General features: G+C 61.7%; 17 protein-coding genes, 1 long non-coding RNA gene and 1 other non-coding gene across 49 annotated transcripts; 12 read left to right on the plus strand and 7 right to left on the minus strand.

Annotated features, from left to right (window-relative positions):
* The first annotated feature begins 8,295 nt into the window (after positions 1-8,295).
* On the plus strand, positions 8,296-11,248 carry DRD4 (dopamine receptor D4). Its single transcript, XM_057552476.1, has 4 exons — positions 8,296-8,565; positions 10,120-10,232; positions 10,305-10,909; positions 11,031-11,248. The coding sequence occupies exons 1-4, from the start codon at positions 8,296-8,298 to the stop codon at positions 11,231-11,233; spliced, it is 1,191 nt and encodes a 396-aa protein (XP_057408459.1). The 3' UTR covers positions 11,234-11,248.
* A 3,329-nt stretch (positions 11,249-14,577) lies between these two features.
* On the minus strand, positions 14,578-41,500 carry DEAF1 (DEAF1 transcription factor). Of its 8 annotated transcripts, none has more exons than XR_009009205.1 (14): positions 40,489-41,500; positions 38,187-38,284; positions 36,637-36,766; positions 36,205-36,351; positions 35,551-35,690; positions 34,506-34,571; positions 30,877-31,003; positions 29,983-30,111; positions 29,494-29,622; positions 27,583-27,830; positions 24,255-24,429; positions 20,949-21,038; positions 15,157-18,060; positions 14,864-15,004 (listed from the first exon to the last, which is right to left on the minus strand). XR_009009205.1 is itself a non-coding variant. In XM_057552473.1 (13 exons), exons 1-13 carry the CDS (start codon positions 40,775-40,777, stop codon positions 14,847-14,849), a joined length of 1,926 nt encoding a protein of 641 aa, XP_057408456.1. In that variant the 5' UTR covers positions 40,778-41,500; the 3' UTR covers positions 14,578-14,846. The 8 variants fall into 8 exon arrangements, 3 of the variants coding, with proteins under 3 accessions (XP_057408456.1, XP_057408457.1, XP_057408458.1); XR_009009207.1 differs by having other exon boundaries at positions 15,157-19,914; XR_009009206.1 differs by having other exon boundaries at positions 14,923-15,004; positions 17,779-18,060.
* A 128-nt stretch (positions 41,501-41,628) lies between these two features.
* TMEM80 (transmembrane protein 80) lies at positions 41,629-47,588 on the plus strand. The gene is made up of 5 exons (XM_057553639.1): positions 41,629-41,658; positions 44,102-44,121; positions 44,942-45,035; positions 45,124-45,216; positions 46,549-47,588. The coding sequence occupies exons 1-5, from the start codon at positions 41,640-41,642 to the stop codon at positions 46,752-46,754; spliced, it is 432 nt and encodes a 143-aa protein (XP_057409622.1). The 5' UTR covers positions 41,629-41,639; the 3' UTR covers positions 46,755-47,588.
* LOC130708938 (uncharacterized) lies at positions 41,665-42,978 on the plus strand. The gene is made up of 2 exons (XR_009009323.1): positions 41,665-42,072; positions 42,603-42,978. It is a non-coding gene; the product is annotated as an uncharacterized LOC130708938 (long non-coding RNA).
* Positions 47,589-49,299: 1,711 nt separating the features above from the next.
* EPS8L2 (EPS8 like 2) lies at positions 49,300-66,501 on the plus strand. Its single transcript, XM_057553757.1, has 21 exons — positions 49,300-49,586; positions 52,005-52,127; positions 52,235-52,290; positions 53,091-53,155; positions 59,477-59,638; positions 60,057-60,206; positions 60,296-60,375; positions 60,460-60,602; positions 60,684-60,754; positions 60,923-61,049; positions 61,242-61,330; positions 61,428-61,502; positions 61,714-61,862; positions 61,981-62,113; positions 62,228-62,328; positions 63,662-63,767; positions 64,414-64,527; positions 64,792-64,861; positions 64,987-65,167; positions 65,278-65,410; positions 65,497-66,501. Exons 2-21 carry the CDS (start codon positions 52,084-52,086, stop codon positions 65,578-65,580), a joined length of 2,133 nt encoding a protein of 710 aa, XP_057409740.1. The 5' UTR covers positions 49,300-49,586; positions 52,005-52,083; the 3' UTR covers positions 65,581-66,501.
* A 16,389-nt stretch (positions 66,502-82,890) lies between these two features.
* On the plus strand, positions 82,891-91,741 carry TALDO1 (transaldolase 1). The gene is made up of 8 exons (XM_057553729.1): positions 82,891-83,050; positions 86,622-86,745; positions 88,441-88,548; positions 88,763-88,894; positions 90,626-90,801; positions 90,890-91,087; positions 91,282-91,427; positions 91,538-91,741. Exons 1-8 carry the CDS (start codon positions 82,954-82,956, stop codon positions 91,568-91,570), a joined length of 1,014 nt encoding a protein of 337 aa, XP_057409712.1. The 5' UTR covers positions 82,891-82,953; the 3' UTR covers positions 91,571-91,741.
* A 1,305-nt stretch (positions 91,742-93,046) lies between these two features.
* GATD1 (glutamine amidotransferase class 1 domain containing 1) lies at positions 93,047-99,947 on the minus strand. Of its 2 annotated transcripts, XM_057553766.1 has the most exons (8): positions 99,651-99,947; positions 98,025-98,101; positions 97,465-97,570; positions 96,991-97,098; positions 95,806-95,900; positions 95,010-95,103; positions 94,730-94,841; positions 93,047-94,648 (listed from the first exon to the last, which is right to left on the minus strand). In XM_057553766.1, the coding sequence occupies exons 1-8, from the start codon at positions 99,817-99,819 to the stop codon at positions 94,642-94,644; spliced, it is 768 nt and encodes a 255-aa protein (XP_057409749.1). In that variant the 5' UTR covers positions 99,820-99,947; the 3' UTR covers positions 93,047-94,641. The 2 variants fall into 2 exon arrangements, with proteins under 2 accessions (XP_057409749.1, XP_057409750.1); XM_057553767.1 differs by lacking the exon at positions 93,047-94,648 and having other exon boundaries at positions 94,726-94,841.
* A 6,297-nt stretch (positions 99,948-106,244) lies between these two features.
* Positions 106,245-109,319, minus strand: CEND1 (cell cycle exit and neuronal differentiation 1). Of its 2 annotated transcripts, none has more exons than XM_057553181.1 (2): positions 109,252-109,319; positions 106,245-107,845 (listed from the first exon to the last, which is right to left on the minus strand). In XM_057553181.1, the coding sequence occupies exon 2, from the start codon at positions 107,746-107,748 to the stop codon at positions 107,308-107,310; it is 441 nt and encodes a 146-aa protein (XP_057409164.1). In that variant the 5' UTR covers positions 107,749-107,845; positions 109,252-109,319; the 3' UTR covers positions 106,245-107,307. The 2 variants fall into 2 exon arrangements, with proteins under 2 accessions (XP_057409164.1, XP_057409163.1); XM_057553180.1 differs by having other exon boundaries at positions 109,229-109,314.
* Positions 109,320-109,691: 372 nt separating this feature from the next.
* On the minus strand, positions 109,692-117,703 carry SLC25A22 (solute carrier family 25 member 22). Of its 3 annotated transcripts, none has more exons than XM_057553068.1 (10): positions 117,579-117,703; positions 114,342-114,483; positions 114,100-114,225; positions 113,831-113,886; positions 112,952-113,042; positions 112,088-112,206; positions 111,788-111,962; positions 111,552-111,706; positions 111,384-111,459; positions 109,692-111,305 (listed from the first exon to the last, which is right to left on the minus strand). In XM_057553068.1, exons 2-10 carry the CDS (start codon positions 114,359-114,361, stop codon positions 111,155-111,157), a joined length of 969 nt encoding a protein of 322 aa, XP_057409051.1. In that variant the 5' UTR covers positions 114,362-114,483; positions 117,579-117,703; the 3' UTR covers positions 109,692-111,154. The 3 variants fall into 3 exon arrangements, with proteins under 3 accessions (XP_057409051.1, XP_007171244.2, XP_007171245.2); XM_007171182.2 differs by lacking the exon at positions 117,579-117,703 and adding an exon at positions 115,536-115,649; XM_007171183.2 differs by lacking the exon at positions 117,579-117,703 and adding an exon at positions 115,431-115,523.
* Positions 117,006-117,899, plus strand: PANO1 (proapoptotic nucleolar protein 1). The gene is given in 4 exon segments (XM_057552388.1): positions 117,006-117,120; positions 117,239-117,390; positions 117,392-117,459; positions 117,461-117,899. Coding segments are annotated over 4 exon segments (774 nt in total).
* A 317-nt stretch (positions 117,900-118,216) lies between these two features.
* PIDD1 (p53-induced death domain protein 1) lies at positions 118,217-126,308 on the minus strand. Of its 7 annotated transcripts, XM_057553061.1 has the most exons (16): positions 126,285-126,308; positions 122,851-123,230; positions 122,001-122,414; positions 121,453-121,662; positions 121,312-121,366; positions 120,955-121,156; positions 120,752-120,877; positions 120,481-120,660; positions 120,255-120,402; positions 120,004-120,139; positions 119,772-119,922; positions 119,556-119,679; positions 119,360-119,478; positions 119,168-119,281; positions 118,831-119,030; positions 118,217-118,604 (listed from the first exon to the last, which is right to left on the minus strand). In XM_057553061.1, the coding sequence occupies exons 2-16, from the start codon at positions 123,152-123,154 to the stop codon at positions 118,346-118,348; spliced, it is 2,742 nt and encodes a 913-aa protein (XP_057409044.1). In that variant the 5' UTR covers positions 123,155-123,230; positions 126,285-126,308; the 3' UTR covers positions 118,217-118,345. The 7 variants fall into 7 exon arrangements, with proteins under 7 accessions (XP_057409044.1, XP_057409050.1, XP_057409043.1 ...); XM_057553067.1 differs by lacking the exon at positions 119,772-119,922 and having other exon boundaries at positions 119,923-120,020; XM_057553060.1 differs by having other exon boundaries at positions 119,772-120,139.
* Positions 126,309-126,449: 141 nt separating this feature from the next.
* On the plus strand, positions 126,450-128,562 carry RPLP2 (ribosomal protein lateral stalk subunit P2). The gene is made up of 5 exons (XM_007171177.3): positions 126,450-126,734; positions 126,920-127,043; positions 127,551-127,599; positions 128,249-128,347; positions 128,452-128,562. Exons 2-5 carry the CDS (start codon positions 126,921-126,923, stop codon positions 128,526-128,528), a joined length of 348 nt encoding a protein of 115 aa, XP_007171239.1. The 5' UTR covers positions 126,450-126,734; position 126,920; the 3' UTR covers positions 128,529-128,562.
* LOC114236369 (small nucleolar RNA SNORA52) lies at positions 127,630-127,764 on the plus strand. The gene has a single exon (XR_003622349.1). It is a non-coding gene; the product is annotated as a small nucleolar RNA SNORA52 (small nucleolar RNA).
* Positions 128,563-131,768: 3,206 nt separating the features above from the next.
* PNPLA2 (patatin like phospholipase domain containing 2) lies at positions 131,769-136,835 on the plus strand. The gene is made up of 9 exons (XM_057552299.1): positions 131,769-132,103; positions 133,875-134,107; positions 134,190-134,255; positions 134,612-134,821; positions 135,059-135,119; positions 135,232-135,408; positions 135,522-135,654; positions 135,861-135,983; positions 136,075-136,835. Exons 1-9 carry the CDS (start codon positions 131,917-131,919, stop codon positions 136,343-136,345), a joined length of 1,461 nt encoding a protein of 486 aa, XP_057408282.1. The 5' UTR covers positions 131,769-131,916; the 3' UTR covers positions 136,346-136,835.
* Positions 136,836-138,644: 1,809 nt separating this feature from the next.
* Positions 138,645-143,135, plus strand: CRACR2B (calcium release activated channel regulator 2B). 3 transcript variants are annotated; one of them, XM_057552301.1, is made up of 9 exons: positions 138,645-139,930; positions 140,009-140,120; positions 140,547-140,739; positions 141,188-141,334; positions 141,463-141,553; positions 141,694-141,786; positions 141,996-142,162; positions 142,390-142,461; positions 142,693-143,135. In XM_057552301.1, exons 1-9 carry the CDS (start codon positions 139,766-139,768, stop codon positions 142,871-142,873), a joined length of 1,221 nt encoding a protein of 406 aa, XP_057408284.1. In that variant the 5' UTR covers positions 138,645-139,765; the 3' UTR covers positions 142,874-143,135. The 3 variants fall into 3 exon arrangements, with proteins under 3 accessions (XP_057408284.1, XP_057408283.1, XP_057408285.1); XM_057552300.1 differs by having other exon boundaries at positions 138,645-140,120; XM_057552302.1 differs by having other exon boundaries at positions 138,645-140,120; positions 142,643-142,807.
* Positions 143,136-144,061: 926 nt separating this feature from the next.
* CD151 (CD151 molecule (Raph blood group)) lies at positions 144,062-148,672 on the plus strand. 2 transcript variants are annotated; one of them, XM_057552303.1, is made up of 9 exons: positions 144,062-144,131; positions 145,085-145,149; positions 145,972-146,056; positions 146,147-146,338; positions 146,711-146,785; positions 147,288-147,392; positions 147,495-147,653; positions 147,775-147,861; positions 147,946-148,672. In XM_057552303.1, exons 3-9 carry the CDS (start codon positions 145,973-145,975, stop codon positions 148,003-148,005), a joined length of 762 nt encoding a protein of 253 aa, XP_057408286.1. In that variant the 5' UTR covers positions 144,062-144,131; positions 145,085-145,149; position 145,972; the 3' UTR covers positions 148,006-148,672. The 2 variants fall into 2 exon arrangements, with proteins under 2 accessions (XP_057408286.1, XP_057408287.1); XM_057552304.1 differs by lacking the exon at positions 146,711-146,785.
* Positions 148,673-149,921: 1,249 nt separating this feature from the next.
* On the minus strand, positions 149,922-151,494 carry POLR2L (RNA polymerase II, I and III subunit L). The gene is made up of 2 exons (XM_057553713.1): positions 151,257-151,494; positions 149,922-150,197 (listed from the first exon to the last, which is right to left on the minus strand). The coding sequence occupies exons 1-2, from the start codon at positions 151,349-151,351 to the stop codon at positions 150,089-150,091; spliced, it is 204 nt and encodes a 67-aa protein (XP_057409696.1). The 5' UTR covers positions 151,352-151,494; the 3' UTR covers positions 149,922-150,088.
* TSPAN4 (tetraspanin 4) lies at positions 150,887-171,708 on the plus strand. 8 transcript variants are annotated; one of them, XM_057553711.1, is made up of 9 exons: positions 150,887-151,063; positions 156,418-156,513; positions 159,568-159,647; positions 167,582-167,773; positions 169,043-169,117; positions 169,987-170,088; positions 170,187-170,318; positions 170,391-170,474; positions 171,256-171,708. In XM_057553711.1, exons 3-9 carry the CDS (start codon positions 159,585-159,587, stop codon positions 171,322-171,324), a joined length of 717 nt encoding a protein of 238 aa, XP_057409694.1. In that variant the 5' UTR covers positions 150,887-151,063; positions 156,418-156,513; positions 159,568-159,584; the 3' UTR covers positions 171,325-171,708. The 8 variants fall into 8 exon arrangements, with proteins under 8 accessions (XP_057409694.1, XP_057409693.1, XP_057409695.1 ...); XM_057553710.1 differs by lacking the exon at positions 150,887-151,063 and adding an exon at positions 151,532-151,672; XM_057553712.1 differs by lacking the exon at positions 150,887-151,063 and adding an exon at positions 151,719-152,005.
* A 2,536-nt stretch (positions 171,709-174,244) lies between these two features.
* CHID1 (chitinase domain containing 1) lies at positions 174,245-198,521 on the minus strand. 4 transcript variants are annotated; one of them, XM_007171172.3, is made up of 13 exons: positions 198,390-198,521; positions 195,505-195,658; positions 194,832-194,981; positions 194,440-194,572; positions 193,841-193,885; positions 192,942-193,048; positions 192,467-192,528; positions 189,397-189,489; positions 183,311-183,412; positions 182,630-182,785; positions 174,786-174,866; positions 174,565-174,607; positions 174,245-174,419 (listed from the first exon to the last, which is right to left on the minus strand). In XM_007171172.3, exons 2-13 carry the CDS (start codon positions 195,613-195,615, stop codon positions 174,321-174,323), a joined length of 1,182 nt encoding a protein of 393 aa, XP_007171234.2. In that variant the 5' UTR covers positions 195,616-195,658; positions 198,390-198,521; the 3' UTR covers positions 174,245-174,320. The 4 variants fall into 4 exon arrangements, with proteins under 4 accessions (XP_007171234.2, XP_028019463.2, XP_007171235.2 ...); XM_028163662.2 differs by having other exon boundaries at positions 198,278-198,397; XM_007171173.2 differs by lacking the exon at positions 183,311-183,412.
* Positions 198,522-205,214: the final 6,693 nt, after the last annotated feature.

Genomic DNA, 205,214 nt, shown 5'->3' on the forward strand with positions numbered 1-205,214 from the left:
ACCCCTTAACTTTAACAACATTGACAGATTAATGACATTCATGAGAACACTCAAAATTCTGAGTAGTCGTTTAACCAGTCAGATGTCTTAGCACCTCAAACACTTAAGTGACCAGGCAGATCTTCATAGAAAAGATCTTCCTATTAAAAAAATTTTTTGCATGCAGTAAAATTGACTTCCAAAAATATTAACATACTGTAAAAATTGAATTTCAACACATGTACGGATCTGTGTAACCACCACCATAATCAGGATACAGAGCAAGTCCATCACCCCAAAGAACTCCCTCCTGCTGCCCTTTGTGGTCACATCCACTGCCCTGAGTGACTTCAGTCACACCTGCTCGAGGTCCCCAGCAGTCACTAGCATAGAAGGACAGTCCCGGGTGGAGCCGAGGCAAGGAGAGGCAGGCTGTGTCCTGCATGTGCACGGCACAGAGGATTTTGTAACTAGCTGCCTCCATCACGTCTGAATGTCTGTCGCCAGTTGTCTCTGCTGCTCAGAATCTCTCCAGAGACGGTCCTGGCCTGTGTCCTCCACACCCACGTGTGGCTGCCTCAGCGTTTCCTGCTGAAACGCGACAGGTAACGAGGACCGGACCCTGATGGGAACTGGAGCGGGAATGGACGGGTCTGCTCAAACCTGCCTCGTTTGGACCCTACTTTGAAACACACAACACAAGCTACATGACAAAACACCACGTTCAACCCACAGATTTCAGGGAGAGCCCCAGGGATTTCCAGGATGTCAACCCTGGCTGGGTCCTCGTTACAAACGCACAGAAAACAGTCAACGTATGTGAATAGCTATTTGAAGCCTCTAATCGGACATCACTCTGTGTGTGGGATCCTAATAATGGCCAATTTCAGGATTCAGGGTTCTGAGGAAGAATATGCAGCTTTATTTTTTCACGGTAGGACATAGGAGGGAGCATTTTCGAAGCAGAAGAATTTCTCTCACTGTGACACAGTTTTATTCTCTGAATACTAAAGCACAGAAAATATTCTCTACTCTTTTTGTTTGTTTGTTTTAACCAAGATTTAAATGTCAAGTTTAAGTTAATTGTATCTACTCTTAGTTCTACATTAGGAGTGTCATAGGAGGGTATTGAAAATAATTAATTTCTCTCAAATCTACGACCACTCTGCTCTTGCCCGCCTTCCACAGAACTGCACACTCCAGTGTGACTTAAGTTATGTTTGGCTGGGTGCTTTCACAATGTCAGCCTGGGACCCACGGTAATAGAGTGCAGCCTTTCTGTGGCCTTAATGAACATCCCCTCTTAAGGACCGGAAAAAGAAAAATAACTTTTCTTATTATAGAGAATTAAAAACATACAAAAGTAGACAAATGCCCATGTACCATTACTCAGCTTCAACAATTTATGATAAATCTTATCTATCCCTGTTGATTTTCTCCATTTTTTTCAAATTAATTTTGGAGCAGATTTCAGAACTTGTATCATTTTACCTGTAAGGATTTCAGCATATATCTCAAAAAGTTAAGGACTGTCAATTGAGATCGCCAAGGGAGCCCGTTGATCAAACGAACCTGAGTTAACAAACCCAACCCAGAAAGAGCATGGTCTGAGAATGGCTCAAGGGGTGTCGTTATCAGGCTTTGGGATAAGGGCGCAATTGCTCTAAGAAGGGTCCGTCAAAGCAGGAAACTGGCCAGGATTGAGAAAAGGTTGTAAATAGTTTAGGGCTGGTGAACACAGGGAGACAACATTCTTAATATTAATATGGTGAAACTTACAGTGTTCTCCTATTTCTTGTCTCCTGCTTAATTAAGATAACAACATAATATATGGGAGATAACCCCATATATTACCTCCCAAAGCATCGTTATTTTATGTTCCAGATATAGATCTGGAATTTATGTTGCACATGGTGTTAGGTAGTGACTGAGTTTCGTTTTTTCTATGCGGCTGTCCAGTTGTCCAGCATTAGTTACTGAAAGACCATATGTCTCCACTGCTCTTCAATGTCACTGTAATTGTGAACCAACCATCTATGTGCACTTAGGTCTAAGTCCACGCTCCCTGTTATATGCCATCAGCCTGATTGTCATCCTTCGTACTGTCTTAGCTACAATGCCTCAATTACTTCACTATCTTAATTACAGAACTTTTATAAGTCTTCATAGCTGACAGATCAAATCTGTTCACATTGTTTTTCTTCAAGAGTGTTTTAGCTATTTTTGACCCTCTGCATTTCCATGTAAATTCTAGGAGCTACTTGTCAAGGTTTACAAAAAGATACTGTTAGGAGACTAATGAAAACTTCATCAAATTGTTAGATCAATTTTAGAAGTCTATGAAATTGTGCTTCTGAATCGTGATTCCCCAATGACGAGTGACGTAGGGCATCTTTCACGTGCTTCTTGGTCATTTGTGTACCTTCTTTGGAAACCATTGCAAATCCAAAGTCATGAAGATTTGCCCCTATATTTTCTTCTAAGAGTTTTATAGGTTTATTTTAATTTTTATTATTTTTCTTGTAAGACTCTTTTTTTTCCACCATACCATGCAGCTTGTGGGATCTTATGTTCCCAACCAGGATCGAGCCCAGGCCCCCGGCAGTGAGAGCACAGAGTCCTAACCACTGGACCGCCAGGGAATTCCCAATTTTATAGTTTTAGATCAAATATTTTAGACTTTGATTCATTTTGAGTTAATTTTTGTATATGATGTGAGGTAAGGATTGAACTTCATTGTTTTGCATGTGGATGTCCAGTTGTTCCAATGCCATGTATTGAAGAAACTCTTCTTTCCCCATTAAATAGTCTTGACACCCGTTAAAAATCAGTTGATCACACCAACACGCCACAACTAGAGAGAAGCCTGTGCGCCATAACAAAAGATCCTGCGTGCCGCAACTAAGACCTGACGCAGCCAAAAATAAATAAGTAAATTTTTTTTTTTTTTTAGAAGTGGTCCCTGATCAGATTCAGGGCCAGTTGCTTCTCGGAATGTTTGGTGATGTTCTTTTTAAAGTTTAATTTTTATTTATTTATTTATTTATGGCTGTGTTGGGTCTTCGTTTCTGTGCGAGGGCTTTCTCTAGTTGTGGCAAGTGGGGGCCACTCTTCATCGCGGTGCGCGGGCCTCTCACTATCGCGGCCTCTCTTGTTGCGGAGCACAGGCTCCAGACGCACAGGCTCAGCAGCTGTGGCTCACGGGCCCAGCTGCTCCGTGGCATGTGGGATCTTCCCAGACCAGGGCTCGAACCCGTGTCCCCTGCATTGGCAGGCAGATTCTCAACCACTGCGCCACCAGGGAAGCCCAAATAAATATATTTTTTTTAAACATCTTTATTGAAGTATAATTGCCTTACAATAGTGTGTTAGTTTCTGCTTTATAACAAAGTGAATCAGTTATACATATACAATATGTTCCCATTTCTCTTCCCTCTTGCATCTCCCTCCCTCCCACCCTCTCCCTCCCTCCCACCCCAAATAAATATTTTTAAAAAAGAAAATCAATTGATCACAGATGTATGGGTTTATATCTGAACCCTCAATTCTATTCCATTGATCTTTATGTCTGTCCTTAACACCAGTACCATATTGTTTTGATTCCTGTAGTTTTGTAGCAAGTTTTGGAATCAGCAACTGTGCCAACTTTGTTTTTTCCTTTTCAAGAATGTTTTGGTTATTTGGGTTTCCTTGCAATTCCATATGAATTTTAGGGTTGGATTTTCCATTTCTTAAAAAAAGTCACTGGAGTTTCAATTGGGAGCGTATTGAATCTGGGGATCATTTGGTGAGAAAAGGCATCTTAACAGTATTAAATCTTCCAATCCATGAACATTAGATTGACTTATTTATGCCTTCTTTAATCTCTTCCAGCAATGTTTTCTGGTTTTCAGTGTACAAGTCTTTCACCTTCTTGGTTAAATTTTTTACTAAGTATTTTATTCTTTTTGATGCTATTTCAAATGAATTACTTTCTTAATTTCATTTTTGGATTGTTCATTGCTAATATATAGAAATATAACTGATATTTATATGTCAATCTTATATCCTGAAACTTTGTTGAATTTGTTTGTTAGCTCTAACAGGTTTTTTTTTTTTCTTCAGTATTTTCTATACATAAGATCATGCTATCTGCAAATAGAAATAGTTTTACTTTTTTCTCTCCAATTTTGGGTGCCTTTTATTTCTTTTTCTTGCCCAGTTGCTCTGGCCAGAACTTCCAGGACATGTTGAATAGATGAAACAAAGGTGGGTATCCTTGTCTTTTTCCTGATCTCAAGGGAAAGGTTTCAGTCTCTCATCACTGAGTATGATGTTTTATGTTTTTCATATATGGCCTTGTGTTGAGGAAATTTCTTTCTATTCCTAGTTTATTTAATCTTTTTATCATGAAAGTGTGTTGGATTTCATCAAATGCATTTTTCTGCATCAATTGAGATGATTAAATTTATTCCTCCATTCTATTAATGTGATGTATTACATTGATTGAGTTTTGTCTGTTGAATCACCCTTGCATTCCTGGGATAAATCCCCATTTGGTCATAGTGTATAATCCTTTAAAAAGTGCTGCTGGATTTGGCTTAATCATATTTTGTCGAAGAGTTTTATATGTATATTTATAAGGGATACTTATCTGCAGTTTTCTTTCCCGTAGTATCATTACTGTTGAGTTTTGAGAGTTCTTTATGTATTTTGTATACAAGTCATTTGCTAGAAATGCAATTTGGTGATATTTTCTTCCATCCTATGACTGAAAGTTTTTAATTTTAGTGAAGTCCAGTTTATCTATTTTTTTCATTTGTAGATCCATGCTTTTGGTGTCATGTCTAAAACTCCTTGCCTAATTCCTGGTCACAAAGATTTTCTCCCATCTTTCCTTCCAAATTTTTTATAGTTTTAGGTTTTACATTTAAATCTATGATTATATATATATCACTTTGCTGTAAACCTGAAAATAACACAGTATTGTAAATCAACTACAGTGAAAGAAAGAAAGAAGAAGAAAGAAAGAAAGAAAAAGAAAGAAAAGTCATCCAGATAAGAAAAGAAGAAATAAAATTGTCTCTATTCATGAACAAGATCATTATCTATGTAGAAATCCTGAAGAAAACCAAAGGGGAAAAAAAAATCCTTGAACTAATAGTGAGTTTAGCAACATCAAAAGATACAAGGTCAATATACAAAACTCTGTTTCTGCTCATTGGCAATGAACAACTGGAAACCAAACATTTTTTAAGTACCATTTACAATCGTACCAGAAAACATAAAATACTTAGGTACAAATCTTATAAAATATGTGCAGGATCTGTATGCTGAAAAGTACAAAATACTGATGAAAGGAATCAAAGAATATCTAAATAAATGGAGAGATATACTATATTCATGAATTGGAAGACTCAATATTGTTAAGATGTCAATTTCCCCCAGTCAAATTCCCAGCAGGACTTTTTTGTAGATATAGACAAGCTGATTCTAAAATCCATACATACAAAGGAACTAGAATAGTCAAAACAATTTTGTGAAAGACCAAATTTAGAGGACGCACACTACCTGATATTATGACCTACTATAAAGCCACAATAATCAAGACTGTACTATTGTTGAAAGGAAAGACATTTGGATAATGGAACTGGATAGAGAGTCAAGAAATAGCCCCACACAAATATGATCAAGTGCTTTTGGACAAAAGTTCAAAGGCAATTCTGTGGAGAGAAAACAGTATTTTCAACAAGTGGTACTGGGATAACTGGACATCCATAGGCAAGAAAAATCAATCAATCAATCAATCACCTCAGCTCATACCTTACACATAAAAAAAAATTAACTCAAATACACTGTTAGGAGAATGAAGAGACAAGCTACAGTCTGGGAGGAAATATTTTCAAATTACATATCTGACATTTCCCCCCCATTTTAGTGTGCAATGATATGTCTTTGTGATTTTTTTTGGGGGGGGGGGTGCCTGTGCCGCACGGCATGTGGGATCTTAGTTCCCTGACCAGAGATCAAACCCGTGCCGCCTGCAGTGGAAATGTGGAGTCTCACCCACTGGACCGCCAGGGAACTCCCTTGTTGTGATTTTTATTGTCATGTCCCCGATGGCTAAGGACGTTAAGCACTTTGTCGTGTGCTTATTTGCTTATTGACCATTAGGATACCCTCTTTTGTAATGTGGGTACAAGACTTTTACCTTTGTTAAAATGGGATTGTCTTTCTTTTCTTGTTGATTTGACAGAGCTCTTTATATATTCTGGATCTGCATCCTTTATCAGAGATCTATATTGCAACTATATTATATCCTTTCCCAGTCTGGACTACCTTTTCATTCTTAATGGTGGCAGATGTCTGAGGACCAGGAGAGACCCAAAGCAGATAGGAGGCTAGGCTGGACTCACCAGTTGGCACCCAACCCAAGATCACAGAGCCAACCCTGCCTTGGATTTTTGTCTTGTGAGAAAAGAAACTTCCTGCCCTAGTCACTAGTATTGTGAGTTCTCTTGCTCAAGGCTTCAGAAGGGAAGGAAGCCTGCCTGTCCCTTTACTGATCCACATGAAAGGGATGGAGGTCTTGAATGCAACTCAGACCTGGATGCCCATCTACACCACGTCCTGCACACACCTTTCCTTTATCAGACCTCAAGTGATTTTGCCCCTTATGAGTATATCATGACATCTGTCTCTTCAGAGTCCTTGGTTTCTCTTTAATACACACACTGCCAGTCCATCAAGCTGGCCCCTGTGTCTACTGATGTCTTTGAAATCAGGATCCTTGATTCCTGGCAGCACCTCTGCACTTCGGGTGCATCCTGAGTTTTCTGGCCCTCCCAGGGTGGAGGGAGTCACAGATGCAAACGAGGGGCCAGGATGTGCATTAGATGGTCCCACCGAGTGATGCAGCTACATAGCCCACTTCTTGGCTCCGTTAGTGACCAGGCTGCGGGTCACAGTAAGTCCATAATGAAAATTCTCACTGTACATTTTCCTTGCACGTTCTTTCTGTTCACTTTTATAATCTGAGAGAGACGGTCTGGGCTGACCTCTCTGTCATGCACAGCCATCTCTGCCAACTCTGTGTCCCATGGATACAATGCAGTCTTTCCTGCATGGGTCTGGGACCCGGTACCCAGAGCCCCTCAAGCTCCTACAGTCCTATGTTGGCAGGTGGAGGGTGATGGGCACATGGGGCCCCAGGCTGATCCTTGGCAGGGAGGGAGGGAGAACCACCCCCAGTGCTCCAGGGAGGCCCGGGGTCTAGTGAGTTTGTAGGAGTGGAGGGTGCAGGTTGAGAGGCTTCGCATTTGGGGCTTTTCTCTGTGAAGAAGGAAGCGACTCAGGTAAAACATGTCTGAAGAGCACGCAGAACTCTGGCAACTGCTAAGCCCCCTGTGGGCTTATCATGGCCTTTCCTCCTGTTACGGCCTTTCAGGCTCTGTGGGGTGAGCTCATTTTCCAGGCTCAGAGGGGTGCACAGCTTGCTCAGGGTCACAGGCTCGGAGGTGATGGAGCCGGAATTGAGGCTGACCACTCAGCCGCTGGGGGGAAGGTGAAGCGTCAGGCAGTGGATGTGGGTGGAGGAGAGTGAGTGTGGTCCAGACTGGTGGAGAGGCTGCTCTGGGTGGGGGGAGTGCACGGCCCCTGGTTGGGGTCTGCAATCATTGCGGGGGGACGCAAAGGGGCCCAAGAGGCTGGGTCGGGCGGGGTGTCGAGGGCGCAAGGGTGAGCATGGATCTGGCACCGCCGATCGTCAGGGGGCCGCAGGGGGGAAGCTGGGCTTGGTGGCCTGAAAAGGTTGTCCTCCCCAGACGCTTGAACCGGAGGGAGTGAGAAGTGGCTCCACCTCCGCCTCGAGGGCCTCCAGCAGGATCCCTGGGGAGGCGACGCCCAGCTTGGGTCCATATAGGGACGCGGGGGCTCTCTGGGGCCGGGCGGGATGGCGCTGGCATGGGCGACAGCGAGTCTCGAGGGATGGTCGGGCCGACCTTGCATTCCCGTCGGTTTCTCGGGGCTCAGACCAGCGCGTCGCCCCCCAACCCTTCCAGGCGCAGAGCGATGCTGGGCCCGCCCGTGCCAATCACATCGCTTCATTCGGGTCGCTTTGGGCCGTTGCATTTGTCCACCTGCCCGTCTCTCGGAGCGCAGAAGTCCAAGATGGGCAAAGACTGGATGCAACTTAGAGCGCCCCGGGGTCCATCGAGCCGGGCGGACAGGGCGGGACTAAGACCAGGCTGGGCGGGCCGGAGGGGCGGGGCTCCGGCTCCCGACCTGGGCACTGTCCGCGGTGCTGAGCGCCCGCCGGGGCGCGCGGGGCCGTGCGCCATGGGGAACCGCAGCGCCGCGGACGCGGACGGGCTGCTGGCTGGGCGCGGGCCCGGCACGGGCGGCGGCGCGGGGGGCCCCGGGGCGGCGGCGGCGCTGGCGGGGGGCGTGCTGCTCATCGGCGCGGTGCTCGCAGGGAACTCGCTCGTGTGCGTGAGCGTGGCGGCCGAGCGCGCCCTGCAGACGCCCACCAACTACTTCATCGTGAGCCTGGCGGCCGCCGACCTCCTGCTCGCCCTGCTCGTGCTGCCTCTCTTCGTCTACTCCGAGGTGAGCCCGCGTCGCGACCGCACGCGCACCCTCGCCTGCTCCCTGTTCCCTGTGCCGAGCCACACCGAGGACCCAGCGTGACCCTGCCGCTTGGCCTCTCAGGAGCCTCGAGCTGGGCGCCGCGCCTGGTCCCAGGACGACCGGAGCCGCCAGCACCTCCGAGCCTCACTCCCCTCCCCCATCTCGCTGTCCAGCTGCCCGCTTTGCTGTCTGTCCGCCCTCCCTCTTCTGCCCCTCTCTCCTCTTCTCCCTTTCTGTCTTGGTGTCTGTTACCCAAGAGATGCCTCTGTCCTTCAAGCAGAGACCCCAGAAACAGGCGACTTTGGCAGTCCAGCCCCCCACTCAGCCCCCTCAGCCGGGTTCCACTCCCCCAGGGGAGCCTGCTGGACGGACAGGCAGATTCAGGCTTACCCCCATGCCGGCTCCCCCTGGGGCACAGGGACACACACGCCACTGCACGAGGCTACACCATAGCCAGGCAGGGCCACAGGTGCGCACACACCAGCACGCTCCAGGGCAGGAGACCCTCACTCACGCACCGACTGGGCTCCCAGCAGGAGGGACGCTCAGCTGCCAGGAGCTGCAGGGCAGCGGGCACAGCTGGAGCGAGGGGACACCCGGGCCTGACAGTGGAACCGAGGGAAGGTGCAGGTGTGGGGTCCAGGGCCCCTGCCAGAACCTGGGTCCAGGAGCCTCCGGCCCCAGAGCAGGTCTGGCCCTTGGGTCGGTCCCCCTTGGTGCCAGCCATGTCCACTCTGCAGTTTGGGCAGAGAAAAGCTGCTTAGGGCTGAGTTGGGGACACAGCGTCCTGGGCTATGGGGGAGGGGAGGCTTGGTTTTTCTAAGGTGGACACAGTGAGTCTGGGCAGGGCTGGGGCAGAGGCTAGCAGGACAAGGACAGACATGACCTGCCGCTCCCCCCGAGACGTCACAATGACAGCTCTTAAGCTCCTAATCGCCCCAAATCAGCAGGAGGGGATTTAGAGGGGGATGGCTGTCTGCTCCTTTGCCCTTGGTGGGACCGCCGGGCACGGTGCCGGGGACTTGACTTTGTAACAATGCTGTGGCTGCCATCCTCACCCTCTCTTACGGGTAAGGGGACAGGAGCGAAGTGACCCGTCTAGAGGCCCAGGGAGTGAGTTTCCGCAGACACCAACTCTTAGCTGTCTGCGGGGGCGGGGGCGTGGATAGGGGTGCTGGGCTCACACTCTAGGGCCGCAGGGTCCCCCCCTGCGCAGGGAGGGGCCCCACGGTACCCTGAGCCCCACAGCATTAGAGACCACATTCCTCAGGTGACTATGCCCCCCAGGATCCCCCCCAGGCCTTTCTCAGCTCTAAGAGAAAGGAAGGGGGGGCGCCTCTTGGCGCCCAGCTTGAGGGGCGGGCAGGACTGCCCAGCTGCCTCCGGCTCACTCCCCTCCCCTCCCCTCCCCTCTCGTATTCAGCCCCCTCTGCTCCGGGACCACTGGGGGTCAGAAAGACAGCTTGGGCAGGCGGCTGGGGGAGGGTAGCGTCCTGTGTCTGTTGTTGCTACGGAGCCCCTCCCTGCGCCCAGGTCCAGGGCGGCGTGTGGCTTCTGAGCCCGGGCCTCTGCGACACGCTCATGGCCATGGACGTCATGCTGTGCACGGCCTCCATCTTCAACTTGTGCGCCATCAGCGTGGACAGGTAGGCCGCCCCCGCCGCCCCGTCCCCTGTAGGGCCGCCCCGGCCCCGCCGCCCTCACCACGCTCCCCGCAGGTTCGTGGCGGTGGCCGTGCCGCTGCGCTACAACCGCCAGAGCCGCGGCGGCAGGCAGCTGCTGCTCATCGGTACCACGTGGCTGCTGTCGGCAGCGGTGGCGGCGCCCGTGTTGTGCGGCCTCAACGACGCGCGCAGCCGCGATCCCTCCGTGTGCCGCCTGGAGGACCGCGACTATGTGGTCTACTCGTCCGTGTGCTCCTTCTTCCTGCCCTGCCCGCTCATGCTGCTGCTCTACTGGGCCACGTTCCGGGGCCTTCGGCGCTGGGAGGCAGCCCGCCGCGCCAAGCTGCACGGCCGTCCGCCCCGCCGCCCCAGCGGCCCCGGCCCGCCGCCCCCCGACGGCAGCCCGGCCCCCGATGCCGCCGTGTGCCCGGACGCCATCCCGGCCCCAGACTGCATCCCGGCCCCCGACGCCACCCCGCCCCCCGACGGCATCCCGGCCCCCGATGTCGCCGTGCCCCCCGACGCCACCCCAGCCTCGGATGCCGTCGTGCCCTCGGACGCCATGCCGGCCGAACCCCCGCTGCGGGCCCGCAGGAGGAGACGGGCCAAGATCACGGGCCGGGAGCGCAAAGCTATGAGAGTCCTGCCTGTGGTGGTCGGTGGGTACCGGCCGGGGGACGTGGGCGGAGGGGAAGACTGCAGCGCCCGGGGTGTGAGGCGGCGCCCGGGGCGGGGGGCGTGGCAGGGAGCCGCTCACGGCAGCCCCAACCCTGCCCCCAGGGGCCTTTCTGCTGTGCTGGACGCCCTTCTTTGTCGTGCACATCTCCCGAGCGCTGTGTCCCACGTGCGCCGTGCCCCCGCGGCTGGTGAGCGCGGTCACCTGGCTGGGCTACGTCAACAGCGCCCTCAACCCCGTCATCTACACCATCTTCAACGCCGAGTTCCGGACCGTCTTCCGCAAGGCTCTGCGCCTCTGCTGCTGAGCAGACCGCGGGCACCGCAGCCCCTCGTCAGCACCCCGCCTCGCCCGGGGGTTTGTAGGAGTAATTAAACAGATCCCCAACACCTGCTGGGAAGGCTCTTGGAGGCGGGGGAGGGGGCAAGGAGGAGCCCAGGCCTCCACTGACCCTCATCCGGCCAGTTAACCCCTTCCTTCCTTCGGAGGAAGCCCAGAGAAGAGACCCCCACCAAGCCAGGTCCTGGCTCTGCCCCTGGGGTGGGCGGGGAGGCTGCAGGGAGGTGTTTTCAGCTCCGCCCCGCCCCAGAAGCCTTGGGAACAGGGGCAGCCGTTGCCTGCGAAGACTGCCCCGACTCACACCCTCCCCTAACAGGTTCCCTCCCCCACACACCCGGCCAGCTGCAACCCACCGCGACCCGACAGCTGTTCCCAGGCCAGCAGCCTCCTCCCCTCGTCCTGGTGGCCCCACCCACTGTCCCTGCAAAATGCAGCTGAGCTGCCCTGCCACTGCTTTGGCAGCTGCCTCAAGGTCAGAGCACAGCTCCCTGCCAGCTCCTGACCTGCCGATAGATGCCCAAAGCCTGGAGGAACAGGGGGCCTGGGTGCTGGGTGGGCTCACGGGGGCAGCCTCCCTCCAGGGAGGGCCAGCGCAGGCCCACAAGGCGCTCAGCCATCCTCTGCCCACTTGACTGGGAGCAAGTGGGCAGAGCAGGGATGGGCTGCCCCTCTCCCGCCCACAGCGTGCCCCCCCCGCAACCCGAGACGGCCGCACTTGGACTTCACCTGGACCCTCCCAGTCCCCCACCATGGGCACCTGCTGTTCCCAGTACTGAGGCTGAGCGCTCCTGTCAGGAACTGTGACCAAGCCGGCCACTGCCGGGTGCCAAGTTTGCCTCTGAACATGAGAAACTACGGGCTGTGAGGGCCACGGCATCAGGCCCAACCTCAGCGTGCTAAAATATTCCGTGGAGAGAGGGGCCGCCCTGTTCCCCTCTCTGGGTGAGCACCGTTTCCTGCTCAGTCTCAGCTGCCGCCTCCTCTGAGAAGCCTCCCCTGACCACCCCCCCAGGACCAGCCTGCCCCTATCATCCTGGGAGAGGCTTGCCCTCGACGAACCGAGTATTGATGGACTGGGGGCCAGTATGGGGTGCTGTGTCCCTGCACCACACAGGGACCAACACAAAATGGGAGTGGGGGAGGGGGCCCAGGGCCGGACCCCAGGTCTGTTGGCTGCTTCAGCTTCCAGCACCTTCTTGCCTGTGAAGCATGAGGATGGCTGCAGCGGATACCCTGTGTCTCCTCCCGGGAGGAGCCCCAGGTGGCACAGCCTCACCCGGGCAAGACACTTGCTTCAGAGCTGGGCTGGTGGTCCCTCCTGGGAACCTCAGACTTGAAGGGACCATCAGGCTGACGGCAGGGGCAGGGGCAGGGTCGGAGCAAAGGGCCCCTGAGTGTGGCCGCTGGCCCTGCCACCTGGCTCGCCCCTCAGGTCCACACCCCACGCCTGTGCCCTGCCACCCATCTCTGAGGTGCCCCGACATGCGCCTGCTGGGCCTTCCGTGGTCACTCCAGGTGGTCAGAGCTGGTGTCTGCCACTGCCAAGAGGGTCGCAACTAGCAGCACCCCTGCCTGCCAGCCGTGGGCACCAGCCGCCATGCCCACCCAACCCAGTGGTCTGTGTGGAGCAAGGCCACGTCCCCATCCATGTACCCTTCTCATCTCCTATACTAGGGGTGGGGTGACCGTGCCCCTGACAGGCCAGGCCAGTAAGTGCACCTCTCTCGGAGGTGGGGCTGCAGATGGGCTGGGATCTGCTGGTGTCCTGCGCCGTCCCCGCTGGCCCTGTGGGCAGACTCCTGTGTCCCCCAAGAGGGGGACAAGGCGGGCACGGGGGGACAGGTGGACACAGGGGAGTGACAAGGTGGGCACAGGGACAAGGTGGGCGGGTGAGGGACAAGGTGGGCACAGGGACAAGGTGGGCACTGGGGGAACAGGGGCAGATAGAGCCTGGCTGACCCGGGGGCTCAGCAGGTGCCTCGAGGGTCCCAGGCCCACTGATGCCAAGTGTCACCGCAGCCTCAGCTCAGAGGACCAGCGGCACCCGGACGGCTGCCGCACCGCACACTGTCAGAAGCCTTGGCCTGGCCCCCGTGGCTGCGTCTGGCAGAAGATGCCATCGCAAGTGCTGACACAGAACTGAGGGTGTCAACGCACCCTTGGCGCCTGGATGGCAATTTCCAGAAGCCTCCTGATGTCCAGGGTGATGCAGAGATAGCTTCAAAGGCTTAGAAACGATACACTTTGGAAAACTGCCCCCAACACGTGCGGTCCCCAGCCTTCTACTTTAAGGAGAAGGGGAGAAGCCACCCCCGACCCCAGGAAACCCTCACCCAGGATGGCTTCCCTGCAGGGCCTGGTCCCGAGGCCGCTGAATCTGCTCACAGGGAGGCCGCTGCCTGGAGCTGGACGCCAGGGAGGGACCTGGAAGCCTTTCCCTGTGGGCGCTGCCCACCTAAGTCGCCATTATAGCCTTTTCAGGTTTGGGGGGTTCCTTCTGGGGGTGCAGCCCCTTCTGCTGAGGCCGACGTGGCCCCCACCCCCGGTCCTCACTTCCCACCACCTTCATGCTGTGCAAACCCCAGGGGCCAGGCCTGGACTTCCCCAAGGTGGTGGAGAGGCAGGACGACAAAACAAATAAAACCCAAATAAACCCACTTAGTCCGCAGAGGCCGATGGAACGGAGGCAGAAGGGCTTCTGGGGGCAGGTCCTCCCCCACCTGGAGCCAGGCTGGGCGCGGGGGGATGGGCGTGGGTGGCCACCCCCTCGGCTCACCGGGGAGCCCGTGGCCCAAAAGGCAAGTCTCCGTGTGCTATGAAGAACCTTCTGGAAGCAGGAGCCGGGAGGTGCGGGGCCGGAGGTGTGAACGAGACGGAACAGTGAGGCGAGTGTCGGGGTCAAAGTCCACCTCTCAGTGCACAGAAGACGGGGCAGCGCAGGCTTTCCTGGAACCCAGGCTTGGAGACAGGCTGGGCAGGGCGCCGGGAAGGGCAGGGACGAGGCCCCCAGCCCGCGGGAGCTGGGCTAGCATAGCCGGGCGCAGGCAGGGGCCACCCTGGGCGGGTCCCCAGGGGTCCCGGGTGCGCTCTGTGCAAAGGGAAGGTGGCACGTCCGGACGCCGAGCCGTCCCCGAGACTGGACGGCGGCTCGGCCTTCCCGGCTGGCAGCTCTGGCGCCCCAGCTCCTGGGCAGCAGGTGCCGGCCTCCCGTCCCGCCGGGCTGGGCCCCGTCCGGTCTCGGCTTCCGAACTGCACGACCGGGCCCCCGGGCCTCGGGGCGGTCGGAGCTTGGAGTCACCAGTCCGCGTGGGGCAGGGGCGCCAACTTTACTGACAGACACATTTATGTACACGCGTGTTACAGAACACGACACACCCGTAGGGAAGACCGGACGCTCATGATCCAAGGGATAAAAAAAGCACCGTGAGCAGGCATCGAGGGCCCAGGCCGCGTCCACCGGCCTCCCCGGAGAGGCCCGCGCCCCCCGCCCCGCTTCGGGGCTTGGCGGCAGGAGCGCACGGCCAAGGGCGCCGCTCACGCGACGTCCACTCATAACTTGGCCAGCAAGTTCCTCCTCGTCCTCAGCGCCCCCGTCCTCGAGGGTCCTTCCTGGCCACAGAGGCCCCGCGGGCGCTCACACGGTGACCTTCTCGATCACAGCCTCGGTGACGTGGACGTCGTCCCCCTGCGCGGTGACGGCCGCCGACCGGCCACACACGTGCTGGTGGTCCTTCCAGTCCTGAAAGGAAGGACAGACGTCGTGTTACGGTTCCGAGTGAGAGGCCGTGCCCGCGAGAGGGTCCGCACACGCTGAGCGGCTAGCCCTCCGGGGCAGGGGGCTCCCAGCCTCGCCCACCCTGCTGTTTAGGGAGCCGCTCCAAAGGCAGATACCCGGGATGACCCTTGAGCCACGTCCACGCGCTGATCCTGCTGCTGCCTCCCTGGGACCTAAACAAAGACACTCACACCTGCAGAGGAATACTTGTCTCTGATGTTGCTGCCCACCGTGTTACTTATCATCGCAGAAGTGAAAACACCGAGCGGGAGCCAGCCACGTGTCCACAGAGGGGCTGGGAGGCCGTGGCCCCCAGGGAGGTCGGGCAGGACGTCCACCCGCCCCCCAGCGCCCCCTGTCAGGGCAGGAGCTGCTGTCGCCCATTCACAGGCGGGAAATGGAGCCGAACTTGGCCTGGAGCAGGGCTCGCTCTGGGGGCCCAACGGGGCGTGGTTAGTGGAGACACGGACCCCAAGACGCACGGAGAGGTTAGGGTTTGGTGAGCCACGACAAGACTTGAATGAACATCACACACACTCGGAAGAACAGAGACCAGCGGTGACCCCCGGAGGGCAGGGTTCCAGCTGCCTATCTTCGTGCTGTCCTATGTCTTCCGAATTTTCTACAAGTGTTGCCTTATTTTTATAATAAAAAGGTAAAATTTCAAATCATTACAGGCATACCTCGGAGACATTGCGGGTTCAGTTCCAGAATAAAGCGGATGTAGCAATAAAGCGAGTCACACAAGATTTCAGGTTTTCCAGGGCTTATACAGATCACGTTTACACTACACTGTAGTCTATTAAGTGTGTGACTGTACGAACCTAATTCAAAGACACTCTATTCCTAAAAATGCTAACCATCACCTGACAAGGCAGGATTGCCACACACCTTTAATTTGTAAAAACGCAACATCTGAGAAGTGCAATAAAACGAGGTCTGCCTGTATATCAAAAGAATAAATTTTTTTAAATTTATTTTTTATTGAAGTTTAGTTGATTTACAGTTGTGTTAATTTCTGCTGTACAGCAAAGTGATTCAGTTATATACATATATTTTTTCTTTTTCACATCATTTTCCATCATGGTTTATCACAGGATACTGAATATAGTTCCCCATGCTATACATTAGGAGCTTGTTGTTTATCCATTCTATGTATAATAGTTTGCATCTGCTAATCCCAATCCATCCCTCCCCAACCCCGCTCCCTCTTGGCAACCACAAGTCTGTTCTCTATGTCTGTGAATCTGTTTCTGTTTTGTAAATAATTCCATTTGTGTCATATTTTTAGATTCCACATATAAGTGATACATGGTATTTGTCTTCCTCTTTCTGACTTACTTCACTCAGAATGCTAATTTCTAGGTCCATCCATGTTGCTGCAAATGGCATTATTTCATTCTTTTTTATGGCCGAGTAGTATTCCATTGTATGTATGTACCACATCTTCTTTATCCATTCCTCTGTTGATGGACATTTAGGTTGCTTCCATGTCTTGCCAATTGTAAACAGAGCTGCTATGAACACTGGGGTGCGTGTATCTTTTCGAATTAGTTTTCTCTGGATAAATGCCCAGGAGTGGGATCGTTGGATCAAATGGCAACTCTATTTTTAGTTTAGTAAGGAACCTCCATACTGCTCTCCATAGTGGCTGCACCAATTTAGATTCCCACCAACAGTGTAAGAGGGTTCCCTTTTCTCCACACCCTCTCCAGCACCTGCTATTTTTAGACTCAAAAGGATAAATTTTTAATTTGTAAATTACCTGACTAGATTACCTGACTCTGTAAGTCTATACAGTATGTAAAACTTCATGTGTGCTGGGCTCAAGTCCACACTGTTTCACACCATACATAAAAATTAACTCAAGATGGGTCATAAATCTAAAAATAAGAGCTTAAAGGGAGTTCCCTGGTGGTCCAGCGGTTAGGACCCGGCACTTTCACTGCCATGGCTGAGGTTCAATCCCTGGTTGGTGAACTGAGATCCTGCAAGCTACGCTATGCGGCCGAAGAAAAAAAAAAAAAGAGCTAAAATTGTAAATGTTTTAGAGGAAAATAGGAGATTTTCCTAACCTTGAGTCAGGCAAAAGTTCTGAGATATGACACCAAGAGCGTGATCTCCATTAAAAATGTTTTTTTAATAAACTGGACTTCTTGGGACTTCCCTAGTGGTTAGGACTCCATGCTTCCACTGCAGGGGGCCCGGGTTTGATCCCCGGTTGGGAACTAAGATCCCATAAGCCTTATGGCACGGCCAAATATAAAAAATAATAGATAATAAACATTTTTAAAAAGTAAACTGGACTTCATCAAAATTAAAAAAACTTTTGCCCTTCAAATGACACTATTAAGAAATAAAGAGACAAGTCACAGACTGGGGGAAAATATGTGGAAATCACGTATCTGATAAAGGACTTGTATCCAGAATATACACAGACATCTCCACACTCGATAAGAAGAAAAACGATCCCATTTAAAAACGGGCAAAAGATTTGAAAAGACATTTCCCCCCAAAAGATATACAACGCCCAATAAGCACACACAACGATGCTCGACATCTTTAGACATCAGGGAGATGCAGACTAAACGCACTGATGTCGCTTCACACCCGGCAGCAGGGCTACGACCGGAAAGCAAGAGCAAGCGCTGTGGACGTGGGTGGACCCGCCGCTGGAGGGGGTGCAGTCACCTGGGAAAAGTTGGGAAGTTTCTTACTAAAGTTAAACACAAGTTTACCATATGACTCAGCAAATCCATGTGCGCATGTAGCCAAGACAAACAAAAAGCTGTCTCCACCCTGGAGCTGGCTCATGAGTGTTCACGACAGTCACGTGGCGGGAACCACTCTGATGTCCGCGGGCTGAGGACTGGAGGGCAAGACGAGGTCCAGCCACACCGTGGATGCAACTCAGCCTCCACGTGGACGAACCTTGGAAACATGCTGGTCAGAGGAAGCCAGATGCGGGAGACCGCGTGTTATACGACTCCTGCTACGTGAAATGTCCAGAAGAGGCAAATCTACAGAGAAAGAGATTCGTGGTTGCCAGTGGCTGGGGTGCAGGCCTGAGGGGGCTTTTGGGGGCGATGGAAAGTTCTAAAACCGAATTGTCATGTTTGCACAAATGCAAACTTGCTAAAAACCACTGAATCGTACCCTTAAAATTAATGGATTTTCTGGTATGTAAATTCTACCTCGATGAAGATGTAAAACATACACACACACACCTCACATGGGATTTGGAAAGAACATAAAGTCTGCACGTAAAAGCCAAAACAATTCATGGCCCTTGTCCAGCTTGTAAGAAGGTGAGTAACATTAACTACCTTTCCAGGTCTTTGGGGAGCACACAGAATTCTGGGGAGCACAGTGGGCAGGCACAGAAGCTGCAATGTCGGCACCACCATTTACTACAAGGAGCCTATGGCTTAGGTTTTTTCAGGTCCTACCGAGTGTTCATGATGGATCCCACGTGAAAACTACGGTTTTTGAACTTCACTGTACATTGATTTTTGTAAATATTGGGTTGGCCAAAGAGTTTGTTTTTTTCCATAAGATGGCTCTAGTAGAGCTTAACTGTCTTTAACTTCATTCAAAACAATTTTGTTAGACTGTATTGTGACAGCTGTCATATCAGCATGCATTTAAAAAAAGGTTATCAAAATTGGTGAATTTAAAAAAAAAAAAATTGAATTTTTGTGTAGCCATTTTAATACTGAAGAAAAAAAAAAGCAACATTTTCCGCATATTATGCTTTCTTATTTCAAGAAAGGTAAAAACGCAGCTGAAACCCCCCAAAAAAAGACTTGTGCCGTGTATGGAGAAGGTGCTGTAACTGATCAAACGTGTCAAAAGTGGTTTGCGAAGTTTCGTGCTGGAGATTTCTCGCTGGACAATGCTCCACGGTCAGGTAGACCAGTTGAAGTTGAGAGCGATCAAATCGAAACAATAATTGAGAACAATCAACGTTATACCACGCGGGAGATAGCCGACATACTCAAAATATCCAAATCAAGCCTTGAAAATCATTTGCATCAGCTTGGTTCTGTTCATCGCTTTGATGTCTGGGTTCCACATAAGTTAAGCGAAAAAAACCTTCTTGACTGTATTTCTGCATGCGATTCTCTACTTAAACGTAATGGTAACGTTCCATTTTTAAAACAAGTTGTGACGGGCAATGAAAAGTGGATACTGTACGATAATGTGGAACAGAAGAGATCGTGGGGCAAGCGAAATGAGCCACCACCAACCACACTAAAGGCAGGTCTTCCATCCAAAGAAGGTGATGTTGTGTATCGGGTGGGAGTGGAAGGGAGTTCTCTATTATGAGCTCCTTCCAGAAAACCAAACGATTAATTCCAACAAGCACTGCTCCCAATTAGACCAACTGAAAGCAGCACTCGACAAAAAGCGTCCGGAATGAGTCAACAGGAAACGCATAATCTTCCATCAGCATAATGCAAGACGGCGTGTTTCTTTGATGACCAGGCAAACACTGTTACAGCTTGGCTGGGAAGTTCTGATTCATCCGCCGTATTCACCACACATTGCCCCTTCAGATTTCCATTGATTTCGGTCTTTACAAAATTCTCTTAATGGAAAAAATTCCAATTCCCTGGAAGACTGTAAAAGGCACCTGGAACAGTTCTTTGCTCAAAAAGATAAACATTTTAGGAAGATGGAATTATGAAGTTGGCTGAAAAATGGCAGAAGGTAGTGGAACAAAACGGTGAATACGTTGTTCAATAAAGTTGTTGGGAAAAATGAAAAATGTGTCTTTTCCTTTTACTTCAAAACCGAAGGAACTTTGTGGGCAACCCAATAAAACCAAAGCCTATGCCTTTATCAGGGCAGCGTGTCACAGGAGCACAAACCTAACACAATCAACAGAAGAAATGGAGTCTCTGTCAACAAGGTTATACCTGAAATATAACTGCCCAATCCACCAAGAGAGGTTCCAAGACTGCAGCTTGCATTTAGACAAAATGTTATCTGGCTAAAACGACTCCATCAAGAAATAAACCCACGAATCTTCCTCTGATGGTTCAAAGTCAGGGAAGAGTTACCGATCAGCCGCCCTCTCGGATCACGAGCCGGCAGGAGCCCGTCCCCCCCGCCGGCTCCTCCTGGCTGCCTGGGCTCCTCCCAGCGTCCCCGAGTGCAGCAGGCATGCGGGCCCTCTCCTCAGCACACGAGCCATAGGTGACACCAGGGAAAGCAGACCTGCGGGTCTCCTTCCCAAGTCTCCCGCCCCGGGAACGGGCCAGGGCTCAGGAGCATAGCTGGGAGCCCTTGGACACGCTTTCCGCGCTGTGCTGAGCCCTGCAGCCCCCCGGGAAGCCCTGAGGCGCAGGGGACGAAGGTGCCGTGTCCCACACACCCTGGTCTTGGGCGTCATTCCTGCCCACCTTCCACCCGAGGACATCTGAGGACGGGGCGCTTTGGGAAGCCGCCAGGCACAGGGTCCCCTGCGCGGCAGAGGCTGTGTCCGCAGATGCAGCTCCAAGTCACAGGCACCAGGGATGGGGTTTTTTACTATTTGTCCGCCCGGCAAGTTACCTTTTTTAATCATGGAAAGTTTCTAAGAGGAGAGGATAACCCCACAGGCCCCAGTCAACGGCTCGGCCCCTCACTCTGATTAAGGGTGAGAAGAGTGATAAAAACCTGAACTAGCAACTGCCACTCCAGAACGCTCTCTAATCTCCTCAGAATCAGAGGCCTACATGGACAGTCGCGCTGACTCTCCGGATCTATGACGAGGCGTCCAGGGCTGGGGAGCACCGACCGCGACAAGGTCAAGGCCGTGGGGGAGCAGCGGCCTGCATGGCCGTGGCCACGGCCTGCGTGGCTGCCTCGGGGCTCTGCCGGAGCCCAGGGACAGCGCAGAGGCCATGCGGGGGGCGCCTACCTTGCGCTGGCAGAAGGTAGAGCAGTAGTTGACCTTGTGGCAGCCGGTGCACTCGCTCAGGGCCTCCCGGCCGCAGTTGACACAGAACTGCTGCAAGAGGACACAGGCGTCAGTCGCGGGGACAGGCTGACCCGCGTCCCCGCCCCCCGCTGCCCAGACGCGGGGTGGGCGCCTGCTGAGCGGGAAGCAGGGCTCCAGATCACACCGATGCGCCCACCTTGCTCCAAACACCAGGGGTTTCATTGCCACCAAGTACGTGTAGGAAAGCGGACTGAGGAAGGCCTGGATTCTCAGCTGTCAGGATCGTCTCCTGCGCGGTCAGGCCCTGCAGCCCCCCAGCCGGACCCTCATCCACAGCCCAGGCGCCCCCGGCCCGGCCACGCGGCTCCGTAAGATGGGTCTTCTGTGCGCCTTCCCCACAGGACGTGAAGGAGCTGCTCCTTCTAAGCAGCCCGGGAGGGGGACTCCAGTGGCACCACCAGCGCTGCCCGGCGCACCTGGCTGCACTGACTGCAGGCCGGGCCCCTGCTCCCGGCCAGCGGGTGCGTGTGTGACCTGCACGCCCGTGAGCCACGCCAGACGCCCGTTTAGATCACCGCTGGCCGCCCCCCACCGCCACTCCCGAGAGTACATGCAAAGCAGCGAACCGCTTCTTGGTTCCGGTTCTGGACTGCAGCTCCCTTCTCGGCCCGGCGACAACTGACACGCTCCACCCTGAAGCCCCGCCACCCGCCTCACTCGCTTCAGGAAACACGCGCGTTACGGGGACCCTGAGGGACTACTAAGTTAGCCTGTCCCCTGTCTCTACTTTAAAGAACAAGATACTTACAGAAAACAAACGGAGTCTATAACCACACATAGCAATTCCTCCAGGGAGAGCAAAGGTCTCACAGTTGGTGGGAGCAGAGGTGCGGCTGCCCGTGAGGCTCGGGGGCCCCACGGACCCTCCTGCCTCTCAGCTCGGAAGCCCTCAGGGAAGCGCGAGCCCCGCTCACCTGGACCTGCCACGTCGGTGCTCCGGCGCCAGCACAGCTCTCGGAAGACAGCAGCCACTCAGTAAATACCTCTTAACTGCACCAAAAGCCTGGGTCGTGACTAGACCTCGTGGGGCGGGAGCCGCTCTCGTGTGGCAAGTACTTCCGACCCCAGGCTCCCAACACATCCCCTTGGGAATAACTTCTTAACCCAAGATAACTGGGAGCAGGAGATCCGGGTCAGACACGTCAGTTAATGTACAGATGGAGACGGTCGGGCACAGAAACCCTTGGGGCTGTGTCTGCACACACCGGTTACAACCCACACGGCTCCGTGCCGCCAGCCGAGAGCGCCCAGATCTTGGTTCCTAAGAGCACTCGTTCTCCAATAAAGGAACCAGGCTCCCTGGAGAAACGGCCGATTCCAGGGCTGGGGCGGGGAACCCCCAAGATGGGCCTGGAGTGTCTTCTAGCACCAGAGAGGAGGGAGGTGCTCTGAGGGGCAGGTAAGGGACGCGGGAGCCGACTGAGAGCTCCAGCCGCCAAAGCCAAACCAGATGAGCAAAACAAGTAACACAAGTGCCATGAGCCCATCTTGATACAAACAAAGGTACAAACAAACGTACAAGAGACAGATCCCCCACGGAGAAGAATTCTGGAAATATTCCTAGATCACCCCTGTCCAGGAGGGGGACCCCCACCCAGGGTGACTAAGGGAGGAAAAGGGGAAATCACTTCACAGATGGAAACCTCCGATCTGCCCCAAATGCGCATGCTGGGCCTTGGGCCCTGGGGCCCTGGAGTGAGATGAGTCTGTGAGGGGGGTGGGGGCTTATGAGAAGAGAGAAACCAGAGACCTCCCCCCGCCCCCGACCCCGGCAAGGCCAGGAGGCACGTCTGCAGCCTGGAAGAGGTGTCACCGGACCGACCCGCGGGCACCGGCTCTCTTCCGGCGCTGAGAACAGTGTCTGCGGTGCAGCCAGAGGCGCCGCCCAGACCGCCCACCGCTGCTACTCTTCGGGCCACAATTCCCTCTTGAAAAGGAAGTTGGGAAGATCATCGAAGGCCTGAGAAGGAGCCGGGAGACATGAACTCAGGCCAGAGCACAGGGATGGGGCCCAGAGTGCGCGCGGTCCCCCAGCCAGGGGCCGTGGCAGGCGGCCCAGCGCCCTGCAGCCACGTGGCTGGCTTGTGCCGGACACGGCGCGCTTGACGGGAAGGGCGTCTGGTCTTCCGCCCTGTTTAATCTCTACTGAGCTAACTATATACACACAACACAAATGCCCCATGGTTAAAACTGGCAAAATCTCCTTAATAGTTCAGCAGGGCTAAAACTTGATTTTTCAAGAAATTCCACATAAAACGTCCAAGCAGGCAGCCCTGCTTCCCTCCCTGGGTCGCAAGCACCTGCGCCCTCACAGGGAGCCGGGGAGGGAGGGTCCAGCCTCCTCCTCGGGGTCCCGAGGCCTCGCTCGTCCGGTCTTCCCCACCAAGCCCCAGAGCTCTAAGGAGGACGCTGTGGACAGGATCCTCCAGAAGAGTTCTCCGGGGTGGCCCTCCCCCGACCATCCAGCTGGGGGGCTCCGTCTCACCCTGGCGACGTCAGGGTGTCCAGCAGCCTCTCCACAACAGCCACCGGTGCCCCCCACCTGGCTTCCTGGCTCATCGTCCCCCAGGCCCCGCCGGCCGCTTCTCGCTGCCATCACCTGCTTCAGGGACACGTTTTGCGTCCCCTCACTCACACGTGACTCAAGTCAGGGCCTCTCAGCCCCCCCGAGCCCCCTGAAGCCCCCGGAGGATCCTGGGGAACAGGCTCTCTGAGGAGTCCGGTTCCCAAGAACCCAGCGTCCAGGCGCTGTGGTCATCACGGGCCACAGGGATCAGACACACCGCCCGTTACGAAGGGTGAACACAGCGGGTGCACAAGGTGGCCGCCCCACGTCTGCACGCAACTTAACCAGGTCACCCGAGGAGCCTCGCGACACCAGCACACACGCAAGGACACTGGCGTCCACCCACTGGTGGTACCCGGACAGGACGGATGCCCAGCTTCCCCCCGCCATGTGATCGATCAGCTTACAGGAAAACTACTGGAGGACACGTCACACCTATAGCTCTGGAGAGAGGACAAGCACACCTGTAAGAGCTCCAGCCATTTTCAAAGCTCAGGATGCGGGAACGTGTCGGATGCCTTGGTGGGGGAAGTGGGCTCAAGCCCCTCACTAAAGGCTGAGCGTCCTTCCGCCAAACAGGATTTTAAGGATAAAAGGATTTCACGTTGTATTTGTTCCTTAAAAATTCATAAAATTACAAATGAAATGCAAAGCCCAACCTTTCACGGTGGGGACCTCAGCGATCCGGCTGCGGCAGACGCTCCTGGCTGACCCGACGGACACGCACATCAGCACGTGTCCCACGGTGGGTCGAGGGGGAAGTTCTGCACAGCAGGAATTCAGCTTCTGGACCCTTAAATGTGGGGTGAGCCTGGCCGTGACTGTGGGCTTTTCCTACGTGAAAAACAAAACCCACGCAGCTGACTCAACAGGGTGCCCTGAAAGTAACCACGGGACCGACCAGGTGGAAACGCCTCGCTCCGTCTTTTTCATGCCACCCGTCTTTGGAGAATTTTCATAGAGGGGAAGAGATGTGTCTAATTTACTTGTAATTTTATTCGGTGAAAGAAAGGTCCACAAAAATTAATAAAAAATGTAAAACTGAAAGTTAAACCGTTTCCCCGTTGCACTTCCCTGCTGGGATGAGTTTCAGCTTTCTGTGCTGTCGGCGCCACGCCAGGCCCAAGCCGCCCGCCCGCCCGCCGTCCAGCCGGCCTGACCGGGGGGACACAGTGGTCTCCCCACTCCCACAGTCTCGGCAAGGGGGCGTCCTCGCCAACCCCCCGGGGAAGTGAGGGTCGCCCCCAGCCGTGCTCAGCAGGGACAGGTGGTGGTGAGGCCGTGGGCACGGCACACGCCACACACGGTGGTGGATGCAGGACGGGCAGCCGCCCTGGCAAACAGTCTGGCGGCTCCTCAGAAAGTGAACCCTGAGCCACCGTGGGACCCAGCGGCTCTGCTCCCAGGTACACACCCAAGAGAGGTGACAACACACGTCCACACAAACAGCTGTGCAAAAATGTTCAGGGCATTGTTCACAACAGCCAAAAAGTAGAAACAATCCAAATGTCCACCAATGGTCGAGTGAAGAAACACGTGGTGTGACGACTAATGTTAAGCCATAAAAAGGAAGGACGCTCTGGCCCAGGCGACAGCGCCGATGGGCCTTGACGACACTCTGCTCGGCGAGAGAAGCCGACACAAAAGGCCACATATTGTGTGATTCCGTTTGCAAGAAACATCCAGAACCGCCAAAGCCACAGAGACAGAAAACAGGTTGGTGCAGCTGGGGCCTGGGGGTGGCAGGGAGTGATGGCTAACGGGTCCGGGCCTTCTTTGGGAGGGGAAATGATCTGGGATCAGATGGTGGTGATGGCTGTACAAGTTTGTGAACAAACTACTGGATTGTGCACCTTAAAGGTGTGAATTCCACAGTATGTGAACCATATTTCAACGAAGAAAAAAATGCCCTTTCGTTATGCATATTGGGGATTTTTCTAAAGTATATGATCAGAAACATGTGAACATATGAGTGCATTTTGTGATTAAGACGTTGGTTATAACTGCAAAAACCAGATACGATTAAGTATTTTAAAAACAGGACTAGTAAAATGTTTACAAACATGAAATATGCAGAAATTAAATTTTTAAAAAATTGGTTGCCAAGCAGCAAGAGACCACTTTTGCTCCGCATGTGCAGCCTCCAAAACCAAAAAGAATGAAGGAACAGTTGCCGTTCTGGTGACCAGAGCAGCCTGTAGGGCTGACCCTCCCAGACAGTCACCACGGGGCACAAGACACAATGACCTGAAGGCTTGAAAGCAACTAAAGCAAGCAGGAATGGGGGTGGGTGGGTACTTAACCCCGGGGAGGGGCGGGGAGAAAGGCCCAGGCAAGTGGGGCAGGAATGGGGGGGGTGGATCCAACCCTGGGGTTGGGGAGGTCCTCGCAGGTGGGGCAGGAATGGGGTGGGGTGGGGTGGACCCAATCCCGAGGGGGAGGGGGGAGGGGGAAGGCCCCCCGGCAGGTGGGGCAGCTTTTCCCTCAGGGCCTCCCCTGCCCACCAGGTGTGTGCGGCCACAGATGGCCACAGGCACTTGCCGCCCCCAGGCAGCCAGCACGGGGCTGAGCCAACAGAAATAGCAGCCCAGAAGGCGGCGCTGAGCAGGGACCTTGGTGTCCCCCTCCCCCAAGAAGGGCCTGCATTCCCGCACGTGAGGGGGCAGCAATGCCCACCCCCACCCCCCCACCCCCACCCAGACCAGGACTAGAGATGTGACGGGCGGAGGTAACTGAGACAGACCCCCCCTCACACAACAAAGTTCAGGAGACCAGCCAGGAGCTCAGCTGCTTCTGAAAACCAAGTCCAGCACTTTTCAGGGGAAGAGAGAGAATCCAACAGAATTCAGAGCTTCTGCCATGAATAACCCAAAAGGTCCAAAAAACAATCAAAATGACTGGAATGTGAAGGAAGGAACAGAGCTTCCACAGTCAAGAGGAAAGGAGCGAACAGAAGCAGATCCTGAGCTGACCCGAAGGTCAGGATCGGCCAAGGTATTAAAGAAGCGATGATGAAGATGGTCAGTGAACTGCAGGAAGACGCGACCGTGCTGAGCGGCTGGCTGGGGCGCAGCAGAGTAAAGGAAGCTCCATAAAAGACGCACGCAGACTCTCAATCCACTGCCTCTTGGGATGAAAGCCCCCCTACTTAAGATCCGGCAAGCCGGGTGGCGCGGCCAAAAAAGAAAAAAGAAAAAAAAGGAAAATTGCACCTGAAAAGCTCTTCTTTCCCCTTACCTATAAAAAGTAGTACTAACTGAAATTCTTTTTCTTATATAGATTTGGTGGAAATAAACCAATTCGACTCACCTACAAACCAGAGTGACACTGAAGACGCGTCACTGTATGTTCTCCAGCCTCCAGCCGCCCCCAAGAGGGCTGTGGGCACTGAGCAGCCCCACCCGGCCTCCTCCGGCCCCACATGAGCCCTGGGCAGTGAGGACACACCTCCTCTCGGCTTGGGCACCTGCCCCGCGTCACCTGGAAGACTGCATCCCAAAAGGCGCCACAGGGCTGAGGGACCCTGTGCTGCAGGAAGCGCTCTGGGCGCAAGGCTTCCTGAACCACGGGGACCTCGTCGGCAGCGAAATACCCGTGACGGCGCCTCTGGGGCTGAGAAGCCAGTCCCCGCGGGGCCAAGATGCGGGCACAGAGCTGGGTGCCTGGAGGGGCTGGTGACCGCAAGACACACACCTGCTCCGACCTCTGCCCCAAAGACACAGCAGAGGACGCTCCTCCAGATTTGATAACACACGAGACCCGTTTCCCCGGGAGGAGGACGGCCTGACAGGGTGAGTGACATCTACAACAGGCGGGCACTCAACAACAACGGCTGGTGTGTGTGAGGGACAAAAACGCCCGACAGGTAACGGTGGCCACCTGTCTATCAGAGAAGCTTCACTTGTATGTGGGCCTCCGGGTCCCCCTGCCCAGGAAGGTGGGCGGGCTCTGCAGGTGGCAGCCACAGACCTGCTGCGCAAATGGTACCTCTTTCCGCTCTGCATCCGCCTGGACTCTGGCCTGGGCCGCGGCGGCTTCTCGGTAGGAGCTGGCCTGCTTGGCCTGTTCAAACAACGTCTTCAGCTGCTGCGCGGTGCTGAGCAAGGAATTGACCATCTCCTCCAGGTACAGCCAGCTCCGCGGTTCCGACATCTCCAATCCACTGACCACAGCGGGAGACACGGTTTTGGTGGGGGTGGAGGGCGGCACCGCCAGGGCAGGCAAGGATGTCAACACTAGCGTGTGGAAAGCAAAACACAACAAGAACTTAACCCACCTCCTGGCTTCGAGGTGCCTCCGCACACCCATCGAATGTGGGAAAGTAGGGTGGCGAACAGACCACACCCACGGCCCCCCCTTCGAGCTGCCCGTCCATGGACGACACAACAGCTGCAGGTGAGGGGACCACGGAGCTTGTGCAGAGCCAGTGTGGGGGCGGGGGCTGTTACATCCCACAGAAAGTAAAGCAGACGGAAGAACTAAAACCTCCTGGTTTCGTTTCTGCTCACACAGAAAGCCTCCGGGGATGTCTGTGGTCCCCGGGGGGGCTGATGAGGGATGCAGGAGACAGGGTCCCCTCAGCTGGAGAAGAAAGTCATGGAGGCGGGAGGGAACCTCAGAGGGACGCTGTTCTGGACGGGAAATGGAGACTCGCACACGCGGACGTGCGAGGGCTCCCCACCCCTGTCCCAGGGGGCCTGGGGGCAGAGACACCCAGGCTGTGCTGCTGAATGTCTAACATCCTCCCAGAGAAGAACCCCTGACTGTAGCGTCGGCCAAGTCCTTGGTGTAAAAGCCCCACCAAGGCCCGTTTCCAGCCCCCAGCGAGAGGCCACTGGACACGGGCTGCAGGAGACACACGGTCAGCGCTCAGGAGCCGGACAAGCGACGCCTGCCCCCCTCGGCCATGGCCAGACCTTGCTGTGAACCCTGCCCCCCGCCCCCGCAAGGGCAGGGCCCTGGAGCCGGACATAAGGAAACGGGCAGCGTGACAGGGTGGACAGAGGACGCAGCAGCCGCTCTCGGGGCCCCCGCCAGCCAAATCAGGGACCATCCCAATACAAATCATCCCAGTAACAGGTTGCAACGCCCTGAAGGAAACAGGAAGCCACGCGTCCACGCTGAAACAAGCAAACAAGTAAGCAGACGGGGGACGGGTAGGCCAGGCCTCGCAGCCCTGCTCAGGGCACAGCCGACCACAGGGGGCGGACACTCCCCATCCAGGCCCCGCCCAGACCCCGCAGTCAGCATGGCCGCAGTCCGGCCAGGAGGCTCACCAGGCCTGGGCCAGGGTCTGAGGCAAGGTGTGGGGAAGAGGCAGAACGGAGGCGAGCTTTAAGGGTGGGAGGGCTGTCACAGCAAGAGGAGACAGCGTGAGACAAGCAAAGGAGGAGAAGGGGCGTTTTCTAGAACTCGGGGACAAGTTTCTATCTTGCTGTCTTGTCTCTGGCGGAAACTGTAAAAAACACAAAGGTCCACCAGCTGGGATACCGATTCTCCCCGTAAAGAAGCGTCCTGACATAGAAATGTGTCCAAAACGTGCCGTCAGTGACAAATCGCTCAAAACGCACACGCGGGGCGATGTCCCCGTTAAGCTTCAGGCGGGGCGAGTCACAGACGTGCACACGCCCTCTCACCTGGGGCCGCCCGGACGAGCGTCCCCACGGGACGCACCCCAAGCACGGCGTCCTGGTCAGAGCCTGGCCGCAGCTCAGGCTCTGCCGGTCACAGGTCGCTACGTGAGCAGCCTCACCCCACACAGAAACGGGCGGCAGCTTCCAGTGGAACCTGCTTTACACACACAGGCCCGAAGCCCCACACCCCACTTCACCTAGGAAGCCTCTCGGAAGGGTGAATCTGCGCAGGACGGCCACTCGCGGAGAAGTCTTCCACACTGACCTATTTTGGGATGAGACGTTGGCAACGCGGCCTCCGGGAACGGTGCGATCTGACAGCTGTCCTGATACCCTGGGTAGTGGGGCTCCGGGTGGCCGACCCTGCATGGGGGCTGCACGCCTGCCTCTTGTACTGTCAGGGGAGAGGGACACGGTGGCGTGAGACCCAGCTGTGCTGCACGTCCCGCAGGGCAGCTCCTGAGCGCGGAAGTGGAGGACGTGAGCTGTCAGAGGGAAAGTATCTGGGACGTTCTGGGTGAAACAAAACGCAGCACAAAAGCCAGTTTCCACCGTTCCCTTTCACTTTCCTGAGGCGGCTACCAGAGCATTACGCGTGCACGTGGGGCGTTCCTGCCCCCCGGTGCCCGTCTAGGCTCCGCGAGCAGCCTCAGCCTTTCAGGTCCTGGTCCCGCCGCCCCTGCCCGCGGGGGTCCCCACAGCTCCTGCCCGTGACCCCGCGGGGGCCGCGTCGCCAGGCGCTGCGACAGCTCGCCTGTGGCTCCCGCGAAGACGTCGCCCTGGGCCGGACTCTCCGAGATGACCGCGGTGGCCTCCACGGTGGACGCCCGGTCGAAGGTCAGCGCGCCAGAGGTAGTGATCTGTCCTGAGGGGGTCACGGTGACTGGAAAAGCAGGAGAGCTGTCACTGCGTGCTGCGCCCACCGGGCACAACGCAGGAAAACCCCGGGGCTGGGGCGGGGTGCGCGGGGGCCAAAGCAGCATCCTCTGGCCCACCAGCCACCTCTGCAGGCGCGGTGCCTGGGGGGACCAGAGACGCCCACCCCCACCGGACGCAACTCCTGCTGTGTGTCCTGAGCACCCGGATGTACTGTCTCGTCAGAAAGCAAGAAATAAAATTTAAAATAACGTAAGAAGGACTTTGTAGTTTGAATTAAGAAAACGATTTTCGTCAAAGCTTAAGAGAAAACGCAGCGGTGTCCCCAGCATTCTGGGGGCTCCGTCTCCTCCTGCCGACCAGCACCAAGGACATGGGGCGCCTCACCTGCAGGAGTCGTCGGGCTGCCGAGAGCCCCTGGCGACTGGGTGCCCCCCAGGCCTCTCCCGCCACCGCAGCCCTCCGCCACCAGCCGCCCCACGCGCCTTGCGGTCTCAGAAGCGGGCGCCCCCCCGTCCCCCCCTACACGCGCCCCCGCCGCGCCTGCCCCGGGGCGGGAGGCCGGGGGGGGCCCGGGGGCTGCGCGGACTGAGACCCAGGCCTCCAGTCGCGAGGTGAAGCCCGTGCCGAGGACAGGCCGGGGCCGCAGAGGCCAGGGAGCCCCCGTGAGCGGGAGCCGCGCCTGCTTCTGACCCAGACCCCTCGGCCGCACGCGTGAGCGGGACACGCTAAGGGCGTGGCACGCGACGACAGCTGCTTCACCGTGACTCACAGGTGGTGGCGGCTGCGGCGGGAAGCAGGGTGATGTTCTTGGGGGCGTCCTTCTTGACGGGCGTGGCAGGCAGCTCGCTCTCCTTCTTGCGCCTCTTGTAGGGGACGAAGAGCCTGACGGGCCCGCTCTGTTGGTGGGGGGGTGGGGGGGGCGGGAGGCAAAGTGAGATGCGTGGAAACGCCACCCGGCCACCCAGGACTGTTCTCCGAGGCGACCTGCTTGGAGACGTGCCCAGACTGCGGCCATTAGACGAACCGCGCGAAGCTCCCCTTAGCTCCCTTTAGGCCCCAAACGGCTTAAAGTAACAGACAAGGGACTTTCGGAGAGAACGTGTGGGTAAGAGCGCCTCAAACAGGAGAGGGGTATCAACACCAAATTTTTAGGAATTCCCGGAAGACAGAAAGCAAGTGGGGACCAAGGAAGGAGAAGGGAGAAGGCCCGTGGGGAGCAGGGGGCGCCCCGCAGACCCCGAGGCCCCGACACGCGGGAGGAGAGAACCTGGAAGGAGCAGAAACAGCAGGAAAACGTGAAGGTCCGGGGAGCCTCCCAGCTCACGCCCAAGGCCCCCGCGGGCTCGCGGGCCCTTCCTGCTGCCCGTTCAAAGCTGCTGTGGACCCGCGAGCGAGCTTCCGTCCTACGCGCCAACCCCAGAATCTCCCCTGGGCTCTCCCGGTGGCCCCCCCTTTACTGATTCCCTCCACGCGATGAGACGCTGCCGTCACCTTCTAGGCTGAACTGTGTCCTCAGGACCTCCTGTGAGGCCCTGCCCATCAGGGTGGCCGTATCTGGAGTAAGGAGGCAGCGGGGGTCTTGAGGGCAGGGCCCTGACCCGCGGGAATTAGTGCCCTCGTAGGAGCAACGGTGTAAGCGAGAGCCTACAAGCCAGGAGGAGCCCCGCCAGGAACCAACCAGCACCTTGACCTGGGCCGCCTGCCTCCACAACTGTGAGAAAGTCAACGCCTGCTCCTGAAGTGCCCTGGCCTCCTGCCCAGCCCCGCAGACTGAGACCCGTGCTGACAACCCTTTGACGTGTTTACTTCAGCTCCGAGGACACAGAGGCTGCTTGGAAGCCTCGTCTGCTGCCCCCATGATGGGCAGTGCCTGCCGCCTGCTGCTTTTCTTCTGCGTGGCTCACACATCCCTGGCCCTTTACACGTCTCACGATTTCTGTTGAAACTGGACATTTTAGGTGCTGTACTGAGTGGCTGTGCGGATGACTCCCCCCTCCCTCCAGGGCTTCCTGGCCGCAGTCCTGGACAAAGTCTCTCTCACCCCAGTGTGGCCCTGCTGGCCTCCAGGCGGCAGTGACCAAGCCACCGCACCGGCTGTTGGACTCAGCCAACTGCTGTACCCTTTGCAAACTGCTCCACTGTCAGATCCAGTCACATGAGGCTCCTGGACTGGGTGGCTTTTAGGACAAACCTTTGAGGAGGCTCCTGTGGTCACTGGCCCGGTGCGAGGTTTAGCTGGCTGCCCTCCTGCACTGCCGGCCTGCTCCCCACGGGCTGCCCTGGAGCAGGGCAGAAACGGCACTCAGGCCATCAGCCCTGCTCGCCAAGCTGCTTGGTCTTCTCGGCTGGCCTCGGCTGCGTGGACCTCCACCCTAGGGGCAAGTGGGGCCAGGACGATGGAGCTTCCTTAGGCTGAGCTGGAGGGATGCAGGGAGGGAGCAGGGCCTGACTCGAATGCCAGACTCCCAAGATTTTCCTGGATAAATGTTTCTTTTTTTGTTGTATGCCCCCAGGACGATCTCCAGAGACCTTCAGTGGTTGCTTTTTATCATTTTCACCAGTTAGGGTTACTTATCGACTTACGGGGGGGTGGGGGGAGTGGGTCCCTGGAGCCCTGCACAGCACCACTCCTGAAGCAGAAGCCACAATGTTTCAATTTGATGAAGTCTGACCTATGAGTTTTCATTTCATGGATTGTGCCTTTGGTTCCATGTCTAAGAAATCCCTGGTCTAACCCTAGATCACAAAGATTTTCTTCTACAAATTGTAGTTTAGTTTTGGACACATTTGGCTGTATGATCCATCTTGAATTCGTGTGTATATAAAGTGGGGTGTCTAGGTCAAGGGTCACTTCTACGCCTGTGAGTGTCTGACTGTCCCCACACCTGCAGGTCCGTGTGTGGACGGTGGGTCTGCTCCTAGATCGATGGGTCCCCCCGCCAAACACGGTCTTGACCGCGGAAACAATACAGCAAGTCTGAAAAGTCAAGTGCTTGATTCCTCCCGTTGCAGTCTTCGTTGCTACCCCTTTTCCTCTGCCTTTCGATACAAATCTTAGAATCAACTTGTTGATGTCTACAAGATCCTGCCGGGGCTCTGAAGAGACCCGTGTTAAACCCACAGACCAGTGTGGGGAGAAGGACATCTGCACTGCATCAAGGCCTCCAGCCCGCGGGTCCACATCTTCTCGGAGTTCTCTTGCTGGCAGTTTCTAGCTTCAGTACACAAGTTCCATACATGTGCCGTCAGGTGACACCTGAGGATTTCGGCGTTTGGAGTGACCCTAAACAACCCTACCAGGTACTCCATGCTTCCCGATGGGGCTGATCCCCCACTCTGCTCCTCTTACCCCTGAAAGATCTCCAAGGATGTCACCTACCAGTCTTCCCAAGAAAACTTTAAAAGTATTTTATTCTCACACAAATATCCTACTGGTCATTCTACTAGACTCATGTGTGACCTACACACGAACTAGACAATTTTAGAATATTTGGTTTTCCCACTCAACGACATCTCTCCAATTAAGTTTTCTTCCATAGCTGCTGCTAATTAACCAGGTGAGTAATCAAAATTTAAAAATCTCATCATGCAGCTTCTTAGTTAATTTTAAGACATTTAAAAATAATATTCAACAACAGGAACATTGAAACAAAACTGGTAGTTCACACATAACAAATTAGTATCACACTTTGAAAGCTATACAGCAACATACGTTAAAACTAATGCAAATATCCCTTTTTTTTAAACAGTTAAGAATTTAGGATAAGAAAATACTTCAAAAGACATTAAAAGTTCTCTATATAAATCAGCTCAGTGTAGTACTTTTTACGACGTGACGTTAAAAATGAAAAACATAAAACAGCACATATATAATTGTCACCACAAAAAAAAAAGTGCGGTTAAGACAATGACATTATAGGGACTTCCCTGGTGGCGCAGTGGTTAAAGAATCCGCCTGCCAATGCAGGGGACACGGGTTCGAGCCCTGGTCTGGGAAGGTCCCACATGCCACGGAGCAACTAAGCCCATGCGCCACAACTACTGAGCCTGCGCTCTAGAGCCCATGCTCCGCAACACGAGAAGCCACCGCCATGAGAAGCTTGCACACCACAATGAAGAGTAGCCCCTGCTCGCCGCAACTAGAGAAAGCCTGCGCGCAGCAACAAAGACCCAACGCAGCCAAAAATAAATAAATGAATAGATTTATAAAAAAAAAAGACGGTGACATTATAGGAGCTTTCCATTATTTAAGAAAGTTTCCCTTAACGTTCTTTGAGCAGCCCCGGGGCCCACTTGAGGCCTCACTCATCAGAGTAATGTTCAAAAACCAGAATTTGAGGGAGAAGCTAAGCTGGAAGCAGCCCTGAGAGGAGCTGAGGGGAGCAGGGGCCCACTCACCAGGGTCATGTCATCACAGCAGGCGGCACAGGTGCAGGAGGCGGCATGAGGGTTTAGGATCCCGTCCTGAAGTTTAAAAAGTACCGCGACATGTGAGAAAGTCGGCTCTGAAGTGAGTCAACAGCCCCAGATCTCAACCAGTTTCACCCTGATCCCCCTGTGAAGGTAAAATTCCACCATTTCCAGAACCTTCTCTCTTGTACACGTCTCTGCTGGTGGCAGCATCTACCTCTCCCCTGCCAGGGAGTGTAGGCGTGACTTCTCTACCAACGTCCTAGAGCTAAACCGGAAACAGCAATGAGGAGCCCTCGCCTCTCATGGATGAACTCAAGGAGAGAGAAGTTAGGTGTCTTTTAAAAAGTCACAGGCAGGGCTTCCCTGGTGGTGCAGTGGTTGAGAATCTGCGTGCCAATGCAGGGGACACGGGTTCTAGCCCTGGTCTGGGAAGATCCCACATGCCGCGGAGCAACTAAGCCCGCAAGCCACAACTACTGAGCCTGCGCGTCTGGAGCCTGTGCTCCACAAGAGAGGCCGCGATAGTGAGAGGCCCGCGCACCGCGATGAAGAGTGGCCCCCGCTCGCCGCAACTAGAAAAAGCCCTCGCACAGAAACGGAGACCCAACACAGCCAAAAATAAATGGATAAATAAATTAAAAAAAAAAAAAAAAGTCACGGGCAGAGTTACTCAGTTTTCCTTGGTCTCTCCCGTGTATACGTGTTATTAAACTTCCGTTTGATTATCTCCTGTTAATAAATAAACAAAAGTCACACGCACTCAAACGGAAGCTGTTACGTTGCCTCATCCACTGCTCACAACAAGGTATGGAGCAAACACCCTCAACATCCCATTTGGAACATCAGGAAGCAGATGGAAAGGTGAAGTAACTTGCCCCAGGTCACACCGCAAGTGAGCGGGGGACTCGAATCCCATCTGTCTGACTCCAGCCTGTGAGCCCTGGAAAGCCCTGCGGCCGACGCCCCAGGAGCCGGGCCTGCAGCTTGCGGCTCTGGGCAGGGAGGGTGGGGAAGCGCGGCACCTGGGTACCTGGATGAGGCACTGCAGCGGCCGCCCCGCGTAGCGGATGCTTCTCTTCCAGTCTTTGCTGCTGGCCCTTCCTGCCATGGCTTCAAACTCGGTAGGGCTGTACCAGTTCTCCCCCTGCTTAATGCAGCGCCCCCGGCCTCCTGAAAGGACGAAGCCACCCACTGCAGTTCCCGCTGACACCGGGCCAGGCCCATCTCCCCTCCCGCCCACTCCCCCTCGGCGTCCCGGGCCTGCCGGCTCTCAGCCGCTCCCTCGGTGCCCCACGGCGAGCCCACATCTGCGGGCAGCGCTTCCCACCGCATGCCTGAGCCCCAACCTGCTGCCCACGGTCACCACACACTCTACCACATCCCACATGGAGCTCGTGACCTCTTCCCACTTGCACAGCCTTCTGCCTACGGGCCACCCAGCTGACCCAGGACCTTAGGGAACATGGTCCAGCCCCGCCCCCACACGGGCCACCCCATTCCTCAACCTGCCCGTTTGCTCAACTAGTTTATGCATCATTACAGCCATCCTTGGCCCCAACTTACAGTGGGGGATGCAAAAGGAAGGCGATCCTCGAAACAAAATAAGCAGCAGCCTGGGCCCACCCAACGCGAGCCCACCTGGGCCCACCCTGTGTCCACCTGGGCCCACCCCACGCGAGCTCACCTGAGCCGAGCCTGCTCTTATACAAGGTGCCACTGATGTTCCGACAGCGCACAGGCAGCTCACTGTCGTACACCGATGGGTCCCAGTTGTACTTAGTTCCACCTTTCTCTTGGCCGGGAGCCAGAGGAGTCGGAGGAGACTGAGGGCCTTGAGCAAAGAAAGCATCATGAACATGAGACCCCGAACGCACCCCGAATAACAGAAAGGCACAACAGACCGCTTGATTCTAACAGGTTCTTCCCCCAGCTCAGCTGCATCGCCCCCTGCAACTCTGGGCAACTCTTCCGTTGCCTGAAAAAATCCACTTTTTATACTTAAACTAAATAGTATTTGAAATTTGAAATTCACCACAAGATAAAGTTCACCCCCAGGATAAACTCCACCAGCTCTCGGAGCGTTTTGCCCCCGAGGCCTGGAGCAGGAGGGCAGTACCGGGGGTGAGAGGGGCAGCGGGTGCCTTCAGCCCGGCAGTCTCCACGATGCTCCCGTCCGTGTGCACGACGATCAGCGTGGCCTTCTCGGTGTTCAGACTGTCCCCGATCTGAAGGGCTGTCCTGCCCGACTGGAGGAAAGAACACCAGTAGTCTCAAGTGACAGCGGCTGCCGCACACCTGCATGCTGGGATGTGGTCCTACAGAGAGGTTCCAGCTGACACCGCCACCGGGGGGCCCACCATGCCTCAAGCTTCTCAGATGCAGAGCCAAGGCCAAGAAGAGGTGACACTAGGTCTGCATGGCTCTGAGCGAATGCTCACATGGCTTGTCCAAGTTAAGGGATGAATGTGTTCCTGGAACAGGAAATGCCCTCCCGTCTGCCTGGGCAGCCTCTGAGGTTGCAGGCCTCAGGGGAGGGTTTCCGAGAGGCCAAGTTCATAACCACAGCCAAGGCCCAGTGCAGGACCCCTTCTCATGCCCGAGCCCACCCAGACACGGGGCCTCCCAAGCCACGCTGCTTACGTGCCTCTCCACTGGGGCTGGATGCTGCCGTGACTGCGCCTGCCTCCTCTGGGCCAGCCAGATGCCCCTTTCTTATCCCTGCGGGCGCTGAGCCCACCCCAACTGCCCCCAGGCGCACGCTCATGGCCTCACTCAGACCAGACAGCCCTGGAGTGGACTAGAGACCCCGGCGCACCCCGTCCACACCAAGGCCTGGGACACTCTCATGCTTTCACGCTGAGAGGATAAAACTAAGACAAAGACCTTTTCTTACATCTGAAAATATGGCCTTCAAACCAGGGGAGGTGAGTAGAAGTTTAATCGTGGGGTTGCGGGTCCCACACCTGGCGTGCACATGCACACACCTGGCCTGCTCTCACAGACCTGCAGGGTCAATGCCTCAGTAAGGGCGTCTACACTGCTTGCGTCTGAATCACTGAATTCGTACAGCTCTCAACCAGAAAAACAATGCTTTGTGTACATTCGAGAACCACAAAGTATTTTTCTCATGAAGGCGTGTGGGACATGTAGATACTTGAGACCCCCTCTCCTTGTCAGTTTCCAGAAGGATCACACTAGTTTCTGGGTCTTCTTGTCCTCAGAGCCCGCTGACTCGGGGCCGCCCCTAACTCCCCGACCCTCTGGCTCCAGCCCCTCCTAGAAAACGAGAACGTGACAGAGTCTGCTGTCAGGCAGGACACCCGCTAGAGGCACCAAGTCACTGCCTGGCTATCAGCTTGTGGGCATCCTGATGCCGTAAGAGATAAACCAAGAATCTTAAATCTGCACCCCTGAGTCCTTCACCAACCTGCTGCCCTTACACTCAGCAGCAAGAGTTTTCTGTCCGTCACTATCTCAATAACAACCACTTTGCTTTCAGGTGTACAGCGTCCCAGGTGTGTGATCCAGGCTACAAGGAAACCGTGCGATCTCTCCTCCCCTCCCCTCCCCTCCCCGGGCAGTGGGCAGTGGGCACAGGGCAGGCTCAGGGTCTCTGGGGGATGGGCCACCCCCCTTGGGGCTGGAAGCGCTCCCGTGGTGGCTTACCAGCACGTGGCCCGAGAGCGAGGCGGCGTTCGCCACCGACGTGGTGAAGACGTTGTCCGCCGAGGCGCCCACGTTGGCCACTGTCACGGTGGTCACCTCTGCAACACAGGAGCCTGACTCAGGGCCCAGCCAGAGGCCACTGGGGATAGGGCGGGGGTGGGGGGCGGCCCACGGTGGATCCAGGTCAGGTACCTGCACTACTGTGGGAGGCCTCACGCTGTACACGAAACGCCCGACCAACGTTTCTAGACTAGTCTGAATGACCTGGTCCTTCCAAGGACAAGAGGCCACCTCTCCCTCCCCACAGAGCCTGCCACACACAGTGAAGACCACAGGGCACGCCCGCCCTCACGCACCCACTGAGCCGGCCACAGCTCTGCCCTGGCATCTCGCTCCCTTCTAGTTAAAACCATACCCCAAAGAGGCCACTAAAATCCTAGAGTTCCCTCCCTTCCGGGTGGGGGTCCTCCTGGCCCCTCTCCTGCAGGTCAGCGCAGAAAGGCTCACGTCTATCCCTCCCTCCCCTTCCTTCACCTCCACCTGCCACGGACCTCTTCCTCCTGAAAAGCGGCAGACCTACCTGTGCCCACCCCACGCGCCCCCCAACTCTAAGCCCGGCCCCTCCCAGCAGCGTCTGTACACGGGGGCGCCGCCGCGCCCCACCGACCCCGTGCTCCCCCCACTGCCCATGGCCCACTCCTGACGGGCTGCCCTGGACAGCCCTCCCTTGATGCTCCCCCAGCCACCAGGGGTGGCGCTGCCTTCCGGAATGTCCCAAGCCTAGAGTGCCTGTGACCTGGGGGAGGTGCTCAAACTGACCCAGAGTCCTGCACATTCCATCAGCCCGAGCTCACTAAACTGCTCTAAAAACACCTGCTCCCCATCTGTCTCCTCCACCGTGTCCCAGGGAGCCCGGAGCCGGGGGGTCTGAACACACGCTCAGGTCTAAAGAGCTCGCCAGCAGCCCGGGAGGCAGCCTCGAGCCGGCAACGTGTCCTGCTGAGTTACAGAAACCCGGGAATCACCTGACCTCGGTAATTCACAACCAACAAGTTTTAACACACTGGAAAAACACAAGGATAAAACTCTGCAGGAAAGAAACACCTGATGTCAATACGCGTCTCCAATGTTGCCACGAAGAGCATCACATTACCTTTCTGCACTCAGAAAAACACGTGCAAAAGCAACACAAACCTGAAGAAAAGCCTCACCATCCAAAATCTCAACTTTAAACCAGAGTTTAGCAACGAAAGTAGAACCCTTTAAGGTCCACAAAGCCTTCTTTCCCTGCTTTTTGCGAGGATCCCGGACAGACCACAGGCACTGGGGCAGCAAGGGAACGGGCTGCAGGCCCCACCCAGCTCCTCCAGGGCCGGAAAAACCAGAGCACTGGGTGGGGAGGCCGCTGTCCAGTTCTGAAACCCATGAAACTCCCTAGGGGAGAAGAGCCTTAGGATGCTCCCCAGGGGTTCCAGTGCCCAGATCTGCCGGCCACACGGGAGCCCAAGTGGGAGGGAACAACGCTTAGGAAAGTCTCTCCCTCCTTCGGACGGTGCCCTGGGGAGACACAACCTCTAAAGGGCGCTTTGGGGCGTGGCTCATGAACCTTGAAAATGAGAATGTTCTGTGCGACAAGAACAAAAGCGTGGGCCAGCAGCCCCGGTGGTGCCCGCAGAAGGGAAGATCCGTAAAGGAAATGGGGGCCACGGGGACAGGCCAGAGGGGAGACTGAGGAGCATGGTGGTGGCTTCCAGGGCCACTGTCCCCAAGGGCTGCGGGCCCTCCCAGGCTAAGTGAGATGCCTTGCTCCTCAGGGCTAAGGTCACACCTGAGCAGGCCCTCAGGATTCTGGGTGACCAGATGCACCCAACCCCGGGCTCCTCCAGGACAGGACCCGTGTCTGACCCCTGTGTCACCAGCACCCAGGACAGAGGAGGAGAGGACAGGCAAGGCAAGAGGCAGGTGCTGAGAAGGTTCTGGAAGTAGCGCAGAGCACTGAAAGGAAGGAAAGGAGTTCAGGGAGCAAGTATGCAGCAGGGCAGGGCCAGGATGCTCCCATGCGGCAGGTGTGCAGGGACCACACGGCACACGAGGTAGGTGCGAGGCATGTGCTGGGGGAGGATGGGTGTGCCAGTCAGCCAGGCGTGCGCAGGGCAGCTGCGCGTGGAGGACAAGTGTGAGGAGCAGGTGCGCGCGGAGCAGGTGCCGGCAGGTCGTGCAGGAGTGTGCGGGGCAGGCGTGCAGGGCAGGTGTGGGGCAGGTGCGGACAGGTGCGCGGGAACCGCGGGCGGGCGGCACTTGCCTGCGAAGGCGGCGGCCGCGGCGGCCTCGTCGGGGCCGGGCAGGGCCTCGGCGCCCATGTCCATGTGCCCGGGCTCGGCGGCCATCACCGCCACGGCCGTCACCCGCCGCGTCTCACGCTCCGCCTCCGAGTCTCCGTCCTCCTCCGAGTCCTCGTCCCTGCTGAGCACCGGCTCCTCCGCCTCGCCTCCCGCCGCGGCCGCGGCCGCCGCCGCCACAGCGGCCGCGGCCGCCACCGCCGCCGCCTCGGCCAGGCCCAGCTGCTTGGCGGCCGAGTCCGAGTCCTCCATCCGGACTCCGCCGAGCCCGCCCGAAGGCGCCGGCCGGGGCCGCCCGAAGGCCGGGACGGAGCCCGAAGCGCGCTGCCCGAGGAGGCCGCCCGAGCCGGGCCGAGCCGGGCCGAGCTCGACCGAGGAGGGCTGCCCGAACCGAGCCGAGCTGAGCCGAGCCCGCCCGAAGCCGGCCGCCAAGCCGAGCCGGGGCTGCCCGAACAGGGGCCGAACCAGCACGAAGAGGCCCTGTCGAGTCGAGCCGAGCCGAGGCCTAGAGTCCGGAAACGAGGGGGGCCGAAGTGGTCCGAAGTGCGGAGCCGAGTCGGTCCGAATTGGTCCGAGGCCGCACGAGGGTTTCCGAGAGGCTCTGCGCTAGCCCTCCTCAGGGCCTAGAAGGCCGCGCCGGTCGTGGTCCCCAGACAACAGGGTCCCCCACTGTGAGACCGACTCCGCCGGCCTCCGACGCAGCGCGACCCGGCCTAGAGAACCTTGCGCTGCAGGCTCTGCCTGCACCCGCCGCCCGCGGGAGCCGAGCCCGCCCGAGGAGGAGCCGAGCGGAGCCGAACGCTCCCGAGCAGGGATCCTCACGAGCGAGCCTCGGCTCTCCGCCTCCTCCTGTCCGAAAGTGCCCGAGCGCTGTCGGACGGGCTAATCGGGCCTCGGCCACGGTTCGGAATCAAGTCCCGAAACGCGGCACCGTCGAGCCCCTTCGGGAGCAGAAGCGAAAATGGCCGAAGGGACGCCGTTTGCGTCCGGCGCCGAGAGGCTGCCGGGATCGCGGCGGGCGGGATCGCGGCGGGGCGCGGGGCGGGGCGCGGGGCGGGGCGCGGGGCGGGGCGCGGGGCGGGGCGCGGGGCGGGCCGCGGGGCGGGGCGCAAAGATGGCGGCTTCGTGGCGAGGTGAGGAGCTGGGTGTGGGGTCGCGGAGACCTAGGGGCGTCTCGGAGGTCGCCCGGGAGAGGGGTTCGGTTGGTTCGGTTCCTCCTGGTGCGGGGAAGGCCGAGCTGCGGGCGCAGCTCGCCGGGGTCGTTAACCGGTAGACTTCATGTGTCCACAAGGACCCTGGCCCGGAGAGCCCGTCCCGGGTCCGCGCCGCCGCTTCCCGTGGACGCGCGGGGCGGTGGAGCCACGGCGGTGCGGTCACGGCTCCCCCGAGGGGACGCTCGGCGCCTCCCGACCCAGATGAGAACCCCTGCGGGGCCAGCGGGCCGGCAGCGAGCGGGACGGGCTCGTCCGGAGCCGGCAGGAAGGGGACACCCCGGTTTGGAGTGGGCCCTGCCTGCGGGCCCAGTGGGACCGGCTTCTGGAGCGAAGGTTTGCATTCTCGCCGGGATTGCCGGCTCACGGGTTCGTCCTGTCTCCGTGGCGCCCTGCGCGGGGCGGCGGGGGGTCGGCCGGTCGGCGGCCCATTCGAAGTCCTGGTCGCTGGGTCTGTAAGAGCCCGCGCCGCACAGCTCGTGGAACCAAAGCGAGGTATGCGGGCGGCCCGGGGAGCTCACTCGGCCGGACGGAAAAGGCCAATTTCCACATCTCAGCTGTCAGGTTCCGTAATTACTCGTGCGAGGAGAGGCTGGGACTAGACGGGAGCGGTGAGCTGGGCAGCTAGCTGACAAAGAAGCAGACTGTGGTCTGAGCTTCAGACAGAGCTTTCCCGGCACCGGGGTTCCCAAGCGCCAGACCTTTGTGCAAGGCCACGGGTACTGAGGTTCGCGCGTTTTCATTTGGTGGAAAAGTACGTTTACACCAGAGCGATCTGCTTCACACCCCTCGTATATCACGCAAGGAAAAACATTCTGTCTCTTTGCTTTCACATTTAACTTCTGACCGCCACATTGTTATTACAGTGAATCATTGACAAAAAATATGAAGTTCTAAAAGCCACGGTTGGACTTCCCTGGTGGCGCAGTGGTTAAGAATCCGCCTGCCAATGCGGGGGACACAGGTTCGAGCCCTGGTCCGGGAAGATCCCACGTGCCGTGGAGCAACTAAGCCCATGCGCCACAACTACTGAGCCTACATTCTAGAGCCTGTGAGCCACAACTACGGAGCCTGCATGCCACAACTACTGAAGCCTGCGCTCCTAGAGCCCGTGCTCTGCCACAAGAGAAGCCACCGCAATGAGAAGCCCGGGCACCGCAATGAAGAGTAGCACCCGCTCACCGCAACTAGAGAAAGCCCGCGCACAGCAAGAAAGATCCAACACAGCCTAAATAAATAAATTTATTTTAAAAAAAAAGAAAAGCCACGGTTATCTTTAGTCAGAATGAGCCTCTTTCTGTAGGTCTGAAATCGTTAGAACAGCATATCTGATTGTAGCTACCCTTCATGTCAATTATTTAAATCCTGTGGCGCTGAAGGTTTTTCAACAGCATTTTTTCCCTGAGCCCCATCATCTCAAGCATAACAATGGGCAACTGGCAAATAGATCTGAAGTTCTGGAGCGAACTGTCAAGAGAAGGGTCAGAAGGGAGCAAAGTCCTGATTACCGTGAAATCCACCCAAATAATGACAGGTATCGAGGCAACCTAGTTTAGCTTGGGCCTGGAAAAGAAGGGGTCGGGTTTAGAGAGCACCCTTCCCGTATCGCGATGGAGGTTCATTGATGATCCGTGCTCGGCACCCTCCGAGGCTCCCCGTGCTCAGCACGTGCTGCCTCTCCATCACCCGTGTCCCGTGCTGACCCACGTAAGACCCCCACCCAAGCGAGACTCCCAGAGGACCTCGAATCTGCCGAGGAAGCAAAGGCTCACCCAGGCTGGGAGTTTCTCTCCTGCCCCCTGGGGACTAGGGAGGAAATGGAGTAGGAGAGGGCACCGTCCTGCTCGCTGCTGGCAAATTCTGAGTCGTTATCGGCGCGTCGCCGTACACTGTCATCTGAAGACGTGGGCAGAATGTGTCACTGCTGTGTGGCGGGAGAGGGTTGGAAAGAGACTAGATTGCTGGCTTAGGAGATTCTTATTTGGGGAGGGATATTTGGGGCCATGAATAAAATTCCAGAGGAAAGCAAACATCTATTATCAATGACAGAGACTTGTAACCTGAATCAAAAAACGTTTTCATCTGTGTACGTGTGGCACATACGAGATGAGAAAAGCTGTGTGTCTGGTTTCTCTCCTGGCATCTGGCCTCAGGTGTGGATCTGGGCTTCGCCTGTGGGTACACCCTGACTCCCAGCCTCAGGTTCAGAAAAGCAGATGGTCAGATCCTCCCTGGAGGGAGAGTGGGTGCAGAGGTGCTGGAAAGGAACCTAGCTGCGGGCCATAAATCCGCGGCAACAGGAGAACAGGCCTCTGGAGCGTCCTGGTAGGACTCGGGGCCTCTCTGACTGCACCTTCTCTTCCAGGCAGAGCTTCCTCCACGGTGGTATCCCGCTGCTGCATCCCTGTGGCCCTCCGCCAGCCCAAGACCCAGCCTCCCAGGCACCTGAAGTTGGCTCCTGGCTCCCACTTTTTACTGCTTTAAGCCCCCAGCCCCCAGCCCCAGCTTCCCTATGAGTTTTGAGTAGTCATTCCACCTGAGTGGGAAGGGCGTCCACTAACAGGTGGAGAGAGTTGATATAACCTCCTGCACTGGTGCCTCCTGCTCAGCCCCACGCCGAGGGGTGGCTGCCTGACTCCCTCCGGGCCCGGGGGGGCAGGAACATGAAAACCCCTCACTTGGAAAACATACAGACTTGTTTTAGCATAAACAAATACGAAGTGTTCAGAGCTCAGGAAAGTTGCAAGTGGGTACTTAACTGCCCCCCAAAAGAGAGAAAGACATTTTCTTTGAAGAAAGTGAAAAAGGTCACTTTTTGCTCTCAGTGTTATAACTGGGACCTAGGTCAGGGTGATGCCACCTGAGGAAGCCCGGGGTGCCGAGGCCGTCCTGCCTGCAGTCACCAAGGATGTGCCCGGTCCTCTTGCTCCAGGCTAGGACGTCCCCTGGGGGGAAGCCCCAGCCCCACCCCGGAGCCCACAGGAGCCCTGCCAGGTGTGGTGACACCAGGAGGGGTGTCAAAGGAAGCCAGGCAGGGGGCCGTCGGCCGGGTCTCCGTGGCCACCCGCAGGTGCCTGGGCTGGACCCACGTGTTTGCAGGGCCTCTGGTCAGGTGGCGGAGCAGCCCCTCCCGTCCTCCCTCCCCAGGTGGGTGCCCTCGGGCAGGGCCATTTGCTGGGCCTGAGAGTCCTTAACCGCTGGCCAGCTCTCGTCGCTCCCTCTTCAGATGCTGCTCTATCTCAGTGGGACGTACTATGCCCTTTATTTCCTAGCTACGCTCCTGCTGGCCGTGTATAAAAGTAAGTCTCGTGCGAAAAGGCAGCTCAAAGGTGTGGGTACCCTGTGTCGTGTAACAGGAGCTCAGCTTTGTCGCCCGTTTTTCTCCAGGTCAGGTTTTCACTTATCCTCACAGTTACCTGGTCCTCGACCTGACTCTGCTCTTTCTGATGGGGATTCTGGAAGCAATTCGGTTATACTTCGGTGAGTTGACTGAAAACCACGTAGTACTTGAGATTGTTGCTAGCTTTACGTGCGAACCTTTACATGTTGGTCATCTTGTAACACGGTTCTTAGAGACACTTTTGACTGAAACTGCTTACCCATGGTTTTGCAGGCCTTTCCTTACAGTGTCATTAAGTATTTGTTTATGCAGAAGCTTCGTCCACAAGACGAAGAATATTGGCCACGTCCTTGGTGGGGATGCTCCCTGTTTGGAAGCATATCGTGCACAAGCTGCTGGGTAACAAACAGCCCTGAGGTTAGAAGCCAGCTCAGTCATCAACCCTGGGGCCCTAAAACGCTCACCCGCACCTCCCTCCTCCCCTTCCGTTGGCCTCAGTGGTCAGGAGGAGAAAGATCTGGAAAGTTCTGTCAGGTCCCCACCAGGGCAGCAGGGCCTGGAGGGTGGAAGGCTCCCCAGCCTCCCCAGTCTGGCTCCTGGAGGCCCCCAGCCAGAATCTTGCTCGGCCGACTCCCCTCACGTCCTGAAGCTCAGACAGTATAGGAGCCCCGAGAGAGCTCCCCCGCTCCCTCCACAGCTCACCATCAGGGCCCATGCCTCCCCGTTCCCAGTCACAGGCACTCGGACACGAGCACATCTCTTCTAAACGGGATCACGCTGTGGGTTCCGCTGACACGTCTGAGAAACGCTCCTGCTTCTGGATGGCTGATAGGACAGCCGGCACGTCCCGGGCCCCTGCACATGCACACCCACGACACAGACAAGCCCGTGCCCGTGGGAGGATGGCAAACGGCACTAGAGTCGCTGGGCATCCGCAAGCCCCTCATGCTCCTGGGGCACCCTGGGCACCCGTGGCCGGGACAGCTGGAGATCGACGTCTTCCATGCTGACCCATTTGTTTGTAAAACGTGCAGTTGCTTTGTTTTTTGTAAATATGCGTGAAATTTTCCACAATGACCTTAGCCCAAAGTGAACTATTTTTGGAAATTTTAAGCAAAATCTTCTCAGTCAATGTGGAATTAGGAAAAGGTGTCAGAATGCAGTTGGAATTGTCTTTAGAAAACCAAATTCCGTCTCCCACCCACGCAACTGACCCAAAGACCAAGAGTAGAACATCACAGCCTCAGTTGGCTTTCTTCCTCACTAAGGAAGACATGCCCCTTTTTGCGTTTGCTTTCCAACACTTTGAAGAGTCCCCCGCAGTGGTCACAGTGGGATCTTTCACTCAAGTCCTCAAGCATCACATGGTGGTCAGCGCTGGCACTGGTCTCACGGCCGAGATGCCGGGGCCCTCCCGGGCCCGTGCGTCCCAAAGCCCGGCGCTCACCCAGCACGTCTGTTCTGCTTTCCAGGCACCAAGGGCAACCTGATGGAAGCCAAGGTACCGCTGGCCGCCAGCCTGGTCCTCACGGTGGGCGGTGCCCTGCTGTCCGTCTACTTCCTGCTCTGGCAGACCCTGGTGCTGTGGGCCGACTCGGCCCTCAGCGCCGTGCTCCTGGTGCTCCACGGCCTGGAGGCCGTCCTGCAAGCGGTGGCCATCGCCGCCTTCGACAGCTAGGTGGGCGGTGCCCGGCCCGTGGGACAGCCCTGGGCAGGAGACCCTCCTCAGAGCCAGACTGTGCCCCAGCCGTCCCCTCTCCCGCTGACGGTTGCTGAGCGGGAAGGACATCTTCGTGCTGACCTGCCTCGGTGTTTGTTAGAGGGTCAGATGGTGTGGAGGGTCTATGAGGCGGAGGTGGGGTCGGGAGCCAGGGCAGAACAAGGCGCTGGGCAGGGGCTGGGTGCGGCGGAAGCAGGGCTGGGGCTGTCCCGGCCGGTCTGCGGGGAATCGCGGGGGCATCTCTGGCTGGCAGGGATCTGGCTTCAGCAGCCACCGACATCCGGGGTGCAGAGGGGGACGAGGCCTTCGGAAAGCAGGCAGCCGGGCCAGTGCCCTCGCGGTGTCCGTGGCATCTCCCTCTCAGGCCGGGATCGGCCGTCTCTGCTCTCCCTGCAGCTTCGGGGTGGCACAGGGACCAGGGGTCCTGCTCTGCGGGCCGAGCCCCGGGCAGGCGGTGCACTCTGCCGCGCACAGGAGGCGCCTGCTGAGGGCCAGGCAGCTCGGGGCGGGGGGGTTTCCCCTCAGCCGTGACACCTTTCCCTGGGGGATTCTGGAGAAAGGCGAAGGTGACCTGGAAGCCCCAGCGCAGAGCCGGGAGGAGAGCTGGAGAGTCCCCAGTAGGGGACCCCAGCCCCTCTGCAAGTGCTCCTGGAAGGAGTCTGCGCCGATGTTTTCCAGTGACTTCCCTTGGTCTCAATTTCACATTTTCTACGTCTGGAGTAATGTTGTGTTTGAGCATCTGGATATTCTCTCTTCACGGTATTTTTAAATAAAGAAGCTTCTCTACCTCTCTGAACTGCTCCTGACTGCAGCCACCTGTCTCCTCCAGGGTTCTCCCTTCATCCCTCAGGGCGCAGGCCGCGTGCCCGCTGCGGGCCCCACGCAGCAGCCCCGGAGCTGCGCTCCCCCAGCCTGGGCCTCCACGGGGCTGGCCTCAGCGAGGGGCACTGGTGGTGTCAGCCTCGTGGGTCTTACCCTTAGGGGGCCAGTGGGAGCAGAGAGCTGTCTGCTCAGCCAACTTCTCTAGCTCAGGACCAGTGTGCGCCTGTAGCCCCGAAGGCCAGTGGGGGCGTCCTGCTGTTTACCCTCTGTGCGCTCCGCAGGGCTCCACCCTCTCCCGCCCACATGGGCTCAGGGAGGCCGCGATGGGTGCACCTGCTGTCTTCGGGAACCTCAGCCCCCTCCCCTGCAGACCCAGGCAGCAAGATACCTGTGTCCTCCGCGTTCACAGCCTGCCCGAGAGTCTGGGCTAGGCCCTTGACATCCGCATCGCTTTGGCCACGGGGCATACCACACTCAAGGTGACCACCAAGCAGCCTGGCACTCCAGGCCCCCAACTGCATTCTTGAGGGGGTCAGTGCTCCCGATCTGATGCCGATCACGTTGATTTCAGAAGCAGAGAGCGCCCACCTCGGCTGCTCCCCTCCCTGCGTGCCTCCCACGTTTTGCCCTTTCAGGCTCAGCCTCCTGGAAGGGCTGGCGTGCCGTCACCTCTGCTGACGTTGTCAGCAGAGGGGAGACAGAACCAGGAAGCCAGGCCTCGCCAGGGCTCTGCGGCAGGGCGGGGCCGGAGGACGAAGGCCACTCCCTGCACCCCTGTGCGAGCTCACCTGTAACACCCCAGACAGGCAGGAAGGTCCTAGCGATGTGGGGAGGGACAATGCCGCTGGCCTTCCAGGACACTGTGTCTCCTTAGCTGGGGCTCCTGGCAAACACCAGCTGCGTGCCCTTCTGGGACCACGGACTTGGGACCCTGCGTCCTGGCACACCTCTCCTGCTCCCCCCACCCCAGGACAACAGCGGGAGCCTTGGGGTGCCTGGGGGTGCCCCCCACCACCCGGCCTGCCCTCTTCACCCAGCTTGGTGGGCACGGCCATCCTGGGGGTCAGTTCAGGAGAAGGAAAGACAGAACCGCGGGCAGAGCTTGGGGCCCGGCCTAAGGCGGGGGTCACTGCCCGGAGCACCCTCACACCAACGCTGCCCTGGCACTCAAGGACAGCGTAGGCCACAGGCGTCCCGACACCCCCCCCTCCCCGGCCATGGGATAACCCCACTCCTCAGGGGGTGCCCACACTGGGCTGGGCGACACAAAGAAAGAGACTTTAGGAGCTCCTAGATCGTGGAGGAGGTACCCCCGCCCCGGACCTGGCAAGCTCAGGGAGCAGGACTGCAGAGCCTCTGGCCCATGGTCCTACCTTTGAGACTCACTCAGACTAAAGCCTGGCCCTAGCGCTCCCTCCAGACCAGAGGGGTCCCAGTGGAAGAGGATGGGACTCGGCCCCGGGTCCTGGGGCACCTGAGGCTGGGGGCACCTGGCAGGGGCAGGTCTGACCTCCCCAGGGCTCCACGCCACCCCTCTGGGGTGCAGGCAGCTGGGCTTGCCCCGGGAATATCTCAGAGCAGCGTCGGGGCGCGCTGCCGCCCTGAGCACCCCAGCGAGGGATGGGCTCCCGGCCCCGCCCACCCGTCCACCAGCGCCCCCGCTTTAGGGGTGGGGTTTGCGCAGAGGGACCCGGGTGGCTGTGGGGACCGTCCGCGGGGAGCCGCGGTGGGGGCGGGGTCCTGAGCGGGGGCGGGGTGGGCGGGGCATCCGCGTCCCACCCCCGCCCCTGCCCAGTGCCCGCCCGCAAACGGTGACTCTAACCTGCCGCTCAGGTTCCTCCCAGCGCCCCGCCCCGGCTCCTCCGCGCGTCCCTCTCTCCTCGGGAGCCAGGCTCCGACAGACGGGCGGACGGACGTGCGTACTCAGGGACCAGTGGGCGGCCAGGCGCGGGGCCGCGAGGGGAACAGGTGAGTGCCCCGCCTGGAGCCCGCACCCGCTCTGGCCCTGGAGCCACAGGGGAGCCGAGCGCACGGAGGGCGGGCTGCCCGGGCCTCAGTTTCCCCAGGTGGCAGCGCGACGCGGGACTCTGGCCTGGGTCTGCAGGCCGGGCCGGGGCGCATGGGGCATCGGGCGCGAGGGGCCGCGCCGGGCCCGCGGGCTTTCCCTGGGCTGGTGGCCGCAGCCGGGTTCCTGCGGCCTGGCCTGCCCCGTCCGGTCCTGGGGCGGCGCCGTGCGCTGGCGATGTTTGTAAGCCAGTGGCTTCTGAGTCAGCCGGCCGCCTCCCAGCCCTGGGGCTCGGTGGGGGGAACCCCTCCTCCAGTGAAGCGGTGTTGAGGAGCCTCAGCCCCTGCCCCTCCAAGGATCTGCACCAGTGTTGCCGGGGTGGACTGGGGGCTCCTTTGGCGTGCTAGCCGGCTTCCTGTGTGTCCGAGGCAGGAGGGAACGCAGAGCCAGGGACGCATCAGGCCGGGGTCAGGCTCTCGGTTAAGGTTGGGGTGTGGGAGTTTCAGGGAGGAGGCTGGGGGCCGAGCTGCCGGGGTCTGTGTGCCTCCAACCTGGGCTGGGCTGGGCTGGGCTGGCCTGGGGCAGCCCCCGTGCCTCAGGTGTCCCGGTGGCAGGGGAGGCGGGTAAGCAGGGCTCCCGGTGCTTCTGAAGTGCGCCACCGACCATCTGTGCCCCACCCAGATGTGGTCAGCCCCAGCTGGCGCCGCCTCTCCTCCCGCTTCTGCACCTCCCCCACGGCCTGTGGCGGGGCCTCTCCTGGCCCTGCCCAGTGCAGTCAGGGGTCCAGCGCCGCCCAGCTCTCTGCCTGCCTCTGTCTCCCAAGTGCAGGCTCGGCGCCCTGCTCCCCACCTACAGCTTCCCAGGCTTTTCCCTCCCCCAACCCGCAGGGCCCAGACCTGGGCACAGCCAGAGCCCCAGGGTCTCCCCCATCCCAGGGCCCCACCTGGCTCCCTGGGCCTTAAGCTGACTCCTCCCCAAGGTCGTTCAGCTGCGAGCTGGAATTTGAACTTGGAGCTGGTCCCTCTGCCCTCCCTGCCCTGCTGGGCCTCCTCCCCCTCCCCCTGCCTGACCAGGCACCATACCCGGCCTTCCTTTGCACCCGGAAAATGGCCACAGTGAAACCAAAGTGCAGCCTGGGCCCTGGGGCCCTCAGGGCTAGTGCCATCCCCACCCCAGTCAGCTGAAGAAGCCCCCTTACTCCCCGCTGGAGCCGGCCTGTAAGCGGCCCCTCCCCCAGCTGCTCCCCAACCCAGATGCCTGGACCCACCTCCCTGGCTGGCCCTGAGGCCCCCCACCCCGCCCCCTAGGGGAGGCCGAATGTCTCGACCTAGGTGTCTGTGTGCTCACAGGCCTGGGTTTCGCCCAGGTGTGTGTGTGTGTATCTGGATGCACGTGCCCAGCACCCTCGGCTCAGCCCGCCAGGAATCCCATTAAGCAAACACTCGGGCTCACCCACTGAGGTCATGAGCATTCCGGACATTCTCCACGGACAGATGGACAGAGGAATCTGGCCAAGCCCAGACCCTCGGTGGCATGTGGGAGGGGGTAGCCTGAAGCCCCCGGGTCCCTCACACCTCCTGGGAGCCTTCCCTGTAGGTAGTACCTGCTCAAGCTACCAGGTACTTGTACAAGCTACCAGGTACCAGGTACTACCTGCCCTGGATACCAGCACCCCTGGCTTGCGACCCAACCCTGCAGCCCCCTAAACACTGAAGCCACAGATGGATGGCATCACTGGTGACATCTGATGCGGCACAGTGTGGACCCAGAGGTCCCCACGGAGCACAGAATCCCACAGGACATGTCAGCCTGGCCCAGGGGTACCAGGCTCTGCTCACCCCTCAGATGGTGGGCTCCGTCTGGACTTCACCCTGGGCTCTGGGTCCCCAGGCCCCCTACCCTTCACCCTGGGCTCCAGCCTCATCTTTTGCTGCCTTTCTCCCTTGTCTGGCTCCCACCTGCCTCAGGGCCTTTAAACATGCTGTTCCCTCTGCTTGGAAGGTGCCTCTTCCCCCGACCCCCCATTCAGAGCCCCAGGACATCTTCCTCGCAGCCCCACCCCAGACAGCCTCTGGGGGTGGGACCCCTCTGCTGGCACGTCCTGGGGGTCCCTGTAGAGGACCGAGGGTCCAGGGGGAGGTGGGGCTGCAGTGAACACCAAGTGGGATGTGGAGCAGGGGTGGTCCTGGTGTGTCCAGAAGGCAGGGCTCTGCTCCCTGAGGACTGCCTGCCCAGGCACCCTGGGGAATCTGGCCAGGCCATCGGGGCCCCAGGCCCTGCATCCAGGGAGGGATGGGGAGGAGACCCAGGCCCTGTGCTGGGGTAGCAAGGCCCCGGCCAGGTCACGATAAGGTGTCAGCTTGGCTCCCCTTTGCACTTAGGTGTGGGCCAGGCACTGAGCCCGGGACCCCGGCCACTCTGAGGTCTGCCCTCTCACCGCCAGCCACCGTCGAGGACGCCATGAGCCAATCAGGGTCCATGAGCTGTTGCCCGGGTGCTGCCAAGTGAGCCCCCACCCCCACCCACTAGGCCCCCACCACCCGCTACCCACCCGTAGTCCCCAGGGAGGGGTGCGACATGGGCCCCACCCTCACCAGCCCCTCCCCTGCAGTGGCAGCCTGGGCCAGTCTGACGGTGTGGCCAAGATGAGTGCCAAGGACCTGTTTGGTGAGTGAGGTTTGAGGACAAGAGGTCTCGGGGACCAGCTCGGCTGGGAGGGTTTCGCCTACTCCCTTCCCCAGGGCTGTGCCAGGCCCCCACCCAGGGAGACGCGGGTCAGCCCTGGGCACCCAGAGAAGGCCCCTGGACCCTAATCAACCAGCAGGTGCTCAGGTCCCTCCCCCAAACTCTGGCCACTGAATAGCCCTCCCCACAGTGAGCCAGTAAGGGGAGAGGCCTTACTAATAATTCAGGGAGCATCAATATTGATTCTCTGTGCTCTTCTCCGCCACCCGATCCTCCAGGGGCGGGGGCTCCTGCTGGACTGAGTGCCAGGTGTCTGCTCTGGGAGGGCGGGCCCTGGCCGGCCCCCACCTCCCCCAGCTCTGACCCTCCCCCAGCCATGCAGTGCCGCCTCTGGAATGCAAGGAACCCCAGGGAGGGGCAAGGAGAGGCAGGGAGATGGTAGCTGGCAGCTCTTAGAGTTGGGGGAAGCCCTGGACCAGACCCCTCCCCAGGAAGGCGGGCAGCGGGCCTCCATGAAAGGAGGCCGAGCCTCCTGCGTCTGCTCCAGGACAGACCCCGGACACAGTTGTGCCACCACCACTCTGAGCTGGGGGTCCCTCCTGGGGACCGAGGGAGCTCCGTGTTCTGCCAGGAGGGGCCGTCCCTCCATTCCGTGCCCTTGTGTCCTTCCTGGAGGCCACAAGGGGCCCACAGAGCAGCCCTCCTCGCCTGCACTCTGCCCTCCCTGCGGCCCCGCCTGGGGTCCCGCCCTCAGGGGTGAGTGACTGTGTCTCCTTATTCAGCTCAGAGGAAGAAGTACTCCAACTCCAATGTCATCATGCACGAGACCTCCCAGTACCACGTCCAGGTGAGCCCCTCACCCCACAGGGCACTCCTGTCCTCTGTGCTCCGGGGTCCCCGGGCCTGTGGGGAAACTGAGGCCCGGGGAGAAGTGGTCCCACAGCAGGCGGCCTGTTCTGGGCTCACCCCCGGTGGGGAGCCTCCCTCCGGTCCTGGGGAGCTCCCGGTCTGAGGGGCACAGGAACCCTGGAGCTACATCGGGGAGAGGGACGCCAGGGGCAACACAGGAAGGCAAGGACAGCTCTGGGTGCCCCCGGAAGCCCCAGTGGGAGGGAAGCTGTCATCCTGGCCTCACAACAGGGAGCTAGATGAGGAGGGAGGAGGTGGAGCAGACGCCCTTCTCTGAGCTCCTGCAGGGACGTCCTCGATGGCTAATCCCACTAAGCCTGGACAGTCGAGATGGGTAACTGCACTCTAGACGAGCCGCCAGCTCCGGAGGCCTTTGCTTTTAGGTCACTTTTAATTCACACTTAGAACTCAGGAAATATGTTTTTAAAATGACCTTCCTGCTCCTGGCAGCCGGCCAAGTTCCTGGTTCCTGGTCATCATCCAAACCTGCAGGACAGCAGGGCTGGGAATGGCTGAAGTGGGAGGAGGGAGGGGGACCCAGGATCAGGAAGGTGGGGGGCCTGGACCAGGAAGGTGGGGAGCCTGGACCAGGAAGGTGGGGAGCCCTGGACCAGGAAGGTGGGGAGCCCTGGACCAGGAAGGTGAAGGCCCTGGACCAGGAAAGTGAGGAGCCCTGGACCAGGAAGTGGGGAGCCCTAGACGAGGAAGGTGGGGGGCCTGGACCAGGAAGGTAAGAACGTCCCTCCCCTTAGAGCCCTCCATGCCCACAGAAGCCAGGTGAGTCACTGCTTTCTGAGCCTCAGTTTTCTCATCTATACAGTGGGTGCAATGAGACATGGGAGTCTCTAGGGCTCTTGCATTGGGCTGTGTTGGTGATCAGCCCTCCCTGCCAACCTGGGGCCGTCTTGTGTGGTCAGCTCATGACTGCTGCAGGCTCAGCGTCCAAGGGCAGCTCTGCTACCTCTCTGTGGGAGGGACTTTGCCCTCCTTGGTGAGGAGCCACCTGTGCCAGCGGGGCCTCCCAGCCCTTCTCCTAGACTTTGGTCCAAGCTAGCCTGTGGAAGGACCCAGGCTGGGGCCACGTCTCCTGCCTGCCCAGCAGCCAGCAAGGCTGGGGATGTGGGCAGGTTTGCTGACCCCTCCCAGATGAGGAAGCTGAGGCCAAGAGGGAGGGTGAGAGGTGGTGGCAATGGGAGGGGGGGCACCAAAGCCTTGTGGGTTTATTTATTTATTTATTTATTTGGCTGTGTTGGGTCTTCATTGAGGTACGCGGGCTTCTCATTGAGGTGGCTTCTCTTGTTGCGGAGCACGGGCTCTAGGCGTGTGGGCTTCAATAGTTGTGGCGCACTGGCTCAGTAGTTGTGGCGCATGGGCTTAGTTCCTCCGTGGCATGTGGGATCTTCCCAGACCAGGGCTCGAAATCGTGTCCCCTGCATTGGCAAGTGGATTCTTAACCACTGCACCGCCAGGGATGTCCCAGCATTTGTTTTATACAGTTGAATTTTTGTATAGTGATTGAGTATTCTGAGACCTTGCTGAATTCATTTACTTGTTTCAGGAATTGCTTATAGATTCATTGGATTTTTTTATGTACGCAATCAGTTTGTCTGAAAATACAGTACTTAATTTCTTAATTTTAGCCACTTTGTTTTTCTTGCTTTATTGCCCTGGCTAGAACTACCAGGACAGTGCTCAATAAAAGTAAGGATAGTGAACATCCTTGCCTGTGTCCAATCTTAGAAGAAAGTATTCAGAATTCCCCATTTTATAAGCTGTATGTTTTTGTAGATACCCTTTACTAGAATGGGGAAGTTCCTTTCCATTCTTTATTTGCTGAGAGCTTTTATCATGAAAGTTGTCGAATTTTATCAAATGCTTTCTCAATTGAAATGTATTTACTATTGTTAATGTAATGAATCATGCTGATTTTTTTAAATGTTGAACCAACCTTGCATTTCTAGGATAAACTTTATTTACTAATGGTTTATTATCCTTTGTATGTATTGACAAGACTAATTTACTACTATTTTGTTAAGGATTTTTTTGCATTAATATTTATTAGAACATTGGTCTATAATTTTCTTTTCCTGCAATGCCCTTGGCAGGTTTGGGTATCAGAGTTATGTTGGCCTTATAAAATGAGTGGAGAAATGTTCCTACTCCTCTAGTCTTCAGAAAGAGTTTATGGAAGATTGTTGTGATTTCCCTCTTAAGTATTTGTTAGGATTCACCTGTGAGGCCCTGAATATAGGGTTTCCTTTGTGGGAAGTTTTCTTTTATTATGAATTCACTTTTATGCCTGTATGATCTGTAGTGATGTCCCCTCGTTCCTTCTGGTTATTGATCATTTGTGTTTTCTCTATTTTTTTCTTGATCCGTCTTGCTAAGGGTTTATCAATTTCATCGGTCTTTTCAGAACCAACCTTGGGCTTTGTTGATTTTTCTCTGTTGTTTGTGTATTTTACTAGTTCATTGGTTTCTGCTCTTATTTTCCTTCTTTCCACTTACTCTGGGTTTCATTTGATTGTCATTTTCTAGTTTCTTAAGAGGAATGCCCAGACCATTGATATTAAGTCTTTCTTCTTTTCTGACATTCATTTAAAGCTATAAAGCTCCTCAAAGGACTGCTTTAGCTATCTTCCACAAGTTTTGATGTGCTTGCTTTTATTATTGTTCAGCTCAGAATATTTTCTTTTTTAAAATTTTATTTTATTGGAGTATAGTTGATTTATAATGTTGTGTTAGTTTCAGATGTACAGCAAAGTGATTCAATTATACATATACATGTATTCCTTCTTTTTCAGAGTCTTTTCCATTATAGGTTATTACAAGATATTGAACGTAATTCCCTATGCTACACAGTGGGTCCTTGTTGGTTATCTATTTTATATATAGTAGTGTGTGTATGTTAATCCCAAGCTCCTAATTTATCCCTTCCCCACCTTTCCCCTTTGGTAACCGTTAAGTTTTTTTTCGAAATCTGTGAGTCTGTTTCTGTTTTGTAAGTAAGTTCATTTGTATCATTTTTTAAAATTAGATTCCACATATGAGTGATATCATATGATATTTGTCTTTCTCTGTCTGACTTACTTCACTTAGTATGATCATCTCTAGGTCCACCCATGTTGCTGCAACTCAGAATATTTTCTAAATTTCCTTGTGACTTCTTTGACCCATGGGTTGTTTAGATTTTTCTTCTTTTTAAGCATTTAACCATGTAAGCATTTATAGGTATAAATTTCCCCTTAGTGCTGCTTTTGCTGCATCCCATAAGTTTTGATATGTTGTGTTTCTATTTTCATTTTTCTCTAGGTATTTTCTTATTTCCCTTGTGATTTCCTCTTTCACTCATTTGTTGTTTAAAAGTGTGCTGTTTAATTTCTACAAATATGGACCCATGATTTATTTAGAAGTGTGTTGCTTAATTTCCAATTAATAGGGTTTTGTAGTTATCATTCTGTTATTGATTTCTAATTTAATCCCATTCTGGTCAGAGAATACACTCTGTATGTTTTCAGTCATTTGGAATGCATGGACGGCATGGCTGGGATGGTTTGGCTGTGCAGTATTTTGCTGACAATGCGCCTCATGCAGACAGACCAGCTGCCTGATAGTCACTGCATGTTTCTGCCCACTCTCTTTCTTTTCTTTTTAAAAATATTTATTTATTTATTTATTTACTTATTTATGGCTGCGTTGGATCTTAGTTGCTGCATACGGGCTTCTCTCTTGATGTGGTGTGCAGACTCTAGAGCACGTGGGCTTAGTTGCCTGCGGCATGTGGGATCTTAGTTCCCCCACCAGGGATGGAACCCACGTCCCCTGCATTGGAAGGTGGATTCTCAACCACTGGACCACCAGGGAAGTCCCTTTTTTTTTTTTTTTAATATTTATCTATTTATTTACTTACTTATTTTGGCTGCGCCAGGTCTTCGTTGCGGCATGCGGGATCTTTTAGTTGCAGCATGCAGGCTCATGGTTGCGGCATGCTAACTCTTAGTTGCAGCGTGCATGTGGGATCTAGTGCCCCAAACAGTGATCGAACCTGGGTCCCCTGCATTGGGAGCGCCGAGTCTTATCCACTGAATCACCAGGGAAGTCCCCTGCCCGCTCTCTTTCTTTTTTTTTTTTTAGCATTTTATTCATGTATTTATTTGGCTGCGTCGGGTCTTAGTTGCGGTGCTCGGGCTCTCAGCATGTGGGATCTTAGTTCCCTGACCAGGGATCGAACCTGTGTCCCCTGAATAGGACGGCGGATTCTTAACCACTGGACCACCGGGGAATTCCCCTGCCCAGTGTCTTTCTACCCTGCCCATGGACATGTAGGTTGGCCTCCAAGAGTTGTGCAGAGAGCAGCCTTGTACCCGTGCCACATTCTACACGTGTGCAGGTTGCCTTGGGATTGTAAGAGGGAAGCATGTGGGCTGGTCCAGTGTCATCAACTCCTCCCCAGAGCAGCCAGGCGAGTGCGGAGCAAGGGCTCCTCCTTCTCCACGTCTTTAACCAGCCAGTGTAACCCACAAGGGCTTGTTAGTACCGGACAACAGAATAGGTGAAAACTCATTCCTAAAGTCATAGTCTCCAGCTTCAATTTGCAATTCTTGTATTGAATGAGTCTGCAGATATACGTGTGTGTGTGTATATATATATATATCTATCTATATATATATCTCTATATATCTATATCTATATCTATATCTATATATATACTTTTTGGCCACACCGTGCAGCCTGTGGGATCTTAGTTGTGGGATTTTAGTTCCCCAACCAGGGATTGAACCCAGGCCCTCGGCAATGAAAGCGCAGAGTCCTAACCTCTGGACCACCAGGGAATTCCCCTGCATATAATTTTCTATATTAAAAGGTTACTTATATTTATTTTCCTATAGACTCTCTGTTCATACCTTTTGTCAATTTTTCTGTTGAGCTGTTAATCTTTTACTTGTTTACATATTCTTTCATTCTTTATTCATTTATCGTTGGTATCCTTAATTATTAAACAAAATAGAACTTTTAACAAAGTAAGAACTATCATTGTAATGCATGTTGGCCTTTTCCTGTATCAAGAAAATTAGCCTACATCACCTCCATTATATCTATTATTATATCTGTGTGGTTTTTAAAATATTTTGTATGTGGTATTTTTTTCTCAGGCAGAAACTTTTTTTTTATTAAGTCAGATTTATTGGTCTTGTCTTTTTATTCCCTTTTTTTTTTTTTTCGTGGCCCCACCATGTGGCGTGCGGAATCCTAGTTCCCTAACCAGGGATCGAACCCACGCCCCCTGCAGTTTAAGCTCGGTGTTTTAACCACTGGACCACCAGGGAAGTCCCGGTCTTGTCTTCTGAGCATCTGGATTTTCTTCCTTGCTTAGCAAAGTCCCCCGGTTAAGCAGGCCTTCCTGAGATTATCAGAAATTACCTAGTATTTCCTTCTAGCACTTTCACGCTTCCATGTTCTGTGGTTAAGCCTTAACTGCTTGGAGTTTCTGTGAGTGTTCACCCAGCTGTCCCAGCATTGTTTACTGAATTCAGCAAAGGTCAGCGAGGACACGTGGGGGATCCTGGAAGGAGAAGGGGCCTGAGCCAGGCTTGGAGAGAGAGCAGCGGGGCGGGCCAAGAGTCCCCACGGGCTGCTCATTCATTCCTGTCACAGTCACTGGGCGCCTGCTGGGGGCCCAGCACTGTCACAGGCACCGGGGAGACAGCAGCCAGAAAGCAAACAAAGAAGCATGTCATGTCCAGCATAAAGTCGGACGATGATAAACACAGGGCAGGTCAGGGATGTGCTCACAGTGAGGCTGTGGCCAGGCAGGCGGGGAGGTAGTGCCCGAGCACAGTTCAGAAGGAAGAGCGAGCTGGGGGAGACCGGACTCGGGCAGAGGTGGCACATGCCAAGGCCCTGTCGTGAGCCTGCACCAGGGCTGCTGCGGGGGCAGGGAGCCTGGTCCCGGAGCCCAGTGGCAGATGTGGGTGGGCTGGGGGCTGTGTGTGTAGGGCTGCCAAGGGGTTTGCCAGGGCACGTCCATTGCCCCCCACAGACATCCCCCAAGGAGAGCAGAGGACCCCCCAAGGTGGGGCTTTGTCTCTTCAGACCCCCAGGGCAGGGATGTTCCCCTCAGACTCCAGGATTAGTTGTGACCCCCTCAGACCCCCAAGGTTAGCCCTAGCCCCTCAGAGCCCCAGGGCGCAGCCCCTTGGCCCTGGTTCTTAGCACCAGGAGGGCTCCACCCAGAATGACCCCCTGCCTGCCCACCCAGCACTTGGCCACGTTCATCATGGACAAGAGTGAGGCCATTGTGTCCGTGGAAGATGCCATCCGGAAGCTGGTGCAGCTGAGCTCCAAGGAGAAGATCTGGACACAGGAGATGCTGCTGCAGGTCAACGACCAGTCGCTGCGGCTGCTGGACGTGGAATCCCAGGTATGGTGGCAGCAGGAGGGAGGGCGCTCGCCCATCCTGCAAGGCAGGCACAGGCAGTGACCCAGACACGCTGGGCCTCTGTGGGAGAGGGAGCAGGACGAGGGCCGAGAGTACAGAGGAGCCACGCCACGCAGGGGCATGTCCCCCTCGCCAGGGCTGCTCCACCGGCTGCACCGAGGCGGGGCCCGTCATGTGCACGCTGCCCCGTGGGGTCCGTGTCCATGCCTGTGTCCAGGTCACGTTCCTTTTCCGTGCCATATCCGTGGCGTGAACGCCACAGGCCACGCCCACGGTCAGCCCGTGTCCCCTGCATCCGCTCCTCGGGTCTTCCCCGTGCCCATGGCCGTGAGCCCTCATCCGTGTCTGGGACTCTCGCCATGCACCGTGGCAAGCCCGGTCCCAGCCGCCTGTCCCCCAGGAGGAGCTGGAGAACTTCCCACTGCCGACCGTGCGGCACAGCCAGACGGTGCTGAACCAGCTACGCTACCCGTCGGTGCTGCTGCTCGTGTGCCAGGACTCAGACCAGAGCAAGCCCGACGTCCACTTCTTCCACTGCGACGAGGTGGAGGTGAGGGGCGGGCAGTGGGGGGCGGGATAGGGGCGGGGCGGGGGGCGCAGATCCCCCCGAAGAGCCAGCCTGACGCCCTGTCCCCCCAGGCGGAGCTGGTGCATGAGGACATCGAGAGCGCGCTGGCCGACTGCCGCCTGGGGAAGAAGATGCGGCCACAGACCCTCAAGTAGGGGGTAGGAGGGGCGGGGGGAGGGGCCGGGCCTGGGGCTGGGGCTGCGGCCAGGCTCAGCCACCCTTCGTCCCACTTCAGGGGCCACCAGGAGAAGATCCGGCAGCGGCAGTCCGTCCTGCCCCCGTCCCAGGGCCCGGCCCCCATCCCCTTCCAGCGCTACGGCAGGGACTCGCCTTCCACCAAGAACCGAGTGGGCCTGCCCACGCCGCTCGGAGACCCAGGTGGGCCGAGGGGGATGGGCTGGGGGCGGCAGCAGGGTTGGGTGGGGGGGCTCAGTCAGCAGCAGCTCTGCGCCCGTCCAGGCTTTCGCCGTTGGGAGTCGCAGGACGAGGAGCCGAGGGCCGTGCTGGCTCAGAAGATCGAGAAGGAGACGGTGGGTCTCGGGCCGGCAGGACCTCCCACCCACTCCGGGCGCCTGGGGCCAACCCCCAGCCAGCACCCACCCCCTCCCCCAGGCCAGGGGCCAAGAGGCAGCAGGTGGGGGTGTCCCTGCAGCGGGTGGGGCGCCGGAGGCTGACCCCTGCCCCTGCTCTGACCCCAGCAAATCCTCAACTGCGCCCTGGACGACATCGAGTGGTTCGTGGCTCGGCTGCAGAAGGCCGCTGAGGCTTTCAAGCAGCTGAACCAGCGCAAGAAGGGAAAGAAGAAGGGGAAGAAGGGGCCGGCAGGTGCGGGGACGGGGGTGGGGGGCACCGGGCAGGGGAGGGGCATCGGGGCGGACACAGGAGTGGAGGTGAGGAGCGCAGTGGCCACTGAACGGAGCCAGGTCCGGTCTCAGCGGGTGGGCGACGTCAGACTGAGGCCAGACCCACCAGGGCAGCGACGGGCCGGCCAGGCTTACCCCCCAACCCCCTGTCCAGAGGGCGTCCTCACGCTGCGAGCACGGCCCCCCTCCGAGGCCGAGTTTGTTGACTGTTTCCGGAAGACCAAGCTGGCCATCAACCTGCTCGTGAGTACAGCGGCCCACCCCATCCCTCCGAGCTGATGTTGGGGGGGTGCCTTGTCCCTGGTGCCACCCCACAGGTCGGCCTGCTCCCTGCCCACAGGCCAAGCTGCAGAAGCACATCCAGAACCCTAGCGCAGCCGAGCTGGTGCACTTCCTCTTCGGGCCTCTGGAACTGGTGCCTGGGGCTGGGGGGAGGCAGGGGCTGGGGTGGGGGAGCGGGGGCCTGGGGGGCTTGCCCCTGACTTGGTGGGAAGCCAGTGCCCACCTTGGGCAGTGGGCTGGGGCCGGTGTCTGCACTCTGAGTGGTGGGCGCAGTGGGCAGGCCAGTGGTGTTGCGGGCAGGCGCAGGGTGGGGGGGGGGCCTCTGACGCCCCGCTGTGCCCCAGATCGTCAGCACCTGTGGTGGCCCAGACATTGCTCGCTCCGTCTCCAGCCCCCTGCTCTCCCGAGATACTGTGGGCTTCCTGCGCGGCCACCTGGTCCCCAAGGAGATGGCGCTGTGGGAGTCCCTGGGGGAGACCTGGACACGACCCCGGTAGGGCGGTGGCACGGGGCGCACACCAGGATGGGTCCCTTGGCGGGCGGGCTGGGGGTCCTGGGTGGGGCCAGCTCTGGTCGGTGGACACAGCTCACCCCAGGACCTCCCACCCCAGCTCCGAGTGGCCTCGGGAGCCGCAGGTGCCCCCCTACGTGCCCAAGTTCCAGAGCGGCTGGGAGCCACCCCTGGACGTGCTGCAGGAGGCCCCCTGGGAGGTGGAGGGGCTGGCCTCAGCCCCCGGTGATGAGGTCAGAGCGCCTGCAGCCCCGCCTGCACTCCACCTCCGCCCACTGCCCTCACCGCCCTGCCCTCCTGGTCCAGCCCCAGCTTCACACCAAGCCCCAGTGTCCGCTTCCCCGCAGCCAACTCCAGTGAGCCGCACGTCCTTCAGAAACTCCACAAAGCATGGCCTCACATCTGAGCCCACACCCCAGGGAGACGTCAGCTCCCCACATGCTCACAGGTAAGCTCTGCTCAAAGTGACGGAGTGTGACGCCCACCCCTCGAATCCCGGAGGCTCCGCTGTGGGTACACTGCCACCAGGTGGCAGCAAATGCCTTTTTCAACGACGGTCAAAATAACGCTTTCCACACTAGAGCCGGGTTTCCTTTCAACTTTGTGGTGTACAATTGAGGGGAAAATGTCGAAAGCACCCATAAAGTGCTTAGATGACGTACCTAATATGTCATCTCTCTTTGTTTCTCCACGTTTATGCTTTAGAATCATGGTCAGAAATTTACTAAACCACTGAACTTAAATGGTCTCAACGATCCCAGTTGCCCTGTTGGGGCTGATTTAGGCCCAGCCTCAGAGCCGGAGGAGGAGACTGATGGTCTGGGTGGGAACGGCCTCTCTCCCTCTGGCCGCACACAGTTCCACATACCATGTCTTACGGCCCCAGGGCCTAGGGGAGTCCCCGTCCTTCCTCCCCTCCCCTCCTACTTTCTGTTCTCAGTCCTGGCCCAGGACCTGCCTGGGGAGCTCATTACCCACCAGACCCCAGGATTCAGTCTCAGGAGGGGAGGGGGCTGGAATCCATGTTTCGAATAAGTGTGCCCCTCCCTTTGCCCCACCAGCCTGATGCCCTGGTCCCTGGCCTAGGGCCACCTTCAAGAAACATTTTCATCCTTTTACCTCCAGCCCCTGACCTGTCCACCCTGGCCAATCCTGACACAGCCCCCCACCGGGGCCCCAGGGGCTGCCCCAGCCCCAGAGCCCCCACTTCCCCAGGGCCCCGAGCCCTGCACCTGTATGAGGGGTGCCCTCGTGATCAGGGGCCAGACTGACCAGAAGGGATGGCCCAGCACGGGTGGCAGGCACAGGCCTGCTCCGTGCAAGGGCTGGGACACCCTGGGACCCTGCAGCTCACGGGCGGCCCTGCATCGTCGTGTCTGCAGTGCCGGAGGGACTACGGCTCTGAAAGCATCCGGCCCTCCCCCATGGTCAGCCACTTTCCAGGGACGACCTGTCGTTTCTCGGGTACACGCCTGGCTCTAGATCCCCTGGGGGGCTGGGCCTGGAGACCCCTAGGCCTCCAGGGCTAGGGGCTAGGGCAGGGCAGGCCTTGCTGTGCCCACAGACCCTTGCATCCCATCCGCCTCCGCTGCCCCCCCACGCAGGGGGCCCCAGACGCAACGGGGCTGTCACAGTTTCCATCCCAGCTGACAGCCGCAGCCGCTGTGCCGCAGAACAGGACGCAGCCGTTCACCTGGGAAGCTGCTGCCCCCGGCGCTCCCCCAGGCCCAGGAAGAGACCCCAGCCCAGCCCTGAGCCTCAGCCCCTCCCATTCCACACAGGGGCTACGAACCCGCAGCGGCCATGGCCAAGTACGTCAAGGTCCTCTACGACTTCACAGCCCGCAACGCGAATGAGCTGTCGGTGCTCAAGGACGAGGTCCTGGAGGTGAGTGGGGGCCGGGGAGCGGCTGGCGGTCCAGAGGAGGGGTCCACCTGACCCCAGGGCTCCACTCTGGGTCCGCAGCCTGGCACCCGCCCCAGCACAGCCTGGCTGAGGGGCCTCCCTGTCTTGGGGATCTCGGAGGGAGGCCAAGGGCCCCTGGGCTGGGCTGGGCTCAGGCTGAAGGGTGGGGTGGGCCCTCCCTGTGCCGAGTGGGGGACCCCCCAATCCAGCAGGGGCTTGTCCTTCATGCCCACCCCGGGAGCCCCCTCAAGGCACTTTCTGAGTTTTGTGCCCGTCCTGAATCCAGGCCACCCACTGGGGGACAGAAAGTGGAGCAGCTGGAGGGGGGGTGGTGATCTATATCCGCAACCAGGCTAGAGGCTTAGGGTGCTGCTGGGAGAGACGGGGGTGGGGGGGTGGCCCCTATGCATGGGTGGGAGGCCAGGTGGGCCAGGGGCACCTGGAGGAGGCGTGTAGAATGGGGAGGGGGGAGCAGGCTCAGGGGGGACTCCGGAACTCTCTCTGGCCCATCAGTAAAGAGGGGCTCACACCGGTGGTCCCAGCACCCAGCTCTGGTGCCTATGGCGGGGGGGGGGGGGGGGGCGGGCGCTGTGGGTCAGGGATGATGGCGGAGATGCGGCGCCCACAGGTGCTGGAAGACGACCACCAGTGGTGGAAGCTTCGAAATCGCAGCGGCCAGGCAGGCTACGTGCCCGGCAACATCCTGGCCGAGACCCGGCCGGAGGACGCCCTCCTGGAGCAGGTGAGGCGGAGGTCTGCTCCGTCCTGCTGCAGGGTCAGGCCGGGTGGCTGGGGGTTGGTGGGGGGGGGGGGCGGCGGCAGAGAAAGACCGGCCCGGAGCCTGGACGCCTCGGCTATAGGGGCTGGTGCGGGGGCTCCCTGGCTCTGGGCCGAGTCTGGGAAGGTGGGGGGCTGGGCAGGTCTTGGGAGGTGGGGGAGGAGGGGCGGGGAGGGGTGATAAGCTGACCTAATGGCGCCCCCACCCCCCCTCTTGTTCACCCTGCAGGGGGTGAAATACTGGGGTCCTGCCAGCCCAACCCACAAGCTACCCCCAGGCTTTGCCGGGAACAAAGGCGGTGAGGGATGGGGCCGCCAGACCCTACGGGCGGGGGGCCCAGAGCCAGCGGGGGAGGCGGTGGGGAGGGGAGCCCCGGGTACGCGGGTACGCGCGGGCAGGCCTGAGCCGCCTGGCGCCCCGCAGAGCTGATGCAGCACATGGACGAGGTCAACGACGAGCTCATCAAGAAGATCAGCCACATCAAGGCACAGCCGACGCGAAACTTCCGCGTGGAGCGCAGCCAGCCCGTGCACCTGCCGCTCACCTACGAGTCCGGCCCCAGCGAGGTCCGCGCCTGGCTGGAAGCCAAGGCCTTCAGCGCCCGGTGAGCGAAGGGCGCACAGGGTGGGCAGGGGGCGGGCGCGGCGGCCGCCACGCCCACGGCCGGGGCCCCGCCCTCACGCCCCCGCCCCGCCCCCTGCCCCCCGCCCCCAGGATCGTGGAGAACCTGGGCATCCTGACCGGGCCCCAGCTCTTCTCGCTCAACAAGGACGAGCTGCGGAAGGTGTGCGGGGAGGAGGGCGCCCGCGTGTACAGCCAGCTCACCGTGCAGAAGGCCGTCCTGGAGGTGAGCCGCCCCGCCCTCCGCTCCCCGCGCGCCCCGGGAAGGGGGGCTGGCGGGACACTGACCTGCGGGTCTCCCGGCTCCCCCAGAAGCAGCAAGGTGGGTCGGAGCTGGAGGAGCTCATGAGCAAGTTCCATTCCAAGAACCAGAGGCGGGCGGAGGAAGACAGCTAGGCCCGCGGCAGGGCCCACGGCCCGCGGCAGGGCCCGCCCCCGCGGCTGGAGTATTATTTTTGTACGTGTACGTATTTCGGACCGTGGACTCGGACGGAGAGTCGTGCCGGCTGGGGACCGGCTCGCCCGCCTCGTGGCACGTGGGGCCTGTCCTCCGGCTCAGCGGTGCCCCGGCCCACACTCCCCACCTGCCCCGACGCCCACCGTAGCCAAACTTGCCACCAGGTGGTGCCAGCCCCGCGTCCGCCCGCCCGCTGAGGCCAGAGCTGTGCGGGTCGCAGCCCCAGCCCTGCCCGTCCCCACAGCCCTCCCTGAGGCCCCAGGACCCCCACACACCCTGGGAGGGGGCAGGGACCTTTCCTCTGGCCGCCTCCGTCCACACACAGGGGTTCCTCCCGGCGCAGGTGACTCAGGCCCTGCCCCTGTCCCCACGGCCCCCTGCAGCCACTGCATCCCCATACCTCCAGGTGGCCGGCTGCGGGCCACCAGGGCAGCAGACCTCAGCCACCCAGCTGCCCTTGGCTCTGAGCTGGTTGGGCTGGTGCCCTTTGCCCCCAGAGATTGCCCTCGGCGCCCACCCAGCACACGGCACCCCCAGGGTGGGCTGGGGGACTCCGGGCCCCACTGGGGTGGGGCGCATGCCGTTCTCCCTTCACCACCTGGAGGATCAAGGATGGACTGAACACCACTCACCTGAGTTCTGGCCTTGGGCACCCCTCACCCCCACCCCAGCCCTGCCCGCTCCCCCACCGCAGAGCCAGAAGGGAACCTTCTCTGAGCAAGTCTCAGGCCAGCCTTGCCTGGAGTGCTGTGTGCTGGGGGGTGAGTCTTGGAGCCCTGGACTCTGCGGGTCGCACCCCAGCGAGGAAAGGTGACCGAGGCTCAGAATCCATATCATTAAACCACTTAAGTCTCCCAGCAGCCCTGTGTCTGTCTCCTGGAGGTGGGGTGGTGTCACTGGGGGTCCTGGAGCCCCCCGGGATTGCGCCTTTGGAAGAGCTCCTGAGCACAGACAGGCTGCGGCCAGGCCGGGCTGGGGGGGTTCCCGGTGAGGCTGCTCAGCCCTGACCCAGGTGGGGGGCCCAGCACACCCTCCCCTCCACACCCTTGTGAGAGGGCCCAGAGGACGCTCCTGGGAGCTGCGGCCTGAGAGGGGGGCCCTGCCCACTCTGTGCCTGGGGCTCTCCCAGGCCTGATGTCCGTCCGGAAGGCCCGAGTGGGAGCGGTGGGGAGCAGGGCTGCCAAACCTCCAGGGAGGGAGGGGGCATGAGTCACAGGAGAGAGACGGAAACTAGATTTAGAGAGCTGAGCCCAAGCTGAGGGAGTTGCCCCAGAAGAGGGCGTGGGCCTGCAGGGCTGGGCAGATGGCCAGCTGGGACGGGGTCCGTGCAGGAGCGGAGGGGTCCCTGAGCGCACAGTGGGCAGCTCTCCGCACCACGCAGGCTCCCAGCCACCTGGCCACGAGCGAACTTGGGCCCCACCCTTGGAGGCCTCTGGTGCTCTCTGCTGGCGGCGCTGCCTGTTGTGGTGTGTGACGGCCGGGGTGCCCTAGCACCTGGCCAGGTCAGGGGCGTCTGACCTGCATATCCCCAAAGCAGCTGGTGGACCCACCCTGGATCACGGTGTCCAGAGGGCTCGGTTCAGGGGTCTCTGCCTGATGGGCAACCAGAGGAAGCTTGGACCCAGAGGCAGGTTGTGCCTTTCACGGTGGGAGATGGTGGGCCGACTGTCCCTCTCTGGGCCAGGCCTCGGAAGCCCCGACTCCCAGCTGGGACAGGCCACGCTGGGCCGAGTCTGTCCAGCAGAGCCCAGTCAAGGGCAACCGGGGGTGTCTGGTGCCTTCTGGGCCACACCGAGACTTGACCACCACGGGCCCCTCTCCCTGGGAAAGGAAGGTTCTCCCCCCAACCCCAGGCCACGAGAGGAGGCTCTGTCCTCCCAGGCCTGGGCAGGACCCCACAGACAAGGAGCCCAAGATGAAAAGGGAGAGCTGAGGGCATCAGCCTTCCTCCAGAAACCCACAGACCCTGCTGGTCCAGAACAGCCAGCAGTGGGGAACCCAGACCGGACAGCCTCCCCACACCCTGCCCCGCCCTCTGCTTGGCTGAGCCCCTCCCTCAGAACCCTCTCCCCCGGGGCCCCAGGCCAGACTTCACTACCCAGGAGCTGCTCTGAGATGCCCCGGCCCCGCCTCTCTGCTCAGGCCTCTGGGCTCCCAGGAGGGGCTTCCCCACCCTCCCAAGAACAGGCCGATGTGAGGGGCCCAAGTCACACAGCTGTCTGGGTAGGCATGAGGAGTCACTCTGCTTTCCACCCTGAGGGCATCACTCTCCAGGGCCCCCAGGTCAGGGGGTGACTGAGCACCACCTTCCCTGGTGACCCAGTGATCTCAGTACCAGGGAAGTAGGCGCAGACAAGAACAAGGCACAGGGCTTCCCTGGTATCACAGTGGTTAAGAATCCACCTGCCAATGCAGGGGATGCGGGTTTGAGCCCTGGTCCGGGAAGATCCCACATGCCACGGAGCAGCTAAGCCCGTGCACCACAACTACTGAGCCTGTGCTCTAGAGCCCGCAAGCTGCAACTACTGAAGCCCACGTGCCTTGAACCCATGCTCCGCAACAAGTGAAGGCACCGAGGACCCAATGCAGCCAAAAATTTAAAAAAATAAATAAATTTACAAAAAAGAAATTTCAAAAAAAAAAAAAGAACAAGGCACAGAGGGGCCAGGTCCCCCGCCTGGAGCCCCAGAGTGGGTCAGGGCCTGGGTTCACATGCAGTTTGGCCTGATACGTGTCCCTAACCACTCACGTCACACCGGGGTGCTGCCCGCCCAGCACCCGCTCCGCACCCAGCTGTGCCGCCAGCAAATGTCCCCCCCAACAAGGCCGTCTCTGTCTTGGGGACAAGCTCGTCTTTGTGGCCCTCCTCCCACCAGCGTGGCATGGCTCTGAGTCCCCTCCTCTCCTCCCGTACGCAGGCCCGGCCAGGAGGCAAGAGCGGCTTGCCGTGACATTTTGGGTGGAGCTGCTTCTTTTTCCTTTCTTTTTAACGTTTTCAAAATATTTGATTCACCAAAAGGCTACTGCACAAAATAGCATAGCGTGTGAGACGTCTTCACACCTACATCACGCTGCTGGGAACAGACTAGAGGTGAGGGGTACACCTGTCACCTGTGGAAGGTGGTGCTCGGCAGGATCGGCTTCCAGGTGAGGACGGTACTGAAAGCACGAAAAGGGTCCCTACTAACCACCCGGCCCCACAGTGATTGACATCCTGAAGTATCAGGCTAACGCGAGAGGCAGAATTAGAGCTGAGGAGCTCTCGACCTGTTCAATAGTTAAACCGCACGGTGCGGCATTCCAGGTGGGGTCCACAGGTCCCTGGGGGGCCCTGAACGCTAAACAAGCTGCATAACAAGACAGCAGTACATTACAGGTTGAATTGTATCCCCCCAAATTCATGTAGGATAGGGTGATTAGGGTGGGTCCTGACCCAACATGACTAGTATCCTTATAAATAAGGGACATTTGGACATAGACACACACACACAGAAGTCTAACCCTAAACTGAAGATGGAAGCAGAGATCAGCCTGCTGCTTCTACAAGATGAGGAGCATCTAAGATTGCAGCAAGCCACCAAGGCAGGGGGAGGGGCCTGGACCAGATGCTCCCTCACAGCCTTAGACGAGCTAAGCCTGCAGACACCTGACCTTGGACTTCCAGCCTCCAGGACTGGGAGACAGTGAATTCCTGGTGTTTAAGCCGTGCAGGTTATGATACTTTGTTACCACAGACTCGGAAACTAACGCAAGGTGAGCTGCCTTTTTCACTGGGCTCCCGTGGCACGGACGGTACAAAAGCCCCAGTGTGTAAAGCTGTTGGCTCCTCAGCAAGGATCCCGGCGTCGCCACGGGCAGGGCCCCCCGTCTTCGCCACACACTCTCCCAGGGAAAGAAGCGCTTTCAGCAAACGTTCCTAATTTAACTGACTTCAGTCTGGGCCCTGGCGCGTGAGGAGTCGGGTGGCGCAAGTGTCCCGCTGCGCTGGGCTCGGGCGAGAGGTGAGAACCACTGACCGACGGGCTGTGGTTGTTCACACCGGGGTTCTTGGCAGACGTTTTCTCCAAAACGAGAAAAACAGCGGACAGTCTTTGTTGCCACGGTAAACTCGAGCTCTCTAGTGGGAATGAGAATTTTGGAACCTGCCAGCATCAGCGAGACAGCTTCCCGACCTGAAGGCCTTTCTCCGAGCTTGTGATGTAGGTGTGAGTTCCACGTGGACACAGAATGGGAGACTCTGAACCAGCGTTTTCCAAACGACCGATGCGCGATGTTACAGCATCACGGCGGCCAGAGACCCGTCCACGGGGCGAGATGGACAGAGGGTCCCCGGGGCCCCAGTGAGCCGTGCACGGGGTGGGCTCCCGGTCCAGACTGCAGCCGCCCCGAGAGACGCCACGTGCCGGGGTTTGGTGTCGGAGCAGAGGAGAAAGTCCGCGAGGATCCCAAAAGGCTGTTCACGTGCTCCCGCCTTTCCAGCTGCAAGTCTGGGCAAGGCCGGATTTTCTCCGGATGCTTCGACCAAGACGACATTTCCCAACTGACCAAAGGCAGACGTCGTGACGACGTCCAGCTGCCGCTGAGAAGCCTGATGTCAGGGAGATTCGCAGAAACGTGTATTCATGCCACTCTTCTTACTGAATTTTTAAAAAACTATTTCTCATAGAAATCTATGCTTTATGTGTTGAATGCTGGCTCCCCAAAATGCTACCAAGGGACAGATCGATAAAGCTACGCGGCTTAGCTACCTTGAGAGTCTTAGCAGGATCTGGGGGGCAAGGGTAAGGTGTGTGTGAGGTTTGGGGTCTGGTTTAGAATTAGGCAAATTCAAGACCTAATTCATTCAGGATTGGTGAGCACTTAAAGGGTTGGAAGTGAGTTTAGAGGATCAGCTGAGGTAAAGCATGGTATAGATGGTTTCTACAAGTCTGTCATCAGTATTTTAAAAGGAAGAATAAATGCAGGTCTTTAAATTTTCATAGTTTTATTTTCTAATACAGTAAATATGGATGGATAACACACATAAGTAAAAGTTCCTTTGGGGGCCTTAGTAATTTTTAAGTGTTTAAAAGTGTCCTGAGGGTACTTCCTTGGTGGTCCAGTGGATAAGACTCCACACTCCCAATGCAGGGGGCCCTGGTTCGATCCCTGGTTGGGGAACTAGATTCCACATGCATGTCGCAAAGAAGATCCCGTGTGCCACAGCTAAGACCCAGTGCAACTAAAATAAATAAATAAATGAATAAATATTTTATAAATAAATAAATTTTAAAATAAATAATAAAAGTGTCCTGAGGCCCAAAAGCATAAGAATCGTTGATATGGAATCTACTGGGAGACTGACAACCAAGGACAGAGCCAGGAGCTGGGCAAAGCTGGGGAGGGTGTCCTCTGCGACCACCCCTGAGCAGAGACTTGAACTCGGCCGTCAGAAAAGGCACAGAAACCACTTTCACCTCTCAGATGGGCAGAGTGGATGCAGGCTGAGGCCCAGGGTACCACCAGGCCGTGCTGGGATGTCCCCAGAGGACACCCCCAGGGGCGTGGGGAGCGGGAGAGACAGAAGCCACAGAACCCACAGGAGAGGTGCTCAGAGACGAGAAGGAGAGGCCCCACTTCAGCCGCCAATCCAGGGTCACCTGTGCTTCTCACGAACTGACTACAGATCGGAGGTTCCCACGACCCCCTCCTCTGGTTGGATTCACTTGCTAGAGCGGCTAACAGAATTCGGGAAACCAGTTTACTTACTAGATCGTGGGTTTATTATAAGGGATATTAAAGGATATGAATGAACAGCCAGGTGAAGAGATATGTATATAGGGCGAGGTTTGGAAGGGCTCCCAACAGAGGAGCTTCTGTCCCTGTGGAGTTTGGGGCCTGGCACGTGGAAGGCCCCAACCTGGAAGCTCTCTGAACCCCCATCTTTTGGGTTTTCATGGAGGCTCCAACCCTCTAATCGTGGTTGGTTTCCCTGGCAACCATATCCCCATCCTTAGGGGATTTCCAATAGTCACCTCATTACCATAAACCCAGTAGTGGTGGAAAGAGACTTGTTATGAATAATAAGACACCCATTTCACTTCATGGCTCTGAAGGGATTTCAGGGATTGAGGCCAAAAGACCAAATATTGTAACAAAAGATGCTCCCATTGCTCTTAGGAAATTCAGAGGGTCTGGGAGCTGTCTGCCAGGAAATAGGGACACAAAGTATGTATTGATTGTAAATCACAATATCATATACGGTTGTATCATGTGTCTTTTATCCATTCATCCGTCATCAGACACTTGGGTTGATTCCAATTTTTAGCTGTTGTGAATGATGGGTGAACATGGGTGAAGACATAGCTCGAGGCTCTGCTTTCAAGTCTTCTGGGGATTGTGGAAGGAAAATAAAAATGGGGTGGGGTTTGCTAAAAGCACACTTGAAAATTGAGCCGGGGAGCCATTGAGGTAGTGAGGCTTATGCACATCTCAGCCTGGATGGAATCTGACCGTTTGACCACTCACTGGCCTAATGCAGGCATCCAGAGCATCTGCCAGAAACTCACAATACGTATTGGACCCTCACCCTAAGATAACTCGTGATTCCTTAAGGACAAATATTTCCTGACTCACGTCAGAGTCAATCACAATTCTCAGCAGACAACTTTACAACCTGGTGGCTTTTGTTTTTATAAGGCCCTGACTCTCCCTCTTCCCCAGAACACTCTTTCAGTTTTACCCGAGTCTGTATCTCCTGAACTGCAACCCTTAAGACCCACATAAATTCTCTTTTCTAATTTGCAGCTTCCTGCGCTGATTTTTGGTCGACAGGATACTCCCAGAAGTGGGATTGCCAGATCGCGTGGTAGCTCTCTCTTTTGTTTTTTAAGGAACCTCCATACTGTTCTCCATAGTGGTTGAACCAGTTTACCTTCCCACCAACAGTGCAGGAGGGTTCCAATTTCTCCACATCCTCGCAAGCACTTGTTGTTTTCTGTTATTCTGAGAATAGCCATCCTCATGGGTGTAGGTAATATCTCTCTGTGGTTGTAGTTTGCATTTCCCTGGTGATTGGTGACATCAGACATCTTTTCATGTGTTTATTGGCCACCTGTGTGTCTCTGGAGAAATGTCTAGTCAAGTCCTTTGCCCATGTTTGAATCGGGTTATTTGGTTTTTGTTGTTGAGTTTTAGGAGTTCTCTATACATTCTGGATATCAATCCTTCATCAGATATAGTGATTTGACATTTTTTTTCTCCTATACTCATGGGTTGCCTTTTCTTTTTTTTTTTTTTAACATCTTTATTGGAGTATAATTGCTTTACAATGATGTGTTAGTTTCTGCTGTATAACAAAGTGAATCAGCTATACATATACATACATCCCCATATCTCCTCCCTCTTGCGTCTCCCTCCCACCCTCCCTATCCCACCCCTCTAGGTGGACACAAAGCACCCAGCTGATCTCCCTGTGCTATGTGGCTGCTTCCCACTGGCTATCTATTTTGCATTTGGTAGTGTATATATGTCCATGCCACTCTCTCACTTCGTATGGGTTGCCTTTTCACCTGGTTGATTGTGTCCTTTGATGCGAAGTGTTAAATTTTTTTAAATTAATTAATTAATTTATTATTTTTGGCTGTGTTAGGTCTTCGTTGCTGTGCACGGGCTTTCTCTAGTTGCAGCGAGCGCGGGCTACTCTTCATTGTATGGGCTTCGTTGTACATACTCTTCGTTGTATGTACTCTTCGTGTACGTTGCTGTGCACGGGCTTCTCATTGCGGTGGCTTCTCTTGTTGCGGAGCACGGGCTCTAGGCGCAAAGGCTTCAGTAGTTGTGGCTCACGGGCCTAGTTGCTCTGCGGCATGTGGGATCTTCCTGGACCAGGGCTGGAACCCGTGTCCCCTGCATTGGCAGGCAGATTCTTAACCACTGCGCCACCAGGGAAGTCCTGAAGTGTTCAATTTTGATGTAGTTCTGAGGCAGGAGATAGATGGGCCCCCGGCTGCGCAGCTGGAGTCTGTCCCCTGTGGACAGATACTCCAAGATAAAGAGAAGGGCTGGAGCACAGAGGAGCTGAGTCCTGTCCTGTCTCAGAGGAGCTGAGACGGAACACACAGGGCAGAGATAAGAGATAAAGACCACATATTCCTCATTCTCGAGGTCAAGGAGACCTTCCTGACTCCACACGTGCAGAAAGGCTCCTCAGGGACCAAAAAGGGAGGGGGCGCCACCCCATAATAGGTGGTGTCAACCTACCCACATGCCTCTGCGCTAGAATCCATCTTGGCTGAGAGATGCGCACACAGGGGAGGAGCCTGAGATAAACCAAATACAGACTCAGAGCCAGGCAAAGCGAGATGACTGACCAGAGGAAACCCGGACGAAATGCCCCATATAAGTGATTCAAACCACCACGCGGGCACGACTCTCACTCTCAGCCCGCCCGTGTGTCTATCCACACGCACTCTTTTTCCTCCTAATACACACTTTTCTGTACTTTCTGTCTCTTTGTGGAAATTCATTTCTACCAAGCAGACAAGCCAGGGCCTTTTCACTGGCCATTGGCCCTCGTGGTCTAGTGGTTCAGACTCCACACTCTCACCGAGATCCCACTTCAAGCCTCTGCAGGCCGAGGCCACCTGAGATCAGTTCCACTTACCTGTTTGTTTGTTTTTTTTTTAATTGCCTGTGCTTTTGGTGTCATATTTAAGAAATCACGGTGCTCCTGTATTCTTGGCCCGTAGAAACCGAGAAAAAAGAAATGTTTGCTGTTTTAAGCCACTCTGCTCCAGGACAATTTCTTAGGCAGCGTAGACAACTGAGCTCTGGTTCCTTTCCATCGTTGTTACTACTGCCGTTGCCTGACTGACTCACCTTCCACACCCGCCCTTGCTCACCTGACTCAACCCCCCCACCTGACCCCTCCCCCAGGACCTGCCCTTCTCACCTCACCCGCTGTGTCCACACGGCCCTCCTCTCCCTGAGCAGCTCCCTTTCCCCCACTGAACCCCAGAGGTTAAATCCACCTTCTGGCCTGCCCACACCTGCCCGGCAGAGCCGGAGGAGGAACGGGAGGCTGCACCCACCAGCCACATCCAGATCTGCCCCATCTCGCCGGCCCACACCCCGTCCCCCCTCCCCCAGCACCCCGACCATCTTGGCTGGTGGAATTGCTTCCTGCAACATCCCTGAGGATGCAGAGTGGTCTGCAGAGCCAACCCCCACCCCCTGTGCCACAGCCTTCTGCCCACTGCCCGTCTCTGCCCAGGTTGCTGCCCTTCCCACCACCCCTGACGTCCTGTCTGGTGACAAAGGCCATGCTTGCATGCGTGCCCTGGATTCCAGCCCTCTCTAGCCCTGCTCCCTTCACAGCAGACCCCCAAAAGCCTCGAGGGTCCACCCCATCCCTCCTTCTCCCTTCCACCCTCCACTGCAGCTGCCCTGGGCAAGGTCAGCACTAAGGTCCCAACTGGAGGCCACACCCCAGGCTCTGGAGTGCCCCTCCCCCACCCCAGGGCATCCAGTTCTCCAGACGCTCCTCCCAGGTCCAGGCCCGACCTTGCCCTGGACCCTGTCCTCCATCTACCCCCTCCCACCCCTGGGTGGTCCCTCCAGCCTCCTGGCTTCGGATGCCCCACCCAGTGCCCCTCAAACATGTTTCTGCAGCCCAACCCCGCCCTGAGCTCCAGACCACTAACCCCCCTGCTACTTCGCATTCAGCACCAAGACCTCCCCAAACCAGAGACCCCTGCCCCCACCTGATGCCCTCCCTCCCCGACAGCCTGCGGGACTTCAGCAGCTGGCTGTCCTGGTGTTGCAGGGAGGGGGACCCCTTCCAGGGCCCGAGAGTGGGCTCTTGTCTAACACTAGGAAATGGATTGTCCGGGGAGACACACGTGCCAACAAAGCAAGAGACTTTATTGGGAAGGGGCGCCCGGGTGGAGAGCAGCGGGGGCAACGGGGTGAGGGAGCCCAGGAGGAGTGCTCTGCCACGTGGCTCGCAGTCTCGGGGTTTATGGTGATGGGGTTAGTTTCCGGGTTGTCTCTGGCCAATCACTCTGACTCAGGGTCTTTCCTGGTGGCGTGCCCAACACTCAGCCAAGACGGATTCCAGAGTGGAGGATTCTGAGAGGCTGGCAGGACATGGGGACTGGAGTCTCCTCTCTCCTTTTGACCTTTCCCGAGGTCTTCCGGTTGGTGGTAGCTTCTTAGTTCCGCGTTCCTTACCAGGACTTCCTGTTGCAAGATAAGTTGTGCAAGTCGTTACTGTCATGCCTGGCCAGGGCGAACGGGCAGTCACTGGTTGCCTAGAACACATTCTCTCCCCACCGTGCACCCACCCCATCATGACCAGCCTCTGGTCCCTGTCCCTGCCCCCAGGGAGAGCAGTGGCCCCTCACGCCTTCCAGCTTCCACCCTTGCCCCTAAGTCTGTTCCCAACACAGCACCAGAGGGATCCTTTAAAACCTGAGTCCTATCCCTCCTCTGCTCCCAGCCCTCCAGGCTCCTGACACGAGTCTTCAGGGAGGGCTGGGATCCCCCCACTCCTCCAGACCTCAACCTCGTACAGTTCTTACGACAGGTGGCGACTCTGGCCTAGGGCCATTGCACTGGCTGTGTCCCGTCCGCAGCGCCCTGCCTGGCTCTCCCCCAGACCCTGGCATCTGCTCAAAGGCCAGCTTCTCAGGGGGGCCTTCCCTGATGCCCCCACCACTCACAGGCCCACGGCCTCTGCCCCACGTGCTCCTGGTTGGCGTCCATGCAGCCGCTTCTCTGGTCCCTGCCACCCTCTCTTTGCCTCCAGGCATCCGACCGGGTTCCCAGTGGACGGTGACATGGCCCTGGCTGGGCCACAGGACAGTCCTGGCGCTGCTGGAACAGGAGTCCTGGAGCCCTCCCTGTGGACGCCGGCCCGTACGGCCGCAGTGAGGCTGGACCTCCCCAGGGCAGCCTCCTGCCCACTGACCCAGCCTGACCCTTGGCCTGTCCCCAGGGATCAGTGGGGTGGGCACCTGGGTGGGGACCCCTGGGGGGCACCAAGGCTCCTGGGAGGTTTCCTGCAGCCCATGCAAGAGCACCTTGGGGTCATCCCTACCTTCCACCACCTGGGAAGGGGCTGAGCCAGGCGCCGGTGTAGCACTGCCCCTCTGAAGCAGTCAGAGCCGGCCAGCCGGCCCCCCGAGGCCCTTATCCCCAGCCCCCGCTCTCGCTCCACACCTCGCTCCTTCTGTGACCCTGAGGCTTTAGCTGTACCTCGTCTCCCCAAACTTACACCTGACACTGGCCCCACGCGGCCACCGTCTGGGTTTGCGTTAGAGCGTCCATGTAGTGGTACAGCACCCGTGGGTTCTCCAGGGCTCCAGAGGCCCCTTCCTGAGCTACACCAGCACCCTAAGGTCATGGAGTCGGTGGAGGGGGACGTCAGCCATCACTCCTCACCATCTTCACGGCCACCCCCTTGCTCCTGGCCTCCTGCTGGGCACACTCTCAGTCCAGGCCTGGCACTGCCGGCCTTCCAGCGAGAGTTCGGACCCACAGAGCAGCCCGAGCCCAACATACGTGGGAAGCGAGGCTCCCAGTGCCCCTGGGATGCGTCCCGGTGACTGGCAGTGTTGGTGGTGATTTGGGGGTTTTAATGGCAAAGCCGGTAATCATGGGAGGATAAGGGAGGCTGTGGAAGGCGTTTCAGGTTTGCAGACGGATGCATCCCACCTTCTCTGATTCAGTGCCTGGTAAACACCGGCCAGGGTGCGGTTCCCTGGGCATCACAGCCCTCCACGTAAGTGTCAATGAAAAAATTAATCAATATCAATCTAAGAATGACATAGAAAAAGAAATTTTTTGAGCCAATCTGAGGATTATAACCCAGGACACAGTCTTTCAGAAAGCTCTGAGGACTATTCCGCCCATTAGAGGTCAAAGCACAGTTAGACCTCTGGAAACTTGAAACTTGAAACTTTGGCTCAAGTTTTTGAAACAAAGGGTTACATGATGTGTTGACAGTTTACACAACCCAGATCTGCACGGATAAAGCGTACAAAGCAAGTAATGGGTCATCGGTGACCCTTTACAAGGTTAAGAAGGAATGTGATCTCCTAAGGAGGTCTGGTTAATGCAGATGCACAACACACCTTAAAGGGGAGGGAGGAGGCCCAAGCGGGGTGGAAAATAGTTTTATCTTTAAATTTTTCTTGTCCTGCCATAAAATATAAATTGTATTTCATCACAAGGTTGGAAGGAACTTCTGGTGTTCCCTGAGTCATCACGGTGTCAGGGGCCAGGTTCGTCAACACCTCCCTCCTGGCCTGGGTCCCACAGCGCCTGGAAGTGACCATGTCCCCGGGAGCCCCTGTCTGGCCAGACCCCCTCCCCCTGCCTGGCCCAGCGACTCATCTGCGCCTCTGGGAAATGGGCCGCCATCAACTGTTCTCAGCCCACAGAGATCTGAATCACGCTGAGGACCTGGCTGAGGCCAAGGGGGTGAGTGCCCGCTGGAGCACAGCCAGGGTGGGGCCTCCCGCAGGCAAACAAGCCCACGCCTTCTCCTGGAGTCTCCCCTTTCCCCCCTCCCCTGGGTGGGGCCCATGTGGGAAAAAGGCAGAGAGAGGGACTCCTGGAGAGACGCCCTGCCAGGCAACTGCCCAGCAGACTCTGCCCCACATCTTTGCAACCTTCCACCCCAGGATGTCTTGTATTGGGAACCAGTAGATGCCAGGCAGGTGTTGTTTCCGAGGGTCTGTATTTTGTTGTGTTTTGTTCCTTGTCTACACTGAGTGACCACTACCCTTTAAATATACAGAGCTGAGGTTCTCAGACCCTGGCCTGCACCAGAATCAGCAAGGCCTTGTGGGTGGCCGGAAAACAGACTTTTCAGAAAGTTCCCAGGGGGAGGTGATGCTGGTGGTCCCGCCTCACTCCGAAACCTCGACTGTAGAACACTCCCACCACCCCAGAAAACTCCCTGGTCCCCCTTCTGAAACCAAGCAGGACCCTGCGGGGCCCTCCCGGGTACAAAAGCCCCTCTGTGTCCCTCATTTCTTGTTTGTAGAAAAAGGCTCTAGCCTCCCAAGCCCTTCCTGAGTTCGAAGAGCAGGGACAGGCAGTTACTAATTAGGGAAGTGAGGGAGAAGCAGCTAAACAAGAAAAGTAAAGACAACAGTCAGTTCAGGATAAAACTGAACCTTAGCTCCTCCTCAAGGGATTTTCACAACAATCTGATGGAATTCTTTGAGTTGTTCTTCAGGAACTAAGACACCCGCAACCCGGGTGGATGGTGACTTACTTGCAGACCACAAGCTTGTAGACCCCAGACTGGTTGGAACCAGAAGGTTGATGACTGAGATTTCTGAAATGTCACTCTGTTACCTCATCACCAACCAATCAGAAGAAAATCCACGCGCTGATCCTGCCTCCGGAGAGTTGGGGTCTTTGAGCAGGAGCTGCCCGTTCTCCTTGCTTAGCCCTGCAATGAACGCTGTACTTTCCTTCACCACAACCCCGTGTCAGGTGATTGGCTTTGCTGCGCAGCAGGCAAGCAGACCCAAGTTCGGCTGGGTAACGCTTCTCCTTCTGTTCTGGCCTCCCCTGAGGCAGCCACTGTGGGGACTGGTGTCACCGTGAGCAGTCAGCCCGTCCTTGAAATTCACAGAAATGGAATCTTTAGTGTCTGGCTCCTTTCACTCACCAGAACACTTGTGGGATTTTTCTGAATTGCTGCAGGGGTCACTAGCCCATTACTTTTCATGGTCAGGTAGCTCCCCGGCATGGAGCTTCTGCTGATGGACATTTGGATTGTTTCCAGTTTGGACCTTTAATCAGTGAAGCTGCTGTGATTATCTGTGTGTAAATCTTTGTGCAAATGTTTTTCTCTGAGGAGTGAGAGAACTGGTTCACATGCTTAACTTTTTTTTTTTTTTCTGACCACGCCGCGAGGCTTGCGGGATCCTAGTTCCCTGACCAGGACCAGGGATCAAAACCGTGCCCCCTTCAGTGGAAGTGTGGAGTCCAAACCACTGGACTGCCAGGGAATTCCCAGTACATGCTTAACTTTATGAGAAAACACCCAATTGTTTTCCGAACAGTTCTTTTTGTGCCATTTTGCATCCCCGACAGCAGTGTGTTCATTCCAGTTGCGCCACGTCCTCACCAGCACTTGGTATTGTCAGTTTTTAAAATTTTCACCATTTGAGTGAGAGAATGGAGACATCTCATTGCGGTTTTTTAAATTTATTATTTATTTATTATTTATTTTTGGCTATGTTGGGTCTTCGTTTCTGTGCGAGGGCTTTCTCTAGTTGTGGCAAGCGGGGGCCACTCTTCATTGCGATGCGCGGGCCTCTCACTATAGCGGCCTCTCTTGTTGTGGAGCACAGGCTCCAGACACGCAGGCTCAGTAGTTGTGGCTCACGGGCCTAGTTGCTCCGCGGCATGTGGGATCTTCCCAGGCCAGGGCTCGAACCCGTGTCCCCTGCATTGGCAGGCAGATTCTCAACCACTGCGCCACCAGGGAAGCCCTCATTGTGGTTTTGATTTGCATTTCTCTGATGAATAGAATATCTCTTTTTCTGTGAATTGTATTTCCCATTTTTGCATTTTAGTGGAGAAAGGAAGGTCCTTTCAACGAGTGATAAGACAGGTGGAGAAAAATGACTCTTGACATCTACCTCATAACACAGAAAAAGCTAATTTGAGATTCATCAAAGACCCTAACATCAAAGCCAAAACTGAAACGTCTCTAGAAGAAACCATAGGGGGACTTCCCTGGTGGCACAGTGGTTAACAATCCGCCTGCCAATGCAGGGGACATGGATTCGAGCCCTGGTCCGGGAAGATCCCACATGCCGCAGAGCAGCTAAGCCCACACGCCACAACTACTGAGCCTGTGCTCTAGAGCCCACGTGCTACAACTACTGAGCCTGAGTGCCACAACTACTGAAGCCTGTGCTCCTAGAGCCCATGCTCCGCAACAAGAGAAGCCACTGCAATGAGAAGCCCGTGCACCGCAACGAAAAGTAGCCCCCGCTCGCCGTAACTAGGGAAAGCCCACGCGCAGCAACGAAGACCCAACACAGCCAAAAAAATAAAAATAATAAATACATAAATAAATTTATTTAAAAAAAGAAACCATAGGAACATATTTTTGTCACTTTGGAGTACACAAAAACTTTTTTTTAAGAGAAAATACAAAAAAAAGCACTAACCATAAAATTAAAAATTGATATATTAAACTTCAGCAACAGTAAAACTCATCAAAGACACTGTTAAGAAAATGAAAGGTAAGCCACAGACTTGGAGGAAATATCTGCAATACATACACATCTGACAAAAGACTTAATCGAGAATATACAAAGAACTCAATTCAAAGAAAGAAAGACAAGCAATCTCATAACAACCAGCAGTTACATTTCCTATGACTGATTTTGTACTTAATTCTCTTGGGACACCTTCTGTTGATGAAAAATTAATCAGTTGATCTAAGAAAGAAATGGAAAATTTTATTTGAGCCAAATTGAGGATTATAACCTCAGGAATAGTCCCTCAGCTCCAAGAACTGTTCCACCTGTTAGAAGTCCAGGCACAGTTTTACAAGTGTTTTGAGACAGAGGGCTGTATATTAAATGATGTATTATCGACAGTTTACACGATCCAGACCTAAGTGTCATTGTGGCCCCTTATAAGGTCAAGAAGAAATGTTATCTTTTAAGGAGTTGTCTTGCTGATGCTAGGAGAATGTTGCTCATTATGGTTGAGCAGGTATTTCGTTCTTTTTTAAAAATAATTAATTAATTAATTAAATTTAATTTTTGGCTGCGTTGGGTCTTCGTTGCTGCACACGGGCTTTCTCTAGTTATGGTGAGCAGGGGCTACTCCTCGTTTTGCGGTGCGCGGGAGGCGTGTCAGTCTTCCCGGACCAGGGATCGAACCCGGTGTCCCCTGCATCGGCAGGTGGATTCTTTTTATTTGTTTGTTTGTTTGTTTGTTTGTTCTTGGCTGTGTTGAGTCTTCGTTGCTGCGGGCTTTCTCTAGTTGCAGCTAGCAGGGGCTACTCTTCGTTGTGATGTGCAGGCTTCTCATTGCGGTGGCTTCTCTTGTTGTGGAGCACGGGCTCTAGGCACACAGGCTTCAGTAGTTGTGACACGCAAGCTCAGTAGTTGTAGCTCGTGGGCTCTAGAGCGCAGGCTCAGTAGTTGTGGTGCATGGGCTTAGTTGCTCCGCGGCATGTGGGATCTTCCCAGACCAGGGCTCGAACCCGTGTCCCCTGCATTGGCAGGCGGATTCTTAACCACTGCGCCACCAGGGAAGTCCCTGAGCAGGTATTTCTGCCTATGGGGGAGGATGGTCCATGCATAATGCGGATACACAATGCACAGTGGGGGGAGAGAGGGGGCCAAAGGGCAGAGAAATTTTTTCATGTTTAAATTTTTCTTGTCTTGCCATAAAACGTGAATTTTATTTCACACTTCTGATCTTAGTACTACTTCTCTGGGGCAGATTCCCATATGTGGGTTCCCAGAATCAAAGGCCCATCCTGGGGCTCTGGATCTGCAGGAGAAAATGAAACCACAGGCCCTGATTTCAGGCCACCTCACCTCTCCCAGCCCCTCCCCAGGCACCAGGCCCAGTTTGACCTAGGAGGGCTTGGAGGAGCAGCCAGGCCTGAGGGGAGGGCGTGCACCCTCCGCGCCCCAGGCCTCAGGAGGGCTGGGAAACAGGGGGGGGGCAACCCAGACCCAGGCCCACACCCCCAGCGGCCCTTTTCCTGGTCCCCGAAGGCCGTGGCCCAGATGCAGGGTCTGGGGCGTCTAGGTCTCCCAGTGACTCCGCTTAACCCTCAGCCTTAACTCCTCGCGGGGGGCGGGGGGGCACCGCCCAGGGGGTGCTTCGCTCCAGGGGGGGGCACCGCCCAGGGGGGCGCATCACTGGAGGGGTGAATCACTGGAAGGCGGCATCACTTCAGGGTCACAGCTGCGGGGGGCCGCATCCCTCCGGGGGAAACCAACGCTCTGAGGGCACCGCCCAGGGGGCGGGGCACCGTCTCCGGGACGCTTCTCCCGGCGGGACTCGTCGCTCCGGGGGCGCCGCCCTGGGGACACATCGCCCCGGGGGGGCGTATCTCTCCGGGGGCACCGCCCCAGAGGCGCATCTCCCGGGAGACCTCAGCCGCACAGATCAGGTACTGCTCCGGGGGGCGGGGCGCCGTCTCGGGGGCGGGGCCTCGCCCGGCGCAGGCGCGCAGGCCCGCCCTCCCGCGCCGCGCTTGGATTGGCCGCGCACGCGGGCAGGGCCCGCGGGGCATTGTGGGCCGTCCGCTCCTGCCGCTGCTCGCCATGTCCGGGTCCCCGGTGAAGCGGCAGAGGATGGAGAGCGCGCTGGACCAGCTCAAGCAGTTCACCACCGTGGTGGCCGACACGGGCGACTTCCACGGTGAGGCTGCGCTGGCCCCGAGCTCCGAGAGAGGGGCTTCGTGCGCGCCGAGCGCCGGTCGGCCCCGGGGTGAGGGGAGGCGGGGCGAGGTGCAGGGGGCGCGAGCGTGCAAGTGAGGGGTGGGGGCGGGCAGGGCCACCAGGCCTCCCTGGCCGCGAAGTCGGCCCCGGTTCTCCTCGGCGCCTCTTACCCGGTCCCTCCGCTCCCTTCTCCCTCGCCTCCCGCCCTCTTCACCCCGGCTCCCTCCTTCGCCCCCCCATTCCCGGTACCCCTTCTCTTTCGTCCCCCGCCCCCGGCCCCCTGTTCCCGGTGCCCCGACCCCTCTTCGCTCTCCGCCCCCTCGTTTCCCGCCCGCCTTCTCCCTCGCTCCCCGCCCTCGGCGCCCATGCCCGGCCCCCCTTCGCCTTCGGCCCGGGGCCGCCGTCCCCTTCGCGCTGCTGGTAGCTCGCGGGAGCCCGCCGTGAGCCGCCAGTGCGTCCGGGGACAGTGTCTAAATGCTTTGATTTGGGGAGAGACTCCAGGTCCGCCTTGGAACTGCGGACCGTTTGTGGTTACACGGGGTAGTTTTGTTGCGCGAATGTTGACCGCTGAGCAGGAACATGAGTTAGTTCTGGGCCCAGAAAGACCAGAAACTGCGAATGACACCACCTGCTTTTGAAACCTCGTGTTGCACACACTTTCCACCCCTCCCCAGGGGACAGCTGAGCACGCTGGTGCCTGCGGCCGGGTGCGGGCCAGTGCGGGCCAGTTAGACGTTCACCGCGTTGGGCGGGGATAAAACCCCATTCGCCGAGGAAAGCAAAGCTTGTCCCAGATTTAGATTTTCCTGACTTTGAATCATGTTCCTTGGAGGCAGCTGGGGGACTTAGCTTTTCCTCCCTCTGCAGTGGAAACACAGACTAGGTGAACCTCCGTTCTGTTAGGCTGTGAACAATTAAGATTTTCAGGAAAATCATGAAATTCTCTGGGTATGAGTGCTGTGGGGCACACAGTACGGAAAGGACTTCCTCTCTTTTCTGCTTTCTCATGGTGACTTGAGAAACAGGCTTTAATTCCTCTTTGGTAAGAGTAAGTCTTTATCTAGCAGAGCCTAGGAGAGTGAGTAAGCATGTTTAGCTGCTTCAGTATAAAAGCTGGAAATAGTGATCGGCTTGAGTCCAACCTGTACTTTAAACCATCTGCCAGAAGGTCCCCGCCTGGTCAGAGCTGGGGGCTCTGGGTGATTCCAGCTCCTGCTCACCCGGGAGGCCACGGTCTTCTTTCTACCCCCTCCCTGCCTCCCTGATCCAGGCCTCTGGCAATGACATCACTAGGATAGAGGGTGCTGGAAAAGTGGCTGCATGTATTTCTGCACCTTCTTAGCATGGAATATTTCCCATTTTTGTGAGTTGACAAAGCCCTGGTCTGTATTGTTTCCTGTCGGGTCTCACCAGGCAGCAGCCGCAGGATGGCTGGTCTTGTTACACCTTCTGTCAGTGTAGGGCCAACAAGGCGGGAGGGGTCCTGAGGAATGCTTGCTTTTTTTTTTTTTTCCCCCTCTTTCTTTTTAGAAATATCTAAACCCAAGTGCTGACATTTAAGATTTCTAAGTGAGGGCTTCCCTGGTGGTGCAGTGATTAAGAATCCGCCTGCCAATGCAGGGGACATGGGTTCGAGCTCTGGTCCGGGAAGATCCCACGTGCCGCGGAGCAACTAAGTCCCTACGCCACAACTACTGAGCCTGCGCTCTAGAGCCGGTGAGCCACAACTACTGAAGCCCACGCGCCTAGAGCCCGTGCTCCGCAACAAGAGAAGCCACCGCAATGAGAAGCCCGCACACCGCAACAAAGACCCAACACAGCCAAAAATAAATAAATTAATTAATTTAAAAAAAAAAAGATTTCTAAGTGAATGTTAAGAACTTTATTAAAAAATACATTTGTTGATAATGTATATCCATAAATCTTACATAGTTGTAAATTTGTGGGGTTTTTTGTTTTATTTTTATTTTTTGGCCGTGTCGCCTGGCATGTGGGATCTTAGTTCCCCGACCAGGGATCGAACCCACGGCCTCCTACATTGGAAGTACAGAGTCTTAACCACTGGACCACCAGGGAAGCCCCTGTAAATTCGGTTTGTGGTCACTTTATGAACTGAAGGTTCTTACCTTCGGGGAGTCGTGGGCCTCTTTGAAAATACAATCAAAGCTGTGGATGCTCTTCCCAGAATGATGCCCCACACCCGGTTTTGCGTTCAGCTTAAGGGTCCGTGGAGTCTGAAGTCCATCTGTTGACCCCAGATAGGTCTTGGTTTTGTTTGTTTGTTTGTTTAATAAATTTATTTATTTTTGGCTGCGTTGGGTCTTCATTGCTGCACGCGGTCTTTCTCTAGTTGTGGCGAGCGGGGGCTACTCTTGGTTGCGGTGCACAGGCTTCTCATCGCGGTGGCTTCTCTTGCTGCAGAGCACGGGCTCTAGGTGCACGGGCTTCAGTAGTTGTGGCACGCAGGCTCAGTAGTTGTGGCTCACGGGCTTAGTTGCTCCATGGCATGTGGGATCTTCCCGGACCAGGGCTCGAACCCGTGTCCCCTGCATTGGCAGGCGGATTCTTAACCACTGCGCCAACAGGGAAGCCCCCTTGGTTTTGTTTTTAATTTTGCTAAAAGTCAGCTTTATCAAGGTATAATTTTATATGATGAAAGGCACCATTTTCAGTGCATTACTCTGGGTTTTAACACATCTGTGTAAGTTCTGTTCCAGAGTACTTTTTCTTAACTTGTCATTTTGAAATAATTATAGACTTTTAGGAAGTTGCAAAATTAGCCCATAGAGTCCCATGAATCCTTCACCCATTGTCCCCCAGTGGTGACATTTTGTGTGGCCGTGGTGTGACATCAGAACCAGGAACTTGGCACTAGCATGACACCGTGAACAGGCTTCAGGCCGGCTCCGTGTCCACCGGTTTCCACCTGCACAGAGGAGGGGGCATGCTCTGTGGTGGTTTTATAGTGCATAGGTTCTTGTAGCCACCAGGACGGGTAGGACACGGCTGTTCCCCGGCCACAGAGACCTCCCTCGGCCCTGAGAGCCGCCCCCCTTCCCTGTTCCCGGTCTCCATCTCTGTAGTTTTGTCATCAGAGGATACTCTGACGATACTAACTTGCCAATCAGCTTACTGAACCAGCTAATCCTGGAAGCTGAGGTTGGTGAACCTGAGCTCTGTGCTACCCCGTGAGCCTGGGCCGCAAGACTCCTTGGACTTCCTGGCCTGGTTACCAAGAAGGTGCCAGTGTGTTAAAGAAGAATACAGACCTGGGTGCCCACGCTGTCGGGCGACCACCTCCCTTCTTGCTCCGGCGCTGGGCGGCCCTGGGCCCTCGGCACATCTGCTCCCTGGCTTTAGTCTCTGTCGCTTTCTCATTGTGCACGCAGCTGCCTCTTGGCCAGCCTTCCGTGTGAAGTGCGGCCACACCCTGGCTCAGAAGACATGCTGGACTCTGTTTACATGTTTAGGGCTTACAGGGGTTGGCTCGGGTTGCTGGCTGGAAGCGAGCACTCCACTTACTTCCCCGCTTTCCACAATTATTTCCCTAGCCATCGACGAGTACAAGCCCCAGGATGCCACCACCAACCCGTCCCTGATCCTAGCCGCGGCGCAGATGCCCGCCTACCAGGAGCTGGTGGAGGAGGCCGTCGCCCACGGCCGGAGGCTGGGCGGGTGAGTGCGGGTCCGGGCAGCAGCCCTCAGCTGGTCTGGTCGCTTCCCTCCCTCCCTGAGTTTAGTTGTCAGGTGTCTTAGACTAAGGGAGGGAATGCTGTCTGCTTTCCTGTTTCTTTTTGTCAGGAAAGAAATAGCCGACGTGTTATTTACACGTAGCAGGCAATACCCATTGTGCGTGTACAGTTCGTTGAGTTTTATTTGCAGGAACGTGTAGACACCACCCCAGAAGTCCCTCCCCGCTTTTGCAGTCAGTCTCCCCAGCCCTGGCGACCGTGGACCTGCTTTCTGGCGTTTTGTTATGTTTTAGCAGTTGTGCTGGAGTGAGATTCGTTAAGTGCACCGTCCGATTCATTCTGGTCAGTTTATGCGGCGGTGCAGCCACACTCACAGCCCAGTCCTGGAGCCTCTGCGCCTCCTAGAAGGTTCCCTGGAGCCTCTGCCAGCGACCACAGCCTGGCTCTCCTCTCCGCAGATTGGCCTTTGCTGGATGTCATTTTAAGTTTTCATCCGGGCGATACTGCCCAGCTGAGAGTGAGCCTGCAGGGGTCAGTGGCCCCTGGCAGGAGCCACGCTGGGCCGGCCTGTCCCTTTCCGGCGCTCCTGTGTGCTGAGGTCAGGCGGTGTGCAGGTGTGTGTGTGTGTGACGGCTGCTCCGCGCACTGGGCCGCCCTGCCCCCACCATGCGCCCCCCCACCCCGCCCCCCATCCTGGCTGCTTCCCTGTCCCTTCTTGGTATTCCTGGAATTGGTGACAAGTTGGTGCCCTTAGTGATCACCAGACTGGCCCTGCTCCCGTGTCCAGCCCGTGACACGCGGGCTGGAGATCTTTCTGGTCCGTTTTGGAACAGCATCATGTACCTTACTCATCTGCCCAGGTAGCTTCCAAGAGGTTGGAAAGACTGTTTTGTTCAAGTCCCCAAAGATGAAGGGGTTCAGTTTGGGAGGATGAAAACGTGGAGAATGGAAGGCAGGGATGGTTGCACCACAGTGTGCCCCTAACTAGTCACTTAAAAATGGTTAAGATAGGGCTTCCTTGGTGGCGCAGTGGTTGAGAATCCGCCTGCCAGTGCAGGGGACACGGGTTCAAGCCCTGGTCCGGGAAGATCCCACGTGCCGCGGAGCCACTAAGCCCGTGTGCCACAACTACTGAGCCTGCGCTCTACAGCCCGCGAGCCACAACTACTGAGCCCGCACGCCTAGAGCCCGTGCTCCGCAACAGGAGAAGCCACTGCAATGAGAAGCCCACACACTGCAACGAAGAGTAGCCCCCGCTCGCCACAACTAGAGAAAGCCCGCGCACAGCAACAGAGACCCAACACAGCCAAAATATAAATTAATTAATTAAAAAAAAAAAACCAACAAACCTCATTTTAAAAAAAAAATGGTTAAGATGGGGGGAGTTCCCTGGTGGCCTAGTGGTTAGGACTCTGCAGTCTCACTGCCGTGGCCCAGGTTCAGTCCCTGGTCGGGGAACTGAGATCCTGCAAGTTGTGTGGCATGGCCAAAGTTAAAAAAAAAGGTTAAGATGGTAAGTTTTATGCTATGTGTGTTTTGCCACAATTAAAAAAAATTATTTTAAGAAAAAAGATGGAGGGAAAAGAATTTGGGAAATGAATAACAGAATTTGTTTTGTAGAATCCTGTGCATTTAAATCTAACAAGCTTCTAACCCAATTTTTTCCCTGGAATTTCAGATCACGAGAGGAACAGATTACAAATGCTACTGATAAACTTTTTGTGCTGTTTGGAGCAGAAATACTGAAGAAAATTCCAGGCCGCGTATCCACAGAAGTGGATGCAAGGTAAGGACGCAGGGCTGACAGGTGACGTGGGCCGAGGGCAGCAGCTGCTTTTCAGTCCGTGGCGCCCAGGTGCTGCCGTGGCCGCTGATCCCCGTGAGCTGCTTGCCTCCGGCCCCTGCTCGAATATCAGTCCTGCTAAGCTGCTCCGAGCCGGGCACGCCACGCACCCCCTGGCTGGCTGCCGGGCACCCCTGTCACGGCTCCGCCCCCGCAGGCTCTCCTTCGATAAGGATGCTATGGTGGCCCGCGCCCAGCGCCTCATCGACCTGTACAAGGAGGCTGGGATCAGCAAGGACCGGATTCTGATAAAGCTGTCGTCCACCTGGGAAGGAATCCAGGCTGGAAAGTAAGTGTCCCCGTGAGGAGGGAGCTGGTGGGGACTCTGCCCGTCCCGGGTGGGCCTCGGGGAGCAGGCCCCGTGCGATGCCACACGTTGTCCTCATGTCGTCTTCTGTGTACAGAACATAAGTCGTTTCCCAGCAGCAGTGCTCAGGGCGGAGGAGGTAGAAGTAGGTGCAGACAGGGAGCTGCTCTGGCGCGCCCCCCCACCGCAGGGCCATGCTTGGCTGTCCTGGGAGCGCCCCTTGTGCTATCTGTTCCACTCCTGCAACCTTCTGCCTCTGGACGCGCCTGTTCTGGACTCTTCGGCGTGATGGAATCGCGCAGTACGTGGCCTTTGTGTCTGGCTTCCCTTGCTGGGCATGTGTTCAAGGTTCACATGTGCCGTGCGTGTGTTGGGGCTGCATTCCTCTTAAAGCTGTTGTTCGCTCGTGTGTATACACTGCATTTTCTGAGTCCATCCTTCAAGGGACGTGTGGTTGTCCTGCCTTTGGTGCTGTCGAGGGTAGTGCTGCTGTGAGCACGTGTGCTCGAGCTTTGGTGCTGTCTCTGGTGGGCACACACTGGAGGGCGGAGTTGCTGGTGCTGTGGTCATGGTGTCGGCCATCGAGGCTGCCCTGTGCCCCCTCAGCTGCACTTCGTGACCACCTTCCTGCGGCCAGGCAGCAGAGGTGCCTCTGGAGCTGTCCGTTGGGACAGGGACACAGCTGTTGCAGAGTGGGGCCGGGGCCCTGTTCTCACGGTCGACCCCAGGACGTCACGTGGGTGACTGACTTTCTGCAGGGTGGCCCAGAAGGGCGAGGGGGAGCAGTGGGGCCGGGAGGCCGCGGGCTCTGGGTGGGACCGAGGCAGGATGGCGCCGTGGTCGGAGCTGATGATGTGACGAGGTGAGGGGCCGGGTCTGTGGCTCTCAGGGAACCTCTCGCCTTTGTCCCTGTTTTGAATTGCCGGTTTGATGAAGGAAGTTCTGGTCACCCACAACTCACTAGCCAGAGAGAGCCCTGGTGAATGTTCCAGAGTTTTTTGGGTTTTTTTTTAGTAAAATGAACTAATTTCAACTCCACACATTTTTGTTTTTAAATATCTATTTATTTATTTTTGGCTATGCCGGGTCTTTGTTGAGGCCTGCGGACTTCTTAGTTGAAGCATGCGTGCAGGATCTAGTTTCCCAACCAGGGATCGAACCTGGGCCCCCTGCATTGAGAGCATGGAGTCTTACCCACTGGACCACCAGGGAAGTTCCTCCAGAGTTTTTTGGAGGGTTTTTTGTTTTGTTTTTTTTTTTGAATTATTTTATTTATTTTTGGCTGAATTGAGTCTTTGTTGCGCGTGGGCTTTCTCTGGTTGTAGAGAGTGGGGGCTACTCTTTTTTGTGGTGCACAGGCCTCTCATTGCAGTGGCTTCTCTTGTAGACGAGCACAGGCTCTAGGCTCGTGAGCTTCAGTAGTTGTGGCACGCGGGCTCAGTAGTTGTGGCTCGCGGGCTCTAGAGCACAGGCTCAGTAGTTGTGGCGCACAGGCTTAGTTGCTTCGCGGCCTGGGGGATCTTCCCGGACCAGGGCTCGAACCCGTGTCCCTTCCGTTGGCAGGCGGATTCTTAACCACTGCACCACCAGGGAAGCCCCCAGAGTTGTTCTTAACGAGGGTGGGGCGACCCTGTTCCTGCCTTTTCAGTTACTGAATCGTGAGCATTTCTCGCTGTGTGCTCGCTGCTCATGCCGCCCTCCCCCCACCCACAGGCAGCTGGAGGAGCAGCATGGCGTCCACTGCAACATGACGCTGCTCTTCTCCTTCGCCCAGGCCGTGGCCTGCGCCGAGGCGGGGGTGACACTCATCTCCCCCTTCGTGGGCCGCATCCTCGACTGGCACGTGGCCAACACGGACAAGAAGTCCTTTGAGCCCCTGGAGGACCCCGGTGAGTAGCACTCGGAGGCGGGGGCGGAGGAGTGCCACACCGTCAGCTCCCGGCGGCGGGCGTGGCAGCTCCGGGCATGTCCCCCCAGGAGTGAAGAGCGTCACCAAGATCTACAACTATTACAAGAAGTTCGGCTACGAGACCGTCGTCATGGGCGCCTCCTTCCGCAACACGGGCGAGATCAAGGCCCTGGCGGGCTGCGACTTCCTCACCATCTCACCCCAGCTCCTGGGGGAGCTGCTCAAGGACCACAGCAAGCTGGCGCCCACGCTCTCGGTCAAGGCAGGTAAGAAGCCCCCCCGCCCCGCTCAAGGCCCCCATGGGGACACCGGTGCCTCCGTCACCTGAGGGTGTGGAGCCTAGAGCCGCAGGGCCAGCCTGCACTCACCTGCTGTCCAGCCCACCTGCCGTGGGGGTGGCGCCAGGCAGGGGCCTTAGGGCGGCTCTGAGCCCAAGGCCCCGGCGCGTGCCCTCCCCCAGCGCAGGCCAGTGACCTGGAGAAGGTCCACCTGGACGAGAAGGCCTTCCGCTGGCTGCACAACGAGGACCGCATGGCCGTGGAGAAGCTCTCGGACGGGATCCGCAGGTTCGCCGCGGACGCTGTGAAGCTGGAGCGGATGCTGACGGTGAGAGCCCAGGGTTACCAGGGTTACGGTGGGGGGGGGGCCTGGCGGGGGCGGGGGGGAGGGGGAGGGGGAGGGGACGGCGCACCGGCTCACACACCGCCCGTCTCTAGGAACGAATGTTCAGCGCGGAGAACGGAAAATAGCTTGGCACCTGAGGCTGGACCGCAGATATGCCGCCGACTTTGAATTAGGGCCTAATTGCACATGCATTGCGACGAATCTTGGATTTTTTTTTACTAATCGGAGCGAGGATGAATCACAGATTTCCGATTTTATGTAAAATTCTGCTCAGCGCATTAAAGGCGTCACTTTTCGTTCCTGTGTGTGCCTCCTTTCCCCTCCGCCGGCTGCAGCCTGGCCTGATGGAGGCAGGGTTGGGTCAAGAGCCCCCTGGGGGCCCCCAGGCAGGGGTGACAGCCCCTCACCTGCTTCTGGGAGCCTTGACACAGAAGGTGGGGAGCCGCCTGAGCACTTCCTCTGTGTCTGGAGCCCGACGGCCCCGGGGCTTGCAGGCTGTGCTTGCGGAGTTGGGTGGGAGGGTGCCAGGGGCCCTCTGGAGCTGTGCGGGGGCCGGGCCCGCAGAGAGGAGCCTCTGCGTCAGCGCCTCCTGCTGTCGGGACGCCCCCGTGCCCCTGAGCCTCTCCACGCTGCCCTGGGGCGGAGGCACAGCCGGGACCTTTCACAGGCCCCGGGTTCCTGTGGGGCGATGGCGCCACCTTGTGGGGACAGCGTAGCGTGCGCTGGGCAGGGCTTCCAAACCTCAAACCCCGAGCAGAGGCAGGGCACAGCTTGTGTGTGCTGCACTGGGCAGGGGTTGGTGGGGGGCGGTGATGGGTGGTCCACAGGGCAGCCCCTTCCTCTCCCCTGGGACCAGCCTCTGTTCCTGGAAGTGAAGCGGTGGGGGGGGGGCGACGACGCAGGGTCTGGGTGAGACTGCCTGGGGGCACGAGGTGGGTGGAAGGGGCCCCGGCTGGCCCTCCAGGTCTGCGCCAGTGGAGCCAGGTGTCAGGACAGGCCTGTGGGACGCTGCCCTGGGTCTGGCTGAGGGTCAACGGGGAGCCCCTGTGCCCCCACCCCTGCCCCGGGGGCCCTGCAAGTGCGTGGCGCTGCCGGAACCCCGTCCGCGGGGCTGGAGCAGGTGGCTGGGGCCGGCGGTTCTGCAGCTGCCACCCTCCCCGAAGGCAGGGCTCGGGGGACAGGCGCCACCCCGGGCCACACCCCTCGGGCCACCCAGCCTGCCCAGGCTGCCCCGCCCATCCTGGCGCTGAGGGGGTGGTCTTGGGTTCGGTGGGGGTGGGTGTCACAGCACAGGGACCTGCTGAGGGGGGCAGGGCTTCTCGCCCCCAGCCCCCCGGCTGCCTGGCCAGGTCGGGTCAGGGGGCTAAGGCTTCCTGCAGCTCCCTCCCCCCTGAGCTGACCAAAGGGCTGTGTCCTAGGAGGACGTGGGGGTCTCAGCTCACCATCTTGCCTGGCCTGGGGCCTCAGGATGGAGACCGTGGATGCCAGCGACAGACATGAAACCCACCTGCTCACAGGTACAACCCTGTGTAGCCAGCACCTTAGAACATGCTTGTCCCCCGATCTGCCCCCATTCCCAGCCACAAATGACTGATCCACTCTGAATTTTTGGATTTTTCATATCTGTCTGGTTTCCTTTGCTGAGCATGACGTTTCCAAGGGTCCACCACATGGACATTAATATTGTTCAGTAGTAAGAATGCTCCTTTTATGGAAGCTACAACTTATCGCGAAAAACACCACGGATGTTCACGCGTTGTTTTTGTGGAGTTGTAGGGTCTTTCTTTCTCTTGGATAAACCTCAGGGTCTATTTTAAACACCCCGGGCATGTGGGGAACCCCCGGGGGCACAGGCACCTGCACCCACCCAGTGGTCACCCCAGTGCCCTGGACCTGGCATACCCAGGAGCAGCCAGTGGGGCAGACTCAGAGAGCACCAGCCACCAGGGAGCAGGGCTGTGGAGGGGCCCCCGCAGAGCCCGCCTGGGTCTTGGTCTGCACAGTCAGAAGGCGTCATCATTTGAAAAAAGCTTTTTGTCCAGAGATGTCCGTGACTCCGTGATGTGAGGACTGCAAACACGGGATGACCGATGGGGCTGCCCAGGCCCCACGTGTGCACACAGCAGGCCAGCAGGCGGCAGGGGCCCTGACGCGGGGAGCATCGCCTCCGACTCGGGGCGCCCCGCTTCCTCCTCCTTTGTTCTGAGGGGTTGGATGCGGCAGAGCTAGTCAGGCTGAGACGAGGATGGTGACACACGCGGGGCCAGAGCAGCTCCAGGAGGCCCCAGCCGAGGGCCGCAGGCCAGGACAGGTGCCCTGGGGAAGCTGGAGCGCGACCAGGCTGCACTGGGACTCGGCTGGCTGGACAGCCACCTGGCATCCCCAGGACTGTCCGCCGCCCCTGCCAACCCAGCCCAGCCAGCCACACTCAAGGCCTCCTTCCAAGTGGAACTCGGCTCCGTCACGTCCACCTTGAAACAGGCAGAGCAGCTGCAAAACCAGGCTCGGCCGTCAGGACCCGAGGCCACCTGGGCAGGGCCGTGTGTTGTATCCACAATTAAGTGTTTCTCTCAACATCAGAAGGGACGCGGTGACACTGCAGCAACCACCCCAAGGTCCATCCCGGCCTTAACATGGGGTCGCCATCACGTTTGAAACCGTGCACTAGGCAAGGGTTAGGGTGAGAGCAGGTTCTTCAGCACCAGCCAGCGGGGCCCTCCCCACCCAGCCCCCCCCAGCGCCCAAAGGCCTGGGGAGCCCGCAGGGAGGCCTGGGAGGAGGCTCAGCACAGAAGCGGGACCCTGGGATCCCAGCCGGCAGGCACCCAGCTTCCAGGAAGGCTCAGCCTCTGCTCCCCCCCGCCAGGGTGAACAGGGACGGGCAGGGGAGCCAAGACCCCAGCCCAGACCCACAGCCGACCCTCTGTGGGGCACTCAGAATGCTCCAGGACCACCTGGCCGCCAGCGGGCCCCTCGGCGCTCCCCACCCCTCCCTGAGGAGACTCTGCAGGGTTGGGGGCTCAGCCCCTCCCCCAGAGCCTTCACCCCTCTGGGAGGATTCTCAGAGCCCCCAGCAAGCCAGGCCAGGGTGTCGTGGAGGCGGGGTCCCCAGAGGCCTGAGAGTCCAGCTGCCTCTGGGGACACCCGGGGCATCTGGAGGTGGCGGCATCCGCTGGTGGGCTCAGCTCGGGGCCACCTCACTTCCTGTGGGACGGAGGCCGGGTCAAGGCAAAGGGGCCGGTCACAAGGCAGCGTCCCACCTGCCACCCAGGCCAAGCCCCTCACCGGCTGCCGCAGAGGAAGAGCAGGTTCTGCACGGCCGGGACGGTGGAGCCGGCGTTCTGGCCAGTGACCAGGTGGCGGTCCAGCACCACGTGCACGGCGTCGGGCTCGCTGGCTGCAGGAGACCCCCGGGGGCCCAGGCCTCAGGCCGCGTGCTGGGCCGGCTCCCGAGACGCTCCCGCACCTGCCCTCCCGGGCCAGGGACTCGTGGTCAAGGGCTGGCCCCCCAGGTCCTTGGGACACTCAGCCCCAGCAGGCGGGCCTGGCCAGGGCCCCCACTCACCACTGAAGCAGGCCCCCGCGTCCTTCACGAAGTCCTCCACGACCAGGGGCAGGTGGGCGAAGCCGGGCGCCCGGATGAGCTCGTACACGGAAGGCTGCGGGGGAAGGGCACCCAGGCTCAGGGGGCCACGCCCGCCACGTGGGGGCTGCTGAGGGTGGAGGGGCCCGCAGCAGGGGCCGGGGCTGAGGCCCTCCCGCCGTGGGGTGGCCTGAGGTGACAAGGCCACCGTGGGGCGGGAGCTGCCTGTCACCGCCTCACCCAGCATCGGGGCACACGGGTGACCAGAATGAGCCGGGCAGGTGACCTCAGGGCAGAGCCCTTCAACGAGCAGCAGGGCTGGGGGTCGAGCACAGAGCCACGCGAGGGGTGGTGACCGAGGTCCCCCCCAGAGGAGAGCCCCTGCCCCTGTCCTCTCCCAGCCACCGGCCAGGCCGGCCCCGTGCAGCCCCCGCGCCTAGGCCTCAGTCCTCACCGGCAGACCCCCCCAGACCTGCCCCAGGACCCGGACTCTGGCTCCACGTCCAGCCAGGCCCTCTGCCCAAGTGGCGGCACCGCTTCCTGGACCCGAAAGGAGTGACACACTCAACAGGCACGAAACAAGGCCCCGAAGGACCCCTGCTCCCCACCCCCTGCCCCATGCTGGTAACCAAGAGCCCCATCTGGGCAAACGACTGCTGCCCCCACCGGAGGGGACCCTGGGCCCCCCAGCAGGCCCCCAGCCAGTCCCCATGCTCTCAGATGCGTGTGCACATCTTCCATCCCCAGCCACAGCCCAGCACCCCTGCAGCGCACTCACCCCCGTGACGCTGTAGCCTTGGAACACCCAGGACCCGTCCTCGTTGGTGGCACAGCAGAGCGCGGCAACGCCGTGGCCCACAGCACAGACGGGCTCTGGAAGCAGGGCCAAGGCCAGCGTGAGACGCTGGAAGCCGCCAGGCCCCTGCCAACACGCCCACTCCCTGGCTCCCCTCCCCGGACACAACTCAGAACTAGGATCTGTTTAGAGCCCAGATCCCCTCAAGCCGTTCTCGTGGCCAAGAAACAGGTACAACAAGGAGGAAGGCGGGTGCCAGGTGCACCTGTCACACCGGAGCGCCGCCACCCTCTGACCCGCAGAACCACCCGCCCGGCTCCAGGCCCCGACTTGGCCTCTAGGCACCGCGGGGCAGCCCGCCTGGGAGCCCCCCGCCTCCGAATGCAGCAGGGGGAGGCGCCCCGGCCCTCCTCTTGCCCCGCAGGCCCCTGGCTCCGAGCCTCCCTCTCAGGGCAGCCTGGCATGAGTGCGTTCCCACGGCCGAGGCGGCTCAGACAATCGCTGCCTGGGGAGAGGAGGCCCCATTCCCACCAACAAAGGACGCTGTGTGGAGCCCCTGGGTTTGCCTGTTGGGCCCTAACGAGCATCCCATCCCCATCGCAGCGACTTGCCCATCACCGCCAATGCCAGGCCAGGGCAGTGCGCCATGTCTCCACAGAGCAGAAGTCCTCCCAGCCGCCCCACCCCACCGGCCTCCGAGCCCAAACCCCACCGGGAACAAAGCCAGCATCCTGCCTGCCCATCTGGGGGGGTAAGCATCCCCAGCATGAGCCCCCGAGGGAGCCAGGCAGAGGGACCGCAGGGGCAGCGGCCTGATGGGCACAAAGTCGGGGAAGGAGGCATGGGGAAGGGATGCCCCTCCCGAATGTGTGTGTGTGTGTGTGTGTGTGTGCGCGCGCGCGCGTGCGTGCATGCGTGTGTGTGTGTGTACACATGCTGACTAAACTTGTCTGCTCACTGGTCAGAATCATGGCTCTTCACACCTACCCTATCTGGCTCCTGAAGTGGCCTGGCATCTCCAGCAACAAAACCTGAACCCCGCAGTCCATGGCCATCACCTCCCACGCCCCTCACTGGGCATCTCCCCGCCTCTCCTCCCTGTAGGTGGAGCCCCACTCCCCAAGAATCTGCGTACACGCCCCAACCCCAGTCCCGGGGGCCACCTACTGCTCTCGGAGCGGAAGTGCTGCAGGATGCGAGCCAGGGACCCGCTGCTGGCCAGGTCAGCCAGAGCCCCAGGACAGCTGGGAATCAGGAGGGCGTGGTACCGGGCACCTGGCGGGAAACCACAGCCCTGTCAGTCACAGGTGGCGAGGTCGCCAGCTGGGACCAGGCCCTACACGGCCACCAGCCCAGCTCCTCTCTGCTCTTGCCAGCCACCGTGTCACAAGGATTGTGTCACTTATCCCCACGTGGGCTAAGGCTCCCGAGGCCCACAAACCACCTCTGTGTGCCTGCCAACTCCCTCCCCCAGACCGAGCTGGAGAACTCTGGCCACAGGACGCAGGACCGGACACGGCCCTGGACGGCCACAGTGCTTCGTGACAAGCCCCGGATGCTCCAGGAACAGAGTGAGCGAGCACTTTGGGGCGTGACCCCAGCTGGAACCACCCCCCCACCCAGACCCCCAAGGCCCCGCACCGTCGATGGACTCGAGCTTGGCGGGGCTGGCGTAGGCCTTGAGGCGGAAGTCCTGCACCCAGCGCGCGTTGCTCTCGTTCACGTCCACGAAGTCCATGGTCTTCCCCTGCAGGAGCCTAGCATGAGACGCCCTGCTATTGGCTCAAGAAAATGCTGACAAGGGCTGGGACTGACAGCAGTCCCTCGGGACAAAGGGACCCGACCGCCCAGCCCCTCGGCAAGCCTCGCCACACCCAACCCCCTCCTGCCCCTGGGTGGCCTCAGTCTCCTGCTTATAAAGTGGAAGCAAGTGTCCCACCCACCTCAGGGGTGACCCTTGGTGCAGTGAGAAACACCTGATGGGTCACTCCTGTGACCCTGAGTTCCACACCATCGAGGGCCGAGAAGTCCTCCCAATGGTAGGTCTGTGCCACCCTCACTCACACGTGACCAAAGGTCTCAGAAAATGGGGACGAGAACTAGATGGTACCACCGGGGTCCTGGGCCCTCAGCCCAAGCTGGCTCCCGGCTCCTCCCGGGGCGCGAAACGCTCTCCTGGAGAAAAGGGTGGCTGGACTTACCCCGGGGGTGGCCACCTGCAGATTGAAGGCGGCGCTGGCCAGTGTGAAGCAGTGGAGGAAGGACTGGGCCGACACGCCTGCGAGGAGATGCGGCCCGGTGGGTGCAGGGCTCCTCCCGGCCCGGGACCACCCTGGGGAGCAGCCCCTAGCCCCACCTCCCCCCGGGGCCCACCCCTCACATGGCTGGGGTAGCAGCCCTAGCCCCCCGGCCCCCCGAGGGGGGCTGTCTCCCCAGCCTGACCACTAAAGGCCTTTCCAGAAGGCAAACCCACGCATGAGGTTCCGTGACACTCTGCCTGTCTACGCACCGAACCACACGGGCTGAGCACCAGCCCCACCCCCGAAGGCAGCCACAGAGCAGCGGCAGTGAGCGAGGCCTGTGGCCGTGGAGGTGGGGCCGCAGCAGGTGTCAGCAGGAAAAGCGGTGCGTCTGGTCTCCTCTGCACAGGCCGGGGGACGCTGGCTCCTTTTCTCACCGAGTTCCCGGGTCCTGCCTACCGTCCCGGCCCCGGGGCTGCGTGCAGCCTCTTCTGCGCATGCCCAGTCCGAAGGCTCCCGGCTGCTGGGAGCTGAGGCCCCCCACCAGAGACGCCTGCTTCTAAAGGGACTTGATCTGCATCCCTCCACCTTTATTTAATCGAGGGACCCAATCCCGGAACCTCGCCTTCACCTTTATTCACTCTTACAAATTAATACACATTCATCGTAAAGAGTCCACAAATAGAGCAAAGATGGTCTCCCCAGTTCTGCCCAGTTCCTCCAGCCCTCCCACCCCCACCTGCTCCGCCCCAGGGTCCCCTGAAGGGACTCTGGAGGGCCCGCTCGTCCTGCCCACAGAGGGCAGGAGCCTTGTCAGAGCTGTGCCCCACCCCATGTCCTCAGCACCCCTTCCCCGTGGCACAGCCAAGCCAGTGCGGCCCCTCCTCACCCTTACCCCACTCCGACCAGCCACCTACGTCTTCAGGACTGAACCCCACTCTCGATGGCTCACCCTTGAACTCCCCATGCGGGGGCGGGGGGCGTCCCTCAGTTCCTCCATCCCTCATTCTGGGGACAGCTCAGGGGCCCTGGGGTTCAGCACACTGTGACCCCACGACCCGCGGTCCTCACTCCCTCGCCCACTTGGGCAGCTACAGAAGTCAAGACGGGGACAGACTCCAGAGTCGGTCCCTGGGTCCCAACCCTGGTTCTCCACCTCCCTGCCATTCGACTTGGGGCTCATCACTCCTCTGCGATGGAGGCAGCAAGGGGAGGACCCAGGAAGTGCGCCAGCCACCCTCACCGGCTCGTTCCTCCCCTGCTGACCCTGAGCACCCGGAGGCCTTGGCGGAGAACAGGGCCCCACCAGCCACGGCGCCCGCGAGCCCACCGGACTCGTCCCTCCCCCACCCTCTTCCTCCGGGCCGTGTGCCGGGCCGGCGGGCAGCGGAGAGGGTGCGGGGAGGAGACACCACTGGCCTCGCCGCCCCGCCTCCCCGGCTCCCCCAGGGCGGCGGCCCGGCGTACTGAGCAGACCCGCGGCGGGCCGTCATCCCCGGTTCTCGTCTCCACAGAGGTTCGGCCCGGGCGGAAGCACTCGCGGCAGACGGCCCCCGGCCCCGCCCGCCCCGCCCTCTCGAGTCTCACCTTCGGCGGCGCCGCTGGCCACGAGGAGGCAGGCTGGCCGGTTCGGGAGCCGCTCGGACGCCATGGGCCCAGACACGGCCTGTGCGGCCTGCGCGTGCGCGGAGCGTGGCAGGGGCAAGGTCAAGGGCCGCGGCGGCCTGGGGACTGGGCTCAGCCGCGCCGGGCGCATGCGCCATCCCGCCTCCCGCCCCGCCTCTCCCTCCCAGCCCTGGTCCGGGTCGGAGTCCAGGTCAAGGTCTGCCCGGGCTACTCCTCCGACGCTGTCCGCCTCGTGGCCCCGGCGGGCCCGCAGAGAGGTCTGAGCGTGGGCGCGGGGCCGCAGGAGAGGCCTCCGAGGGTCTTCTCGGGCCAGATCCCTCAGCAGCCCTGAGCAGACCCCTGGCCCGACTCCTGCCCGCGGTCAGAGGCACGGTTCCTTCCCCTTCCCAAGCCCAGTCCAGGGCCGCGCAGGCCAGCCTGCGAGGCTACGGGTCCCACGTGGCATGCGGAGTTGGGAGGGGCATCCTGCACTGAGGCAGCGGTGGTGGCACGGGGCCTCACAAGCCAGAAGCCTCATCCTGGGTCTGGCACTGGCCTGCCTCTCCGTGTCTGCCCCCGTGTCCAGTGGGGAGGACACACACAAGATGACCTGTCATGATGACTGGGGTGCCCCCCAGGTGGGGTTGCAGTCTCGCCGCCCTTTCCTGAGTGGGTTCCCATCCCAGGGGGCGGCCCCTGTCCCTCACACCCCACCCCCTGTGGTTGAGGTGGGGCCTGTTACTCAGGCCCGGCCTCAGGACCCACATCTGGGCCAGGTGGCCGTGCACACCTGGGGGTGATGGCGGCTGCTGCAGGGGAGCGACTGGCAGGTGACTCCTCCTCTCGGAGCAGATGCAGGAGGGCCTGGGGACCAGACAGATCTGCAGCCAACAGCCCAGACCTGGTGACTGTCTCCTGGGAAGGATCTAGACCTGAGAGGTTGGGGCTCCCCCTTCAGAGCCCCCACCCGTCCTGCTGAGCCCCATCCCACAGCCCTTGCCCTGGGTCACACCTGAGGTGTAGGCTCACCCACTTCCCCCCGGCATCATCTACACGCTATTCAGGTACCTCCTTGTCCAATAGCGAGCGCCCGGGTGGGGCAGGTGAAGGTGGGGGAGGCCTGGGGGCTGGGCACAGGGGCTCTGCTGTTGGGGGTTGTGACGCCCTTGAACCTGGGCTCTTGCACTTGTTTGGGACCCTGAGGCACAAGGTACGTGGGGATCACAGGTCCTATTGTCCTGCACCAGCGTTTCACTCCCGTCTCTGGAACTTGCTCACCCTGGAAGCCAAGGCCGGGTGAGTGGGGGGCCATTCCTGGGGGGCTTGGTGACCAGTGCTTCAGGTCACCCCTACTTTTGCTCCCCTGGCAACTTCCTCTTTTCAGAGCACGCCTGAGCCTTTTCCTGGGAGCCTTTGCACTTCCTATTCCTACCTCTGGAATGCTGGAGTGCCTCTCTGCCCATCAAACTCCTAACCATCCGTCAAAGCCCATGGGCACTAAGGCACTGTCTACCCAGTTCTCCCGTTCTGAGAACACCCCATGCAAGGACTGCCCTGAGTGCCCCTTTGTTAGCTCAGCCTGACTGCCGAGTGGGCCTCCCATATAAGGACTTGGGATTGGGGCTCTCTCAGGGTGGGTGTGTCATGGGCTACCCAGCTACCCAGGCAGCAGGCAGAGTGGCCCATGTCCCAGGCCCAGGATGCATCCCTCTTCCCAGCAGGGCTAAGGCCCCTAAGTTCCGGATTCTCTTTTGGCCGAGGCTGGGCAGGGTGGGATCCAGAGACTTAGACCTCAAGCACCTGTGGGTTATGCAGACCCTGCACCAGCCCCTAAAGCCTGGGGCGGCTGAGGCCAGGGCAGCGGGCTGGGCACAGGGTCCCTCTGCCTCGGGTGGGGCTTCAGCAGTACTGTTGAGAGGACAGATCAGCTGGTTCCACTGTCTGACCCCAGGCTGCCAGGGCCTGGCCGGAGGACATCAGGCAGTTGGGCAGGCAGTGGCGATCTGTGGCCTGGAGTGGGGTCATGTGACAGGGAGGTGGGTTCTGTCTCAAGCTGGCCCATCCCAATGCCCAGGACATCAGGACGGAGCAGCGGTCACCTGGAGGATCCAGAGGAGGGTCTGAATGGGGTTCCCCTCAAACACCTCCGGGTACCACTGGGCTGGAGCGGGGGGCCGACTTACACCCAGGCTTTGTTCCCACGTGCCGGGGTGGATCCCAGGGACGTCCCCTCAGCGCTCTCTGCAACACACAGGCGTGCACTTCTCTCCTGCCGGGACAGGTGCCTGATGCCGGGGCCGGGAGCGGGGGGCGTGGCATGAGGAGGTGGTGAGGCTTTTGCTCTGCTCAGCAGCCCTCGGGCAGCCAGCACCGGCTCCAGGGGCCGAAGGCACCAGACAGGAAGCCCAGGCACGGCCGGACCAGTCACTGGGGCGCAGGGAGCCTCTGCCTGCCCGGCCCTGGGACCCCCCTGAGGTCAGGGAGCCTCGGGGCCAGGGGTGCGCTGAAGGCCCAGGAATCAGAGAGGCCCGATGCAGCAGCCAGGGGGAGGGTCCGCAGTAGTGAGCCGCCCGCACCTCTGCCCTCCCCAGGCCTCGGTTGTTCTGCCCTGCTGGAGGAAGAGCGTTTCCAGAGGCCCCTACCTGGCCATGCCCATGTCTGCAGAGGGCAGGCTCCTGAGGCATTGGCATCCCCACCCCCGGGCACACCGAGGATGCGTGCCAGGGTGGGGTCCCCAAAGGGAAGTTACACTCGGGAGAGGAGAGGGTGCTAGAGAGGAAAGCAAACTGGACCCCTACACCTTTTGCGTCCCTATACGGTGACCCCATGTGTGACACAGCTTATCCTGGCAGCCCCTCCCTCAGTGCCCAGCCCAGTGGGGCCTCCGTCCCTGGAGACGCTGCTGCCATCTGAGTTCTCCTGGTTTTCAGGTGTCCTTGTAAGTTCGAGTGGGATTTACAGTGTGTACTCTTTATACACTGAATACTTTTTATAGGTGGTATTTTGTTTAGCCTTTAAAAGTAGTTCTGGGACTTCCTTGGTGGTCCAGTGGTTAAGCATCTGCCTTCCAATGCAGGGGATTCGGGTTCGATCCCTGGTCAGGGAACTAAGATCCCACGTGCCGCGGGGCAACTAAGCCCGCATGCTGCAACTACCGAGCCCGCGCCCTCTGGAGCCCGCCTGCTGCAACTAAGACCCGATGCAGCCAAATAAATAAATAAATAAATAAATAAAAGTAGTTCTGTAATAAAAATAAAGAAATAAAAGCAGTTCTGTAATAAAAGTAACTTAAGTTAGCCTGGGCATCCCCAAGAGGTTGTTTTTGTTTGTTTGTTCGTTTTGGGTTTTTTTTCTCATTTTGGAAGCATGCCTACACTCCTCAAGCTTAGAGATGCTGTGAACGAGAAGCGGAGCCTCAGAAGAAACAGGAGATGGTTACAAAGTGATATCACAAAACTACAGTGTGGCCTTGTGGCAGGTGCAGGCAGACCCAGGCTCAGGATAGGCCCTGGCTGTGTGGGAAGTGACAGCAGGAGACAGAGTCACCATGGGGCTAGGGGGACCGTCCACCACCTGAGGCTGGCCCATCACACCTGCTGGTGAGAAAGAAAGACCACAAGCTCTCCAGCTTACTCCACACGAAACCTAAGGTCCAGATGCGTTAAAGGCCTAAATGTGAGTAAATGCCAAGAGTATTAGACTACAACAAGGGAGAATCCTTCTAACCGAGATTCCAAAACTTGCATGGTAAAGGGAACAACAGTTCTGTGTGATAAACTGAGATTTTGGAACTTCTAGATGCAGGAAACAGAGTGAGGTGTAAGCCAGCTACTGAATGCAGATAAGTGCCATTTGATGAAGGCTTGGAATATAAAACACATAAAGAGGACTTCCCTGGTGGCGCAGTGGTTAAGAATCCGCCTGCCGGGGCTTCCCTGGTGGCGCAGTGGTTGAGAATCTGCCTGCCAATGCAGGGGACATGGGTTCGAGCCCTGGTCTGGGAGGATCCCACATGCCGCGGAGCAACTAGGCCTGTGAGCCACAACTACTGAGCCTGCGCTCTAGATCCTGTGAGCCACAACTACTGAACCTGAGAGCCACAACTACCGAGCCTGCGTGCCTAGAGCCCGTGCTCCACAACAAAGAGAAGCCACCGCAATGAGAAGCCCGCGCACCACAACGAAGAGTAGCCCCCGCTCGCCACAACTAGAGGAAGCCCGCGAGCAGCAACCAAGACCCAATGCAGACAAAAATAAATAAATAAAATAAAAATCTTAAAAGAAAAAAAATCAGAAAAGGCAAGGCCCAGATGGCCAAGAACCTGGTGAAAAGTAGCAGTTGGATTAGTGCAAACAGAAACAACCAGAAGTGGCCAGCTTCCCCCGTTCAGACGGACTTTATTTTTACTTTTTATTTATTTTATTTATTTATTTATTTTTGGCTGTGTTGGGTCTTTGTTGCTGCGCGCGGACTTTCTCTAGTTGCGGCGAGTGGGGGCTACTCTTCGTTGCGGCGCGCGGGCTTCTCACTGCGGTGGCTTCTTGTGTTGCAGAGCATGGGCTCTAGGCGCACGGGCTCAGTAGTTGTGGCTCGCGGGCTCTAGAGCGCAGGCTCAGTAGTTGTGGCGCACGGGCTTAGTTGCTCCACGGCATGTGGGATCTTCCCGGACCAGGGTGCGAACCCGTGTCCCCTGCACTGGCAGGCGGATACTTAACCACTGCACTACCAGGGAAGTCCCCAGATGGGCTTTAAAACCTTGAGTGCTTCACCTGCTCCTGTGTCACCAAGAGAGGGGAGCTCTCCTCTCGTGGCCGACTCATAGGCACGAGACAGGGCAGCCGAGTTTAAGGTGCACACACAGTGTGGCCTACCTCTGGGCGAGTCCCAGGAGAACCGCAGGGAGGGCCTCAGGTGTGCGCACACCCGTGTTCACAGCAGCCTTACAGGTAGAGGCAGCCCAGCGCCCATCAGCGAATGACGGACACACAAAAGGTGGTCCATGCATATGATGGGATAGTCAGCCTTAAAAGCAAGGAGATCCTGACACAGGCTACAACATGGATGAAGCTTGGGGACATTATGCTCAGTGAATAAGCCAGACACAGAAGGACAAATCCTGTCTGATTCCACTCACATGACGTCCCCAGAGTCGTCATTCATAGAGACAGAAAGTAGATGGTGAGGGCCGGGGGCGGGGGTGAGGGAATGGGGAGTGAGTGTTTAATGGGGACAGACTGTCAGTTTGGGACGATGAATGATTTCCGGAGGCAGATGGTGTGATGCTAGCACAGCAGTGTGGATGTGATTAATGCCAAAGCCCTGTGCACCGAAAAGTTCAAGATAAAATGGTGAATTTTATATAATGTACATTTTACCACAATAAAATAAAGGTCAGATGTGCATGCAGGATGCCCAGAGACACAGGGCACCGGGGCAGGACAAGGATTTCCATTACTGCTTTGTCTAAAGTTGCAAAAATTCTGAAACAACCTAAACATCCTTTAATAGAGAATCGAAAAGTAAAATGAGGCAGCAACACGGGGAGAACATCACCGCGTCGGGAGGACCGAGCCCTGGGTGTCCAGCTGAAGGTGACAGAGCTCACCTTCACAGTCACCTCCGTCCTGCCCCTAGTCCCCTAAAATGGCAGAAGGATTCTCGTTTGTTTGCATTTAAGGTGCAAGCAGAACAGAGAGAAAGGGAGAGGGGGCTGGCTGGCTGGAGAAGGGAGGCAAGTGGCAGCCCCGGCGCCCGTGGGACAGGCGGGCTGGAGGCTGCGGGTGTGGGCACCGCCCGCCTGCTCTTTGTGGCCAAGCTCAGGCCAGATGGCTCAGGGCAAGGGTGTCAGGTCTGTTTGGAGTGTGTTCACCCCAAGGAAGGGCCCTGGACTTGTCTGGGCTTGAGGTACGGGTGCACCAGGGGGGGATGAGTACCTGGAAAAGAAGGGAGAGATGTACCCCCCGCCAGCTTGAGGAAGTCGGTGGGGCCCAGGGTGACAAAGCCCGCAGGGCACTTCTGGAGCCCGGGGCCCTTCCTCCGCACGAGCCCACGCCCGCGCGACTCCCCCAGTTGGACACCTGGCCAGGGTGGGCAGGGAGCTACGGGCGGAAGGTGATGAGAGGAGGGACCCCCCCCCCGCAGCGACCTCCCCACCCCCCCAGAGTGGCGAGCTCACCGCAGAGAGGGGTGGAGAGAGTCCCCAGCTGGAGAGGACGACCGAGGGCCAAGGTCCCCCTTCCCCTCCCAACGTGGCTCTAGCACAGCTCGACCCCACGCTGCGGCCGGCAGCCTGGGCCTGGGGGTGGGTCCTGCGGCCCCTGGGTGTCCATCTAGGGTCAGGGCCTGCAGGAAGGCCTGGCTGTGGCTGTCTGGGAGGGGCCAGGCCCTGGGCGGGGCTGTGGGTAGAGCCCACCAGGATCGAGGGCACGGAGGTGGCAGGAAGGGCTGGTGAGGGGCACCTGGGGGTCCCTGCCCCTCCCTGGAAGGCCCTCGCTGTGGATACGTGACGCCCCACACACCCAGACAGGCAGCCCCAGCCCGTCCCGGCCGCGTGCAGGTGAGGACGCCAGCCCAGCCTTTAGATAATTAGAGTTTATTTCAGACTCGGCCTCCTCTCAGGCCCGGGGTTCCAGTGGCCGGCTGGCCAGGCAAGGGCATATCGGGCTCCCACAGCGCCCACTGCCACCGTGCCACGGGCCCAGCAAAGCATGGTCTCCCTGCAGGCACAGTGGGGCAGCGGACGTGGGTGATGGTCACCCGCCAAGCGGTTCTACTCTACCTGTGTTATTGCATGTATACGCTTGTGAGACTCCGAGGACGCTGGGTGAGGCAGCAGGCGCCGTCTGTGGGGGGCTAGGCCGGCACAGCTCCCTCCCTGCCAGGCTCTCAGCTGCCAGCAGGACAACTGCCGCAGGGTTGGGGTGGGGGTCAGGAGAGGAAATGCGGGGGCCCAGCTAGAAGGTAAACTTGGGGAGCCCCTCCCGACACCAGCCTTCGGGCTGTCTGTCCACCCAGCCAGGGCTCAGGCGACCGGGCAAGTGGCTCGGAAACTCCGCCCGCCTGAGGTCAGCCCCCCGGAGTCAGCCCCCCCAGATGAACGCCCCACCCCCGGCTGCAAGCAAAGAGCAGAAATGGGGAGAGTGAAACAGCCACACGCTTTAATGTCCCCACGTGGGCTGGACCCAGGTCAGAACCCATCCCAGACCCCTGCCCAGCCCTGGGGGCACCCACCCTGGGGGCTCATCGGGACGTTGCTTCCAGGAAGCCCACAGAACCACTGGGGCCCGTGGGCAGGCGGGCCACACTCGGCCCACTCCGTCCTCCGCCCTCAGGTGCCCTGGTCCAGGCTGAGCCCCCACCCCATGTCAGGGCTCCACCCGTGCTGCTCTGTAACCCACAGAGCCTGGGCTCCTTCTGCCCCCAGGTTCGGAGGGGAAAGTGCTGGGGACTGACGACCGAGGGAGGTTGGTTTCCACTGCTGGCAGGGGGCCTGTCCCTCTCTCTCTTCCTCTGCGTGTATATGGGGGGTACACGAGTATATGTATTACGTATGTATAGATAGCTGTGTGTGAACTTGGCATGCACTAGATTCCCGAGGTCTGTACAGGAAGTGGCTGTGCCCCCACCTGGGCACCAGCCATCATTTCTTTCGGACCAGGAAGGCCACACCAAGAATCAGGGCTGCAGCTGCCACAGCCATGCCCCCAGCCACAAACAGGGGGGTCAAGTTCTCGAAAGGGCAGGGGTCTTGGCCCCCTGGGCCCCCGCTGGGGGCCTCGCCCTCCTCAGCCCCATCCCCAGGGCCCTTGGGCTCGGGGGCTGCATCGGGGCTGCTGGGGGCTGCGGGGGCCGGCTTCAGGTTGCTGTGGTTGTTGAGGAGGGCAGGGTCTGCCTTGGCCGGGGTCTTCTTGGCAGGTGGCAGGGTGGGGGCCGCCGGAGGCTCCTGCTTCTCCACTTGGGCCTCCTTCTTCCCTGGCTTAGCCGAGGGGGCTTTCCCATCCGCAGCGGTGGGTGCTCGGGCCTCAGCAGCAGCCTTGGTGTCGGCCTTGGGGCTGCTGGTCGACTTCCCTCTGGACTCCATGGTGGGTGTGCTGGCGGGCTGCACGGGGCGTGCGTGGACAGGCAGGTGTCTAGACCGCAGCAGCTCAGGACAGTTCACCCCTGGGCATCCTATGAGCCTGGGTGGGGGGGGAGACCCAACGAGGCTGGGACAAGAGACTTGGCGTCCTGTCCAGCTCCCACCTCCTTGTCCCTATAGAGACCCTGTTCAGTTCTCTGGACCCTCTTCTTCCAGGGCTTGGCCTCCTTCCGGCTTCACCCACCTTCTGAGAAGCCCCTCCAAGCACACAAGCAGGGGCTGTGGGCCCCTTTGGGCTGGGGTGTCGGGATGAGACCAGCCAGAGGCTTCAGTTTCCTCATCTGTGACATGGTCTTGCCCACACGTGTGCCGTGTCCATCACGGTGGCCCAGCGTGGGGAAGAGAGCCCACCCAGCCCTGAGAAGGGTGTGCGGTCAGGGGAGGTGGACAGCAGCCCCGTGGGCCTGGGCAGAACTGACTGCGTACCCTTCTCAGGGCTGGGTGGGCTGGGGGGGGTAGGCAGGGCAGGGTGGGAACCCAGAGTCTGGGCTCTCGGGCCTTGGTGGGGTAGGAATGGGCCCAAGGCCGCCAGGACCTGGATGTGACAAAACCAGGGTGTCTTCTCAGAAGGCTGGAGAAGCCAGGGTGGCAGTGACAGGCCTGTGCTTCCCAGCCAGCCATCTACTGCCCCCAGCACCGGGCACCCACCCCCATGGCCGGCCTTGCCTGCTCCGGCCTAAGAGCGGGAAGTCCTCCGTGACCCTGAGGCCACACCTGCCTCTGGGAGTGGAGGGAATCCCTGGTGTGAGTCTGGGGTGGGCAGGCCCCCTGTCATCAGCCTCAGCATCCCCGAATCTGGGCCGGGCAGAGGACGGGGGCTCTGGGCTGTAGAGAAGGCCTGGCCCAGATCCTCAATGTCTGGGGAGGGCAGGGGGACTGCGGGCCTCGCCACTCTGGACCTGAGTCTTCCCTCCCTGGACACCCGGACACCGGCGGTCTGCCGCTTCTCCAGGAGGTTGAGAACTCCCACCTCCACCCTCAGGGAGAGGGAGCCTGCGTGAGGGGTGGCAGCCCCAGGTCCCCACCCTGGCAATGCACACTAACCACAGTGAAGGTCGCCTGAAGGTCACGGCGTGATGGGGGTGTCCTGATGAGAGGCCCAGCTGCTGTCCTACTTCCCGGGGAACCCCAGCAGCCCCTCACCCCTGCCATTCTGGAGGGGCACCCAGCTGCTGGGCATCAAGTTTGCAAAGGGCAGGGGGTCCACTCTCCACCTCCCCCAGACCCTTGGTTATTTCTGGCTCATATTAACGTCACCCGGCTCCCCCTCCCCCTCCAGGCCGCTGTGCCCGAGAGATCAAGGGCCCCGGAGGGCCCCCGGTGACCTTCATAGCGGAGAACCGCTGCTTCTTCCTGCGGGACCCAACGCCCCCGCCCCACCCCCGCCCAACGCCCCAACCCCGCGGAGTCCCCGCCGCCTTACGCTGCTGCTCCCGGCGCTCCCACCTCGGCGCAGCGCGCTCTCCGCGGGACCACGGCGGGCGGCGGGAGGCGGCTGCGGATGAAGGACTGGGAGTTTCCCACAATGCACTGCTTCCGGTGCAGGAAGGGGGGCGGGGACCGCATCAGCGCTGGCTCCGCCCACCTGCTCTCGGCCACCACAGCGCCCCGGGCTGGCTGAGACCTCTGGGGCCCCCAAACCCAGCTCCGCTTTTGATCCCAAGGGCAGCTTAGAGTCAGGGAGGTGAGGGGCCGAGGCTGGCTTTTCCGCAACCCCATCCCAGATTGTGAGGGAGTCAGGAGGTCACTCCGCCCAGGACCCCCTCCAGCCAGTGTGCCCGTCAGTGGGTGGGCAGACGGACCCAGGACTGCCGGGTGAGGGGAGCCAGTTACCAGGAGGGCGCCCTTCCCCTCCTCACCCCTACCAGAGTCTCAGAGAAGAGGCATCTATTTAGAATATTTATTTATCTTCTTACATGACAAGACACAAAAAGTTACAACTTCTTAAAACTCTTGAATTTGAAAGAAAAAAAATATAATTCTGTAAGCAGCAGCAGCAGCAGCTTCCAAGGTACAGATGTGACGGGAGAGGGCAGCTCCCAGGAACAACCGTGAACTGGGGGGCCCAGGCCTGAGCCCCAGGTAGTGTCACTGGGAAGGGGCCTCCAGGGAGGGGCCCGGGGGGTGGGGGAACACAGCACCGGCACATCAGATCAATCACCAACACGATCACGTGGCTGGGGACACGGCAGGGCAGGGTGAGCCCCTGCCTCAATTCACAACATCAGTGGGAGGGGGGCGCTGGGAGGGCGGAGCTTTACTAAGTGTGGGGGGGAGGCCGTGTGCAGAGGCCCAGAGAGCAGGGTGGGCCCTGGGAAGACTGGAGGAGCAGCTCCTGGCACCCCTGCAAGAGGAGCAGATGCTCCCAGGCTCCAGACTGGTCCTCGTGCCTGCCCTCCCCTATGGCCAATCCTGCACCAGGGTGGTGGTCTCAGAAGAGGGGTCTAGTAAAGGTGCAGCAGGAGGGGGCAGGCCGGAGAGATGAATTTCTGGACGGGGGCAGTGGGGAGTCTAGGGCACACACAGCACACGTGTGCGCGCGCGCACGCACACGCACGCACACACACGCGCCTGGCCACGTGGGGAAGGGCAGCAGTCCCCCCGACAGCCCCGTCCCTGAGGGGCCAGGCCAGCAAAGGGCTGCCACCAGCTGCTCCCCACAACATTCGTACATGCGCCCCGACTTCACACGCTCTGGGTCCCCAGCCTGGGGTGGAGGCCAAGGGGCCTACCAGGAGGGAGGCTGGGTCCCACAGTGGGGGCGGGGAACCTGTCCTGGGAGTCAGAACGCAGGGTGACCCCCAGCCTAGGATTCCTGGCTCAATATGGGGGGCAGGAGAGCCCAATCCTCCCGCAAGGCTGGCCAAGGCGAGAACAGCAGCAGGGGAGGCTGGACGGACAGACGAAGGGATGGACAGAGCCACTTGTGCTCAGCAAGTTAATAAATAGGTTTGTGCAGGGTCCCCTCTGTGGACTAGGGGCCAAGCCTCAGGGACGGGAGCTGGTAGACTGGAGGGGAGGGTCCAGCTTGCCCAGCCCAGGCCTGGGGGCCCCCAGTCCAGAGACCAGCTCTGTCCCTGGGGGTCAGGCAGGGGCAAAGGTGGGCAGGGCTGGCTCCAGGAATGTAAAGATTTCTGAGTTTTCTACATAAGTAAGACATTGATCCCAGCGGTCGTGCAGGCAGGACCCCACCAGGCCCACGTGTGCACACCGTGTGGACCCTGCACCCCTTCCTCCCCCACCCCAAGTCCATGTGGGGAGAGACTCTCTCGCATCATCCGGGGGGGTTGCCTGGCCCTGGCCCCACTCTGGGCCCGCTCAGCTGGAGGGCGTGGGGGGGCTGCCGGGCTCAGGGCTGGACTCGCGGCAGCCCCAGCAGGGTCTCGGCGATGCCCAGGAAGTAGACCACCTGAGCAATGCCGAACAGCGGGGCGATGACCAGGGCGCGGCAGTAAGCACCCTTCAGGAAGGCTGTGGGGCCCTCGTTCCGCAAGATCTTCCTGTGGGGAGAGGGGGGTCAGAGCCGCAGGGCTGGGGCCGCCCCACCCCCGCCCCGCACCCCCCGGGGCCTCGCCCACCTGGCGCAGTCCAGGAACCCCGAGTAGGTGTCCTCGTTGACGCCGCGCTGGAGCGTCTGGAGCCGGGTCTTCACCACTGCAGGGGGCGTGCGGGTCAGTGTGGGCCCCTCACCGCCGACCCCACTCCTCAGCCCCGTCCCCGACCCGGGCCCAGGCCTGGGCACTGACCGTCACAGGGGTTGACAGCCACGGCAGCCGTGCTCCCAGCCATGCAGCCGGCCAGGAAGGACACGTAGAAAGGAGACTTCTCCCCAGATGCCGGCCGGCCCAGCTGGTTCAGGTTGGCAAAGAGGGGGAAGTAGACGATGGAGAAGGGGACGTCCCTGCGGAGGGAGGGCGGTGGTGATGGCTGGGAGGTGGGGGGCAGGTGGGCGGGCCGCTCCCGACCCTCCCTGCCCCCCTACCTGAGCAGCGTGGCCCCCAGTCCCTTGTAGAGGCCGGCGATGCCGCGGCTCCGCAGCAGGTCCCGGGTCAGCTGAGTGGCTGTGGGCCGGGGTGCAGCTGGAGCCTCCATGGAGGGCTGGGCACCCCCCCCGCCGGAAAGCTGGGCTTGGCCAGATAGGGTCTTCCTCTGGGCGGCTGGGGAGAAAGGGGACGGCCTGCTGGTCTCCCTCTTGGCACGAGGCACGAGGTGGTAGCAGGGCAGGGGCCTGGCTAGTTCCCCCGCCCAGCTGCCTTGCTGCCCCGCCGCCCCGCGCCCTCACCAATGCGGCCCGCGTCCTGGAGCTGGATCTTCAGCATCTCCATGGGGGTGGTCACGATCACCTGGCAGGTGCCGGCCCCACAGCCCGCCAGCATCTCCTTGAACAGGGTCAACTTCTTCCTGTAGTAAAGAGGGTGGGGCTTCAAGGAAGAGTCAGAGGCCCCTGCTGCCCAGGGGGCCTCCCCATGCGCCCAGGAGTGAGGAGGCATGGGAGGGGTGGAGGCGGAGGCAGCCCTGTGGGGTACAGATCCCCACAGCCTCAGACACCCTCCAGGTTCTCCAGCAACAGGCACTGAGCCCAAGAGACAGATGGCTCCTGGCAGGGCCAGGGAAGGGCCGAGGGGCCGGTGTTGAGCAAAGAGAAATGGAGTCGGGGGGGCTGTTCAAGTGCTCCAAGGGACTACTGCCCTTTCAGCCCCACCCTCGGGTGATGGGGAAAACTGGTCTGTGCCCCCCAAATCCCAACCTACAAGGGGCATCAGGCAGTGGCTGGGGGCCAAGGACCCCTGGGGCTTGGGCACCAATGACTCAGCATCTGGGGACAGAGGAGGAGGGGGAGGAGGGGGAGGAGGGGAGGAGGGGGAGGAGGAGAGGGGAGGAGGGGGAGGAGGAGGAGGGGAGGAGGAGGAGGGGAGGAGGAGGGGGAGCAGGATGGGAGGAGGAGGAGGGGAGGAGGAGGAGGGGAGGAGGAGGAGGGGAGGAGGGGGAGGAGGAGGAGAGGGAGGAGAGGGGAGGAAGAGGAAGAGGAGGCCCTGCAAGGTCAGGGAGAGGGGCCCCAGGAGGACAGAGCCTTCGTCCTTTGTCTGGAAGCACAGACCCCTCCCCCTCACGACCCTGGCCCCCAGCAGCCGGCCGAGCCCCTCACCCGTCCTTGGAGAGCTGATATCGGAAGAAGTCATTGGCTGCCAGCTTGATGGCCTTCTCGGGGGTGACGAGGGTCAGGTTCACGGCGGCGCCTGTGTGGCACACGGGGGAGCACAGACAGGTCAGTGGCCTGGGCTGGGGAGGCTCTCCGCCGGCAGTCGCCTCCCAGTTGACAAAGCCTGCCCCCCGTCACTCCTGGGCCGCGTCCTCCTGCCCTCTTGCCCACATTTGTGCCTGGCGGGGGTGGCACCAGCGGGCCAGGCAGTGCCTTCTTCAGGCACTCCGCTCAGCCTCCCACATAACCCTCCCAGTCCAGTGGGCGGCCTCCCTGAGGGACACCTCCCCTGGGCTACAGACGTGCTCGTGTTGGGGCTCTGGGTAAGGCCACGTCCGGCCTGGCGCAGGTCAGAGCTGGGGAGGCAGTGGCGAGCCCCTCTCAGCGGCGAGGACTCAGGGCTGCACAGCATCTGGGCAAATCCAGGCTTGGAGATTGTCTCCTAAGCTGCTTTGCAGTAATGACCCCATCCCTCCCAATCTCCTGGCACAGACAGGGTCCCACCCATCCCGGGAGGCAGGGGAGGGGGCTGCGGCCACTGTGGTAGAGTGTCCTGCCATGCTGTGCACTGGTAGTGAGTGGGGGACGGGGCTGAGAACTGCTGTGCCCCAGAGATCCCACCCCCTGTCCCCCTAGCACCCAGGGCCCAGCTGATGACCCCCGGTGCAAGTGCAGCCAGCCCCCACGGGACAGGTCCACACTGTCACACCAGGCCCAGGTACGCTGCCCTGCCCTGGCTTCCCACCTGCCTCCCCGCCGCTGTGGTAGGACCCCTCTGGGGCTGCAGAAGGGTGCTACCCAGGCCTCCCCCGTGCCCAGCCTCACCGCGGTACATCCCGAAGTAGCCCTCTGAGCGGATGGTCTTGATGAGGCAGTCAGACCTACAGCCCAGGGGGTGGGAGCGAGCAGGGGATCAGCCTGGCATCCAGCAACGGCCCCAGCCCTGACCCGGGGAGGAGCTCCCCCAGGCCTGCCCCCCCTCAGTTTCCCCTTTGGTTTAACAGGAGGCGGGGGGGGGGACACGGGAGCAGAGCGCACAAGTCTGCCCCACACCCATGGCTCCACGCCCGCTACCCCCTGCCCGGCAGGCTCACATGCTGGTGTACAGACGCTGGCCATTCTGCTGGTTCTGCAGCCTCGTCTTGGCCAGGTCGATGGGGAACACGCAGGTGACCCCGATCAGCCCAGCGATGCCGCCATTGATGAGCTTGGCTGGCAGACTGTGTGGGCAGAGGGAGTGTCAGGACGACCTCCTCGGCCATAGGTCGACCTCCTCGGCCATAGGTCGGCGGGGAGGAGAGGGCAGGGGTGGGGTGAGGCTGGGTGGGGTTCTGACCTGATCTGCTTATCAGCCATTTAACTCGGGAGCACTCAGGTAGGAGCCGCAGAGGTGGATGCCAGACAGGGGAGGTGGCGCTGGAGGAGGGGGAGGGGCGGTCCTCTACTTCCAGGGGAGCTTGAAAACCAACACTTCTGTCCTAGAAGAAAGAGGGGCCTGGGATCAGCGGGGGTGGGCAGACCCACCGCTCAGAGGTACACCAGAGGAGGAAGCCCCCCAGCCTCCCTCCCAGGTCTCCTGAAGGTGCCCCAAGCCCCTCCCCGCAGCGCCCCCTCCCAGGCTGGGGCCCTCCGCACGTCCTGGGCGTGCAGTGTGCGGTGAAGCGCTGCCGCTTGGCCCCATCCCTGGGCCACCCGGCTTCCCCTCAAGGCCCCCTCCACCGGCTGCGTCCTCCCAGCTGGCCTCGCTCGCTCACGTGCGCGGAGCCCTTTAAAGGGCCAGGCGCCTCTGGGGAGGCAGCAGCAGGGGACGGGGCCAGCACTCCGGTCAGGGCACCTCCACCCCTGGACTGGGCTGTGACGGCCCCCATCCTTGAGCAGAGGCAGCGGGCACCTGCCCTCTTCAGGAGGGGGGTGAGAGTGCCCCAGGATCCACACTGGGGCTCAGCTCACAGCTGCCCGGTAGATGCTGCCCCCACTCCCGTGGCAACTCCACGCTGGACCCCCAGACCATCCGCTCCCCTGGTGACCGGAGAAGTGCCAATGCAGCCACAGCCAGCCCTGTGCCCACCCTCCCAGGAATTTCACCCCCAGACTCACACCCACACACCCCCCCACACACACCCACACACCCACACACACACGGAGGAAGCCAGCGACCAGGACCTCTGGGAGGGGGATGGCTGACCTTCCGAGGCTCCCTGGGGCTAGTCCCCCAGCTACTCCAGGGGTGCAGAGACAAGAGGCCCCTCTCTCTAGGGGCAGGGTTGGGGAGCCAAAGCCAGCCTCGGGGGCCTCCTATGGGGGGGCACAGCCATAAAAACTGGGCTGTGGGGTCCTCCCCCCCCACTCTGGCCCCCTCAGAGGCCAGCTGTCACAGGCTCCCACCCGAAGCTCTGCCACCCAGGGTCACACGGCTGGCTCACACCTGTCGTCCCTCCGAGGACTGGTGACCTTCACCTCAGCTTTCCTGGGCCGGGATGTCCCCTGCCTCCTCATCAGCCCCTCCGCCCCCCGCCGCGGTCCCGCTCACCCCAAGGTGCACCGGACCGGCTCCTCCTCCGAGACTACAGCCCGCGGGCGGGCGGAGGAGATCCAGCGGCCGAGGGCGGCGCCGGCTGCGGGGATTGGCTGCGGGGCGGGGCGGGGCGGGGCGGGCCTGAGGGGGGTGGTGACTTTCTCTTTCACTTTGGGCGGGATGAGGCTCCCTGCCCCTGTGGGAGAAGGGATGAGAAGGGGGTGTGACAGCTTCTGGGAGGCAGGGACTGGCCTCGGAGCCCCCTCCAGCCCGTGGGGCAGTGGGGCAGACTCGGGCTGACCCAGCCAAGCCACGCAACCGGTTCACAGGGACCCCAGACCCTGACCACCCTGCCCCCAGCTGCCCCATGGGTTTCTGTCTGCAGCCTGCAGGCTGCATCTGCCTAGGGCCCTGGGACCCCAAGGATAGGGCTCTCTCTGCGCCCAGGCATGGGGCATCTGGTGCCATGGGGTGGAGATGGGTCTGTGTCCACTCGTGCCTGTGGGACTTGTGGGTCTTTTGGGGGAAGGTGAACTTCAGGGAAGACTCATGCTGGAGCAGAGAAAGACATGCTTGTCTGCTGGAAAGGCCAGGGAGGGGGTGGCTGGGCCTCAGAGGCCACTGGCTGCCACCCATAGGCCTGTTCACCTGGCAGGTCCAGAGGGCATGGGAACCAGCACTCCCAGAGCCCTCTGCCCTGCCAAGCTGCACACCACCCCCCCCCCACTCGCCCAGGGCCTCAGTGCCAGGACCTGCTTCTCCATGCCCCACCCTGCAGAGAGGAGTCTGACCTCTGCACTTCAACCTGACCCTCTCTTCCCACCCCCACCCTCCCCCACCCTCCCCCACCCTCCAGGTGTAGACTGGCCACAGCCGCCTCTCTCCACTGTCCCAGACCCTTGGGGGCAAAGTCCACATCCTGCCCTATGGGGACTGAGTGAGCCCTGCCTCCCGTCTGGGGTAAGGGACATCTGGATGATGGGGGCCCCGGAAGTCAGACAGACTATCCAAGGTGGGGAGGAGAGCAGTTGTCCCAGGAAGACAGGCAGCTCTGGGGTCCCACATCACACTCTGCCGGCTGGAATGGAGAAGACGGTTGCAGAACTGAGAACAGTGGGGCGAGTGGGCTCTGCCGGGGGACGATTGGCAAGGGGTCCTCCGGACCCTGAACGCTCCTTTTTCTGTCCTCACTCAGTGTTCCCACACCCTGCTCATGAGACAGCTTGGAGGGCCCTCCCCTTGCGCCCCCATGTTGCCATAGAAACCTGGCAGCCACAGCCAGGCCTGAGGCCCCAGGGCTGTCAGCCCTCCCTGTACCCCCTCCGGTTCCCCGCAGCCTGGTAAAGTGGGGTTGCAGGCAAGGCTGTGAACATCGCAGCTCACAGAGACCACCCACAGGACGATGCTGCTGCTTCCAGGCCCCCCAGAGGTAAAATCTCCCACAAATGAAGCCGCTGAGCTCCCCCACCCCCCCAAAAAAAGGCAATGGGGGTGAGGCTCAGAGTCTGAGACTGGCCACTTGCTCCCCATTCAATCTCCCCCAGCGCCTTCCCCCCGGGGAGGCGCTTTCTGTCCAGCCGTCTGGAGGGGCGCCAAGCCGGTGACAAAGGAGGCGCGGGGGGTGGGAGTTCAGGGCTCCGCTTGGAGGACGGCTCAACTCCCCGTCTCGCTGGAGGGGGTCCGGACGGGGCCCGGACGGCCACGCTGTCCCCATCCAGGCGATGGCGACTCCAGCCAAGCACGTGTCCACATACGTCCAGCAGGGCCCCACGTGTGTCCCCCCTACAGCCGGGCTTCTGTTCCTTGGCCACCGGCCCCCGTCTCCTACCCCGCGGGGACACGTGTGCGCGGGGAGCGCGCCCGGCACCGCCCGGGGCCGAGCACGGCCTCCCACACTCCAGCGGCAGCGGGTCGCAGCATCCGCCGGCGCGGGCCCCGCAGGAGCCTCCTCGTCCGGGCAGATGTCACCTCCCACAGCCGTCGTGGTGCCCCTCGCCCCCGTAGCCGGGCTGCACTCGGGTGGGCGCCGCGGAAGGGAGCCGCCCCGCGGGCACTCACCGCGCGCTCTGCCGCCGCCGCCGCCGCTCTCGCCTCCCCGCCGCGACGCGCGCCCGGCTTCACCTAAGCGCGGGGGCGCGTCCGCTCGGCGCCGCGCGCGCTCCGCCCCCGGTCCTCGGCCCGCTCGCAGCCTCCGGCTCCCTCTCCCGGCCGCCGCGGCCACTGCGCCCGGCGGGCCACAGCCCAGCGCCAAGCCCTCACCCTAGGTCCCCAAGGGTCTTCCCTGCGTGTCCGGCCTCGCGCCCGTCCATGGGCCGGGGACCAGGGACTACTCCCGTCGGGCCAGCGGATGGCGAGGTGCGCTGGGACGAGGTGTCCTAGGGGAGGAGCGGTGCTGGGAGGGGACTGAACTGGCCAAGCACCCGCCCCTCACCGCCACCAAAGGGCAGATATGCAATCCCGCACAGGGTGACTTTGTATCCATCGGGGCTGCGGCCGTTACTTTGTAGCTGGGGCCCCCTCTCTCGCAGAGATCAGGACCAAGAGGAGGCGCTGAGCCGGAGACAAGCAGGAGCGAGGGCTGTGGGGAAGCCCGTGCACAGGCCGCCTCGCAGCAGGGGCCAGGCCTCTGATCTGGCCTCCGCATGCCTTCCGCCTGCCTCTCCACCCAGCAAATAAACTGAGCTCTGAGACAGCAGCCAGGATGGTGCACGTTTGTTACACAAGGAGGAGAGGGTCACTGTCCCCATACCCAGGGAAGGTTTGAAAGTGGGCGCCTCTAACCATTGGCCAGAGGATGTCAGGGACCAGCCCAAAGTCGGTAGGTTCTAGGCCTGGGCAGGCTCGGCGGATTGTGATGCTGAAGAGCCAGGTGGGCCAAGGTCCCCGGGGGCCAGGCTTGTGCGCTGGATGCCCTCCTGGTACTTGCGGCGGCCAAGCTCCAAGACAGCCCGCACCTCTTCGGCCACGTCCCGCCGGTCACTCTGCTCCAGGGCCTGCACGAGGAGCCCCACGGCCCCTGGCTGCCCAGCCTGGCGCTCAGCCCAGGAGAAGAGCATATGGCGGATCTGCCCATCCAGGTCGTCCCTGGGGGGACAGGGGAATGGTGAGGGAGGGGCCCAGCCCAGGACCACCCGCCACACCCAGGGTCTTGATCACCCTCCCAAGATGGGTTCCTTTCTCCCCGGGGCCAGGGGTGGCCAGACCCTCCCTTTCCTGACTATTTGCCCTGCCCCCACCTCCCCTGTACAGAACTTCAGCCAGCCTCCAGTAGGCAGGCCAGCAGTGGGAAGGGAGGCTCAAAAGAACTCACCGGAACTCATGCCGGATGCGCTGCAGCTCACGGTAGGGCAAACCCAGGTGCAGGGCCACGGCTGGCCAGTCAGGGCCCAGGCGGCCGGCCACATTTAGCAGGTTGCTCTGTGTCAGGAACCCAGTCTCGGCGTCGCCCAGGTTCAGAGGTGCCAGGGAGAGGCCAGCCCCCTGCCCTGGGCCCTCGGATCCCCGCAGTCTCTGTGGGGAGGACGCAGTGGCAGTGAGCCCTGGCCCCGCCAGGAGCAGAGGGCACCCGAGCGACCACCTCTGTGCCCAGGCACATACCCCTGGCCACCCCCTTCCCCCTCACACACGCTCCCCCCGCCAGGCTGCACCGGCAGCTTGATGGGCAGAGTGGCCATCCACGGGGCGTCTGCACCCCTCTTCTGCCGAGCAGCCCCCGCCTCCTCAGGCACCTCCTCTGGCACCTCTCCCCGGTAGAAGGACACCTGTGGGTGGGATGAGGTGGGCTTCAGTGCTCCGGCCTCGGCCCAGGCAGCCCGGGGGCCCCTACCCCGTTGGCCCACCTGGCCCCTCACGGCCTGAGCCCGCCGGTCCAGGGTTGTGGTCACGTACACCTCCTTCAGGTTCTTCAGGTGTGAGTAGAAGACGAAGCACACCCTGCCCTCCACACAGTCTGGACGGTCTGGGGGCAGGGGGTGGGCTCAGCAGAGACTGCGGGGACAGGCCCCAGGGTCCCTTCTCCGGGCGCAGGGAGCCTACCGGCATCCACGTCGATGCCCCTCTCGAAGGCAGCGAAGAACTTCTCACCCTCAAACATCTCCACGGTGTCTGAGGGCTCCGGGCCGCGGTACCGCTCCAGCAGCCGCCGCAAGGTGCTATCCACCTGCGGGGACGACCCACTGGCTGGGAGCCCGATGCCCTGGCCCCCGGCCCCCGCCCCGCCCCGCCCTCCCAGCCCTCTGCCCCCACCCCCACCTTGTTGCGGGGCAGGCACTGCAGCAGGACCTGCTCGGGGTCCCGGCGCCTCTGCAGCGCAATGAGGTTCACGCGGTGCAGCCGCAGCCGCTCCCAGGCCTTCCGCGCCAGGCCCCCCACGCAGGTCTTGGTGGTGTACCAGAGCCAGTACCTGGGAAGGCTGGGGGTGAGTGGGGTGCGCACACCGGGGCGGGCGTGGGGGACCGAGGAAGCGGAGGGGGGGGCCACTGACCAGGAGAAGCGCGTGACCTGGAAGCGAGCATACAGGTGGGTGAGCTCCAGTGCCACCTGCGCCGTGATGTCATCCCAGGTGGCCGCGGGAGGGGCCCGGTACAGCAGGTGCAGGTGCGAGCGGTCCAGACTCAGGCCTGTGGGTGGCAGGGGGCCACAGGCTGAGGCCTCCCTGCCCGGGGCCCCCCTTCTGAGCACTGTCCCCCCCACCCCGTGGCTACAAGTCCAGGAGGCCACACAGCCGCCTCTCACCTGTGACGCCGGGGGGCAGAGGCAGTTGCACGGTGACCGGCCGAAGGAAGCTGGGGGGGCCGCTCTGGGAGAGGTAGAGCAGGGGGCTGGCGGCCGCCTCAGGCTCTCCCAGCAGGGCCGGCAGTTCTCTGCTGCCCACGCGCACCACCTGGAGCAGAGGGCACCCGAGCGATCACCTCTGTGCCCAGGCACCACCCGCCACCCTTGGCAGCTGCCCTGCCCGTACCTGCATGCGGACATGACAGGGCTGCTCAGTGGCCCCAGGGGGGAATGTGACCTTGACCCCAGGATGTCCTGAGGAGCACAGCAATGTCCCCTCTGGTGGTACCAGGCAGGCGTCAGACACAGGGCGCGAAACCACGAGGAACCAGGAGAAGTGAGGCACCTGGCAGCGAGCCCAGAGCCGCTGGGCGTGGGGGGTGCAGAGGGACAGGGTCAGGGACAGGTGGGCGAAGGCAGAGATGCTCCCTTCCCAGATGGGCCTGGACAGCCCTCACCTTGGGCGCCTCTTCCTCCAGGTGGGTCTCCAGGTCACTCCAGCTATTGTCACTCAGGGTCCTGACCACCACCTCACGGCAACGCCGGGCCCGTGGGGGCACAAAGAGCAGCCACAGGCCCACCTCCTGCCAGGCAAGCGTGGTGTGAGTGCCAGGGCCATGCCTGGGCCCTCCTCACCGGCCCCGACCCGCCCTGGCCGTGCCTTCTGGAAGGCCACCCCGTGGGGCTGCAGCTCCAGGACACCACTGAGCAGAGAGTCATGGGGACCCAGGGGGACGAGGCGTGGCTCTGGCAGCCACAGTCGATAGCGGATGGTAACAGGGGTAGCAGTGGCTCCCACGGGGAACTGCAGGCGGACACCGCAGGCCAGGGTCACAGAGCAGCCTAGGGGGGTCACGGCGAAGCTGAGGGAAGAGAGGGTGGACATCGGGTCAGACACAGCAGGGTCCCATATGTCTGAGTCTGGCACCCTGGGCAACTCTAGGAGATCCCCGAGGCACGGGCAGGTGTACAGAGTGGACAGATGCTTCTGCAGCCCGGCCCCTCCTCCACACCATACCTGTCCAGATCTGAAGTCAGCAACAGCCTGGGCATTTCTGGGACCACGGGTGTCCCTGTGGAAGGGCAGATGGGTTGTTAGGACGGTGACGACACCTGCGCCCTGTCTGTGGTCTGGCCCTGTCCCCACCAGCGAGCCTACCTGGAGGACTGTGGGGGGCAGGGCTAGGCCCACCCAGGGGGTTTCCTTGCAGGCGCACGAAGGGGGCATCCAGTAGCTCAGGGGGCACGTCCTGGAGCTGGTTGTCCCTCAGGTCGAGCCGGGTGAGCAGCGGGAGGCGGGCCAGGCCGGCAGGCACCGAAGCCAGAAGGTTGCTGTGCAGAACGAGGAGCCGTAGGGACCGCAGGCCCGCTGCAGGAGTGCCAGCTTAGGGCCAGCGGAGGACCGCACAGGGCCACCCCACCCCTGGAGCGCCAGGCCAGGCCGCTCACGCTGGGGCCTCCCAGAGAAGCCCTTTCAGTCTCTGCCCTTTGCCTGGACGAGAGAGCTCGGGCAGGCCTGCGCAGGGAGCCTCGACAGCCAGGGAAGTGGGGGGCAAGCAAGGGCTGCCGAGGGGGGCGAAGGCTCAAGGTGGGCCAGCCTGTGCGCGCGAGGCCCTGCGGAGAGAGGGCTGCGGGACAGGGCAGGTTGGGCAGTGGCCGACAGGCCGTCAGGCCCATCAGGCCCAGGGAGCCAAGGCTGCGACTCACCAAGGGAGGCAGGGAGGCCCTGCAGCCGGTTGGAGGCCAGGTTGAGCTCGGCCAGGCTGCTCAGGCCTCCGATCTCCGGGGGCAGAGCATCCAGCAGGTTCTCAGAGAGATCGAGGCGCTGCAGGGTGGACAAGGACCCCAGTGCTGTGGGCAGCGTTTGCAGGCGGTTGTGGGTGGCAGCGAGGAAGGTGAGGGCGGGGAGGGCCCCCAGGGCCTCAGGCAGCTCTGAGAGGCAGTTATGAGAGAGCAGGAGGGCACCCAGGCCACACAACTGCGGGACACAGGCTGGCAACGTCTCCAGGCTGTTGAAGCTCAGGTCCAGGTGGGCCAAGTGGGCCAGGCCACTCAGGCTGGCGGGCAGCGTGGCGACGGAGCCCCGGAGGCAGGCACCCAGAGCGTCCCGATGTTGCCCACCTGGGTGGGGGAAAGGCAGACATGGCCCTCAGAGCCAGAGTCCCAGGTCCCAGCTCAGCCCTGCCAGCCAGGGAAATAGGTGCATGGAAACACAGACCTCCACCCCAACCCCACCAAGACAGCGAGAGATGGACACAGATACTGGAGAGTCACCAGCAGATGAAGGAGGCAGCGACAGACAACACAGGCTCGACTCAGCTGACAGTCATCACCCGTGACCCACCCCAGGAAAAATACCCACACTGAGGTCTGCTGGAGACCCCACTGGCAGCTGCCAGGTCCAGGAGCCCAGGCTCAGCCACCTTCCTCTTGGGGGAAAAGGGGTTGGGTAGCGCTGTGCAGAGAACAGTGATGAGGCTGGGACCGGGGTTTGCCTTTCAGGACCAAGAAGCAGAGGCAGGAGCTAGCGACGAGGCTGGGACCAGGTGGGGCTCACCTTTGAGGACCAGGGAGCGGAGGCGTGGCAGGCTCCAGGACAGACGCGCCAGGGTGGCCTGCAGCAGCTGAGGGTCCTCGTGGCCACTCAGCCGCAGGAACTCCACCTCCAGCAGCTGACGGACCTGCTGGGCACACAGGTGCAGCAGCCGGTGGCAGCCCCTGGGGTATAGGTCCAGGCTCAGCCGGTTCCCAACCAGGAGAGGGGGTGCCCCCAGTCCTGCATCCACAGCATCTGTAGCATCTCTTGCAGCATCTTCTACGGCCGCTGTCTCGGGCTCCAGCCCCTCCGCCACCGCAGCCATCGCCCACCGGCTGTCCTCGGGGGCCAGACATGTCCCAGCTCGCCAGGCAGGCCTGCTCAGGCAGGGCCCAGGGAGGCTGCAGAGTCAGGGGGAGGAGTGGGTAGGAGGGGGCTGGGCGTCCTCTAGCCAGAGGAAGGGGGACGCTGGCTGGGGGGAGCTCTTGAGCCAGGCCAGCTGGTCCAGAGCCCAAAGCCTAGGCTGGACAGATCGTCGCTGAAATGGGGCCGGGGAATAGGACTCCCGCTGGGAAGGCAGCAGGCAGGGAGACCTCTGTGTGCAGAGGGGCCTGGGGACGTGCTTGAGGGAGGGGGGAAAAGTGAGGCTTCACGTCCCAAATCTGGAAACTTGACAAGGGACTCCTAGAGATGTCAGGTCCTATTCCACCCCCCACCCGCTCTGGGTCCAGCCCCACCTCCAACCTTCACATTCCTCGGCTTTGACCAGAGGTCCCGGCTCTCATCTACCACGTGGGGCCGGTGTTCCAGGCACGGGCCGGGTGATCGTGCCCGCGTATGTCAGAGCAGTGAGTGTGAGGGGGTTCCTAAGGACCGGACCCCACTTCCTGGCGCCTGGAGGTGGGCTCCCCGCCACTTCCAGCTCGCACCTCGGTCCGCGGACGAGGTCGGTGCACCGCGCAGTCGCGGCCCCCACCGCTCGGGGCGGGTCCCGGGCGGGAGAGCACGCCCTCCCCCGCCGCCCTCCCCACGGCGCGCCCGCGGCCCGCGCGTCACCTGCGCTCCCGGCGGCGCGTTTCCGGGCCCCGCCGTATCGGAAGCTCGCCTCATGTCCGGCGAGGGTCCGCAGGCCGGGATCTCAGTGTCCCTCCCGCCCCGCCCGCCCTCCGCCGGTCGCCGCCCTGCTGCACTCAGCTTCCTGTAGGCCTGCGTGCCTCTGCCGTCCAGCCTTCCGCGGGAGGGCCCGCGTTGCGCGCCACCAAACCCAACCTTTCAGAGGTTCTCGGGCCCCGGGCCCGCTCTACTCTAGGGCTGTGCATTCCCGGCCCCATGTTGAAATGAGCTAGTGCGATCTCTGGCTGCAGGGCGTATCGGGTGCTGATCAAAGCTGCTGCCCCACACCCACCTCCTGCCAGAGGACAGCTCTGAGAATGTCCCAAGCCAGCCCCAAAGGCCTCCTCTCAAGCCCTGCAGAGCCTGGGCCCCAGCTCCAATGGCCCTACTTTTATGGTGATCACTGTGGGTCACATGCCCCCAGCAGTGGGCTTCCTCACATGCTGCCTCCTATCTTTCCGCATCTCACAAGGAAGGAAAAGGCGGCTCCGAGAGATCAGATGTTGCCCAAGGCCACTAGCTGGTGAGCGCCAAAGCCAAGGACCTCAAACCAGGTCTGTCTGACTCTCACGAGAACCTTCCCCACTGCTGCTTCCTCACCCCGCACAGTCAGTGCCTATAAACGGACACATGAACACATCTGCTCCTGCCTGTTCTGCCCCAAATGATACTGTGTGCACTCTCTTTCCTCCACCCTCCCCAGCTACCGCCATCCCTCCCACCCAGATGGGCAGTTCCCGCCAGGCCTCCATTCTCCCCAGCTCTTATCCCCACTTCAGTTTCCACATAGCTGCCAGAAGAATTTAAAACAAACAAAAAAACAATCACAGGAACATTACTCAGCCTTAAAAAGAAATGAAATCCTGACACATGCTATAATGTGGATGAACCTTGAGAGCATTACTCTAAAAGAAATAAGCCAGACACAAAAGGACAAATGCTGTATGATTCCACTTCTGTAAAGTCCCTAGAGCAGTCACATACATAGAAACGGAAAGTAAAATGGTGGGGGCCAGGGGCTGGGGGAGGGGAATGGGGAGCTACTGTTTAATGTGTATGGAGTTCTGTTTGAGAAGTTCTGGAGCTAGATGGGGGTGATGATTGCACAACAATGTCAATGCACCTAGTGCCCCTAAATTGCATGATTAAAATGGTTAAGTTTTGGGCTTCCCTGGTGGTGCAGTGGTTGAGAATCTACCTACCAATGCAGGGGACACGGGTTCGAGCCCTGGTCTGGGAAGATCCCACGCGCCGCGGAGCGACTAGGCCCGTGAGCCACAATTGCTGAGCCTGCGCGTCTGGAGCCTGTGCTCCGCAACAAGAGAGACCGCGATAGCGAGAGGCCCGCGCACCGCGATGAAGAATGGCCCCCACTTGCCGCAACTAGAGAAAGCCCTCGCACAGAAACGAAGACCCAACACAGCCATAAATAAATAAAATTTTTAAAAATGGTAAGTTTTACGTTATGTATTATTTTACCATTAAAAAATTTAAATAAAAACAATCACAACACTTTCTTGTGTGATTGCAGTTAAGTCCCATCCTTCCCAAATGGTTTCCCCACTTTACCGCAGCTGTGTGACCCTGAGCAAGAAAACCTTTCTACGCCTGACCTCATCTACACGACGGCGGGGGGCGGGGGGGGTGTACCGTGTGGCTTGCGTTAACAAACCAGTGCTTGGCGCTAACACGTGGGTTCACCTGCTGTCAGAGCCCGAATGGGCTGGCTGCTGCCTCAGAACCCATCTCCGGCCACCTTAGTTGGGCCTTTGCATCTGACCCCTGGGGCCTGACGCTCGCCCCACATCTTCGCAGGGCCGGCTCCTTCTCATCCTTCAGCCCCGTGGCAGTGTCAGCCTGGGACTGCGTCGTTTATTTACTTTTGTGTGTCCCCGCACTAGAACCTGAGTTCTGAGGAGGCAGAACCGGGCCTGTTCCCTCTCAGGACTGACGCCAGCCTGCAGCAGGATTCCTGACAAGAGAGTGAATGAGTGACGTGTGCTCCGTCCGCGTGGACCCTGAGATCTGTCCCGAGCCGACAAGGCCAGGGCGGGGTGGCGGGGGGAGTCACGCGGGATTCAGCACTCCTGGCTCCGCTCCTCGGGGCAGCGGTGACAGGGCCTCCCAGCTTCGGCCGGAGCCACCACCAAGGCGCTGGGCGGGGAGCAGCGGCTCGGTTCCGCGGTGTGAGCGCGCGGAGCGGCTCGCCCACCCCACTGGGCGGGCCGGACAGCGAACTCCTGTCCCCGCGGCTGGGAACCACCTGAGACCGAGAAGGTCAGCGGGCTGGACCAGTGCAATAGCGCCCGGGCCACGTGCGGCCCGCGCAAGCATCAGCGTACCCGCGTTTCCGGTAGCCATGCACCATGGGACTTGTAGTTTGCCGGCCGCGTCGGCCTCTCCCGCAGAGATGCGTCCAGGGCGTGGAGGCTGCGCTGCATGGTGGGAGCTGTAGGCGCCGCGTGGCATTCTGGGAGCCCTAAAGGGAAAAACGCTGTACTTCGGACTCGCGCCTCGCTTTCCCCCGCTTTCCCCAGGGATCTCGAGGGGCACTCACCCCACTGTATACAAGAAGGCGGGCGGCTGCGGGACAAGACGGGATAATAGCGTCACCTGCGTCCTCCTGGGCTAGGCACCGTCTGACATCACTAGGAGGCGCCTTCAAGGGGCGCTGCGCGCAGGTTCCGGAGGCTTCTGGGTAGCGAATTACACCCGCCCCCCGCACCCGCGCCTTCCTTTCCGTCCCTGACGCCGCTGAAGTTGCACGCGCGAGGCTTCTCCGCCGCCGCCAAGTTAGTGGGGCGGGCAGGCCGGGGCGCGGGCCGGGCCGGGAGTGCAGCGGAGGGAGGGCGGGCGGGGCAGGGCGCGAGCCGAGCCTCTGCGGGGTCCCCGGACCGAGCCACGCGCGCCCGCGCATGGGCCGGGGTCGGGGTGGGAGGCCTCCCTGTAACGCCGCCGCCTTCTCCTCGCGCCGCAGGATGCGCTACGTCGCCTCCTACCTGCTGGCCGCCCTCGGGGGCAATTCCTCCCCCAGCGCCAAGGACATCAAGAAGATCCTGGACAGCGTGGGCATCGAGGCGGACGACGACCGGCTCAATAAGGTAGCCGCCTCGCTGGGGCCCGAAGCCCCCGGTCTGCTCTGTACTCCGCACAGGGGGACCCCTCCCTTACCCGACTCGGCGTTTCCCTTTGGGAAAGTGTAGGTTCCCGCTGATATCTGCCAGTCCCATGTGGTTTTGGGGTTGCCCTGATGTACCGGTACAGCCCGGAGGAAGAAAAAGTGGGGGTGAAGCCAAATCTCAGCGTGGCTCAGTAGAAACACAAGTCACGTGTAATTGAAGGTTTCCTAGTAGTTTTTTTTTTTTTTTTTTAATGAAAGCGGTGACGTTTATTTTGATCTTATTTCACCCAACTTGGTGAAACTTACTTTGACACATATTGAGTGTAAAGTGAGGTATTTTGCATCCTTTCCCAGCAGTAAGTTTTGGTGTTAGTTTTTACATGCAGGGCGTCTCGGTTCACCTGTCCTGAGTCGGTGGTGAGGGCTGTGTTGGGGGCAGGGGTGTGATGATAGGCCTCTCGTAAACTAGGCCACTTCTTTCTTTTAGGTCATCGGTGAGCTGAACGGAAAGAACATCGAGGACGTCATTGCCCAGGGTGAGGTTGTGTCCGGGGCTTTCTTTTTCACGGTCCATCCTAATTCCTGCCGGTCAGCCTGTGACCTGCCAGGTTTCGCTTGTGGACCAGAGCACCCTAGAAGCCTTACCCAGAGGAGTGAGCGGGGTTTCGGTGGGCTCATGCCGCGGGCGCTTCTAGACAGCCCCGGGACAGGGCGCCCATGTTCTCATTGGGCTTTTGTAAACAAGTCTCTCCACCCCTTCTTGGGGTGCTAGGGCTGACCACAGGCCCCTGCCCTGTGGTGTCAGACTGGAGTAGGTGAGACTTGTCTGGAAGTTGAGCTCTTGGGGAACTGTTGTGTCCTTGGGTCTGTGACAGGGCAAAGCCAGCTCAGCAGACGGCCTGGTGTGTGAGCTCGCTGCTGGACACTGGGGCAGCGGACTTTACCTGCCTGATCGTAAACATGTTTGCCTAGCTTACCTCCAGGGTAGGGCGCTGTGGTCTTGTAGCCCTGCTGGAGGGATTCCTAGAAGCCAATTTCTGGGAGTGACAACAGACCCTCCTGTCTGGGAGAACAGGAACCTATGATGTGGATCCTAATACGTTGGACTAAGTGTCTCGTTACTCTTGAGTAACGTTGAGGCCAGGTTTCTGCTGTGGTCTCACCTCTCCTTTCTGATTTCTGTAGGTATTGGCAAGCTGGCCAGCGTGCCCGCTGGCGGGGCTGTGGCCGTCTCTGCGGCCCCAGGAGCTGCAGCTCCTGCTGCGGGTTCGGCCCCAGCCCCAGGTAAGTGGAGGCTCAGGCAGCTGGCGCTGCAGACGCACTGGGGTCTCTGCTGGGAGCGTGGCCTGCACCGCGGGCGTTTCTCACCACGCGCTTTCTCTCTGCAGCAGAGGAGAAGAAAGAAGAGAAGAAGGAGGAGTCAGAAGAATCAGATGACGACATGGGGTTCGGCTTGTTTGACTAGAGTTCCCCCCTGCAAATAAAACCCTGTTTACGTATTTCTTGAGCTGCCTGTGAGCCCTTTGTCAGAGTGTGGTCTCTGCATCCTATCTCATCCTGGGACGAACAAAGGCCCTCGCTCGATGAGGTGGAGCGGGTTGCCTGAAGAGCCAGGAGTGGAGTGCCTGGACGGGGGGGCACTTTCTGTGGGTCTTGAGTGTGGCCAAACCTTGAGCCCCCTTCTTGGGCATGGTCCTGGCTCCTGTGGACTGCCAGGGCCTTCCTAGGAAATGAGGCCTTCAGGGGGACACCCATGAACACTTGAAAAGCCGGAGTGGGTGGTCTCTGCGAGGTGGGTCTGGCCAGTTGAGGCCAGCAGCTCCCACAAGGCTGGGAGAGCCCTCAGTTATGCACAAGAGGAGATGTGGGTGTGTGGTCCCCAGATGTCACTGGGGGGGTCAGTGCCCTGGCTCCACCTAATCCCCTGAGCCACTTGGACTTCCTCCTCTGAGCCTGTGTCCCTAGCTGTCTGGTGGGCCAGTACCTTTGCTGGGCAGATTCAGAAGTGGTTTGTGGGCAACGGTGTTGGGCTGCGTGCTTGCTGTGTCCTTTTGTGTCGGGCCTGCCCATGCCCTTTCTGCCAGGCTCTGGCCTAGAATGTGGGGCAGAGGGGAGAGGCCCTCCCACTGCCCACCCAGGCGCCATCCTGGCCCTACAGCTATTGGCAGTCGCCCACCAGTGCCAGGCCACCCCATAGATGCTCAGCTTTGCTTTCTGAAGGCTGTGGTGTGGTGGGCACCTGCCATGTGCCCACCACATGGTAGGCATGTGTGAAGGACTTGCCTCTATGGGCTTGTAGTTCTGCAGGAGAGTAATGAGTGTAGCACGAGACAGCAGGGCTGGGTGCGTGGGGGGCCCTCCCTCAGGAAGAGGCCCCAGGACAGGGGTGTTCATGGGTGGAGGGAGAGGACTGATGGCCTTTTTGCTACCCAGAGGAGTGGGGATTAGGACAGGGCCTCGGGGGAGGGGGTGTGGGACATGGGGCTAAGGGGGGATGAGGGGTCCTAGCAGTGTGGGCTGCAAGGGGAAAGTATGAGTGGGATGAGAGGTGGGGCTGTGGGTACCCAGAGACACAGGTGGCAAGGGGCCATGGTCCAAGGTTAGGGTAGAGACGGCCCCCCAGAGGAGTGATGCAGGGTCCAGGGGCAGAGCTCACAACCCCAGCCTTGGAGGCTGAAGAGAAGGGCCCTGTGTGGGCCAGAGGACACCATGGGAGTTGGGGCATGACACCTGGCTGGCAGTCATCAGACACCAGGGCTTCTCTGTGCAGACTGGGAGGGGGGCAGGTCCACTCCCACCCCCAGCCAGGATTCTAGGAAGGGCCACCCTGTTCCTGGCTGCAGAGCTCCTGGGGCCTGGTGGGAGGGATATGTACCCAAAACAAGTCAGCCAGGGTGTGGAAATGGGAGCAGAGGTCTCCCCGCACTGGGGTAGCGCCACCCTTCAAGCCCCACAGTCCCTTGGAAACGGGGAGGGCATGGGCTCTGGCCTGTCCTTGGAGCAGGTTGTGGGGATGGCCTGCTTAGATTCCTGGCTCAGCTTGCACCGTCCCGGTCCTCCTTGGTGGCACCCTGCTGAACCCCTGAACTTGGCAGGCTGGCCCTGGGGGTCTGTTCCATCCCCACTGTGTCACAGCCCGTGTCCCCTGCTGCACCAGCGGCATCCCCAAGGGCTCAGCCACCCTTATGAGGCCACATCCTCTGCACTGTGCCGCCATCCCACCCAAGCATTTGGGGTTCTAAGTCAAATTCCCTCATACCCCTGCCTTCCCCATTCCCAGCACCCACAGCACCCAGACCTGGGCTCCCCTCTCCTAATTCCCCCACCCAGGGCCTTCGAACGTCCTGTAGGTGGGTGGCCCTTTGCTTTCCCATGTTAATAGTGTCCACACACCTCTTCACCCTTCTCAGTCCTTATTTGAACTTAATAGAAACCATCTCTCCCACCCCCTCCCCCAAGTGGGGCAGGGTTTGTGTTGACTTTGCTCCCTGCTCATGGAGACCCGTGCTGGTCCCCATGCCAGGCGCACATGGTGCTAAGTATGGGTGGCTTGGAGCACAGAGGCTGAGGGCTGGGTGGCATGACGCCAGATGGCCCTGTCCTGGGGAGGCCCTGCTCTGGCTTCTCCACCTGGGCCTCGGGGCCGGGCGGGGTTGGGGGGAGGGGTGCAGCCCCAAGCTGGGTCCTGAGCCAAGCTCCAGCCAGAGGAGCTAGTGTTCCTGGGGAGCCGGATGCACACTGGCCACCCACTGCCCAGCATAGACAAGCCCCTCGTTTGGGAGGTGGGGTGAGGTGCAGGGCTGGCCCCTGGATCCAAGCCAGGGTAGGCCTGCCCTACAGTCCAGGAGAAAAATGCGGAAGAGGGGTGGGAGGGTGACATCACCAGGAGTGCTCCACCTGTTGGGGCAATTAGTGAGGCGGGACAGGTCTTGAGTCATACCCACGTAGACCCCACAGCCTGAGGAGCTGGGGCAGGACGCAGGTCGAACCCAGGTTAGTGCCAAGGTGGAGCTGGGCGCGTGGCGGGCAGGGCTGGGATGTCCGGTGTGGGTCTACCACGCCGGTGTTATCTCTAGAAGTTGTCTGTGTGTGATTCGCGAGCAGCCCTGTATGTTTATGGGTAAGTCTGTGGATGAGTCGGTGGGTCCTTCAGGTCCCTGACCCTCGGCGAGCTCCTCAGTGTCCTGGGTTGGTGTTGTAGGCTGACCCCCGAGGGAGGGGGCGGATGCTGCCCAGACAGCAGGGCCCTCCCCTCGTGGGTATCCAGCTCAGACTGCGGTCGTCCCGGACCTGAGCTCGACCATCCCCACACCCCTGGGCCACTTGGTGTCCCCTCCCGCCGTCGACGATGGCGGGGTGGGCAGATGGGGAGGCAGCGGGAGGTCGAGGATGTGGACTCTCGTCCGGGCCTGGCCAGTGTCTTTGGCGGGGCCGCAGGTGTCGCGCCTCAGGGACCAGTGGCCTGGACAGCGGGCGGCTGCGGGGGGGGGGGGGGGGGGGGGGAGGGCCGGGGGCGGGGTCTCTGGGTCGAGACGGGCTTCCGGAGAGGGGCGTGGTCTCGGGGCCGGGCTTCGGCCTGGGTGGGGCCTCGGGGCCAGGGACCGGGCTCCAGGGCCCGCCCCGCGCGCCCCAATTGGGCCGCGCGTGCCGGCTCCGCCCCGCCCCCCGCTAAAATCACCGCCTCCGCCTCCTCCCCCGGCAGCTTCTCCAACTCCGCTGGCTGAGACCCCGAACCACAGTGACTGCGGGGCCGGCCGGCCGGCTCTGGCCCCGGCTCCAGAGCGAGCGGCGAGCGCGCGGCGCACAGCGAGGCCGGCCGCCCGCGGAGCCCGGGAGCCCGGCGGGCCGCCGCGATGTTCCCCAAGGAGACGACTTGGAACATCTCGTTCGCAGGCTGCGGCTTCCTCGGTGTCTACCACATCGGCGTGGCCTCCTGCCTCCGCGAGCACGCGTCCTTCCTGGTGGCCAACGCCACGCACATCTACGGCGCCTCGGCCGGGGCGCTCACGGCCACGGCGCTGGTCACCGGGGCCTGCCTGGGTGAGCGGGGCCGGCGGGGGCTGGCGTGTGCTCCTCGTGAGCGCGGAGGGCCCCGCTCCGTCCGCACAGAGCAGCGGGCCGGGCCGCGGGGGCCGTGGGGCTCTTGGGGTCTCTGCCCGGGACCCCGACCGAGGCTCCAATCCCGGACGCCGACGAGGGGCGGGGCCTGCCTTGTTTTGCTCCGAGGGTGCCCGGGGATTGGGGTAGGGCCCTGCGCGCCTCTGAGCGGAGGCTGCCGCCTAGGGCCCGCCCCTCGGGCGCAAAGGTTGGGGGGCGGGCAGGTGCAGCATGAGCTATTTCGTTGGAAAGAGAAAGCAGTTCGTGGGCGGGACCGCGAGAGTCGGGGGAGGGGCCTAGGCCGTCCTCCTGCCCCGGGCATCCGCCCGGGTGGCAGCGGTCACTGTCTCCTGGGGCTACGGCATTCCGGACTGCCATGGCCCCGGGGCTGGGAAAGGGTTGGCCTCTGAGGAGCGCGTCTGGGCACTGTGGCCTGGTGCCTCCCGAGGGACCCTAGAGGAGGAGCCGGCAGGTCAGGCCTGGGCCCGGCCAGCGCAAGCTCTCTGCCGCCCTCGCCTTCCTGGCGCCTGGGGCCCTCTGTGGACTGCGGCCAGACGTTTTTGCCCACTCCGTGGGGTGAGAGGTGCTTTAGGACTGTGCAGCCCCGGAGTCGGCTTCCTCCACCCACACACTTCCGGCGGCCAGTGCGAGTGATGTTTACAGCACACGGAGTACCGCGGGAGTCCTGGGAATGCTGCCCGGCCCCCAGCCGACTAGGGCAGCCAAAGTAACAGAGGGGTCATTAGCTTCTGGAATGCCCTGCCCAGCAGGAGCCTGTCCAGTGTTCTCCTCTGCACCCTGCCGGTGACCTTTCCCCTGAGGAGGGTGGGGTGGAAGGAGCACAGCTCTACATTCTTGGGACCTGGGAATTCACCACTGTGGCCCTGCCCCTCCTCCTCACGGAGGCTTTCAGGCAAGTGCTTCTCAGACCGCCGTGCTGGTCTCAGGTCCGTGGTACCTAGTTGAGGACATGGTCCCATGGCGGCTCCCCCACCCCACTCCCAAGAAACCTCTTTCTCACGGGTGGGAGTGGTCTTGGGCAGCTGGAGTCCCCACAACTTGGCAGGTGTTGGCGCCACGCTGCCCCACTCCTGACCTGGGGGATGGTCCTCGGCTTCTCCCCAAGGCCTTGCTGCTCCCTGACTATTCCTGGGCCTGCTCCCACCCTGGCTTTGTCCTAGGCCAGTGCCCACGGGCCCCCAAGAGAAATGTCGGGGGGTTGCTTGCTCTTGGCTGCAGTGGGATGCGAGCGTGCTTCCCCAGGAGTGATGAGGCCCCACTACGTCCAGCCTCACGCCCCTGGGCCTGTGGGACCCCTGGGCTGCACTGGGGTCGGTGCATCTGGATCTGGCCAAGCGGGTGAAGGCTGAGCCTGGTCAGAGTTGAGCCTCTGCCTTCTACCCTTCCCCGGGGTGGGGGCTGGGTGCCATGTCACGCCAGGCCCAGTGACTCACAGATCAGGGCGGGCAGTTGGGAAATACTGGGCAGAGGGTAAGCCGTGGCCCCAGCTGTCTGCCCTCCCAGGAGCCCCTCTCTCCCCAGGAGCAGGTGGCAGAAGCCCCAGCTGTGGGCCAGGCTCCACGGTGGACGCTGAGACTCCTCTAGGGTAGAAAGGGGTGCCGAGAGCCGGTGCCGTGGACCCTGGGTCTGGAGCCCTGGGGAGGGTGCAAAGCCCGGGAGTGCCGGCCCCTGACCCTTGCCCCTGCTGCTCCAGGTGAGGCTGGTGCCAACATCATCGAGGTGTCGAAGGAGGCCCGGAAGCGGTTCTTGGGCCCACTGCACCCCTCCTTCAACCTGGTGAAGATCATCCGGGGCTGCCTGCTGAAGACCCTGCCTGCTGATGGCTACGAGCGCGCCAGTGGCCGCCTGGGCATCTCCCTGACCCGCGTCTCCGACGGCGAGAACGTCATTATAACCCACTTCAACTCCAAGGAGGAGCTCATCCAGGTGGGCCCTGGGGGCCACACTGGGGGTTCAGTAGGAACCCCAAAGCCCCTGCTCACTGTTCCCCTCTGTCCCTGCCCCACAGGCCAACGTCTGCAGCGCTTTCATCCCTGTGTACTGTGGCCTCATTCCTCCTTCCCTCCAGGGGGTAGTGAGTATCTCCTGGGCACCTTTCCTGGGTGACGAGAGTCGGCTCCTCTGTGGGCTGTGGGTCAGGGAGGCGGGGAGGAAGCCATCTGTGCCTCCCCACCCCAGCCCCTCACTCCTCCCACTGCCCGTTGCCTCACTTCCCCCAGAGTTACTCAAGAGCCAGGCCAGCCCTGCGCAGATGCACCTTTCCTGTGGCTGTTCCCCACCCCCCCACTGTCTGGCCATCTGCTCAGTGGCCAGTGCCCAGTGGGTGAAACGCCCAAATGAAATAGCCACTGGGGGGGGCCTGAGGCGGCTGGGGGCAGCCCAACTCACCCTGCAGGCCTGTCCCCGTGTGACCCCGTGTCCCTGCCACAGCGCTACGTGGATGGCGGCATCTCAGACAACCTGCCGCTCTACGAGCTCAAGAACACCATCACAGTGTCCCCGTTCTCGGGCGAGAGTGACATCTGCCCACAGGACAGCTCCACCAACATCCACGAGCTCCGTGTCACCAACACCAGCATCCAGTTCAATCTGCGCAACCTCTACCGTCTCTCCAAGGCCCTGTTCCCGCCCGAGCCCCTGGTGAGACCAGACCTCCCTGCCGGGCACCGGGGACAGCTCCCCGGGGGCCTCTCCTGGCTACGGCCCACACAACCTCTCCACTGGGGCAACCCATCCAGCCTCTGTCCAACCTGGATCTGGTCCTGAATCCAAGTTAGCTTGGAGTGGGGCGGGGTGGGGTGGTGGTTCAGGGACACTGGGGACTCTATCGGGCACGTCTGGCTCCTCTGCCCCAGTTTATGCATCCCCCTGTCTCAGGTGCTTCGAGAGATGTGCAAGCAGGGCTACAGGGATGGTCTGCGCTTCCTGCGGCGGAATGGTGCGTGGGGGCTGCCTGGGCAGCCGGGTGGGCTCTGCGTGGCCGTCCTCTGTGGGCCAGCTGGCCTCAGCCGTGCTGATCGCGTATCGGGTCCCCCCCGTCCCCGCCCCAGGCCTCCTGAACCGGCCCAACCCCTTGCTGGCGCTGCCTCCCACCCGCCCTCCTGCCCCCGAGGCTGAGGACACACAGGAGGCCAAGGTGGCCACGGAGAGGACCGGAGTGAAGGAGCACTTGCCGCCACCTGGGGAGGATCACATCCTGGAGCACCTGCCCTCGAGGCTCAACGAGGGTATGTGGGGTTGGCGGGAGAGGGGGGACCTGGCGGGACGAGGAGCAGAGGAGTCCTGGGCTCCACCTCCCTCCCCCACCGACCTCCTACCAACCTCCCTCCTGCACCCACAGCCCTGCTGGACGCCTGCATGGAACCCACAGACCTGCTGACCACGCTCTCCAACATGCTGCCCGTGCGTCTGGCCACGGCCATGATGGTGCCTTACACTCTGCCGCTGGAGAGCGCCGTGTCCTTTACCATCCGGTGCGGGGCAGGGGGAAGGGGTGCAGGGACCAACTCTGGATCATCCCCGGGTGGTGGGCACTCAGGGAAGAGAAAGGTGGCCGGTTTAAGGGGCTGCAGAGATGCCACGTCAGGGTCCCAGAAGCCAGGCACAGACGGAGATGGGGTGGGGTGGGTGTGAGGTTTGGGCCACAGCCCCTGAGGCCATGCCTTATCCCCCGCCCCAGCTTGCTGGAGTGGCTGCCCGACGTTCCCGAGGACATCCGCTGGATGAAGGAGCAGACGGGCAGCATCTGCCAGTACCTGGTGATGCGCGCCAAGAGGAAGCTGGGCAGCCACCTGCCCTCCAGGTGAGCTCCTTGCTGCCATGTCCACCCCGGCCCGCAGCCTCCGGGGCCCCCACGAAAGCCCTCCCTCCCTCGGTCCTTTCCCCGCCCGCAGGCTGTCGGAGCAGGTGGAGCTGCGCCGCACCCGGTCGCTGCCCTCCGTGCCACTGTCCTGTGCCATCTACAGCGAGGCGCTGCCCAGCTGGATGCGCAACAGCCTGTCGCTGGGGGACGTGCTGGCGAAGTGGGAGGAGTGCCAGCGGCAGCTGCTGCTGGGCCTCTTCTGCACCAACGTGGCCTTCCCGCAGGACGCCCTGCGCATGCGCACCCCTGCTGGCGCGGCCCTCGCGCCCCCGCAGCACCCGCCCGGCTCGCCCCCTTGCTGAGAGCCGCCCGCTCGGCCTTGCCCGCCCCCGGCGCCGAGGGCCGGGACCCCCAGCTTCCTTGCCCCGTGAGGCGGGGCCCCGGGGCTAGCTGAGCTCCCCCTCCGCGGCCTCTCTCCGTTCCCCTTGCAGAATGAGGAGATGGGGGTCCCTCACGCTGCCCAAGGGGGCTTTGCTGTCAACCAACCACTAACTCGCTGCACTGAGGAGGGAGGGGAGTGGAGTAGCCCTCCCCTCGCAGAGGGCCCCTTGCCTGTGCCTTAACCTTCCCTTCCAGGCCCCGCCGCCCTGGGGCTGGGGAAGGCTGGGGAAGGCGGGCTGGGGGCTCCTGCACCTGCGGCCCCTGCCGACGCCCACACCCGCGAGTGCAGTATTACTCCTGAGAGCTTTGCCCCTGCTCCCCCCTCCACATTTTTCTCGTTTGGCTGAAGAATGTGTGTGAATTATTTATTTTTGCCAAAGCAGATGTAATAAATGCCATCGCTCAGCCTTACCTCCTTCCCTCGTATGTGACGCCCCCGACCCCCGCCGCTCCCAGCTGACCCCCCCAGTGTCCAGCCTCAGGCCAGTCCTTCCTGGGCTCCCGCTCTCCTCGAGCCTGGCACTCCGGCCCTGCCAGCCGGGCCTGGGACTCCCCCCTCAAAGCACTGCGGGCTTCCTAGGCTGCAGCGCACTCCTCTGGCTGGGACCCTTGGGCACAGCTTTCCAAGGGCCAGCGGAAGTACTGGGGACCAAGATCCTTGCAAGATAAAAACGGAACTGTTCAATTTCTTACCAAGGTGGTGTCTGCACCTCTGCTCCATGGTGCCCTGGGCGCGTGGGGCTGATTTCCCAAGCTGAGCGCTGGGGGCCTGCTCCACTGGGGGTGTTTGGCCCAAGGCTCTGTGGGTGGTGCGGGTCTTGCCCTTGTCACCAGGAGCCTCGTTCCTGGTGCACACACCTCGTTCCCCTGTCCCCCTCCCCCCCCCCCCACTGTGTCCCCAGTTTCCTGCCGGTATACAGGAGGGATCTGTGAATGTTGGGCGGGGCGAGGTCTGTGCCAAAGGGGACTGGATCTTGTTCTGGGGGAGACGTGGTTTCCTGAAGGCCTTCTCTGCCCTGCCTGGGCAGTCTGAGGGGATGTAACCAGCCCTCCTTGGTGATCACAAGGGCACATGGGGTGACGGGCGCCTGAGCAGAGCTGGGCACTTGGCTGGAGGTCCAGAGCTGTTAGTCCTGCCAGGTTCAGCGGGCACCTGCCCTTCTGCCCTTTCCCCTCGAGGCATGGGGCGGCGGCAGTAGCCCCCAGCCAACAATAACGGTCGGTAGTGGGACTGCAGGACTGGGAGAGCCGGCTCAGCAGGTCCCCGTGCACCTGTGCCAGGGGCCACCCCCCCTTGGTCTCAAGGTCCCGTCCTATAGGCCCAACCTGTTCTAGTTCAGCAGGATCCCAGGCCCCTGAAGAGGCAGAGGCCTCCAGCCCCCCAGCGCTGCCGGGACAGCTCTGTGAGGCCAACCGCTCCAGGTGGGTGCCAGGCTGGGGCCGGGGAGGAGGACCCCTGGGAAGATGATGGGATTTTCTACCCCCCCTCCCCTGTAGGAAGGTCACACACAGGCCCCACCCAGAACCTTCTGGCAGCCCTACCCCAACAGGAACCTGAGTCAGGGCTATGCCCCCAAAGGAGTGCTTGGGGCACCTGCTGAGACGAGGACCTCCTGCTCCCCCCCCCCAGCCACTCACCCTCACACGCACAGGCATCTATGCCGCTGATTTAAGTACCATTTTCTTGTATAGTATGCGTTTATTGTTTAAAAATGGAAAAAAAATTGGAGAAGTACAGGGAAGAAAGGAAAGTCACCCCACTTCTAGAGAAAACCATTGAAAATATTTGGTCTATTTCCTGCCTTTTTCCTGCACACACTTTGGCGCCTTAAATCGGGATCCTCAGGACTGCCCCCCAACTTTGGCCCTGTGCAGGAAGGGTCCCCAGGGTCATCCCCCCACTATGCGCTCGGACTCTGCCAGGACAGACACTCGGGGGTCGGGCCGTATGCGGGGGGGGGCGGGCTATGAGGCGAGCGCTGGGCCACCGGGGCAATGCCGAGAGGCGGGGACACGGCGGGGACGCGGCGGCGGCTCCGCCCGGGCCGGCGCTGCCGGGGTCCCGGTGCCCGCAGGAGAACAGCCTGGTGTGTGGCAGGTGCGGTGGCGAAGCTCGCAGGTAGGCGCCCGGCCCGTCCGCACGCCCGCATTGGCTCCGTCCCGTCACCGCAAGGTGCGCCAATCCCCGCGTGTTGTGGTCAGGGACTCCGGGGCCCCTTGGGGCACACACTGGTGGGGGCAGAGTGGGCTAGGCCCCAGGGTGGGGGGGCTCAGGCAGCCCTTCCCCCCGCTCCCCGGCCCGGCCACAGCGCAGCTTCCGGCTGGGATGGCCCCCCCGGTCCCGTGGAGCCTACCCAGGGAAGGCGACGGCATGAGGGGGAGATGTCTCTGCCCCTGTGTCCCCTCCTCTCGGCCTTCCTCAGACCTGCCCTCTTTGGAGGTCGCCTCCTGCATCCCCCAGGAATGGGTGGGGAGAGAGAATCACAGTCCTGGATTGGGGGGCGAGGACCCCAGGGTCCCAGGTGGGGGGCTGTCGCCACGCTGGGGGTTAGCTTTGGGAACTCGGGTCCAGGTGTCGTGGGAATGACAGGTGGTCTGATTAGGGGGCAGGGCGCCCCCATGGGGAGGGAGGCCAGTCTTGTGGAGAGCATAGTGCCAGCAGGAGGGCCTGTTAAGCTAGACTCTGGGCTTGTTCCTGACAAGAGCCACAGAAGGCATCGTAGCCCAGGCGGGACCCTGCACCTGCACCCCTTGGAGCCTGGTACTGGTGGGCGGGGCTGCAGGCAGGGAGGGAGGAGCTCACCCGCTTGCCAGCTGGCTGGAAGCAGGGCCCAGAGGCCCAGACTCAGAGGCTAAGGACTTAGCCGGGATTGGCTGATACTCCCACTGGCCCAGCCCGGTCCGCCCGGTCTCCAGGCCCCGACTCCAGGACCTGTTCAGCTTCTCGGCAGCTGACCATTCTCTCACCCAAGCCCCCACCTCCTCATTTTCCATCACAAGATCTATAGCTGCCCCCCTGCCCCCTCCCCCCAGCACATCCTCTCCTGCACCGGCTGGCTCCCTGGGTGGCCCTGAGCCTGCAGGCTCCACCCATGCCACCTCGCGCCAGCCCCACCACCTGCAGTTGGGCCACACCTCCCCCAGCTGCCCCTCCTCTCTGGGCCTCCACCTTCCCATGGGGGCAGGGAGGCTCCTCTGCTCCCCACCGCTCCAGCTTAGCCCTCAGCCACCCTTGCCCCTCACCCTCTCTGCCTCCGCTTCTCCTCTCCCCTCATTTCTCAGTTCTGCTCAGGCCCTGACTTCTCCTTGGCTTCACAGCGCCCAAGGCTGAGACTCCCGCCATGGCCAGCCCCGGGAAGCCTGGGGCTGGGGAGGCCCAGGAGGAGGAGGGGTGGGATGAGGGGCGCGGCCCAGGGCCACTGGCAGCGACACTGGAGCAGGCCGAGGAGCTGTTTCTGCTGTGCGACAAGGAGGCCAAGGGCTTCATCACCCGGCACGACCTGCAGGTGAGCCCCCAGCCCCAAGAGGCCTTCCACCCCAGGGCTGACCTTGGCTACTCAGCCTTGCCATCCTTGCCCGGCCAGGGCCTGCAGAGCGACCTGCCCCTCACGCCCGAACAGCTGGAGGCTGTGTTCGAAAGTCTGGACCAGGCACACACCGGCTTCCTCACCGCTCGGGAGTTCTGCCTTGGCCTGGGTGAGCCCGGCCCCTGAGCCCCACCCTCTACCCCACTGCTCAGACACCCTCCGCTGGGACATGTGGGACTCTCTGGGGCCCAGAGCCCACATGGGTGGAAGCCCGTGCTTCTCCCGGGCCTCCCTCCGGAGCACAGGCGGGTGTCTGTACACTCAGGCACCACGGGAAGCCCCCCAGATGCTGTGGCATATGCGCAGATGACCTGCTCCCTGAGCCAAACCCAGGTGGGGCTGGGAGCCAGGCATGCTGCATTTTGGCCTGAGCCCAGCTGTCACCTCCCATTCCCAGGACAAGAATTGGACCAAAATAAGGAAGAAAAACAGGAAACTGGGCTCAGAGAAAGGGCAGGATACGCAGGGGGCGGGGGTGGGCTGGGCTGCGGGTGGTAAGCCACAGCCCGGTGATCTCTCCCTCCCATGCCCGCAGGGAAGTTGGTGGGGGTGGAGCCTGCCCCGGGTGCTCTGCCCTCCCAGGCTCCAGAGGAAACCTTCGAGGCGGGCTGGTCGGATGTGCAAGGCACCGGGGGCTCCCTGGAGGAGGAGGACGAGGAGGAGGAGGAGGAGGAGGAGAGATTCTGCTCTGCACTGGTGCAGCTGGGGGTGGCCCAGGTCCTGAGCGAGTGAGTCGGTGCTGGCCCGGGTCCCATCACCCTCACGTCCACCTGCATGCTGCCTGTCCGCGTCGCCTGCGTGTCTGTTCCCAGGCAGGGTCCCTAGGCCGGGTCTGGGCCGGTCCTTCCCTCTCAGCTGCAGCTACTGCGTGCCGGGCGTGATTTCCCACAGAATTTGCATTTCAGGAGGCAGCAGCCAGGGCTGCGCCCAGCACAGGCACAGCCCTGTGTACACAAGGACACAACCCCACGCACACACACCTCCTGGCCACACAAGCCCCGCACAGGCACAGACCCCCGCAGGGGTGAAAGCACCCAGGAGAGGGATGCCCTGCTTGTGCAAGACTACGGGGGCCTCTGGGGGCTTCTTACCCTGCAGGGTGGGGTGGGGAGTCCCCGCTTCAGCTTCAGCCTCTGCCCTCCCCACCCACCCACCCACCCCCACCCCCACCCCCAGGCAGCGGGCAATTCGGACGCTCTGGACCCAGCTGCAGCGTGAGCGACCCGAACTGCTGGGCTCCTTCGAAGACGTTCTGATGCGGGCGTCGGCCTGCCTGGAGGAAGCGGCCCGAGAGCGGGAGGGCCTGGAGCAGGCGCTGCGGCGGTGAGGGCTGGCGGGCTGGGGGCGGCCTGAGGGCCAGGTGGAGGGGCTCTGCGAGGTGGTAGAGGCGGGGCCGAGGGCTGTACTGTTGGCAGGTTCTAAGCAGCTGTCTCACCCCCGGTTTCCCGAAGGCGGGAGAGCGAGCACGAGAGGGAGGTGCGATGTCTGTACGAAGATATGGAGCAGCAACTTCGCGAGCAGCGCCAGCGCCTGCGGAGTCAGGTGGGCCCGCAGCGCCGCCCCGCGCCCAGCCCAACCCCGGACGCGCGGGCCTCCCCGGCCCCGCCTTCTCCGAAGTGGTCCCACCCGCGCCCCTGCCGCTCCGCCGCCCGCGGGGGCTCAGGTGTCCCCGCCCGTCCTAGGACGTCCCCCGGGAGGAGAGGAGAGGCCGCCTAGAGCTGGAGCTGCAGAGTCGCGAGCAGGAGCTGGAACGCGCGGGGCTGCGGCAGCGGGAGGTGAGCGGCTGCCGGGCGGTCCCGGCCGGGAGGCGTGCACAGCGGTCCAGCCCAGGCCCCATCCTCACCGTCCCCCATGCACTCCCCGGCGTCCTTGAGGCCCTTGGGCCTATGTTCCCATCCCCGGAATTGTTGGGAGTCAGGGGCAAACGCAGCATCCTGGGGACGTGGGGGCGGTTCTCTCCAGCCTCGATCCCCCCACACCCTAGTTGGAACAGCAGCTGCAGGCCCGGACCACTGAGCAGCTGGAGGCGCAGGCGCAGAACGCCCAGCTGTGGCTGGCCAACGAGGCGCTGCGGGCGCAACTGGAAGTGGCGCAAGAGCAGCTCCGCAGACTGGAGAGCGACTTGCTGGGCCGTCGGGAGCAAACCCAACGGTGCCGGGGGTGGGGGGGTGGGAAGGTGGGGGGCGGGGCTGGGGCGGGCACTCAGGGGCGGACCCTCAGGGGCGGACCCCGAGAAGGGTCGCGCTTGGAGCTCAGGGCTTCCATCCCACCCTGTCCCAGCCCCGCCTCCAGGGTCTCCGTGGGGCAGGGTCCTCCAGGGGGTCGTGGGGCACCTCGAGGAGCCTCCCTGCACCCAAATCACCACCTCCGTCCTGCAGAGACGTGGTCGCGGTCTCGAGGAACATGCAGAAAGAGAAGCTCAGCCTCCTGCGGCAACTGGAACTGCTCAGGTGCGTCAGGAAGGGGTCAGCGCAGCTCCTAGCTCCCAAACAGTCCCGCTCACTGCCCCATCCCACTGCGAGGAAGTCCTTCCTTGTGTCTGCCCTCCATCCCTCATGCTGCAGCCCCAGACAGACACCTCTCTTCTGGTCTGAGGGAGCACCAGAGCCCGTGCCTGCATTCCCCACCTAGGAATGCTGCCTCTTGAGACCTCTCAGAGCCCTTGGACTCCTATTCCTCAGGGAGCTGAACACGAGGCTACGAGACGAGAAGGACGTCTGTGAGGCCAAGCGGCTGGGCAGTGGCCGCAGGAAGGCTCTGACCACGGCCCCGCTGCTGGGGCCCGCCTGCTGCTGCTGCTGTTGTAGTAGCTGGGCTCGCCCCCCCAGACGCGGCTCTGGCCACCTTCCCAGTGCCCGCTGACCAGCCCGAGTGACTCACTGGGCGTTACTTGGTTACTCGGAGAAGCTGCCCCTTGAAGGCGACTCCTCGTGGCTGGGGGCTGCCCATCCAGGACGTGGGCTCTACCCAGTAGGCTGCCTGGCCTGCCTGACTTGCAGACGTGAAGGAACTAATCCTGGGTGGTCAGGGTCTCACCGTGCCTCCCTGCCAGTCCTCACCCTACCCCCATCCCATCAAAACCAGCAGAAAACCCCCTCTTCCAAATAAAGTCCACTGACTTCGACCTCCTCGGCCTCCTGTGTGTGTGGTAGCCACAACATCTGAGAGGTACACGCATGAGGTTTCCATCGTCCACGCGTGTCCCCGGTCATGTCCCCAAGCCCTCACTGTCCGTCAAAGCTGTAGGAACCAAGGGACTGAGGCCACTGACTCCCAGGAAGCAGCAGGCGGGGTTCCCTGCCCGCCCCCAGCTTCAGCCAGCCAACCCCTCCCCATGCCAGTCCTCACACAGTCCTGGGTGGGCTAGCTCAGCCCACTGGAGTCCTGAGTGGAGGTGCCGGGGGTAGGCCTGAGCTGTCCCCCGTGCCCCTCCGCCCTGCCAGCGCGAGTCTCGGGCAGGGAGCTGGGGATGAGTGCTGCCCACTGGCCACGGAGAGCCGCTCCCAGCGACTGTGCCGCCTCAGGGCCCGCCTGGGACTCCCCTTCCCCTTCTACTCCCGCTCTCAGCTCCCCAGCGCAGCGGGTCGGCAGCCTCTGCCCTCTCTCCTTCACCTCCCCCCACCACTCCCAGGCGATGCCCTCCAAACTGGACTCTCTCTCACACTGACCCCAGGCCTCCCCTCCAGGCCGTCCTCCCAACGGCGCCCAGAGAGACTCCTGTCTGCATCTGACCGCACCTCCAGAGCCCCCCCCAGGCCCGCATCTGTTCCGTCGACTCCTGCAGCCTCCCGCCCCGCCCCCAGCGCAGCTCCTCCCGAGGGCATGGGCCGGCGGGGCTGTGGGCGCCCCCTGGCCGGAGCCCGCCCGGCCCCCGCCGCCTCGGGCGGACCCCCGGGCCCCGCCCCCGCTGGTGTTCCGCCCGCTCGCGCCGAGCGCTGTTCTGACCTGCCCCGCGTCGCGGCCGTGGGCGGGGCCTCCGGGCCCGGGGCGGGGCCCTGAATGGCCCGGCGCGTCTCGCTCGCAAGCCCCCGGTCGGTCGCGCATTCTCCGCGATCCGAGCCGCCGCCGCCTGCGCCGCCGCCGTCGCCGCCGCCGCCGGCCCGACTCGGACGCGTGGCCGGTGAGTGCACCGCCCGGCCCGGCCCGGCCGGCCGGGAGAAGCTGCGCGCCTGGCGGCCCTGCAGGCCGCTTCCGGAGGGAGGCGGGCGCCCGGAGGCCGGGCGGGCAGAGGGTCCGCCGGGCGAGGGCGAGGCGCCTCCCGGGTCTCCGGACGGGCCTGGCGGCCCCTTCCGGCCAAGAGCTCCTCCCGAGCACCCCGCTCACTGTGCGCAGACACCGGTGCCCTCCCCTCCGCCCGGTGCGAGTGGGCGGGCCGTTCGCCTCGCCCGGGCGTGGGGGGCGGCGGCGGCGGCGGTGACTTCATCGCGAATTCCTCACGCGGCCTGGCTGGAGCCGAGTCGGGGTCCCCCACCTTGGGCCCGGTTGGGCTGCGGGGGACGTGGGTGGGGCGGCTCTGTCCCGGGCCGCGGGAGCTATTTCTGGCCGGCCCTTTCCCTTGGGGATCATCTCCGCCAAGCACTCCCGGAAAGAGGGGCCCCTCCTCAGCCGGTCGCCCGCGGGCGGGCCGTGGGGGCCGGATCTGTGTCTGGAAGCAGCCTTCCCGGGAGGCCTGGGACCCCAGGGCAGGCCCAGGTCTGCGGCACGTGGGGCTTCCACACCCCGTCTGTGTTAGCGGTCTGCGCCTGTTTTTCTTTTCAGGCTGCAGCTACTGCTGCTTGGTGGGGGAAGGGGCAGTGACAGGCCTGGTGCCAAGGCTCAGGGTGGGGGCCTGGAGAAGGCGTGCGGTCACTCCCAGGATCGGACTGTCCAGAAATGTCCTCTGCCCTGCCCCGCCGTGCCCCAGACCAAAATACCGGGCCTGGCCGCTCCCCTCTCAGCCACGGGCAGGGGGTGGACGCTGCCTGCTCTGGAAGGCCAGCTCGGGTCCAGTGCCTGGGTCGGCCAGAAAGAGGGGTGGCGGGATCCTGACCATCCAGGTTGAGCCAGACCTGTGACCTGTCCCTGCCCTTCTAGCGGAGGCTCCTTGGGCGGGAACTTCCATCCGCCTGCCTTACAGACGAGACATCCCCACCAGCCAGGTGAGTGCTGGGCGGGGTGGATAGAAGTCTGGCTCTAGGAGGCACTGTGTCTGTCTGGAAACATGGCCCTGGGCGCTCAGCTGTCATCTGTGTCCCACAGCCACTCCCCCCACAGTGCGGACACCCCAGAACAGAGTGGGTGGGGTGGCGCTGGGGTGCCTCTGGGGAGGAGCACAGCCGGCAGCTCCACTTCTCCCTGGGGTCGGTGTGGCTGTCCCCATTCCCGTAATGAGGACCAGCACAGGAAGCACCCCCCAGGTCTGGGCGGGTGTGTGTCTGCCAGCTCCACTTGCCCCCGCTGGGAGGAAGGAAGGCCTGTCCTTTCACAGAGCCCTGAGGGGCTTTCCTAAGGCCTCGGGACTAGGCTAGCGAAGGGCAGGTCGGTCCATCTTTGAGCGGCCTCCTCCCCCCCAGCAGCCGGTGGGTTCCTGCCAGCCTGTGACGTGGGGCCCGGGGAATGCTTGGGGCGGGGTGGGGAGCCTGCATGAGCTCACCCCGAGGTGCCTGCTGGGGCTTCCTACCCTGGCTGCCAGAGGGGTGAGTCAGCCCGTGATGGTTGGGGGTCCTCCAGGCCCCCCCGCACTGTGCTTGGGCTCTGGTCAGGGAAGCCTGGCCCCCCGGCCTTCAGCTAGGCTGTGGGCACCCCATCTGCCCTCGCTGCAGTGGGGTGGAGGCTCCTGAGCGGCCTTCGCAGGAAGTGTCCCGGTTGCCCTGGACATTCTCCCAGAGCCTTCACCCGGGCAGGCAGTTGGCTTGGCCCCAACCGGGGGCTGCTCTGGACATGTGTGTCCCCTCCTTCTGTCCCCGCCGGTGTCTGGCCAGGATGGGCGAGTTCGGCGAGAAGACCACGACGTGTGGCACCATCTGCCTCAAGTACCTGCTCTTCACCTTCAACTGCTGCTGCTGGGTGAGGCACCCCCTTTGCAGCCTCGGGAGGAGCCTGGCCTGGGGCTCAGACCTGGGGCCAGGTGTGGTGACCGGTGTGCACTGCCCACAGCTGGCTGGTCTGGCCGTCATGGCCGTGGGCATCTGGACACTGGCCCTCAAGAGCGACTACATCAGCCTGCTGGCCTCGGGCACCTACCTGGCCACAGCCTACATCCTGGTGGTGGCGGGCGTTGTCGTCATGGTGACTGGGGTTCTGGGCTGCTGCGCCACCTTCAAGGAGCGGAGGGACCTGCTGCGTCTGGTCAGCAGGGTGTGGCTGGCACTGGGGGCGGGGGTGGGGCTGCGGGTACCTGCCAGGGCTCCCTGCCAGGCTGCGGGGGGCTGGCTCTGGGTCCCTGAGGGAGTTAGGAGGGACTGATGGGGGTCGAGTGTGACACCGCAGGATAGACTCTGCTGTGCTCACCTGGGGGGCATCCCTTCCCACCTGCCCAGTTCTGTGGGTCCCCACATCCCAGCTGGGCCAGCGGAGGGAAGACACCTGAGAGAGAGCATCGGGGGTCCTGGCGGTCCCCCAGCCCTCACCTGCTCCGTCGTGCCTGGGCCCGGGGAGTCCTCACGGACCGGGGGTGTCCGTGTCCCACCCCATCTCACTGGGCCCTGCCCCTCCCCCCAGTACTTCATCCTGCTCCTCATCATCTTTCTGCTGGAGATCATTGCGGGAGTCCTGGCCTATGTCTACTACCAGCAGGTGAGGGGCTCAGACAGGCCGTGAGGCGACGTGGACGTGCACGGGCACACATAGGGACACGCACGTGCAGCGAGATGGATACGCACACGCAGGCGACGTGTACACACACACGGGGACACAGACACCCACACACGGGGACACACACATACACAGGCAGGGCGCACACATGCACACAGGACCCCACAGGCTCCAGCGCTGAGCATTGTGTCATCCATCAGGCCCTGGAGGTGGGAACTGGGTCCTAGGGGGAGGGTGGATCACGGGGATGGACAGCCTGCCCGCAGCACCCAAGCTGCCTGCTTGGGGGCCCTGGCGGGGGAGGCAGGTGTCCACGGGATCTGGAGCGCCCTCCCTGCCCGCGACCCTCCCCATGGCCATCTGAGCCATGCGTCTGACCCCAGCCCTGACCCTGCGCCTCTCTCCCGTCTGTGCCCACTCCCATTCTGCCCCACCTTGGAGAGTCTTAGACTTTGTGGCTGAAGCTGTCACCCCCTCACCCCAGCTGAACGCAGAGCTCAAGGAGAACCTGAAGGACACCATGACCAAGCGGTACCATCAGCTGGGCCACGAGGGCGTGACCAGCGCTGTGGACAAGCTGCAGCAGGAGGTGGGTGGGTGGCGCAGGGAGGCACCTCCCCAGACGTGTGCGGGAGCCCCAGCCGCAGGGGCGGGCGGTCAGGGCTCAGCCTGGGCCGTGTTCTCGCTGCAGTTCCATTGCTGTGGCAGCAACAACTCGCAGGACTGGCGGGACAGCGAGTGGATCCGCTCGGGCGAGGCAGGCGGCCGCGTGGTCCCTGACAGCTGCTGCAAGACCGTGGTGGCCGGCTGCGGGCAGCGCGACCACGCCTCCAACATCTACAAGGTGGAGGTAGGCCGGCGGGGGCCTGCTGAGACGCCCAGGGCCCTGGTGCCCGGGATGCCGGGGGCTGGTGTGGCCCGACACCCGAGGGGGCTGCCTTCAGCGCATACCCCCTGCCCCGCTCCCGCAGGGCGGCTGCATCACCAAGCTGGAGACCTTCATCCAGGAGCACCTGAGGATCATCGGGGCCGTGGGCCTCGGCATCGCCTGCGTACAGGTGCGGGCACGGCAGGGCGGGCCGGCGGGTGCTGGGACGCGAGGTGCTGGCGGCCACGTCTGCTCATGCTGGCCCCGTGTTCAGGTGTTCGGCATGATCTTCACGTGCTGCCTGTACAAGAGCCTGAAGCTGGAGCACTACTGACCCTGCCCGCGGGCCGGCCCTCCGTGTGCGCTGCAGCTTCTCGCGTGCGCTGACTACTGACGGCCAGGGAGCTGCGGGCCAGGACGTGGCTTCACCCCTCGCCTGCCAGGGTCTCCCCCTGGTGTTCTCGTGGCTGGGCCCCCCACCCGCACCGTGCCATCACCGTGACCTCTGGGGACCCCCAAACCCTGGAGGCAGCTTCAAGTGCCTTTAGCTGCACACCAAAGTCCCAAGGCCTGGGGTCAGCCCCGCCTGTCTGCCTGTCTGCTGGGCTGGGTGGGTGCGGGCCGGGGTTGTGGCCTCGGGTTGCTCCCTGAGGCCTGGGTTCGGTCAGAGGGGCCGAGTTGGGCAGAAATGGGCTGGCCCAGCGGGGAGCCCCGTGTGCCTGTCCCCAGGCCCCTCAGGTACTGGGGGCTTCTCCTCAAGCAAGCCACCTCCAGCCCCTGGGGAAAACCAAGCAAGAATTCTCCCGGGCCACGCCTCTGCTGCTCCCCCTGCTGTGTTTCCGCTGCTCTCACCACCACCTAAAGGCCTCGTATCACTAGTTCACTGTTGTCACTTCTTCCCTGGCAGCAGGCGTCCTGCGTGTTTTATTCACTGCCGCCTGACGATGCCTAGGACTGCTCCTGCTGTGTGGTAGGTGCCCAATAAACGTCTGTGGAACGGATGACTGAACTTACTACGGTGGTGACAGACAGTTCTGGTCCCCAGGGCCGTCACGTCCAGCAGAGTGGACAGACCCCCCCCCCCCCAGGGCCACAACAGAGGACAGGGGGCCAGCTGTGGGCCAAGGGGACTCAAGGAAGAGGTGGCTGGGGACAGGCCTTGATGCAGCACCTCAGCCGTTCTCTGATGCAAAGCTGGTGGTGTGGCCAGAGCCCCAGAGGAAGTGGGGCTAGACCTCGGGGAGTAGCCAGGGCTGCTTGTGGTTTCCAGGGGCCCTTCTGGCCACGGCGCAGGAATCAGGAACGGGAGAAGGTGCTGGGGCTGCTGTCCCAGGAGCGACTCCGGGCCGTGTCTGGCAGGACGTGTGCTGGCAGTGGGAGCCGGGGCCGGGAGGGGCGGCCAGGGCGTGGCCCTCGTGCCCTGTCGCCCAGGGGCCGCCCAGCTCCTCACACCGTTGCGCAGACCCCATCTCCCGCCCGTGGTCCCCTCACCCGCATTCAGGGGACCCTGCTTCAGGCGTCCGCGCAGCTGGGCCAGCCCTGAGGAAGGTGCCCGGGGAAGGGTGCCTCCCTCCCTAACTGCACGGCCCTGCCCCCTGCCCGCTGCAGGGCACCAGGGCCTGTCTGGCCCCCGCCAAGGCGGCAGCTTCCCGTTCTGAGCTTCAGCCTGAGCCGCAGCAGGGCAGAGACCCCCGAGAGACAGCTCTCCGGCTGCTTCACAGGGTGGCACGTCAGTGCCTGGGGCACCGAGAGCCCGTCCAGCCCAGGCGGCCAGCAGAGCCTCCTCAGGGCCCCTCCACCCACTGTGGGGATCTCAGGGCTGTCTGTGGAGGGGGGCGGGCTGCTGGCCTTGGGTGCAGCCTGGAAGCTGCTGGCAGCAGCACCCTCAAGATGGGCGTCTGTGCCCACAGCGGGCACTCAGAGTTCAGAAGACCTCGAGGTTCTTTAGACACCGGGCGGGGGGGGGGGGCGGGGGAGGAGGTGAGGGCCTCTGTCCTCAGCCTAAAGGGCGCCTGGAACACGGCTGTGGGGATGCCAACGCCCCCGTGCCCCCAACCCAAGCACTCCCGACATCTGTGCCTTGTGTGGAGCCGAGTGCAAGCCCTGGAGGAAAGCAGCCCCAGGCTGAGCGCTTCCGTGGGGATGGCCCTCCCTCCTCCCAGGCTGTGAGGGCCGCACCCACCCCCAGGCGGCCTCATGCTCGAGGCAGGACACAGGAACGGGCGGTGGGGAGTCCCACAGAGCCAGGCCAACTGTCAGGACCTCCTTCTGGCCCTCAAAAACATTTACTGGATGGTTCTTTCCAGAGAGGGAGACCCATGCCAACAGGGCCACGGGTGCGCGGGCGGGCCTTGCTTCCGGCTCCCCACACCTCCAGGGAACGAGCCGTGGGCGAGATGCGGCCTGCCAGGCCGGGGTCACTTCTCCAGGGGTGCGTAGTTGAGCAGCTTCTCGATCAGGTCCACGTGGGCCAGCAGCATGCGGCGGCAGCAGTAGCGCTTCAGGCCCAGCGCATCCAGGGCGTCCCTGAGGGCGAGGAGAGAGCTGGCTGCAGCCTGTTCGTCCTGGCAGATGGAGGACCTTGCCTCAGCTGTAGCAAGCCCTGCTCAGCTGCCGTGGGCTCTGCTCCCCATGTCGGGGAGGGACACACCTCTCTCATTTTCCAGAGACGCCGCCCGTCACCCTCAAGGCTTCTGGTGTGCAGACAACGCGGTGGCTTGGGAAAGGGGAGGCCAGGTCGGGTGGCCCCTGCTTGGGGCATCCTGGGGAGGGGTCCCGTACAGGCTGCCAGCATTCACTTGCACTCTGGTCATTTCAGCAGCCTCCTAGCGCAAACACTAAGGCCATCCATCGCTTCCCCACTCATCCGACACACTTGCACTAAGAGCCTACGCCTCCCTGGTACACCCTGGGACCCAGAGGTTCAAATGTGATGAGGATGGGGCTGTCCACACAGGGGCCCAAGGTCAGACTCTAGTCCAGGGTAGAGACTCAAGACAGGCACGGTGGTAACTGCAGGGCTAAGGGGTAAGTAAGCACAGAAGAGGGACCCCCACGATAGCCTGAGGATGAGGCCTATGTGGTCAGGAAGCGTGTCCTATGTCCTAAAAAAAGCCAGTGAGTCTGCAGCACACGGGGGTGGGCCTAACAGCGGGGAGAAGTTAGGGGGCAGGTGGACAGAGGCGGCTGAGGGCTTATTTGCCGTGGAGGCGGCGAGACTCGCCAGGATACCTAGGAGTCCCCAGACGGCAGCAGCTTGACGCCCGACTCCCTCCCCTCCCCAAACTAAGGGGGCGGGGGGGGGCGCTTCCCTGAGAGCAGATCCGGAGAACAGGGATGGAAAAGACTCCGGGACTGAAAGCTCCCCCGCCCAGGGTCACCTGGAATCTGATGTGAGTAGCCCCCGCCCCCGCCCTGCAGACTGGGACCCCCCGACACCGGCCCGACACACCGACCCCGCGGGGCCGGGACCCGTCCCCCCAGGCCCCTCAGGCCGGGACCCACCCCCCTGCCCCGCAGGCTGGCGGCCCGGGGAGCACTTCCCGACCGCGCTGGAGGCCCTCCCAGGCCGGCCCGGCGCCTCACCCCTCGGTGTACTCGGCCTGCAGCAGCCCCAGGTAGGCCTCCCACTTGTTGCCGACGATCTTGCCGCACGTGAAGCAGCGCACAGGGATGATCATGGCGGCACCGCAGCAGTCAGCAGCCAAACTCCTAGATCCTGCGGCGCTTCCGCCCTCGGCTCCAGCCCCGCCCCGGGCGCGCCCATGGCGCGGGGGGTCCCCGGCCGTCCGCCCTCCCTGGTGCCGTTGGCATCCGCTTTCCTCCGCGACGAGTTTCCGAGGCCCGTGCGGCCGCGGCAGGAGCAGGCGGCGCCCCCCGCCTGCCACTTTGGTACATCCCGGCCTACGGCGTCCGGGCGGGGCCGTAAGGGCCCGGCGGCGGCGTTCGCGTTTCTCGTGTCCGCATGACTGACAGCTGCGCGACAAGCTGACGGCCCGCAGGTATAGCGCCCCCGGCGGGGATGCAGTCCGGGTCCCGCTGCCCGCGCTCCCGAGCCGGGCCCAGGCCCAAGCCGAGCCGGCGCGAATTTCAGGCCCCGAGCGCAGAGCCCGAGCCGAGTCTCAGCAACAAGTTGCGGGCCGGGCCGGGGCGCGGCGACCCCGCTGCGGGCGAGGAGAGCGGCCGACCGGCGGCCAGTGGGGACCAGGAAGGGGGGAGGGTCTCTCCACCTGGAGCCGCTGCCCGTGGACACTCGGGGGTCTTTGCGCTGAGTTTGGAGGACCCTCGGAGTCGCCGCCCAGTCCGATTGCCCCCACAGTAACGGTCCCGGCCCGGTAGTTGCCCGTATCCCTGACGGCGGGAGGGCGCGGTGCGAGTGACCCGGCGGGTGGCGGGCTCAGCTGGCCGCTCCAACCCCCAGCGCCGCTTCGGTCCGCTTCGCCCCTGTCCCTCCTGCCTTCTTCCCGGGGGAGGGGCTGCGAGGGGGTGCGGGATGGGGCTGGCTGCACCCGTCCCAGGCCAGGCTCTGATGAGTCGGGCGCCTGCGATCTGGGAGCGTCGGATCTCTGAGGACCGGGAGGGTGGTCAGGGGGTCGTCGTGGAAGTGGTGTCCTTTGAGCTGAGCCTTGACAAGGGATCCCGAGTGTGTGTGAAGGAGCAGGACAGGTACCGGCAAAGGGGACCCATGGGCTGAGGCCTGGAGGCTGTACCTGTGGGACAGAGTAGGTGTCCGAGCTGGAGGTGATGGAGCAGGAGCCATGAAGGATTTAAAGGGAGGGGAGGCTGTGTCTCTGGAGATGGCCTGGGGTGAGCCCCCTGATCCTGTGGCTGTGTACCGTGAGAAGCAGGGAAGGCTCCCTGGAGGAGGTGAGCTTTGGGCTGAGGAAGGTGGATGTGTCTCACAGTGGCCCCTGTAACCTAGGCACCTATGCAGAGTCTGGGCACATTTGCTGGCCTGGGGCATCTGGATTTCTGGTTGGGGTGGGTGGGGCCTGACAGTCCTCTCAAGGTGGGTGACGGAGTCTGGATTTAGTTGAGGGGCAGGGAGATGGGGGTCCCCAGGGTCCTGGAGAGGTTGATCAGAGCTTCTGCCCGCCTGAAGTTTGGGCCCTGACAGCCTCCCCAGTGACGTTTGCCATCCCCCACCCTGCCATGTGCGGAGCCACGAGCAGAGGCCACCTCCCTGCCCAATGCCCCCCCTTCCCAGGCTGACGGGACACATCCTGTCCCCGGCCGGGGCAGGGGCCTTGAGTCACAGTGGCCTGGGGTTGGAACCGGGCTCAGCTGTAGAGGCTGCCGCACCTGTGGAGGTGAGGGAAACAGGGGAGGGATCTGGGATGCCATCTGGGTAGCTCTTCGGGAGCAGGAGCGGGTGTGGGCAGAAGGCTTCCTGGAGGAGGGGCCCATGGTCCGCCTCACCCTGCTCTGGCCCCAGAAGTTGTTTACTCCCAGAGACTGAGGGGCCCGAGAGCCAAGCTGACATTCCTGGAATTCTGAGAGCTGTGTGTAGATTGGGGGGAGTCTCCTCCCTCCAGCTCCCTGATTTCCCAGGAGAGGCCATGGGGAGCAGTGTGACTGCCTGTGTGCAGGCCCCCTACACACATGTGCACAGAGGCCCCTTGGGGCACCTGACCCTCCGTCTCCACGCTGCCCTGGCTCAGGCCTGGACAGGCTAGACCTGAGGACCCAGAGGAGCCTCAGAGGTCAGCCCTGCCCCCTGCTCGGCTGGCCCCTTTGTGTGTGTTGGGGGGGGGCAGGCTGGGGCGCGGACCTGGCTCTCCTCAGGGTGGGCAGGGGCAGGAGGGCGCCCCGGGAGCCCAACACACGGGGTAGCGGGGCCAGGCCTGCCTGCAGGGGCAGTGGGGTGTGAGCACAGATGTGGCCCAGACCTCTGGGAAGCGCCGGAGGTGGGGCAGGGAGAGTGAGGCGCTGGTTTTCCGAGAATGCGTTGTCCTGCCCCCAGGGGCGGGGGCACAGGGAGGGAGGGCTGTACTCACATGTGGTCTGGAACCCAAGAGCCCTGTTTCCTGCTAGAGGAGGGTCACTTCAGGGCAGGCAGGGGACAAGGGGAAATCAGTGATTGAAGTTTTAGCTGCCGAGAACCTCTGGCCCTGAATGTTGTCCTGGAAACAGGCTGGGAGTCAGCTGACCCTGCCCCCTGGTCCTGGATCACAGCCTCCGCTTCCCCATCTGTGAAGCGTGGGTGGAACCAGACGCTGCCCAGCTGGAGGGTCCCCATACTGGCTGTGTGGACCTGGGGTCCCAGGCTCAGCCCGGAGCCCCGGCTGCTTTGGGTAGACGCGTGCTCACGCGGTGGGGTGAGCGGGGTGCTCGGACGCTTCCCCAGGGTCCGACGGGGTCGCCTGCCTGCAGCACCTATGGTAACCCTCTGGGCCCTGGGGGCTGGGGCCTCAAGAGTGGTGGTATTTGCAGGCGTGCTTGAGGCTGAGCTGGCCCAGCCTAACGACCCTGTGGACAGGCCGGGCCCAGGGCCTTTGGGAACGTGATCATGTGATCGTCTGCCAGCCTGGCCCCACATGGGGCTCCCCGAGGGCACCGCTCAGGAGGGGGCAGGGGGGGGGTGTCAGCGCTGAGGTGGGAGCGTACACTGTGGGCACCGGAGAAGTGTGTTCCTGGGGCCTGGGGTGCGCGGGAGCTGCAGGCTGGTAGGGGAGGGCGCTGAGCTTGGGCTTGGCCTCGGTGGGCCCAGGGAAAGCCTGGGGGCCCCTCGGCGGCCTCTTCCTCGGGGACCCCTCCCCTGGAGGGGGTGTCTCCCAGCCCCAGGGGCTGCAGTTTGGGTGGGGGAGGTGGGAGGGTGTGCGGGCCGGAGCGGCAGCAGGAAGGCCGACACCACGGGCCTGTTTGTGTTGGCGGGGCCCTCCTGGCTCCTCAAAGCCGCCTCAGAGCCGGCTCGGCCTGGGGGCTGGGGTGGGCGGGCCGGCTCAGCTCTCCACCCCGCGCTGCCCGCTGGGGTGTGCGCTCCGGGCCGGCCCGCTGCTGAGGCTCAGGGCGGCCACGCCACTGGGAGCTGCCCGCCCACCCCAGGCCTCCAAGGCCGCCGGGGCAAGCTCTGTTTCGGCGTTCGGGGAGGTCCTTCTCTGAGTTAGACCTTGGTCTGGCCAGGTAGGCACCCACGACCTCTGTGTGGCTCACGCTCCCCCAGGGGCCCCACCTGCCCCCGCCCTGGGGCCCCGGAGAATTCAGAAGGCCCAGCCTAGGGCTGGCAGGCTGCAGGAGGGTCTGTCACGGGGTTCTCATTCAGCCCCATCCCGATTGCCGGCTGCACGTGCCATTCCGGGGGACGCAGGCCTGTCGGAACCTGTGCTCAAAGGAAGCCCAGAGCAGGGAGTGGGGCAAGGAGGCTTCCTGGAGGAGGAGGCTGGGCCTGGGTGAGGGAGCGAGCCAGCCCAGTGCTGTCGGGCCCTGCGCCCATACCCTGACCGCAGGCTTGTGCCTGGGCTGCCCGAGATGGGGCTGGGGGCCCCGGACACATGGAGGGGCGCTGTGGGGGCCAGAAGGCGGGGAGGTTATTCATGGAGGGTCCAGGGGTGCCTCTGGGGTGGGGGCCAGGAGGGTGGGCGGCCGTGAGGGGTGCTGGTGGAGCTGCCCAGTAGGGCCTGACGGGGAGGCCCATCCCCCCGACGCCCGGGTCTGGGGGTGCGGGGCGTGCAGACGCAGCCTTGGGCCTGGAGGGTGGTGGGCTGCGATGCATGGTCCTTTGCTTCTGCGGTGTGGCTATGGGCTTTGGGCCCCTCAGCTCCTGGGGAGGGGATTCATCAAAGAACATAGGAGGGGCGTGTCCCTCCCACTCATTGCCCTCGATGTGTCACTGGGCCTGAAACCCCTCCACGGACGCGTCTTCCCCGGGCACAGCGGTTGCTGGGGGGGCGGGGGGGGTCCCGGACCCTGGGCCCACGCGCCTCCTCGCCCCACCGTGGTGGGTGCCGTTCGTCCCCCTAAATGAAGGGACAGGTCTCAGGTTGCTGGGGCCTCCACCCGCTCAGTGGCTTCATGTCTGCCCCAGGTGTGGGTGTGAGTGGACCGGCTGGCAGTGGGCTGCCCACGAGGGCATGGCTGTGAGGGGGTGGGCATGTGCCAGTGTGGCTGTCCCCTCCTGCCCCTGGGCCACTGGAAAGACACCTGCCCCACCCCCAGGCTGCAAGGAGCCTCTGGTCTGAGGGGTGAGGTGTGAGGGGCGGGGCGTGTGAGCTTGGGGCCCCCCCACGCAATCCCTGGCTGGTAGGGGAGGACAGAATCCCCCTTTGAGCGCCAACGGCAGATCCATGGGCCCCGTGTGAGTCATCGCCTGCTGGCTCCCTGGGGAGAGCGTAAGGCTGGTGGCTCATGGCATCTGTCTGCTGGGAACCCAGGAGGGCGTGGGGTGCAGAGCACCTCGGGATGAGTGGACAATGCCGGCTGGTCTCAGGGCTCCAGGACCGCTGGGGGCTGGATGGCCCTCAGTCCGCGTGTGTGTCCACATCTCTGGACATGTGTGTTCTCTGTGTGCACGTCCCCATGTGGGCACTCTTGTGTCTGCCAGGGCATCTCAGAAGGCTGAGTGACCAGAGGGCGGGGATGCAGCCCCCTGGTCTGGGCCGCTGGTTGGTGCTCTGGTCCCCTGAGTCTGAGTGCACCACCACCCAGCCCCCAGCTGCCCCTGCAGGGACCCGGTCCTGAGTGGAGAGCCCCACAGAGGCTGGGGATGAGGTGCGGCACGGCCTCTGTTCTGCCCGTCTTCCTTCCACAGAGCTCCGGTTTTGGCCTTGCTGACTGCTCACCTGCCGCCTGGCTGGCCGTCACGGGCGCCGGGCACCGCCTGCCTTCTTCCCTGCCACAAGCCCAGGTACGTCGCGGCCCGTGGGGCAGTGGGGGCAGTGCTGGGTGGCCTCCTGGTCTCCCCCACGCCTGGCCCAAGGGCCTTGCTGGCTGGATACTCTCCTGGTCCCGGGACAGACCGAGGCTGAGCCAGCCAGCTGTCACCCTCTCAGCATGTCTCACCGGGGTCCCACTGCTGGAGGAACGGCTGGACTTTGAGGACAGGTCCCTCGGCTGGCTGGGAAGCGCCCCACTTGGTGGCCTTGATGTGCTCACGTCCTCATTGCCATCGTCCCTGGCATCCTTGGTGGTTTTCTGGTTTAATCTCAGCTCAGACTCAGGCTCACCTGAGGTGATGGGTACAGGTTTTAGAGACAGGAGAGGGCTTGGCAGGAATTTGGGGGCGTTGGCATGGTGTTGGCTGAGTGAGGTGGGGGAGAGGGCAGCCTGGGTGCTGGGCCCCATCGTGGGAACACAGGCTGGCCTTCCACCCCTGCCCTGAGCTGCAGTGTGATGAAGCGGAGGACGGGCAACGGGGGGAGGACCCCACCCTTGTCCTCAGAGGCCCTGCCCTGGGGCAAGGCTGGGGAGACAGACACATCCTTCAGCCCTCCTCAGCCCTCCTGTGTCCAGTGTGCATGCTGAGCGCAGGCCCTCTCATGCATTGTGACTCTCGGGGCCCTGAGTGTCCATCCCTGGCTTGGGCGTGTGGGGCTGGCTGAGCTGGGCCAAGGGAAAGTAGCCAGAGGCTGCTGGAGTTCACCAGGATCTCCAGGGGTCACCGGCTGCCACTTGCTCTCTGGGCAGAGCTGCGGCCAGTGGTCTCTACAGGGCCCAGATGGGGGCCCTCCAAGGCTCACTTCTCCACTGGGCCCCTGGTGCGTGGTCACCGTTGTATCCCTTTCCAGGGGTCCAGACACGCCAAAGAATCCTTGGCGGAGGACAGGGTGGAGGGACTGTGGGAAGCCCCAGGCTGGCTGCCATGTGGGCAGGGCAGGGACGCTGGGGCTCTCCTGTCCCCACTCCCTGCCAGGGCCAGCTGGGCTCAGGGAGGACCTTGCTAGGACACCGCCCTGGGGGCTTGAGCTGCAGTTCTCCTCAGAGCTCGCCGGGGGCAGCGCAGGGCTGGTGCAGTGGTCCTCAGGGCCCCACAGGGCTGCCAGACCTCACTGGGCCCCCTCGGGCACCTCTCAATCTCTCAATCTGTCACTTTGTCACTGACAGGCCTCCTCCCCCGCCCCCACCTTCCTCTTCCTTCTTATTCCCCCACTTCTTTTCCTCTCTTCTCCCATCTGAGTTCTGCTGAGCTTGGGCGAGGCCTTCCCTCTTTGGACTTCAGTTTCTGGGACCATCCTACGGTGTGGACGCCACCAGTGGGCGGCCTCAGTGACTGGGAAGACCCAGTCCAGGCCTGCGGCCACTCTCCCCCAAGCCTGGCTCCCCCGCTGAGCTGAGAGGCCCAGGGCAGGTGGGGAGGAGGCACCCGGGCCGCATGCTGAGGTCCCCCCCCACACCCCAGGGCCCCCACCAGGGGGTGGGCTGTGGGGGCACAGCTGAGCGGAGTCTCCCCCCCGTGACTCTAGGCTGCTCCTGGCGCCTGTCTGTCTGCACGGCAGCACGTGTGCACACCACACCGCCGGTGCGAGGGGCCTTGGAGCATCATGTGTCCCTGCCACCCGGCTTGTGTGGATGTGTCTGGGAGGGCCTGGTGCCAAATGAAGTTCAGGGCCTCTTGGTCAAAAATCATGGGGAGTTTCAAGACAGTGGCAGCAGAGCGTCAAACCAGAGAGGGGGTCCTGTGCGACATGTGTCACGGGCACATGTCATATGCCGGTGAGGCAGGGCCTGCTCCCTGCCCAGGGAGATGGGACCGTGGCAGGAGGACAGGGGCCTGCGTGAGCTCTGGGCCTGGAGTGGGCCGCCAGCCTTGCACGCGGCCTGTCTGGGTGCCCAGTGATGACTCCTGCACTCCTGTGAGTCCGGCCCCTCCCTTTAAGTCTGAAAACCTCCCCTCATGCCTTGCAGAGTGACCCACCCTCTGGGCACCCAGGGTGCCCCAGAGCACCCTCCCCGCTTGTTCTCCCTCGCCCTGGCCCCTCTGAGGGGCTTGTCCTTCAAACCGCAACTCTGCTCCCTCTCCCAGGACCGCCCCCCAGGTTGGATCCCCCAGGCTGACCCCTGTCCTATGTGAGCTGCGGGAGCTTTGGGGTCCCCGCGCAGCGCTCGCTCAGCCCGGGGTGGGCCGCTGGAGAGTGTGCACCCCGGTGGGTTCCAGCTGCATTCCCCGCGCTACTTCGATCTGGGCCGGGGGCCCAGGCCGGAGCTGCCGCTAGTCGCCACCAGACAGCAACTGGGTCACCCCTCATTTGCATAGCGCTTTGCGTTTCGCTTGCGGTCGGAGGCCTCAGAGCCCAGCCGGCAGCGGGGTCCCGGCGCGCTGCGGCTTCGGGGCAAGGCCCGGGCTGTCGCACCCGGGGCTGAGAGCTGCCTGGACGCCCGCCCCTAGCCCCCTACCGCGCTTCCCGGGCCGGGCGGGGAAGGGGAGGGGGAGAGCGAGGGGCGCCGGCGCGGGCCGAGGGCCGAGGGCGGCGCGGGGACACCGTCCCGGGGCTGCGATTGGCCGGCGCGGGGCGGAGCAGTCGGATCTGAGGGGCGGGGCGGCGAGACGGGGCGGGGGGGGGGGGGGGGGTGTCCGCGCGGGGGCGGGGCCGGCGCGGATTGGCGGGCAGGCGGGCGGGCGAACGCGGGGCGGGGCCGGGGCCGGGGCTGTGGCGGGCCGGCCGGTGTCCCGGGCCCGCCGCGGGTCCGAGCGGAGCGGCGCGCCCGGTGCCAGCGCGGGCCGGGGCGCGGAGCCTGGGGCGGCCCCGGCGGCCCCGCGCGATGCGCCGCTCGAGCACGGACGAGTCCACGTACCGGCGCAGCCCGTCGCCGCCGGGCAAGGAGCCGGGCTTCGCGCGCGGCGGCCCCTTCTTTGGCCTGCACGCCAACCCCGGCCCGAAGGCGGCCCAGGCGCGCTATACGTCGCCCAAGGGCAACAAGTACGTGGTCTTCTACTTGGACCTGTCCTTCATCTTCCTCCTAGAGCTGAAGCGCTGCAGCATGGCGCGCGGCTGCCTGCAGGGCGTCAAGTACCTCATGTTCGCCTTCAACCTGCTCTTCTGGGTGAGTGGCGGCGGGGCCCCGGGGTCGCTGCTCGCGCTGGAATGCGGGGGAGACACCCGCGACGCAGACTGGGGGGTGTGCCTGGGGTCGCCGGGGGCCAGGGCTGGACCGGCCCCTGGGGAGGGTTTCCGGTGCCGCTGGGGTCCGCCGGGCTTCTGCGCTCTGGGCGGCCGCCCCGCGTCCTCTCCCCTCTCTGTCTCTTCCTGAGACCGGCCGTGTCCCGCACCTGCCGCAGGTCGGCGTGGGGCCCTGCGCCTGGCCTCTACCGGGTGTGAGCCCCTGTCCGTGCGCTGAGCCGCTGGTGCCTTCCCCTCCGGCCCCTTCTCTCCCTCTTCGTGGGCGCAGACCATGTCCTTTCTGCACTCGCCTCCCCGGCAGACCGGCCTCCCTGGCTCCAGGGACCGCACTTGGGGAGGGGCTGGGCGGGGCGGGGGGGAGACGGTCCCCAGCCTCCCGAAGCAGGGAAGGGAGAGGGAGGGTGTGTGGGTGAGCCCTCCGGCTGGACCAGACCCTGGGCGGGATGAGGAGTCGGCAGGAGACCGGGGCTTCCATAACTTTCGCTGAGGTGGGTTGGGTTTGCTCAGAGGAGGTGCCTGTGTCCAGCGTAGAGGTGTTGGCGCTACAGGGTGGCCCCCATCCCCCCAAACTGGAGGACACAGTTGCCACCCAGACCCAAACGGCAGGGAGGGTGTTGGGCTCGGGCTGTGGCAGGTGTCACACCTGACCACCTGGAGCACGCCTGGCCAGGCCTGGGCCCCACTGGCTGGGCTGGGGGAGGGTTGGTGGAGAGCTGATGCCAAGGTCACTTCCTGCTCCCACCCTTCTGCCACAACTGGGAGTGAGGGGGCGTGGCTTTCGCTCCGTCCTGGGCTCTGGACCCCAGAAGGAGGCTGTCAATTGTAAGCTCATTTGCATGAGGTCCAGTTAAGGCGAAATGCTCAGAAACCGGGGCCGCATTTCTGCACATCCCTTCTCTCCTGGACCCTGGCCTGGGAAGTGGGAGGGTCGCTGGGAGGGGTGGCCAGCCTGGGAGGCTCCTGCCCCAGTTGCCCCCTCCCGAGGCAGTCACCCGAAGAGTTGTTCTCTGCAAGGGGCTCCTGGGAGGGGCAAGGCCCGGGCCCAGAGCGGAGGAGCCCCCCGAGAGGCCAGGAGCCAGCAGCAGAGGTGGGTACAGCTGGAGCTGTGCCCAGGCATGTGCAGAGGTGACTGATTTCTCTTGGCGGGGGACACTGACCGATGCAGTGGGCGCAAGTGTAGTGAGCGGTGCGCTGCTGGCAGGGTCAGTGTGCCTTAGGCAGTGTGACAGGAGAAGGCTGCAGGTGACAGTGTGAGCAGAGCTGGCAGCCGTAGGTGTGATGGTGGTGAGCAGTGAGGGTGGTGGACTGACTGGGGGATGGGCAATGGGTGTGGGGGATGGTCCCAGGTGGTGGGCAGGACCTGCTTCTCCCCTTCCCTGACCTCCCCAGTGACCCGGGTACCTGCTTGCCAGGAAAAGGAGAGGGGGCCCCTCGAGGGGGCCTGTGCTCTGAGAGCAGCCCACCCTAATGGGCCCCCAGGCCGAACTGCGTCTGCCCTGTGAACCCTGAAGGAGCCTCCGTACCAGCTGCAGGGTGGACGCACTCCGCTGATTCCTGCCGTGGATGACGTCCTCAGCCCAGGAAAGAACAATTCAGGAACCCCCTGGGATCCCCTCCTGGGCTAGAAAATCCAGTTCCCTTTTATTATCCAATTACACTCCCCAGCCAAGCAAACTGGGCCCCTGCCAGTGTGCTGTCTTGGCCTCTCCACACCTCACCTTGGTGCCCAGCGGGGTTCGAGGCCTGGGGGTCAGAGCGGGGACCCACGGGAAACACGCTGAGGCCAGGGGTGGTGAGCACGGTCGAGAGGCTGGCGGGACATCCATCCCCCCCGGTCCCTGTGCAGGTGTCAGCGAGACCATTGCTGCTGGTGACAGAGGCTGCAGGTGGGTGGGGTGGGGCTAGAGCACCCCTTCCCCGGGAGCCTGGCTCGTTTGCTGTCTGGGGGTGCGGAGTCCCCGCAGGAGGGGTAGGTCCCCCCCCATTTCCCACTTGGGAGGAGCTGAGGCGAAGTGGGAATGAGGATCCTGGCCCGTGGACCTGCTTGGAGGTCAAGATGCACTGACCTCCCTGTGGCTTCCTCCTGCCCCCCAGCCCCTGCCGGGTACCCCTTTCCTTCAGGAGTCACCTCAAAGCCCCCATTGTCCACAGGCAGACCCCCGCAAGGCCCTGTCACCCACGCTTGGCCCCATTAGGCCCTGCACGCCTGGCAGGTCTCTCTTCCTGGGCCTAAGCTCGCCTCTTCCAGCCACGCCAGCCCACCCCTCCCCCTTGGTCCCCAGTGCGGGCAGTGCCCCTGGCTGAGGATGGGGGAGGGGCGGGCTCTGAAGTTAATTGGCTCTGTGTGCCCTGTTTGCCGGGTTTTCCCTGGAGGCTTCGGGAAGGGCAGGGTTGAGGCCTCCAGCCTCGGGTACCAGTGGGGCTGGAAGACCTCACGCATCTGTCCTGGTCCTGCGTGGCCTGTGGGTCACTGGCCCATCTCGGGAGAGGAAACACGCCCGCCCGTTGTCACCAGGGACTGCAGCTCGGGTGCCCTGAGACGGGGAGCCAAGAAGGTGCCAGCGGGCAGCAGGGGCACCCAAGGGAGGAGAGGCCCAGGTGCCGACCGACCCCCAGACCTCCACCTGCCCTCCTGCGGCAGCCAGGCCCTCACGGGGCAGGGACAGCGCCACTGGGGACACAGCTGCCCTCCTCCGGGCGTGCACAGGTGGTGGGCCGCTTCGGGCCGGGGTCCTTGAGTCAGGGGTGTCTCCCGGTGAGTAGGGCTGTGTGCGGGGGCGGGGGCTGAGCCGCCCCTGGGGTGCTTTCCCTCCCCCTCTCCAGCTCTGGGTGGTGCTCAGGGCTCCCCCAGGGGCAGTTTCTGTGGCCCCAGGGCTGGTCTTGTTGGTCTGGGGCGGTCCTGGGCAGAGGCAGGGCTGGCTCTGAAAGGGGAAGGTGCTTCCGGGCTCCGTGGCCGGGGGGCCGCACCCAGGCCTCAGCCGTGTAGCCCAGCCCGCACCCGCCCAGCTGAGGGCCCGGTGCCCTGCTTCCCTGGCGGGGGTGCCTCCTGGTCTTGCCTCTGGGCTCCTCCCTGCTCCGCCTCCCCCTGCAGTGTGGGCAGGGTCTGTGTGTGTGGCTGGGCTGGGGGTCGAGCTCTGCCTGCCGCCCAGGCTTCCGGGCAAGTCCTGCCCTCCTGGGGTCCTCAGTTTCCCCAGCAGCACCACAGGGGGGCCTTGGTTTTCCCCTTTGATGAGCTACAGACCGAGGCCTGGCCTGCTGTCGCTGGCCTCTGGGCAAGACGCCCTGAGACTGGTGGAAGATGCTGGCAAAGGGCTGTGCAGGGCTGGGGGACCACCTCCCCCAGCCCCGCCGCAGTCAGGGAAACGGGCACATGCAGGGTGCCCTGCTGGAGGTCACGGTGCAGGGCCGGGGACCCGCAGACCTGACCCCGTGGCTCCTCTTGGCCCCAGCCTTCTGGAGGTGCTGGGGGCGTCTGTGTGTTCTGGCTCCGGTTTCTTCCTGCAGCAGGGTGGGGCAGGGCAGTGGGGGTCCTGCTGCCTGGGGAACCCGAGCCGGGGTGGGTGGGCAGCCCGAAGCGGGGGTCCTTGGCCGTCCTGGTCAGGTCAGGGGTCAGGATGCCACAAGATGTCGGCCCTGCATGAGCGTCCATTTCTGAATCGTCCCACTCCCATTAGGAAGTTGGTGGCAGCAGTTGGTCGGGGCCCCTGGGAGTTCTGTCTGGGGCAGAGAGGTGTGGCCTCAGCCACTAAGCGGGGCAGGGGGCAGGGGAGAGGCCTGGGGGCCTGGCCCCACCTCCCCATCCGAGGCCCTGCCCCCTGTCTGCTCCCCGGCTGCCCTGGCAGGGCACCGCTCCTCCTCCTTGGACACCAGCCTCAGGGGGTCCCTGGTCAGTGGGGCCTCCTCCCTGATGGGCTGGAGCCAGTCCTCTCATCTTGGAGCCTGGGGGGATGTGGGGCTTGCTGGAGTTTAAGGAAACTAATTACAGTCAGTTGCATAGATTTCAGTGGACAGCTTGAGGAGATGTCACCTGGGGAATGACATCCAGCCAGGATGGTCCCTGAGCCCCTGCATTCAGTCCCCCCAGCCCCTGCCTTGGGCCCTTGCAGACCTGACTTCTGGCACAGGGGATAAATTTTGCCATTCTTGAACTTCATAGAGATGGGTTCTCCCTGTGTCCTGTGGCTATTCTTGGCCGGGAGGGGCGTGTCACCCCACCATGCCCGGCCCCCACCCCAAGATTGTGCAGGCTGCCGGGGGAGGGGCTTCTGGACACAGGCTTGGCCCCTGTGGGCACCCAGCCCTCCACCCCATTCTGAGGACCTGGCCAGCTGCCCGGCCATCTGCCACCCTGAGCCATGTGGCTGGAGGGGCAGCAGCGGAGGGCCGGCTGGCACCCTCCCCACATGGGCCTCACCAAGTGGCCCCACCTGCCAAGACCTAGGCCAGCCCCCAAAATGTGTGGACAAGAAAAGAGCAGGAAGTGGGGAGAACATGCCAGGCGATGGGCTGGGTTCCGGTGGGGACAGGTGGGCAGGGTGTGCGCCCCGGCGGCCGCAGGGATGGGGGACCCCGATGGGTGGGCTGGGCTCCTCTCCCAGGCTGTCGTGGGGTTGGGGTCTGCTCCTGGGCCCCGCCTGGGCCTCTGTCTGGCCCAGGCAGCGATGAGCGGGGCTGGGGAGGTGCAGCGTGGGACACGGGGAGGGTGGGGTGGAGTCCCGGCCGCCCTGTCCTGGGAGGGACCTGGAGCGCCCAGCCTTCCCGGGACTTCAGCCCCACCTGTCCTGAGTTTGATGTTCTGTCTGGGTCTAACAGGGCCCATCTTCTCCTGTACTCGGAGGCTGTAATTTTCCTGGAAAATGTTTTAAAAGCTGCCTACGCAGAAACAGTTTCTAAATTACAGGTAGTTTTATTAGCCACGTGCATGCATCCCGTTAGCGCTGAGTTTCTGGTGACTGGATGTGCTTGAACAGGGGGCGCCTGGGGCTTCGGGGCAGCATGTCGGTGACGTGTGTGCGTGTTGTGGGTGGAACTGTGTGATGGTGAGGGACGTGGGCTGTGTGTCCGCGTCACAGTGCGTGTGACGGCAGCACCTGGGTGACAGCCGGCGGGCGTCTCTCCTGCCATCTCGGAGCTGGAGGTGAGGATGCTTTGTGGGGTCTTAATTGAAGAAGTCTGTTTGCACCAAGGCTGGGGGCAGCGCCCAGCCCCTCCAGGATACCCCCGACCCGGACGCCCCCCCCCCCCCCCCGCCGCCTCCACAGCGACTTTGCCGCGGTGTCCTCCCCGTGCCCTTCCACGCGTCCCCACGGGGCCAGGGAGCTCGGAGGGGCTCATTTTCCTGCTGACAGGAGCCATCCGCGCCGCCCTTGAAGGCAGAGCCATCTGGGCAGCCGTTTGGTTTTAAATAACAATTCTCCTCTCTGCTCAGAGGCAGCGCCACCCACCCCGCCGGGGCCCTGGCCTGGGGGCTCAGCCCGGAGACGTAACCCTCCCAGAGGGGGCGCTGCTGGGCTCTGCAGGGGACGGACGTGTGTGGGCTGGGCGAGGGCCCAGGACAGCCTGGCCGGTCGCTGTTTCCTGCAGCCAGAGTGGCCTGACTTCAGCTCCCTCCAAGGGGAGGCTGCCCCCACGCTCACCCTCCCTGGCCTCTGCCCCAGGGTCCCTCCCCTGCCCCAGGGTCCCTCCCCCGCCCCAGTCCCGGCCAGAGGCCAGGGGAGCGCTCTCTGCCTGCGCAGGTCTGCAAGGGCCCCGCTGGCTGCTCCCGGCTCCAGCCTCCCCCCCGGCGTCCTCGGAGCGCCCCTGAGACCGGGGATGGCCCCTCGGCTCCCCGTTCCTCACCTGCAGGCCGGGTGGGAGGGTTGAGGGAGCCAGCACCTGCCCCAGCCTCTGCTGTGTCCCATCATGGCACCCCTGGGCAGGTGTGGGTGCCCAGCGGCGCTGGTGGCCGGTCTTGCTCCCTCGCGGTGGCCTTGCTGGCGGTCAGCACTGTGGACAGCGCTGTCCCCGCACCGCTGGCCGGGGCCTGCCACACGGGGGTCATCCCCATCCCACAGGTGGGGGGCACACACATCTCCATACAGCCAGCAGGCCCCACCATAGCTGGGGCTGTGCCCAAGCCCAGCTCTGGGGTGAGGCTGGATCCTCTGGGCCGTCACCTGCTGCCAGTGTCCCCAGCCTGGCTGCTGGTCCCCCCGCCACCGCCCCCCACCCCGGGCACACGCCCAGAGCTGCAGCCCCCACCCCGCCCCGAGGAGGGCTCAGATGGGCAGGATGAACAGGCCAGGGCACGAGAGCCCCGTCCTGTCTGGGGTGCTTAGCGCTGCCACCCAGGCCCCACCCTCAGCCAGGAGCATCCACAGTGGGTGGCTTATAATTTTTAGACAGAAGCTCTTGTTTTGGTGGAAGGTGCAAAGAGGGATGGGGTGGGGGTCAGAGAGGAGCGCTGTGTTGGCCCTGAGCTGACCGGACCCCCATGGGGGGTTATCATTCCAGCCCGGGGGCTCTCCTGGCCCGCTCAGCCAGCCCCGGCGAGGCCCAGAGGGACCTTAGACGCCAGCAGGAGGCCTGGGCCAGAGCCCCTGGCGCCCGCCCACCCCTCGGGGACCCCGCGGCTGCCCCTGCTCTTGGGCTGGGAGCTGCACCACTGCCCGCCCGCCCCATAATTGCAGTCTCCTGCCGGCCCGGCTTCACGCACGGTGTGTGCTCCCCGGTGGGTTAGTGAGAGCGGAGCAGCGTCCCCCATCCCCACCCCTGTAGCCAGGGCTGCCTGCTGGTGGGGGCGGGGAGGCGGAAGTCTCCTCAGGCAGGGGTCTCAGGGCCCATCCGGCCTGAGTCTGGGGTGGGGGGTCCCTGCCAGGGTCAAGGCCAGATGTCGAGGAGGCTCCTGGTCCCGGGGGGTGCGGGGCCCCATGTGCTGCCCAGTTCTGAGTGGGGCAGGGCCCCCAGGGCTGCCAGCCCGTAGGCATCAGTCCCCAGGTGGTCTCCTAAAGCCCAGGTTGCCGTAGGTCCAGGGGCTGGTCAGCCATTTGGGGGGGCTGCCTGCCCGCAGCCCGGCCCTGGACATGCGCTCCCGTGTCATCCGGAGGTGACCCAGAGGCTCAGAGCCCGGGGGCTGGGGTCACAGCGCCCTCGGCGGCCGCACTGGCTCGCCCCTGTCCCCCGAGGCCAAGAGCCGTGCCCGGATTCATCACCGCCTGCCCTTCTCTGCCTCTTCCTCCTGTTTTTTTTTTTTTTTTTTTTAAAGAATATTTTGATGACTCCAATTTTTTTTTTTATAGTTACTTTATTTATTTATTTATTTATTTTTTGGACTGTGTTGGGTCTTCGGTTCGTGCGAGGGCTTTCTCAAGCTGTGGCTAGCGGGGGCCACTCTTCATCGCGGTGCGCGGGCCTCTCACTATCGCGGCCCCTCCCGTTGCGGGGCACAGGCTCCAGACGCGCAGGCTCAGCAGTTGTGGCTCACGGGCCCAGCTGCTCCGCGGCATGTGGGATCTTCCCAGACCAGGGCTCGAACCCGTGTCCCCTGCATTGGCAGGCAGACTCTCAACCACTGCGCCACCAGGGAAGCCCTCTTCCTCCTGTTTTAATCGATTTTTGTAATAATGAGCAATTACGAAGTTCAATAAAAGCTCCAGTGGTCGAGGGGAGGGGGCCAGGGAGCGGGCCGGCAGGGGCTCGAGGGACTGCACCTCCTGGGGGACAGCTGGGGCCGAGGGCGTGGGGGGGGGTCCAGCCCGGGTAACAGGACAAGACTGGGAGGTCAGCAGGGCAGCGAGGGTGCCCGGGGTCTGCCACAGGGGTCCGGTGGGCTTCTCACCTCCTGCTCCCGCTGCCCCTCTCGCCCTGTCCGGGGCCCAGCTGGGCGGCTGCGGCATCCTCGGCGTCGGCATCTGGCTGGCGGCCACGCAGGGGAACTTCGCCACCTTGTCCTCCTCCTTTCCGTCCCTGTCGGCCGCCAACCTGCTTATCGTCGCCGGCACCTTCGTGATGGCCATCGGCTTTGTGGGCTGCATCGGGGCCATCAAGGAGAACAAATGCCTTCTGCTTACCGTGAGTCCGGGGGGAGGAGCACGCCGGGCGGGACGCGGTGGGGGGGCCGGTGCGCGGGGGAGGCCTCCCCTGACGGACACGGACACCACCCACACGTGTGCCGGGCAGGGCCCCTCTGTTTCCTCCAAGACCCCCTCTCCAGCTCCTGTCCCAGCCCTCTTGGCCCCCCAGGCCCCTCAGCTTTGGAGATGGATTTAGAGGCGGGAACGTTAATCACAGATAATGGAGGAAAATGACCCCTGGGCCGGGCTCCCTACCTATTAGTGTGCCCAGCACAGAGGCCTCTGGCGGCCACCCAGGTCCTAAATCACCTGCTTCAAACGGGGCCTTTGTCAGGGGTGGGGCCTCCAGAGGGTCTCAGAGGGCACGTCCCCCATCTGTGCAGCTTCCGCAAGTGTCCAGCACGTTCCAGATGTTCCCGTCGGGTCTTGGACCCCTCGGAGCAGCGGGTAGGGTGTGGCTTCGGCCCCTTGGACGAAGGAGGAAGCTGGGGTGCGGGTGGGGCCCCGACCCTGGCCTTTCCCACAGGGTGACTTGGAGTTCGGAGGCTGGTGCCTCCTGGGGCAGCGTGGGCCCAGGTTGAGGGGGGACAAGATCAGGCACCCCAGGAGAGGACCGGGCCCGCTCCCCTGGCCCTGGCCCTTCTCCCCGCTCTGTCCAGGGGCCCCATGGGGCCAGTGGGGCTTCAAGGAGCGGTGTGCCCCACCTACCCTGGCTTCTGGCCCCAGCCCCCCGCCCTCCTTTCTTGGGGAGCGACGTGGCGGGAAAGGAGGTGCCGGCAGGCTCCACTGCTCAGCCCGGTCGTGGCGCCAGGGCTGTGCCTCTGCGGGTGCCCGAGTGGAGTCTGCCACCCTGTGAACGGTCTGAGCAGTCAGGGGTGGTGGCTTCTCCAGCTTGGTCCTGCTTGAGAGGGCACTGCCCCCCCGGCTGCCCTTGGGGATGTGACCTGGGGGCTGGGGGTCACTGCAGTTGGACCCACTCCCTGGATGGGGCCACCCGGGGCGTTGCTCCACCTGGCTGCCCATCACAAGGACACAGGCACGGGCCACACGCGTGTGCTTCAAGGTGTGAGGCTTGTGCTCAGAGGTCGAGCGAGAGACGACGGCCCCTGGGATGGAGACGGGAGGGTTCCGAGGGAGGTGGGGCAGCACGAGGGGCCTGGTGGTCTCCAGGCTGCAGGCCTGGCTGGGGGCACGTGTGTGAGGTTTGCGGCCCCGCCTGCGGGGGCAGGGGGGGGCCGGCTCGCTGAGGCTGCCTCCTTGCCCTCAGTTCTTCGTGCTGCTGCTGCTGGTGTTCCTGCTGGAGACCTCCCTCGCCATCCTCTTCTTCGCCTACACTGACAAGGTACCGCTGCCCCCGCTGCGGGTGTGGGTGTGGGCGCTCCACCCTGCCCACCAGCGACGGCCAGGTGCTGTGGGCGTCGAGGAGGCAGGAGGGGCTGAGAACCCAGGCCAGGGACCCCCAGCTCTGCGTGCACAGACACTGGGACCCGGGCCGTGGGTGTGCTTCTAACTGCAACCCCAGGAGGCCAGGCCTGGAGGCTCCGGAAGGTTTCTGAGCTCCCAGGTGGCCCGGGCTGGGTCCCCTGCTCCTGTCTCAGCTGCGTGTCAGCTGGAGGGGAAAAATCTCCCATCCCCCACTCCCATACAGTTGTTCATTTACACAAGCGAGGGCTCATTTACGTGTGTTTTATTCTCTGGGTTATACGCCAAGACTTATTTTTTGCTCATCCTGTTTGGCTTTGGCGGCTGGAGCTCTCAGTCGGCTCCCGCGTCCCTTACCTGCCCCTCAGAGCACCTCCCTCCTCTCTGGTGCTAGAAGACACTCCAGGCCCATCTTGGGGGTTCCCCGCCCCAGCCCTGGAATCGGCCGTTTCTCCAGGGAGCCTGGTTCCTTTATTGGAGAACGAGTGCTCTTAGGAACCAAGATCTGGGCGCTCTCGGCTGGCAGCACGGAGCCGTGTGGGTTGTAACCGGTGTGTGCAGACACAGCCCCAAGGGTTTCTGTGCCCGACCATCTCCATCTGTACATTAACTGACGTGTCTGACTTGGATCCCGTGCTCGGCACCATGGGAGGCCCAGGGAGACCTTGGGGCAAAGGCCAGAGCCTGGTGGGGGCTTCTGGGAGGAGGTGACCGCAGGGGGCCGGGGCGGGCGGGGGTCTGGACGAGGTGGGTGGAGCTGGCCGCTGGGGGGCCCCCGCTGTCCTGCAGATCGACAGGTACGCACAGCAGGACCTGAAGAAGGGCCTGCACCTGTATGGCACCCCGGGCAACGTGGGCCTCACCAACGCCTGGAGCATCATCCAGACAGACGTGAGTCGGGGGGTGGCCGGGGCGTGTAGGCGGGGGGCGTGGCCGGGGCGGGGATACGTCCCCCTCCCGCGCACAGTCCCAGCCCACCCCTCCCACAGTTCCGCTGCTGCGGGGTCTCCAGCTACACGGACTGGTTCGAGGTCTACAACGCCACGCGCGTGCCCGACTCCTGCTGCCTGGAGTTCAGCGAGAGCTGCGGGCTGCACGCGCCCGGCACCTGGTGGAAGGCGGTGAGCCTGGCCCCGGGGACTGCGGGTGGAGGGCCGTCCTCGCAGCCCCCGTGACGCCTGCTCTTCCCGCAGCCGTGTTACGAGACGGTGAAGGTGTGGCTGCAGGAGAACCTGCTGGCCGTGGGCGTCTTCGGGCTGTGCACAGCGCTGGTTCAGGTACGCGGGGACCCACCCCAGCCCCGGCTCCCCAGCCCCTGCGTGACAGCCCTGAGCCCAAGGACAAAGCAGCAGAGGAGTGTGGGTCCCCACGCGGAGGTGGGGCTCACAGGGGATAGTCAGGAACGATGTCCATGGGGAGGTGGCCTTGGACGCCTCAGAGGGCAGGCCGCCCCGGACTCCTGAGCAGAGGGCCCTACCGTCTCCTCGTGGGCGGAAGCACAGACTGGATGCCGCTGCTGAGGGCCCACGTGCCAGCCCCATTCCTGCAGGCCCTGCCCAGTGGCCGTGGTGGGCGGTGGTCACAGGACTGCCCAGTGCAGAGTGAGGTGGGCGGCCCAGGCCCTGGTGTGAAGTCCAGCCAGCCCGCCCCTGCTCCCCAACCCCCATGCAAGACCCGAGTGCTAGGACCCTGGGGGAGCTCGAGGTCAAGCAGTGTCAGGGCAGCCCCCGTTTCTGGGGTGCAGACAGGGGTCCCAGACAAACACTCCCTAACGGATGATGGCAGTTTGACAAAGAGGCAGAGGGCAGCTGCTGGGGGCCTAGCCTGGAACCCGTAGGCCCTGAGACCACCAGCGGAGCCCAGGGTGGCCAAACCCAGCCCAAAGGGAAGGCGGGTCTGGGGCTGACACCAAGGGGCCCGTGGGGGGCAGGCCCTGCCGGAGGCTTCCCCAGGGAAGGGGGCTCCAGGCCACCTGGGAAGCTGTGGCGTGGGGTCGGGGTGCCTGCCGCGGGCTGTCGCCCCTGGAGCAGCCCTGCCCAGCCCCGCCTCTCCCCACAGATCTTGGGCCTGACCTTCGCCATGACGATGTACTGCCAGGTGGTGAAGGCTGACACCTACTGCGCGTAGGCTGCCAGCTGCCCGCCACCCCTGCTTCGCTGCCGAAGGACGTCACCCCTGGGGAGACAACCGTGTCCCCACCTGCCTCTCCCACTACAGGACCTCTCACCAGCCCAGGCATGGGCACAGGAGGAGCAGGCAGCTAGAGCCCCCAGGGCTCCCAGCCAGGCCTGTGAGCGTGGCTTCCGGCGCTTCTTACCCCCAGGCGTCCTCCAGAGCAGTGTCTTCCCCTGCAGCCCTGTCCCGGGCAGGGGGCTGGGGTGGGAGGTGAGGGGTTGACCACTGGTCCTGGTGCTCGAGGCGGGTCTGCAGCCCTGTCCACCCACATTCCACAGCAGGGCCAGGGCTGGCTCTGCGTGTGTCTTAATAAAGTGTGTGGGCAGCAGCCCCCCAGCCGTGCCTCTCGCTGCCCTGACCCCGGGGGGGCCACACCAGACAGGTCCTGTGTGGCCGTGGGTCCTCCGCCCACTGATACCGGCCTGGTGCCCGAGTGGGGCTCTGGGATGTGCACGGGCCCAGCGGGGGGAGCTCCCTGACCAGACAGACGGTGGCCCCTGCGCCCGCAGAGGTTGGCAAGAGAACCTCAGTGAGGCTGGCTCAAAGCCGTGGCAGAGAACGGCCCTGAGCCTCAGTGACCCGCCCATGGCCCGTGCTGCGGACACCCCTCTCCTGACGTGGGGTGGCCCCCATCCAGCCTCAGGGCCTCCCCCTCCCCCAGGGGTGTCCTCCCAAAGTGGAGCTCAGCTCCATCTTTCATGTTCTCTATTCCCATTTCGTTCCTGGGAACTTTGTCCCTTAAGTGTCACTCACGGATTTTGCAAATAAGTAGGCTGTTGGCAGCGAAGCAGTTGTCACAAGGCCCAGAATCAGAGAAACGGTCAAACTGCGTCAAACCACCTCAAAGGTGGGGCGGGGCTCCCTGAGGACACGACTGACGGGGAGTGAGGAGGGTGGTGGGTCTGGGGGTCCAGGCTGGGGGATGGGCCCCTCCCAAGGGCCTCACTAGCCGTGGGGCATCTGACCCCCCAAATGGCACCCCAGACTCTGTTTCCAGCCCGTACGCCTGCCGGCCCTGTGGCCCCACCCCCTCTGCGTCCTTGCTGTGTGGCAGACCTGCCTGGTGATGCCTAGCTAGGCACTGACCCTGGCGCGACCCAGACCACCAAGGTGCCCAGCCCCTCCTGGCCCTTGGACCCCCACCCCACGCCCCACTGGCCTCCCCAGTCCTCACTCCATGGAAGCCACCAGAAGGCCAGGGACCGTTCCAGCAGAAGTAACAGCGAGCGGTTCACGCACCAGAACCAAACCGTTCTCAGGCACCACAGCAAACAAGCAGGAAGGAAGTGAGCAGAGTCCAGCCAGGCCGTCCCCCCAGCCCTGCCAGCGCTCTCTGCCATCTGCCCAGGTCCCCATTTGCACCTCTCCAGCTCCACTCGGTGAAAGCCGCTGCTCACCTGTGCTCGGTCATCCCCGCGCGTCTCAGGTGCAAACTTGCGGACACCAGACCCTCACGCCCAGCCCCGACTCAGCTTCTCTCATGGCCCCCGAGCTGCCTTGGCAGCCCCGGCTGTGCTGAGGTCCCAGTGGGACACGCGGGGCCTGTTTAACCCGGGGCCAGCCCTGCCTGCTGCCACGCGCTGGCCCGCGCCTCCGTGGGGTTCCCAGGCCCCCTCCCCCTTCGCTGGTTTCCCCGTCCTCCAAGCCTAGGATGAGGAACCTCCCAGGCACCCGGCAGACGGTCACCCAGCTGGCTGCACGTCCACAGACACCGAGCACGCTGTGGGCCCACAACTGGCCTTGCCCCCTCACGCCCCAACTCCTGCAGACCGCCCCGCACCGCAGCCCAGCGCCCACTCCCGGTGCGACGGCCTCCTTGCTCCCCTCCCGACCCAGCCTTTGAAGCTGTGGGGACCGGCCTACAGCCCTGCCCTTGGGACCACAGCCAGGGGTGCAGCGGGCAGTGTGGGGCTGAGGGCCTTGGGGAGACAGGCTGGCACAGACAGGTGGGGAGGGCATCTGACCTACCATCCCAAGTGCCCGCCTGAAGCCCACGCTGGTAGAAGTGGGGTGTCCAGGTGGGCTGCCGCCAGCCAGCCTAGTTTCCGCTGGGGGGGGCCACGAGGCCAGACCTCCAGCCCCACCACGAGCAGCAGGGTTCTTCCTTGGGACAGGTGCCGAGGGCCCAGCCAGGCCCTGACCCCGAGGACAGATACACGTCCCCTCAGGACCCTCCCCCAGTCACGTCCCACAGCCGCTGCACCTGGGCTCACGCACAGCGTCTGACCAGCGGGTCCAGCAGGCAGCACTGTCACAGACAGATTCGTCTGCTTGGAGCCAGCGGGCCCACCGAGGGGGCAAGGGCTGGGGGTCGGCTGTCCTTCGACTCCCGGCAACCCAGGGCTTCTCCCAGTGCTCCCTCCTGGGAGCAGGGCCGTTCCCAGCGGGCAGCGGGCCTGCGGCGAGTTGTCGTTCCACAGTGACCACCCAGCCCACCGCACCACTGTGGGGCGGGGCCCGCCTCTCGCAGCCCTGGTCTCTGCCGTGGCGCCCCCACCCTCGCTGTGTGGTGCCCATCGGGCTCCCAGGCAGGCAGGGTGAGCCAGCGCCCACAGGGGGAGGCCGGGGCCCCTCTGCACGGCCCTGGGGTGATGCCCACCGGCGCGTCCAAGTGTCGGGGAGCCTGGGGCCGTCCCGGAGCCTCCAGACCCGCAGCGATCTGCTGGCCATGCAGGACCCCCTGCCAGCCTGTGGGGTGGGGACTGTGGGTCCTGCCCTCACCGGCCACCAGCAGACAGACAGCCAGGGCTGGGCCAGAGAGGCCTGCATCCTCAGGGCCCGCTGCCCCCCACCCCCCGCCCCCGTCACTGATGAGGAGCCCGGCGTCCCAGGCCGCCCTGCCCCTGCCCGAGGCTGCAGCGCACACAGCACGGGAAATGGAAGAGTCTGTATTTCGCCTGTCAGTCTCTCTGTCTCTTGGAAAAGCTCAGGCCGGCTCCAGGCCAGGCCTACAGCAGGTCGTAGAAGTAGTCCAGGCCCTGGCCCAGCTCCCAGATGGATAGCCCGACGCCCAGCTCCCTGGCCAGCTCCAGCCGCACCTGCAAGGACTGAGACAGAGGTAGTGTCGGCCCCACCCTGCCCCCGTGGGCCACCTGCCAACCCCTGCCCACCGCAGCCCAGCTGAGGGCCAGGGTTGCTGGGGGAGGGCTTGTGCCTGCTGCCCCCACGCCCAGTGTCAGGGCCCACACGCACCTTCAGTGTCGGGTAGAAGACGACGTGCCTCCCACCGCGGCTTCTGCAAGACAGCAGAACCCTCAGTCCGCCGGCCCGACTCCCACCCGCCTCTGCTTCTCCCGGCCCTGCCTCCCCCTCCAGCCAAGGCCTCAGGTGCCCCTCCTCGGGCCACGCCGGCCCTCAGGGGCAGAGGCAGAGCTCGAGGCCCGCATCACCCGGGGCCTCCCCCAGACACTCACTTCTTGTACTCGAAGAAGTGCTCTGCGGCCTGGCTGTCCCACACCATCTGGGGCCGGTGGTCCTTCAGCGTCTGGATGTACCTGGGGGAGGCCGGGTGTGGGTGCGGGAGGTCCTCCCCTGCCCACCCGAGCACCTGGACGGGGTGGAGGTGGCCTCTGCCATCACGGAAGGGGTGAGGCCACCCGAGGGCAGCAGGACGCAGGGTGTCATCCCCCGATGGTCTGCGGAGTGCCTGCAGCACACCGGGCCAGGTGGGAGGGCCACGCCTGCGGCCCAGACACGAAGAAAAGCCAGGAAGCAGGACCATGGGACGGGGTCTGGAACACTTGGGCCGGGGCTGCGGCGGCCGGGTCCTCACTGGGGGTAGGGGGAGGACAGAGACCCCGAGAAGCTGCTGAGATGTGAGCAGAGGCCGTGGCTGTGCTTCAGAGCTCACTGCCGCACCCCGAGCTGGCGGCACTGTGTGCAGGTGGAGCGCGGGCCCTGCGCTGTGGGCGCGGCGCCTGCTGGGCCGGTGGTGTGGGCAGGCGCTCCCGGGGTCGGCCTGGGGTGCTGCAGAAGCAGCAACTTCTGCAGTTGCGGGGGAGGTTCGGGGCCAGCCGCAGGCCTGAGGATGAACGAGAACTGGGGGCAGCCTCGGCACTGCCCACCCCCGACCCCCCCCCGGGGGACAACAGTCCAGGGCAGTGGTTTCCGGGCCCTTTCAGAGGCCAAGTTGTCCTCGGCCTGCCTCCTTGCTGTGGACACAGCTGCCCCGAGCCCACGGGAGGCCCCGCCTCACTGCCAGGAGCAGGGGTTGGGAACCCCTCCCTGCCCAACAGAGGACACACAGAGGACAGGCCGGTGCCCAAGGTGCCGCGTGGCCAGGACAACTGGGGTCTCCAGCTCACCCCGTGTCTTCCTGGCACGCAGCTGATGCCCAGACAGGCCGGAGACCTGCAGCCTGGGCCCAGGGAGGGGGCTGCGAGGCTCCAGGCTGCAACTTACACATCGGCAGGGGCTCAGGGCTGGACAGAGCAGTGGGAAATGAGGTGGTGGCCGTCCAGGGGACGTCCGGATTTGCTCCCACAGGGCCTGGGCCAGGAACAGCCACGACCCCCGTCAACCAGCTCGAATCGTCCAAAATTATTGCGGTATACTTAATTAGCACAACGCTCTTGGGATGCTTGATGTCATCTGCAGCTTCTGATCCAACGTCAGCTACGTGGCTGAGACGGACGTGGGACATGGGGGGACGGGATGTGTGGGGAAGGGCGGGGCATCCTGACCCAGCCTGACCCTGAGCCCCCGAGTCCCAGGGCAGATGCTGGCGGGCAGGTGGCTCTGGGCCCTCACGTCTGGGGAGCTCGGGCTGTGCACTCCTTCTCCGGGGCCGCCCCTCAAAATCTGCTACCTGCTGGAGGTGGTGAGGCTGCGGGGACAGCCGAGGCTGGGGTCTCTGTCGGGGTTCAGCCAGACCCCTGAGAGCACCTGGTCCCTCCCCTCTGAAGGCCGAGGCTTGGCGGTGCCAGGGCTGGGGCCACACAGGCCCTCACACTCGCCTGAGTGCAGCCCCGGGAACACGGAGCAGCAGAGTGGGGTGTGAGCCAGGGTGGGGGCGGAGAGACAGCTGTGCAGACGGCCCCCAGGCAGGCGGTCCAGGAGGAAGAGCAGGGCCACGGGGGCTGAGGGTCAGGGTGGCAGGGGCCTGCCTGGGAGGAGGAGGCCGGGGCGGGGCGGGGATGAACAGAGGGAAACGGTACAGATGGGCCCTGAGCGTTTCCCTGAACTAAAGCGGAAGGCCTCCGCCACACGCCGGGTGACTGTTTCCATGAAATGTCCGGACGAGACGAGTCCACAGGCAACGCAGATTAGTGCCCCAGGGGTGGGGTGGGGTGGGGTGGGGGGCTGCTACCAAGCGTTCCGGAATTGGAGGTGGCGGCTGCACGACCCTGAGAACGGACTAAATGCCGCGCAGGTGTGTGCTTTGCAGTGGGGGGTTTACAGTGTGTGACTCATACCGTCCCCACTCAAAAAGGCTCTCGGGCTTTGGAGTGAAGGGTTCAAGGAATGGCGGACAGAATCGTAGACGAAGACACACCCAACGGGTCGGTGGAGGATTCAGGGCACCGAGACGAGGTGCACGTCCCCCAGTTTCCAGAAGAGCGAGCAGAGACCAGCTGAAGAGAGGTGATCAGGCTGTGTGGGTGAGGGGGAAGAAGGGAGATGGGGGGATGGAGGAGGAAGGGGGCACCCCGCCCCAGGAGGAAAGCCTAGTGAGGCCTCTGCCTCGGCTGGCGGGGCCTGCGGTGCCCGGTGCTCTCCGCTGGGACCCCACGAGAACTGAAGGGCCTGACCGCATCTGGCCAAGTCTAAGCCACCTGTGTGCCCTGGGCGGAGAGGCCGCTGGCACTGTGACCCACGGCTGGAGCCTGCCCCGGATGGCACTGCCTCCGAGCCGGCCTGAGGACCTGGGTCGGGCACGCCCCGGGGGGGCACCTGACTTGCTGGCCCACCTTCTGGGCAGGTGACCTTCCTGGGCACCGAGAAGGGCGGTCAGCCCTGACCCGGTTTCCCCTGCAGTCCCTGCAGCATGTGGCCAGGATTCCACGGCCCCTGGTGACGGCCTTCCCAGGCTGGGCCGGAAAGGGGCGTGTGGAAGGGGCAGGGCCCCCCCGCCGGAGGCCCACACAGGGGGTCCAGTGGGTGCCGCTGCGGGTGACGAGAGAAGGTGCCCCCCGCCCCCGCCCCTGGGTCCCAGGCCCCCACCTGCAAGCAGCGGGACCGTTCCCAGCTGTGCCTCCGACGCAAGGGCTAGCAGATACCCTGAGCAGAGGCACCGGGAAAGCGGTCAGGGTCAAAGGTGCACGGGGAGACCCCGGCTGGGAAGCAAGAGCGGGATGCTCACAGAGGACCAGGACAGGCTCTGAGATCACACAAGCCAGTGGAGAAGCAAAGGACCTCAGCAAAGAGCGCGGCGCAGGGACGGAGAAGGCCCAGAGCCACGGGAGAGCGCTGCGACAGGCAGCCCTGGGACCAGGCGCCACCAGTCGCCCCTAGGCAGAGCGAGACCCCGGCGCAGGACGGCCACACAGGGAGAGCTTCCCCGAGCCTCTGTGCCCTTGACTGGTGCCCTGGCCCAAGAAGAGTCCTCTGAGCAGGGGCAGGAGGTCTGCCAGACGTGGCCCACCCTCGGGGACCCATCTGGCCGTGTTCTGCTGGGGCTGGCTCTCCTTGAGGCCCCTGGGAGGCAGGGGCAAGGGAGGCCAGGTGGCGTGGGGCTGTGGGTCCCAAAGATGCAGGAGTATGGGTGCCCACTTGGCTTGAGGGCGCTCACGGGGCTAGCCGGGCACCCTGGCCGCCAGGGCAGTGGGAGGGCCTCCCAGAATGGGGGCTTGGCAGCCGTGGGGACCCACGGATCAACACCCAGAACTGCACGTTGGGTGACGTGAGCCTGCAGGCAGGGGAGCCCTGGCCCCTCCTGGGGTGTTTCACAGCCGCCCAGACTCCTCAAAGTTGGGGAGTGACGAGGCCACGCACACAGGAGCCTGGCCGTGGTCACAATGGGGTCTGCGTGTCACCCAGGGAAGGCGAACAGAAGCTGGGGGGTCAATGGAGAACCCAGAATGTGCACAAACAGCCTGCCCTCCAACCCCTCCCCCCGTGGCAGGCACAGAATGTGGTCCTGGCTGGTGGAGGCCAGAAGGCCAACCCCGGCCTGACAGAGCTGGCCTCCCGCCCCAGCCTCAGGGTCCTGGCTCCGTGTGCGCGGGAGCAGATGGTGAGGCCGCTAATCCCCCACTGCCTGAGGGGACCGGGGACACCTGCCACAGAAGGCCAGGGTCTCAGCGTTGGAGAGGCTGAGGCGGGAGGGCAGGTAATCCTTGGCCAGGCTGGCCTGGGCTGTCAGCGGAAGAGATGGAGAGACTCCGGCGGCCACAAGGCTCACCTGCCCCTCGCACCTGGCCTGTCGTCTGCCCAGTGAACAGAGGCCGTTGTAGTGAGCTCCGGGGCGGAGACGGGCTGAGGGGCGCATGCTGGTGAGCTGTGTTTCGGGGGGGCCGGGCCTGGGGCGCATGCTGGCGAGCTGTGTTTCGGGGGGCCGGGCCCGGGTGCGCACGCTCACCCGCTGCAGAGGCAGCCCTCCCCTTTCCCACGGAGCGGGCATCCACCCGCAGGCGGCCTCGCTGAGCCTGCCCATCTGGTTCCCCAGATCTGAATGATCTGGCCCGGGGAGGGGGAGGGCTGCTGACCAGCCCCGGGAGAGGCCTCTCCCCACGACCCCGAGCCCAGGGGTCAACCCCGCCCTGCACGCCGGGGAAGGGCTGGAAGAAATCAGGCTGTGGACAAAGGAGGTCAAGTGCAACCCCAGGGGCCAGCTGGGGGCCCCATCCCGTCCAAGGCTCACCCAGGGTGCAGGCAGAAGGCGGCAGATGGCCGGCCAGGGCCCTGGGAGGGAGGAGGAAGCGGTGGGGTGGGGGCACGCGGGCCGCGGGAGGGCGAAGCCTCGGTGCAGGCTCCAGGTGTGGTGGGTCCTGCGGGGCCCACCCACCACGGGATGAGGAGCGTCCGGGAGCCACCGCCAGACGCACGGTGTCCCCGACCTGGTCTCACTGCACTGGCCCGACCTCGGCCCCATCCCGCGGAGCGGCTGAGGCCTGGGGAGGAGAGGGGCTCGGCGACGTCCTGGTTCCCCAGCTCAGGCCGGCAGCAGCCCCACCGCCCACGCACGGAGGGACTCCGGGCATCCCCACACCACGGCCCCCCCCCCCAAGACGTCAACACGACCCCCGGGGACAGCAGTCAGCCCTTCACGGGCCTGTCGACTCCATCCGGGCCCCCCTCAGCCCCTCCACAGGACAAACTCACCGGGTAGGACCTGAGCGGGCACCGCTGCCCGACCTCCACGCGCCCCTGAGGTGGGAGCTGCAGCCCTGCTGCCCGGCACTCAGCCTGCTCGGACCCTTGGGAGGCCCTGCTGAGCCGGCACCTGCTAGGTCCAGGTGAGGTGGGTGGCGGCCTGCAGGAGGTCTGGGCAGGGCAGTCCCTGACACACAGCCCAGCCATGCCCCCAGGCCTGGGGGCACCCTCTCCACCGCCCCCGCACAGGCCCACCTCCCTCCTCTGCCCCCAGGCCTGGCCGTCATCAGTGGGGGCACGTCTGGTGGGCGGACCCGCTCAGCTGGGGTGGGGCCTGGATGGGGCGATGCAGCTGTCCGTCCCTGGCTGGGGGCAGTCTGTATGCGAGTGTGTACGTGCGCACCTGTGCTCTCGCTAAACACACGTCTTCGTAACCAGACTCCCCCCGACCGCCTCCCAGCCTCTCCTCAGAACCGGCAGGGGCCGCGTGGTGCCTTTGTCGCCGGGCCCCACGAGCTGGGTTAATGGCTGCAACAACGCCACCTCGTAAGTTACTGCTGGGCCCACATTTAGTGAGGAAATTACAGCTCTTCACTACTCAAGCGGTGTTAGAGATGAACCGTGTCCCCCCAGTCCATATGTTGCGTCCTAACCCCCTGAACCTCAGTATGTGACTATATTTGGAAGTGGGGCCTTTAAAGAAATGTTTAATGTAAGATGGCTGAGGTACCCTGGGATGGCCCTAACCTCACAGGACTGTGTACTTATAAAAAAAGGAAGTCAGGAGACAGGCACACACAGAGCAACGACCCCACGAGGACACAGAGAGGAGACGGCCGTCTACATGCCGAGGAGAGAGGCCTCAGGAGGACCAGCCCTGCCCACACGTGGGTCTGAGACTCCAGCCTCCAGGGCTGGAGACGACGTATTTCTGTGGCTCAAGCCCGGCCGTGGTACCTGTGTGGCGGCCTGAGCAGAGGTGGGTGGCACCCCAAGGCCAACACCTCCTGCCCTGCCCATAGGCCCTGGCCGGCAGAGTCGGGGGCTGGAGAAGTGGGGCGCCAGGTCCCTCTGGCTCTGCCTCACGCAGGCGGCCCTGGCTGCTGACCCCGCCTCTGCAGCGGGAGAAAATGCCCTCCTGCTCCAGCTCCTGAAACCCTAGGGCCTGGTGCTGGGAGCCCGAGCTCCAGACGCAGCTCCGCCCGACGCCCCCCGAGCCGGGGACCCTGTCAGGGACGCACCCAGGAGCCCCACGTCCGGAAAGGCTGTGGTGGGGAAGGGGCAGCGCACAAGGAGCAGACAGCAGCCGTGACCGGGGGGACAGATGGGCGGGGCGGATCCGAGGCACAGGCGCCGGGGGCCGAGAGCCCCTCTGCTGCGGGGACATGGGGTAGGCTTGGGCTGCTCCAGGGCAGCGCCTACCGGCCTGGCTCCCGCCATCCACAGGGCTCCCTCAGCAGAGGGCCAGGCCCTAGGGAGGAGGGGCTCCCAGGCCTGCGCTGGAGCCCAGGCCCTAGCACCAGCTGTGCGCATGGGGCAGGGTCGGGAAGGCATGGCTGACTCCGATGTCCCACCCCTGGAGGGGCCCAATCCGCTCCTCCTTGTCCTGGAGGCCCTGCCTTCAGCACAAAAGGGACCCAGGCAACGGGAGCCCCACCCCACTGGGGGGGCGGGCTGGGAGCAGCCCTCCAGGACCCACGAGTCCAGGCACGGGCCAACCCAGCAGCCTCTGTCCCTCCCCCAGGGCAGACATGAGGGAGTCACTGTGGACGACGGGCGCGGACAGCCCGGTGGGCAGCTGGCATTCGGCGCCTGACCCCTGCCTGGGCTGACATGTGTGTCCCTGCGGCGAGTGGGCCTGCAAGTGATCCTGCAAACGGTGGGGAACAGTGGGCACACGCGCTCAGATCACGGCCTCGGGACCGTCTTTGCTGACGGAACCAGGTCCCTGAGAGAAGCGTACAACTCTTGGTGTCCAGGGGACGTGACAGCACCCAGCGCGAAAGCAGAGGGTCAGGAACCCCAGATGCCCAACACCTAGCCAAGCGAAACTCACAGCGTCCAGCCCGGAGCAGAGGCCCACAGAGAGCTGGCTCGACGGGACCACGGGAAGGGGACAGTGCTGAGTGGACCCCCGACGGGCCCAACGCCAGGCAACCGTCCTCACCCGGTGCTGAGAGGAGACGCAGAGGCTCAGCCCCACACACACTGCCTGACAAGAGAGCTACTACGACACGTGGGAAGGAAAAGCCCCAGACGAGGCGCGACCAAGAAACGGTCTGTGGGCTTGAAGACAGCAAGGAAAACTGAACAGAAGAAAACAGAGGCCAAAAAAATAAAATGAGTGTCAGCGGATGGGGGGGACAAACAGACTGGCCTAACACATGAGTACTTATGGGCCTAGAAGAGAAGAGAAAGGGAGGGACAAGAAAAATAGTAGAAAAAATAGACTATAATCTTCCCAAATATGATGAAAAGGATAAATGCACAAATCTAAAAAACTCAACGGAAACCAGGAGGAAAAAATGTAAAGAAGCCTACGTGGAGGCACCTGGTGATCACAGCCCAGGGGTGCTTGGTGCTGATACGTGTGGAGAAACCGGGTGACGAGTGTCTCGTGGGACAGAATGCACGGGAAGATGGCGAAGCAACACCGTCAAGGTCCTGGAACAAGCTGGCAACCCAGAACCCCACATCCAGCACAAACATCTCCCCAAAACCCAGCAAGATAAAATGGAAGAGGATTCAACACTGGTAGAAATGCACAGCAAGCAACACAAAGGGCGTCCTTCAGGCTGAAGGAGAGGAGGCCACACCCCCGCCGACCCAGGGGAAGAGAGGGCACTGCGACAGCACCCTGCAGGTGCCCGGTACGTGGTCAGACCCTGCCAGGCCTCCTCCTCGCTGCACCCCCTCACCTCTGGGAGACGCACACCTCCTGACACGAGGGCACCGTGGCAGACGGCACAGGAAGCCACCTGGCACGGGCCAGCCGCCGGCTCACCTGGCCCCGATGACGGGCTCACGGGTGTCCTTGGAGACTGAGTAGTCCATGCCGTAGAAGTTGAGTCCCAGCAGGATCTTGCTCCGCCACTTGGACTTGGGGTCCAGGACCTGGACGCAGGCTCGCACCCAGGACAGCGGTGCGCTGGGGCCGGCCCTGCAAGGCCAAGGAGAAGTGGGTTCAGCGGCAGGCAGAGGCCTCAGGGTGCCCCAGGTTGGGGTGGGGCCCACACACGGAGTGGGAAGGACGGCAGCAGACAGGCGGGCCCCTGCAGCCAGCCGAAGGCTCAGGTGAAGGCCCGAGATGGACAGAGGCAGCAGCATGACGCCCCCGGCCACGGGAGCACCTTCTCCTGGGCAGCGAGGCAGGCCCAGCACCACAGCCACCACGTGGCGGCCAGGGTCGCATAGGCATGGGTGGACACCCCGGGATGGCATTCCCATGGGGGTGCCCACTGCCCTGTGACCCCAAAAAGGAGAAGGTCGCCCAATGCAAGGCTGACTGTGGGCTTTGGGAAGAAGAGACCAGGCCCTTCATGTGCCTGGAACCAAGAGCTGACACAGCGTGGCCCTGAGCAGGCTCGTGGGAAGCTGGACCTCGCCTGAGCGTCCAGGCCCCCGGTTGGGGGAGCATCTCTGCGCCAAGCCAGAGTGCACGGGGCCCCGGGGTGCCCCCACTCACTGCTGCGCTGTGGAGTAGTCATAGGTCATGAGGCTGAAGCCATCCAGCACGGGGGCCAGCTGCTCAAGCTCCTTGTGCGTGAACATGCCCAGCTTGTTGGTCCTGCAGTGAGACGGCGCGGTCACCACGCCCAGCTCGCACAGCCCCTCCAGCCCCGGCCCAGCTGACACCTGGGCTCAGCAGAAGGCACGGCAAGCCGGCCGTGCGGGCTCCCAGCTCACGCCCCTTCCTCCCCCACGCCAGGAAGACCTCTCAGGTCACTTTCCCTGGAGAGTGACCCGGCGCTCGGTCACAGGGGACGAGCTGGGTCCCGACGGGCAGAGCCTGCTGCCGGAGGTCCAGCAGAGACCCGGCTCCCCTCCTGCCCAGCGCACTGGAGATCGCGATCAGCCCAGCTCCGCGAGGGCCCATCCCTACGTGGGCACAGAAGGCCAGCCCCGCTTCATCTCAGCTGCGAGCACGGCGCCACGAGCAGAGCGCCCTCCCTCCCGAGGCCTCAGGCCTGGGGCAGGCGGGAGCCCAGGTGGCCTGTCTGCTGGACACACCTGGTCCGCTAGCCCACCCGCTCTGCCTGCAGCAGCCCCTAGGACTGCAGCCTTGTCCCAGGGTGGCGGGGCTCTCTGCTCCCCCCGACAATGTGGGCAGAGAGAGAATCCCTCCTCTCAGCCAGCACCTCCAATCCCGGGGCAGGGGCAGGGGCAGGGGCGGCCCACTGCATGGACCTCAGCCATGGTCACCGGTTCCACGGGGTCCAGGCAGCCCTGAGATACCCCATCTCAAGGCTGCCCACTCCAGCTGAGCAAAGCCTGCCCGGGCCACCACCTTTGGAGGGAGCAGCCAGGAGGCCAGGCCCAGCCCCCCCACCCCGAGACACGAGGCACCCGTGGAACCTGAGGACCCGCAGCACCAGCCAGCGACCCCAGGACCCCAAAGCCGCCCCTGAGTGGATAGAGCAAGACTCAGTGACGGGCACCTGCCGTGGCAGGGAGCTCGCGGACACGCCTGGGGAGCAGATGCTTCACCGGGCAGCGACAGCCATGCTCCCTGTGGCCACACTCCAGACCGGGCCCCTAAAGTCAGCTAGAAGACACCAGGCCCAGCAGATGGCGTTTTCCTCCCGGCTCAGCCCGAGAGATGGAGATGGGCCTGTGTGAGGAGGGCCTGGGACCTCGGGGCCTGGGGCACCCCAGAAAAAGCAGATGCCATCAGCTCCAGGAAAATGTTTCCACAATTCAAAAGCTCACCCGTCCCCAGGTGGACGTTCACTCAGGAACCCATGGACATCCAGCCCTACCGTTTCTGGATTCAATGGCTCACAAGGGGAGGCAGGGTTGCGAGCTGAGCAGTGCAGTGGCCCAGCAGGGACTATGCCCCTGTGTCCCATGTCCTGGTCACTGCAGCACCGGGGCCTTCCAGGAGGCGTTCCCTGCTCAACTGGGAGAGGGGACCCCACCCGCAGGGGTCCTGGAAGCGCTGGTACCAGGTGTGAAGGGGAGGCCGGCGAGGGACAGGACTAAGGCAGGCAGAGGGGCAGGGGGCAACGAACTCCGGGGGGGGCGGCACCAGGAGGCCTGCTACCCTGCCGGCCTCGTTCACCCCGTGAAAAGAAACTCTTCTGCTCAAAGCCGCTCAGCACAGCAAACAGCCTCACTTTCACCGGCCGATTATTTCTTAGACACACTCTCAACACAGCACGGGGGTCAGGGAGGGTGGAGTTTGCCAAGCCCCTTCTCCCAGTCACACTCTGTTGCAAGAAGTCCGCTGCTGGGAGGAGGCTGGTGCAGGCTCCCATCCGCATGACTCTCCGAGCCGCCGCCTTTGCTGGTTTCAGCTGCAGCCCCGTCAGAGGCAGGCTCTGCTCTGTGCGGCCTGCGCCCACCAGGCCGGGGGCCGCCGCTCCTGCCGACATCAAGCGCGCGGCCCAAAGGGCTGCAGGGGCCGCCCTGGCCCACCAGCCCCTCTGCTTCCCAAGGCTCTGACCACCTCATGGCCTCTGGCCACGCCTCATGTCCGGGCGCCCCGGGCTGCCAGGTGCTTCTCACCGAGTCACCGCCCGTCTGACTGCAGGCACCCCTCCCATCCAGAAGGCCGGGCTGCCGTGCGGGATCCTTCACCCCGAGACCCTGGGGCTGCCAGAGGCGGGGCTGGGGCAGCACCTGTGTCTCCTCGGGCGTTGCAGAGTGAGAGGTGGCCCTGGTGGACGTCGTGTGGCCTGGCCTCCCCTCTCCACGTGGCCACGGACAAAGGACAGCGTGTGGCCTCTAGGCCAGGGGTCCCCAACCCCCCGTCCTCGGACGGCTACTGGTCCGCGGCCTGTCAGGAATGGGCCGCACAGCAGGAGGCGAGCGGTGGGCGAGCGAGCGGGGCTTCACCTGCCGCTCCGCTCCCCGTCGCTCCCACGACCGCCTGAGCCACCCCCTGCCCCCCGCCGTGCAAAAACTGTCCTCCACGAAACCGGTCCCTGGTGCCAAGAAGGTTGGGGACCGCTGCTCTAGACGGTTTCCCCCCAGACACGAGGCGGCTCGCCCGCACGGGGGACCCTACAGCCCTGCTCGGGGGAGAAGGCACAGGGTCTGTCAGCCCCCTCCCCGGCCTGCCTCTAGGGCCTCGCCCCTCCCCAAGACCCCAGCCCCCTGCCCCTCCTGCTTCACCCACACGGTGGACGCCTCCCTCTTCCATCGCCCTAACCGGCACCATCTCAGGGCTTGGCCCCCTCCCTGGAGCGGCATGGGCCGGGCATCAGGGCCACAGGCGCACATCAACCCCTCGCTGCCCCCGACCTGCTGGAGACCCCTCCTTACGCGGTGCTGAGTGCCCCGCCCCAGAGAATCCCGTAACAGCTCCCCACTGCTTAAACCCACGGCTCTACCCTCTGTCCCCTCTCCCCTACGGGCATCCCTCCAGACACCACGAAGCCACCCCCACTATCCACCCTCGAGGCCGAAACACTGCCTGTTGAGCTGGACACCCCAGTCCTGCCCCGGCCAGCCTGCTCCAGGCCGATCACCCTCAGGACCAGTGCAGGCTCCGTGCACGGTCACTGGCCCTGCCACCAGCCACACTGCCTGACCTTCTCTGGTCCCCAGACACCGCCTGCAGGGCCTCGCGCACAGTGGCCCAGGTGGGCACCCAGCCAGGCACGTGCAGAAGGCGGGCCTGCTGTCGGCCCCCACTGCTGCTCCCCGCGGGCCCAGTCCCCCAGGCCCCAGGCCCCGCGGCCTGCTCACTGCCTGCAGCACCTCCTGTGCTGCCCCTCCACGGCTGCTCTGCTTGGCAGCACGGGGGCCTCCAAAACACGAGCCCCCCGGCCCCCAGCTGCCCTACAGCATCGGAGCAGAACCACCGGCCCGCAGGCCCAGGCCCAGGCCCGGCCCCACCCGTCAGAGCGCGGCCCCCAGCCCTCCAGCCTAGACCGCCAGCGTCCGCGCCTGCCCGGTGCCCCGCCGAGCCCACACTCTGGTTGCAGGCCACCCCTGGCCCCCGGGGGATGCCAACGGGGGTCGGCCTCCGTGCAGAGGAACCCCACCCAGAGAAGGACCCCCACCCATCCCCTTCCTGACTGTGGGGAGGTGGCCTGCCCGAAACCACGGGAAACCACGGGGGTGGCTGCAGCACCCGTCAAGGTGGGCACCTGCCCGTGAGGATGCGAGCTCACCGCAGGGCAGGTCCTGGGAAGGAAGCCAGCCCTCCATGCCTGAGGCCAGTCCTTTCCCGAGGGTTCCGGGAGTGCTGGATTCTCAGAAGACACAGCCTGAGAAGCCGGGGCGAGAACTAACTCAGAGCCCCCTCCGGAGCGAGGACGGCCCAGGGCTCTGATTAAACCAGCTGACTGGTGCTGGAACGTCGATGTGGGCCAAGCTGTGACCTCGGGAGCAGGGCTCAAGGTCAGGATGGCCGCTGTGACAGCAGCCCCTGGAGGGAGGCCCCAGACCAAGGCACACAACAGCAAAGGCACGCCGGCCCCAGCGCCACACACATAGCCCCTCCTGGGGCTGCTGTTCCCGTGGGGGGCAGCGCAGCCTTTGTGAGGCGACTGATGCTGCAGAAAACCCCAGAAAGACTGTTTACAGCTCCCTGGCTCCTCTGCTGGGGCTGCTGTCTAGAAGCATGGCAGAACAAAAGTCAACGATGAGACAAACTCCGAAGCCGCCAGAGCCTCTGGAGAGAGCAGGGCTTGCTCGCCAGCCACGGGGGTGCAGCCCAGGCCTGTGCCCCCCCAAACACACCCCTGGCTGCCAGCAGGGGTAGGCCAGACTGGGCCACAGCTCAGCGGCAGTGCCCAGGACCCATGCCTCCAGCCCTGGCCATGGTCTCCTCCTGCCGGTCACCTCCTCAGCTGCCAGGTGGACGGCACTTCCTCCCCTGGTCTCCGCAGGGTGAGAGAGCGGCCCTGGCTCACCATCTACTTCCTGCCTAGGGGACAGGAGCTCAGGCCGGATGCCTGGGCAGAGAGGGTGCCAGCCGGAAAGCTGCTCCCCACCCTGCCCCGAGCCCTCCTGCCCTTCCAGGCCAAGCCCAGAGACCAGCCCCTCCATGGGCGTCCGGCCCAGTCACCCCCCTCAACACACACACACACACTCTCTCCAGCACGTGGGCTGGGAGTCTGCTCTCCGCACCATCAGAAGCTGCAAGGCCCGAGGCTCTGGGGAGTGGAGGGGTGTCAGCAGGGAGGGGCTGCAAGCAGGGCCCCCAGGTCCCACCCCTAACCAGCAACCGACCTCTCCCCAGCCGAGCCTGAAGGGCTGCCCCAGCTTCCAAGGAGCTTGTCTCTACCGACGGCCCCCGACCACAAAGGGCAACCGGGGCTCCAACGGCCACAGCATCCCACCCTGAACCATCACAGAAACCAGGAGACCCCGGAAACGGGTGCCCGCATCTGCAGCCGAGCCCACAGGCTCTCTGAGTGTCCGCCACCCCCGGCTCTTCCAGAACGGGGCCCCCCATCCTAGGAAGACTGTTGGCCCCTGCTGCTTCCGGCCTATCACACACGTGTGTTGCACACAGGAGCACACACGAAGCTGAGGGCCCTGGAAAGGTGGGAAGAAAAGTCGGGGGGGAGGCTGAGGCCCCTGGGCTTGGGTGGGACCACAGCCCAGGCCTCCAGTGATGCGTGGGGGGCCCGGGGGCGTGAGCGCCAAGCAAAGGGCGGGCAGCCAACCTGGGAGCGGCAGGGACCTGGGACCACCTGCTGTGGTGGCCGCAGCCTTGGCCTCGGAGTGCCCGCAGGCTCCTCTGCGCGGGGCTATCGGCCTGTGAGCGTCAGGCTCGCCAGAGAGCTCGGGTCCCAGAGCTGCCCACCTGCTCCTGTTAACCGGCCTGCGCTGCACAGCGAGCCGACAGCCAGGGGTGACGAGATGCATGGACAACGGTCCTTCCAGAGCAGTGCACTGAGGGCCCAGGCTGCCCCGGGAGCCAGCGGAGACCAGGCAGAGCACAGGCAGCACCCCTGGGCCTCTGTGCGCCATCGACCCGCCACTTGGCTCCGGGCCTGCCCTCGGTCCTCACTTTGTGATCCGGCCTCCTCTGCGCCCAGCACAGGCTGGACGTGGGAGTCAGGCCACCTGACTTGGCACCCGGGCCCCACACCTCCCTGTCCCAGGGGTTCTGGAAGAGCTGCCTCACCGGGCTCTGTGTCCCGGTGTGTGCAGGGCTGGGGGTGGCTGTGAGAGGGGGCTGGGCCGGCTGCTGCCCTGGGGTGGGAGGTCAGGGCCCCCTCATCACAAGGCCTCATCAGTGGAGCTGCCCCCAAGTCCTCATCTCAAGGCAGGACACGAGCAGCTGGGCTAAGTTGCGGGAGCCCTGACCCCCTGGGGCCTAAAGCGGCACAGGCCCTGCACCGTGGTGCTTGGGGCCTCGCCGGGGACCAGCGGGAGCGGGGAGCGAGTCTAGACAACACGGCTTCACGTGCTCAGGTGTAAGGACGCAGCCTTGACCCGTTGACCCATGAGGGCATGCTGAGGCCACTGAGGTGTCCGAGTGTGCTGATGGGGAGACCCGGCCACACACGCGGTGGCCAGTATGTACCTGGACGGGGCTGGACACTGACCAGGAAGGGCCTCCCCTGGCCAAGCAAGCACGGCACTTACCCAGGGGCGACGGCGGGCGGGATGACCAAGAAAGCGAGCAGCCGGGCCTGGTGCAGTGCCTCGGCCATGTGGGTGAGCAGGTGAATGAGGCCCCTGCAAAGAAACAGAGGACAGGTCAGGAGCAGCTGGGCCAAGAGCCGCTGCGGGCAGATGCCCCTCGTGGCCACGTTCTGCCTTGGAGGTACGGGCTCCAGGGTGGATGCACCAAGGGAGCCTGGCAGACACCGCGGGGGTCGCCCTCCACCTAAACTGCCTGCCCAGCCCCCATCCTTCCTCACACTCAAGCCCCCTCCCTCCCCACAAGAGCAGGGTGGAGAGCAGAGGGGGGTCGGTGTGCTGCCCCATCACCTCTGGACCCTCCCAGACACACAGCCGGGCAGGGAGTGAGGAAGGACCCACGTGGACCTGGCCTGCTGGTGGCCAGGTCAGTCTGGGCCACGAAACGCCTCAGGCCGTGCTGAGGGCCCTGCTGCACCCGGGAGGTGCCTTGAGATGAGGACGCTGGGGCGGCTCCACTGATGAGGCCTTGTGCCCAGGGGGCCCTGACCTCCCACCCCAGGGCGGCGGCCGGCCCAGCCCCCTCGCACAGCCACCCCCGGCCCTGCAGACACTGGGACACAGAGCTCTGTGTGCCTCAGCCCCAGGGGGGAATAAGGAGGGGGCACTGGCGTGTGCTCGACCGGGAGTGCCTGGATGCGGGGGAGGAGCGTCTCTGTGGGCAGCGGGCCACCAGGCAGGGGGCAGAGGAGACAGCAGTGTCACGGGGTCGCCTGGACCCTAGGCGTGTGGGATGTGGCAGTATCTCAGGGCTGGCGGGACAGTGGAGCACTCGTCAGGACACCCTAGTCCCGGAGGCCCTCGTCACTGTGCCTGGGAGGCTGTGGGCCCAGTGACCGACCTGGGTCCTTCGCTGCAGCCCCTCAGGAGCCACCTCCGTCTGGAGAACGGGCAGCAAGTGCCCCCCTCGCTACCAAGTGCAGGCAGGTCAGAGGAGCTGTCCCGGCCCCCAGCCCCAGAGCAAGTCCGCAAAGAGCAAGCGGGGTGGGGCACGCATAGCTGCCGGTCATCCTGCCAAGGCTGCCGTGGGGCCTGGTGTGCACTGACCACTGGACTGCGGCAGCCTCTCAGAGCCTCCCAGGTGGCCCCCGCTCGGTGGGAGCGATCCCGGGCCAAGGTCACTCCACTCTGGCTGTGACTGTAGGTGGTCAGGGGCGCCCTCGGGGGAGCACACAGGCTGGAGGGGGCCGGCACCTCCCTGAGGCCAGAAGCTGTCAGCACCTGTCACTGTTGGGTGCCTTCCTGGCTTTTGGGACCACCCAGGGGACTGCCTGTGAGAAGGGGGAGGTGGTCTCATGGCCCGGGGGAAGCACCTGCTCGGCGGGGACTGGGGGCGGTCTGCTGGGACGGAGTCCCTGGGGTTTCCCCTCGGTTGCCCGCCCACCCGCTTGCTGGGTGTGAACACAGGAGGCAAGCCTCTCGCCAGCGCCAGGCAGCCCCTGCACGCTCCTCCCCGGGAGGCTTTCACGGGAGGGCCTGGGGGACCCGCAGCCCAGGGTGGCACGTGGACAAGGTGCCATTGCCTCGCATCACACCAAACAGGCCTTTCCAGGGTGACCTGGCACTTTGGGTAGGAAACAAAAGCCTAAAAAGGGTGACAGGTGGGCACAGGAGCATGGACGTCCCTGTCACGCCCGCCATGGCCAGGCCTGTCCTGGGAAGCAGCTCCCAGACGGCAGTGTCCAAAGCCATCTACCAGGCTGGCCAGCCTCCGCCCTCCTCCGCGCCCACCGCCCCCGCCCCCGCCAGGAGCCCCCGGGGTACGGAGGCGCTGCCGGCTGCTCTGGCACCTCCTTGCCCAGCTGCACCCCCTCCTCAGAAGCTGCCATAAGGTCTCCTCAGCAGGGCCACCACCCAGCAAGCACAGAGGCAGAGCCGGGGAGGTGGGGGGATTGTCTCTCAGCCAAAAGCCAGGGCCCCCAACGTGCAGGTGCCACGTCAGCTCCCGACAGACACGGGTATCCCCCATGCTCTCAACCTGGCTGTCTCCACCCACCCTCCTCCTGAGCCCAGCCTTGGGGCTCTCCCGGGGCAGAAGTGGACAGGGAGGGAGCCTTTCAGAAGCACCCACCAGGGCGAAGGTCTGAGCACCGAGAAGCAGGCACCGTGGCTGGGGGCCTGGGCCCAGGCCACCCCCGTTCCCGAGGCCAATAGCGGAGTCTCCCTACCCCCACCCAGGCAGAGAGCCCCCGGCACGCCTGGCTCCAGGCGCAGCTTCCTCTGGGCCTCGGGCAGGAGGCCTGACCCCCACACAGACCCCTCGACAATGCGCCTCCCTCTGCACTGAGAGGCGGGAGACCCCACGGACGCCGTCTTCGAGCCGGCAGAGCGCCGCCTGCAGCTGCAGGAGAGTAGAAGAGGAGCCCTGCCCAGGGCTCCCCCCGGGGGCTGGCACACGTGGAGGAGTGGGGGCTCAGGTGCAGGAAAGGGAGCGCACAGCCAGTTCCGGAACCGGCTGCAGCCGCTGGGCGGCACCCAGCACGCAGGCCGCCCCGGGCGGAACTCAGTCTCTCCTCCGCCTCCCGTGGGGCTGACCCCATGGCCCTGACAGAACCAGGGGCAGTCGCTCCTGCAGGGGACCTGCCCCCCTCCCGCCCTGCCAGGTCACTCTGGCCGTGAGCCTCACGCGCAGGGTGGATACTGCTTCGAGGGGACCATGCGGCACCCTCCCAGGCCGGCTGATGCAGAGCCTGTGGGACTGGGCGGCAGATTCCTTTCCCAGAGGACTCCGTGGCCACCTGTTCCAAGGGCCCCTGGCCCTGCACGACCGCCTCTTCTCAAAGTCCCCTGGAGGCTCCACCAGGCCAACCACATGGGCGTCTCAGCTGGCCACCTGCCCGCAGCTGCTCCCAGGCCTCTTGGGGCCACTGTCCGACTTTCTCGGAGTGCCATCCCCACCCCCAGGGGCAGCCTGTGGGAAGCAGGCCCTCCTCCCACACGAGGTCCCCCCACATCCTTCCTCCAGCCTCTTCCTGACACCTGGGGGCCCGCACGCCGCCCACAGCCCACTCACGCGTGCTTCTGGATCAGCAGCTGGTTCCAGACCTCCACCACCAGGCCGTCAAAGTGCTGGCTCTGCGAGGAACGGGAGCTGGTGAGGAGGGTCCCAGGAGGAAGAGGCGGGAGGGAGGCGCAGGGCCAGCCCCGCTTCCTCCCACCCAATGAGGCCTCAGCCCGAGGGCCAGGTGGCAGGCGTGGAAGCCCCTCTCTGAAGGAGGCGGCGTGGGGGTCCCCAAAGGAGCCAGGAGCAGAGGGGCTGGGGCTCTCGTGTGCCCCGTCCACTGGTGTGCCTCCCCCAAACCTGACCCCTGGGTCCTGAAGAGTTCTCCCCTCCCTGCAGCCCAGCACCAGATACCAGGATGGGTTCCCTCCCAGGAGGGTAGCTGGCCGCTGGGCATTGCCCGAGGGAAGCCCCTGCCCCCGAGACGTGCGGTGGCCAAAGGGAGCCCAGGGCAGCCGGTGGTGGCCGCGCAGGCACCGCGAGTCACCTTGGCCACCTGGACGACGGTCCTGCTGAGCTCCTCGATCTCGTCCTCGCTGTCCAGGACGTTCTGGAAGTCCTCGTACGTCCAGTCCTCGAACCGGAGCCGAGGCACTGGGGACAGACCCGCAGACTGTGACCCCCTGTGCCGGCCCTGCCCACAGGCTGGCCCTTGGCCTCCAGAGCAGAGTGACCACAGCCAAGCACCCAGTGCGGTCATCCCAGTGCAAGGTGGCTGGGCGAGGGAGGGGCACCAGGGGGCGCTGGGGAAGGACGGAGATGCGCACCGTCTCCTCCCGACACACCAGGCCTCCGAGTGCCCAGATGCTGGCTCGTCCGGCTCCTCGCTGCCCACCTCTGGCTGGACCATCCTCCACCAGCTCCCTGTTGATCCAACTGCAGGTCCCCTCCTGGCCCCTGCCCCCCCGGCTTCTCCTGCGCAGCTGTTATGTGCCCCTAGACCCCCAAGCCTCCCTCCCCAAACCCCACTGCACTTTGCAATGGGTCCCTCCCTCGCCAGCCATGAGCTCCCGGACGGGCAGGGCAGGATGAGCGTCACCCTTGGGCGCAGCCCCCAGGGGCCCTCGATAAACACTCGTGGGTGAATGAAGCGATGGGAGGGCAAGACCACAGGTGAAGGCGGGCTGGCCTTGGTGGGCTGAGCTGGGTGGGCGGGAGGGCCATAGGGCTCTGGCTGGACTGAGGGCCACGAATGCTGGGCTGGGGCGGCCTCATTTCTGAGCCGCTGGGAGAGTGACCGACGTGCTAGACAGCATAGCCTGGGTTACCAGACAGGCTTGGAGACTCCGGGGCCACTCACCCACCCACAGGGAGCTCCAGGACCTCCACCCGTGGTGTATGGCCTAAGGGCCCACAACCCTGACCCCGCAGGCCCACTGGACTCACCCACACGTAGGCCCTTGGCCTGCTTCCTGACTGCCCGCATCCACCCTGTGGGACGTGGAGAAGCCAGTCAAGGTGGGGACACAACCCCCTGCCCACGTGAAGACTTGACCTACCCGCAAGGAGGAGAACAAAGGGAGGGGGCAGGGGAGAGTCTGCGGGCCCTGCACTGCCCCTCCTCGCCCTGCAGGACGGCCAGGGCCAGGCGCAAGTGGCTGCTCCAGGGGCGACGACTCCGAGGCGCCTGGGACCATCTCGCAGAGCTGAGGGGCATCCAGAGGCCAGGCCCTGATGCTGCCCGGCCGTGTCCTCCAACACACTGCCCTCCCAGCTCGGGGAACCCCACCGCCAGCTAACACCTCCTCCCTCTGAACCCGAAAGGGAGGACATGTGTGCAAACGAAGGTGCAAAACACGGCTGTCAGGACAGCCAGGCCTCGCGCCCTCCTGGACACCGTCCTGGACACCTCCTCCCTGGACACTGTGCACAAACCCCCAAGGGCAACAGGGACGCGGGTCGATGCCAGGGAGTCATCGCGCTCGCACACACTCACACCCTCCCCGACCCCTGGGGCGAGCGCAGACGAGCAGCGGGGCGAGCACCTTGGTCCACGTCGTCAAGGCCCGTGACCTCAAACATCTCGCGGCCGTGCCTCTTCAGCTGCAGCCACACGGGCGCGATGTGGGTAAACTTGCCCCCGAAGATCTTGGCGACATCGTAGCCGTGTCTGTTCCACTGGCAGAGAACGGAGAATGGGTGAGCCTGCTTGCAGCTGGGGCAGAGGGCCTGAGAGCCACCCTGGGACTGGGGCACTGCAAGGCTGCCCGCGCCACGGGGAACAGGACGCTTGGCGCGATCCCGGCCGCTTCTCTGGGAGGCATGGCTCCCGCCGCACCCCCATGGCGGCGGCGGCCAGGGGAGGTGAGAACGCAGACAGACCCGAGCAGCCACCTTGCCCTTGGGACCTCCCTGCCCACCCCAGGGCCCGGCTTACTGGCGTGACGTAGCCCAGGATGTCCCCAGCAAAGTGCCTTTTGTGGGCCTTCGCTGAGCAGTAACTGCGATGCTCGAGAACCACATCCTCGGCTCTAAGGTCTGTCACCACCAGACCCCGCTCGTGGACGGGCTTGCCTGAAAACTGAGTCTGAAACAGAAGGAGCAAGGAGGAAGCTGTGAGGGTTCGTCCCCAGGCAGAACCCCAGGGACAGCAGTGGTCCTCTTGTTCAGCAGGGGTGTGTCCCAGGATCAACACGGAGCTGCTGACCAGGAGAACGCAGGGAAAGGCCTGCTTTGAGGAGCTGACAGTCCCCGAAGACTCACTCTGCCCCCCCAGGGCTGCCCCAGAAAAAAGGCACAAAGACACAGCCAAACCCGGCGTGGCTCTTGTCTGATTTGCTCAGTGAAGCAGGGAAGAGCGCAGGGGTCGAAAGAAACAGAAGGCAGGGTGAGGGCGGAAACGTGGCGTGTCACAGAAGGCCAGCCCAGCGGGGGCAGGCGCACCCTCGGGCCCCAGCACCAGAAGCTGCTCCCGCCGAGCCAGCCAGCCAGCCAGAGCCCTGGGGTGGCACAGCGCAGGCTGCCCAGAGGCCAAGCTCTCGGCTCACAGCCCCAGCGGGCAAGGAGGCGCGATGGCTCAGCCCTTCGGCCCGCCTCCAGACTGCCCCTACCTTCTCCAGCAGCGTCTTCGAGGCAGCCTTTTTGGCGTCTGACTTCGACAGGGTGGCGTGAACAGAGCCGCAGGCCAGGGCAAGCCAGAGCGTGCCGAGCAGCACCCGCATGGTGGGCGTGTCACAGCAGGGTCCAACCTCGGGGTCCAGGGGGCTGCAGAGAGAGCAGAGCCCGTGGAGATCCCCAGCAGGCAGGGTGTCCCCTCCGCCTACTAAAGCAATGGTCCTAATGGTGCCTGGGGCCTCCCAGCACTAAGCTGGGCACTGAGCCAGCCTCCATGGCCAGAGTCCAGCTGTCAGCACCGCTGGGCCCTGGCACCCCTCAGACACCAGGAAGGGCCTTCCTTGCTACAGGCCGGTGAGCCCTGCCCCACTGCCTCAGGGCCGCCCTAACCACAGCCCGCCAGCTAGGAAAAGATTGGCTCTCCACCCCCCTCAAACCCAAATATATTCTGGCTACGAGCTACTGGCTTAAGTGCAAAATAACAGAGCCATGGAAAGGACTAGAAGAAAACACGGGTGCCTGTGTACGTAAACTCAGGGACGGGGGCTGGAGGGGGGAGGCTTTTCCACCTCAGTCAACAAAAGTAAAGGTTATGACAGGAAACATCAATAGAGTGTACTATGTAAAAATGTGAAGCTTTCACTTAGAAAACAAAAAGCAAATTTATTTATTTGCTTTTTTTTTTTAATTTGCTTTTTTAAAAAATATTTATTTATTTAGCCTGTGCAGAGTCTTAGTTGCAGCATGTGGGATCGTCGTCGTGGCATGTGGGACCTGTTAGTTGCAGCATGCGTACTTCTTAGTTGAGGCATGTGGGATCTAGTTCCCTGACCAGCCATCGAACCCGGGCCGCGGCATAGGGAGCACGGAGTCTTACCCACTGGACCACCGGGGAAGTCCCAACAAAAAGCAAATTTAAAGAAATAATACGCAAAACAAGAAAATACTTGGACCACACTTGACAATGAATTTCTACTCCTTATCTACACATAACACACAAAGAACTCTTACAAACTGAAAATAAAAGACACTCCAATAAAAAATGCCCCACTATAAAATACCGAAAGGATGGGAAAAGGTGTAACACACAGAGACACCCTATAATACAGACCCCCCCATAACACACAGACCCCACCCCCACACCCAAGCCACAGAAACAGCACTGCAGCATCACCAGCAACCAAAGGAACGGATGCTGAGATAAGACAGCACAGCGACCTGTGCGTTTTGGTCCCCACCCCCCTCACCGGCCCCCAGGCACTGGCAAGGACTAAGAGAATGATGCAACCTGAGGACCTGGGGCAGCTTCACTCTCAGAGCTGTTCCTGAGAATTCAAGTTGATCAGACCTTTTCGGGTGACAACCTGGTCACAAATATTACACTTTCCAACATGTGTTTCTTTTTTTTCAAAAATCCCACTTTGGGGGACATCCCGCCTATGTCGAAAACGCTCGAAGATGCTCACCGCAGCGCTGTTTGATACCCTGCACTCCCAGATGCCAGAACACAGAGGGCACCGCGGTGCTCACGACCCCCGAGTACAACCAGCACAAAGTGCACGCGCACAGCAGGGTCCTGTTTACTTATTTATTATAAGTTTATTTATTTATTTATTTTTGGCTGCGTTGGGTCTTTGTTGCTGTGCGCGGGCTTTCTCTAGTTGCGGCGACTGGGGGCTGCTCTTCGCTGCGGTGCGCGGGTTTCTCATTGAGGTGGCTTCTCTTGTTGCGGAGCACGGGCTCTAGGCGCACGGGCTTCAGTAGTTGTGGCTCGTGGGCTTCAGTAGTTGTGGCACGCGGGCTCAGGAGCTGTGGTGCACGGGCCCAGCTGCTCCGCAGCATGTGGGATCTTCCTGGACCAGGGCTCAAACCCGTGTCCCCTGCGTTGGCAGGCGGATTCTTAATCACCGTGCCACCAGGGAAGCCCTCCACTTCACTCTTAAGATACTGGTTTTAATCCATCAAACCTGTCTCTGCTCAGTGACATGCAATTTGAGAAATGCTGACCACCATGCCCTGAGCGACCATCACCAACACCTGGTAGGACCCCGAGCCGACTGTCCCGTGAACAGAATGCTGCCGTCCCCACAGCGCGGGTAAAGTCCGTCACAGATTCTCGCCTGTGAGCACAAACTCTGGAGCTAGCTATGTTCCTGCGGGGAGGGCCGAGTGCACTTGGAAGTGAAGGCGGCGTAAGACCAGGAAGACCCCAGCCCCGGCGGACATTAACCTCGGGTTCTGTCCACACTGCGGGCCACCGTCTTGTTCCCTCAGCGGAGGAAGCCCGAGGCAGCCTGCCATGCGCAGGGGGAGCGGAGGACACTAGCTCGACGGGGTTCGGTTCGCCGCCCGCCAGCCCACCGCCCCCTGGCCTCCGGGCTCAGGCCTAGGCGACGCCTTCCAGCGGGCAAAGGCCGCAGCTTCCAAGGGCCGGGGTCCGAGGTCAAGAAGGAGCCAGCCCGGCGCGGCCCATCGCGCCCCGGGTCCCGGCCCCACGCCGGCCACGCCATGTGCTGCCGCTCGCGCCCGCAAGCTCCTGCCCCGCGTCCTTCGTCCACACCCGCTCTTACACTCACTCACACCCGCTCTCACATCCCCTCTCGTCCACACCTGCTCTCGCACCCACTCTCGTCCACACCAGCTGTCACGCCGCTTTCTCGTCCACACCCGCTGTCACACCCCCTCACACACACCCGCTCACACACTCCCTCTCGTCCACACCGCTGTCACACTCCTCCCTCGTGCCGCGCCTCCTGCTCTCACACGCACCCCTCACGCGCTCACTCCGCGGAGGGGAACGGAGGCCGTAGGAGGCGGGGAAGCAGACGCCGGAACGCGGGACGCGGACGCCACCCTGGCCAGCCGCCGCCGCCCCGCTCACCTTCATGTCCCGGAGACCGGACTGACCTCCTTCTAACGTTGCCGGAAGACGCTCGCGAACGCCGTCGGAAGTCCCGCCTCAGGAAGCCCGCCCGCCGCCGCCGCCGCGCCACGCCAGCTTCCGGGCCGCCGCCACGCAAGGCACGCTGGGGGCGGGGCCGAGCGGGAGGGTTGGGGCGAGCCGAGGGGAGGAGCCTGGACGGGGAGGGCGGGGCCGGGGCAGAGGGGCGGGAGTGGGGGGCGGAGCGAGGTCGAGGGGCGGAACCGGGGCGGGGCGGAGCCTGGTGAACAGGGCAGGGCTGATGATGTGGGCGGAGGAGGCTAAGGGGCGGGGTGGGCCGGGCCGGGCCGGGCCGGGCGAGGAAGCGGGCGGAGAGGAGGAGACGCGCCCGGGGCGGGTGGGGTCCAGACTTGGGCGATGGGAGGACCGAGAGGTGGTTGCGCGCGCCGACCCCGGCCTTCCGCGGGCCCCGGACTCTCCCGGGAACCTAACGCCCTCGCTCGACAGCTGGCGCGGGGGTCTGGGTTCCAGGGAGCGCGCGGTCCCCACGCCCTGCCAGCGCACGCTCGGTGGAGGGCTGGGCTCCCGGTGCGACGTCCGCGTTGCGACCACGTGGGTGACCACCAGGGAGCGCCGTGGGTTCCAGGGCCGCAGGTGGCCCGGACGGCCGCGCAGGTTCGACATCTGGAATTACACGTTCTCTCTTGAACGCGGGAATCGCCTCTCCAGGCTTTCCTCCTACCGCCTGGTGGCCGCCCCCCAGCCTAGCCCTCCTCCGTCAGCCCCCACGTCTCCCTGGGTGAGCTCTTCTCACTCTTTGGTTTTGGTCACCATCCAGGGGCCGGTGGTGCCCACAACGCTGTCTGGAGCAGGGACACGTGCTCCAGGCCCTCTGGATGGCCCCTGAACATCGTAAATCCCACATATTCTAGAGTCAGTGCTCTCTCTGTCCTCGCCTCCAGGAACTGTGGCACTTCTCACATGCAGATCCCACAAAGCTGGAACCCTCCAGAGGCTAACAGTACCTCCCCGCCCCCCGCCCCGCCAACACCTCAGCCCCAGCAAGGGGCTGGGTGCAGTGCGCCTCTGGGACGGATTGAGGGCACAGTGGCCAGCAGTTTTAATCACAAGGCATTTTACACCTGATACATGCTGACAGATCCTCCACCCATCCCTAGCTGTTCCCAGCAGTTTCCTGCAGAAAACCGCATAGCCCGTCCCTGCTCGGCCAGCCCTGGGACCTGCTGCACGGCTGTTTCCCCATTTCTGCTGCTCAAGAGGCTACTCCCTAAACTGAACTTCGTTCTCTTTCTTCCTACTCAGGTTTCCTTCTTTCTCTTCCTCCTATTTCTGCCAGACGACCCCCACGGTCTTCCCAGGGAGGGGCTGGGGGCTGGTGGGTGTGATGAAGCATGTCATGTACCAACCGTCAAATGTCACTGGGCATCTCTGCGTTCCTGGCACCCAGCTCAGCCCTGAGGCCTGACCTGTGGGTAGTGACCCCAGGTCAGGCAGAGCTCTGGAGAGGGCCCCAGGAGGCAATGCTGGATGCAGCCCTAGGAATGCCAAGGAGATCCCAGCAAGGGCAAAGTTCTCTTAGTGAGGAAGACATTTAGTCGTCTTAGGATCCCTTGAGAGCAGAGATATTTGGAGCTAAAGAACTGCAAAGTTGGCCTTCCCTGGTGGTCCAGTGGTTAAGAATCCACCTGCCAATGCAGGGGACACGGGTTCGAGCCCTGGTCCGGGAAGATCCCACATGCCACGGAGCAACTAAGCCCATGCGCCACAACTACTGAAGCTCGAGCGCCCAGAGCCTGTGCTCCACGACAAGAGAAGCCATCGCAATGAGAAGCCCGTGCACCTCAGCGAACAGTAGCCTCCACTCGCCGCAACTGGAGAAAGCCCAAGCGCAGCTACGAAGACTCAGGGCAGCCAAAAATAAATAAATAAAAATTTAAAAAAATTAAAAAAGAATTGCAGAATCCACTCAGGGTTCATTCTGGTCCAGCACGGCAGACCCCAAGAGCAGGCAGGAAGGAGTGACAGGGAACCTAGCGCCAGCCCCCCTCTCCAGAGCCCCCACTGGGCAGGGTTTGGGGGTCTTCGGAGTTGTGAGCACAAAGCTGTCAGCCTCCCAGCTGGCAGAGCTGGTGCCAAGGGGCCCCAGCACCTGGATTGAAAGGTGACTTCTTTAAATGGGTCCAGCCACAGGAAGATTTAGAATGAAGCATAGGAAGGTTTAAGAGAATCTGAACCAAAGTGTTAGCATTTACAGATGAAGTGAAACTTGAACACATTTGGTAGTGCATGTTTCTGGAACATTTGAGACAACTTGGGGTTCACCATTTTAAATATTTAATCTATTGAGTGTATGCGTTCTTGAAGCACCTGAGATTTTGTTGTCAGTTCAGACAAGCTAGAGTACATAAATGGAAGTGAAAGATACTTAATTTATAAATTCAGTTTGAAATGCTGAAAATGCTTGAGTTTGTCGATGGGACCAAATATTATTCAGAGGGCCCTTAAAAACAACTATAAAATCTGCTAGGCTTATGAAGGGAATATGGACTTGTAAAACTGAATTTAGCAGGTTAAAAAATTAGGTTTTGAAATTATAACTTTAATAAATCGAATCCTAATTATTTAAATTTAATGTAAATCTGAGTATAAACTCCTCGCTCAGGCCCGAAACCCTAACCCTCAGCCCCCATCCCTGGCCCTCTTGCCTGAGGAGCAGCCTGCCCGGCCAGGTCCAGGCTCTGAGCTGCGAGCCCAGGTCTGGCCCACCCTTGCTCCATCCTCCTCCTTGTCCCCCGCCTGTTGCAATGGGCACCAGAGGACACGCAAGGGCAGATACAGGCCCCATGGAGCAAGAGGGCCTTCAGAGGCAAGCTCTCCTGCTGCCACTGGGCCCCTCCCCCATGTTCTGGGGACACCTGCAGGGCCAGAGCACCCCACCTCGGGGGCACCCGGCCAGCCGAGGATCCCCAGTCTGAGGCTGCCTCTCCAGGAGGGCCTGGAGGGCATCCCTGTCTTACTATGGGGAGCCCAGTACCTGGTCGACACCCCAAGAGCACTCATACCTTGTTGTTGGAGGTGCCCAGTGGCCGTGGGGCTTCTGGGGTCAGGCTTGTGTCTTCCCTGGGGTGGCCAGTGCTCCCGGGTAGGGCGAGGGTGGGGTCCCTGGCCCCGTGGGCAGCCCTGAGCCTCTCTTCATTTGCCAAGTCAGCACAAGGTAAGTTGTTTTCCTGGCAGGGGCCACCCGTGACTTGTCCTATCTTAATGGGGAAGGCTTGGCCGGGGGTCACGCCAAGGGCAGGGCCCAAGCCACTATCACTGTCCTATCACTCCTGGGCCGCAAAACATTCAGCTTTGAGGCCGGAGGGCCAGGAAGAGGGACGCATGCAAGGATTTCCTGCTGCCAAGCCCTCCTCCAGCTCGTGGATGGAGACACCCTCCCTGGGTGATGGGATAAGCAAAGTCCAGAGCAAGAAGGGAGAGGGAACAGGGAGTGTCATGTGCAGCGGAAGCTTCCAGATATGGCTCCAGAGCCAGCACAGCAGATCTGCTGTGTCGCACCCCCACCAGCCCATCTGACCGGGACTGGGGAGACTGCCGTGACTTGGGCATCGTGTGCTGTCTGGCATGTAGGTGTCCAGCCAGTGGCCGGGCAGGTGCTAAGCCCCGAGGTAGGCTTCTGCGATGGACAAGTGGCCGTGCACAGGGTTGCGTGCTCTGTGGTGTCAGTCATGGGTTTTAATGCTTCTCGCCATCCCACAACCCACGTGAAAATACCCCATAACGAAGGGGAGGGGTGGTACGTGTGTCGACAAAGCCAAATGGGCAGCGTTTCTTGGTGGCTGTCACGGGGCACGTGGAGTGGTGGACCCTGGAAGGTTGTCCACGTCCCTACCCACAGCACCTGTGACGGTGACCTTCTTTGGAAATAGAGTCTCTGCAGATGTGACTTAGGATCTCGGGAGGAGTCCATCTTGGATTTAGGGTGAGACCTCAGTCCAATGACTGAGATCCTTGTAAGAGGAGAGAGAGGAAGGTCCAAGATGCAGACGCAGGGGAGAAGGCCACGGGCTGAGGGGTCCCGCAGCCACCAGAAGCTAGAGGAGGCGGGAAATGGAGTCCCCCTCAGAGCCTCTAGGGGAACCAACCCTGCACACATCTTGATCTTGGACTTCCGGCCTCTAGAACCGTGAGAGAATCCATTTCTGCTGTTCCTAAACCATCAGCTTGTGGTTATCTGTTATAGCAGCTGCAGGAAACTACCATAGTGGTGCTGAAAGGCCTGAACTGATATTTTTAGGTATGTTTTCTTTCCTAAAGCTGTTTTTCTCAGGCTAATCTTAAAATTGGCTTATATTCCATCAGCCCACCCTGGCTGGGCCCTCAGAGGAAGGAGCTGCAATGGGTGAATGTCGGCCTGCGATGCCACAAAACACCCCACAATGTGAGGCCCATTCAGTGATGGACGGCTGGCTGGCTACCAGCATGGCTGATCCAGCCTTTAACGTCAAGGGGTGTATTTTTCAACAGGTACCTTAGGGAGACTGGAGGTCATGATTCCCTGCTCTGGGGGTGAACAGGATGCCTGAACTGGCAGCATCCTGGGGGGATGCTCCCCCCCTCCCCTGGTTGGCTTCATCAGCTGCGTTGCTCCTGAGGCTGATGATTGACAGTGCTTGTAAGGCCCCTTCAAGCCCAAGGGGAATGGGCGTGAAGTGGTCTTGATGACAGGCCACAGGACAGGATGGTGGGGGGCATCCCGACATGTCCTAGGCCCCTAGAGCACCAGAAACCCCAATGACACAGCACCCTCGGGCATGGGAATAGGTGTCAATTAGTATCTAGGTTCGGCCGGTGTAGCAGAGCCCCCAGCCACAGTTGCACAAACACGGGCAGCTTGCGGGCTAGCGCAGTGCAGGGTGTGGTCCAAAATGGAGCTTCAGCCATCAGAACCGTGCTCCAAGTAGGTAGGATGGAAAAGGAGGGGCAAGGATTCAAAATCATGTCGCCAAACGTCTGTTTTGGGTTGAATTGTGCCCCCTGAAAGTTCACATGTTGAAGTCCTCAGAATGGGACCTTATTTGGGGTCGTTGCAGATGTAATTAATTCAGATGAGTTCGTGCTGGGGTAAGATGGGCCCCGGGTCCAACATGACTGGTGTCTTTGTTAAAAGGGGAAATTTGGACACAGAGAGAGACATGCATCGAGGGAAGATGGTGTGAAGAGACACAGGGCAAAGATGGCTGTCTACAAGCCGAGGACAGAGGTCTGGGTCAGATCCTCAGTCACAGCCTCAGAAGAAACCAGCCCTGCCGACACCTTGATCAACAACTTCCAGCTTCCGGAACTGGGAGATAATACATCTCTGAATTCCCTTCTCTACATCATATGCAGGAATTTCTGGCATCTCAACCTTGTTTTAACACAGGGCCACTGAGTCCAGCTTCCAGGCAGTCGGCTGCCCAGGCAGACTCAGCTGACCCAGATCGCTGGGTGCCCTGTGGGACTGGTCCACTCTCTCAGAATCCATCCTACGCACATTCTGCAGAGTTTGGTCAACAGAAACTCAACTTCCTGCAGTTCTCCTGGCAGCTAAGCCTTTCCAATCCGGGTCTGACTTTTTTTTTTTTTAAATAAATTTATTTATTTATTTTTGGTTGCGTTGGGCCTTCGTTGCTGTGCGTGGCCTTTCTCTAGTTGCGGTGAGCAGGGGCTACTCTTTGTTGCAGTGTGTGGGCTTCTCATTGCAGTGGCTTCTCTTGTTGCGGAGCACAGGCTCTAGGCACGCAGGCTTCAGTAGTTGTGGCACGCAGGCTTCAGTAGTTGTGGCACATGGGCTTAGTTGCTCTGTAGCATGTGGGATCTTCCCAGACCAGGGCTTGAACCCACGTCCCCTGCACTGGCAGGCGGATTCTTAACCACTATGCCACCAGGGAAGTCCCCGAGTCTGACTTTGTGTTGGGACTTGACTCTCTCAGGTCGTAAGGGATGGAGTCGGGCCAGGGAGCTTTGGGGGGAACTGACTTTTCTCTTACAAAGTAACCTATTCAAGGGATGTCATGACAGGGTCTTCAAGTATGGGGACAATTTTGCCCAGAGAGGGGAAAGGGGCCGTGAAGCGTGATGGGGACTCCTGGAAAGTAGGGGTTGGGGTCCCCTGGTCTGCCATATTCCCCCTACCCCCCTTCTCTGGGCCCCACCAGTGCACCAGCTTTTCCTGAGTGCAGCCAGGGAGGCCACAGATTCACCTTCTGTGTCTCTCTTTTTTTTTTTTTTTAATAAATTTATTTATTTATTTATTTATTTTTGGCTGTGTTGGGTCTTCGTTGTGGTGTGCGTGCTTCTCATTGCGATGGCTTCTCTTGTTGCGGAGCATGGGCTCTAGGCGCATGGGCTTCAGTAGTTGCAGCACATGGGCTCAGTAGTTGTGGCTCACAGGCTTAGTTGCTCTGCGGCATGTGGGATCTTCCCGGACCAGGGCTCGAACCCGTGTCCCCTGCATTGGCAGGCGGATTCTTAACCATTGCGCCACCAGGGAAGCCCATCTGTGTCTCTTTTGTAACAATCTGAATCTGCCGTGTGTGGCTCTGGGCTCAGTTTTATGGCTGCGAGAGATGAGACCCGCTGTCATAGGCAGGTTCCCACCTCCCTAAGGTGAGCGGTCAGGGGCTTGAGCCCGTCCCTGTCCGCCAGGTGGTTGGGCTTCCTTCGAAGTCCCCACCCACCACAGAGTTCATATCATTGGCATATCATTCCTGGTCAGCACAGGTAGCCACTGGGGGCCCAGGATGCCACATCCTGTCCCTG

This window comes from Balaenoptera acutorostrata, chromosome 9, assembly GCF_949987535.1.
Source record: "Balaenoptera acutorostrata chromosome 9, mBalAcu1.1, whole genome shotgun sequence".
NCBI lineage: Eukaryota > Metazoa > Chordata > Mammalia > Artiodactyla > Balaenopteridae > Balaenoptera > Balaenoptera acutorostrata.

Bases quoted from the DNA above. Each gene is read 5' to 3' on its own strand.
- TMEM80 (XM_057553639.1), top strand. The intron at 45,036-45,123 runs GTAAGTCTCGTG...GTTTTTCTCCAG, and splicing joins CCTGCTGGCCGTGTATAAAA to GTCAGGTTTTCACTTATCCT. The intron at 45,217-46,548 runs GTGAGTTGACTG...TCTGCTTTCCAG, and splicing joins AGCAATTCGGTTATACTTCG to GCACCAAGGGCAACCTGATG.
- EPS8L2 (XM_057553757.1), top strand. From the start codon at position 52,084: ATGAGCCAATCAGGGTCCATGAGCTGTTGCCCGGGTGCTGCCAA. The intron at 52,128-52,234 runs GTGAGCCCCCAC...CCTCCCCTGCAG, and splicing joins TGTTGCCCGGGTGCTGCCAA to TGGCAGCCTGGGCCAGTCTG. The intron at 60,207-60,295 runs GTGAGGGGCGGG...CTGTCCCCCCAG, and splicing joins TCCACTGCGACGAGGTGGAG to GCGGAGCTGGTGCATGAGGA.
- CHID1 (XM_007171172.3), bottom strand. From the start codon at position 195,615: ATGCGGGTGCTGCTCGGCACGCTCTGGCTTGCCCTGGCCTGCGGCTCT. The intron at 192,529-192,941 runs GTGACTCGCGGT...CGTTCCTCGCAG, and splicing joins CCGTCGTCCAGGTGGCCAAG to AGCCAGCACTTTGACGGCCT. The intron at 174,867-182,629 runs GTGAGCCGGCGG...GGCCTCCCCCAG, and splicing joins GAGCCCGTCATCGGGGCCAG to GTACATCCAGACGCTGAAGG.
- PIDD1 (XM_057553060.1), bottom strand. From the start codon at position 123,154: ATGGCTGCGGTGGCGGAGGGGCTGGAGCCCGAGACAGCGGCCGTAGAA. The intron at 121,663-122,000 runs GTGAGTCGCAGC...GCACTCCTGCAG, and splicing joins GGGCCTCCCTGCCTCCCTTG to CGGGCCTGCGGTCCCTACGG. The intron at 121,367-121,452 runs GTAGGCTCGCTG...GCCCTTCCACAG, and splicing joins TGCCCCCCACAGTCCTCCAG to GGACACCCGTGGTCCCAGAA.
- CEND1 (XM_057553181.1), bottom strand. From the start codon at position 107,748: ATGGAGTCCAGAGGGAAGTCGACCAGCAGCCCCAAGGCCGACACCAAG.
- DRD4 (XM_057552476.1), top strand. From the start codon at position 8,296: ATGGGGAACCGCAGCGCCGCGGACGCGGACGGGCTGCTGGCTGGGCGC. The intron at 8,566-10,119 runs GTGAGCCCGCGT...CCCTGCGCCCAG, and splicing joins CTCTCTTCGTCTACTCCGAG to GTCCAGGGCGGCGTGTGGCT. The intron at 10,910-11,030 runs GTGGGTACCGGC...CCCTGCCCCCAG, and splicing joins AGTCCTGCCTGTGGTGGTCG to GGGCCTTTCTGCTGTGCTGG.
- SLC25A22 (XM_057553068.1), bottom strand. From the start codon at position 114,361: ATGGCTGATAAGCAGATCAG. The intron at 114,226-114,341 runs GTCAGAACCCCA...CTGCCCACACAG, and splicing joins ATGGCTGATAAGCAGATCAG to TCTGCCAGCCAAGCTCATCA. The intron at 113,043-113,830 runs GTGAGGCTGGGC...TGTGCCACACAG, and splicing joins CTACTTCGGGATGTACCGCG to GCGCCGCCGTGAACCTGACC.
- POLR2L (XM_057553713.1), bottom strand. From the start codon at position 151,351: ATGATCATCCCTGTGCGCTGCTTCACGTGCGGCAAGATCGTCGGCAAC. The intron at 150,198-151,256 runs GTGAGGCGCCGG...CCTCGCCCTCAG, and splicing joins CAGGCCGAGTACACCGAGGG to GGACGCCCTGGATGCGCTGG.
- CRACR2B (XM_057552300.1), top strand. From the start codon at position 139,766: ATGGCCAGCCCCGGGAAGCCTGGGGCTGGGGAGGCCCAGGAGGAGGAG. The intron at 140,121-140,546 runs GTGAGCCCGGCC...CCATGCCCGCAG, and splicing joins GGAGTTCTGCCTTGGCCTGG to GGAAGTTGGTGGGGGTGGAG. The intron at 141,787-141,995 runs GTGAGCGGCTGC...CCCACACCCTAG, and splicing joins CGGGGCTGCGGCAGCGGGAG to TTGGAACAGCAGCTGCAGGC.
- RPLP2 (XM_007171177.3), top strand. From the start codon at position 126,921: ATGCGCTACGTCGCCTCCTACCTGCTGGCCGCCCTCGGGGGCAATTCC. The intron at 127,044-127,550 runs GTAGCCGCCTCG...TCTTTCTTTTAG, and splicing joins ACGACGACCGGCTCAATAAG to GTCATCGGTGAGCTGAACGG. The intron at 127,600-128,248 runs GTGAGGTTGTGT...TGATTTCTGTAG, and splicing joins CGAGGACGTCATTGCCCAGG to GTATTGGCAAGCTGGCCAGC.
- CD151 (XM_057552303.1), top strand. From the start codon at position 145,973: ATGGGCGAGTTCGGCGAGAAGACCACGACGTGTGGCACCATCTGCCTC. The intron at 146,339-146,710 runs GTCAGCAGGGTG...CCCTCCCCCCAG, and splicing joins GGAGGGACCTGCTGCGTCTG to TACTTCATCCTGCTCCTCAT. The intron at 146,786-147,287 runs GTGAGGGGCTCA...CCCTCACCCCAG, and splicing joins CCTATGTCTACTACCAGCAG to CTGAACGCAGAGCTCAAGGA.
- TALDO1 (XM_057553729.1), top strand. From the start codon at position 82,954: ATGTCCGGGTCCCCGGTGAAGCGGCAGAGGATGGAGAGCGCGCTGGAC. The intron at 88,895-90,625 runs GTAAGTGTCCCC...CCCCACCCACAG, and splicing joins GAAGGAATCCAGGCTGGAAA to GCAGCTGGAGGAGCAGCATG. The intron at 91,088-91,281 runs GTAAGAAGCCCC...GCCCTCCCCCAG, and splicing joins CACGCTCTCGGTCAAGGCAG to CGCAGGCCAGTGACCTGGAG.
- TSPAN4 (XM_007171174.3), top strand. From the start codon at position 159,366: ATGCGCCGCTCGAGCACGGACGAGTCCACGTACCGGCGCAGCCCGTCG. The intron at 159,648-167,581 runs GTGAGTGGCGGC...TCCGGGGCCCAG, and splicing joins CCTTCAACCTGCTCTTCTGG to CTGGGCGGCTGCGGCATCCT. The intron at 169,118-169,986 runs GTACCGCTGCCC...GCTGTCCTGCAG, and splicing joins TCTTCGCCTACACTGACAAG to ATCGACAGGTACGCACAGCA.
- DEAF1 (XM_057552473.1), bottom strand. From the start codon at position 40,777: ATGGAGGACTCGGACTCGGCCGCCAAGCAGCTGGGCCTGGCCGAGGCG. The intron at 24,430-27,582 runs GTACCATTTGCG...TTTTTCACGTAG, and splicing joins CGGATGCAGAGCGGAAAGAG to GAAAAGCCCACAGTCACGGC. The intron at 21,039-24,254 runs GTTGGGCTTTGC...GTCCTCTTGCAG, and splicing joins TGAGGTCCCCACCGTGAAAG to CAGTTCTGTGTCAACTGCGG.
- PNPLA2 (XM_057552299.1), top strand. From the start codon at position 131,917: ATGTTCCCCAAGGAGACGACTTGGAACATCTCGTTCGCAGGCTGCGGC. The intron at 135,120-135,231 runs GTGCGTGGGGGC...TCCCCGCCCCAG, and splicing joins GCGCTTCCTGCGGCGGAATG to GCCTCCTGAACCGGCCCAAC. The intron at 135,984-136,074 runs GTGAGCTCCTTG...CCCCGCCCGCAG, and splicing joins GGCAGCCACCTGCCCTCCAG to GCTGTCGGAGCAGGTGGAGC.
- GATD1 (XM_057553766.1), bottom strand. From the start codon at position 99,819: ATGCGCCCGGCGCGGCTGAGCCCAGTCCCCAGGCCGCCGCGGCCCTTG. The intron at 98,102-99,650 runs GTGAGACTCGAG...ATCTCCTCGCAG, and splicing joins GGCCAGCGGCGCCGCCGAAG to GCGTGTCGGCCCAGTCCTTC. The intron at 94,842-95,009 runs GTGAGTGGGGGC...GGTCTCCTGCAG, and splicing joins CGCGGGGGCCTGCTTCAGTG to CCAGCGAGCCCGACGCCGTG.